This window comes from Zalophus californianus, chromosome 7 (genome assembly GCF_009762305.2).
Source record: "Zalophus californianus isolate mZalCal1 chromosome 7, mZalCal1.pri.v2, whole genome shotgun sequence".
Taxonomy (NCBI): domain Eukaryota; kingdom Metazoa; phylum Chordata; class Mammalia; order Carnivora; family Otariidae; genus Zalophus; species Zalophus californianus.
Genome location: NC_045601.1, coordinates 66,243,657 through 66,532,014, shown reverse-complemented (window position 1 = coordinate 66,532,014; position 288,358 = coordinate 66,243,657). Strand labels below are relative to the sequence as shown.

Sequence of the window (288,358 nt, the reverse complement as noted above, 5' to 3'; positions counted from 1 at the left end):
AGTGGTCATAGGATGAGGGCTGCAACTACAAGAGCTGGAACAGGGATGATTCCAAATGAGAAATTACAACTGAACTTTAAACCTTTTGTCAGAATGCGTAAGGGCCTGGTGGGGCAGGATATGCCTTCCCCACAGCTGGCAAGACTGGGGCTAACACCTTGCCTGGTAGCAAAGACAGCACACTAGTTCTGCACCTGGGTAACCTTACTCAATGTGAACAGCAGCGGCTTGAGGGGAAAGCGCTGGCCCTATTAAGCATCGCTGCCAGAAATCTAGACCAGCACAGAGGCCAGACCTGAAATCTTCTCCAAACATAGAAAAGTTTGGCTATAAATGGAGAGAAGGAGGAAAAATAGCAAAGGGTAAAGAAATGAATGAAGATTTTATTTATTTATTTGAGAGTGAGAGAGGCAGGAGAGAGGGAACACAAGCAGAGGGAATGGGAGAGGGAGAAGCAGGTTTCCCACTGAGCAGGGAGCCCGATGCAGGGCTCGATCCCAGGACCCCGGGACCATGACCTGAGCTGAAGGTAGACGTTTAACAACTGAGCCACCCAGGCGCCCCAGAGTTTCTCATTTTTAGATGCCATGTCCAGAAGAGGAGTTAAATAAATATTTATTAAATTGAACAGAATGTACTCGGGACCAGACAGATGACTTGCAGCATTTCCATTCCTACTCAAACAGAAGACTCACAGTGCAAAACACAAAACCTCCTCTCTACATTTTCAATCATTCTCCTTCATAAGGAATAAATAATCTCAGATTAAAGTGAAGTTTATTTATATTCATATAGAAGTGATATGCAATCCTCCCTTCCCCCCCCAAAAAAAGACTAGTTCTGTATGATTGCAGTAGCATCTAATCAGTTACAATTTGTGTGGTTTCTTGTTTCTTTTTTCCAGAATGCTATCTACATTTACATGATCAGCATGATACATATAAAAATACATGTTAATGTGAACTCAATCTGAATGATACCAAGTGTTATGAGTTTTATGGAGCTGATTCACCAGGTGGGAGTGCTTGATTTTTTTTCCCCTTGCAAAATTTTTAAAAACATTTTGGAATTTAGGAGCTAGTGAGAAGCTTAATTAAAGTGAAGCAGAAAAAAAAAAAAAGTCTTTGAAGGAGTGATCTTAAGATACCTAAATTTCAGTAAGTCATTCTACCAAATAATTATGTGCTGAAGGAATTTTCAAGCTTTCTAATGTTTGTTTCATATCTTTATTCTTTTTTCCCCCTCTGTCTGATTCCCGGATTTAAATTCCTTTTGAAGCCTGGAAGGAAATTGTTGGATTTACTTTCTCTCCCACTTTGAGTTTTTTGAACTAACATTTCTAATCAAGATTCTATCTCATGGAATAATTTGTGAGGTCGACATTAGAAACTGTCCCCAGTACTGATTTTCCCTTTCTCCTTTCCCCTCTCCCTTTGGCAATAGGATCTCCTGGACACGCATCTGTGAGGATTAAAAGTACTTTTCTCGGTCTCCTTTGCAATGAGATGTGGCCATGTGACTAAGTTCAGAACAAGGGGTTGTGGGTGGAAGCGAGAGATGCAATGAAATATCTGGACCTGATTTTTTTTTTTTTTTTTGGTCTTATGTGGCTGCTATCTTACTTTGGCCATGCAAAAGGAAGAACAGCCTTAGGAAAAGTTGGATCAATAAAACAGAAGAAATCTGCATTCTTGAGGGACCATGGTACCCTACTGAGCTGGACCAATCATCTTTAGATTTATGTATAACAGGAATAAACTTTAACCATATTTAGGACACTTCATTTTTAAATCTGTTTGTTAAAGTAGTTTAGCCTTTGATCTATCTGATACAATTTATCAGAATCCATAGCATTAGTAATATAAATAGATGGCTTTTACTTTGCTGTGTTAGCTGACCCTTCTGGCTTGGGTTCCAGGCCCAAGATACTGTTCTCATCACATAAATCCCAGTCACCTACTCCAGGATAGGCTTTACTAACTGAAATCCAAGGCAATTCTTGATTTCTTCTACTTTTAAGTTCTTTCTTATTATTATTTGTTTCTTATTTCAACGATATGCTAAATTAATTAATTGAAATCTCATGGGCAGTGTATTTCTCCATACTTAGAACTTCAGAATAAGGACTCTTAAACCTTCCCTGATTAAGAGATTTTAACTTTGTTTTCATATGAATGCCAAAAATGTTTAAAAAAACACATTGTGGTTGTCATAGTAACTGTTCACAGCACCCATCCATAGAGCAGGTTGCATTAGATGCATTGGGTTTAGTATTCTGGTCTTTTAGTAGCCTTTCATAGGGAGTAGTTGTGTGGATTTCACCCTGTAAGAGCTCCTTTTTCAGAAGAACCTTGAGACTCATTGCCGATTGGTTTTCTCCTTAGTTTGATTACTTGTTCCAGTTTACAACCGATCAATAATATTTGTTGAATGCATGAATAAATAAGTAAATAAGCTTACATGGTTACCTTTAAAGGATAAAGTTTTGCTAAGTGGTTAGGAAAAAGTTTTCCACCATGACATGAGATGACAGGCAACTTCCAACTTTCCATTTGCCACCTAACAGCAAAATATTCCTTATGTCCTAAGATTTTCTTCTGTGAGCATAGTTTTGTGAAGTTTAAATTAAATCTTAACAAGAAAATCTCAGTTAACATAACAGAAAGGCACTGCATGAGGAAGCGGAGGAAAGCCATTAACATCGTTGTCAAAATAGATGTTTTTGGCCCTAGTAGAAAAGGTGAATATATCACCTGTATTAATCTCATACTTTCCGGAATTGAATGTTGGTATAATGTTTTAAAATTCATATATTTTTCATAAGTTATTTACTATCCAATTTAGTGATATTGTGAAGAAGGACACTGATATTTTGCTGAGCCTCTTGAAAGTATCTTCTGCTGTTTTTTTTCTTTAATTTATATGAAGAAATTATTCTGATTGAAGTGTTTAATGACATCCCAATTTTTAGCATCTTATTCTTTTGAGGTAGGTTTAGTGACATTAATATTCTTCACACTCTTTAGCGGTTGAAAGGTCACATAATGCCCCTTGAACTCTAAATGCTTCCATGTATATTTCATAAAGACAAGGATATTCTCTTAACTACAAAACTGCACAAACTTAAACTTTCAAAATCAGAAAGGTAGCATTAGTGTAGTACTACTACCTAACTTAAGAATTTATTCAAATTTTTCCAATTATCACAATAATGTTTTTTATTTTTATTTATTTTAAAGATTTTATTTACTTGAGAGAGAGCATGTGCTTGAGTGCATGAGTTGGGGGGAAGGAGCAGAGGGAGAGGGAGAAGCAGGCTCCCAGCTGAGCAGGGAGCCGGATGTGGGGCTTGATCTCAGGACCTGGGACCATGACCTGAGCCAAAGGCAGATGCTTAACTTACTGAGCCACCCAGGCGCCCCAATAATGTATTTTTATGAAAGAAAAACAATTCTGGTCCAGGATCCAGTCCAATATCACACATTAGATTTAATTGTTCAATCTTTAAGCTCCTTTGAAACAGAGCAGTTCACAGATTTTCTTTGATTTCCATAACTTGGACAAATATGACTAATGCAGAGCAATTATTTTGTAAATGTTCCTCAGTTTGAGCAAGTCTGATTTTCTGCATAATTACGTAGAGCTATGCTTATTTGGACAGTGATACCGAAGAGATGTGTCTTTCTTTGTGCACCCAAGAAAGGCAGCACTCCTATAGATTTGACCTATTGCTGAAGAGGAAGCTGTTAATTTTGATTACTTGCTAAGGTGGTACCTGCTACATTTTCCCACTATAAAGCTGCTATTCTTCCCTTTGCAAATAATTATTTTTTATTGTTTGTTACTTATTTTATTATTATTTAGTATTACTGTTATTATTTATAAGGCAGAGCTTTTCTTTCTCACCGTATTTTCATTTATATCAGTATGGAGTTACAGACTTTTATTTTCTTGAATGAGTTATATCCATTATTATCACTATCTGGGAATTCAAATGGTTCCAGCTTTGCCAGCAGAATCCCCTTCAAGCAGACCCTTGGGACTTTTTGATATGCTGTCAACATTTTTTGAGTAGATCTTTATATTCCAGGATATTCCAGGCCCATTTTGTCCTTTACCTGTGCCAGCCTGGAGTCAGCCATCTCTCCAAGTGGTCTTGGTTTCTTGTAGTGGAGAATGGTTCAGAAGCCACCATGTGAGTGGTAGGTATGCCTGATGTTCCTGGAGAGACGTTGACTACAGGATCTTTCAGCAGAGAGCTAACAGTTCTATGCTTCTCTCTCTCTCCAACACATGTGTATCTAGTATTTCTACTTCACCTTTGTATCTCTCTGTGCCTCGAATACATGCTGATACTTCCAATGCCAACCCAACGTCACAGAGTTTATTCTAGCTTTCCCTCTTTCCATATACATTTCTCTCATCTCTTGACAGTGAAATCTGGCTCCCATTTTCCTCAATATATTTACTTGTTTGCTCAAATCTAGAATACACTGAAAGTAGTGTCAAAACTGCCAGCCTTTCTCACTGCAAAATCAAACCTACTAACTAGAGTTCAATATTTGCTTGTAATTCTTTGTCTTTACCCTAAGGATATAAATCAAAATGCTTTTTCAATATTACTTAGCTTAGTTTGGCTCTTGCTTTACCTCTTCACTGTGGTTATATTTTCATTTCAAACTGAGTTAGATTTATTCCTTTCTGTTAGTATTTAATATTAGAATTTTCTCCACCTTGGTTGATATATTATTGTTGGTGGTGGCAGTAGTTATTACATAAAACATTAAAATGGGTCCAAAATCCATTACACTTACTATAACGTGTACTCAGGAAAGTTTCCTCCATCCCTCACATCCCCCCTTTCTTATTCTCAGTTCCTTTCTGCTCAGTTTTCACTCCGCATCGCTTATACCGCATTTCAAGCCACTGATAGAATTTTATATGTTCCCTCCATTCTTACACAAAATTTGTTACTATGGTACTTTTTTTCATTTTGCTCTTTTCTATTTACTATATCCTAAGAACTATGCCATATATGTTCCTACATATTCCCCTTATTTTGTTTTATGGTTACATAGCGTTCCTTTCTATTATAGCTTATTCAATCACTCTTCTGTATTTCAGTATTTAGGTTTTTGCCCAAAGTTTGCAATTCTATATAATACTACCATAAATAACTGCCTGTCTAAACTTTTGAATTGTTGAATATGGAACATCAAGACAAATTCTGAAAAATTAAATTGCTGAATTAAGAAGGAAAATGTACATGCCATGTGTTACATATTGCCAGATTCTTCTCCATAAAGCGTGTACCAATTTTCTTTCCACCAGCAGTGCGCATGCCTATTTCCCCATAGCTCAGCCAACAGACAGGGTTGTCAAATTCTTAACATTTTTACCAGTGTGGTAGGGGAGAAATTATATCACAGGGTAGTTGTATTTTCATAAACTTAAAGACTGTTTTTATATTTTTTGTAACATGTTCTTTTTTTTGCCTATTTTTGTATTAAATTTTTATTTTATTTTGTTTTCCTCAAGCTTTAAGAATTCTTTGTGTACTATGGACATTAGCTCAATATTTGTGTATGCAGATATTTTATCTCTGTCATTTGTCTTTCAGTTTTCCTTTGTTTAGATTGTTTTTCTTTTCTTTTCTTTTGTTTATACAGTGCAAAGGTAAGGTTTTTGGTAGTTGAATGTATTTTTATTGCATTTGAATTTTCAGTTCTTGTTAGAAAAGCTTTCCTTGTACTCAGGTCATATAGGAATTCACCCTTTTTTTTAATATTTGTCTGATGATTTAATTTTTATGCTTAAATATCTGGATTATTTGCAGTTTATTTTTTGGCATATTCTGTGGTTTGGGTCTAATTTAATATTTTTTTCTGAAAGCCACTCAATTGTCCCAGTACCATTTATTAAACAGGTCATCCTTTCCCTCAGTGACCTTTTCTTTCTTTCTTTCTTTCTTTCTTTCTTTCTTTCTTTCTTTCTTTCTTTCTTTCTTTCTTTCTTCTTTTTTTTTTTTTTTGTAGGCTCCATGCCCTGTGCAGAGTGCAATGTGGTGCTTGAACTCAACGACCCTGAGATCAAGACCTGAGCTGAGATCAAGAGACGGATGCTTAACTTAACCAACTGAACCACCCAGGCAGCCCTCCCTCAGTGATTTTAGATGTCACCTTAATCATGGCAATATTTCAATCACCTCAAAATGTCTCTATGTACTTGGATTTATTTCTGCATATTTTTTTTTAATAATTCACTAAACTGCATCTCCACTTGCATCATCACAACACTGTTTCAGTTGTGGAGTCTTCACAATATGATTTAACATCTACTAGAAGCAGTGTGCCCTCACGGCTTTTCTTTTCATTCTTTCCCCAGCTGCCCTTGACTGTTTATTTTCCATATGAGCTGTAGTCTCAACTATGGCTACCTAAGAAGCTAGTTGTTTCATTTTGTTTTGTTTTGTTTTAAATTAGAAATGTCTTAAATTCATAAATTAACTTAAGATGATGTGACATCTTTATGCTGTTGGGTCATTTTGTTTGAAACAAGGGCTATCTTTCAAGTTAATTGTGTATCCTTTAGGAGAATACTAGCTTTTTTTCTCATTAGCTGGTCTGCAAATTTTCCTGTTCCTTTCATTTTATCTTCTTCATCAGAAGCATTGTCTTATCAAGATTCACTGAATCCCAAAGAATATTTAAGTCCCTTCCATATGGTCAGACCTCTGGTTTATTATGGCTTTTTAGTATTTTCACACTTAGGGTTGCCTTTCTTCTAGAGGGCATTTTACTCACTGTAGTCTTCTCTCTCCCACACAGCTTTCCCACACCACCTTAGTGATCCAGAAAGGTTAGCAACAGGAGCTCAAGAGCTAGCTTTGCTGGAAATCACTTTTTTTTTTTTACCTAAATAATTTGAAGTCTTTTGTTTTTGTGCCTTTTGATGATGCTGAAGGCATTTCTGTCATTTTCTTTGTTCTCCTTTGTAGTTTATTTGTAAAAGATTTGGGTTTTGACTAATGATATAACTTATCTACTTGCAACAAAAAATCACTTTTTATTGTCAAGTTAGACACGACTAACATACAGTCCTTGCAAAAGGATGTTTGTTACAAAATCCTCCCATAATTAAATAATTCGATCCAGCTCAACCTTGTTCTTCCAGACAAATTTAGAATCTTCTTTTCATCAGTCAATGATTTGTAACATATTGTGCTTTCTCTCTTTCAGTGGAGAGGGAGATTCTGGTAACGAATATTTGTTGTCTAATTTAGGTCTAGATGAGTTAACCCCAAGTTCCCAGTGTAAATATTTATTTCTACCCTCCAAATCTGTGGTTTTAATTTGTGTTCTGTAGAGTCTTAGTGGTTCTGTGAAGAGGGAAGAGTGGACATGTGAGCAGGCTACACTATCATTTCATCAAAGCAGGTCAACTTTTCATGTCTTTCTTTTGGCCTTGGTATAAATGATCATAAGAGAATATGGTTCAAAGCTTAAAAAGTACAAATAAAAAGAGAAAAAGAAAAAATGCATACCTCTAAAGGAATTTGTCTTTTTTTTTTTTTGCCCTTCTAAAGATGCATTGCTTTATGTTTATATATATTTTCTTAGTAAACCAACTCTAATCCCACTTGAAAGTGGCTCAGTAGAAATAGGATATATGGATAAAAGTTATATTTAATTAGCATGTCACTGTTCTGACTATTCCTTATAACTGAATGCTATTGTTTTAGTTATAGATTGCTGAAAAAGATACAACTCTAAAACTTAGTATTTTAAAATAGCAACGTTGTTAACTCCTACAATTCTGTGAGTTGACTGGGTTCACCTTGGCAGTTTTCTGCTGTTCTACTTGGAATAATGGTGTGGCATTCAGATGTCAGCTGAGGATGAAGTCATCTGGACATTTGCCTGGGATGCTAAATGGCTGGGCCTCTCTCCATCTCAACATAGTCTCAAGGACTCTCACCATGTGGTCTTTTCACAGTCTCTTAATCAAAATAGCCAGACTCCTTACATAGTGGCTTAGGACTCCCAAAAGTGTAAAAGTAAAAGCTGTCAGGCTTTATTAGGGCATGGCCCAGAACTGAGATGGTGTTACTTTCTCCTTATTCTACCAGTTAAAGCAAGCCACAGGCCCACCAGAGGTTCAAGGGGTGGAGACAATAAAAGGGCATAAATACCAGGAGGTATGGTTTATTGTGGTCTGTCTTTGCTGTGCTCAAGAAGTATTGCTGTACTCAGAAGTACTGAACCAGGAGCAAATGATTTCTTTTCAGTTCTGCTCTTTTCACAAAACAAACCAATCTTCCAATGATGTCCCACTTCTTTACACGTGTTCTGGGTTGTTATGTGCTTCTACTCTTTGACTTCTTACTTTTCTAGTTTATAGTTGTTTAGATTGCCAGAACTAACCGCCAAGCCATGAATATTTACTAGGCAAGGTTTTTGTTTTTTTGTTTGTTTTGTTTTGTTTTCTTCTGCAAAATGTCTTTTAATATGGAGGATGCATTCCCCAAATATGGTATGTATGGTATATTTCTTTGGTATGAACAGTAATGATATAAGAGTCAAAAGCCTTAATGGCTGAAATCAGGTTGTTATTACATCACTTGCCTTGTACATAGTAAGTGATAAAACATACTTGTTGTACTGAAATAAATTCTGTAGTGAAATCCTGTGTCCCATGTTCCTACTAAGCCCAGTGAGAAACTGGGCCTAGACAAGATACTGCTTTCTCAATAATTTCATGCCTCCTACACATAGGCACAAAAGCCATATTTGTGTTATGAGCATTCCAGTCCTAGGCAACTTGGTGTGGAATCCCTGGAACGAGATCCTCCCTGAGCTTACAAATCTATCACTGAGAGCTTTGCTCCTGAATTTGCTTCCCTTCTTGTCCTTGGTCACTATCAGAATGAATATAGTAGTGAATATCCTAGAACTTCCATCCAACACATTCTATGCCTGAGAAAACTTTGTTAAATTTCATTTCCTGATGATTAGTTAATTAATGTACCAAAAAACTTCAAAAGAATAATCAGGTTAGATTTCAGTTGACAGTTTTTCCTAAGCCTTATGCTTGTAATCAACTATGATATTTAAAAGATACTTCCTGAACGGTTAATTTTACATGTCATTTTCAATCTCAAAATGCCACCCATAGGTTAAGAAGATTGGTGTGTGTTCCAGCTCGATTTCATCTGATGGCTAAATTTTCAGTATGCATCCAAGTTGAGTCCTGATCTGTGTTCTGTGGCTCCTTTGAACTCTATCGACTGGGTGCCTACCAGGAACTGAACTAGTAAATTCTCTGCTGAACTTATCTCAGTAGGATTTTTCTCTATTGAACATTTCACAGCAGCATAGCATCCAGTGTGTGGGTGTATTTCAGCAATTAGGAACTTAAGGTGTTTAATAATATGAGAAATAATTTTGAAGTCATGCTATCTTGGACTACAAGGTATCTGTGAGTTTTCTCCCTAAGAACTTTTCTATGAGTAGAAACAAGAGAAAGCAGACAACTATCTTTCAACTAAAAGAAAAGAACATAGTTACTGGGTTTATTCCTTTCCCACACTTCAGTGCAAGGTCATAGTTAATCTGCCACAGGCCTGTGTAAACCATCCCAATTCTTTTTCGAAAAGGCAAATGTAAACAGGGCAGAAACAAGAGTTCACAATTTATATTGGTTAGTGGATATGTATGACATGTTTCGCCACTTACAATATATTCATTTATAACCTTGAGGATCCATTTACTTAGCTGTGTAAACTAATCAGTGGGAAGTATTTTAGATACTTTAGCTAGGTACCAACTCCTATTATGCAGAACCTCGTAGTTGTAACATTTACCAGTGTCTAAAAATTTGTTCCTTAGGAGGAAAACACCAAAACAAGTCTGAAGAGCCTACTTAGATTATGTAATCTATATATACACATGCATGTCAACATATATATGTAGCTTCTCTATAATTTTTTTCCCCCCAGTTTGTTTGTGCTCAGGCTTTGACCGGGTACTTCCAGAGCCGGTACAGCCTCTCGTTCTGCTGCTGCTTCTTGGTCTTTAGCTCTTCCTCATGCTTGTTCTGCCCATGGTGCATGGCACGTGTCTTTCAGGGGCTTGTACTTCTTATCCTGGTAGAATTTCCTGCGTTTCTCTTTCTGCGTCTGGCTGATGACGGGGGCAACACGGGTGACGGATTTGCCAACATCTGGGATCTTGGAGAGCTTTGGGGACACGCAGTGGGGACAGCTCCACCTTCAGATTTTTCAGCTGGTGAAGCAGCTCCTCCTTCTTGCACGAAGGTCTCGAGCCTTCATCTTGACCCCCCTCTGCGCAATCCGCTGCTGCCGCCCTATAATTTTTAACTTTATTCATCTAGGGCCTTATTTTTGTAACTTTGCTGAGCGGTTTTGGCTCTTCCTTGCTAAGTTAATTTGATCTTCAAAGCTTCCCTGAGAGATTTGTCCTGTGCTTTGACTCTGACTAGGCTCCCTGACCACCTCAACTGATCATAAAAGAGGTCATTCTCTTTTTGTGTCAGCAAGATCCTGCATCTCTCCAACATTTCCCTAGTTAACTTTTCCTCTGTTAGCTCAACTCTATTTCTTTGTTTTAATAATTAAAAGAAGAAAGAAAGAAAACACATAAAGATGGAATGAAAATTATTTCTAATCAATATTAATTGTATTCTTAGAATGCTTCAGATTCACTCATCAAACTAATTTATTCTGTGTTAAGTTACATTACTGCAGACTAGTAATAGTGAAAAAATATTTGCATGATTAACTAAATTAAAAGAGAAAATAAGTGTCATATTCTTATAACCATATAGACCATTCTTTCTTTTTTTTAAGATTTTATTTATTTATTAGAGAGAAAGAGAAAGAGAGAGAGAGCGTGAGTAGGGGGAGGGGAGGAGGAAGAGGGAGAAGCAGGCTCCCAGCTGAGCCAGGAGCCCAATAGAACGTTCCTTCCAAGGCCCCTGAGATCATGAGCTGAGCCAAAGGCAGACACTTAACCCACTGAGCTGCCCAGATGCCCCAATATAGACAATTCTTATATAGTACTGTCTATATGCTAAGCACAGACCTATAGGCTTTATTTTTATTAAGTCATTTAATTCTCAAAATACCTTTCAGAATTTGAGTGTCCGAATTTTGGTGTCATTGTTGTTCTTTTCTGTGGTAATTGTTCTTGTTTTGCTTAATGTTGTCATTCGAGGTAAAACAAACAAAACAGATCATTTATAATGTTAGGGCAAGTAGCAAATACAGCGTGAAATGTCAAAAACTGGAAAACTTGGAAAACTAGGGCTTAACTCCTGGAATGGAGAAAACTGTTGGAAGACTGAGTCAAAATGCTGGTAGAGGTACGAGCTTTTAAGGGGAAATGAAAGATTTCTTCATCTGAAACTGGAAGAGAACAGAGAACAAAATAGATTTTGATGAACTGATAGCTATGAGAGTAAGAAAATTATTTTAGTTCAAATCACATGTCCTTAATTTTCTTGGAAGAACTGGAGGTAAATTTATGTTCCAAGCGGGGCTAGAGTATGACTTCTTACACAGTGGAACTTTAACTATATTCAGTATGAGCAGCCAGAGGAAGAAAGCCGCAACCCGCAGCACAGATACTCCATCACGGGAGAGCACAACTCCCAGCAATGTGTACCTTCCAATTAAAGGATTAGAAGGACCTCCTGAACTCAAAGGTACTCCTCCCCACAACCTGTCAACTAAGTTTTATTTTTGTAGTGCAGGGAATTGGGGATGCTTGAAGACAGAAACTAAAAATGATTTTTAGTCAATGAAATAAGTATTGAAAAGCTCTAGGTAAGTGATTCAGGCCTCATTATCTTTATGGGGGGGTACTTCATATTAGAATCCTAGCTAATTTTAAGAAATTAGATAAATCACATTTCTCTCAGAATTTTTACTTTTTGAACTATTCTGTTATTTAGTATTAGGATGCTAGATCTAAGATGGTTTATTATGTTTTTTTTTTTTCCCCTGTAAAATGTATCCCAGAATGAGATTCAGTTGAAAACTGAGATAGAAATCTGAAATGGTTCTTTCCGACTTACTAACGAATAATAATCAGAATCTATGATTCATTCAATGAAATTTCCCACCAAACAAAATTCTGACTTTTGTGTAAGTCTTTCTTCTATTTTGTAACTAATACAGTATCTACATGACCTCTGGTGCTTAAAAATCCTTGTGTGGTTCTCTATAATTTCCTTGGACCCTTAAGAAATGGGTACATGACACAGCTATTCCCGGGAAAGCTGACCCAGCCAGTGTGGAGGCAGGCTTGATAACTTATTTCTCCAAGGACTAGATTCTAAATATAAATTTCTAGGACCTTTATGATTTTCATCATAGCAGCCAATTTATATGCTTGTATTAATTTGCGAGGGTTTTGATCTGTACATCATCAATATGTAACCGAATTCGATTTGGTTAGATTTTTATTTATTTTTTATTTTTTATTTTTTTAAAGATTTTATTTATTTGACAGAGAGAGACACAGCGAGAGAGGGAACACAAGCAGGGGGAGTGGGAGAGGGAGAAGCAGGCTTCCCGCCGAGCAGGGAGCCCGATGTGGGGCTCGATCCCAGGACCCTGAGATCATGACCTGAGCCGAAGGCAGACGCTTAACGACTGAGCCACCCAGGCGCCCCTAGATTTTTATTTAATATGCTAGATAATTTGAAGCAAACACCAAATTTGACTGGCATTTTCACTAAATTGACAGTTGCTTTACTTACATGACTGGTTATTTTGGCATTGGATATAAGCAAAATCTCTCTAGTGAGTCCAACATAATTTATGATAGCATTGTGCTTCATGTGTCAAGCCAAATCTTATTTAACTAGCTTTTTCACATCTGGTGACAACAGTAGGCATTACTAACTTGTTAAAATTCAGCAGTGTGCCACACATAAAACCTCCTCATCCTTTAATTTTAAAATAACCATAGCTTGGAGGCCTGGGTGGCTCAGTTGGTTAAGCGTCTGCCTTCGGCTCAGGTCATGATCTCAGGGTCCTGGGATTGAGCCCCTCATTGGGCTCCCTGCTCAGCAGGGAGTCGCTTTTCCCTCTGCCTGCCACTCCCCCTGCTTGTGCTCTCAGTCTCTCTCTCTCTCTCTCTCCCTCTCTCTCTGACAAGTAAATAAATAAAATCTATAAAATAACCATAGCTATCAAATACAAACAAATAAGCACACACATATGTATACCAGCATCACAAAGGCTTTTGTAATGACTTTTCTAAGTAACCAAACTGCAAGGAGGCCCAAAGAGCTTTTTTTTTCTTTTTTTCTGGGATAATTTAAAGAATGAACACAAAAGATGACATTATTTACAAAAATGGAGACAAGTTGGTTTTATGCTCTTTCAGGGTACATTCTGGAGTAAAAAAATGACTGGGTCGAACTTGGTCACTGATGGTATATATTCTAAAATTTAATTATTTTTATCATTGGCTAGTGATAGAAATTTTTTTTTACAGTTTAGCATCAGTATACATATACACATATACATAATATACATACACATATGCATACATACACACACATATATAGTCTCTGTTCCCATCTGCTGCAGGTTTCATCACAATGTTCTTACAAATAAAGAATTCTATAAGCATCTATTACTTTAGTCTTAGAAGTTCAATCTCTTCAAAACATATGCTGAGAAAGAAAGACAAGTTAACAATGGGCATCTTGTATTCATTGTTTAGGATCACTTTAAAGCGAATCATTTCCTTGTCAACCCTTCTTCCTAGCACCTAAGTCATATCTGCAAATAGCTTCCATGATAACCGTTTGCTTACATGTCCACTTGAAGACAAATGCGGAACATTTTCCAGTTGCTTATAGGGAGACCTGAAAGCAGAAAACAGAAGTTTTTCTGTTATCAGACTGTCTAACTCCTATCTTCCCCCTAATAAAAGACCTTTTAAGTAAGCCTATTTTTGTCTGTAATCAATACTCAAGAGTCGCCCTTGAGTCATATACATGCACTTCCTTCCCTTGTTAGAATTCTCTCTCTAAAGCCAAGAGTCCTCTGTTGACTTTTAGCTCAACAGCTTCTGAAAAATGCAACTTCCATTCTGCTGTTTTGGATTGATAGTAATCTCTCTGCACATGGATTCTAATATACAGTGACATGGTCGCCAAAGTTTCAAATGCCAGCGGAAATGCAATCCACTGCTAGAAGGAAGCACTTACGAACTGGCAAAGAATAAATGACTGCCATTGGGAATAAGTGCTTGTCATATCAAAGCTTTGGCAAATGTATATGCTTAGAGGACTTAGTTTAATGAATTTCATCCACACCTACCAGATGTGATATCTAGAAATTTGCCAAGTGTTTGCACAAATATATATTGCCTGGAAACTTTTAGGAATAAAAGAGATTTCATTCTGAAATTGATTAAAATTTTATTTTGGTAAATAGGACTGCTTTAGAAAAATTGAAAAGCATATTTATCTATGCTCACTGTTGTTCATTTTTGCCAAATCATTGATATTTGAACAAGGAACACAATTAATTTGTAATATATTTTATACTGGAAGTTTCCAGTATGTTTACAGCACAACAGTATACATATAAAATAAAGAAAAAGACATATGAATGAGAATGATCCATACCCAGCCATTTGCTAACAATGTTTTATTTTTTTTTAATCTTAGAAGATTTAGATTCACTTTTTGATTGTCTTTTGAACTTTTCTTTTTAAGACAGGTTAGAAGCTGCTTAAATTAATATGTTCTTCCTCAACTCAAATGCTAAATTGGTTTCTGGGATGCAGTCTAACAATATATCCAATAATTAGAAGAGGAAAGGGAAAGTAGACAGTCTTTTTAGGTGTTAACACCAGAGAAATTTCATCACCCAACAAAGAACAAAATCTGTCTAGAAAAGACTTTAGTTGAATTACCTGTTGCCAACAGTTCAAAGAAATCAAAGCAGGATTAGTATTAATGACAAAACAAACATGATGCATTGTCTTAAGCATAAATGAGATACAGAATATCTGTACTCACTGAAGATTAAAGGATAATTTTCAATGAAAGTGCAGCATACTTTCCAAAAAGGCATGAGAAACCTAAAAGGAGGAATTCAGATTTCTTTTTTTTTTCCCTCATATGATTCTTTAATAAAGACAGATTGAAATTCTTTCTCAAAGGTGTCATATTTAGGTGTTGAAATGTGTAATCTTATTATTACAACTTTGCAACAGTAAAGTATCCTTTTTAGTGTATGTTCTGACTTGTTAGTATTTGAATAGAGACGCTGTAGGAAGAAATACTTAAACTATCAGAGTTATAGGGAAACAATGAAGACCTATAGACACTACGGTAGCTTGAATTCTACCTGCTCTCCAAAGTAGGGAGCTGGAGACAATGGTATTTCTCAGAAGAGCCTCATTCTAAGAAAGCCAAAAGAAAAGTATTCTTAAGATGGTGTCTTAGGCCTACACTAAAAAAAAGAATGTTCAGATAAGGCATAGGTGGCTTGATCATGAGATCTTATCTTTTGGAAACTCTTTTCCATCTTATAATATTACCACATTCTAACCTGTCATGAAAATGGGCTTTCCCAAACATGTCACATTCTCTCAACCCAAGGCACCATCTAGCAAGTTGTTTGTCACTATTTGGAATACACTGCTCCTCCTCCACTTGTCTTTGTCTTTGTTCTTTATCTTCACACTATTTTTTTTTATCATTATTATCTCATCACAGAGACTTTCTTGACCTCAAGATACTATTGCCAGACTAGGTTAGATGCTCTTCTATCTTACATCCTACTTACTAAACAATATTCGCATCGTATGTGTGCTTATCACATCTTCTATTAGATTGTGAATTCCTCAAGGGCACTTAGAACTGTAACCATTATAACTCTCAGGTTCTTTTGGTACTGTCGGCATGGTAAAATTTGCTGAAGATAAAACTTTTCCTGAAAGTCTTCAATCCTGGCCCACAAGTGCATTCATGTCCACAAAATCACCCCAGTTTGCTAATGAGTCTTGTAGAATCTCTGAGAGGTGGAGACTGGCCATATTCTACTGTTCAATGCATCAGGTTCTTTCAGGACCCCTGGCGACATGAAAAGGCCAGAAACTACAGTCACCATCCAATAAGGTGATCATGGACAACAACTAAATGTGTGACTTTCATTTCACATTGTCTTTGCCCTATGATTCCTTCCTAGGTTTACCCAATGTCTTGTTGCCCTATGACTCTTTCCAGTGTTTTGATGTATGTGTTAATAGAGGTGTAGGTAAGGACTGAAGGTCAATAAGTCATTGTTCCCCGCCACCGTGAGAAAACCAATGTTAATGTTATCCCAGTTTTACTTCCAAAATTTCCCTTTCAGTATTCTTTTGTATCTAAGAACCTAAATGGAGAGGAAAATTTTGCAAAACAAATGCAAAATTATTTCCCAAACTACAATACTACATTATTAAATAAATGGCTGCTCTGAAATGTTTAGGACAGTCTTTTCCCTAGTTCTTCATTATATAACTTTATTGCTATATCATAGAACCTCAGAGGTATTATTTGCATCCCAAAATTATTGAACTGAAAAAAAAGTTATTTTAAAATATTTTATGTACAAATTTGCCATTTGAACTATTCTCAAGTTCAGAAATGAAAACTGTAGCTATGGCAAACATTTTCTATGGTTTAAGGAGATTATTAGACATTCATGAGGTTAAAAAGAAAAGAAAATTATCAGTTTCTACACTACTCTGTGTTTGAAAAATGTATCACAAACTACTTAAAGTCTTGGACATAAAATAAGTTTATTACTTCCACTTAATAGAACATTTACTGCCTCAGAAAGAACTAGAACTTGAATTAACAAGCACTTGTTTTTCATGTATTTATTCAATCATGCATATTGTAGTATACCTACAATGTGGTACTCACTTTATCTGGCTAGTGATATAATGGTGACCAAGAGAGCCTTCTTCTTACCATTAAGTATTTTAAATGGTTAAATATGTGGCCACACATCTGTGAAAAAATCATTCCTCTTAGTTTTTACCTGCTATCAATTACTATTACTGCTACAAAGTTAATATTTGTGTAGAAGTTGCCCAGAGAGCAGTGTGGGTAATGGAGAGGGAGTGAGCTAATGGGGAGGAGCATGAGGCAGAACAGGAGAGCTTGGACAAGACCAGATCGTACAGGACCTTGTTGAACATGGCAAGCAGTTTTACTTATATGCAAAATACAATGGGAAACTACTAAAGGGTTTTAAAGCAGAAGAAAGATACAATCTTATCTGCATCTTGAATACTGAGCGGCTACTAACAGCACGAGCAGAAGTGGAAGGAACAGTTAGGAGCAGGAAGCCTGTGGCTTGGATGAGTGAAATGTCAGGAAAGATGGATGGGGTGGATGGATTTAAGATCTTTATTCTGGGTTTAAGCAATAGGACCTTTGATTAATTAGATGTGGGGGCTTAGGTAAGAAAAAGAATCAAGGTTTCTAGCTTAACAACTGAATGAATGCTGATACCATTTTCCGATAAAGGGAAGATTGAAGCAAAACAAATTAGGGAGAGGAAATCATTTATTAGATTATTTATTGGATGTGTTACATTTGAAATGTCTATGAGAAATCCGCATGAAGATGTCAGACAGGACTTGACATGTCTGGCTTGCATTGGAGATATACATGGAGACCATCAGCTGTTAAATACCATATAAGGCCATGAGACTGGGGTAACATTATGTAGAGATAGAGAAGAAAAGAAGTCCTAAAACAAAATACCAAAGTTCTTCAAACTATATGCCAAATCCAGCCACTTCTCCCTACCTAATCTTTGCTCCTGCAATCATTTCCGACCTGGATTCTTTCAAACTACCATCATCTCCCACTTATTTTGACTCTTCCCTCTGAAAATCTAGCTTTTAACATAGAAGTGAGATGATCCTGGGGAAAATTAAGTTGTGTTTTAAACGCTCCTCAGATTAAAAAGGGATCTTGTGGTGACGGGTGAGACCCTAGCTGATCTGGCCCCCATTTAGATCTTGGATTTAATCTCCCCCCTGCTCCTGCCAGCGATACTGCTTGAATCACCGTTGCTTGAATCCACCAAATGTGCTCCTGCCTCCTATCTTGGCTCTTAATGTTGCTCCTGTCTGGAATGCTCTTTTCCTATAGATGTATATGCTTCAATTCCTTACCTCTTTCAAGTTTTCACTCAAATATTACCTCAGTGATTTCTGCAACCACTCAGGATCATCTTTATGGGCATGTGATGTGTATAGTTGCAGAGGATCCCAATATTAAAAGGGCCCATTACTTGGTTTAATGCTCTGCTACTGCTCTCTTGAAATTCTTAACATTTAAACAAAGTGTCCTGCATTTTTATTTTGCCCTGGGCCACAGAAATTATCTAGCTAGTCCTGTAACCACCAGCTCTAATCCTCTCACCTTTTTTACCTTGATTTCTTTTTCTCCACTTCTCACCCATTACATTTTATTGTTTGGTTATCTCCCTTCATCAAAATTGCACGAAAGTGGGATGTTGAAAAAAATCGTTCATTGTTGGGTGTCCAGTGCCTATATGACTAACACACTGTAGATGCTCAATAAGGATTTTTTAATAAAAGAATAAATAAATGATTGAATGAACTCCAACATTAAGAGTTAAGGTAGAGGAGGAAGGAGACTATGATGGAGTAGTAAGTGAAGTGGGAAAAAAATCAAGAGTATTTCCCAAAAGGAATTAGAGAATAATGTTCCAAAAGGAAGAGTAGTCAGATGGGAAAATTAGGAAGAAGCCCAGTAAGATGAGGCCAGTGATTTGTTGTTGATCTTGAGAAGAGCAATCCAGTTACTGTGGTGGGGGAGGGAGGGAGGCAAGGACATATGGGGGTGAATTGGAGAAAGTAAATGGGACATAAAGAAGAATCGCTTTTTAATACATTAGAAAAATCTCTAAGCTATTGGTCTATTTATCATGTATATTCCGTGTATTTATCTGTCTAAGTAATTGTATTCATATAAAACTGATCCCCATGAAATATATTTTTTACCCTAAATCTGTAAAATTCAAACTGCTACAGTACTTTTTCTAGACCATACTCAATCTCCATTATTCTTGAATACTTCTGAGGGAGGAGATGAAAAAATATAAACATTGTCTCTGTGCTCAGGAGCTTTCAACATAATTAAGGAAATAAGACAATCATCAAGTAAAGAAAAAAGGAACCTGAATTTAAATAACATTTCAAGGAAATATGAAAGGAATATCACAATGTTATTCATAATGTATGATTTGTACCCAGCAATAATTACAGTTAAGGTTTCTGTGGAGAGAAAGAGTATTCAGATTGTGGTGGTTAAGCAAAGCTTTAGAATAAAGGTAGACTTTCAAAGTGATCTGAAAGAATGGATAACACAGATGCAGATAGCAAATGTTTTAAAAAATACTCCACATCTTTAAGGAAGAAATCAGGATTAGGGAAAATTAGGAGATCAGAAAGTATAAGATTGATTGAGGGATTGACTTATTTCACTTAGCATAATACCCTCTAGTTCCATCAGAGAAAGACATGTATCATATGATCTCACTGATATGAGGCATTCTTAATCTCAGGAAACAAACTGAGGGTTGCTGGAGTGGTGAGGGGTGGGAGGGATGGGGTGGCGGGGTGATAGACATTGGGGAGGGTATGTGCTATGGTGAGCGCTGTGAATTGTGTAAGACTGTTGAATCACAGACCTGTACCTCTGAAACAAATAATACATTATATGTTAAAAAAACAAAAAAGAAGAAGATAGCAGGAAGGGAAAAATGAAGGGGGGGGATCAGAGGGGGAGATGAACCATGAGAGACTATGGACTCTGAGAAACAAACTGAGGGTTCAAGAGGGGAGGGGGGTGTGGGGATGGGTTAGCCTGGCGATGGGTATTAAAGAGGGCATGTACTGAATGGAGCACTGGGTGTTACACGCAATGAATCATGGAACACTACATCAAAAACTAACGATGTAATGTATGGTGATTAACATAAGACAATAATAAAAAGAAATGCAAAAAAAAAGGATTGATTGAGGGAGGCATATTTTGAACTAAGTTGGTTAGGAATAAAGAGGTTAGGAAGATGAGAAATTGGATAAAGTAGATTGGGGATAAAGTGACTGTAGGGCAACATGGTGTAATAAAAATAGTATTTGTTTTGGAGTCACAGAGAACTAGATTTTTATCCTGGTGCTGCTGCCTATTACTAACTTCCAACTGTGTAGAAACTCAGTATCTTTAACCTGAAATATGACATAATGCTATTTAACTTAAAGGTTTGATGTAAGGGTTAAATCCACTAAGTAACCAGTTCAATGCACCTGATAGGTAATCAGTTCCCAGTATATGTTGGTGAGCTCCCACACATACCCAGCATCAAGTTACAGATACTTCAAATGTTTAAGATTTGCGGTTTATTGTCTAGATGGAGGGAAATCATTAAAGACTTCTAAAAATGCAGGCTATATGTTTGAAAGCAGGTATTTTGTTAAGATTAATCTGCTTTTATCGTGCAGGAAAATTCGAAGTGAGACTGGTTAGAAACCTTATGGAAATGTTGACATAGATTAGTAGAAATTACTCTGGACTAGTATTCTAGTTCTATTCCACATATCAGTGGTATTATAATCTGTATATATGCCTAAAATATTAGCCCCGACAAGCATTTTCTTCCTTAGTATTTAATAATGACTAGAAAGGCAGATCTCATGTGCACAACTTGGTAGATTTTACCAAGAGTACAGACCTGTACACACACTACCCAGATCCAAATTTAAAATATTCTCTGCCACCCAGGTATCTTTTTGGTGCCTCCCTTGATCTATTCCCCCAGCATTAACCTTCCCTGCTCTAAAAGGTAACCACTATTCAGTGACCATTCATTATAATTGTTTTGCTTAGTATTGAATATTATATAAATAAAATCACACAGCATTTGATCTTTTACGCATGGTTCTTTCACTTTCTATCTGTAAGATTCACCCATACTGATGGATGTAAGAGTAGTTCATTCTTTCTCCTTGCTATATACTATTCCATTGTATGAATATATCCCAGTCCATTTCACAATTGATCAATAAGTATTTCCAATTTTTGGCCACTATGAATAAAATGACTCTATAAACATTCTGGCACGTATTATTTGGTACACAAATGTATGCACTTCTTCCAGGTACATACCTTGAAATCAGATTACCTGAATCAGAGCACGTATTAAATCAATTAAAATGTTTTATTTTTATTTATTTATCTTTAAAGATTTTATTTATTTATTTGACAGAGAGAGAGAGAGAGAAGCAGATGCAGAGGGAGAAACAGGCTCCTGGCTGACAGAGAGCCCGATGCGGGGCTCAGTCCCAGGACCCTGGGATCATGACCCGAGCTGAAGGCAGACGCTTAACTAACTGAGCCACCTAGGTGCCCAATTAAGATGTTTTATAGATGAAGTTTCTAGAAGATAACAAAGGAACATATTTTTATAAACTTAAGGGAAGCAAATATTTTTAAAATGTTTTAAATAAACCACTAACTACAAGGTAAAGTTTGAAAAGCTGACCTTCACCAGAATTACAAATTTCAGTTTATCTAAAGTCACCTTTAAGATTTGAAAAGGCATGGGAGAACACATTTTGAATTCATTTACCCAACAAAAGACTCATATCCAGAATATCTAAAGAACTCATTAACACATCAATAAGAAAAAAAATCCAACTTAACAACAACCAAAAAAAAGACAAAAAAATCAAACAGGCACCTCACAAAAGGAGCGATTCAAATTGCTGAGAAACATATGAAAAAAACACTTCACTTTATTAGTCATCAGGAAAATGCAATTAAATTTATAATGAAATAGAATTACAAACACACCAATATCTGGAATAAAAAAGGTTGACAATATCATGTATTGGGAAGGATATAGAGCAAGTATGACTCACAGGCACTGCTGATGGATGTAAGTTGATACAGCCATTTTCATTCATATTTTTTTTTTAAATGTAGGTCAAGCAAAACGTATCTGCGGGCTGAATCTAGCTAGGACTGCCGACTTGCAACCTCTGACAACTCCTTCATGTAACAGATACGGACCCTGAGGCACCAAGAAGTTAATTGAAGTTTAATTCAAGGTCAAATAGCTAGAGGCCGTGTCTCCTGACTACTCAATTGGTGTTTTTTCTGCCACACAGTGTGGCTTTCTCTAAATGACTGAACAGGAAATGAAGAGTAAAGTATATGCTTTGAAATTTAACATATTTCACATTGTGCAAGTAAAATCCATTTCATGCAATCTTAAATGAATAAAAGGAATTTAAATCAAATTTATTTCAATGCTACTAAGGAAGTTTAAGGCTTAAAATAATAATAACAGTAAGCCTAGAACCACCTATTAGAGATTAAAATTTAGACGGTTCAAATACAAAAGGCTTTCATAAAAGGATATCTGGGTATTAGTCACCATTGTTTTCATACACTTGAAAGAACTTAATAACCCATCTAATTATTTTTTTTCTGGAGTACAAATGAACTGTTCCAAAAAGATCAATTAAATAATAGGACTGAGAAGCATCTTTTTATCAGAGGAGTTTCTTATGAATTTATTGCATTAAAGTTAATTCCCTTGCTATTATTGAGGAAATAGTATGGTTGTGTTGGAGTTTTAAAATTTCTACTGATGTAGGAGCAGAATTTCTTGGCAGATTAAACAATAGAATCTTTGGAAACACCAAAGTAGTCTTAAAAATCATCTCTTCTAAATTGGTACATCTTTAATCAGAAAGAAGTTTTGTCTCACTGTGAGAAAGCTTTTAATTGCACAGCTAGTGAAATAAATTATTTTCTCTCACATAAGAATTTTATGTACAAAAACTTGAATAATATGGTCATATTTTTAAATGCATAGATATAAAACTTTGTATAGTTAAGAAGTACTACTTCTTCAGATTTTTTCTAGCTAAATGTCTTTCCCATCCATTGTATTGAAAGTCCATCTGCTTTTAATTAAAAGTAATTATCTGAGGCTAGTAAATCACAGAGACCATATAAAAGTCTTTAAAGTGTCCAGTGAGCTTGTCTAAATTTCTCAGGGAATGCTTAAATATTTTAATGAGACTGAAAATTTTCAGCTCACTGATGAAATTCTACCAATCACATAAACAATAAATATAAATTACGTGCAATTTAGATCCATCATTTAAAACAAAAACAAAAACAAAAGACCATATACTACTCTTACTGTGGGACAATAAGAGAGCATATACTTTTCCACAAATATTAGTTCACGTATAAAATGATCTCCTGTGCTTTCCCCAACATGACAAAACTAAATGTGTTAGCTGTATAAAGGGCAAGGAGCCAAAACATCAGAGAGAAAAAAAGAGGGAAATGAATTTTTGCAGCACACTGTGTAAAACTTTGTAGAAACTTTTAGTCGCTGCTATTAATCCTTCACTTTGATGAGAAATGTATTCAATCATTATTCCTTTTTAAGAAAATGCTCTCCGCTTTTAAAACAGTAATTGAAAGACTTTTTTTAGACTTTAAATATCTGCTTTAAAGTGCTTAGAACAACTAGCTACATTCATTTGAATCCCTTTATTGCCAAAAAGTCGGAGAGGGGAGAAAAAGTAGCCAGATAGAGTTAGATTTAAATAATTTATTTCCTCCGAATATTTAACACACAAACACGCATAGAGAAGTACAAATACAGACCAGACCTTTAGTTTCTTGCCAGCATTTTCAACATGCTAATGTTTCTATAATATCATTTACATGGTTGCAGTTGTCTATAATTGATCTCCATACTAAGAGGAGCATTGCGATTTCACTGTGACCTACAGCTCTGATCCTTTTCTTTTCTCCTTTTCTAGTCCTTCTTTTGCCCTGGAGAATCACATGCACATACAAACAGAAACAGATAAAGTCACACAGTTAAGATAGGACTCAGCATGTTAGCCATTCATTTCATTTGAACGCCTATATCATTTTACAGTTTGTGTGTTTGTTTTTTCCTAACTGGACACATACATGTCCTTTCATCAGTGGTTTCTGGTGAGCTCATCTGGACTTTGAAACTGGTTTTCAGACAAAGCTTGATGAGCAAAACTAAGTAGACTGGTACTATATTGTCATTTTCTTTGCTTCTTTTGTTTTTAAACCATAAGAATATTGTACATTATGATTCATATCTATAACAATAGAAATATGAAGTTTCAACTGGGAGAGATCATTTGGAAGAGCTGTAACAAGGAATGGAGAGGAGACAAATTAAATTGACTAACACATAAAACCTTCCCTAATTGGAGTTTACCCTTAGAGTTGGAGTTAACGTCAAGCCAATGTATCATGCATTTTACTTGAAAATGTTTAATTGAATTTATAGACTATAAGAGTCAAAGGATTCTGAAACATATAGTTGAGATCTTGAATTTGTAACCTGAGATCTTCTTTTTTTTAAAAAAGATTTTATTTATTTACTTGACAGAGAGAGACATAGCGAGAGAGGGAACATAAGCAGGGGGAGTGGGTGAGGGAGAAGCAGGCTTCCTGCCAAGCAGGGAGCCCAATGCGGGGCTGGATCCCAGGACCCTGGGTTCGTGATCTGAGCCGAAGGCAGACTGAGCCACCCAGGCACCCTATAACCTGAGATCTTCCTAGCCTATTTCAAAGGGAAAAAAAAATCAAGGGGATGCTGATATATGCTCTCACTCAACCCCTTTGGAAGTCCTGAAATAAGCTTGATTAGATTCTCAGAAGAAACCTGGAACGCTGCTGGCCCCTGAAGACCTACTAAATTTCTAGAAGTATGGGAGATGTTTTATAACTAAACTTATTCCATCAAATCACTCCCTGCTCTGGGCTCTCTATTATCTAATATATTGATAAGCCTGTCTTTTCTAGATGGCAGAGAGCAATCTTGTGTTTTACTTACCGTTTCGTACTCTATAGAGCTGCTGGTATTTGGGGAGAGAGGGACACACAGGGCCACATAGGTATTTTGGGTAATATAATTCAGCAATAAACTTTTCATTTCAGTTGTAGCCTATTTTTCATACTTCTGCTGAAAATTTTTCTGTTAAACAAATGAGTTAAATCCTTGATATTGCCATTGGACAGCACATATAATAATGTTAGATGATTGCTACATAAAAAAAAAAAAAAAACACTTCAGTTACTCTCACCTTATACTAAGAGCAGTAGTATATCTGTTCCTGCCAGGCTTTTTTCACTGCTTTCTTCAAGCTGTAGATGTGGGAGGAAACACAATGTGGTAAACATAGCTAGGGCTATGTTAGACCCTGTTCTGCCATGATCCAACTCTGGCCCGTAAACCTGTCTAGTGACATCTCAAAAGGTGTTTGCTCATAAAGAACAGGTAATATTTCACAGAGGTGGATATAGAAATCACAAGAGTATGTAGTTACCAATGAGGAGTAAGGCATAAAACTGCACGAAAGTGTTAGATATTAAAATTGCATCTAGGTGGTTTTGGGCAAATCATTCAACCCTCTGTATCTCCATTTTTTTTAAAAGATTTTATTTATTTATTTGAGAGAGAAAGAATGAGAGAGAGAGAGCACATGAGGAGGGGAGGGTCATAGGGCGAAGCCAACTCCCTGCTGAGCAGGGAGCCAGATGTGGGACTCCATCCAGGGACTCCAGGATCATGACCTGAGCCGAAGGCAGTCGCTTAACCAACTGAGCCACCCAGGCGCCCCTCTGTATCCCCATTTCTGATCCATAAAATATGAACCTGTTGATCTCTAAGGTACTTTTTAATGACAGCTCTAAATTTGTACTTATTTATGTTTAATAATTTGACAACTACATTGAAGGGTCGAGAATAGAGCATATGGTTGGTCATCACCAGGGTTGTTGTGACTCAGTCCCTGAATAAAAGTGGAAGTTTAGGCAGATTGGAAAAATGAGAGCAATTTCTGAGAGCCAGCTCAGACACTAGTCTGGGCTGACACTAGTCAAGGATTAAGAGACATCTCACCAGGGCACCTGGGTGGCTCAGTCGGCTAAGCGACTGCCTTCAGCTCAGGTCATGATCCTGGAGTCTCGGGATTGAGTCCCACATGGGGCTCCCTGCTCAGCGGGGACTTTGCTTCTCCCTCTGACCCTCCCCCCTCTCGTGCTCTCTCTCACTCATTCTCTCTCTCTCTCAAATAAAGAAATAAAGAAATAAAGAAAAATCTTTAAAAAAAAAAGAGACATCTCACCTTTGGATCTAGCCATCCACTCTTATTAACGCTCACTTCTTCCCATTCTTTCAATATACAATGTGTTTACCCTGATCCTTTTGGCAAAATATTTTTGTCTTTGATTACTTAGAATAATGCTTTCTGCACCAGCTGGAAAATTATGGTTCCTTACATCAAATCCAAATTGTTTTTCAAGATCACATCTTCTACCTTTCCAAGCCAACTTGGCCTCTCATATTTTCCTTCTTTAGTCATTTTCCCACATCTTCAGAGTTTTTTTTTCCATAAACATTCAAAATTCATATTCATTTATTCCATGAACTCTTTCTCATGTTTCCCCAAAACAACAAGACAACATATGTTATTATAGAAGAGTCAGTGATTCTACATTTAACATTTTATTAGTCAAAAAGTCAACGTGTCATCCACCAATAGATGAAATTTGGTAACAGAGGATACAGAAAAGTCAGAGAGAAAATGCTGTTAACCTTCATTCTTTCCACAGAAAGTCAGGCCTGATCAGATAACGGAGGTATAAATCACCTGGTGTTGGAAAAAGGACAAAGTAGAACAAGAAAAGGAGAGTGGAAAAGGACTTTTAAAAAGTCAGTTCAATTAAAATAAGTATGTTGGACCATGATGTCTTACAGTACATATTATTGCTGATCCGCTAAATAATAGTATGGGAAATCTGGGGAGGATATAAGCACCTTCGGACTTAAAAAAAAAAAAAAAAGAGAGAGTTTAGAGTACTGACATTCCCCAAAGAAAATTAGAATTCCAGATGTTGAGTTCCATTGTGCAAATTATTGGTCCCCCTGCCAATAATTAAGTTTGTTTGATGAGAAATTCATATTCTTCCTGTGAAATCATTTTTTTCACACCGTATCTTCCTGCTTCATGTGGCATCAAACAGGTAGGGGGCATCAGTAGCCTATCTGCACAAGCCTCCCGGAAGGAGTGGGCACTGCAGGTAACCTGCAGGGCTCACACATGATGATGCTAGACAGGGAGGTAACTTCCTTCACAACTGGTCTCATATCCAGAGAGAAGGAGCACCCGTATCAGAATATCATACATTGGGGCACCTGGGTGGCTCAGTCATTAAGCGTCTGCCTTCGGCTCAGGTCATGATCCCAGGCTTCTGGGATGGAGCCCCGCATCGGGTTCCCTGTTCAGTGGGGAGCCTGCTTCTCCCTCTCCCACCGCCCCCCCCGCTTATGTTGCCTCTCTTGCTGTGTCTCTCTCTGTCAAATAAATAAATAAAATCTTAAAAAAAAAATATCATACATTGCATTGTTCCAGGACATTGACTCTAAAGTTCCTCCTGGAGGAAGAATAACTAGCTAGTCATGCTATGTGCTTTAGAATAGAATAGTTAACATAGAACAGTCGTACTGATACTGCCCATTTGGCCCCACACGTTTTTTGCCTAACTGAGACGCAGTGAACGAGCTCAGCTCTGAGTTCAAGAGGCTGCTTGGGTAGCCGATAGTCCAGGTCAGCCTCCTTCTCAATAGAGCCAGCCAGATGATCTCTAGGCACTTCCGCAGCACCTCAATTGCCAGCAGCTACCAGAGGCATAGGGAAGAATTTGAACCTTTCCGCTTCCATCATGCCTTATCCTACACGGAGTGTTGCAGGGGTTTGAATTTGAAATTGTCTAGCATGATGTCTAGTAAGTGAGTCATAGCTTTTTCTTATTCACTAGGTACCATAAATATACAAAACTAGGCATCCATTTTTAATGAAAGATAATGTTTTGAAAGATAATAATGGGTCAAGAAAATGCGTACATTTTAAATACCTTTTTAAAAATCAAACTGTACATTTTTCTCCATTTGAAATATCTCCACCATTCTCCAAGTGTTAGCATGTCAGTCAGGTAGGATGAAAGAATGTAGAGGTGATGACAGAATGAAATAAGTTTGTAGGCAGTCGAACAAAGCCACTTAAAACAGAATTTATCAGGGTGTGGGGGGAATTCTTAACAACTTCACTCCTGCATTCGTGTTTACTTTGTAAACACGTATGTACATATGTATGTACATATGCAATATGTAATGGAAGCATCCATATTCATTACCCACCTCCTTCATCAGAATGATATCATTAACATTAAAGGTAAATGTGCATTTATAAGCTTTAAATCATTTAGATGTATTTCTCTAAACTTAAAGCAGAGAGGACTTGCACATGGGACATCATATTAAGAACCAAGGATTTTGCTGTGTAGTCCCAAAGGATTTTTCAGGATGCCACCTCAATATCTTAGTTTTTTGCTAAGGAAAAATTATAGACCTACACTTACAATTTACAATTAACAATATCAAAGTGTTCTCCTTTTTGTTAAGACTCATTCTGTTCCAAAGTTCCTCTATGGTAGTACTAACTGCATCCTATGCAACTTTCTCGTTCCCACAGTATGAACAAGGTCCAAGTTCTTTAAAAAGTAGTACATGATCTATACTTTTTTAAAGTTTCTTTTTTTAAATTATTACTTAAATTCTTTTTTTAAATTATTAAATTCAATTAGCCGACATATAGTACATCATTAGTTTTGGATGTAGTGTTCAATAATTCATCAGTTGCATATAACACCCAGTGCTCATTACATCATGTGCCCTCCTTAATGCCTGTCACCCAGTTACCCCATCCCCCGACCCACCTCCCCTCCAGCAACCCTCAGTTTGTTTCCCAGAGTTAAGAGTCTCTCACAGTTTGTCTCCCTCTCTGATGACTTCCCACTCAGTTTTACTCCCTTCCTCTATGATCTTCCACACTGTTTCCTAGATTCCACATATAAGTGAAACCATATGATCATTGTTTGTCTCTGACTGACTTATTTCACTTAGCGTAATACCCTCCAGTTTCATCCACATCTTTCAACTAAAGGGCTAAATATAGTTTTTTTTTAAGGTGTGGGGCATGTAGATTTGATACATTTGTGTATTGCAATATGATTACCATCGAAATATAGTGCTTTTATCTCAAAAACCATGATATGTTTTAAGAATAGGCAAACAGGGGCGCCTGGGTGGCTCAGTCGTTAAGCGTCTGCCATCGGCTCAGGTCATGATCTCAGGATCCTGGGATCGAGCCCTACATCGGGCTCCCTGCTCAGCGGGGAGCCTGCTTCTCCCTCTCCCACTCCCCCTGCTTGTGTTCCCTCTCTTGCTGTGTCTCTCTCTGTCAAATAAATAAATAAAATCTTAAAAAAAAAAAAGAATAGGCAAACAAAATTAATCCCATAAAAGTGAAAAAACCAAGTAGGTGAAGAATATATTAATACGTTTAAAATATTCTAATTTAAGTTAGTGGGTAATATTATCATTAGGTATGTACAAAATGTAAGGATTTAAATCATGATATTATGGTAAGAAAGATTTACAATCAATGATTTCAACTGATAATTTTAAAACACATAAAAACTAGATAGGAGTTTAATTTAAATTAAAATTAAATTTAATTAAATATAAACATGAAAGATTATATATATTTTTGAGATTTGAAATCATTCAGATTCTGCATCTTTTAACTGGTGTTTGTGATTTATTTTAAAGTTAGAGTTTTCAGCCTAAGAGCCTGTGTCCTCTAAAATCTGAAAAGTGTGCATGGGCATAGATGCCTCACTAGATAATGGAAATCAATTGCCATGGTCTGCTCTAAGGAGCATAATGATTACTGACTGGCCTCATCCCCATGCTAGCCAATAGCATGAGTTAAACATAAGATAACCAGACATGCTTCTTTTGCACTCTTGTTTCTTTTCTCCTAATTAAATCTCCTTTGAAAAGAGGGCAGAAATTTCATTCCCACTGAAATGACTCTCTTATTGTAAAATTGATAAATTTAGAGAGAAAAAAATTCAAGGGAAGAACAATAAATGTAATATTGAAAAATTAAGATTTTTACAGAGGTAAGGAGTAATATAAGGAGAAATTCTCCTAAAAGTTTATTTGTAACATTTACTGGGTACTAACACATTATTTCAATTAAACTTAAAGTCTCCTTACTATTTTTAGAGAAATATGGTTTCAGTAAAACCCAACAGTCTATCCTAACAACGGGAGACTGGAATCTCCAAACCTTATGACCTAACATTCTTATACGTATTTAACTGAAGTTCTTTACAATTGTCGAAGGAGTCCTGCTAGATTAAAAAATTTCTGAGTATTACAAAACCATACGTTTACAGAGCCACATGTTTATATGTGTTTATACAGAAAGCTGAAGTACTGGACTACATAGCTACAAAAATAGAAGATTGTACCCATTTTGACTATGTCTGTATAAATGAGACTCTTTCAGTGTAAGCTTAGTGAGACCCCATGTCTTAACAAAATTAACAACACAAATTCATACCTTGATTTTGTAACATTCAAGTATATACCAAATTTTACATGAGTCTCTCTACTGTCAAACTAGGCATTTCAATTTTTCAGTTAAGAGGCTGAATGGAAACAAACTACAAATAAACCACCATTCAACACAATTGATGTGCTCCAATGGATCTCTGGGAGTCATTCTGCCTAAAATATTTACATTAGTCAGCTGTTTGTGGAGTCTTGATTGCAATTTTCCTTTTTTAATTTTTTAATTTTATAATTGTATGGTTTACTGAGTGGAATTTCAAGTGAAACAAATGGAAAATATCCTTTTCGTTTTCTTTTTGCAGTGTTTATTGGGTATGCACTGTCTTCTCTGCCAGCTGAATAGGTGAGACCATTGCTGTTCTTGCCTTTGGGAGCTTTTCTACTTGTAGACAGTTCAGGTCTCAGACTTCCTTTTTTTTTATTTTTAAGATTTTATTTATTTATTTTTTAGAGAGAGAGAAAGTGAGAGGCAGGGAGGGGCAGAGGGAGAAAGAGAATCTCAAGCAGACTCCATGCTCAGCATGGAGCCCCACATGGGGCTCCATCTCATGACCCTGAGATCAGGACCAGGGCTCAGACTTCTTTAAGCAGTACCTTCATGACCAGGAGCCCCTGAACATGGAGGAAAGATAAGAAACAGAACTTGCTGATCAAAATGGGAGTTGAAAGCATTGAGGATTTCTTTTTTCTTTAAAGAAGTTATAAAAGAGGGGCGCCTGGGTGGCTCAGTCGTTAAGCGTCTGCCTTCAGCTCAGGTCATGATTCCAGGGTCCTGGGATCGAGCCCTGCATCGGGCTCTCTGCTCAGCGGGAAGCCTGCCTCCCCTTCCTCCACTCCCCCGCTTGTGTTCCCTCTCTCGCTGTGTCTCCTCTGTCAAATAAATAAATAAAATCTTAAAAAAAAAGAAGTTATAAAAGATAAGGAGCTAGGCTTGCCTGAAAAGTCTTAAAATTATAAATTAAAAAAAAATTAATGGACCTGGATGCTGAAGAAATGCTCTTCCATAGATATTTAGTGCATTAAATATCACCTAGAATATTGGAAATCTGTTGATCTGAATATATAAATACCAAAGTTTAAGTCTGAAAGAATTAAGTTCTATTTATACACCAGTGAATTTCATGGGAATGCTTTATAATGTGCAATTATAGAGGGCAAAAGCATCTTTCACTGGATGAAATGTAGTGATTACACATCAAAGAGACAAAACAAAGTCTATTAATTACTAATAAGGAGACAATGTAATATATAAAACTGAGCTAGTTAGCTAGTTTACTAATATCCTCCCAATCTATAACCTTATCCTTCATCAGCCAAACTCAGTAAACTTGTCTCTATGTTTCTTCAAAAGAAACTCTACACTTAATATGTGAAAACCTTTAGTTATTACCCCCTTCCTTTTTGGGGCTGGGGTCGGGGAGGTAGTTGCAGGGAGAGAATGGGTGTGTTCACATAATGTTAGCTAGCTCTAAACACCAACTGGCACCTTTACACAGACAGAATATTATTATTCATATATATTGTTGATTATTTGTCATTCTTACATTTCTTACATATAAGTGTAAATAAAGCTTTCCACAGTTACTGCTCGTTGTCTATTAGGAAACTTTGGAGACTTTCACATCTTATTTTCTTAGCAGATTTTCAGAGTCTCAAGTAGAAAGCAATAGTTATCAAATTATTAACTTTACCATTAGATGGCCAAGCTCTATTAATTTATATCAAATTATAGTTACCTATCTATTCATTCACACACATAACATGTGTTGGCTCCTTTTTTTTTAATGTTGTATTGTTATGTTAATCACCATACACTACATCATTAGTTTTTGATGTAGTGTTCCATGATTCATTGTTTGTGCATAACACCCAGTGCTCCATGCAGAATGTGCCCTCTTTAATACCCATCACGAGGCTAACCCATCCCCCTACTCCCCTCTGCTCTAGAACCCTCAGTTTGTTTTTCAGAGTCCATCGTCTCTGATGGTTCGTCTCTCCCTCCGATTTCCCCCCCTTCCTTATTCCCTTCCTGCTATCTTCTTTTTTTTTCTTAAATTATATTGCATTATTTGTTTCAGAGGTATAGATCTGTGATTCAACAGTCTTGCACAATTCACAGCGCTCACCATAGCACATACCCTCCCAAATGTCTATCACCCATTGGCTCCTTCTTTTCATGCACAGTCCCTTTCCTATTAAGTAGCCAAAAAGCTGAAATAGAACATTTGGTCTTTGGGGATAAACAACTTACCTCTCAACTTGGACTTCCTGCCACTGAGATTCCCCAGGGTGATGGTCCCACACAAATTAATCTCCCCGACCTCTTCCCTTAGAATTAGATTCCACTAATCATGAATCTCAGTGGGGACTATTTTAGCAGAAAGATTAAAAACACATAAATGAAAGAAATCGTTAAAGGTGGAATTAGCTTTGTGTCTAAAGCATCAAATCATTTTTTTAAACGTCAAATTTCTTCCAGTTTTTGCCATTCATTTGTCTCACCACAAATTTACTGTGCTATAAACAGGTTGTTGAAAAACCAAAAATCAAAGCTGCAAATAAGTTACATTCTATAGGTTATTTGCTCATAATTAAAACATATGACCAGCTCTTAGCTCTGTTAAGACTCAAGAAGATAATGAGTGTCATTATTAGAAGTGTTTCCAAGTTCGAATATTTAATATTGCCCATAACCACACTGTTGATTTTATTTCTATTATAAAGGCACACCCAACATGTTTTCAATAAGCTAGCTTTTGGGGTTTTCTGGGCACGTAGCATTGTACTTACCACACTACCTCTGCAGCCAACCTCATATTTGAAATATTAATCTCTCATAAGAGTGTCTTTATTCCTGCTGTTGTGGTCTTCATTTTTTATTTATCCTTTTTAATAACCTCATGAATAGTTCCACTTGGCCTTTGCTTAATATCTCTCTAACCTGGTTTTGGACTTCCTTCTCTTATGCACTAATGGGATAACCATCTTTCCCCACGTTTCTCCCCTCACCCCCATTCCCTGTGTTTAAACAATCAAAACCATGGGAAAACTTGAAAGTTGGAAGGTAAAATTTTGAGAGACCTTAGAAGAATCATGCATTGGAAGACATGCAAATCATACATTCACAAACATGCAAGGGTCCAGGCAGTACACATATATTTGAACTACTTATCAGATGAGAATTCTGCTTTACGAACTCAAAAATTAATAGAAAAGAAAAAATTGATTATGCAGATTTCCCTTCCTCGTACTTGTAGGCATGCATCTCTCTTGCCCTGACATTTCTGAAATCTTAAACACAGGATGCCGTGCCACGTTCTCATTGCCTTATCTGATCTCGATTGAAATTACATGTGGATCCTATCCAAGATTAATAACTGTACATCTGTTCATTTACTAGTGCAGCAAGTTTGTGATCAATGGACCTACACATGTATCTGAAATGATTAGTAAGTCTGAATGAGGCTAACCATGTAATTACAGAAAATGTCTTTTTTATAAGTCATCTATGTCTCTGTGTTTCGATGATGTTGACTGCTATAATATTAAGATTGTTTGAAAATAAATGCAATGGGAAAATCAAAACTGTCTATTCACATGATCTCCTTTAACCTTTAATAAAACTATCAAGATGGGAATTGCAGGCTTGTTAACAAAACTGTCTTGTAATAGAACATTCTACTAAGGGACTATATTTTTAGGAAAGAGTCCAAATCTCTCAGCCTCCGGATATTACCTCCAGATTTTCTGAAAAATAAGTTAGAACTTAGAAAATATCATAAGAGACTTATAAATGAGAATATCAATAGGATCATCTGGAGAAATTTGGGCACAAGTGATCAAAAAACAAAACCAAAAAAGCAGTCTATCATCTCTCCCCATCTTAGTTTAAATTCCCAACAAAAAAAATATGGGGAGTTTCATACGTGGAATCTAAAAAACAAAGGAAATGAATAAACAAACACATCAAAAGCAGAATCAGACCTATAAACACAGAGAACAAACTGACAATTGCCAGAAGGAAGGGGAAAGGGATGGGCAAAATGGGTGAAAGGGAGAGGGAGATAGACTTCCGGTTATGAAATGAGTAAGTCTTCAGAATAAAGGGCACAGCAGAGGGAATACAATCAAAGGTATTGTATTAGTGTATGATGACAGATGGTAGCTACTTTTGTGGTGAGCAGAGCATAACATACAGAGAAGTTGAGTCACTATGTTGTATACCTCAAACTTAGTGTAATGTTGTGTGTCAACTGTACCCGAATAAAAACATTTAAAAAACACAGGGAGGTTTTTTTTGTTGTTGTTGTTAGTTTTTGTTTTATTTATTTTAGTTAGTACTTACTCTAATACGAACTTCAGTGAACTCATCTATAGAAAGTTCCCCTCTTGAACGTAGTCTCACTGAGTAAACATGTTAATTTGTCAATTTTACTTTGAACCAAAGATTTATTTATTTATTTTCTTTAGCTAAAAAGTCTATTTTTACATTTTGCTTGCAAACAGGCAATATAAAATAATTTTTAATTAATTTATAAATGTATTAATTTATAAATGTATATTTTTTAGAGTATAGGTGTTTTTTTGGTCAAAATAAACATAGTTCAATGCCATGTTCCTTCTATATGACTGGGTGTTTTTATATACTCTAATGATTTTTATTGCTATCTTTAAGCTAATGTTAACCATAGGTTATCTCTAGTTTTGACTATATCTCTGGACTAATGCCTCCTGGATGTCCTTATTCTACCCTGGATGCATCATCTTCCCACACCTAAACTAGCTCCTGTCCCATTAGACCTATAATCCACAAATTGGGCATTTGTAATTCACTTATGACTTCTTGCTCTTTTTCTTTTCCTTTTTTTAAAAATAACTGATCAGTCCTGATATTATGTGGTATTACCTCTTGTTCATGTTTTGCAATTTATTAAAATTTGTGTTTATGATTGTTATTAATGTTATTCTGTGCAGTTCTCCTTATATAAGTCATTCTATGACTCTATGCACTTGTTGGAGACACTTGCCCTTTCTGAAATGCTCTTCCAATTTTCTTCAGCTAATTGTAAAGGAACGCAGGGTTGAAATCAAAGCTAATTCAAACTCAGTGACTGATTTACCGTACGTCACTTGAGATTTTGTTCATTCTATTTCAGCCTGGTAGCCCCATCCGTTAAGTGAGTAGCTTTAAGAAGGAAATGGATATACACTTCATGGAGATTTTTTAAGGATCAAATTAGATAGCACATATGGTATTTAGAAAAATAATCAACATACAGTAAGAAATTAGAAAGTTTATTTTACTAATATTATTGGTCTCACTTAGGTATTATCTCTACCATGGATCCTTCCACAAATCATTGGTATCCATTACACTCCTCCTTTTATCGTATGGGCTCCCATATGAACTTATGCCCATTTCTTGTATCTCGTATAATATGTTGAAATTTCCCCCTGACATGCCACTGTACTATATGTACAGAGCTTTGGAGCAGGGATTCGTCCTTAATCATCTATGTGTGCATTTAGCATAACCTAGTACAAACTGAACATTCCATAAATTTCTATTGAACATAATTGCATAACCACAAAGTAATCAAGAGATTTTGAGCAATCTTATTAATACATCAAAAAAATGAATAAATGAATGAATGAATAAGTGAACATTTCTTAAATATCTTTGTGACAGCTACTGTGCTGGATATATATCAAAGGAAATACAGTAATCTTGTGACATAATGATTATCATCTCCAATTTACAAGTGAGACCATTGAGATTTGAAGAGTTTATATGCCCAGATCATATTGCCAGTAAGAGTTATAAATCAAATTGCAATTTTCAGCTCCAAATTGAAATATCATTTTATGAAAAATATAGAGTTATATATTAAAATCAAATTATTGGTAAAATTGGTTATTTCTGCTTTAATTTGGATCAGGATTTTTTAACCTTAAGTCTGAGGATAGCCTTCAAAACGTCCATAAATCTATGACTCCATGTACGATTATGTGTATGTGCAATTTGCCAGGAATAGCATCCGTGGCTTTTATCATAGTCTCAAAATAATTTACGACCTGAAAAAGGTTATGAAGCAATGTTCTAGATGATAGTTTTTCATTACTCAAAATATTTGATTAAACAGTACACTTTTATTTTTTACTATTATTTATTTGCCATCAGCTTGTAGGTAAAACTAGTGTCCGATGCTAAGAGCATATGAGTAACACAATTTAATTTACATTTCATAAATACAATAAAATTAATTAATTTGACACCAATTTTTGAAAGTGATATTCAGTCATAATGTTACTTGACCTACTAAGCAATCATAACTTTCAAAGTAAATGCCTATTTCATTTAAATAAGCTAACTAATTTTCAAGAATCACTATTCACATAAAAAGATGTGTTAATTACATCTCATACTATTCATTAAGACATGCCACAAAGAAATTTATTTGACAATGCTTTGTTAGTTAGTGGTTACTATATATTTTGGTAAACATTATCATTTTCTGTTTCAAAAAATATTTTAAGGAAGAAGGCTGACCTAGCTGGCCTCAAAAGTCCCTTCTAATATGGTAATAATTTAACTTCTTGATTCATGTGAATAATTCAGACTTTTTATTTAAAAAAAAACTACAACTCAAATAAATCACAAATGTGCTCCTAACAAAATCTAAGAAAAATAATACCATATGCTTTTTCAATGAAATGAGCCCATCCTGGGTTGAGACTCCATATGTTCATTTATTTGTCCATCATCTAGCCTTTACTGGTTCCTTCACACATCTCTTCCCTTTCTCACATTTGAGACATCAGCAATATTCACTGATATCTCTCTTTTCAAATATTCCCCCGCCTTAGAAGATTCACTGTCATAGGCAGTGTGTGTTAGGGTCCTACACACTTCCAACCACCTTTTAACTTGTTGTCATGTTATAGGTGCTGAACAGCTTAAAAACCAAACTTCCCAGACTCCATTGCAGATCAGGGGCTGGGAACTCATCCAATTCTCCCAAGACGACAGACCCACACAGAGGACCTGGAAGCAGATGGAAGCCTGGGGAGCATCTGTAGCTCAAAAGCACATTGAATCTTCTGGTGAGTCGGTGATGGAGTCATTTGGTTCTTCTGGGGTTGCTGTGGTGGAGTGTTCTGGTCTCCACTTGCAGAATCGTAGATATTGAGTGGCAGGTAGGGAAGGCAGTGGTGGCACCCTCCAATAGTTCTGCTTAATGTGCCCATCTTCTCTTGCACCTGAATGTAAATTACCACATCACTTCCTTATTGAGAAAATTGCACTGTGAAAATGATTGTCAACTAAACTAAGTAGTGTGCCTAGCAACACAGTTCATTTGCAATCTGGTGCAAGCACTTTTTCTCATCCCAGACTAGGAACGGTTTGCGGATCAGCAGCTGGTGCCTAGCCTACAACTTAAGTGGCAATAGCTAGGTTGTTAGACATTTTTTCTTGTGTAGCTTTGAGCTATAACAATGTCTTAACCCCAATTCCTTGAGTCTTCTAAAGTTTCTATGAACGACATAGCCCTTTTTTTCTTATATTATCTACACTGAAGTTTGTTTTGTCCAACTAATATGGTTCTCACATGGGAATTTGTCCCTGAAAATATTATCCACTGATCAGGTAGACCTCTGACTTTAAGTCAGATTTATTGGTATTGCAGGCTTTGGCCTGCATGTTGCTTGCACTTTTTAGGTCTCAATTTTTCTTTCTTTCTTTTTTTTTTTTTTTCCCATAGGATCCTTTTTTTAAATTGTATTTATTTTTATTTAAATTCAATTAACATATAATGTATTCTTTGTTCCAGAGGTAGAGGTCAATGATTCATCAGTCTTATATAACACCCAGTGCTCATTACATCACATGCCCTCCTTAATGTCCATCATCCAGTTACCTCATCCCTCCCCTCCCCGCCCAGCAACCCTCAGTTTGTTTCCTATGATTAAGAGTCTCTTATGGTTTGTCTCCCTCTCTGATTTCCTCTTGTTTTATTTTTTCCTCTCTTCCCCTGTGATTCTCTGTTTTGCTTCTTAAATTCTACATATCAGCGAGATCATATGAGCATGAACAGGGGGAGGAGCAGAGGGTGAAGACTCCCTGCTAAGCAGGGATTTGGATGTGGGGCTCGATCCTGGGACTCCGGGACCATGACCTGAGCTGAAGGCAGATGCTTAACTAAGACTGAGCCACCCAGGCGCCCAGGTCTCAACTTTCTTTTGAACTAATCCTACATTTCTTCCTATGGTTATCTCAACTTAATATTTCTTTTGTTCCTGCAAATAACCCTTTGAAGAATATTAAGTTCTCAAATTTCCTTCCTGATTTCTTTTTACCTTCTGTCTATCCTATCTTGCCTGACTTTATATACATTTTTTACAACTTGGGAGTGGCAATTGTTTAATAATTCTATTAAACCTAAAATAACCAAAGTTATGTAGCACTTGTTAAATATTACATTCATATGACACTATTCACATCTAAAGAATACATGATATGTGTCTAAAAGAATAACAAATTATATACCTTCAAAGTGAGCTAGGGGAACATAAAAGCCTAGAAAAGGTCAGAAACTCTTAAATTAGCTAACCAAAGACAAATTGGGATTTCCCTGAAGTCATTTCCCAAGCAAATTCACTAAACAGCTTTCTCTTTCCTACTGTGAGTGGTAAAAGCCTGTGACTTCCTAGGGCTTTATCCAACGTACAAAATTTCAGATTCTGACTTTTTCAATAACATTACATGTAAAATATATCTGAAGTTTTTATTATTGGAAACACTCTCCCATGGTTACAGGTCACTCTTTCTCTAATGGAACTCCACTGAGATTCATGAGGACTTACTAGACAAGTCCACCTTCTAGTTATTTTATTAAGGACTTGGGAGCAAATTGGATAATAAAAGTCATTGACCTACAGAAACAAAGCCCAGAACATTTTTGCTGTAAAAAGAGAATTTATAACATCACAAAACTGTTAACTAGGGAAAAAACCAAAAAGGACAATTATGAGTGAAAAAGAGTCTAAATGTCATGTAAGATGCTGAACTCGTCATGGCCTTTCTACACAAATTAGGCCATAAAGGATTCCCCTGCTCCCACAGGAGTGATTACCAGAGTTTATAAAATTTAAAATATATTTTAATTTTAAACAAAATGCAGTAGTGTTGAAAAAACAAATAACTTAGATTTGAATAAAATAAAAAGTGACCATTCCTCACCACTTCTCTTCCACTCACCCAAAGGCATATCTCCTTTTAGCCACTTCCTATTGTGGAAAAATAGGATACCAAATATCCTGTGTACTCCCCTATGTTTCTCAGCCTCCTTGCAGGTAGGCAAGTCCCATTCAGTAATTATGTCTATAACATTTGAATAGAAAGGATATAAGTCCCTTCCAAACAAAGACAGTGTGCAAGGCCATGCCCAGTTCTCCAATTGCCCTTCTTCTCCTGCTGGATCAATCGACCACACTCTGGTTCAGGCAGCAGAGTAGAGGATTGAAGGGTCGAGATCACTGAGTCACTGGAGGGGACAGCTACCCTGTAAAGTTGGCCACACCTGCAATGAACTCATCAATTCTTATTGCTTTAAATCACAGAGACTTAAAGATTGTGTATTACCACAGAAAAACCTTTCCTCTCCTGACTAATATACCTATGCATATAAACATACATAAAGAGAGATAAACAGGAGTATGTAGAAATACTTTCACTTTCATTTATTCAAAATTGAGATGATAGTGATAAGGAGAAATCTGTGTCTTAAGATGGCCCACCGAGCCAGCAAGGGAGTCCCAGCTCCTGCCCCAGGGCTCTTCCGGGTCTTCTCTCTGCTCTGCTTCCTGCGTGGGCAAATCCGGTTCCTCTCCCGGCCCCACTTCATGCACGTGCGAAGAGTGCCCAGTATGTGGAAGTAGAAGTGTATAAATTGCTCCCTTTTATTTGTGCTCGGGGCTCAGACCTTTGGAGATCACTCTCCTCTGAGCCCACCGGCATTAAATAAACCTCCTATCCTCCAAGATCTCCAAGTGCTGCTTTGTTCTTCCGTGGGGCAATCCTGTCCAGTTTCCGTAATATTTTTGGTTCCCTACTGGGAAAGCCAACTGTGCTGGCCCATTGTTGCCACCTGTTTGGGGGCAATGGCGGGGCGGTGATGGAATGAGAGATCATAACGCAGAAGGCGCGCCCTGCCTAATTTTTGGCAGTCTCCCGCCCTGGTCTCCTCCAGTTGGCCCCGCTCCGCTGTTCCCGCTGGACTTGAGGAGACTTGGCAGGTGAGGACCTGGTCCTGACGTTGGATTATGGTAAGGCCTGGGGCCCCAGGACTCAGATAGGCCCACCTGTTGGGATAGAAAGGGAGCCTGATCACCTCCCACAGACCTCTTAGAGGTCTCACAGGTAGGGATTCCCAGGGAAGGAATGTAATAACTTCTGGAGTGAATGTGTGAGTGAAAGTGCAGTCTGACATGGCTTGCTCAAGCAGACTGATTCTGTGACTCCACTGGCTGGCACCCTTAAGGTCCCTAGAAGCCTACGGAGTCTGAGTGGCCCCATCTGCGATTCCGTGGTGAACAGCATACAGTCTATGGTGGCATCTGAATAGTTCCCGATTGTAAGTCACAATTCTGAGATCACTACGGCTAAGCCTCACCTAAGCTCCTTTGGAACACGGCCAGACAGGCATCTGATGGTCTCCTCACCTCAGGAGGCACCCCCCCACTTGTCTGGTTCTGCACCACCCCACACGGGAACCTCACCATGGGGTCGGGGCAGAGTAAACCTACAGTTCTAGAGACCATGATCAAAAATTTCAAGGAGGGGTTTTTGGGAGACTACTGAGTCAGGATGAACCCCAGCAAGTTGAGAACCCTATATAAATTGGAATGGCCCACCTTTGATGTCAGGTGACCTTCAGAAGGGACATTGGATGTCCCAACGATTTGTCGAGTATGGCAAGTCGTAACAGGAGAACCAGGACACTCTGACCAGTTCCCGTACATTGACTCCTGGCTAGGAATTGCCCAGACCCTTCCCCCCTGGGTGCGATTTGCTTGCAATAAGCAGGGACAGGTCAGGGTCTTAATCACCTCAACAAAGCAACCTAAAGAAAATCAGCAAAAGCCCCAGTCTCCACAAATCCTAGCCGGAGATCCCGAGGATGAACTGATCCTGCCCCCACTGTACGCACTCCCAAGACCATCTACATTAGGCCCTTCAGCTCCAGACCCTCTGCCGCCATCAGTTTCACCTCGGTGACTATGTGAAGCCTAAGGGATATACACTCCATTTGACCCCGAGGCCGAATCACCATTACTGGCAAATGGACTTTCCATCTTATTCCCCTCAATCCCGCACCAGCACCCCCACTGACTTCTTCCACCTGGGATGGGCACACAGTGAAGTTGACCTCCACTTTGATGGATGCCAACTTCTTGGTACCTCCTGGGAACCTCATAGACAGTGTTCCTACCATGGCCCTCACTCAGGTTACTGGCTGGCAGATATCCATCCTTGGGGACCCTATGCCTCAACAGCCAAACACCTGTCCCCAGTTCTGCTCACAAGCCTGGGGATGCGAGTCATGGGTGGTGACTTGGCCGGGAATGGAACAATGGTCTAATGGGTGGTGGAACCTCAAACAGCGCAGTGACATACGGATTTCCTTGTCACACAACGCCACCCCATCCTGTTGCCCTAATAATCACTGTATACCACTCACTCTCTCAGTCCACGAACCCAACACCACATCATGGGCCACAGAAATCACTCTCCTGTTGGGCCAATATCACTCTATAGGGGCCGACCCCATGGCCAAGTTTATGATTAAGTCTGTGTTCACCCCAAGCCTTGCAGTCAACCCTCAGAGTCAGACAGAAAATAACTCGCCCTGGTGTATCCCTGGGTCCCCCATCCACACACAGCAAGCGTCTATAGTGCAACTGTTAGATATGATTAACATCTCCCACCAAACGCTTAACCACTCAAATCCACCCCTAGCGCCTGACTGCTGGATCTGTATGAAGCCCGGTCCCGTCCAATGCCTAGGTGTCATCCTCAACCAGTCCACCTTGTCACCTCCCACCTCGACACTGGGGACCTCAGATTATCCCTTTCTGGCTCCGGTACTGCTGTATGGAAACTCTTCTCCCGTCATGGGTCACAGTTGGGTCTGTGCGCCTAACAACACTTTTCTGGTTTGTGATCAAGGTGTATATATCTGCATCACCCCACACAATCAATCATGCACATTTGTCAATCTCTTACCCGATCTTTCAGTCCTCCCCAGAAGTGATGAGCCACTTATATGGAGACCTCCTAGCCACCTCCGATGCTCCCCTGTGGCCATCCCTCTTATTGTGAGCCTGCTGGCTGTGTCAGGTGTTGCCTTTGGTGCCACCGGCGTTGGGATGTCTCAAGTTAAGTACCAGGGGCTAACTCAACAAATCACAGCAGATTTTTCTGCCCTCACTCAATCAGCCCTGGCCCTGCAGTGCCAACTCAATTCACTGGCCTCAGTGGTCCTCCAAAAGAGGCATGGGCTCAATTTGCTCACAGCTGCACAAGGAGGACTCTGCCGCTTCTTACAGGAGGAATGTTGTTTCTATGCTAATGAGTCAGGGGTGGTCCAAGAAACTCTGACCCAATTACAGGAACGAGTGGGAAGCACTCCAGTGGACAACTTGGTGGGATTCCCTCTCACAATGGTTCCCTTGGTTCACCCCCCTCATCGGCCCCCTCCTAATGCTCCTCATAGCAGCATTTGGTCCTTGTATTCTTAATGCCCTTACTAGGTTTATCACTGCTCAAATTGCTAAGATCAGACTCCAGGTGCTCCTTACTATCACCCCTTAGAGAATGAAAATGATGCCTTCTAAACTAGGTGTTTAAAGAGGCATCAAAGGGGGGAATGATAAGGAAAAATCTGTGTCCTAAGATGGCCAACCAAGCCAACGAGAGAGTCCCAGTCCTTGTCCCGGGGCTCTTCCAGGTTCTTCTCTCTGCTCTCCTTCCCATGAGCGCCAATCCGGGTTCTTCTCCCTGCCCTGCTTCGCGCACACACCCAGAGTGCCCAGTATGTGGAAGTAGAAGTGTATAAATTGCCCCGTTGGTTTGTGCTCCGGGCTCAGACCTTTGGAGATCATTTGCCTCTGAGCCCACTGACGTTAAATAAACCTCCTATCCTCCAAGATCTCCGAGTGCCTCTTGGTTCTTCCGTCAGGTGATCCTGTCCAGGTTCTGTAACAATAGTATAAACACTAATTTACAACTTGCTTTCATATACACAGTATCTTTATTTAAAAGATTTTATGTATTTGAGAGACGAGGGTGGAGGAGCAGACTCCCCACTGAGCAGGGAGCCCAACTCAGGGCTCCATCCCAGGACCTCAGGATCATGACTCGAGCTGAAGGCGGATGCTTAACTGACTGAGCCACCCAAGCACCCCACAAACGCAGTATCTTTTGGTTATCCCAAGGAAAATTTAATATCTTTGATATTAACCAAGCATGTAATAAGGAGTTGACACTCAGAATAAATATTTACTTCAGCAATGGATGAATATAACTATCCTATGAAGTCTACCCAATCAAATGATAATCTGTGATAATATTGATAATCAAAGCCTATTTTATAGTTTCTATAATAAATTATCTTAAAATAAGTATGGTAACTCACAATACACTTTAAGTTTATTTGAAAGATTTGTTTTCCCCATTTTAGGTCACCATTAAAATGTTATTCTTCCAAGCATACTTGCTTTGAGCAGAAAAAGTAGAAGGTTCCAAAAAATATATTTTTTTGCTTATGCCAGGTGCTATTCAGGATGAGTTTTGCTCCAAATCATCTAATAGATACAGGTATCCAAAAGTGGCAGAAGGTAAAATGAGAAGCTATTGAGACTTAGAGGCCCAAACCCACACACAAAAACCCCCGCCTGTCCCTAAATTTAAAAATCTAATCACGTGTATTGAGATTGTTCTCACCGGTTCCTATTTTAGTGAATACAATCACAAAAAGAACACCATTTCCCTTCCCAAATCTTGGGCTCTTAATATAGTGAGAATCTAGAGATTGTGTTCAATTAAATGTGAATGGATTTTATTTAATTCTGTAAGAATGCTTGATAGGTTTATCTACAAGTCACTGTTAGCTTTACAGTTAATTGGGTAGGCCAGTGACTTGTTTTTCTTTCCACACAAGTGATTCTTTTAAAGCAAAAGTCAGAAGCAAAATTCACAAAGTCACCCGATCAACCAGTTTGGTTAAATGGTAGCCTTTATACCTGCCATTCAAATGATTTCAACAAACACTGTAATTGCTAGTTGACCTTGAAAAAGAGGTAGCTTGAGGATTATCTGGTGTATTGTTCAATAAACTCTGTATTGTCAAACCACCCAGACTTTAAAAGCAACAAGATGTTATAGAGTTGTTTTCATATCCTGTTTTTAGGATGATCAAACATGTCACAGAACAGGCTCAAAGATTCTTCTTTCTTTGGTACATTATATCCTGAGGATGATTACTTTATTCCAGATGACTCTATTTTATACCTCTTGTCTGTTCCATAAGTTCGGAACGGGTTACAGTTCTGCCAACACAAAACATTCACTTTCTACATTCATACAAAAGAAATTATGGCCAACTCTGTCAACTTTCTACACTTTCTACAAACTCCCTCAATAGGAAAATCTTATCCAAAGAAATAAAGGGAAAAAGCCATGTAAAAACAAGCTTTTTAGTGTTTGGGAAGGAAGAGTGAGGACCTAAAGCATGAACCAACTAGGTTTACTAAAACAAAGTGACTTTTTCACTGAGCTCACCTGAGGAAATTCACAGGTTCCAGCAGGAACCATCAATTAACTTAACTGACAGCAGCTTCAGTGTGTTTCCCATTGAAGACTTAGACGCTTTTGTTAAAAGAAAAAGTGCACTTTCCCCATGGCTTTATAATCACTTAAGACTACAAAGTTCTACCAAGTAAATTTACAAAGAGAACTATGAACAATAGCATGGCATTGTACTTTATTTATTTTAATACCCCCAACTTAGAATTTGTTTGCCCTTTTTTTATAATGCGATTAGTTGCCACAGTTACTGTATAAGAAAAGGTTAGGGCCAATTTCAAGCAGAAGTCACTAAGCCTCCACTATTTGAATTATCACTCTGGTTCCAGCAACATTGCCCTCACCTGAGAACTTGTTTGATATGCAGAATCTCAGGCCTGACCCAGACCTACTAACTGAAAATCTGCATTATAACAAGCTCACCAGGTTATTTACAAGTCACATTAAAGACCGAGAAATACTAGACAATACAACCTCATGCTGGTACTTCCATAATGGACCTACTTTTGTGTTTATTGGGTCGGTGGCTTAGGTTCTCACTGAAGACTACTTCTAAGTGCATTCATTAACTCAATCAAGATATGGGTACTTACTCTATACCAGACACTCTTCTAGGCTCTTCTCTATGGCTCCCTTGCTTTAGGGAAGCCATAGAGCTTAAATCCTAGTGTCCTTGAGCAAATGAAGCACATTATTTCTACAGAAAATTTTGACGCTTCATCTTGTTAATTCTTTGGTGAAGCAGAATAATTTAAACAAATAGTGGGGCTCTGCATCCAATAATTACATATTGATGGTCTACATTTTACATTAAACTTTTGTTCTTTACCTCTTCAGAATGGGTGAAATGGTGGTATTACCTAAATGGCCTTTGATAAATTAGTATTTTACTTACTTAGTATTACTTAGAATAATCTTTTTCTCTGGATATCTATTTCCAGGGTAACCCCTGGAGAAGAAGCATAAAAACATTTAATCAGTCACAGAACACTTAATAAGAAAATAATTGCAAAATTATATTTCATAGAGCAAATTATTAGTTCTAGGGCAAGACAAGTAGTTAAATAAATTGTGAGTTAACTTATTTGTCACCTTTAAACATTGGTGTTACATTTCTAAAAGTGAGTCCCATTATACAGTTAGACCCATAAGAAAAACTAGAACAAATCAGTGATGTAATTTATTAACCTGGACTACATGGTACACAGATTTTCTGTGCTGTTGTTAATATTTCAGTTAGTACTTAAGTGTTCAGTAATGAGCTAATTCATTCATAGTTCTCAGTGTCTAACTTCAAAAAGAATAAAAACAGCATATGCTGGAGAAAAAGATAAGTTGTTCTCCATCATTTTATATATTTTTCCATGTATACACACATATCCATACATATGCATGGATATACATATATTTATATACATACACACATGTGCACACAGACACAGTATCCTGAATGAGTACATTGATGATTATGTTGGTAAAAAATAGAAGACTAAAAATGTTTAAAATTATTCATCCCATATGTAGAATTGTGATATATATAAATAAGAGCTTCTGAAGGACCCTTTCTTTTCCCACATCTGCTAAGTATGCCCATGGATGTTTCTTAATTTTTTTTAAAGATTTATTTTATTTATTCGAGAGAGAGAGAGCGTGCATGTGCAGAAGAGGGCAGAAGGAGAGAGAATCTCAAGGAGCTGAGCCCAGAGCCCCACATGGGGCTCAATCTCAAGACACTGAGATCATGACCTAAGCTGAAATCAAGAGTCGGATGCTCAACTGACTGAGTCATCCAGGTATCCCCATGGATGTTTCTTTTATTCCTGCTATTTGATCCTCAGGAACCCTACTTTACTTCAAAACCTCTACCACATTTAGGATTCCAACAAACATGCATTGAGCATCTACTACAAATCCAAGAGGAACTCTCTAAAAACAGATGGATAAAGACTTTGTCAATTAGCTAAGTGCTCACCTAGACTCAGTTATCAAATACATTTGCAAAATTTGGGGACAGAGGTATGAAGAAGATCATGATTGAATCTGGTTGTAGTATATTTGTAACGCACAAATACAGGTTTGGGGGGTGAGAATAAAAAGGTTTCCACAACTCTCAGAAAGGATGGATTGTTCTGTAGCCATGGTAACAAGGAGCCACTAGCATCTATGGATGATGTCAACCCACTTGCATTTCTGAATATTTGTCAATGCTTGTACTCTACCCTTCCCCAAAACCCATATGGAATCAGTCCTCTGCTCTGCCCAGAGAGACCATGCTGACCAATACAGCACTCCAATAAATTCAGCTTTGTGTTTTTTATTTTAGGTATTGTGCAATGGTGTCATCACCTTTTGACAAGGGATAGCATACCTGGTCAGAAGAGAAAGGTCCCCTTGAGTGCCCAGTTTCTTTATAGCAGAGCACCCTGTCATGCTCTCTGACTGAATGATGAGTTCTCCTCAAAGTGTGTTATGGGCAGCGTCAAGCATCTCCAGGGAGCTTGTTAGAAATGCACATTCTTCAGCCATTCCCAGACTTGTTGGACTAGGAATCTCTTTAACAAGCTCTGCTAAAGTTAAAGAAGCACTAATATGAGGTACAGAGCCTAAATGTTATTGAGCCAAAATTCAAATTCCTGGAATACCACTTCCTAAATATTTGACCTTGAGTAATTTACTTAACTGTTCTGTGCTTCAACTTCCTAAATAATTAGGGGATAATACAGTACTTAACTTCTAAGGTTATTGTGAAGAGTAAAGGACATATGATTTTAAAGTGTTTAACCTGGCATGTTGTAAGTACTGCATAATTGCTAGCTATTTTGTTATATTTATTATTATTAGTTATTAAATCCATTCATGTGTAACTTCATAAATTCACTGATAACTATATTCAAGTATATGCAAATTATTTACAAGGAAAATAGATAGCATTTTATATAGCTACTTACTCTGATTGATAATCAGCTGCAGTTTAATTTAGAGAATCATTTAAACAAATGATAATAACAAGCCAAAAAGTAAACTATCTTGACCTAAGATTACCATCCATCTTACACGATATAGACCAGTCTTTCTCAAATGAGCCATGGTAAAGAATCAGCTTTTATTTATTTATTTATTTTCTCCAGTCTCTTAGACCATCTAACTCAGCAGCTTGAACCATAAGTGCCTCACACAGAAGTTAAACAAAATAGAAACTCATCTATTCTTTGGTCAATGAGACAAGTCCTCTGATTTTGTGTGTGTGTCATGAGCAATGGCAAATTGTTATGAAAGTTTCTAAACTCTCACTCTCAATTTTTGTAACTCTTACACCAGCAATGACGGATCTGTAATTCATAGACTGCAATTTGAGTAGCACTGAAATAAACCATAAAGACAGCTGACCTCACACAGCAAATGTTTTCTTCCTTTTCCATATTGTTAACTAACACACATACAGGTAGAGACACTTAGCTTTCATTCAAAATTATGTAAAAATGAATAAATCTTTAAAATTAATAACATTATAGTACTTGTCACATAACGAGTATATTTATTTATTTATTTATTTATTTATATTTTTTATTTTTTTAGAGAGGGAGGGGGGAGGGGTAATGGGAGAGGGAGAGAGAGATTTTCAGCAGGCTCCATGCCCAGCACCAAGTCTGATGTGGGGCTCAATATCACGACCCCAGCCGAAATCAAGAGTCGGGCACCCAACCAAACGAGCCACCCAAGCACTCCTAATGAATACTTTTATACCAAAGTTAACTATTAAAATGAATTCTTTCTCAATCTCTGAACATAAGTATATCAGTGCAGTATGGAGTCCTAAGTTGAAGAAATTAAGACAGACAACTTCGGGACACTTGCAATCCAAAGCAACAAGTAAACTGCACAGTTGTGAATATTTGGGAACTGTGAACAATGAGGTTTTTATTAAACTAAAGGCAGGTTCTACTACCTTCACGTTTTCACCCTCCATGGCTTTGACAACTCAATTTTGAAGTATTCATTTCCTGCATGTGTGTGTATATGTACTTCAAAATCTTTTCCAGCTTTTTTGATATATCATTGCCATATAATATTGTGTAAGCTGAAGGTATGCAAGGTAATGATTTGAGACATATATGTTGTGAACTGATTACCACAATAAGGTTAGTTAACCCTTCTATTAACTCATAATTATCATTTTGTGTGTGTGGTGAGAAGATTTAAGATCTACTCTCAGTAACTTCTAAGGATGTGATACAGTATTGTTAACTATAGTCCCCATTCATCTTATCACTGGAAGCTTATGTTCTTTGATTACCATCTTCCCATTTCCCCCATCCTCCAGTTCCTGGCCACCACCATTCTACTCTCTGTTTCTATGAGTTCGGCCTTTGTACACTCCGCATACAAGTGAGGTCATACAATATTTCTCTTTCTCTGTCTGACTTATTTCACTTAGCATAATGCCCTCAAATTCTATGCATGTTGTCACAAATGGCAGGATTTCCTTCTTTTTGGAGTGTTCATGCTTTAAGATTTTTTCTTTAATTTGTCATTTAAATGTGTCTTGAAAATTTTAGTATGTATATGGTAAAGTCAGTTTCAAATGAAAAAGCGTTCAGCTTACCTATAATGTAAAATTATAATTATCAAGTATAGTTTAGTTATAAGCTATAATAAAGAGCATGTTGCATTTTATTGGTATGTATTAATTACATTATGTTATAAATTCATATATTGTTATAATGAATAATTTTATAAAATGATAGTTTGCATTTATAATTTAAAATGACAGACCAAATTCTATATAGCCACTCAGGCTAGTAATTCTGGCAACAGTGTGCCTACTTATTTGGTAAAGGATGACAAGAGGAGCATGATTAGTGGCCTTGGTACTTTCCACAAATATACATATTCAGAGTTCTTTGAACAGTCACTGGAGTTCTTTGCTAACCCACTATAGGTGTAGTTCCTTACTGTAAGCCCATCGCTGACTATTCACCACTTTCCAAACATTGTAAACCAATGACAACATCTATAAAACTTAGACCTCTGTATTCATTCATTTAAAAAAAAGATGGGTAGCTTCTCCCGCCCCCCCGGCCCCCGCCGCCCCATCCTTTATATACTCTTTTGTTTTAAAGTTTCTATTCCTGGGCATAATAATCTGAGTATGAATAAGAAAGCCCAACTGAAAGATTGTTTCTTTGATTAAAAAAAAATCATCTAAAGACAGATAGTAACACGGTGCTGTCATTATACCACAATATCACTCTATAATACTGTGTTCTTAAGAGTTCACTAGACTTACTCACCAGCATAGGTACTTGAATTGAATTTATTATATCATTAAATTATGATTTTCTGTACCTTATAACTTTTAATGGCCACATTTATCCCTAAAATAGTGTATATGAAGATGAACTTTTTTCCCCTAATTGAATGAACTTTGTCTCTATTTCTGCTGATTTTGATAAGTTTAATCTTGTTAATTCATGAACACAGTTGCCTCGAGTTTAACACTCTGTCTCTAGTCTTTTAAGATGTGTTTGCTTTCAGATTCTTCTCCCTTTCTTTTTTTCCCTTGTTCATTGAGATGATCTAATTTACCAGGACTTTGTTTTGGCCTGGCATCAGGAGACAACAGTCTTATCTGAGAGCCACAATATGGCCTTGCCCTTTGATTGCTGGATAAATCAATCAAAATAGATGAGATAATACTGCCAGTCCAAAATCTCACGCTTAAAACGAGAGAACTTTCTTTTTTCTCATGTTACGTGATCAAAGTGGGTCAACAGATGGCTTTGCCCAAGTGTCTTACCACTAACTTTGTCTCTTAATGCCCTAGGTTGATGGAGGCTCCATCATCTTATGATGGTGACATTTAAACACGTTCCCACAACTGCCGTGGTAGGGAAGAGAGAGAGATTCACACACACTAGCAATAAATGCTTCCTCCACAGTGACACATCTTATCAATTGTCACCATTCCCTGGCCAAAGAGAGCCAATTGCCGTGCTTAACTTCCAAAATACAATCTTTCCCAGTGGTCTGAAGGGGTATAGATCCAAATATCAGTGAATGATGGGCATGTCTGGCACAAGAGTCCTGCTGGACTTTTAGGACTCATTTCCTGTCTTTGTCACAGCCTTTGCTGAAGCAGAAGCATGTCCCTACACACTGTGTGCTGCCCTTCACTACGCTCATACACAGCACTCTTGGGAACTCTCCACATTGTTCCAGGACCCATCTCCCCAAGTCTCTGCTACTCTGTCACTCAATCACCTCATTATATTTGTCCGTGAGACTGGCAGTAACCAGGCTAGATGCATGGGAGCCAAACAGTAGCTCTTTACATTGCCTGCATTTCACTGGGGGTATATGAAATTTCAATGGACCTCAACCCCTAGAAAGAGCAGAATATGGTCCTTCCAGCACCTGTGCTCTATCTTACAACTCGTATTTCCTCCCCTATGACGCTACTGCTAGTTGTTCCAAAATGTATTCTTTCCTTCCTCCCTCAGTCCTTTACTTTTTTTTTTCACTTCCTTTCCCTAACCCTCATAGGACAAGACCCTTAGAATACATTTACTTCTCTCCCTCTTCTCTGATTCTTTCCCCTGCCCCCCAGCAAGACCATGAGAATGACTTCAACCTCTCTTCTCTCACTCACACCCACTCCCAACCCTTAGGTTTTGCCAGAATAATTCAGTGATTATTGTAATTGTTTTTGCATTAAATCCCTTAAGTTTTAAAAGTCCTCATGTCTTCATTTATTGAATTCACGTATTTTTTTTTTTTTTTTAGATTTTTATTTATTTGACAGAGAGAGACACAGCGAGAGAGCGAACACAAGCAGGGGGAGTGGGAGAGGGAGAAGCAGGCCTCCTGCGGAGCAGGGAGCCTGATGCGGGGCTCGATTCCAGGACCCTGGGATCATGACCTGAGCTGAAGGCAGACGCTTAACGACTGAGCCACTCAGGCACCTGAATTCACGTATTTTAAGTTCATTGCTCACCACTACCTCCTCTTCCTACATGCTGGGTTCTCTCTTTTGTCTAATGATTATCTTTGCTTATGGTCTTTTCTCAAGTATTTTCCTTGGATAGTGTACCTGCATGGAAAACTGTCTGAGTTTTTACATTTGCAGGAAAATTAAGTATAGGGTTCTTTGCAATGTTGGTTTGTTGTTGTTGTTTTTTCCCCTGAAAGTACTAAATAATCTCCTGTTGTCTATTAGCTTCTGATATCAAATAATAAGGCCTATGTCTTGTTATTATTATTTTTCCTTTTTTTTTTAACTTGTTCTCTTAAGTTGGAAACATACCTTGTTTTTCTTTATCCTTGGAGTTCACACACTTTGCCAAGTATTTACCAGGTTGTGTATCTCTTCTTATTAAATCATCCTGGAACTTAGTCTGCCTTTTCAATTTCTAGACTCAAATATTCTCTCAGTTCAGGAAAATTTATTTCTAGAAGGTGTATAGTAATTACCTCACTCCCATCCATTCCTCTTTCCTCCTTCCAAATCATTGTTTTTTTGTTGTTTAAGCTATTCTCACAATTTCTTTTTTCTTTGTGATTTCCCTTCATCATTTTTTCCCTGTAGTTTGAGATATTTCTTCCAATTAGATCATCCATTCTTAATAGTAACTATTCTCCCCTTTCATTTTATGTTTAAATTTTTAGTCCCCAAATCAGGAATTTGGGGTGTGCATGTTTGTGTTGCATTTGTGTTTCAATGCTTCCTTCCTTCCCTTCTTCTTTCTTCCTTCTTTCTTTTCCTTATTTTTTTTTTAAGATTTTACTTATTTATTCATGAGAGACAGAAAGAGAGAGGCAGAGGCAGAGGGAGAAGCAGGCTTCCCGCCGAGCAGGGAGCCCGATGCAGGGCTTGATCCCAGGACCCCGGGATCATGACCTGAGCCGAAGGTAGATGCTTAACCGACTAAGCCACCCAGGCACACCTCCTTTTTTTTTTTTTTAATTCAGTTGTCAGTCTGCTCATATATCACTTGATGTATATTCAGTATCTCACCCTGACCCTCATCTCTCTGGCTGTCATGACCCCTTAAACAGGCAGTTAATCTCTCAAGGAGCTAACCGAAGCTCAGTTCTGGGGGCTGAAATGTATGCAGGGCAGGGATTCTTTACAGGATAAAAGGTCCAAGAGTTATCTTCTTTCTTTCTTTTTTATCTTCTCATGTCTTCAAGGCAGGCTATCTGCCTCTTCCAGACACAGCCACAGTGGCCTCTCTGTTTTTTGCTTTCCTTGCATTTCCACAGGTGTAGGATCAGGAAAGAATCAGCCAAAACTAGTTCTGGCCTTTAGGGAAGTCATTTGACCAGGGTCACTTCAAAGAAGTGGTCATAAACGTCCTTTGGTAATAGAGTGCACACATTCCCAAACAAGGAGATCTTTCTAAGACCTGTTACTCACCTTGCCCACTCCTCTGGGCTTTGATGGCATTCTTTAGTCAACTGAGTAGCCCACATGAGAGGGACCTCAGCCAGGAATCCAGTCACCCCTGGTCATTTACAAGTCTTGGTAGCTACCAGACTCAGAATGACAAACTGCTTGCGATTAAGAGCAGGAGGAAAGGTGGAGGGGGTTTGTGGGGTGGCCTCTAGGTTGCTTTGTTGTTGTTATTGTTTGATCTGGGGAGATATGAGCTAGTAAATACTACTATGTAAAATAAGCCAAAAATGTGTTAAATATATAATAAACTACAGTATTAGGGTTCCTGTGATCATGGCACATATAAGGCAGAACAAGACAGAATAGTTGCTTGCTCGAGAGGCATCACTTCTTCTCCTTCTTGGGGCCAAAGGCCCTAATTTTCTCAACGATCATTCTCTTATATGCTCAGCCTAGCAACCCTCCCTCCTCCCAGGATGAAGCACAACAAATAGAGCCTAGTCAAGGTGGTGTTGATCCCTTTGCCAATGTCTGGTTGAGGCTTGCCCATGTGAATCTAGTCCTAGGGGAGAAAATTTGTTTGGTGGCTTCTGGAAGTTTTCCTTATTGATCCAAATAGATTCAGGATGAGAAATGTCCCTCTTATTCATTAGATATCTTTGTGTCTCCAGCAACTACTTCATGAATTTATCAATTTTGGTTTTACTCTTCTTTTGTGAATTATCTGTTGATTATTTGAACATTTGTATGGATTTGAAGCTAAAAACAATCTCTCTAACACATGTTGTAAAAAAAAAATATACGGACTTTAGGGTCAGATGTAAATGGATATTCTGCAATGTATTTAATCACATTAAGTCTGCTTTATCATTAGTGATTTACCTACTTCATTGGTTTGTGTTAAAATTACATTTGATAGTTTATATAAAATCCCTATATATTAAATATTACTCCCCCACAGGGGAGACAGGACCAACTCTTCTAATATTTTTTTCAGATATTGAAACAGATGACACCATACATGGACTAAGAAGGTATGAAAAATGTGCATTACTCATACAATGAAGGGTAAAGGTGGCTCCCAAGCAAGTTTGAAAACGACCTGAGACAGCAAGGAGGAGCAATCGACTTGGGGATTGTACTTTGAGGGCAGGTCTGGAGTGAGGGTTCCCAGGCACTAGCAGTTAGGGTAGTTCGGTAGTTTGAATTTCTTTCCCACTGGCACACAATATGGAGCTCCAGGGTCTTCTTACTGATTTTCCCAAAAGTGAGGCAAGGAAAGGAAATATCAAAAATGGAGTCATAATCCATTATAAGATGCTCACTTAATGCTCCTGAATTGTCATTTTCAGTGACGCATCATGAAACAATGATTACGGGGTTCGTTTTAGAAAGATAGAGTAAATGTGCTCTTGATATGAAAAATAACAATATAAACCCATTATTTTACATATCTTTTTTTTTTTTTTTTAGGAAACAGAAAGCATATGAACTCATTTTACACATCTCTAAATACTGATGTAAGACTCCTAACAGATCTCATTTTAGAATAAGATCTAATGTATGGGCCATCAAATAGACAGTAAACAGATAAATAAATGAATGAGTGACAGAGTAAATGCTTTCTTGGTCCTATGTAGCTTCTATGTTTAATTTATACCAGTCTGAAAATTGTGTTAGGCGGATGCTAAAAGAAAACACTCCTTTTCATGATGTTCTCTTATTTGAGATCTACTTAGGCTTCCCCCATATTGATAGTTAACCATAATCTTTTGCAAACTTAAAACCAAGGCCAAAAACCCAAAACAAAAAACCCAGCATGTTAAGAGTACTGGTGTTCCCTTCTGCTGTGTGCTAGTTTATTTGGTTACGTTGCAGCCAGGACTTGCAGGTCTATAGCTGACAACACTGCACAACAGGAACCATGTCCTTGCAGCCCGAGTTTTCAAAGAGATAAGGAAAGGCAGCTCTGCTTTGCACATTCCCCTCCATTTGCTTTAGATCAGAAAGAGGCGCATGGCAACATTATTCATTAATGGTACAGAGATGAGTGATTATTAGCTTTCCCCTTTCTATTACTTTTGAGACCAGGCAACTTAGACAGTCAATGTTTAAAATATTGGAGACGTGGTGAGCTATCCGCCCCTCAGTTCAGAGAGGGGATGAATCCTCATTATAACATCCCATCTCTTCCAAAGTTGACTAGGCATGCTGTGCAAAGAGTTTACTGTATGCTTCCTTCCCCCAGCGATCGCACAACCTTGTCAGGGCAATTTTTTTTTATACGTTCTCTGTGCTCTCTAGCTCAAAAAATTTCTTTTCAGTTCATTGCCATGAGCTTTTAGAATACAAAAGCGTGTGAATCCAGCTCATTCTACTCACTATGCTCTTGATCTTAGCCAGGCCTTCGCTGCCAACCAACCCCCACCCCCCACCACCCCAGACCAATGCTTTCCCTTGGCTACCTCAAAAACAGGTCTAAACACCTGCTCACCACTCAGGAACAATACACAGGCTCACTGTAGAACTATTTACACAATACAACGTAGTCTGTTTTCTATTTCTTTAGGGATGAACAAACATTAGTTTACTTTCTAAGCCAATGTGCAGTCACTCAATCAGTTACAAATATTCCATATTTAGCTTGGCAGCCTGTGGTACTTCAGGTTATAATGAAATATAGGACTTGACCATCGGGCTGGAGATTTGTCCTCATCAGTGACAAGAAAAGGCAAAGCTTGGGTTTCTTTTTCTTTTTTTAAATTTTTTATTATGTTAATCACCATACATTACATCATTAGTTTTTGATGTAGTGTTCCATGATTCATTGTTTGTGCATAACACCCAGTGCTCCACGCAGAACGTACCCTCTTTAATACCCATCACCAGGCTAACCCATCCCCCCACCCCCCTCCCCTCTAGAACCCTCAGTTTGTTTTTCAGAGTCCATCGTCTCTCATGGTTCATCTCCCCCTCTGACTTACTCCCCTTCATTCTTCCCCTCCTGCTATCTTCTTCTTTTTCTTTTTTCTTAACATATGTTGCCTTATTTGTTTCAGAAATACAGATCTGTGATTCAACAGTCTTGCACAATTCACAGCGCTCACCATAGCACATACCCTCCCCAAAGTCTATCACCCAGCCACCCCATCCCTCCCACCCCCCACCACTCCAGCAAACCTCAGTTTGTTTCCTGAGATTAAGAATTCCTCATATCAGTGGGGTCATATGATACATGTCTGTCTCTGATTGACTTATTTCACTCAGCATAACACCCTCCAGTTCCATCCACGTCATTGCAAATGGTAAGATCTCATTCCTTTTGATGGCTGCATAATATTCCATTGTGTATATATACCACCTCTTCTTTATCCATTCATCTGTCGATGGACATCTTGGCTCTTTCCACAGTTTGGTCATTATGGACATTGCTGCTATAAACATTGGGGTGCACGTACCCCTTCGGATCCCTACATTTGTATCTTTGGGGTAAATACCCAGTAGTGCAATTGCTGGATCGTATGGTAGCTCTATTTTCAACTGTTTGAGGAACCTGCATACTGTTTTCCAGAGTGGTTGCACCAGCTTGCATTCCCACCAACAGTGTAGGAGGGTTCCCTTTTCTCCACATCCCCGCCAACATCAGTCGTTTCCTGACTTGTTATTTTTAGCCATTGTGATGGGTGTGAGGTGGTATCTCATTGAGGTTTTGATTTGGATCTCCCTGAAGCTAAGTGATGCTGAGCACTTTTTCATGTGTCTGTTGGCCATTTGGATGTCTTCTTTGGAAAAATGTCTGTTCATATCTTCTGCCCATTTCTTGATTGGATTATTTGTTCTTTGGGTGTTGAGTTTGATAAGTTCTTTATAGATATTCGATACTAACCCTTTATCTGATATGTCATTTGCAAATATTTTCTCTCATTCTGTCGGTTGTCCTTTAGTTTTGTGGACTGTTTCTTTTGCTGTGCAAAAGCTTTTTATCTTGATGAAATCCCAATAGTTCATTTTTACCCTTGCTTCCCTTGCCTTTGGCGATGTTTCTAGGAAGAAGTTGCTATGGATGAGGTCGAAGAGGTTGCTACCTGTGTTCTCCTTTAGGATTTTGATGGACTCCTGTCTCACGTTTAGGTCTTTCAACCATTTGGAGTCTATTTTTGTGTGTGGTGTAAGGAAATGGTCCAGTTTCATTCTTCTGCATGTGGCTGTCCAATTTTCCCAACACCATTTGTTGAAGAGACTGTCTTTATTCCATTGGATATTTTTTCCTGCTTTGTCAAAGATTAGTTGACCATAGAGTTGAGGGTCCTTTTCTGGGCTCTCGATTCTGTTCCATTGATCTATGTATCTGTTTTTGTGCCAGGACCATACTGTCTTGATGATGACAGCTTTGTAATAGACTGGAAGTCCGGAATTGTGATGTCACCAGCTTTGCTTTTCTTTTTCAATATTCCTCTGGCTATTCTGGGTCTCTTCTGGTTCCATACAAATTTTAGGATTATTTGTTCCATTTCTTTGAAAAAAGTGGATGGTATTTTGATGGGGATTGCATTGAATGTGTAGATTGCTCTAGGTAGCACTGACATCTTCACAATGTTGGTTCTTCCAATCCATGAGCATGGAACATTTTTCCATTTCTTTGCATCTTCTTCAATTTCCTTCATGAGTATCTAATAGTTTTCTGAGTACAGATCCTTTGCCTCTTTGGTTAAATTTATTCCTAGGTATCTTATGGTTTTGGGTGCAATTGTAAATGGGATCGACTCCTTGATTTGTCTCTCTTCTGTCTTGTTGTTGGTGTATAGGAATGCCACTGATTTCTGTGCATTGATTTTATATCCTGCTACTTTACTGAATTCCTGTATGAGTTCTAGCAGTTTTGGGGTGGAGTCTTTTGAGTTTTCCACATACTGTATCATATCATCTGCAAAGAGTGAGAGTTTGACTTCCTCTTTGCCGATTTGGATGCCTTTGATTTCTTTTTGTTGTCTGATTGCTGTGGCTAGGACTTCTAATACTATGTTGAATAGCAGTGGTGATAGTGGACATCCCTGCCGTGTTCCTGACCTTAGGGAAAAAGCTCTCAGCTTTTCCCCATTGAGAATGATATTCACTGTAAGTTTTTCATAGATGGCTTTTATGATATTGAGGTAGGTACCCTCTATCTCTATACTCTGAAGAGTTTTTATCAAGAAACGATGCTGTACTTTGTCAAATGCTTTTTCTGCATCTATTGAGAGGATCATATGATTCTTGTTCTTTCTTTTGTTAAAGTATTGTATCACGTTGATTGATTTGCAGACGTTGAACCAGCCTTGCAGGCCAGGGATAAATCCCACTTGGTCATGGTGAATAATCCTTTTAATGTACTGTTGGATCTTATTGGCTAGTATTTTGGTGAGAATTTTTGCATCCATGTTCATCAAGGCTATTGGTCTATAATTCTCCTCTTTGATGGGGTCTTTGTCTGGTTTTGGGATCAAGGTAAAGGTGGCCTCATAAAATGAGTTTGGAAGTTTTCCTTCCATTTCTATTTTTTGGAACAGTTTCAGGAGAATAGGTGTTAATTCTTCTTAAAATGTCTGACAGAATTCCCCTGGGAAGCCATCTGGCCCTGGGCTTTTGTTTGTTGGGAGATTTTTGATGACTGCTTCAATTTCCTTAGTGGTTATAGGTCTATTCAGGTTTTCTATTTCTTCCTGGTTCAATTTTGGTAGTTGATACATCTCTAGGAATGCACCCATTTCTTCCAGGTTATCTAATTGGCTGGCATAGAGTTGCTCATAATATGTTCTTATAATTGTTTGTATTTCTTTGGTGTGGGTTGTGATCTCTCCTCTTTCATTCATGATTTTGTTGATTTGGGTCATTTCTCTTTTCTTTTTGATAAGTCTGGCCAGGGGTTTATCAATCTTGTTAATGGTTTCAAAGAATCAGCTCCTAGTTTCGTTGATCTGTTCTACTGTTCTTTTGGTTTCTGTTTCATTGATTTCTGCTCTGATCTTTATTATTTATCTTCTCCTGCTGGGTTTAGGCTTTATTTGCTGTTCTTTCTCCAGCTCCTTTAGGTGTAGGGTTAGGTTGTGTGTTTGAGACCTTTCTTGTTTCTTGAGAAAGGCTTGTATTGCTATATACCTTCCTCTCAGGACTGCCTTTGCTGTATCCCAAAGATTTTGAACAGTTGTGTTTTCATTTTCATTGGTTTCCATGAATTTTTTTAATTCTTCTTTAATTTCCTGGTGACCCATTCATTCTTTAGTAGGATGCTCTTTAGCCTCCATGTATTTGAGTTCTTTCCAACTTTCCTCTTGTGATTGAGTTCTAGTTTCAAAGCATTGTGGTCTGAAAATATGCAGGGAATAATCCCAATCTTTTGGTACCGGTTGAAACCTGATTTGTGACCTAGGATGTGATCAATTCTGGAGAATGTTCCATGGGCACTAGAGAAGAATGTTATTCCATTGGTTTGGGATGGAATGTTCTGAATATGTCTGTGAAGTCCATTTGGTCCAGTGTGTCATTTAAAGTCTTTATTTCCTTGTTGATCTTTTGCTTAAATGATCTGTCCATTTCAGTCAGGTGGGTATTACAGTCCCCCACTATTATTGTATTGTTGTCAATGTGTTTCTTTGCTTTTGTTATTAATTGGCTTATATAATTGGCTGCTCCCATGTTAGGGGCATAGATATTTACAACTGTTAGATCTTCTTGTTGGATAGACACTTTAAGTAGGATATAGTGTCTTTCTTCATCTCTTATTACAGTCTTTGTTTTAAAATCTAATTTGTCTGATATAAGGATTGCCACCCCAGCTTTCTTTTGGTGTCCATTAGCATGGTAAATCGTTTTCCACCCCCTCACTTTCAATCTGGGGGTGTCTTTGGGTCTAAAATGAGTCTCTTACAGAGAGCATATTGATGGGTCTTGTTTTTTAATCCAACCTGATAGCCTGTGTCTTTTGATTGGGGCATTTAGCCCATTTCCATTCAGGGTAACTATTGAAAGGTATGAATTTAGTGCCATTGTATTGCCTGTAAGGTGACGGTTACTGTATATTGTCTGTGTTCCTTTCTGATCTATGCTGCTTTTAGGCTCTCTCTTTGCTTAGAGGACCCCTTTCATTATTTCTTGGAGGGCTGGTTTCGTGTTTGCAAATTCCTTTAGTTTTTGTTTGTCCTGGAAGCATTTTATCTCTCCTTCAATTTTCAATGACAGCCTAGTTGGATATAGTATTCTTGGCTGCATATTTTTCTCGTTTAGTGCTCTGAATATATCATGCCAGTCCTTTCCGGCCTGCCAGGTCTCTGTGGATAGGTCTGTTGCCAATCTAATATTTCCACCATTATAGGTTACATATCTCTTCTCCCGAGCTGCTTTCAGGATTTTCTCTTTGTCTCTGAGACTTGTAAATTTTACTATTAGATGTCGGGGTGTTGACCTATTTTTATTGATTTTGAGAGGGGTTTTCTGTGCCTCCTGGATTTTGATGCCTCTTTCCTTCCTCACATTAGGGAAGTTCTCTGCTATTATTTGCTCCCATATACCTTCTGCTCCTCTCTCTCTTTCTTCTTCTTCTGGGATCCCAATTATTCTAATGTTGTTTCATCTTATCGTATCGCTTATCTCTCGAATTCTGCCCTCGTGATCCTGTAGTTGTTTCTCTCTCTTTTTCTCAGCCTCTTTATTTTCCATCATTTGGTCTTCTATATCGCTGATTCTCTCTTCTGCCTCATTTATCCTAGCAGTTAGTGCCCCCATTTTTTATTGCACCTCATTAATAGCCTTTTTGATTTCAACTTGGTTAGATTTTAGTTCTTTTATTTCTCTAGAAAGGGTTTCTCTAATAACTTCCATGCTTTTTTCAAGCCCAGCTAGTATCTTTAAAGTCATGATTCTGAACTATTGGTCTGACATCGTACTAATGTCCGTATTGAGTAGGTCCCTGGCTGACGGTACTATCTCTTGTTCTTCTCACTGAGGTGATTTTTTTCATCTTGTCATTTTGTCCAGTGGAGAATAGATGAATGAGAGAACAAAATGCTAACAGGTTAACAACGTCCCCAGCAAATATACTCTATACAAATCAGAAAAGACCTGAAACCAGGGGAAAAAAAGGGAAAGAAAGAGAAAAGAAAGAAAAAAAAAAACAAAAAGAAAAAGATAAAAACAAAAACAGAACAAGACAAAAAAAAACAGAATATGATTAAATATGATAAGGCTAGTGCATAGATCAGTGCCACACACTAGATTTTGGGTGCATTTTGGTCTGTTAGAAAAAAGTGCCTCCTAAAATTTTAAAGGAAGAAAGACTTATATATGTACAAAATAAGGGTTGATACAATGAAGGGATGGAAGATGACTGTAAAGATGAAAATTATAAAAGATTTTATAAAAGGAATTGATAAGATAAGAAGTTGTTTGAAAAAAGAAAGAAGAAGATTTTAAAAAAAAAGAAAAAAAGGGAGAGAATGTGATCAGGCAGGAGACTAGAACAAAGCCATACACTAGTGATTTAGGGTATATTTTGATCTGTTAGAAGAAACTGTATCTCAAAATTTTAAAGAGAGAATGACTTACATATATATATGCCAGAAATAAGGGTAACTACTATGAAGTGATAAAATATGACTCTAAAAATGAAAAATAAAAAATGTTTTTTTAAAAAAGGGATTGATAAGATGGTTGAAAAAGGGGAAAAGAAAAATTTAAAAAATACAGTTAAAAAAATTAACTTTGAAAAACTATTGAATCATGATAAAAAAAAAAAAAAGCCATGAATTCTATGTGCAGTATTCCCCTAGCCCTGGAGTTCTCCCATTCTCCTTGATCTGTAAACTTGATCTTGGCTTGCTGGCTGTTCGTCCTGAACTTCTGGGGGAGGGGCCTGTTGCTGTGGTTCCCATATGTCTGTGCTGGAGGCGGAATTGCCCCACCCTTGTCCGTCCAGGCTAAGCAAGCTGCTCGGGTTTGCTCTCAGGAGCTTTTGTTCCCTGCAAGCTCTCGGTACAGCTTTGGAGGACCAGGGTCAAAATGGTGGCCTCCCAATCTCCACTCGGAGGAGCTGAGAACTTGGGGCCCCGCTCCTCAGTGCGCCCACAGAGAAAAGCAGTCACTCCCGTCTCCCTGGTCTCCGGCCGCACTCCGTGCTCACCTGGCCTGTGATCGAGTGTTTCTATCTCTGGCACCTGACCCCGTGTGGAGTCTCCAAACCTAGCCGATCCCTGCGGTGCGCTCCCGCGCTGCTCCTCCCGGGGGAGGAAGGGGAGTCTCCCCGGATCTGCTGCTTGTTGGGTCCCTGCTGGAGGAGCAGTGGCCCGACTGGGCCGCGGATCAGTTTATGGCAACCCCGAGCTGAGAGCCCGCGCCTCGGCTCCGTCTCTGCAGCCAGCTTCCCCGCTCCGATACCTGGGAGCTCTGCTGCACTCAGGCACCCCCGGTCTTTCTGTGACCCCAAGGGTCCTGAGACCACACTGTCCCGCGAGGGTTCCACCTCCCGCTTAGCCACTGCAGCGACGTCCCTCCACGGAGCCGACTTCTAAAAGTTCCGATTTTGTGCTCTGCGGCTCTATCACTTGCCAGAAGCGGCAGACGGAGGCCCCTCCCCCGCCATCTATCCTCCCGAATATCACCTCGGATTCACTTCTCCGCACATCCTACCTTCCAGTAAGTGGTCGCTTCTCTGTTCAGAGAGTTGTTGCTACTCTCTTCTTCGGTCTCCTGAAGAACTCCTTGAGTTCGTAGGTGTTCAGAATGGTTTGATCCCTATTCAGCTGAATTCCTGAGACCAGAGGAAATCCAGGTCTCCTACTCCCTCCTCCATCTTGCTCCGCCCCCTCAAAGCTTGGGTTTCTGACAGCAAATAGTTTCAAAGAGGAGAAGATGCTCAAACTGTGTGACTTCTCCTCTCCCTCACAATTCACTTGCAGCAAGAAAGACAATTTGATTTGGGGGAAAGGCTTAGAAGTAGGAGTAGGAAAAGGAGATCCAGTTCCCTTTTGGCCACTAATTGATTACTTGTGTGAGTATGTTTAAGTTCCTTATAGACCCTGGACCTCAATTTCTTTAGCTGTAGAATCAAGGTATCAGATTTCTAAAGGCCTTTTCAGCTCCAACCTTCGATCAAGGTGGCTGCATCTTTCTGACCCCATTTCTCCCCAGTTGCCCCTTGAGCTTCAGTGTCCTTTTTCTGTCCTTTCTTTCATTCAAGGTTGCTCTTTAACTTGATATCTCCTGCAAATAAACATGGGAGAGATTGGAAAAGGGAACCAGAATCTCCAGAGAAACAGCCCTGTCTGCATACCAGTGCACCAAACACTAATGCGAGATACAAAGAAATGTCTTTGCCTTTGAGATTTCCCTGCTGAAAAACAAGAGAAAAAAAAATAAACACAAGCACTTTCACCTTTGCTCTAGAGGACTCTAATATTTTTCACAGATTTAGAGAGGCTGGCAAGATTTATAAAAGGTTTGGACTTCTCTCCTCTAAAAAAAGAATCTAATGAAATCCTAAAGCCAATATTTTTTTCTCAGCGCACTTTCATAAAACAGAGTCAACACCTCACATGAATACACGTGCATAAACCAGGGAACAAACTGCAAGTTTACATAGATATCCAGTGATTTCCCTGTTTCCTTAGTTGTTTGCTTAACTCAAACCACAACATGTGGTCACTTGGTTTTGTTTGGCTTTATGATTATTGCAACTCTGTAGAACTGGATATAAACACTTATGACAAAAATCCTCACTCTCTGTAGCCAATGCTGAGATTGTTGTTCTCATTCCTCTTGGTCTAAATATAGTTTTAAGGATCCCTACTCTAATAGTTACGTGTTTTTGCATAACACAAAACAGAACTATATCGAATTGCCAAAAATACCTATGGAGAAATACTAAGAATGTGTCCAAGCGATTTTTTTGTATGATCTCAGGTATCCTTGGCAGCTGGCTTAAATTGTTCAGGCTACAGAAGGAACTGTGTATCCTAAACAATTCTACAGTGGCTTTCCAACTACCAGGCTGTGTAGTCTCTTGACCTCTCAGAAAAATTGGGGTTTGTGCTATTTATTGCCATCTCCTTCAAAGTCTGCTTGCAAACACGTGTCATTCTCGAGCCCAAGCCCTCAGAGAGTCTTATGGATACCACCTTTGAGCAGCTGCCCACTGATCATCAGCTATAATCTTTCCATCTCAATCCATCTCCAAATGTATACTGATAGCCAATGTCTATGGGCCACACATCTCAGTGCTAAAAAGACATCAAAGATTAAGAAGAGGCATTTCTACTCTCAAGGAAATCAGAATCTGTTTGGGAAGATAAAATTTACATATATGGGACAACTGAAGACTGGTACAAGATAATTTAAAGCCACGTCCTAAATTATGTAACTCAGAAAATGAATATGTTAAGAATTTGGAAGAGCAACAGATCAATAAAAAAGACTTTAATAGACTTCTCACTGATCCTAAGGGACCGAAGCTTGTAGAGAAAAATAGGAATGCCAGTAGTTGTGTGTGTGATCTGATGGTATCCTTCCTGACTAACCCATTTAGGTCTTGGGAAATAGAAATTCAAATCCTGTGGTTTCCTTTACAGACCAATCTCTTCTCTTTTTCATTTTTTTCTAAAGATTTATTTATTTATTTATTATTATTTTTTAATCCTTTAAAATCTTAGATTTTTTTTTATAATCACCATATATTACATCATTAGTTTCTGATATAGTGTTCCATAATTCATTGTTTGCGTATAACACCCAGTGCTCTATACAGTACATGCCCTCTTTAATACCCATCACCAGGCTAACCCACCCTGCAGCCCCCTCCCCTCTAGAAACCTGTTTGTTTCTCAGAGTCCATAGTTTCTCATGGTTCGTCTCCCCCTCCGATTTTCCCCCTTTCATTCTTCCCCTCCTGCTATCTTCTTTTTTTTTTCTTAACATATATCGCATTATTTGTTTCAGAGGTACAGATCTGCGATTCAACAGTCTTGCACAATTCACAGCGCTCACCATAGCACATATGCTCCCCAATGTCTATCACCCAGCCACCCCATCCCTCCCACCCCCCACCTCTCCAGCAACCCTCAGTTTGTTTCCTGAGATTAAGAATTCCTCATATCAGTGAGGTCATATGATACATGTCTTTCTCTGATTGACTTATTTCGCTCAGCATAACACCCTCCAGTTCCATCCACGTCATTGCAGATGGCAAGATCTCATTCCTTTTGATGGCTGCATAATATTCCATTGTGTATATATACCACCTCTTCTCTTTTTCTCTCTTCTCCCTCTCCTCCTCTCCCTTTCTCTCTCCACCTCTCTCTCTTTCACATTCTCTCAGCTGACAGAGATTTGCCTAAGCACATTTCCCTGAAATTTGCTAGGTTGAGTCATAAGGATAGCACATTTTTTCAGAAAAATAATTTTAAAACCTTAAATGCTTAATGTTTCTCATATTAAGGTCAGAAGTTTTCTTTCATTTACTTAAGGCTTTATTATCACAGAGACAAATTTCATAGTAAAATCATTTGAGGTGTCACTACTGTGAGGACCATGTGTAAAATGTTAAACAAGCAGTGAGATATCTGAGAATAGGAAGGAAGGGGAAAGGTATCAAAGAAAAAACAAAGGTTTTAGATTAGAAGAAAATGTGTACCCTCAAAAAAGAGCTCTCCAATAGCAGACTAAGAAAGTTTATGCCAAAAGAGGCTAGACTTCTCTTAGAGAAAAGAGAAGAAGCAGAGGAGAGAAAAGATGGTGACTGAGAGTAGAGGTAGTACAGGAGAACTATCATTTCAAAACAAATAGACTAATAAAATTTAAGACCATCTCCTAAGTTGCACAAAATGCGACTTTTTCGCTCCTTCATACTTAATTAATTTTATCATATTTATTTTCCATTCTTGTAAAAAAAATAATCATCACCAGCAAGCAGGAAAATTATTCTGTTTTCATTTGTTTACTTTGTATTTTGTTTGCCTTTTTTTGGTTTCTATATTCAGTGAAGGACATTCTATCCACCAGGACTCCGTGATACATGAGGTTACTAACTGCGTCATTTGTAATTTTGGAGAAAAGTTGAATAGACTGAGATGAATAAACACACACACACACACACACATACACACACACACACATTCCTTAATGCTACTTAATTTCTTATCTTGGGGCATTAAAGCCAAATAAGGCAGCAGACGTGGTTATTTCTAAATTCAAACTGCTACCGACTTCCTGTTCACAGCACAATTTATTTGTGGCATAAAATAAATAATGTTTTCACTCTCCTTTTTGAAAACCTCACTCCACAGATAGAGAAGCAAACAATTTGGTGGCTTTGTGATGAGTTTTATTAACATAGACCTGGATATAAGTAAAACAAGTGTAAAGGTTCATAGTAGAGTCTGCTGGAACCTGAGGAATTTGAAATCAATATCCAAAAATATGGTTAAATGGGAGAGAAATAAACAAAATAAAACAAAAATGGCAATTTCAAAAATAAGGTGCCCACCGATAAATTCAGAACAAACAATGAAGTATATTACTTGGCTAATGACTTCAGATTTATCTTCAAGGTATATGCTAATAGGTTAGATCTCACCTAAAATTCAATTCTAAGTAGTTTCTGGAATGGCATGGGTTTTACTAATCCAGATTTTTAAAAAATTGTGATCCCTTAGAAGAAAAAGTTAAGAAAGTTTTCTAAATTCACCTTTAGAATACCTTGCAGAAAGAAGTCCTTTAAGAGAAGCAGCTTTTATATATGGGGGAATATGATCATTTCATTTTCAACTTAAAATACAGACACCTACCTTACATTTCCATAAAAGAATCAAGGAGCCGTTTGAGAAGCCACCTACATAAATGCTATACACTGAAATATACCCAGAGGAAAAAGAATTGCAGAAGTTATAAAGTCAGATATTTTTCTTTTCCATCATTTCTGCCATCAGCAATAGCTTAGGGAGAAAGCCTTTAACTAGGATTAAAAATATCAAATGTTCTATTAGGTGACATTAAGTGTAATGGAATCTCAAGGTTGAATTAATTTTGTAGCTTCCCTTATCACTCCAAAGATTACTATCTCAATAACTGGCATCAACAGTCAACACAAGAAGACTTGAATAATTGGTGATCAATCATGACAAGTGGGTGACCTCATCCTTCCCCAACCTTAATACCTTAGAGATCTTGTTTAGAAATAGTAAATAGAAAAACATAGCTACAGTTAGGTATGAGTTTAATTCGCCTGTTTGGAAAGTAGTCTAACCTTGCATTTCCAATTTTCATTATACTATGCTAATAAGCACATGAGAATTTTATGGGCTTGGTAGTTACTCATTTAGGAATGTTTCATATCACTGAAAGTAATACATTTAATGACTAGTCAAACAACCTCATAAAATTCTCAGAGATAAGATTTCATAAAACTTGGACAGCAGTAAGGGATGAAAAAAATTTCATCATAATGAAATTCCAAGATAAGCATCATATTTCCCCTATGTGAAATAGTTCACAGAGAAGACACTTTACATCAAAGAATCTAAATTAGGATGAGTGCATCTTGGAGTCGAAGCCCACCATTGAGAGGGGTTTCAACAAATTCTCTTCTCAAGACCAGCCCTCTGTGAAAATAAAAATATTTACACATCTATTTAGTCAGTGACAAACAGAGAGGAAACCATCTGGCCATTTGAATCAGTGCAAATTGCCCAACCACTCTTGTGAAAAGAGGAAGCTAGTCAAATTAAATGCTTATTTTGTTTTGGAGCTAAACAATTGTCCTAAACTGTAATCATAAAATCCACATTGGCAGTATCAAATAAACAAAAGCACATCAGTGAAGAAAACTTGTTTTTGTGTCGTAATTGGCAGGAGGATTAGCATTTCAGTGGATCCGATTTCCTAAACCTCCTCGTTCCTGATAACAGCTTCAGCCGAGAGGAAACGGGGCAAAAAGCATAAATTATCTAAAGCTGGAATAAGCAGAGGGCATTTGGGGGTTCTGAGTGCAACGTCAATAGATGCAAAACAGTAGGAGAACCAGCCCATCCAAAACCTCTGAAGGATTGGCTGTGTGAGCTCTTGACTGCTCTGCTGTTGTTAGCTGTGATTTATCATCAGACGGTAATGGAGACTCGGCCTCATCTGTGACAATTCAGTGGCTTACTGGCAGTACCTTGATCTGGAGGTCATCATTAAGCTTGTCTAATCAGCCTGAGAACAAGCACCTATGCTGTACTGGAGCCCTAACTATTGCTTTCGGTGCCAGGGGTATAGCATAATAAGAACAGCATCGGAAATGGCATTAGTAATTTTGTTCAAGGGCTGTGGTGAGTTATTACTTATCTATAAAGCAGAATCCCCAAATTGGGAAGGAAGAACAATGCGTTCCAAATTTAGAAACTTCTATATCATTTAGGGTTTAAGAATACTAGGAAGCTTCAGTCTCACGGGCTTGGACTTAAAACTAATTTGAATATAAAACCCAAATATGGTAGCATTAGCTTCAGCTAATAAAAGCAAATGCTTATTAAAAGAAAAATGAACATTTATTGCATCCTACAATTGAAACGTGTTAACAAACTCCCGTATCTCTTCGAAAGTAATGGGAATTAGAGGCATTGATTCAAATAGACATAGTAAAACTTCATTCATCTGAAATTACTGGACGGAAGTTTCATTTGATTTTGAGAAATATCTGAACTATTAAATATTTTAAATGAACTATATTTTATTACTTTAAAGTACTTAACCTAATTTGAGCTAGCTGTTACATATTTCTAAAAGGAGATCATGTCAAGTCTAAATTTAATAGGAGGCACTGAATTTAGCCATGCCATCTGGTCGCAAAGAATGAATGAGTTAAAACATGCAGTAAGAGTTTATTTTTAACTGTGTTAAAAATATCACTTGTGGTGATTTTACAAACAATGCTCTTTTCTTAAAAACGTGCACAGGTAGATTTTATCTAGCTCAGGTATAATTAATCACAAAGTCTGAATTAAAGTATTATAAATCAATGATGTCTTTCAGCATTTGATTGTAGGTTTATATCAATGCTGAGTTTTATAAAAATTAAATAAAAACTCCTTTATAAAGTATTTTCACATAAAGCTGAATTGATTTAATGAATACCTGGTCCTATCCCTCTTTATATGTAATATGGGATTCTGTTTTGTCTTGTAATATGGGGTTTTTATAAAGTCCTCCCCTTCCAATGTTTAAGAACTTCCCACAGACTAATATACCACGGGCAAAGCCAGATGCACTGGGGTCAAGTCACTGTTCTGCCACACACTGTGTGACCCTGGGAAATGACTTAATCAAAGTTTCATTTTGTCCCATACAGAAGGAAGCTGATAGTTATGCCTGATAGAGATGTGAGACTCCAGTAAAGCCATTTGTGTGAAGCATTTTGCACGATGCCCACCACACCCTAACCACACCGATCACTACCTCTCCAGTCAGTGCCCCTTCTCATCTTTGCCCAGCCAGGAACTTGAGGGAAATTTCCTTAAAAATGTGGATGCCAGAGAATTTAAGAAATCTAGTTCTCAAGAGTGATCAAATAGATGAGGAAGTCAAGACTATAGTCTAAGTAACAAATCAACTCAATTTCACTGTCTATTCTACTGATTAATAGATTCTCTCTTTAAAAAAAGATTTTATTTATTTATCTGAGAGAGAGAGAGAGTGCGCCTGAGAGAGAACATGAGTGGGGTAAGGGGCAGAAGGAGAAGCGGACTCCCCACTGAGCACAGAGCCCAATGTGGGGCTCGATGTGGGGCTCGATCCTGGGACTCTGGGATCATGACCGGAGCCAAAGGCAGGCACTTAACAGACTGAGCCACCCAGGTACCCCTAATAACCTCTTTCAAAAGCTTGAGTACTTTTCATTTGATAGTAACAGATACCTTATTGTCTTTTCTGCCCATAATTATATTTACAGTCTCCTGGAGTAAATTGTCAGAAGGAAATATATATGTATAGTTTATTATACATATGGTAATATACATACATAAATGTGGATTAAGTGTGGCTTATTTTTTTTTTTTTACTAAATATAAGGAATTTTTCATCTCCTGAGTAAGAAAACTCATTATTTATATAATAATGGATATATCATACAAAGGGGTTGTTTGAATGGTGATATGTGATTATTTGCCTTGAAAACTCTGTTCTCGCTAGACCCCAAGTAAAAGTTTCAGTATATAGGATCAGAGAATTTAGTCGGCTTTGTTCTTAGTAAGCAACTGCAGCATAGAAATTGGGGCTTTTTTAGCTCCATATTGCTAAACCTCAGGTCCTGTATAAGGATGTGCTCCAATATTCCCGAGCTTCTGAACAATGGAGTGATCACCATAAACCTGATCTCTGAAGCAGGAGCCCATTAACATCCACAAAGGTGAAGGAAAATACCCATTCTCTTCCAAGGTGGGAAATATTTTGTTAAATGTACCATGAGAGTTTCTGAGATTCCTGTGCTCCCTAATTAGAGGGAAAAAAAAAAGAAAGAAGAAAGAAAGAAAGGAAGAAAGAAAAAAAAAGGACAAAAACCAAAAAGAAACAAACAAAAAAGCCACATAGGAACAAGAGTTGAGAATGCACAACCACCTTCTGGGTTATGCCTCTGTCCTAGGAAAAAGAAGTTTGAGTCAGGAATTCTTGGAGGCAAAAAGAAAAAAAAAAGGTGGAAAGAAAGATTTGGGTTAGACTGTTATTAGTATCACATTTTTACAGGTCATTTTAAGGTCATCTACTCCATCTACCAATCTATTCCAACAGTCAGCTTTCCATCTTGTAAAGCAAATCCTCATTTCTTTGGAAACTATTACTACAAGTTATTCTAATGTTCTGCTACTTCCGTTCATTAGTACTTGTTCTTCTCATTAGATTCACATTAGGCAATCTCATCTTGGACGTGACATCCCTTAGAATATCTGAAATTATACAGCACATCCCACATGATATTTCTCTCTATAAGGCTACATCATAGGCATCGTTTTGAAAGTCCATATCAAGTAAATCAGAAGACTGGGGCAGTAGTCAGGCTTGAGAACTTTCTAACCACCACCCCCTCCCCCGCCACCGCCAAACACCACCACCACTACTATCGCTGAGGCAATTCTGATGCGATTTGGGAATCAGTGCCCCATAGCCCTTGCTATTAACATATTTATAATGTCAGAATTTATATTTTTTTCGTGGCTCTGATGGGGGGAAATGGTATTCCGCTGGTCTTTCTAAAATGATATCTCTAATTACTGGCAATGTTGACCACAGTTTCCTTGCTTGTTGGCTTTCTAATGCTGTCCTCTGTGATTACCTCTTGATCGTTCTTGTTTGACTATATTTCTAGTGGGTTGCTTTCTCTTACTGATTTATTAGACATTTTATATTTTGTTGATATTGAGTCTTCTTATTATCTGTTTTACAAATGTTTCCTGGCTGTCATTGAACTTTAGAGTGTTACTTCATTTTTATTTTTTGAAAGATTTTATTTTTAAGTAATCTCTACACTCAATATGGGACTCAAACTCACAATCCTGCGATCAGGAGTCTCATGCTCCACTGACTGAGGCAGCCAGGCACTCCTAGAGTTTTACTTTAAGTGGGGCATCTTGTGTGGTGTTATAAAATAAATGCAGATTTTTCATTGCTGGTACTCTCGTGGCTTGTTTTAAAAAGCCTTAGCTTCCCAAGAAAATTCACTTCTTCCTGATGTTACATCGGCCAGTTCACAAACAAAATGTAAATCTCCGTTTATTCAGGCCTTATATTGTGTCTTTTAATAGAATTTTGTTAGATTAATTCTCACATGTTTATTGTATGCTTTCTATTATCTTTTTGGTTCTTGCTGGTGTGGGGGGATGCTGATGACTTTGGCTATTTTTTTAATCCAACAATCTCGCTGAAGTCTTTTATTGGTTTTAATAGCTTTTCTGTCCCTCCCCCCCTTTGGTTTCTAGGTAAATTACCAAATAATCCGGAAATAATGACTACATTATATTTTCTATTCCATACAGCTTTTCATACTCTCTTTTCCAGGACCTTCCATAATATATTGTACAATAGGGGAAATACCAAGAATCCGTGTTTCCTTCCAAACCTTGAAAATAGTATTCCTAACATTTCTTGTCCATTTGCTTTGGGTTTTTGGAAAACAGCCTTTATCAGGTTAATGAATTTCTTGTCTGTTCATGCTTTCTATAAGTCTTTACCATAAGTAAGTGCTGAAATTTCTCAAATGATTTTCTGCATGTATGAAAAAGTATGTGATTTTTTCCCCCATTAATGTGGTGGCAAATATTGGGAGATACTTAGCTATTTAACTGAGTATCTTGCATTTCCAGGATGAAATCTACTCAATTATAATGTATCATTCTGATGATATCCTGCTCTTTTTGATCAGCTAATGTTAATTTAGAATTTTTACGTCTATATTCATTTGAAATTTGTCTATAATTTTGTTTTCTTAGATAATTTAGTATCACACTTAGATAATTAAATTAATTGGACATTTTGCCTAACTTAATATACGGATTTAATTTGTGGAGACATATTGAGAAAGAGAAATACAATCTGTTCATTGACATTCTGATAGTATTTATTCGTAATATTCTCTAGGTCTAGCTATTTGAAGAGAATGCCTGTTTATTGCATTCCTATTTCTTTATTGGTTATCAGCCTGTTCACATTTGTTATCTTTTCTTGCACCAATTTGGGCATTTTTCTTGTTTCCCCCAAATTTCTCCATATTTTCAAGTTTATTGACATGTAAATGTACACAACATTCTTTGTTTTGTATACCCATTTCCCTTAAGGTTATTTCTCTCTTTTATTCAATACTTGGTCTATTTAGTCTGTTTTATGAGGTGCTTAGCATATTAACTCAGGTCCATGGGGCATTCCATGGAATTTTTAATGTCTTTTTCATGATATTGACCTTCTTTGTGAGGCTGATGATTCTCGGTTATGGGCTAATGTTCTGCAACAGCATTATCCTATCCTGGCCTTTGGCGAACACGTGAATGGCATACCCATTTTCTAGAACACTGGAGTTCCTTTGCTCTGACAGATAGTTTTTAGGAACCCTGCAGAAAGTGCTTTTATCTGGTTCCTCAAATGCCTCTAGAGTACCAGGCAGGGACTTGACTTGCTACGGAAGATGTCATTCTGCCCTGCCTGGCATGGCCCGAGGTGCCACTTATCAGAGAGCCTTAGCTTGGAGCCATTGACTTGTAGACATGAGCTATTACATCTCCTCTCCCTCCTTTAATGGTTTCCATAGTTAGAAGAAGTTGAGGATGGAAGTCCTTGTATGTGGTCAGGAAAAACTTGAGAACAGAATGGGACTTGACTGAGACCCTGTCAAAACTGTTAGAGATCAATAGAACCAGATTATCTGGTATAAGCATATGGCCTTTGGACCACAGTTTTTAACCTCCATAAGAATGTAGGCACCTTATTAATTTTTGTCCTTAATCAGTGTCCTGGTAAGTTTTCTGAAATTTTTTCTAGACAATTATTTTTTTTTTGATATACTCAAAATTATCTTAAATTGTAAAGCTATTGATCCACAATCACTAAATTGTCACTTATTTTATGAGCCCATTCATTAAGCATCTACTGCCCAGGTAATATTTCCATATATGGGAAAACACGTATTTGTTTTGCTGCAGCATCCCTAAAATGCTTACTAACTTCCAAATATCTCTTTTTTATGGCACGAGGTTCACTTTCAGAATACAGCCTCTATTTCCAAATTGTATATATCTTTCCAAAGATTCGTCATTCCCATTATATTATTAGCCTATCCCAAGTCCTTAGCTCAGATGAAAGCCTCAGAGTCTGGGTCCAGACAATAGGGATGTTTATATTTCATAGAACTCTGGCAACATTGTCATGTAACATTCCAGATTTTCGATATAGCTTTTCAGAGGAATTTTGGGTCTGAACTATGGGCATTACATTGATTTGCATGCCACTCCTTTTTGGGTGTACTTCAGGAACAAGGAAAGATTCTTGCAAAATTCTAAAAAGTCTCTATTCAGTCATATACTTACCACATTTTATATGTCCAAGTATTTTAAGGCATTTTGTGCACTTTCATATTCATGCCTGTCCTCGTTAGAATCATTGTATTTCCAAAATCCATAATTAGTTCTGACGGTCCACTGTTATCTTTGCCCTGTGAGTCTTGGGACAATCACAGCCTGTGTTCAGGGCTAATAATTGGACTTTAGCAAAACTACACAGTCAAGGAGGATTGCTAGCAAACTCCAAGCAGTCCCAATATGTAACACGTTGTTTCTCAGTCCACAGTCATAGATGTGCACCAGAGTATCTGCCTCCTCTGGTAGAAGATTTTTTCCTGTTTTTTTCCTTCAGCTCTGCTCCCAACCCCTCAAACAGTGCTTAGAACAGAGGAAATACTCAATAAGTATTTGTTGAGTGAATAAAGCATCACTTTATTTTCTGTAACTCCACCTAAATTCTGATTTCAAATGAGATGGCTGAAAATTTAGACTCAATCGTGGATAGCACTTTTTGTTCACTGGGGCACAAATCCAGGCAGATTCAAGGCAGATCTATGCTGAGCCAAAGAATGTTATTTGTTTGTCTGTTTGTTTTGCTCAACCAAGATAAGAAAACAATTTAGACATGCACGTGTTCACAATGAAGCTCAATTACAGACGCACACTTGTCAAGCTCTAAAACTAGAAAATTTCTCCTTCCTCTCTGCTTTTGTGTCCCTGGAAAGAGTGTTGCAAACAGACTGAGAACATTGGTGGAGACTGCATGAATGGGATGTTGAAAACCGAGAAGTTTCGTAGGAACAAAGTGGCCGTCTCCTTGTAGATTGGCATGGATGGCCACACAATGACTGTACCATTCTGGGCTGGCCAACCACACAAATGGTTACATAGGATTTTTTTTTTAATTTGTCTATTTCTTTATAATGGACAGGGCAAAGAAAGCTGTGTGGTAGTAACTGTTTCTTGAAGCCGAAGGATACAGTCCCGCCCCAGAGAAAGTCAAAGAAGGTGATTTATGACAGCTATTTTTCTTCATGGTAAAATTTATTTATTTATTTTTTTTTAAAGATTTTATTTATTTATTTGAGAGAGAGAATGAGATAGAGAGACAGCATGAGAGGGAGAGGGTCAGAGGGAGAAGCAGACTCCCTGCCGAGCAGGGAGCCCGATGCGGGACCCGATCCCGGGACTCCAGGATCATGACCTGAGCCGAAGGCAGTAGCTTAATCAACTGAGCCACCCAGGCGCCCTCTTCATGGCAAAATTTAGAAAGGAATAAGAACAAAGTGCTCTGACACCTCTGAGAGAATAAAACATGCGCAATTTACAAAATAAGTGCTTTAAATGACCTATGACCAAACTGACAGCCTCTTTAAAAGCAGATATAGCTTGCCAAGATAGACAGAAAAGCTATGACCTGTTCAGAAGGATACAGGTCTCTAGCAGGAGGGGATGACATTTTTTATCTCAGCAACATCAAAGGCATTGCCCTACGAGAAGACCAATTAGTTCTCTGGAACATATCTAAATTCAAGTGGGATGATTTATTGGCATTGAAACTTTTATTTTATACCCAGCAGTCACTGAAATTTTGTGGATCAAAAATGGAAAAAAGCAAAGGTCAGAAAACGTGGTTGCGGTACTGCTGGGAACACTGAGCTTGAAGATGGTCTCTCCAAAGATTGCCTTGAGAAAAATCTTCAGAAATGTTTTTATTGTTGTTGATTCAGTGAATATAGGTAACAGGCAATTCCCTTTGTGGTATTCTGATCTGGTAACTAAATGAACAAAAGAAGTGCCATTTGAAGAGGAAGGAGTAGAAAGAAAAGCAGGAGGAAGTGGAGCGAGAGGAAGAGAAGGAGGGAAAGAACGGAAAAAGAGGAGCAGCCGGGGGGGGGGAGGGCGAGCACCAAGATCACAATCCATGTTAGTCTGTGTCCCTTTCATGATTCTCCAAAGTGCAAAAGGAGCTCTTACTCCATTTGGGGGTCAATCTGGACAAAATAATTAAAATGAAAATATAAAATAGAACCTAGTCAATGAATCTCCCTCTTGTATTGTTGGGTTAGATCTTTTCATGTAATGACTGCAAAAAGAAAGTATGGTAATTATATTTGCTTTTATTGTTTAAAGAAGACTAATTGCAAATGGTAAAATTGCTTCTTTCTTTGTATAGGCAAATTGGACTTTTTTTTAATAAAGATTTTATTTATTTATTTGAGAGAGAGAGAGAATGAGAGAGAGAGAGCACAAGAGGGAAGAGGGTCAGAAGGAGAAGCAGAGTCCCCGCCAAGCAGGGAGCCCGATGCGGGACTCAATCCCGGGACTCCGGGATCATGACCTGAGCCAAAGGCAGTCGCTTGACCAACTGAGCCACCCAGGCGCCCGGCAAATTAGACTCTTTTAAAGAAAAATTTAATCATGAGAATATTATTTCACTTTTCTATTTAAACAAATAAATCACATTTTGGGTTTGAGACCTTAATTTTTCTCCTAGTACCAGTGTGCTTTTTGAGAGATAGCTTAAAGGAGAAGAATTCTCTTGGCCAATAATTCTGAGCATTTGTCAATATTTTAAGTTAAAAAAATATGCATGCATGCATTTTTGTTTAAAAGACTTGATCGATATAGAAGTAACACCAACAAAATATAAATGTCCCATTCACTTTTCCTGTACTGTTTCCCTTTTCCTTCATCAGAGGTAACCACTATCAGAGATTAAGTATCATCTTGTAGGGTCTATTCTTATGAATTCTCTCTTACACACACACACACACACACACACACACACACACACACACACACACACACATCCTTTGTCATTTGGCTGGTTATACTATTGGAAATATACTGTGTAGTTCTAAGACTTCATTTTTTCTTAGTTTTCTTGAGGTCTTTCCATGTCATTATTTATAGGCCCACCTCCTTATCATTTTTTTGTTGCATATAATTCCATTGTATAGATGTACTATAACTTAATGACCACTCCCTTAAAGGCACAATTTTATTTTTCCAATTTCAAATAATGCTACAAAGAGCATGCTTGTACATTTCTCTTTATGAGGCTGTCATTCAGCTGTTAACACTCACAGTAAAGACAAACCGAGGACATAGATTATGTTGAGAACATGGTTAAGTATGCTTTCCATTTTCCTTTTATGAGAAAATGTAGGCATTTAAAAGGGTAAATTTTTATATATTTTTAACTCTTATTAAAAAGCATAAATATTAATTATTAAATGTTACTAAGTTCTTTCTTTTAAGTTTATACCAAACATTTAAATGTAAACTCTTGTTTGAATCATAGTACGCATATATTTTCTTTTAGTGATGGTGATATTTAAGCACATCTCCAGGAATAGGATGAAAAGTAAACTTTATGCTTGGAGGAGCAAGGGGTCAGAGTGATATTTACCGAGTTCCTGGTATGTGGCAAACGGGTGAAGTCATAATCTTCATAGAAATTTTATGAGGTAGATGTTTTTATTTTACTTTTTACCTGTGCCTTTGGTTCACAATTAATTTTTTTTTCTTTTTGTCAAGAACCTCTGTTTTATTAGAGGAAAGCATATTTCTATCAGCTGAAATTTTAAGTTTCCTTCTAACTTGGTTTCAATCCACTGAATCTAGATTCTCAGAGTATTTATTCAGCCAGTCCAAACCCTTCAAACCAACCCTCACAGTGATGTGGCGCTGCTATGAAATGTCTTGCTGAAATCAAGATGTGCTGTGCACACAGAGCTCCCTGATTTCCCTGTCTGATTAAACAAGCACAAAGCAAAGCGAGCTGTTCGCAATACTTAGCGTAAAGGGGCAGGTGGGAGTTTTTTTCCTTGGGTTAAGGATTCAAATCCGTTCTGTAATTTTATCCAAGGATGTCAATGGCACAGGGTTTCTGAATTCTCCTTCTGCCGTTTCCTTTGAACACGAAGAAGGGATTCGGCATCCCCTGTCACCTGGCACTTTCCTGTTCCCCACGACATTTCACAGAGTGGCAATAACACCTCGGCAATCACAGTTACAAATCAAAGCACTTCGAGGGCAGGATCTTTATCTTCTTTCTTCCATGTTGCATGAGCTTAAACTGAGAACAGTCCTGGCACTTGGCAGGCCTCAATAAATATTTACTGAACCAATGAAGGAATTGTTAGCTCGAACGGGGTTTTCATTTTTTCGGCCTAAAGACGTGAATTTAAAATATCCAATTGCCATCTTACTATCATGCATAATATTCTCTTTTTCCTCTTCTGAACCTAGATTCACACTTAACACTGTCTGTTGTTACCATTTCCCCTTTGGTGACCCTCTTTTGCAGAAAAGACTTGACACAGTTATGGAGATGAGGTGAAATCATGTGAGAGCGCTTCCAGGATGACAGCCCTGTTTTGCCTTCCCAGGTGCTCCTTTCGGGAAAGGCTCTCAGCTCCACAGCCACATGAGATTGCTTATTCGAAGTAGGCTTTTATGCCTTCTGAGGTCAGTGTCAGAGACCAGGTCAGGGCTGTTCATTTCACAGACTGTCAGGAAAGTGCAAAGTTAAACTGCCCTGCCCGACTCTTGTCTTACCTTTAAACTAGAGGGCGAGGGGTGGCCTCGAGAACAGGGGCACCTCCCCCAGGTAAGCTGATCCCAGGGGTGAGTACGCAGAGGTCATTCAGGATCCCTGACTTCCTTTCATGTGACACAGGGGTACTCTCTGTCCCTCCAGGTTTTCAGTCCCCTAAAAATGCCTTCAGAACCACCCAGAAGGATTGGAAGTCATCCAATCTAGGAGGATTCATAAATTTTTTAAAGCTGGAAAAGATCTTAACAATCAGCTAGGAACAGGCACATATGTGATTTGTCTAATTATAAGAGTGATTAATTCAGCCAATTGCTTTCCTAAGCTTAAGGTATGATGTGACAAATACAAAAGAAAAATTAGACGATATATGTTCATAACCCCTCTCTCACGCACACAGACCCAAACACAGACCACTTTGTCAGAAGGTTTCCGTTTTTTACCTCTTTTGAAGTCAAGCCTTTTTAATCTAAGAGATGGGTAGAAAAGGATTTGAAAGAAGACTGGAAAGTCTGTATTGATTTACATTAGAAAGGCAGACGCAAGAAAGGCTATAGGAGGGCAGAGAAAGAAAAGCTCCTACTCAGGCTTGGTCTGGCAAGTGTTTCTGGGCAGAGTTAGTGCTGAGTCGTTGGGGGTCTGGCTCAGCTGAAGAAGGGGGATTCTAGGAGGATGGCATGAATGGAATTTTTTGTCTGGTACCTCCCATGTCTCTCTGAAGAATGCTCAAAATAGTTTTAAATTCTCTTTTAAACACTGGATAACATTTAAGTTTATATTTGTTTACTTTCTTAATCTAAAACAGATAAATGACACTTTGCCTAAATTGGATAAAGGTGAGTGTTGTATTCTAACATATAGAGGAAGAAGTTAAGGTTTCCACTTCCGACCAAAATGGAACAACAGAGAACAAATTTGTGTTTCTTTTGAAGCCGACCAAATAAACGAAAAAATATATATGAAGCAATGGACTTCCAGAGTCTGGACAGTGATCTCTGAGGGACAGGAAGCCTATCAGCTTTCCTCTTTAGAAATTTTCCAGGTTGCAGTTTGGAGAGGGGGGCCCAGACAAGGCATGGTATGGCAGACTCTCTGAGTTGCAGAGGCAAAGCTGAGAGTCTGGGGACATCAAGGTGCTAGACTTTATAGAACAGAGTACTAAATAAGTAAGTGTTGCTCAGTGAGAGAACTCTGAGGATCTCAAGAGAGTCCTTCTTGATTATGCAGCATAGTGTTGATTAGCAGATCAGAGGAAGGAACTTACCTAATTCCAGGGGAAAAAAACACTTGAGAAGATTAGAGAGAACATTACCCAGTACTCATACATACAGGAAGAGTGTCTGCCTCATTGATCAGAATGGAAATCCTCATAATTCATGGGGCACTGGGTACAGTGCTCAGAAGTGTTATGCTTCAGTAGTAGGGAAAATTTAGACCTAGATCAAATGCAGACCCAGTCCCTCCTATCAAAACTTAAAACCAATATCTGAAAGGATTGGACTATTTCCAAGTAACTTATTGTGTCCCAGAACAAAGCTCAAAAATATTTATAAAACTACAAAAATATTGATTAGAAAAGATATCAACAAAATAGTGGAATAGGAGTTTTCTACATCTTCTTTCAAAAAAACATTGATTTTGATAATCACTCACAGACAAGATATCTTGTCCAGGAGTCCAGAAAAGTTCCAACACACTGTGGGAGGGGGAGAAAAAGGAGATAAGGTGCAGTGAAGACAATAAGGGATCAGTTTCCCTTTATCCACCTCTCCCCTCCCCCAAGGCCGCACGCCTCAGTGCCAAGAGAGACTGTCTCAGCCAGTGGTTTCTCCTACAGAGAAAGTAACAGTGCCTGAGTGAGTGCTTGACTTCTCCAGCCTTCCTCAGCTTTGAGACATCCTGCCAAAGAGGCCCATTTTTTCTCATCCCATCCAGAATACTAAGGTGTGCTGCTGAACTAGGATGGGAAGGGGTTGGGAAGACAGCTGCCAGGGCTCTGAGGAAGCATCAAGGGGACACAGTTTCTACTGCCTGCTCTGTAGACTCCATCAGGAAGTCCACCCAAGAGCCACCTGGGACACCTCACCTGGTATCAACCTTTATATTGACTGTTAGCAATATAAATTGTATGTATAAGGAACCACAAAGGAAAACCTATAGTAAATACAGAAAAAAATAAAGAGAAAGGAATATAAGTATACTGCGAAAGAAAGTCATGAAATCAAAAAGGAAGAGAGGAAGAGAAGAAAGGAACTGAGAAGGACTACAATAACAGCCAGAAAATAATCAAGAAAATGGCAATACACACATACCTACCAAGAATTACTTTAAATGTAAACAGACTACCTTCTCTAATCAAAAGACACAGAGTGGTTGAATGGAAAAAAAAAAAAAAAAAGACTCATCTATATGCTGCTTACAAAAGACTCACTTTAATTTTAAGGACACACAGACTGAAAGTGAAGGTGATGGAAAAGGATGTTTCCTGCAAATGGAAACCAAAAGGTAGTTGAAGTGGGTATACTTATATCAGACAAAATAGACTTTAAAACAAAGACTATAATAATAGACAAAGACAGGTGTTACATAGTAATAAAGGAATCAATCCAATGAGAAGATATGATATTTGTAAATATTTATGAACCAAACATAGGAGCACCTTAACAAATAAAACAAATATTAACAAACCCAAAGGGAGAAATACACAGCAATATAAAATAGTAGCAGACTTTAATACCCCACTTACATCAATGGATAAATCATCCAGATAGAAAATCAATAAGGAAATATTGGCCTTAAATGACACATTAGACCAAATGGATTTAACAGATATTTATAGAACATTTCATTCAAAAGCAACCAGATGCATATTCTTCTCAAGTGCACATGGAACATTCGCCAAGACAGATCGTATGTTAGGCTACAAAGCAAGTCAATAAATTTAAGAGGATTGAAATCATATCAAGCATCTTTTCCAACCACAGTGGAAAACAGCATATACTATTTAGACATTGGGGCAAGTACAAATGAATCTTAATCAATGGACAAAAGACAAAAGCTTAAACACATTTTCTTTAATTCTTTGGTTGTTATAAAATGTTATCAAAATATTATCATTTGAACAGAGGGAAGTGTTAGCTTATTTGTGTCCATTTCATAGTAACATCTTCTTTAAACCCAAAACTGTGTTTTGTTTCTATGGCAAGTTTATATCATTGTTTTAAAAAAATTATTCTTAAAATCACAAGTTGAGAAAAATTAAAAACCATGATGAGAAGTTACAATAATATATGTAGATATATGCAGAACACTGTGCATTTCACAGATTACTTGGCAATCTTCTGATTGTTAAAATTTCTTCAGAAATAAATGCAGATGGCTAAATTTTATCAAAGAATTTGTGCATTTCTCTTTTCATACAGAAGTTTGTAAATATTGTTTTAAATCTCCCAATAATACTATATACACCAAAGGCCTAGGGAAGACCTGAACTCATCTCCTTTCACCTGATGATCTTTGTGCTGTCCTAATGTTTCATCATATTTGGGAGGAATTACAGATAATCAAGTAATTGATGGAGTACAGAGCCTCCTTTTAACATCTAAACTTTATTCTTAAAATTCTAAGTACAATAAAATGTTTGACATTAAGCGCCAATTTTCATGTTCACTGGAGTAAAACAGCATCAATTTTTCCGCATGGCATTGAGTGGGGCAGACAGATGGGAGAATGTGGCCCTGAGGTCTGTGGAGTGAAAGTTTTGGCAGAAAGATGAAAGAAAGAGTGGCAGACTGTACATTCGGTTCAGAGATGCTCACAACTCTATTGACCAACCCACATGCCCTTCTGCAATGACTACTTGACATTTCCCCTTAAAAAGTAGAATTTATTTCTCCACTTCATAGAACTTGGTGGACCCTGTGTCTTCTTGTGCAAATAGAAATAACCGCAGAAATAGTACTATGCCAGTTCCAGGCTCCGATCTTATCTGACCTGAGAGTTTCTGCTTCCTTCCTCTTGGAAGCCATATGCTACATAGTTAAGTGGCTCTACCAGAGAGTACCATGCTATAAAAAGTCCGAGTCAGGTGGTGAGACCCTGAAAGATGAGAAACCATGTGGAGAAGGACAAAGAAGCCAATGAGCATTGAGATACCAGACCTGTGAGTGAAGAAGCCATCTTGAAAGTGCATCTTCAATCCGAGCTGCCCCAGGTGATATCACACGAATCAGAGACAAGCCTCCCAACCAAGTTCTTCCCAAGTTCCTGACACACAAAACTATGCAAAGTAACATGGTTGATATAAGCCACTAAACTTTGTAGCAGTGCTTTTTTTCCCCAGCAATAAATTACTGAAACAGAAACTATATCTTGAGATTACATCCTGCTGTAACAAAAACCTGAAACAAAAAGCATTTGCTTTAGAGCTAGAAGGCAGATGGAACCTAAAAGAGTCTTGGGAAGACCATTAGTGAAGAATGAGGATATTGTGATCGGAGCTAAAGAGACACTTCCTGTTATGGAGGAAAGTTTGTTAACACTGTTACCCATGACAACATGGAAAATAGAATGTACCTACCTGGCGTGTTTTGCTAAGGAGACTTCCAGGCAGAATGATGAAAGTGACAACTTTTTTTAGTGGCATGGTAAAGAGATTGAGAAACAAGTTCAAAATGGAATTATAGAGCATCTGAGACAGTTTTTCCATCTAAGGAAAAGTTTCTCAAAGTGAAAAACAGTCTCAGGGTAAAGAAAAAGTCAAGGATACAATGCTAAGATCCTTTGTTGAGAACTCAAAAAGATTTAAGGGTATGATCAAAGACCTTCTAAGAATAAAAGAATGAGACTTCTAAGAATCTTGAAGATATGCCATTTAGATACTTAGCTAGATAAAAGAAAGGATGTTTATGGATCCTAAAGGTGTTGTCCCACAGCCATCTTGACTCTCAGAGTAGAAGAATCTCTATCTAAGAGATCAACATACCTGGCTTTTGCCTAATAGACTGATTTATAAGAAACTCATGAAGTTTGTAAGAAAATTTTACTTGCTAGCTTGGATTGAAAAAGACAGCGATAGTTCAAAATGAAAAAAAGTCCTCTGGGCCCCCAATCTTCTGGGGCTGGAGGCAGGCTGGGCAGGATCTGCAACTTCATACATAGACCAAAGCTCAAAGCCCAGAGCACAGAGCCTAAATCCACACTCCTTTGGGAGTGATTCTCAAACAGAATCAGGGCCTGTTTCAAGGAAAAGGCAACATGTATCTGGCTAGATTTCAGAAATGCTTTTTATCAGTGACTGTTACATACATCCCATTTTACTCTCTTTGCTGTGGGTATTGGGCCAATTCTTACATTGCCCCATTCTTCAATCAGCATTGTATGCTTGATGTGTGGGAGACAGATAACTTGTCTCCTCAGTTCACAGGTCTCAGATTGAGAGTAATTACACTTGAGAAACCCCTGCCATAGCTGGACCTTGTTTAGGTAGTGAGCTCCTGGACTTTGAGCTAATGTCATACTGAAATGAGAACATGAAGGCCTTGAGATGGGACTGAGTGTATTTTGCATAAGGCAGAATAGTCCATTGTAATGGCCAGAGGCAGACTCACAAACCGTCTTGTTCTCTAAATACATGCAACTTCTCATATTAAGAAGTGGACTCTAATGTCTTCTCTTTGAATATGACAGACTAATCCCAGTGGCTTAACTGACCCATGGAATATAGTGGAAATGACAGTCTGGGACTCCTGAGGCTAAATCATAAGGAGCCTTTCAGTTCTAACTTGAGTTTCTTGGAATATGCCCCATAAGACAGCACGTGGATCAGAGACAAACCTCCCTACCAAGTTCTTCCCAAGTTCCCAACGTACAAAGCTGTGAGCCAAGTAAAATGGTTGTTATAATATATTGTATCAAATATGGAATATATAATAACACAATATATACTGTATTAATATAATACAATTATAATACATATATAATATATATTTCATTATATATGATGTAATACATTATGTATCATATATCTATATGATATCTAATGGTTGTTATAATCCCTCTCAAACCTAGGAGCCATGCTGTTGAAAGCTTAGCCACCACATCCAAAGTCTACATGTGTGTGTTCCAGTCAACAACCCAAGGCGCCCTCAGCCAACAGCCAGTCTGAATAGCCAGTCATGAGAGCGAGCCATCTTGGATGTTCAGGCCACTTTGAATTTCACACGACTCCAGCTTCATGCACCATCTGCCTCCAACATGAGAGACACTGAGAGATGAGAATAAATTGTTGTTTTAAACTGTGAGGTGTGGGATAGTTTGTTACACAACAGTAGATAACCTATACAAAAGGCTTATATTTAGCCAGAAGAAAGGAATTGTTACTTTAGTGATGTTACTTCAGCTGAAACATGTCCATATGTCAAATTGTAACAGACCCTACAGATTACCCTGTATTCCTCCACTTCCTTTGCTAAACATCATTGATTAAGAAGCCAAATCCCTTGCAGTGTGGAGGATAACACTCTCCAGTAGCCAAAAAAGAAAAAAGAAAAGAAAAATTGTAAAATTTGCACATGACTTATGATCTGGGCTGTACAAATGTTTGTATACTCAGTATTTCTAAAAATAACAATAATATAATTTAAGGTCACCTTCCTTGATTTTATTTGAAAGTGAGATATGTACGGAAAACATATGGGGAAAACATTTTTAGTATAATTTGTTGGAAGGGCAAATATGTTAATGCACACATTTTAAAAGAAACATTCTCCATTATCTCTTTTTGAAATATGATAGATAAAAGGTTTTAGAATCTGTCCCACTGGATGTTACCAACATATGAGAACTCTCCCAAGATGATTACACTTCTTTAGGAGTGAACCAAACCAGCCTGAGGTAAAGCATTCATTTTTGGTCTTTGGGATTCTTAGTAATCTTCTTGCTCCTCACACCCCTGCCATATCAGCAGTGCTAACATACGCCTCTCCTCGCTTTATCTTTCCCAGTATTAGTCTTGTAGGCCTGACTACCATGCTCTTCCTGCAAGCCACTGAATGGTGAGGAACTTGATTTTTTGTATTCCTCCCAGAAGCTGGCCTGGCGACATGCTCAAAATAGCTGCTCAGATACCTGCTGAACGAGAGCACATCTTCAAAGTACAGAGAATGGAAAACCACACTGCATTTCATTTCTACCCTGGGCAAGGGTTCTGTAGCTGTGCTCACCATAGACTCTGTTCCCAGAGAAGCATTTCACATCAGCACGCATCATTATTTTCAAAGAAAATCCCCCGTGTTCATGACATAGTCCCAGCTAAGGAACACAAGTGAAGGTTAGGGAAGGAGATGTGACAGGAGGGTGGTTGTTTGAGAGAAAGATTGGTTTAATCACTGAGCTTTAAAGTCATGATGTGTCATGGAAAGGCTTGGGAGGCCCCGGAGAGTGAAGACCATGGAAACAGACATTGGATTGTTAGGAAACAGGCAGCATTGAGAAGTTAGAGAAAGCAGGAAGGCAGAGCCTGAAGAGTCAGCCAGAGCTAGAGGAGACATACATAGTGACAGAGAACCAGTCATAGGTGGACAAGGAGGAGACAGCAACGGAAGCGAGCAGGAGGGCCATGAAAGCCAAGTGAGTGGTCACCTCGGCAGGTCTGAAAGTACTCTTTTGGGTGGGTAACACCAATCAAATAGCCAATGCAAAGAGAAAGCTTTTCTTTCAACCCATCTATTTATAAAAAATAAGTACTCATTAACTGCTTATGATGAACTCAGTGCCAGGGTGCTGGGGATCTAGACATATGGACACAGACCCATTTGTTCCTTTCAGAGAACTTACATTCTAGAACCAAAGTACTTAATCCAATGCATATCACCAGCCCCACGGGGCTTACACAGATCCTGGAGGGTGAGCAGAGAGAGTTCTTCTGAGGCTGGGACATATTTCTCCCCCATCTCCCCCCAGTCCCCCTGCCCCGTTCAGGGGGCCATCCCACCTGCTTTTGTCCTGTCTGGAGATGATCACCAAGCAGCGTCCAAAGGGATGGCCTTGGAATCCTCACTCACTGTGGCAGGAACAAATTGAGAAGCCACTGGAGTCCAACCAAGGAAGACTGCTCCACCAGAGCTCTCACTGCACAGCATTGGGAAGTCACACACATCTCAGCACAAGAGGGTCTTCAACACCTGGCGGGGAGCGACCACTGCCCTGGGTTCTGCCAACTAATGAATGCTGAGCCAGTTATAGATGGCTGCTCTTATTAGGGTGTCAAAGCAGAACCCGCCCCAGGAATTTTTGAACATGGAGCAGGAACATGAACATGGCAATGGCTGAGTAATTTTGTCAAGAACAAAGAAAGCAAAGCTTGTTGCCCTCTGCAAAAGGTCAACTATGCCCCCACCTGATTCAGAGGCTCATTCTGTGGACCTGGCATGCTTCCTAAATCTCTTTTAAGCTCTCCGCTCTGGTTGCAACCCACCCAGACACTACCATTGCTCTCGGCATGTTACCATGCAGGCAGAGGCTGCTTCTAAATGATTCCCTTGTTTAAAAAAAAAAAAAAAAGACAATGAAAGAAAAGAAAGAAAAGCCTATGAGCAACCAGCATTGACTGGCATTTCTCATAAGCTCAGTTTATAATGACAGCCTTGCCTCCTTCATGTGCATTGTTTGGTAGCTTCCTCTCATTGTCACCTGAATACTAATGAGGAACCTGTTCTCAATATCACAGCAAAAGAGAGTTTTTGAAATAAAAATAGGGCATAGGAAGGATAGCTGTCCATAAGAAGCAAGATCTAAAGTAATAAGGGAGATACAAATCACTAAATAAAGAAAAATAAATGCATGTATCCTCATATTATACATGGGCCAGAAGTGATACTCTCCTTTCTAATTTTTTAAATAGTATTTTAGTGAGTCATGTAAGTTCTCATTCTGAGAAATAATTAGTGGTTAGAATTTGAAATTTGGAATCAGACCTAGATTTGAATCTCCGCTCTGCCACATTCCAGCTGTGTGATTTTGAGTGAGATATTTAATCACTTATTCTGACTCAATTTTACCATCTACAAAATAGAGGAAATCTTACTACTCCACAGGCCAAAAAAAAATAGATAAGAAGCCTCTTGACATATGTTAAGCCCTCAAAAAATTGTTGTTAAGTAGCCATGTGAAAAGCCACCTGGGCTCGTGTTGAAGCGGACTGGGCTATGGGGACTGCCCCTGATACCAGCAGTCAGCAGGGGCGGTAAGCAAAGTCCCTCACAGAATCTTGCCTCCAGAAGGCCTGCAGACCTGTTCATGCCCTTATGCACAATGTCCTCATTGCTCATAGATGTCATCATGTTATAGAATGTCCCCACTCTCCAAATGGGCACCAAGAGGAAGTAAAATTTCTAGTTGTCTGTGTGTTCCTCTTCATAAATAAGGCAAAGATAAAGAAATTCATCTTCACTAATATTAATAGATGCCTGAGCTGGCCCTGTCATTCCACGAGTGTGGGACAACCACACGGGATGGAGATTCTTTGAGAAAGGGGTAAGGTGTGATGGGACCCTGACTGTTCCATTAGCTTTTAGCAATTTGCAGTGCTTGCGGTTTACCTGTGGCTAATGGCATACTCTTTAAATTTAGCGAAATCAACACTCACAAAATAGATGGGGGGGCTTAAGAAGATTTTCACCAAGTAAGTCTGGCTGTTGATAAGACAAATAATGCCAGCACAAGAGAACAGACAGAATGACAAGGAAATCTCTAATGTTTGTTCCCTGGACAAGCATCCACATTGTGGCCACTTCCTTTGTGAGAAGGGCAGGCATGGGGTGCCTCTCTCTGATCTTCCATGGAGAAAGAGGGTGTTGGGTGGGGGGTTGCAAAGAACAGTTAGCTGACAGGCTCTGGGCATTCATGCTGTATCCTCTGTTTCTGTTCTACCCTGTCACCCTACCCAGCAATGGCTGAGCCTTGGGGGAGGGGAGCACCTGGCCATTTCTGCCCCATGTGGGACTCATCCCGTGCCATCTTCCCTCTAGAGCGCCTTGTTGGCACATGGTGGAGACACTGTCAGATCTCCAACTCCGTCAGAGGCTTTCCGTGTCCACTCCTGCTCCTCCTCACTTCTGTCCCCCAGCTCTGCCCTCCCTCTCATGCATGTCAGCCCTGCTACCTTGCAGTCTGAAGGCTTTCTTTCCTGTCTGGCTTCATTTTTATTCTACCCAACAAAACGCTTGGCCTAGCATCTCTGCCTCACTTCCTAGAGAACCTAAAAGACACAGGGAATCAGAAAATGTTTAATAACTGAAACTTGGGACCTGGAAATTGGGTTCCCACAGAAAGTGAATTAATATGATATTATTTGCCTTTTCTTTTGCTTATTCAGTTGTCTACTTTGTTTCCTTGTACCTTTAATAATCAACATTTCACTCACAATTTTCAGTATATCTCGCATTGCTTATATCAGATTTGTTTTCACATCATCGTTCACATAGAATCTTGGCAGTTTTGTTATTAAAACACATTTGTCCACTGCATTTTTACAATTCTCCCCTAACTTACCACCAAACTAATTTTTCAAAAGGTAAGGAATTTTACAATGAATTAATAAGAGATGTATTGAATTTTTAATCTGTACCAGGCACTGCTGAAGAACCAAAGGTAGCTGACAGCCAAGACTCTGCACTTGTGGCATTTATATTGTCCTGAGGGAGAGAGACAGGCACCGAGCAAACCAACCTCCTGTCTGGAGACTGCTCAAACTTACCTAAGGCTTTGTCCCTCATTTTATTCTGGTCTCTGCTCTAATGTACCTGATAGAGGCCTTCTATGGACTTTTCAACTCAAATAGCATTTTCTCTTTGTCTTGCTGACTATTTCTTCCTTGCCCTGCTTGCTTTAGAGTCTATAGTTGTTTATCGCTTCAGCTATTTTCCCCAGTAGAAGGCAATCCTCTTGAAGCCAGGCAAGCTCCATGAAGCCAGGGACTTTGTCCAGATCCCCAATTATCAGAGCTCTTCTCCAACCACATGAAGAGGTAAAAAACAATGACAATGTGACTAGGAGTTGTTCCCCTTAAAATTAAATAAACAAGGAAATTATTTGAAATGTCAAACTGTATTCATTAGTGATATGACGGACCTCTTCTTAAATGCACATTGCTCCTGAAAAATTAGATAATGGTATGAAGCTATGATGAAAAGAAAACATTTAATATGTTCCCTCTTCAGGTCATTCTTTAGACTGTCCATGTTTGTGTATGTTTTAGACATTCCAATTTCTAAATAAATAAATGGATAAATATTGTGGGTATGCATTACAAATATTTTTTTAAATAGGATATACACTCAAATACAGTTGATAAACACTGCTGTAGGCATGAGTTTAAAATTGTTTAATATGATACAAAATGTTATAGCTAAATTGTGCCCCACACCCTCAAATTGTTATGCTGAATTCTTAACCCCAGTACTTAAGAATGTGACTGTATTTGGAGAAGACATGCAGTCTTAAAGAGGTAATTAAGTTAAAATAAAGTCACTAGTGTGGGCCAAATCCAGTATGACTGGTGTCCTTCTAAAAAGAGAAAATTCAGACACAGAGGCACAGAAAAGACTATCTGAAGACACAAGAAAAAGACAGCTATCCATCCAAGGAGAGAGACAGAAGAAACCAACCCTGTTAAGACCTTGATGGCAGACTTTTAGCCTCCAGGACTGTGAGGAAATCAATTTCTGTTGTTTAAGCCCCCCAGTCTATGGTATTTGCCTTAGTAGCCATAGAAAACTAATACAAGAGATGATAAATATTTCTTTTTAAAATTTTTAAAGTAAGCTCCATGCCCAATGTAGGGCTCGAACTCACGACCCTGAGATCAAGAGTTGCATGCTCTACCAACTGAACCTGCCAGGTGTCCCGAGATGATACAGATTTCTGTAAAATTCTACATAAATTTGTCCTTACTCTTTCCCAGTTAGTATTCAAGGATTCCTTTCGTTATGCCCGTAAGTGTGCTTATTATATTTAAAATCTGATATTTTAAAATTATTATACCATATGAATGATACATCCATTTAAATTACCTATGCCTGCATCTAGAAATCCCCAGAAATAAATAATAGTTATCATATAGTCTGAGATCACTATATATTTATGTGTGTGTATGTATATCTGTGTTGAAATTCTTGTAATTTATGTAATTATAAATTTGTCTATTCTTACCAATTATTCTAAGTGGAAAAAGTCAATGCTCAAATGGAATGGTTTAGGGGAAAAATAAATATTCTTCCCCAAATTGCAGGAAATTTGTGTGTGTTATTGAAATCCATCTGTTTGTACTGAAGTTGAAACCAAGTAGATTGCTAGGAACACATTGCTCAAAAGAGCCAAACTTTTTTGGTCTGTCTGGTGATACACTGAGCTCAGGACTATGAATATGCATTATCAAAAACACTCAACAGTGTCTCAGCTTCTGCCATGACCCAATATCAGGCATCTAGTAGATGCTGTTGAAATACCACCACTGCCCAATGAAACTGCTATCCAGAAGCAAAGAAAAAGATTGGTTTTTGTTCTACTTTTTGTGACAAACCAGTCACAAAAATCTGTAAAACAATACAATTCCAGAAATGAAGGATTCTAGCCAAAATTTAATAAGAAATACACACACACACACACACACACACACGTAGTTAGAAATGCTCCAACTAAATTATTTACAAATTCCTGGGTAAAAAGCAATTTACTACAGACATTCAGATGAGCCAGACTGCACTAATACTAAAGAAAAATAAACCGGCTAAGGAATGTTCTTTTTTACCCACTAATATCCTTAGGAACGAGTCCAAGGTACAGGTTGACATTTTGGCTCACAGATTAGAAGGTTATTTAATGGTGTGAATCAAAGAGTAGATTCTCATTCAAAAGGATAACATTATTAATAATTGTATTGCATGCCATACATCTCAATCATCACAGTGGACAAAAAGGCACAGATGTTTTATTAGACGTTAAGAAGGAATTTATTAAATTAATTGCCATGTAAGTTTTACATTTAGTAAAATGTCTAATAGCAAGTAAATGTTTCCAAAAGATTAAGATATAAACTCCAAGGGGGAAGCCTAACGTCAGTACTCCCAATCTTCAGTTTCTCTTCTCTCATTCTCCCTAGAAAGGACTCCAGTAAACATTTCACCCCACCATTCTGCAAACACTGCTGTCTAAAGGTCACCCTGGGTCGGTATTCAGTGTGCATTTTATTTGATTCATCTGTGACATTTGACAGAGTTGATCGCTCCTTCCTGCATGAGGCCCTCTTTCCCCTGTCTCAGATAACACTCTTTTCTGGGTTTCTTCCTTTCTCCTTCATCTCTTTCTGTGGTTTCTCTTCCCCTCTCTGGCCTTGGGAGTGCCCTGGGTTTGTCCCTGGCCCACTTCTCTATCCGCACTCATTCCTGATGATCTCATCCATTTTCACAGTTTTCCTTGCCATCTACATGCACTTCAGCGTCTACTCTAAATAAACCACAGACCCTCTTGTCAAACTACTGCTCACCACCTCCACTTCTTTATCCAATAGCCCCTGCTCCAAATCAACATCTCCAAAAACAAACTAATTTCTACCTAGCTTCAAACAGACTCTTCTTCCAGGACCCTCATCGGCCTTTATCTTTTTCAGTTGTTTAGTTCTTCGAGTAACCCTTCACTGCTCTGCTTCTTTAGCCCACAACTTACCTCTGATCAGTGTCAATTTACCTCCACCCTCAAAATAGATCCACAGTCTAATTTTTCTTACCAACTCCACCACTGCCACCAGCTCCAAGCTACCATCATCTCTTTCCTGGATATTGCTTCATTAGGTGGTCGGGCTGTGTCATAGGATAGAATATGACATGGATGCAACCAAGGTCAAAAGTAAGACAAGTATCACACAGGGAAGAGACCTGAGTATGACTTGAGGTCACCAAGACAAACAACATGCACACCAGGCCCAAGTGGTACAGCAAGAGGAGAGAGAGAGGACACATGATCTAGCCCCTTGCAATGTGTTGGTCCCCTATGGCCAGAGGATGCATTCTCCAGCTGAGGTGGGCATGCACTCCAATTTATAGTAGAAGGACCTTGACCCTGAACCAATGAGGTCTAAGATACAGAAAGCTGGGAGCATGTCTGAGGGCCATTGACATGGGCATAGCCAAGGAAAGTCTCTATGTGTCCGATTTGTGGGAACAGGGATGTCCTGACTCTGCTCTGAGCTCTTTGCATGCAGTGTGATTGTGAGCTTGCTGGTTCATCCTGTACAAAGCACAAGGTTCTTCTTGGGAACAGAAGGAAGGCATCAGCTGTGCTAGAATCCTTCCCTCACAATACTCTTGGTGGGCTCTTCCCCGATCCTGTTCTCCACAAAGTAGCTGGAATAATCCTAAAACAGTACATCAGAGCATAACACTTCTCTGTTTAAACCATCCAGTGTCTCACTGTTTCACTCAGAATGAAAGCTGGAACTGTTACAGTGGTCCAGAAGTTTCTACATAATCTCTGCCCCTTATTACATTTCAGATTTCCTATTAGTCTTCTCTTGCTTATTTTTTACTGTTCCTCAAGTTTATCCAGATTTTTTCCACCCCAGAGCTTTGCACTTGCTCTTCCTGGAATTCCTCCACCCAGAATGTTCTGGCTTCATTTGCATTAAGAGTACTTAAATCATGCCCTCTTCCTGAGGTCCACACAGACCTGGGGCTTCAACAAAGCCTACGGTCCTTTGCCCCTTTTTGACTATATTTCTCTTCATAGCATTATCAACATCTAATAAACAATGTATTTTACTTAATCATTTTGTTTGTTCATTACCTTTTTAGAGACTAGAATGTGAAGTATTTAAGTTTCTGTGGACTTTCATTCACTGCTATAACCCAGCCTAGAACAGTGCTTTCTTGCATACAGTAGGCTTTCAGAAAGTAGGTGTTGAATAAATGCAAATAGTGACTATAACCATTATTGTACTTAATTCCACCTGATGGAAACATGGGTTATACCAAAACCTTTTATAATGATGGTTTGAAGGGAAGAATTAATTGTTAGACTTATTGATCACTACATATGTTCCAAAAACATTCTAAGTTATTTACATAAATTAACTCATTTCATTCTTACAAAAGCCCATGGAGACAGGTGCCATTATCATCCCATTTCATTTTACAGAGGAGGAGACAGATAAACTGAGTGTGCGAAGTTTCGGAATTACTAAGTGACATACATAGACTATCCAAATAATCTAGTTTAGGTTTTATGCTCTTAAACACCATAACTTATTAACTCTCCTCAGTTAATGATGTTAACAATTGAGAACTCATTTTCTAGTAACAGAAATCCAAGCCAAATTAGTTTACAGCTCTAAAGGAACTTATTGTCAAGTTTTACCGGGATAGAACTGGTGTCAGTGACTCAAGGGACTCAAATTTTATCTTTAGGACTTTCCTACTCCCTATATAATCTCTGCTTTTCTGAACACATTTCCTTTCCTTTCTTTTTTTGTTTTGTTTGTTTATTTTGTTTAGTTTTCTTTTTTTCAGATAGATTTTCTTCACAAGATAGCAGGTGAGGGGAGATTGGCAGCAGTGCATGGGTCCTAAAATCCTCATTTAGCAAATCCGGAGATAGGAGAACATCTCCATCTTTCACCATTGGTGTGCAACATTCTGATCATCTGTCTTTGGTGAGATAGCCATCCTTGGTCTCTTCACAGTAGCCAGGTGGTGCTTTGCCATGATTGATCAAGCCTGGACCACATACCCATCCTGTGGCTAGTTAGGGTCTTTGCACTGGCAGACCACCAGAATTGTATGAAGCAGGGTTGTGGACAGTGAGAAAACAAAAACCATTTGTCCACTATCACCTATTTTGTCAAATGGTCAGAGTGTAATACCTCTATTTATTTGACCTTTAACAAAATCAGTACAAGTAATAATGATCGATATAACAATTTCATAGTTAGACCTTTGAGATGTCGGGTCCATGTGTTCTTATTAGAATGTTAAACTCACTATTTAATGAAATTAAATAAATATATAAAAGTGGGCCAGGTTTAGACCAGCGAAATAAGTGCATCAAGAGTCAAAGATCATTAATCGAAACTGTATACCAAAAGTTCAAATAAGAAAACTGAATTAAAAAGTTTCATTACATAGCACCCTCCTCTTGGATATAGAGTGCCAGGAGGATGAAGCAATGAATGATGGGAAAGGAACTGACAAATACTCACCATAGCAGCATATTGTCAAGTGCTCCTCAAGACAAAACCTGATGTGTGCTGATGTTGGACACTCGTACCTCCTTGCTCCAAGCCTGCCTATTGTCTGTGTCCCCATGCTGTCACCCTGTGCCATCTCTCTGTGAAAAGCTGCTCAGGGGAAGGTTCTAATAATAAGCCATAATACATTTGTGCTTGTTAACTCAATCTTTTACGTTCCCCAAAGTGCTTGGAATCGTAAACTTATTTAAAGTTGTGGACTGATTGTCTCTACTCTCTTAAATTAAATGTAAGAAAGTCACAAAATTATGGGAGGCAGAATTTTTTGATATGGATTTTTTTTCTCAGCACAGTAAAAATTATTTAAAACACCATATGTATGTACATATATATGTACATATGTGTCTAGACTTACCTTTTGATATATATGATTGACTAACATGTATGGTAATTCTCTAGTCCAGTCTAGACATTAAGGGGAATCTGAATAAGTTTTAAATTATAAGATTCACTCTATTTAGAATTAACATTTTTATGGCATCCTCTATAATCAAACCTTACAGTGTTTTTTTAATAACAAAAAATCTGCTTACTGGGTGCCTGGGTGGCTCAGTTGGTTGAGCGTCTGCCTTCGGCTCAGGTCATGATCCTGGAGTCCCGGGATCGAGTCCCGCATCGGGCTCCCTGCTTGGCAGGGAGTCTGCTTCTCCCTCTGACCCTCTTCCGTCTCGTGCTCTCTACCTCTCATTCTCTCTCTCTCAAACAATAAAATCTTAAAAAAAATCTGCTTACTGTGCTTTGTGCAGATATTTACAAACCTTAATTTTAATTTTTATTTCTCTCAACAACTTTGTGAGGCAGTTATTATTATCCCTTGTTCTAAATGAGACAACTTTGACTCGGGGTGCTAAATAATCTCCCAAAGTCATAGCTAGTTAATGGTAGAGTTGATATTTTAACTGTTCAACTCCAGAAACATCATTTAAATGCTTGTAAGAGAAGAACAAAATATAACGGGATCTTCACAAGAGGAAGAAGGATGTCCAGGTAAGAAGTAGGATTTGTAGGACTAGAGTGTGCAGGATGCATGTGACAAACACTGAGGAAATGTTAGCATTCTAGTCTGAGGGCTTTTTGAAGGAAACATGGCTGCCTAAAGCTTGAGCTATGCATCAAAGTGATATCTAGCCTGATTGTAGAGGATTTTCATCACAAGCAAGTTTATATACCTAATTTGATAATCATGGCAACCTATTGAACATTTTCTCCGTACCAGGCAATTAGTGTTTTTACTCATGTGATAACACTCTAATGGGAGTATATTCTGACACTCAGCAACATGAGTAGAACTGTCATTAGTCTTGGTTCTTGCTATTTGTGCCATGGTACACAGCTCGGAACCTATTGGTAATTGAGGAATATTCAAAGACCCATATGTCTCCTCTTTCAGACTTTATCCCAGTGTCTGAAATGACCAGCAATCACACAATTCTTACTTTTATTTTTTCATTATTTTATATTGATTTATATTTATAACATTATTTACAATAAGGAATTATACTAAATTGCCCAGAGCAGAAAATTTATGGCAAAGTCCAGATGAAAAACCTTGGATACCAAACTATAAGAATGAAGGTCCCAGGTGGTACTCCGGAGCCACTCTAGAGTTCAGAATTGTCAAATCCAGTACAAGAACATGAAGACTGGCTGGCCAAACAAGGCTTTTTTCCTCTCTGACTTCTGGGGAGGGTGACCCACCTCACCACTCAGCCCTAATGAGCTGGCCAGCCCAGGATTCAAGACCAGACCAGTGCAAGTCTGCAACTACCTTAGGATGTTAGGAGATAAAAAAGACCCTTGCCCTGATAAGAAAGTGTCTTAAATTACACCTGTGTTTTCCAGGTAGAGAAGACATGGTCTAAATCCAGATACCAATAAGTTGTGTGGATTGAGTACAAAAGGGGTAAAAGGCAATGCAATCTTTTCCTATCAACCAATATATATGGAAAAACTAATTTGGGTCTGCTGGGAGGAAACTGACCAAAACATCCCAAGCCCCATAGCTGTTATGAAAGAATAGCCCTGTTGAGATATGAGTCTGCCCTAGGATTCCTCCTCGGGCTCTTTGTAGACAATTCTTTGCCAAGAATGGCAGGAACAGCTGGGTGGCAGGAGAGCGCCTGAGATACCCGGCAACTACATAAACTTGTCCCAGCCTCATGACTGCTAAAGAGCTCTTGTTGAACTTGTCTCTTTGAAAAAGGGTGGAGGGGAAATCACTATGGAACTGATATTTATACCCAGAACTCATATCAAAGCTGACACATCAGATACACATTCAAACTACTATACTGGGCTGTGATAATAATTATTCTGACTATTGATATTGTTGTGTTCACACTACTACTCAGAAAAATTGCACCTTGAGATTGCTGTGTTGATTCAGATTTGAATCTATTCATGTCTAGAGCACATAGAGATACCAAAATAATTTCAAAATCTTTCCTCAGTGGAAGATATGGTGTCAGGCACATCTCTCTAAAGCAAGATTGAACTAAAGCATAATTTAGTGACCCAGGAGAAAAAAGCTTGAGTTAAACTTGGCTTTTTTTTTTTTTTTTTTTTAACTAGCAAGTTTCTGAGGAAGTTAATTCCTCTGTCTTCATATCTGTTAATGTGAATAATAAGAATAACAGACCAAGGACAATTGGTTAGGTATAGTGTAAGTTTCGTTCTCCTAAAAAGATGCCAGAAAATACTAATGTCTGCCTGTACGTATACTATCCAGTATAAGGATATAGTTATTCTATTCTTTGTGTAACAAAAACATGAAAAGGCCGGTATTAACAATATTGTTGGGGGGAAAATTGGAGAGATATTTTGAAATCTTCACATAGAAAGATCAGAATGATAGACCCACATAGGGACCTTAGATGGCCTAATTCAGTCACTCTCGAAGTGTGTTCCCTAACCCAGCAGCATCAGCATCATTCGGACACTTGTTAGACATGTAAAATCGCCCACCTGAGCTCAAAGCCAAAGAATCAGAAACTCTGGGTAAAGTGCACCGAAGGGGGAAAGGAGGCTCAGACAGGTTACCAGAGTCATTATTTTGGGCAAAGTGAGATTAGAAACCAAGTTTCTTTTGCTGGTGCTATTTGTTCTTTTCATACCTAAGCACTTGCTTAGATTTTGAACTTGAGTTATGAATTAAGTAATCATTTGCTTTAAAGAATAGCCATGAGAACTGGGAAGTAAAGAAGTCTGCAGGGTAGAAGCGAAGAAGCAGAACCACCGTGGCAGGATCATGTTTTTCTTGAGGATTTCAGTCTTGAATTATTAGCAGAGACCCAGCATTCTGCTACAACTTTAGGGCACTAGTAACATTAATTTTAGGTGTTTGTCATTAAAGATTCTAAAATTGCTATAGTCTTTCCTGCTGTTTCAGTTTTAAGTTGCTTAGATATTTTCTCATATTTTATGCCACTTACGCTCTTTTTTTTTCTCCAAATAGCATAAATCATCATGCCTCCCAAGCACCTGAAAGACTAGGTCTAGGTTTTTTCCAGCATCTACTGGGAGGATGGAGTCATTTTTGTTGATTATTCAGTTTTCAAAATGTTTTCATATCGCCTATTGAAGTTTATTAGAGTATTTCTTTCAATATTTTAAAACCATACTTCTAATTTGGGAACGGCAAGATATCAAATTCTGTTATGTTTCTAATTGGAAATTATTTGAAAGACTAAACCCGTCACTAAACAAGCCTGAAATAAAGATGATTTTTAGTAAAAACATTTCTTGATTTACATTTTTTGATCATTTAATGGAGAGCATAAGATACTTACATTCCATGGTTCTTAAAAACTTTCATGACAAAATTCCAGGGTTATACCCCTGTATTTCTCTCCTGCTCAGCAAGAGCCCATTTAGAAACAGTAAAGCAGACAAAAAACAAATAATTTAAGTTATTGTGGTATGCAGCAGAAGAGCATGATGTTTCGGAGTCAATATAGCTATCAAGGCTATCGGATCCTGGATATGTTACTTAACTGCTCTAGAACTTGGCTTTCCCATTTGTGGACTGAAAATGGTGATAGTACCTGTCTCATAGAATTATGATAAATAGGGGCGCCTGGGTGGCTCAGTCGTTAAGCGTCTGCCTTCGGCTCAGGTCATGATCCCGGGGTCCTGGGATCGAGCCCCTCATCGGGCTCCCTGCTCAGTGGGAGGCCTGCTTCTCCCTCTCCCACTCTCCCTGCTTGTGTTCCCTCTCTCGCTGTGTCTCTCTCTGTCAAATAAATAAAACCTTTAAAAAAAACAAAAAAAAAAACAAAAAAAAAAAAAAAAAAAAAAAGAATTATGATAAATAAAAAGAGGCCACCATATTGAGTCTAGCAATGTACTCCCCTACAGATGGCTATGATGTAATGATCTCAGCCACAAATACCCATCAACGTTTAATTATTAGATTTATATGCCTCTTTATTCTCTCATCAAGAGACTACATAACCCTAAGTGTTCCCAATATGTATGAAAGTGTGTGTGTGTATTTTCAGCAGCCTCGACTACCCCAGCATCATCTCTGAATTAAGAACAATTTTTATTCTTGCAATTCTGTTTATGTTTATCACTACTTCTGATATGGTTTTTCAATCTGCATCCAAAATGTAGTGAATTCATTTTTAAATGGTAACTCTTCTTTTTAGAATTTATAGACAATTAGCTTATTAGACATTCCATCTAAAATGTATGCCAATTTCTATCTGCAATTATGGAATGGCAGTAATTTACAAGAGGAACTGTTGAATTCTAGGCATTGTCTTAGCACATCAGAACACATATCACCTTGTGAATGTAGCTACAAGAAAAACTTAACATTGCTCAGGTTTTTGTTTTTGTTTTGTTTTTGTTTTTGTTTTAATTGGAAGTCCTTGAAAGAAACCAGTTATGGGTTAAGTTGTTTGAGTTTGATGTTCCAAAGAGCCTGGCCCCTGATGCGCCTGTGATTGTCAGATAATAAGAGGGTGAAGGAGGGATGTGAGGTTTACACCCTAAATGAGCAATAAATATTCTTCTATTTAATGTATAAGTTTATATTTTTTAAGAGCCTCACTAATATATATCCAGATGGTGATAATTCACAGAGTCTTTAGTATTTAAAATGTGTATGTGTTTATTCTGAAAAACAAAAAAAAAGAAAAACCTTTTGGATTTTGTTAATTATCAATCCATTTATGTAAAAACAAAGACTGCATGTAAATGATAGCAAGTATTTGGTCAAAAATAAAATCCATATATACTCATGTTTCTAAATATCTGAACAGCATATCACATTGGCCAATAAATAGTGACTGGCTTTTAAGCTTTCCTTCAGGATGTTTAGATGTTACACATTTACTTAAGTTCTTGTGTTAATTGTATTATGCTACAGTGAGCATGGATTCTGGAGATAACTTACCTAGGTTTGAATCCTGGCTCCTGTGGTTTATTCTGTGTGTAACTAAGGAAAATCATTTAATCTCTCTAATCTTATTTCCATTTCTAGGAAGTGGGGATAATAGAAATTCTTTCCTTACTGAACTTCAGAAGACATAAATGAAATAATTCGTGTACCATATTCCTGGCAAAATGTTAACTACTATTACTATTAATAGAACTTTAACCATTATTATTTTTATTACTGATTATTTAAATATATTTGGAATATATGTTTAGTTAATACTAGTTACGAAAAGAAAGAAAACAGATAAGCTCCAGAGCTCCTGATACAGTCAATAAATTAAATTTGCCAGAGGGAAGGAGGGTGGGGGATGGGTAAAATGGGTGAAGGAGAAAAGGAGATATAGGGTTCCAGCTAAGGAGTGAATAAGACAGGAATAAAAGCCACAGCAGAGGGATACTAGTCAATGATATAATAACAGTGTTGTATGGTGACACATGGTAGCCACACTTGTGAGCACAGCATTATGTAGAGAGATGTTGAATCACTATGTTATACACTTGAAACTAATGTAACATTGTATGTCAACTATATTCAAATAAATAAATAAAAATAAAAGTTTTAGAGACTGTGAACAAAGTTGTACTATTAATTATAAATATCTAAAGAACACTTCTAATATTTAAAATATCAGAAATCACAAACCAATTTCAGTACTATGAAATCTATGGAAATACCTTTTGTCTTGTTTTTAGTCCATCTAAAATGGTTCTAAAAGCATATTTACCTCGTGTCTAATAAAAATCAGACAAACTTTGTAAGCATTTCTGTATTTTGTAAAGATGTTACAAAGCCCTATTATTACATGTCTGAAACTTGCCATTTACTTGAAAATCCCGATGATGAGCTAGAGCTGAAAATATTTTCCATGAAGAGGCAAAATCATGATGACTACCATAGAGTTAAATTGGCGTACTCATACAGAATCACTTAGAATTCTGAGATAATAACATTAGGAAATTAAAAAAAAAAAAAGTCTTAGCCTTTGGTATTCTACATGGTATAGAATGACCCACAGGGAAATATAGTGCTCTTTCGTGAATCTTTTACAAACCTGAAGGATGTATTTAAATTGTCCCCAAATAATTTTATGGCAATGATAAACATATTTCTGTTGATCCAGAGGGATGATCTCAACTTCCCATTTCTTGGCTAAGGAGGATTAACATAATGAAGATGAATATCCTTCCCGTCCTTTCTCCCATTGTAGACATGTCTAAAGCTTTATGAAAAATCACGAGACAGAGGCAACTGTTTCATTTTCCCTGAGGTTATGAGGGGTGGGAATGGAAAGGAAACTTGCAAACAATCATCATTTAAAAGATTTCTTTTAAGCGAGGAAGGAGCTGAGAGAGTGCTATTCTAGTCCATCCCAAAGCCTGTAAATCCACATTCCACATCAGCGGTTCCCAAACTTGGCTGCACAATAAAATCTCCTGGATTTAAAAAAAATTAAAATCCCCATGTGTAGATTGCACCTCCAACAAATTATATCAAAATACTGCTTGTGGGAGCAAGACATCAATATTTTTAAAAGACCCCCAGGGGATTCTTCTGTGTGTCCAAGTTTGGGAATCACTGGATTAAATGTGAGGTTGGAGACCTCAGCCCTGGGCTCTGCTCTGTCTTCTTACATGTAACATCAGCTTGCAAACTAAAGTTTTTCACACTCAAGCACAGACACTTAGGCTAAATTATTTGGAGTTGTCTCCTGACTATGAATTTTGGCTTTTGGTTGAAGTAATACCCAAATAAAGTGGGAAATTAAAAAAATTAAGAAATTTCTATCTGGCAAGATTTCAAACTGTGTGAGCAACATAATCAGGGCTGCTACAGAGGACATGAATGGGGTGCTAGCTGTTATGAGACTGGGAAGAGAATCAGAATGCTTGGGTTTAGATAATCATAGGAAACATTTAATTTATCGCTCATTAAGCAATGGGAACTCTAATTCCAACTATAAACAAGAAGGCTATTCTCCTACACTTTTTTGAAGTAAAATTGTTTTTTTAAATTCCAGGGTCCCTCAAGGTTTTTGACAAATGATTCCCCATCTGGTGATGGTGTGAGACGTGCTAGTTATCGGAAGAGTTTTGACCAATTGTGCTTCTATTTATCTCTAAAGACAGTTAAGAAATTGGCAAATGCTTCTTGGTAGTGTTATGAAAATTACATGAGGTAAACAGGGAAACCGCACTTCTGTCAAGATGATCTTAGGTGACTTAATACCATGTAATTTATTTGCTTATGTAATTATTTTTGGTTATTTAAAAAATAAGGCCAACGGCCAACTCTGCTTTCTTTTTCTTCCTTAAGATCCCTACAAATAAATTTGTATGGCCTTTCCCTCAGAGATAGTTAAGACAATTGAAAGTTTTAAACAATAAATTAGTTCAAGCAAGCCTCAACTACCACCCTCCAGATGAAAGAAAGAAATTAGAAAACATTCAACACCAAAAGCTTGATAAATAGGTGGAAATACTTCCAAAAACGCAGGAATTCACCACTGGAATTCTACAACATAGAAATCTTGACAATACTTTGATTCGTATTTTTGAAGAAAAGCAGAGAAGTCCAACTATTGGAAGCTTTTTCTTTTTTTAAGCTTTTCCCAATATTTCAAATGTAGATTTTGTCCAGTACAACATTAGCCTGGCCAGAACTGTAAATTTGATCACTGCCTGCCATCCAACTAGAAGTTTACATGCTCCCATTTTAAAACCTCCATAGAAGGATGAGGTGTAGATACTTTCTTTACTTGCATTTTATTGCTTAGCTGAAGCTCTTTCCATAGTTATTCAAATAGATTACGTTTTATATGCTGAACTGTGCATGAAGGCAAGATATTATTTTTCCTACCGGTGACACAATATAGAATGCATATCAAGATAAAGTAGAGGAAGATTGTGTTTTTCTATAATTTTCATGATTCTGCCTATAGCTATTTAGAAAATAGGAAAGAAAGGGGTTTTGTAAACCTATGCAGTTTTAGAAAGGCAGGCTGTTGCTAGAATTCCTTGAAAATTAACTTTCAATAGGTCGTTTTCAATAGTAGTAAAAGGAAAGGGAATTTGGGCAAAAGGGGACATTAAGTTATAAAAATAATAATTAGGCATTTCTTGTTCTTGCCTTACATTTCATCACTATTAATATCAAGTTCTGATAGAGAATTAAACAATTATCCACACTACCAGAGGTATTGGATTGCATTATACATACCAGGTTATCCTATGTACTCACAAACACCCTGTTCAGTGAACTTATTTCTTCTGTGTGGGTGTGTGCTTGTGTGTATTGCATCAATATGCCTGTGCTTCCACAAATAATTGGCTTTTAATCTCTTTCAACTTGACTTCCCCCCCTCTTTTTCTACTTAGATTCTGTACATCTGTGAGGTTAGTTGAATTTTAGAAAATGCCAATTCAGAGTAATTCAAATATTTTTGCTATATTGTTAAAAATTTGGTATCCTGATTATATATTTTTTAATTTTTTTAAAAATTTTATTTATTTATTTGCAACAGAGAGAGAGAGAGAAACAGAGAGAGCACAAGCAGGGGGAGTGGCAGGTAGAGGGAGAAGAAGACTCCTGGCTGATCAAGGAGCCCAATGCAGGACTTGATTCCAGGACCCTCCGATCATGACCTGAGCCGAAGGCAGACGCTTAACTGACTGAGCCACCCAGGCATCCCAATCCTGATTATATTTTGATCATGGGGGTTACTGGTGCAGACTGGATGTTTCTTTTTCTTTTCTCTCTCTTTTTTAAAAATTTTTAAAATTTATTTGAGAGAGAGAGAGTACACAAGCAGGATAAGCAGCAGGCAGAGGGAGAGGGAGAAGCAAGCTCCCCACTGAGCAGGGAGCCCGATGCGGGGCTCCATCCCAGGACCCTGGGATCAAGACCTGAGCCAAAGGCAGACGCTTAACCCACAGAGCCACCCAGGTGCGCCCTTTTTTGCTTCCCTCCAGAAACGCTGTAGCTGATCATAACAAAAACTAGGGGTGCTAATCTAAGGGACTGAGGCTGTGTCACACCTTGATTGCTCCTTACTATGGAGAGAATTTTGGGTGGAGATAAACTGGAGAAATTTGCTCCCTCAGCTTCCTTGGCAGAAAGAGCCCAGCCAGGGTATTCTTGTATACACTGGAGCCCGGTAACTGCTACACCTGCTGAGCTGCAGCATTTCCAGCTCTGGGGACAGAACCTGGTATGCCAGGGAAAAGGTGCACTCTGCCTCAGTGTGTCCTGTTGAGTGCTTGGTGCAGTTAAGGAGAGGAATGTAAGCACTGTGTTACAGGCAGTGTGCTGTGTTCTCTCTCCCTGCCCCCTCCCCTCGCCCCCGCTTCCTTCTCCCCCCCTCTTTTTCCTCAAAGCTGCACTTTCAAGCAGATATGTTAGCCCTACTTGGCTGGTGATGACACAGGTTCAAATAGTTTGAGGCGTTTCCTCAAAATCACAATGAGTGAGTGGCCAAGTCTGTACCATAAGCAAAGTGTGTCTTGCTCCAATATCTGTGCAATTGTCTCATTTGCAACTGATTAGGAAGAGGTTTAAGAAATCCACAGTTCACATTTTTACCCTAAAGCAGTGCCGAAGCAGGTTTTCTCCCAAAAGTTTATGCTTGACTCCAGAAATCTGCATATTCAGGTATAGATCCTTCTTTTGAAAGTTCTCTATAGCTACTTTCTACATTCTCTACATCTTTTATCATTAACTCTTCCATAATCATAGGGCTCTGAGGTCTAACAAAATGTTTAACATTTAAGTTGCTTTCAGAGAACCTTTCTGGATATTTAAAATGTGGCAAACCATCCTCTGATTTGTTCCTGCCCCTTAACTTACAGATACTGAAGGATCTTTAGTCACAAAGCTTAATGATTAAAATAGTAACCACCAGGCATGCTTCTAAGATCTTCACATATATTAATTTATTTAATTTTAGGAGCAGATTTATGAAACAGGTATTATTTATCATTGTCATTTTAACAGAAAAGAAAATGAGCCAAATCGTGATTATGTAGCCAGCTGAAGGTCACATCACCATTAGTGGATAGAACCTTGATTTGAAAGAAGAAACAAAAGAGTTTTTTTTTTTTTAAAGAATTTATTTATTAATTTGACAGAGAGAGAGACAGCAAGAGAGGGAACACAAGCAGGGAAGTGGGAGATGGAGAAACAGGCTTCCCGCAAAGCAAGGAGCCCGATGTGGGGCTCAATGCCAGGACCCTGGGATCATGACCTGAGCCGAAGGCAGACGCTTAACTACTGAGCCACACAGGTGCCCCAGAAATAAAAGAGTTTTTTACCTTCTTCAGTCACAAACAGTACTAACCTTTTCCTCCAACCAAGTGCAAGTATGTGCGGGTGCCTACCTTGCTCAGACTTGTTATAATTTGAGAACAGAAGAGACTTAATTGTCATGTCTTGGAATCCCAGGAAGGTAGTGATTTCACACATCTTTCAGAAATGCAAACAGGGACTACTGTCACCTTTTGACATCAGATGCTGAAAAGTCAAATTGAGAAAAAGATGCTGCACACTTGATGACCAAAGGTGTGAGTTTTGAGAAACAGAATTGCAGGCGAGTTTTAGGAAACTGCAAAATGCAAATCAAGACATAATATGCCATATATTATAAAAATTATATGGATCTGCACATGATAATAATTATAATTTTATTGTCAAAGATGGAGAAACTACCAAGTAAATCAGAGTTTACCTCAGTAACTCTTTGAAATGTATTTTTTAGTCTCAATAGCATTTATGGATTCACTTATCTAGTCACAATAGTCTTGAAATGGTTAGCTTTAAAGGATTGCTATTTATACACATGCACACACATTACTACCTGTCTGAAGTATATTAAAATAAAAAGGCAGCAATGCAGTCTATTTTATTTTAAATGGAATGAGCCTTTTGAAAATCCAAAGAGTAACCAGAAACCAAACCAAACAAAAAATGGTCCCCCAAATACCAATCATCGTCTTACTTGATTTTGAGATCATCTGAAACACAGTGAGAAGGGCCAGAAAAGGCCTTCCGTGGTGGAAAGTTCAATGTGAATATTTATATCCAAGTTATAAATCTCTAAAATTATACAGAGCCTAGAGGCAGTGTTGACCCAACCTTAGTCATGTTGTTTCAACTCTAGATCTCCGGCTCTAGTCCTGTGGCTGACATTTCAGGATGAGCAAACTCTAGATAGTAACATTACCTAACACTCTCCACATTACCTAACACTCTCCACACAGTGCTAAACCAACAAGCATAATTAGACATGCGTACCAACAAGATTAAAATAGACAAATCAAAATTCACTGTACCCCAGAGCACTGCTGAACAAACAAACATCCTTTATTCATGCAGAAGTTACAGTTATTAAATTTAGGCAGCTTACATGTGTTCTGAGTAACACCCAGGTCCCATAACCCAGGGGCCAGCACACAGAATTCATGACAATGGAGAAACTCCAGGTAGGTTGTAAGAACAGATAAATGGTATGTAGTGTGGAGAGTAGGGGATGTGATTCAGAGTTTATGGGATTAGGAAACCTTGTAGGTTACATGCTGCAAGATTGTACGAAGCTTTAGAAGCTAAAAAACAAGAAAACACCTTGAATTTGAGCCTTCACTTGACTGGAAACCACGAAGTGAAGGCAAAGTGGAGGAATTCTTAGATGACATAATGTCCAAGTCAGGACACTTGAAAAGCCACGATGACATTAGGAAATACCAACCCAGATCAGAAGAAAATATACCAAAATCATGACTAAAAAAGAAACCATCAATGTCTTTTCCCACGCACATATATTTAGAACTTGCCAGGCTAACTGGAAATTGTAAAGAAGCAATTGGCAAGACGATAGCATCTCAAATTCAACTAAAAAAAAAATAAAATCACCATAACTTGAATTTAAAACTTGCTCTATATTATTTAAAGCTCATTTGTCTGCTTAATTTTATATGTTCTTCATAAAATTGCTGTTAAGAAAAAAGGAAGGCAGATATATCCATTCTGACGAATGAGAAAACTGAGTTTCATAGACTTGAATTGTTCTGTGAAGGTCTAGGGATCAGCAAATGGTGAAACCAGGGCTAATATTTCTACAAATCAGAGATTCTCAATTTTCCCTCCAACTTGGTTCCTATTTGTTCTCTCCAAGTGTGAAGATTCTTCGTTGATATTACATTTATATAGAGTTACACATGATAGTAGTTAAAACTTAGGAGTCAAAATTGAGATACTATCAAGCAAGTAAAAGATTGCATTTCGGTTGAACTTGAACTGTATATTGTTAGCCCCAATGGCAACTACATGATTGTTCATTTAGTCAAAATTATTGATTATTACCTACCATGTGCAAACACTATTTATTCAGCCTCTAGGCAATGCTAGGGAAATATATGGGAAGGAGACGCCCTTGCAGTAACTCCAGGGCCACAGCTCATGCACAGAGAAAATTTGTACTACTATAATAGTAAATTAAGTCTCTATTTATAAAAGAAAGAAAGAAAATGAGAAACATGATAATATATTTACTCCTGAAAGATGGCAAAAGCATGTAATTAAATGCATGTCTCTAGTAGCAGATTTTGGTTCTTATCAGTGCATTAAATGCATCAAGACAGCAGATGCAAAAACGCTTCAGCCCTCTTCCCAAACATACTGCTTGGGCAAGTAGCAGGGTTGGCTGCTGCATTGGGAGCAGATAACAGAGATAGAGTAAGAAGTACAGAAGCACAGGTTTAACCTATTTAACTCGACTTACATACATACATAAGTGATAAAGCATGAAGGTATGCATTTTAAGAATATTAAAGTCAAGAAAACAAGCTAAATACTGAGTGTGATATTGCTTTGTGCTAAGGCCACACAGACCTCTTGCTAAGAAAAAGAAGTAGCTGGAAGGCTAGGAAAATACGTGAAGTGGTTGATTCTTCGGTAAAAGATGGGTAGAAGAAATATATAGAAGTTATGGCAGTTGCCATATTTTAACTGGTCAGAATGGTGCTTTGAAACAGTGAAGTTATAATTGTATATTTGTTTCCCAAACAAAAAAGTTTGTGAGCAATTAATTAGATATAAATATGATGCTTTATCAAATCCAAAATTAAGAAGTGACCCTCAACCGCTGATTTCATTCGGATTATGTGTTGGTCCAAAGTGTGTAGATCATTGTGATACTGTGGTCTGGAGGCTCCTGATGGGGTTATAGATAGCTTTAAGGTCAGTAAAGATGAGAGATATGTAAGGAATGGCACAGGGCAGCATCTGGGAAACTTCTGTGACACTGGAAAGAGATACACTTTAGTAGGATGAGAGTGATTAAGGGGCTCAGTTTGGGAGATTGTTCTTTATGCATTAGGTTGGGACCAACTGCTAGAGTATCAGAGCCCCTGGCTTGAGGGTCACATAACTCTCAATCACTCAACACACACCTCTTAACAATCTGCAAGGTGCTGGGTACTGTGCCAAGCTTTGAAATAGAAATGTGAGCTGGTCAATTGTTCTACTTCCTGTCTGTGAGGCAACATAATTGACACATAAAGGAACAATGTAAAATACTGTATAATATAACTGGGTAAAGAAAAATTAGAGAAGGTTCTCCTTTTTTTAAAAAAGATCTCATTTATTTTTTAGAGAGAGAGAGAGCGAGCATGAGCGGGGTGGGGAAGGAGAAGCAGAGGAAGAAGCAGGCTCCCTGCTCAACAGGGAGCCAGACGCAGGACTCTGGGATCATGACCTGAGCCGAAGGCAGATGCTTAACCAATTGAGCCACACAGGTGCCCTGGAGAAGGTTTTCCAAATTCCAGACAAGATGGTAGGATAAAGCCGTGCAAGAATCTACCCACCCCTTCTTCAATAAAGTGTTTTTCTTTTTTTTTAATGATTTTTAAAAATTTGTTTAAGAGAGAGAGAGAAAGCGAGAGAGAGAGCACAGAGGGAGAGGGAGAAGCGGACTCCCCGCTGAAAGGAGAGCACAATGCAGGGCTTGATCTCAGGACCCTGAGATCATGACCTGAGCCGAAGGCAGACTCTTAACCAACTGAGCCACCCAGGAGGCCTGGAGAAGGTTTTCCAACTTCCAGACAAGATGGCAGGATAAAGCCGTGCAGGAATCTACCCACCCCTTTTTCAATAAATAGCAGTCAAAGACAAAATTTTAAATGTTTGTTTAGATGAAAGAACATGTAAATTAGCATATAAACATATAATCTTCTACTAAAGCTCAGAAGGCAATGTTTATTAGCCAAATGATCTGTTTTGTCTTATAGTTCCAGAGGTATATTTAAGTCATTGAAGGAGATGCATAAAAAGTGGAAAAAATGACATTTTGATATCAATTATAAATTGGGGGGTTATGTGTTTTTCCTCAAACTTAATTTTTTTCCAGTATTTGTTTTAAAGGTAATTACGTATTCCTGCTTTGAGGTATAGGAATAGAAACTATTTTGGCCTTTAAAACTGTGTTGGGCTCAGTAGGTACTAGGAGGAATAAGACATTCACTTGCCCTCCTCAGAAACCTCATAATGACAAGGGCGTGTGAAAGAATTTGTATGCCAAAGACACAAATTGTTCAGTCCAGCAGGAGGTGACAATGTGGAGACCACACAGGCACGATCCCAGTTGATGATGATATGTTACATAATTGAATGCAATTCTCCAATTAGTGAGGGGCCATTAAAGTCTTTTAAACTGGGGGAAAACATAATCAGACATGTGTTAGAGAAATGACTCTGAAAGTTGTAATTAAAAAGGATTAGAGGAAGAGAAACAGAGTAGAGGTTGTGACATTAGTCTAGGTGAGGGGTGATGAAAACCTAATTTAGGGCAGTGGCTGGGAGGTTGGTGGTAGATTCCAGAATTATCAAAGAGGTAAAATCAGTTGGATGTAGTGAAGGATTGTTTATGACCAGATGAGTGAAGTTTGACTCTTTGGGTACTGACTTAAGAGATATGGTTAATGGTGGTTAAAAAGCTAGCAAGCAAACAAAGAAACAAACCTGAGAAAAGGATAAGGATGAAATTTGGGACAAAAACATATAATTTATATTTTAAAATACATTTGTGTGTTAGGTCAGAATTCACAGAAGTGTGTTCATGAGTGTTTGTTAAACAGATAATCAGAAATATAGACAAAATATTTGCCAAAGAAATGATAAGAGCTAACACGTATTGAGTACTTATTGTGTAAGTACTTTCCAAGTATCAATTAACGAATTCGACAACTCTTAAAGTGGGTACTATTTATGTCTATTTTACAGGTAAGATAAGAAGAAGGAAACAGAGAAATTAAATCATTTGCCCCATGTTGCACCTGTCGTGACAAGAATGAGTCCCAGGGGGTGGTCTGTCTCCCAACCCTCTGCTGTCACCTACCACTGCTGCCTCTTCATGATGTAAATGGTAAGAAGACTTACAGGCTGGCTCACAAAAGTCAACTTTATAATATATTTACTCAGCTGTAGAATTACTGACCCTGTCTTGAGTTTGAGAGCTGGGGTGAAGGGTGTTTTCATTATAGAAGGAGAAAAACACTCTTTTCTCTTGTCGAAGCCTGATGTTGAATTAGTCACAATCACATCTCATTCATTTTTGCAGATTACTGTTCCTTAAGAAGACATTTTTGCCATGCCTTTGTCTCATCAAACAAGATATTGGTAAATCGCCCTTCATTGTTTCTCTCATCAAGTCCAATTTTTTCTGCTTGATTTCAAGTTCCTCTTTAATCTTGTTCTGCATTTTGCCGCCAGGCATACCTCCTCCTTTCCAACAGCTGGAAGATCCTGCATTTCGTGCGTCCTGGTCTTGCTTACTAACCAGCTCCTTCCGCCTCCCTTATCTCACACTGGTCCATGTCTCCATCTCTGTGCTCCTCTGCGGGGTCCCTTGGGCGGTCCCTGCTGCCCCAGCCTATCACAGGGGCAGCCATCCATGCTCTGAAATTAGTTTTCTCCCTCAACACCCAGTTTAATACCACCTTCACTGCACCCCATTCATCCTTCAGAGCTCCTGATCCTCACTACCTTTTAAGAAGAAACCCATTTGAATTAATTTGCACTTCAAGGATTCTAAAATATTTATAGAGTGTCTACTGAGTGCCCGAAACTGCTAAGTCCCCCAGGATGTAAAACAAAGATTTCCATTTGGCTTCTGCCCTCCAAGAGTACTTGGTCCAGTGGGAGAGAGAGACACATGTGCAAAGAATCTGAGAGAGCACAGGGGGAGAACCACAGCACAGCAGCGTAAGCAAAGCACAGGGACGAGGATTCTGGCTCCTGGGGGTCAGAAAGGGAAGACTTGCAGGAAGGGACTTTTCAGATGTGTCTTGAAGAGAGGAATTTCCCCCATTTAGAAAAGTAAGAGGGAATGTGAAAATGAAGAGCGAAGGTATGGAGGCATAGAGTATATTCTGTGGCTCTGATCCAGAAATAAAGAATAATTAATTCATATGTCAGGCACCACTGCCGGGCTGTGGTCCCTCAAACTTCATTCCCACCACAGCCTTTTTTCTGGTCAGAAATGCCGCTAGCTCTGCATTGTCGCTCTCATTAAACTCAGCTTCTCCTGTCTGCCTCTCTCCATTTCCTGTAATTTATCCCTGCCTTTAATACACACTTCAAAATCTGAAGGATAGTATTATTTGGTGTTTGCTGGCTTTGTTTTGTTAGGAGATCAGAGGACATTTAGGTGCTCCGTGTTCGGCTGGCCCCACACCAGACCTGACCTAACAGGTGGCATTTTTTTTGGGAGGAGTGCTGTCATTGAATGAGCAGTAACAGCCCATGCGTTAACTCCGGTGCGTTTGTCAGGTAGAGCTCAGCAGGTCTGTTTGTGGCATCAGGTCCCTATTGTATTTTGTTGTGGTGGTGGTTGTTTTGTCTGTTAAGTTGGGTTCTGGTGAATACACATGGAGCTCAGTGTGCAACTAACAAAGATCTAGTGAAAACATAGAATTACAATAATGCACAGCCAGCAGATCCCCTGCCCAGTAGAGCCTTGAAAACACTTCTGCAAACGTCAGAGCTGAAGAAACGTGTGGATCTCTTTCCTCTGGAAAGAGCACATTTTAGCCTCGTATTCTGTCCGGTTTTTAATGTTAGCAGCGTGTGCCTCTCTAGCAAATTGACAGAAGGCTATCAGGTTAAATTTACGACTTTCTCTTTTCATTTGCCGCAGAGTCTATCCTAGCAATGTAGGAAGTGTCTGCAAATTCACTTCACTTTTAAAAAGCATTCTCTCTCTCTCCTCTCTTTTTTAAGACTTTATTTATTTACTTTACAGAGAGAGAGAGAGAAAGAGCACAAACAGGGGGAGTGGCAAGCAGAGGGAGAGAAAGCAGGCTCCCGAGCAGGACCCTGGGATCATGACCTGAGCCAAAGTCAGGCGCTTAACTGAGCCACCCAGGCGCCCCTTAAAAACCATTCTTGAGTTGTTTGCCTCATTGCTATGCATTGCAAAATATTTTTAAGAGCATGTGACTTATCTGAACACTCGTTCTACACTTATAGTCTAGTTTTCTCTCTTTGTTTTACTAGAGTTTGTTGCCCAGTCATTGTCTTTAATTAGCTTTGGTTACATAGTGGAATGGTGAGATTTGAATGGTATAGGTTTGTTCTCTACTATGCTAGACCCAACATTACTTAAAAAACAAATGTGTGCATGAGCGTCTTTAATTAAGATCTATGAATAACCACCCATTTTAAAATATATTGTGCATTCTTCATTTAGATATAAAATCCACAAATATACTTAATTAAAGGCTGTGAATTTCAAAAGGGACACAAGAATTATTTTCAGCAGTAGAAACCTGGGATACTTGAAATGATGATACATATATTGCAGGTTATATCTGATTGAGCTTTATTTGCTATTTATGGAGGCTTCGAATAGACAACACCTCACTTGCTACTATCTCCAAATCATCAAATGCTGGAAATTTGGAAATCCTTAATACTGTTACACACGTAAAGAATTCCCAGTGCTGTTACATACCTACAGAACACTAGAGCTACTTATTGCTACCTACCAAACTTTGTGCAATAGGTCCAATTAAATTAGATCAAATAATTAAATTTATTTCAACCTCAAGGTCCATCAGAAGAGGTCTTTTATTGTTTAATTATAGATTTAATTACATTCAATCACTGAACTTGAAAAAAATATCCCCTTACAGCACTTAACTCTGATGAGGCTCACAGAAGCATTCCTTTTGAAATATTATATTCTCCTGCCTGTATTCTTCAGGCTGAGATGTACTAGCCAGAGCAGGAAAAGCAGCGAGGTAAGGGGTATTGAGGGGACACTGACAATAAGCCAAGAGGTTGGTGTTCCCCTCAGGGCAGCTTGGACCTTTGCCAGTCACCGTGCACTGTCTTTTCTCATTTGTTAGTATCAGGAGTTAGTTAATGATCTTTTGCATTCAGGAATTTGATCACCCTTTTGCTTTACATGTCTTCCTTTCAGCAGCTTTCCTCAAAACTGAGACTGAGTTTTCACTGCAGCTAATAATGCAAAACAAGTCGTAAAAGGAGGAGTTAAAAGTGTTTCAACAACAACAACAAATTGTTACTGACGATCACCATGAGTTTCACATCTATTTCTTACCTAGTGATGGAACTTGTGTGTCTTTAATAGCTTTACAATTTTGCAGGGAAACGCGGGCTGGTAGGATAGCATATTTTTGTACTGCTTATGAATCCAGTCCTTTAAGAGATCATGTGACTGCCCATCGGTGTTTTGAGCTATATAATTGTCACCGTGTGAACATCTCAAGAGCATTGCCTGTAGAATAGCCAGGGACAGCCCAGACTTCAAGATTAAACTTTGTGTTTTGGCTCAGCCTAGACTGAGCCTTGGCATCACAAGGGATAAGCAGTGATAGCACCTCATATGGTCTTAATCTATTCTCATTTTTGAAAACATGTTTAGATGTTTGTTAAGAGTTTGTAGAGCTTAAAAAGGTGATGCTGCAGAATAGGGAGTGCTTTGTTCTCCGTGCTGTAGGGACAAGTTAGAATGATCACTGAGTCAGGGTCAATGGCAAACAATCCAATCAGACCACCAGTTTATCACCTTTTCCGTTTGCTCCGGATCCTCTGTTTGCATCCTGCAGCATCTTAAATGCCAAAACTCCCCAAGTTGCCATTTTATATCAAATGTCTAAAGTATTTGTCAGGGTCTGATGACAAAATATTTCCTTTCACACGCAAATATTCTTGTTAGTACCATGTAGTTGCAGTTTCAAAAAAAAAAAGAACAATAAAGGTTTTAACTAAAATATTTGATAGTAGGGCTCTTTGAAGATACAGTCTTAACTTGTTATTCTGTAATAATTAGAGTGGAATTAAGTCACTGTGCAAAAGGATGAAGGGAATCAGTGGCTATTAATTTTCTTTGTATTCTGATTGGTCCACTGAAATATTTCAATGAAACCTTTACTCTAGACATCTCCTTTCATGATATTGTGTAAGAAAATAAGTGAGTAAGGGACATAAAGGAACCCGCCAATGATTGGAGACAGGATTTTCTTTACATTGTCTAATAGACTCGTTTATTATTTAAGCTGGTAAAAAGAGACTTATGATTCGTGTTGAAGAAAGAGTTATTTGTGCTTGATACATTGAAGACACTGTTCAAAAGCAGTTTGTCCTTATAAAAGGATGACCCCTGTAGTAATTCTTAGGCAAGGAGGGACAAATTCAACCAACAAAAAGCACATCTCGCCCAAGTTCCCCATGATTTCTCCACATAGAGCAAAAAAAATACACATCGGTAATTTATTTGAACATGCACATCAGCGAGTAGCACTGTCTGGCCACTCAGGAAACAAAAGGGAGAATATCAGCATTACCTAAATTAAAAAAGAAAAAAAAGAGGTGAATTACACCATTTTAATTGTCTTAAAAAACACAGATAAGAGGAGCAATTAAAATATAGTCCTAAATAGTACTAGCTAATGTAGATTACATAAGTATACAATATGATTCAACTAATAGTGCTCTGACAAGCATAAACCACCAGTTCGAGTAAACAAGGCCCAGATCGATTGCTGAGAAAATGTTAGATTCAGATGTAATAAAACTTACTTTTATTTCAGTACTGAATGCAAAACACAAGTCAAGTGTGAAGACAGCATTTTAAAAAAGGTGGCTCTGTTAAAGCAAGGAGGCCATTTCCTTTTGCATTTTTATAATTTTTGACTTCTGTTTTTGACGTTCGCTTTTTCTACCTTTCCTCCCCTGAGCACTAATTTATCAAAAAATGATTTCAAGGTGCAAGTTGTACATTCTTATCGTTGTACCATTTCATCTCTTTCTGGAAGAGAGTATTACAATCAGCATTACAATGTTAATTCTTTTTCTCTGAATATTTGTTTCACATACATGTATTTCAAAATCATAACGTTGGTTGGGAAAAGAAACCTACGAACGAGAGAGTGATGTATTCATACACTTCCTATTGTGCTGTGTGTCTTTCCCATCCCTACTCCCCTTTCCCTGTAAAGAGCTGTAAAAAATTTAAGGCAGATGAGGTATATTGCTGAAGAAAAAAGTTATTTTTGAAAAAAAACTCAAAAAAACTTTTATTCTGCCCTTCTACTCAAGAAAGACTACTCAACTATAAATCTAGTGCTAGAAAAAAGCAGGAAAGACACCATTTGCATGTACCATACTATGTCTTCTATTTCTAGAATGGCTTTTTGTTAATTTAATTTTAATAGAAAAAATAAGCACCTTAAGCTATGAACAGGAAAAGAACTTCATTATTAGTGAGTTTAGAATCCAAACGGAATTAGGAACACTCACTCAAACTCTTTCACTCATTCTCTCAAAGGCCAATGCTACTGATTAGAATTGTAAAGTGCTGTACTTAGTATAAACACTTGTATACACTGCAGACACTGAAAAATAACCCTCAAGCACATTGTGTTATAGTTCCAAAAATATATTTACAGTCTATTACAAAGATTACAAATGGAAGTGTCTAGGTGACTGTATTATGCTAATTAAAATTATCTTACAGATTATGTTTCCTTAGGGACAAAAAACATTTTAGTGAAATTAAAGTGATTTTTCTAGTCAATCGAAAAATAAATTAAAATATCAAATAACACTGTACAGTGATTTAAAAGAAAAAAAAAAAGGGTGGGGAGGGGTTTGGGAAGCAATCCATTTGAGTTTTTCTATAGCCATCTTTGGTCCTAAATGTGGGAAAACACATTATGTAGCACTGAAAATACCTGTTCTTTTGTGATGCTCTGCAAGTAAAATAGAAAAATATAGTGCATTTTCAATGTATTCAGAGCCCACTACAGAGAAATGTGTGTACAAAACAAGACAGTATAAATAAAATTTACAAGTTTTACAAAGGAACATTTACAGGTTTTTGTTTGTTATTTGTTTGTTTGTGGATGCCCACATTATCAAACAAGACCAATTATGACCGATCCCTGGGATCTTTCTCTATTAAAATCATTATAAACAGCCCAATTCTCTTTGGAAGTACAACAGTTCAATTCTGGGGTAGTTCATGATTTTCGTAACTTTGAAAGCATTACTCACAATATGTATACATTCCTGAAATATCTATAAAGACACATTTAATTATTGCTTATGAAATTCTAACACAGTAATCAAATAATATGGTTTAATAAATAAAGCTTAAAAAAAAACAGATCCTTTAATAAGTCTTCTACATCAGCTTCACAAAATAAGACTTTTTAAAAACTGCAGTGGTGATATTCTGTGCAGCCGATTTGTTTTTGAAAGGTGAAAATGTGAACTGCCCCTTTTCTCCTGCTTCAGAGTTCTAATGTAAAACTTCTTTCTTTTTGCTTTTGGACTGCATTAAACAGAATAGGATATAAAATATATGTCAACTACTTCTCCTAAATTTCCTAATGTCTCAATATTGGAAAAAATCTTGATGTGCTCGGATTAAATTTTAGATAACACTGGATAGTTCTTGCTCTTAGAGACTTCCCTTCACCAACACTCTTTAGATGAAGTGCCTCAATTTTTTTATAGTCATAAACCTACAATTTGCGTTTTTTTAATTAAATTCTGTCTAGTAAAATCACTCTATAAACAATCTGTTAAAAGTGCCTTATAGTATTTATGGATCATTATTGCTTTTTTCATTGAAAAGATAGTGTGTTGTCTGATCTTTACAAAAAAATTTCTTTTTAAAAAATACCAGAGCTCTTGGCAACTTGCATTTTCTTGACTACTTGCCAATTAGCAAACGATATCAAAACAGCACTGATTAAACAAAATAAAATGGCACAAAAAGGATACCAATGTTCTGACAGAGATATATCTTCAATCATGCTATGTGTTTTTTTTTAATTTATTTTTTTTTAATTCTTTCGAAGGTACCCAGTGTAGTAATGTGTCATAGATTAACACTAAAAAGGTCCAAAGCTATAAACAACTTTCTAAAACAAAGTCCTTATGAAGAATAAACACAAATGATTTTAAAAAGGAATCGTCTGAAATCACATATTTAAGGAAAATATTTCATTGATTTTAACAATAAGATCATGATTTTATTTGACAAATATATTCTTTTTTAAATTCTTTATGTACATTTTAAAAAGTCTATAAGATAAAAAGGTTAGAGAGCTCAAGGTGTTTGGATGTTTTCAGGTAGTACTTTGTTTATTGTCACTGCTGTTTTCCTGGCCACCAGTGGTGGATCCTAAATTCCCTTTTTATATATTCTGGTGGCACTTAGGAGTTCAAGTCTATAGGTGCTTCTTAAATCTTCTCTTCACTGTAGGAAGGACCCAGGACATCAACTGTCTTCTAGCAGCATTCTTATGCATATACCGAAGGCCAGTACTGTTCTCTCGCAGTCCATAATCTCCTCATGAGGGAGAAATGCTTATCACACTTGGATGCCAGTTCCATGTAAATGTAGCATTTGTGCTCTCATAGTCTGAATGCTGCTCATGATTTTCTTCTGATGGCCAACCAGTGTGATCCCTAAACTCATCACATCTCTGAAAAAGACAAATGTATTTTGGTAGTTACTTTACAAAGGATTTATTTGGCACTCAACTGTCATCAGCTCTTTAATTAAAATCATCTGTTTATCTTAGGCAAATGGACCTTATCTTAGCGGTCTTGGGTATTATGATCATATTCCTGCAGTGGGTCAGACTAGCAAACTTCATCAGCGTGCTCCTTCCCAAGAACCTAACTGCTCAGGCTCTCAATTTGCCATAAGTTATTTTTAAAACTGATCTGAAATTTTGTATACGAAATTAGATTCAATTAACTGTAACTGAGAGTTTAGCTTATGTTTTGGAAGGTGTGTGATTGACTCATTTTTTTTTTTTAACCTGAAGAATGACCTCATAAAACAACTTTGGAAATTGCTGTGAACTGGAAGTGAAAGAAACTAAATTTTCCTTCCTGGCTCCTCACTGACTATGTGGTCTTAGGAAATCTACTTAGTATCTCCGAACATCAGCTTCTTTGGCTGCAACATACCTCTCAAAGTCTTAAAATTATTCTTTTTTTTTTTTTTTTTTTTTTTTTTTTTTTTTTTTTTTTAAAGATTTTATTTATTTATTGGACAGAGAGAGACAGCGAGAGCAGGAACACAAGCAGGGGGAGTGGGAGAGGGAGAAGCAGGCTTCCCGCTGAGCAGGGAGCCTGATGTGGGACTCGATCCCAGGACCCTGGGATCATGACCTGAGCCGAAGGCAGACGCTTAACGACTGAGCCACCCAGGCGCCCAGTCTTAAAATTATTCTTAAGGTAAGATCAGGAAATGTTATTTGAAAGGTATTCTTGAACCTAAGTGAAGTTTAAAATTTTTAATGGTTACAATAGGATACAGTACAAATATAAGCATCTTGGGTTCTAGTAAATCAAGAATCTTCGACCATCACCAAAAGATTTATACTGAGCTTCATTATTATGTGGTAATCCTGAGCATATTATTGGTTGCATACTCAACTCCGGTTTCAGTTTGATCATTTGACTACATTTTAGAAAAAAAAATCACTTTCTAAAATGTGCAATACTATGTTTAATAGCTTAAATGTGACATCAACTAACTGTGTCTGTGTATGCACTTTAACTTTTCCTAATAGCCAGGAAGATTGAGCTTAGGTATTTGCAAGAGGCCTAAAATACAGCAACAGTACCATAGCGTAGTATTTCATAATCGTGGTCTAATAAGACTTTGAGGATCCTCGTTTTTCAGGGAAGTAGATTGCTTTGGAGAGATGAGATATACTTATGCTAGCTCTCCCATGTGGTGACAGGAAGGAAACCAAACAAGATGGCATGCACACGCTTAACTTCACAGAGATGCCACCTCCTGATGTGCCAGGAGAGTGCTGGCCTTCTCAGCTGAAAAAATGTGAAACCCTTCGCACAACAGTACCTAAGCTGGATCTGCTAATAGAACCTTGAAAACTGTTTCCCATTTTCAAACACATTGACCCAGAGGAACTTCATAGCCCGTGAGAGGTATGTTGCAGCCAAAGAAGCTGATGTTCGGAGATACTAAGTGGATTTCCTAAGACCACATAGTCAGTGAGGGATCCGGGAAGGAAAATTTAGTTCTTTTCACTTCCAGTTCATGGCAATTTCCAAAGTTGTTTTATGAGGTCATTCTTCAGGTTAAAAAAAAAAAAAATGAGTCAATCATACACCTTCCAAAACATAAGCTAAACTCTTAGTTATAGTTAATTGAATTAAGCTGCCTTGGACCTCTTCAGAAAGGTGGATGTCATAGTGGATGTCATAACGCATTTGGCATTGGGTATGAAGCTTTGAATTTTTCATGTCATACAAACATGGGGAAAGAAATCCTCCTTTGCAATGGAGAGAATTTCTTTAATGAATAGGCACCTAAATGATACAGGGTTAAAGAAAGAAGAAGGTTCATGGTGTGGTGTTTAGTACACTGGCTATGAGCTACCACTTACTAGTTGAAGTCAGTTTTGGGAAAATACATTCTTTGAGCCTGTGCTTGTTGTGTATAAAACTGCTGACTTAAAACGATTGCTGTGAGAGTTTAAAAATTTACTGTAAGTTCAAAGGTCTATTTAGCACAAACACCTGGCACATAGTAGGCACTTACTAAAGAGATGCTTTTCTCTCTAATTCTGTGGTTTACTTCTCTTTAATATATGGCAGATATAAAGCTTGGATTGTACATAACATAGGCTTAAATAGGATTTCGAGAGTTTCAACTTACTCAATAGTCATCCTGGCCACTGATTCAAGGGAGTTGTAGCCAGCTGCTGTGAAGTTATCTTTATACCTTTCCATCTTAATAGCTTGTAGCCATTCTCCAACTGAACAGAAGGTAGTGAAGTCAGGAGTGTTTTGATCCAAAAGAGGACTTATTGGCCTAGATACAAATGAAACAGAAAAGCAATTTTTTTTCATGAACTATGAAAGAAAGGATGTCTTGGCCATACAAAAATAAAGGGTATAAAGAATAAAATGACATATTCTAATGGGTGTTACAGTAACAGATAAACAGACAAATCAATACAAATCTAAGGTAGCCAGGTAACTACAAACTCCAAAATTTACACTGTATTTAGATTTGACGACCACCAGATGTGTCTTCCCACACATTTTTAAAAAGTACAGCCAACAGTATTTGTGATCAGTCCACATTTATTTGTTCATTTGCTTCACCAAAAGCAGCTGGGATAAAGGAAGCACATTTAACTGTGGACTAACTTGTTCCGACTATGTGGTGCTGTCGAGAATGCTGTGCCCTTCGCCGTACTGACTGCATCCTGGCTAGCGCCTAGTGAGCTCCTCCGCCAGGGCGCAAGGAGCACCAGGTGTACCCGGCCGCTGGAGCGGAAGGATTTCTAGTAAGCCTCACAACAGGGCAAAGCCACGTGCAGAGAATGGATGGAGTGTTTTGGACTCCTTTTAATGGATAATCCTCTTTCATCACATACTGAGCTACCGTCATAACTTAACTTCACAGAGTCATTTTACTAAATGACTCAAAGCAAAGAAAATACGGCATGCAAAAATAATAAAGTGATAAAGTAATATAGTGATAAAGACGCACATAACAATAGTACTGACTTGAAAATGTGAAATGCCACCTAATCACTAAATTCCAGTTTGGAAAGTCTTCTAAAAATGACAGCCAGTCATAGCTGCCATAACTTTTAAGAAAACCAAAAGACAATAATAACATGTCTCGTTTAAACACTAATTTACTTAAGGTAAGCCACCTGAAAACAAAACTTCTGTGAACACAATAAATTTCACACTGGTTTATAGTTTAACACAAATGTCAACTTGCCATTGGGTTAGGACCGAGGAGATAAATGGCTCAAGTGAGTATTTGAATGTCCCCCAGATTCCATTCCCTTAGTATTTCTTACCTACTACAAGTTCCCAGGGGCGTTTTCAGACTATTTGGGTTTCGAATCATTTTGTCTAGAATTCCAACTATCTGTTCAAACTTTGGCCTTTCCGCACGTTCCTTTTGCCAACAATCCAGCATCAACTGATGAAGACCAGCCGGGCAGTCCATGGGTGCTGGTAAACGATAACCTTCTTCTATTGCTTTTATAACCTAATAGCCAGAGGGACATTAAAAATATTACTGATTGAGGTTCAATTATAATAATATGCATTGTCTAGTAGGCAAAGTGATTTATCTAGGTAAGAGAGAAGCGCCCTTTGAAGCTTTGCAAAAGACTTGCTTATTGTTTTCCCGAACACCCATGAACATTCAATGTGTTATTAAGGGGTGCATGAAGAGCACAATATCATGACAATTCCTAGTTGATTCAGTAATTAGGAGCAGCGATTAAGGTCACCTGGGGTGCAATAGATGGAAAAACTTTCAAGTCATCCCAGAGGTTTTGAAAAAGGAATATGTTATGAAACCATTTTACTTGCATATGGCTGTACATCTACATATTTGTCTAGGGATGTATAAATTCTACTGGTTGTTAAGAGGAAGGTCTGAGTTACCCAGAACTGCCCCCACCCAAGTTTCACTTTTTGCGGGGCTCAAATGACACTTTCCAACAAGATCTCAAAATATGTGAATGTGCTATGATAGGAAATATTACCAAGCACACTATTATTTTAAATAATATGGAGCCTAACTACTTAGGAAATGTATAGGATTATAATATATAGTGGTGTGCTGGAACGAGTAGTATACAGGAAAGTGACTGTACTACTTTCCAACTCCAAGTTTAGTGACCTCACACTGGCCGACTGAAATCAGCCTTGATGCCAGCTACTATATTCATCCCAATAGGCAACTTTTTACATTTCGATGTGCTATTCTTGAATGTCAACAGGCATCTTAGGGATATGTTTCCCTACAAATATTAAGTTAATCAACATTTCTTAAAGCCAACTTTTTGCCTACATTTGGCTTTATTTTCTTCAAAAATTCAAGGTTACCTCTGTTTTTTTCAGTCTTTTTTTTTTTTTTTACATTTCTACTGCCATTTTATGTCAGTCAGTATCAAAGAGGATTTGTTAATCCCCCTGATGTTAATGTTTTACAAGTCCTTATTTGTGTTGCTTACCATCTTAATTATATTTCCTGTGCTTCTCCGATTTGTAGCAATTTCTGGTTTTTAAGATCTATTTTTGCTTTCCATATAAATAAAAAGAAACAAGTCTGAGTAAGTAGCTTTCAGACTACAGAAGGGGCCACGGAAAAGGTTACACCCGGAAATTGGGGAAGGTTAGAAATTAGGGCTTTCCCACTCAGAGTGCTGGTTCAAGTTTTAGCAGCACATCACTTTCTATTTATATCTAATAGCAGCCTGAGACACTGCATCAATAACTTTGCATGTTCATGAAAAATAAGTCTCCAAAGACATGGGTACATGGCAATCAAAAAAGTCTGAAAGCTACTTACTCAGACTTGTTTCTTTTTATTTATATGGAAAGCAAAAATAGATCTTAAAAACCAGAAATTGCTACAAATCGGAGAAGCACAGGAAAATAATTAAGATGGCAAGCAACACAAACAAGGACTTGTAAAACATTAACATCAGGGGGATTAACAAAGCCTTTTTGATACTGACTGACATAAAATGGCAGTAGAAATGTAAAAAAAAAGACTGGAAAAAAACAGAGGTGACCTTGAATTTTTGAAGAAAATAAAGCCAAATGTAGGCAAAAAGTGGGCTTTAAGAAATGTTGATTAACTTAATATTTGTAGGGAAACATATCCCTAAGATGCCTGTTGACATTCAAGAATAGCACATCGAAATGTAAAAAGTTGCCTATTGGGATGAATATAGTAGCTGGCATCAACAATTTTTACAGAAAATTCTTCATATAAGAAAAATCTACATATGCAAATTGATAAAATTTAAAAGGTAAATAGATTAACTTAATTATAGTAAATTTTGAAAAGTACTGTAAGATAAAATCCTCAGCTGAAAATTTACCCCTGATTACTACATTGTACATCCTACACATCAGTTTACTTGTACTTTGGAAAGCTAGGTTAAGTTATTTAAACAGTGGCTTAAGTTGTGAATAAATAAATCGACAACTTCTAAAAATTTATATATTCAAAATGACCAATAATAAACAATCGGGAGGCATTTTTTTTAACTGGGAAAAGAGTGGCATTCTTTATATTTGAGGTTGCTTGTATTTGAACATAAGCAGTATCTTTCTGATTTGACAGGACTCTCCACTCCCATCCTCATAACATCAGTGCAGTCCTTATTTTAAACCACCTTCTAACTAATGTCCCTGCTTGTAGTTTGTCTTCAGATGTCCAGAAAGGAACAGTGCACATAGAGTGATCTTTCCATTTTTCTTGCCCTGTAAATAATCTTGAAAAATGCAAATCTAGGGGTGCCTGGATGGCTCAATCAGTGGAGCATGAGACTCTTGATCTCGGGGTTATAAATTCGAGACCCACGTTGGGTGTAGCGATTACTTAAAAATTAAAATAAAAATATAAAATGTCAATCTAAATCTTATCATGATCCTCCTGACATTAATACTCTTCAGCAGCTCTCCAAGCCTTCATAAAAACATTTAGAATTCTTCATCACTGAACACAATATATTCTTAAGTCTTTGTGCCAATGAACATAGTACCATTAAAAGATCTTACAGGAATGAGTTAATGAACCCTCTGCGGTTTGTCCTATTGCATTATAGGAATTTCATGATTCTTATGATTACAGCAGGGAAACATTTACCTCAGCACAAAATTAAACTTCTGGCTTTCAAAGATACAGTGGGTTTACAATTTTTTTAAGGAAGAGCAGCTAAGGACAGCATTTAAAATAAGAGACTCTCTGGATTGGGAATGGAATTTGGGACCCTAAATTTCCCATTAGGAATCATGCACCTACCTCTAGGAGCACTAGAGAGAATTGCGGGGAACCTTCAGCTTCTATAGAGCACAGGTCAGCATAATCCAAGGCATACATACCCTCTGAGGGTAAACCTGCCGATGGGGGATGATTCAGGCACAAACTGAATCTAGATAGTTTTTATTTGGTTAGCTGCATTTTATTTCCAATTGGGAATGTAAAAAGTACTTTCTGCAAATAGTTATACATTCTTGGAAACAACAAGGCACACAGGTAAAACGATTGAACCTACACTTCTTAGAGCATTATGTAATTATTCACAAAATTCATTTAAGACAACTTCTTCGAAACTACCAGAAACCCCTTGGACAGGGATCTGCCCATCCAGATCTAGCCTTAATATTCTAATAAAAGTGAAAGAAAACAGAAAAACGTTAAGCAATTTCTAATTCTAGATAGGTCCCAGATTAATAGGAAGTGATTTTGGTAAATGACATTTATAGAGGAGGCACTTCTTTGGTATATACTGTAAAGAAATACTTAGAAATAAAAACAAGAGTTGCTTGCTGCAGTGTTTGAGTATTATTATAGTATGATCATTGTAATTAAAAGAAAAAGAAATACAGAAAGACCCCATGATAATGGGCCTGTAATAACTCAAAATGGGATCTAACATGATTGACTTCTGCTCTTTGCTTATGCTCATTTCCATTCTATTAACCTCACAATAATATATAACCCACATTTTATGCAATTAAATATTTTGGACCACATATATGGGATTATGGCAAAGTTTTACCCCCCCCAAAAAAATCACAATTTTGTTTCTATCATAATATAAAAAATACAAAGTCATAAACCAGTGGTGGCTTTTAAAAGGGGGAAAAAAAAACCAGGGCTCACAATTTAACTGAGGTTAAATTTAGTTAAAGTGTATTATATTTTTGAAGCTCTTAAAATGTCCTTTAGTGAACCATTTTAATAACTTAACTTTATGGAAATTTGTTTTTATCATCCTTATGACTACCTGCCAGTTAAACTAACAATTTATTGGTCTAGCTTAAAGTGAGAAGAAATGACTTTGTTGAGCACTATAAATAGAAAAAATATAATCTATATAAAGAATTTCAAAATTTCAAAATTTGAGGGTAAAAGTTTTATTTGACCTAATTAAGACACATTTAATTAAAAATAGCTACTGTGAATGCTGAGTATTTTCAATTTCTGTAATATTTATTATGTTTGACTGAATTTACATACATAAAGATTTTTCTTTGAAAGGCCATTACAGAAAGAGCCAAACATCTGCAGATTTTTAAGAAAAAAAAAAAAAAAAAGAAGAAAGAAAATTAGAAATTTATTGGGAAGCTCACCCTCAATTTTAATAGCAAATAACTAAATTCTAACTGCTCCCCATTGCAGTGAAAATTCAAGAAAGTTATACGTACATGAAAATACATCAAGAATCCGTTCAAGTGTTAATCAAGCGATAACCTGTTTGGATGTGGGTATCATCAGACACATGCATACTATCTTTTCCCAAGTTTTTCTGGCTCACTGCCCTGCCTAGGATGCAAATGAAGCCTTCTGGAAACTATCTACCTCACTGACTTCTATAATACACTTGGTCTGTTCAGAGTGATCACAGAAACCTCCCTTTATTCAGCATCAGCCTGGAATTTTGTGGACTTGCTTATCAAGATAACCATCAATTTACACGTTTCTCACGGTGTCTTAAGAAAGTCTTAAAATCCAAGGCACTTGAAATGTGAAGGCTTTCTAAAATCCCTGACAAATTCCTAGCAAATAAATCTGATCAACATAAAGTTAATTAATTCACTTAATAAATCAATCTAAACTAATTAAAAAATAATAATATCTGGTTAGATCTGTTGAAAGCAAACTTCCCAGAAAACACAATCTATTCGCACACGCACAAGATTTCCATATGCATCGGAGGTTGTCAGAAACTCTTAAGTCTCTCCATGAATTCCTACCAGAGACTTCAAGTAAAGAAGCTTTTATCTAGAGAATTTCTTGCCAGAATGAAATTCATTATTTTGAATTACTCATTTTTTTCACCATTTGCATTTTGAAACTTAAACATGTAATTGCTCAAATAGCACTTTAACGACGTAAGTATAAAATAATAAGTATTATCCTATAAGAAGAATATTAATATAAATTTCACCATAAAAACAACTGTGTAGGTAATCTCTTTCCATTATAGAAAATTGTGTCTGAATTTATAATACAAACCTTCAAAATTACAAAAAAGAAGAAAGATAGTGCTAAACATTCTAGGTCAGAAGTAAACGTCCTTGTAGACATAATTTCATTTGATCAGTAAAAATATTTATTAATTCTTGATATGCTAATTATATATTTTTGACATTTCACTTTCAGGAAAAACAATATTTAAGGAATTCTAAAAATTAAAATTGAAGACGTTTTTTCTTCTTAACCATTTCTATTACTTGTTTTTTGGAAGTTCAGTGAACATTGAATTTAAGTCATCTTATATTCCTGTCATTCCCTTTATGTTTGAATCTAGTACAGAAGGAAGGTGTCAAAAGAAATGAAACTCTAGTGAGTGTCTAGGGAATGTAAATATTTCTCTTTCTCTGCCCCAAGGATTTGTTTGCCCACATTTTGACGGTCCATGGAATCCTTGACACTGAGTCCTGTCAAATATTAACAACTTTGCCTCTGCCAAACGGATGCATCATTTAGACTTTTATCTTTGAAAAACAAAAACCGAAAACAAAAAAACAAAAGAGTTTCATGTCCCCTCTCAGTTCAAAGCACCAAAACATTTAGATGACTTAAAAGCTCCACCTCTTCAGGTTCTGAGCTTTTCAACTAATTCAGAAACTTGTTCAACCTTACCAAACAAACCATCTGACTTTAGTTGTCAAAAAATAACTATTTACAAGTTTTAGGAATTTGATACGGTAAAATCTAAAAATAAACCTCAAATACTGATTTTATATAACAATGTTTGTGACCTCTTTTTTAAAAATAACTCAATTTTTAACTTTAGTCAGCTTCTATTGCTGTCCATAGTTTATAATACTTCAAGAATTCACTATGCCAGTTTCCTGGTCACATTCTTTTAAATGGCAATACTGACTTTCCTCAAGCACCACTTACTTCTTTACTCGTCAAGAACATGCATTTGTACCATTTCCAAACTCCTTCATAAAGCCTTTCATCAATTTGCCCCAACTTAATCTGCATATCAAATCACTACCAATGTGAACATCTCTGTTTTAGGATAGGGAGTCTATTTGGTTTGTCTCTACACACTTTGCTAAGCTTTTGCTTCTGGACTGTTCAACGTGTCCCCTTGGAAAATTTTCTTATTAGTTATGAACCAAAATCTTCTCAGATTTCCAGTTCAAATCCAGGGTACCTTCCTAGGTTTTACACTTGCTCTACTTTTATCTAAATTTCACTCACATTTTCAGTAAGTTGAACTGTATGAATCTGCCAGTATTTGAAAGTTTCTGACCTACACGAATGCCAATTTCATAAAATTCAACCTAACAGAGGCAAATATTCACTTGCACTTATGCTATATTATTTCATAAATGGTCTCTTGGGGTGTGAGATGTATGCTCCCAAGAACTACCCTCAACTTCTTTTCTCAAAGGTTAATAGCATGTCTTATGCCTTAGTGTGTATCAAGATGCATATTTAATTAAGTGCTAATTTTTTAGGAGTTTCCAAACGTACTCCCATTGTGATTACATTCTAAAATATCACTATGAAACCCTTACCAATACTGATCATAACATCTAGTTTGTCTCATGAAATTAAAATTCAATCAAATCAACCAACAATAGATAATTTAAACCCAGGACATTAAAAGAAAAAGAAAGATAAGCTTCGAAGACAAAATAAAGCACAGCCTTCCTTCCCCTCCTCTCTGCAAATGATTCTTTAACTCATGTGACTTTCCCACTACAGCGGTGCAAGCACAGCATCATTGCATCATTATCTTTACTAGGAGGACATACCTTTTGAATGCTTCTATTACATCGAGAGGATTTAAGAGAAAAAGAAGAAAAAGCAGTTCTTCAAAATGAAATTAATTGAACCACTAATTTATGGTAATTTTTGTGGGAATAACTGTGAAAACTCAGCAATCATATTTTTCTAATTCTATAAAAGTTTCTTCTTATGAGCCATTACCTACATGTTCCAATAACAATGGGTATTAATATATGAAATCCCTTTTTGTTTAACTAGCGTAACACCTACATCTTGATTTGACATGTCCCAATAAGGTCTTTCTCCATAAGACATAACTTCCCACATGACTATTCCGTAGCTCCATACATCACTGGCTGATGTAAATTTCCGGTATTGGATGGCTTCAGGTGCTGTCCACCTTACTGGAATTTTTCCACCCTGTTATAAAAAGAAATTGGAATTTTAAATATGCATAATAACTTCTAAATCATTTATAGCAGAACTATAAAGCTACCGTTAAACACTTGTATATTTGGTTAGCAATTCAGCAGTATCCATCTATCCATCTTGAATCTAAGTGTATTTAAACCTACTAATCTGTTTTTAAAATGCCATTACAAGTTTTCATTTTTAAGGCAACTCAATTTAACGGGCCTTTAGGTGGTCTTAGGGCAAGAGTCTAGCCAAAAGACAATGACAAATTAGGCAACATAACTATGAAAATAGAATGAAATATGGGGAATTTAACTAAATCCTCATATATTTTCCTTTTTTTCCAATCTCACAAAAGTTGTAAGAATTAGCATAGTTAATATTCTTTTAAAATCTTTATTTAAAATGGGATTATATTTCTCTGCTACAATTATGAGAGCTTGCAACGAGATGTTATTGTATAAAACTGTATATAATGTATATGAACACCCTGATATAAGACAAGCATGTTGCCGTTTTTATCTTACTTCTTCTCTTAGTCTATACGTAGAGTGGAAAAGCAGCAATGATTCTTCTAAAAGGAAAAAAAACAGCAACAACAAAAATCTGAGATCAATTTCCCTCTTTTCTACTGTTTAGTTTCATATTAAGTCCTGCTTTCTTGGTAGGAAAACCTTAGGAAGACAAAGAGTTGCGGTAAGAGACTTTTTCTTACAGTTGTCGTATAGACAGCTTCTGGATCATCCTCTATAACCCGGGACAGGCCAAAATCTGACACTTTACAAACAAGATTGCTGTTGACAAGAATATTGCGAGCTGCAAGGTCCCTGTGAACGTATCCCATGTCAGCCAAATATCTCATTCCAGCAGCAATTCCTCTCAGCATTCCTACTAACTGAATGACGGTAAATTGCCCATCGTGTTTCTACAGGAAGACAAGAATAAAAGTCCTTTACTGTACTTTCAAAGGGGAAAAAATTGCCATGAAAACTCTCTGCACACTAGTCATTTACCATAGTATAATAGGAATTATTAACTAATTTTCTATATAATACAGACATTTGTGAAAAACAAAACAGATGCTGATTCAACTGACCTTCAAATAATACAAAACAGAGTTTTGGTAATCATTTAGTGATTTAGATTGATATGTTACTCGTATTGATTAAAAATAGTGTCAGGTTATGCAGATCCAAAAGTATACACTGATTTTTGAGTCAAAGTTAGGGAATGGAATATCTGAAAATATTATCCCTGACAGATCCAAAAGTATACACTGATTTTTGAGTCAGAGTTAGGGAATGGAATGTCTGAAAATATTATCCCTGACAACTATGTGTTTTTTTCCACCTGCTAAAAATTATATAAATAATCTACAAGTATATAAAGGGATGAAGACACATATATTAAGATTTTTTTTCTCCAAATGATAAAAAAGGGAAAGGAGAAAGTTTTTGATTGAAGATGAAGAAAAACTAAGAAGTAGAAAATGGTTATCCTGGCTGACTTTGTTCTCATTTTGTATTTTTCCTTGTTTTGCTGTTGGTGGGAACATTACTTGCAAAAAAGATTCTCTAAAACAGATGCACTAGCAAATGGGATCGAGAGCTCTTTGCAACCAGATTGGCCACCATCTATTTCTAAGCCATTTTTTTTTTATGATTTTATTTATTTATGTGACAGAGAAAGAGAGCACAAGTAGGCAGAGTGGCAGGCAGAGGGAGAGGGAGAAGCTGGCTCCCCGATGAGCAGAGAGCCCGATGTGGGGCTGGATCCCAGGACCCTGGGATCATGACCCGAGCCGAAGGCCGATGCTTAACCGACTGAGCCACCCAGAAACTCCTCCAAGCCATTTTTAATTCACAGATTTCTCCAACTGAATTGTAAATATGTTGCATGATGATATTGGTTGGAGTTGATAAACTTGCTAGATGATGCTTTATTCCAAAGAATTGATAGTTATGCATATCATAAAGATACAGAAATAAAAATTTCTCTAAATCTTCTGATTGTTTATAATTTAAGTTGAATGTATCATTCCAGATTACATATGATAAAACCGCATGTTCTCTTATTCGTTAGACTATTTTCTCCTGGCCATTTGGAAAAATGTTAACATGTGTTTATAGTCTTAGGTGAAAAGTCTCAGAGCAAAAATATGTATGTTTACATATTTAGAATTTATTACAAAAATAATCACATATTATTAATTTGCAAAATGTTAGTAATTCTATCTTTTACGTTCAGTGTTCACATAGAATATGACAGAAATGGTTCCACAGAGCAGAATTGGGATCGTCATGCTGATATTGAATGGTTATCTCACTTTGTAGTCTTCTCTGTATTACCTCTTTGTACTGAAAAAGTAAAATGTTACTCTACAACATGTATTCAGATTAAAGGGCTTCTGGTAGGTATCCTCTGTGCTTGAGAGACTGTATTAATGAGTACTATTGTTTAAATCACAATGTATCACTTACGTGCTCAAAAGGATTCTAGTTCAATCCAGAGTAGGACTCTGATCTTTAATCTAATCTGCCTTTTTAAAGGCAATTTTCTGATTTGTTAAAGTTTATAACGCTTACATTTTATACTGTAAAAAAATCAAATAATTATACTGGTAGTATGAATAGTATATTTAGAACGAGAGGATAATTTTGTTACTTACCCTGAGAAATGCATCAAGGGCTCCATTTTCCATGAATTCTATTACTATCATGACTGGTTTCCCTAAAATTAAAAAAAAAATACACACACACATATAGATATACATACAAGAAAAAAAGCATTGCTTCAGGAACCATAACCTAAACTTCAGGCTTATTCCCATTCTCATCCTTGATAAAATATGTGGCGCTCTTCTGAAAGGCTGAATGGGTGAGCTGTGAGTGTTTCTAATGTCCCCAGTGCAGCCGCTAAACTCAGTCTGCTTGGAAGTCTGTTTGGAAGACAGTTATGATTCACAAAATTAAATAACCAAGTCAGTGTGTTCTTCTGACTCCTCTCTGAACGAAACTCAGAAAAAATGACACTTGATATAAAGTGTAAAGACTAAAGTGTATCACTTTTATGGCTATTGAAGCTGAATGAAAATATCAGTCACTCCATCTGTCTATCAGATTTATTCTTTGATTCTCATCCTTCCTTCATTTATCCTGATTTCTTTCAGTGGTAGTAACATAAAAGAAGAAGTAGTCCATTATATACCAAGAAAAAACATTCGTTTAGAATATGCAATATATTCATGACTTGTTTTTTTGTTTAGGTACAAAATAACACTAATTTCTGACAGTCCACGTGACAAACGAAAGATATCAATATCTACCTCTTGTAACCACCCCTTCCAAATGGACAACATTTGGGTGGTCAAACTGCCCCATGATGCTTGCTTCACATAAAAAGTCTCTCCTTTGTTTTTCTGTGTAACCAACTTTGAGGGTTTTTATGGCTACTGCAACATCTCTTTTCCCTGGAAGTTTCAAACGACCACTGCAGACTTCTCCAAATTCTCCTGAAGTAATAGAACAGGCAAGTGCATTTTAATTTCAAAAATATTTCTTCTTGCAAAGTAAATGCATAATTCTAAAAATACTGTTAAGCTTTGCTAAACTATCTGTTATGCCAACTACTATTTTTTAACTGGATTAACACAAACTTTTTAAGAAACGAACATTTAGATTTGAAGTACAGTATATAATGTACACTGGTGATTAAAGCAGAAGGACACAGTTGCAAACTCTGAATATTGCTATTGTTTTTACTGTTTGAGAAGCAAATATTTTTTTAAAGATTTAAAAGTCTGGAATTCATATGCACCCGGACTGCTAAACTTAAGGGAGTTGGATCCAACATGTATAGTTACTATGAAAATATGTTTTATACGTAGGAAATAATATTCCTTTTAAATAAGTAACATATTAGTTTTTTGCATGGAATGAAATGGCTAACTGATACCTACAAATACATGAAAAAAAGATAAAAATGAAAGCCCAGCAAGAAGATGGTAAATCAAGTAAGAGGAAATGTATATTCCAGCAAAATTCTGGAACATTCTAATTAAAAAAAAAATACTAAGTCATTTCCTAAACAACAGGCCAGAACTATTATGAAGTAGTAGAATGATATCTTAAAAATCCAAGAGAAGACAAAAGATACACAGGTTTTCTGTGCCATTCGCTTCTTTTTCACTTTTTTTTTTCTTGAGCTCTCATAAACAAGTACAGCCTCATTGCTTCCAACAGTTCAGGTAAATGCAAAAGTTCTATACTTGAGGTATAATTATTTGCCTGTCATTATGATGTATGACTTTCGATCCTGGCTAAATGGAACAGCTGAACAAGGAAGCTACAACAGCCTTACCTGCACCAATCACACGCTCAATTTTAATACAGGAGGCATCTAGCTCCTTGGCGAATTGATGGACAGCTCTATTTGGGTCCTCATAGGTTTCAGGGTCAATGTAGGTTTTGGTGCCTGGAAATTTAACTGTAATGATGTAAGAAAGCATGACTGTGATGAAGCAAAGCACTTATTGTGCAGTCAGCCCAGGAATTTCATTATGCAGAGTGCTCCTTGGAACAGTGAACTTGCTTCCACATCACCTGAGTCACAGCAGTTTTAACAGACTACTTCAGTCTGTTGGCGTATGGGTATTATCTGCAAGCTTCTATAGGTAACATAGGATCCAGCTCATAGGTTACTAACTGAATTGCTTTTCCAGTAAATCAACAAAAGACATCACCAAAATTCTCTGACATGACTCTTATCAGACTGGAGGTTTAATTAAATTCACTGCTATCGTGGCATAGTTCAAGCCATATTGAGGTTTGTAATGGACTTCGAAACACATTTGTAAATCTACCAGTCAGTCAATCAATCAAATTAATACACTGGGAAAAGAAGACATTTCATTTACAGGTAGCCTACTACACTGACAGCAATATTAAAAACATTTAGACATCTTACTTATTCTTTTGATTTATTTTCTTAAAGACCAACCACCGTTGACATATACATAAAATTAGTACAAGATGTGAGGGACCACTGTCACAGAATCAGAGAGAAATTTACTAAAGACACAGTTTCATCTTCACCTTGAAGGGCAGTAGAGGCCAGATGTACAAAATGCAGAGTAAAGTTAGAAAATTTACAATATTCCTGGGATCTGCTAACCATGTATGACAGCAATTTGAAAGAGGAATGGTTTATATGAACTTTCAATTATAAGGCTCTGGAAGGAGGTAGCCAATATGCCTCAGAAAAGGTAGTCAAAATTCAAACAACACAGAATCATTTTAAAAGTTAAAATCTTCTTAAAATGCACCCAGAAGCATGCAGGTAACAGATAATGCTAAGTCAACTTTAAATCAAATTCATTACAATAATGTATTCCAAATCTAATCATTTGGTTAAAGACAAAGATAAGATAGATAGGCATATATTTGGTTATATTAATGCAATAAAAGAATTACACTATATCCTCAAAAAAACTTTATTGTTTTTAACAAAGCCACTGAACAATCTTTTCATTAAATCTTACTATTTTGAGAACAATATATTTCTTCATGTATTACACTGCAGCCTAACTGTGCTTATGTCATCACATTAAGTTAAAATTATATTTTAAAAAATAAACACATAACAAACAAAAAGAAGCAGAATGTCTAAAGAAAATGGGATTAAAAAATCTTGATTTATTCTGCTGTAGTTGATTGTTTATCCAAAATTGATTGTCTTAAACAATTATTGTTGCAGTTTATAAAACTGACAGATGCTCATTTGTTACTAAAGCTGAACATGAAAAAAAAAAACACAAGAAGAAAAGAGAGAGGGGATAGAAAGAGAAAAGAGAGAAGAAGGAGCAGAGGGAAGAGGGGGAAGAGAAAAAGAGAGAAGGGAAGAAAACAATAGGTTAACCTCCTAGATTGGCAGGCAGATGGAGAATGAGCCATCTTCTCCCTGTTTATTCTCTTTCTTTCTCTCATTGTTTTTTTGGTTTTGTTTTGTGATAAGGGAGCTAGATTGGAGGTAACCTTCTGCATCTCAAATGGGTCTCTGATGGTTCTTTATTCGAGCTGTCATAAAACATTTTGACAGGCCAGAGCAATTTTGGCATAAAAACATGAAATACTGCCCAGCTTGCATTCAAAGACATTGTTAGAAGAAATGGTAGGAGGAAACAAAATGTAAATTGGAATTGCTTCACTAAACTTCTCCATTGTGTTTATGTCTTTAAATGTAGCACTTGGGGCCATGGAGAGTTGAGGGCGCCTGATACAAATGACTGGACATTCTATTAAATGCAGTGCTCTAAAAGCTAGTTAAATGGTTGCCTTCATGTTTCTGTAAAAATTCAATCTGGTGTCTTAGCACCTAAGAAAATTGTCTGTGTACTAACAAAATAAAAGGACACCAACTTGTAAATAGCTGGTGACCATAGCTTTGTACTTTACGTATTGTAGATACAGCTATGAAAATCAAATAAAATGCCTGGTACTCATCAAATGACAAGAAAAGATATCTCTGTAAAAAAGGTGATTCGAAAATATCAAGCATTTACCAAGATAGATATTGTTAAGTGCACTTTAGTTTTTCATTATTCATTTAAAAATGGATGTTTTAAAATAAGGAAAACATTAACAATTTCTGAATAGTCTGGTTTGTTGCTTCTCTTAAGAGTACGAGCTTTTTTGTGTTTTAATATCTCATTTACATTTCTCATGAGTGTTAAGTATCTTAAAACCACCATTGATATTTTGTTCTGGAGATGAAAACTGTTTTTATATATCAAATTTATCTTGTCTATGTCAGCAAGTAAGACATGCAGCTCTATTTTTCTCTGACTACAAACTTGATGTCAAATGTAAAAAAAGCAAATGGCATCAAAATATTAAAACTGAGTGATGACAATTTAGCATAAGGCTATACAACATGTTTTAGATAAGCCATGTTCAATTTACCTTCTGCATTAACCTGAAAGCTAAAAGCAAATAAGCTAAAACGTATTTGATAATTTGGGGATGTCTCAGATATATTCAGTAAAGGAAAGAAAAGTGACATACTGATGAAGGTAAAATTAAATGATTCTGTCATCAAATTATTCACAAAATGGGTAGAATTGGGCATTTTAGGAACTAGAGGTTACTCGTCTAGATACATTTTAAACTAGATATAAAAGTTTAGGCATTCAAGTTTCGATTTGCTCCTTCCCGTTGGGAAAGTTTTACAAATACTCTCTCATGTTGTGAAAGAGAAAAAAATGTCACCTCCATTTTTTCTGTGTATCTCATCACTGATAATAATAGTAAAGATAATAACAGTGCTCACAATTTGTGTCTTTAAACCACACATTTTCTTGATTGATGTTTATACAGTTTTGTGACTTTCGGATGGGTACATGAGAATATCTTCTTAGATACTGACAAAGTAATTTGATAAATAACACAATGATTGATGTAATTCTTAGGTCAATTCTTAGAAATCTATCTATCCATGAGAAACTTTAGCAAAGATTATGCTACCAAGAAAAATAATAAATACAATTGTTTTTTAATATTTTTAAGGATTAACAATAAAAACAATGGGTTTGGATAAGAACATCATTAAACGTCTGAACTCAAATCATATGATCGTGAGGTTTTTACTTTGGCTATATGAAGTAATAACATTTATTTGCATAGCTCTCAGTTTTTTTCCTGGCCATCCACATTGCAACAGGGATAAGATTAATGCAGAGGGGCATCTATTTTCTATGGTTTCCAAAGATATCTTCTGAATATGATTTCTAAAATCAACTTTTAAGAATCAGGTAACCCAAATCCACAGAAAAACAGTGGAGGGTTGAATCCTATTATTATGAAATTGATATCAGGGAACTATCTATCCGACAGACAATGTATAGTAGCTGAAGAGAAAGAGGCTCCATAGCTTTGTCTTTCATGGTAGCATCACTCATTGGGTGGGAAAACAAGGCTCTGCCCTTCTACTTCTAAATGAATTCCTTAGCTAGAATACAGGCCATGCAACTTGTAATGGATTTTTGTTAGAATGGTATGAAACACTGGGGCAAAGTTTGCAAAAAGAAAAATCGTGACATAAAAACAGCTAAATATCCTGCAGTAGTATTAAAATTTCTTGTGAGAGATTACATTTCTCAATCTATTTTATGTTTTTAAAATTCACATCATATGATTTTCATTCTAAATATCTTGTTCAAATGCTTTAAAGCAACATTTTGACCTCATTAAGTACTTTCAAGCATGAGACATTAGGAATTTATTCATGCCAATGCTAACAACCAGGTGTCTGTATTAATTGGGGTACATAATAATAAAGAAAAGCCAAACACTTACAATGAAAGTAAAGCTCTTCATCCCCTTCTTGGTCAGCTTTGCTATAACCACAATGCCTAGAAAAAAATCAGACTTTTGATGATCTCAGTGATCTTACTTTATATATTTAAAATTCAATACAACATACCTTAATTCTTTGACAACATGCTAGTTAGAGCAATAAACAAAATGCAAAAAATTCCTGTCCATAGTTACGAACTCATTGATAGTAATGTAGTAACTCATATGATTAAAAAATGTATAGAATATAAAGTCTTTGTGTGAGATAATGTAGAAGGAACATGCTTCATGAACTTAGATTTATCAGTGAGTGAATATTTGCTTATGTTTTTTTTTCTCTGAAAAACAACAATGACAACAATGGATTCTAAATGGTCTCCACTGACCAGTAACTAAATGCGTACATCTTTCCCCAGCTATCTCCTATATTTATGATGAAAACCTAACTAAAAGTAACCAATAAAAATACACCCAATAGAAATTACAACACACATTGCTCTTAAACTAAAGGCAGTGAATGATTAAGCTCACACTGTATTCTGACCTTGGGAGAAGGGAAATTTATTGACCTTTAATATTTCATATCAGACAAAGGGTGTTTGCATTTATTTTCTAACATTCTAATACACTAAATAGTAAGTAATAGGCTGACATAATTCTGTAAAATCAACACATTCTGTGTTAAAGATTAGAACAAATTTGTGTTCTACCTTCTTCCAATGATGAAGCCAAAGACCATGAACACCAAAATGATGGTCCCTGCCACAGCCACCACGGCAATTATAATAACAGGATTCTGTTCACTGGAGACGGCTGTCGCTGGAAAGAGAGAAAATAGGCTCAGAAACACTCAACACCATGTAAGAACTTGAGAGGGTAAACAAAATCTTATGAATAAGAGATATCTATGCTTTTTAATTCACCTCTAATTTTAAATAAATGTATTATATTTTAATAATATAGACTTAAATAAATGCTTATTTTTTTTGCATTTTAAGGGCATGGTAAGGACAATACTTTCATCTATTTTATATTCCTCAGCTATAAAAGACACCTGTAAAATGCCTTATCGAATGGCTATCCCCTGCTTAGTTTATACGTGCCGCCGAAGCGAGCACTATCCCCTGCTTAGTTGTTGAAAATTTAGTTATGAATCAACAGAGCGAAATCTTTGATCTACAATCGTTATTAGACCTTCATTTTTTTTCCCCAGCAAGGTATTCGATCTCTGTTTCTCTTTTTCTGATATGTGAAAAAGGAAACAAAACATATACTCTGCATTTTTCAAAGCCTCTTAAGTGCTTTATCTGGCATATTATCAATATAAAGTAAAAATCATCATGGAATCATAGTAAATCATCCTGATTTTGTAACGCACCACAATTCAGGAAAAAGATGAGCAGAAGTATTTGTACTAATTTGACAAAATATGCTATACACACATTTGAGAGTTTAAGATTACCTAGGAGGTAGGCTATTTACAAAAGAGCAAACTTCCTGGAAGTAGTTTAAAAAATATTTTAGCATTATCTAATTGCAGATACTTCCTGTAGAAGGCTAAGTGATTCTTCTATGCTTATTAGGACAAGCCCAGTTGGACCTTTCTGAGAGTCTCTTTGGGAGCAGTATGTGTTTATATGTCCTTTAAAGCAGGCCCTGATTCCGATTCTTCATCAGGTCACATGGCCTTCTCACTTCCATTTTTCCAAATTAGTAAAGTTCTACTCATATGATAATTCATAATTGTCATATTTTCCCCAGAGTATTATATTTTCAATACCAGTACAGATTTCATAAAACAATCAAAGGAGTGTAAAAACAGTGGTGTATTCCAACAAATGATCCAGTTGCAAATATCATTTAATATACAATGTCAAACTAATATAGTTTGCTTATTGCTAAAACAATCAACAGGTGTAATCTTTAATATAAGGCAGGATGGAAAATACTACTCCTTGGTGGTGGCAAGGGACTGGGTCTCCAGGGCAGTACATTATACGTAGGCAGAGTATGTCTTTCCACAATAGGCAGCATAGAGTTTTTTTCCTATTGGGCCCTTCTTTATTTATCTATGTTTTCCTCTTTTCTTAATTTTGTATACCTATGCTAAGCTAACTATAGATAGAGCTTACATCCAAAAACAGTGAAGTAGTTCCAGTGTAATAGTTTCTGAACAAAGGTATATACACTCTCCCTAATTCAAGCACCTGCTGATTTGCTCCTTGAGGGAATTACACAATGGGGGGGGGGTGGGAAAAAGAAAACTTTTAGGCTTCAATTTCTGAATTGCAGCCTATTATTATTCGACAACAAAAAAAGATTTCAAGTATTAATTTTTGGTTTGGTTTGATTATTTTAAATTTTTATCTGTCTTTATATATATATATATGCATATATATATAAAATCTCTCTCTCTATGTATTTCTCTCCCTATATATTTCTAGCTATATATCTAGATATTGAGAGACAGAAAAAAGAACAGAGTAGCTCTGTTCATAAGGGAGGAAAAAATTATATACGTATGTGTAGAAATTGTTTCCATTCAATCGATGTGTCCCATGGGTCTAATTCTTTGCTTGTCTTAGGCTCAGTTCTGCCTTAGCATCAGAAACAGAACTCCAATGAGAAAACTGAACTCAGGTGAATGATGATTAGAATTTGTGAATATTTATATGTTTTTATATATAGTCAGGGTCACACTTTAATCTTTCCACAGTTAACCTTTATGGTTAATATTTTCATCTCTTTCATGGGTAATAAATTTTAAAAGTGCCATGTAAGTGCCATAATCATCACATCATGGTTTTAAAATTGTAAAAACAGTAGTATTGACTCTGAAGAGATGGGGATTTTAGGATATATGTGCAATGGAATAATCTGTTTAATTTCCCTTTTCAAACACTGTTCAAAGAACCTCTCTTTGGTGGCATGTTCACTTTTTCCCTCCTTCGAGGCACAGTGAATCACTGTTTCCTGACACTCTGATAGGATTGGGTCATGCACTCCAATGCTTAATTGTATGGCAGAATTTGTATACAAGTCTCTCTCCTTCACTGTACTTTAAACAGAGCATAATTGTGTCGTGTGTTGCTTCGCAACCCTAATTCTTAGCGCAGTCAGCAGTTCTCAAAGGGTGGTCTGGAAACCTGAGGGTCCCTCAAGAGCTTTCCAGGGGATCTGCAGGGAGGGTCAAAACTATTTTCTATGATATGATGTTATTTGCCTTTTCTCACTCTCATATGCTCACAGGTGCACAGTTGAGTTTTTCCAGAAGTTACATGACATGTGAAAACATCATTACTCTGATGGCTAATGAAATGTGTGTTTGTGTATTTTAAAGTTTTCTCAGTTTTAATTTCTAATGGTGAATATTGATAGATATAATCCAAATAATCAAAATCTCTTTGGAGATCCTCAGTATTTTTTTAATAGAACAAAAGCTTGAGAATGGCTGTGCTAAATAATAAAAGCTGACTTGAGACTTTCTGTGTGTACTCTGTGTACATTAACATAGGTAATATTAAGAATATCATTGAGTTAGATACTACTATGCTAGCAATTAGGGTACATGAGCTCATGCAAAGTCTCACAACTTGTTGTGGAAGAACTGAGATGTGAACCAAGAATATGTCTTGTAGCACTGACTGATAGTGGCAATCTGTTCCATGTTGATGACTGCGAGGTCTTCATTCCCTGCTTATTTACTGAGTGCCTTCTATGTGTCAAGCACTGATAGTAGGAACTGGCGAGACAACAGCAAGGAAGACATATGGATCGTTCCTTCATCAACTTTACAATCCAGTGGAAAAGAATAGTATGATGATAAAAATCGCTAATTCTTTCTAATGCAAAAATCTAGTTTTCACATTCACCTCATGTGATCATTCGGGTTTACTACTGCATCTTACTCTCTTTGAATCGTAGTTGCTTAATTCTTTAAATAATGAAAATTACATCTATGAATCTCAGGAATCAATAAAAAATAGTTTGGCCCAATATTCTCAATTTATGAAGTCAGCACAATGCACAAAATCATTTTGAAAGTTTTCAAACTTAGAGGTTTAACTGATAAAGAATGATTAGTTAAATGTGAGATAACTAATTAATGTGTAAAACAAGTTTAAACTATTCATTAGATTATGATAAAACATCATTTAAGGTGTTTTATTATATGAGAAATCACAAAGTTATATCATGAGATCAGTCTAAGTTGAAAACTACCAGGACACATCTGATTCAAGACCACTCAAATGTTCAAATGTTGAAATCTTAATGTAAAACACTTTAATTTTTTGTGGCCATTGATCTTAGATGTTCTCATTTTTAATCTTAAATACTCCATTAAAAAGATAAAGAATAATGGTGTTAAGTTTATCACACAAAATTATGTGAAATCTTTTCAATTGATGTCTCTGTGTCTATAATTCTATATAAATGATTTATATGTCAAATTTATTTCAATGTATGTTTTATTATTTGAGGTCCTGAGAGTTACTGCTTAATTTAAAAACAGCAAAATATTTTGAAAGAAGAATACGGTTAGCAAACTTAATGAGCATTTGTGGATCAAAGAATATTTGCTCATTTTAAAAGAGCTATAAAAATATTTTTCTGAAGTCAAAATAACCAATAAAAATTGTACTAATTTAGTTTACTTAAAAACTTTTTATTAAAAATTGAGGAAAGAAAAATCACATAATATTTTTTAGTTCATCTTTGTTTAGAATTATGTGGGAAGACTACACTGGCAAGAGGACAGGGTAACAGCTGGGTGAACCCTGTGCCTGGGCAGTAACATCAGGAGAAATCAAGAACTCCAAAATGCAGAAACACACCCTGATTCCTCAGCTAATGGAAGAACAACCAGCATAGCACTCAAGCTCTTCTGAGCTTGCACTCTGACAGTAAACTGGGACACGAATTCCCACATACATCTGCTTATTTGTGGTACATATAGAGACATGCATTGTTGTTATGTTCTGTAGAATTACAAAACAAAATGATAAAGGGGATTCAAGATACTGGTGATGTTCAATTTTTAGGCTGAATGGTTGATGCAGAGATAATCCTTTAATTATTATTCTTAATATTTCACATATACTTTGAATATATTCTCTAGGATGCTTGAAATATTTTATAAAAGATGAAAAGGGATGATAAAAATAAATACAACTTTTAAGATCTCTCTGAACTGCAATTTTTTAAATCATTGCTAAAAAATCAGGTAGCTTAAATTAACACAGATTTTTATAGATCATCTTTCCCTGGCCCATCCTGTGTATATATCCTGGCTTCATTTTGGGGTTTCTGTGAAGGAGCACCTTTGAGGGACACAACCAGAGTAATATTGTTTTGGGTTCTACAAAAACAGCTTGTGTCGATACACAATTGAACAAATCCTGTTTCTATTTCTGGCTTCATCTTTTCCAAAAAACACCCACCAAAAACCAAAAGACAAAAACCCAGTGTGTATTAAAGAGACTGATATAAATTACGAGATTCTAATACTGAGAAACAAAACAGCAAATTTTAAATTGTTATTCTGTATAACCTTTACAAAGTACATAATTATGCATATATATTCACCTTTAAATATAAAAATAATCTTGAACCAAATTATCTCCCTCAATATTGGAAAAAATATGACAGTTATAGAGAATAAGAATCCAAACCAGAGGTGGTAATTACCTTCAAACATTTTACCTGTAGCTTCCTCTAGTGTAGCAACATCAAGTCTGGGACTGTAATTTCCATAACCAGCAGCAGTAAAAGCCCGAATCTGGAAAACATACACTGTTCCTGGCTTCAGGTTATTAATGGAAGCTGAAGTGGACTTGGTTTTTACTGTCGAATAGGTCCGTTCCCTTTGATCCTAGAAACAATATATTCAGGGAATATTTAATTGTAATTGCAACCAGGCAATCTGACAGCCAATTCTTGCAATTTATTTCAAATTGCTGCATTGTTTTTATAAAGGCCTACATTGTACCCCGTGGAATATTGTAACATTGAGTTGTTTCTAAGATAATATAAAATGGAAATGTGAACACATGCCTTTGTTCTATAAATTTCAAAGAGAAATAATTTTGTTAAACCATTTATATGTTTTTTTTAAACCATTTATATGTTTTGAGCTTTTGCTTTGTTGGTAGGGGGCACAGTGGCAAGAACTATTTAACCATAAATATAATCAAATGTCCTATTGACCAAAACCCGGGTACACTTGTAAAATCTATGGTTTAGTAGAAGTCTTCCCTTCATAATGTAGTCTTTTAATACTTTTCCTGAATGTTATTCAGCAAGCAAAAGGCCATATGAGAAAAATGAGAAAGGTATTAAATCAAGAAATTTAGCTAATACCACTACCATACTGACATATCAACTGCTTTCATTAAAAACTACATTTCTCACAGGATAAAACCACTTTTACCAAACAATATTTAATAGAACATTTTAAATTAAAACTATCAATATAAAAGTTAAAGTACTGTATAATTTATGGTTTGGCAATATTTTAAACATCTCTTAGCTCAATTTTCCTCATTTTTCATGAAAACTGAGGCCTGCACAGTTTAAAAATGTGTTTATCATATTACATATGTATGAAATATATATCATAGATATATATTTAGATAGATATATATAGATAGATAAATACATATCATAGATATCATATAAATATATATGATATACTTATATATATCATATTATATAAGTATGAAATAATTATAAAAATTCAAGAATATGAAAACCTCCATCAAAACAATATCCAAATGAATAAAAATTTAAAGCTTAGTTGATATGACTCTAATGGGCTTTTTATTAAAAAACCTATAAAAACTACCCATCAAAATATACAATTTTAGACAGTTTCTTCTTTGTTCTATAATAAATAGCAGTGCTCAACTATGACAATAAAACTATTAATTAAAATCTGAAAATGTCAGTCTGGTTGTTTGATTTACCTTCACACTGGTATTTGCAAAAGTTTAAATAAATCTATACTTAAACTGTATTTAGTGAAGCTGATTTGTGATTGTCTTAATTATAATCATTTATAAAATTGTTAATATTATAAATATATACTTATCTCAAATAAAAGAACAAGGCATAACTGATATTAGATGGCATAATATCTAGAGATCACATGCTTACATATGTTACAATGCAATATATTATTCTGTTCTAATAATTGCCTAATTTGTAAGTTCAGCAAATGTAGACACATTCTGTTTTTGTCATGCAAAATAGAAAAGAAACTATTTGAACAAATTTAATCCAGACTATGGATGTGCAAAATATTTCCTTGCACTGTGAGAAACTTCACTCTCATTTACCCCCTAACATATTTTTAAAATGTATTTCATCGCTTTTGAAATCTGATGAAATTTCAGAAGGGACTGACTATAAACTCTTAGAGCTCACTGGAAAACAGACATAACAAAACCAAGAGTAAAAATAAGGATTCCCTCAGAAACACATTTGATGGGGCAAGAAATGTATTTCCTGGTACAAAAATAAGGTATTTAAAATGTAACTTTGGCCATGGAAGTCATGAATTCATAATGAAAATAATAAACAAAAATATTGTAAATTTAATCTGAACATTGAAACTAATCTTAAACTGTTTTTTCTTCAAAGGGAAGAAATGTATCTATTGCCAATGCACTGTATGCATTTAAATTAATCAATCAATTCAGCCTCCAAGATTTTCCAAAGCTTGGCTCCTATTTTGAAATTCTGTCTAAATGGTTAAAATGGCTAAGTATATATATTACAGCACTTTAGCTAACTTACTGAAGTCAATAAGTAACCCTTGTATTAATAATAACATTATTATTAATTACTAATATTAATATTAGTAATAGTAATGGTTTCTTTGTTTCAAACCTTGAACCAGGTCTTTCTGTGAAGTGGAGCCTATATAATAATTTGTAAACAGGGTCCCCACCCCCTCCAGATGGGTCAGAAATAAAGGCACTCATACATTCAATTATATCACTATTTACTCAAATTCAGCCATTATGAAGAAACTAAAGGGCAGCACTTGGGTTTTAGCCATCCTATTTTTCATGGAGAAAGGAATGTGACGAAGTGGTAGATATGATTAGTATGACATAGGTAGAATAAATTTCGGGAGGAATTTAAAGGAGCGGGATATCATCATCTGATTCTGAAATTTGGAGAAACTACATTATTTATTACGAAAAATATTTTTATTTGTTCAAATTACTAAATTATTTGAGGCCACCATCATTATCAATGAAACCACATAAATAAAAGACACCATTAAGGGCCCAAGCAGAGATCCTAAAAGAACCATTTTTCAAAAAATGCGTTGGGCTATGTGGCCCTATGGTACTAAAACATTCTACATCTAATTATTATATCAAAAATTGAACAAATATACTACTAATGGGATATTCTCCTTTGTGTAACCCAGAAACTTAATACACAGAAATCATAATTATAACGATGAGCCTGAGATGCAAGAGGATGGTTATTAAAAATGGCTAAAATTAACTCTGAATTTCAAAACAGCTCCAAATAGTTGGCATAATGACCAAGTTTAGTCTACAGTGCAGTAAGATGACATGAGATACATCGGCTGCGCATTTCAGCTGTTCTTAACACTTACTTTCTCGTAATACTTGATTTCATATTCGGTGATGACTCCATTGGGATGCTCTGGTTCCTGCCAGGAAAGCTCGACACTCCGCTGAAGCACCCTCTCCTTCATCACTCCGCTCACTTGCGAGGGAGCTGTTTGGACAAGACATGTCAATAAACAATGAGAAAATTCACTGGATGCCTCAAATCAAATGTCACAACCGATCAGTCCCATGCTGTGCCAGTTTCATTAAGGTAAAAGAAAGCACCTTTTCATAGCTCACAATTCAGAAGCTAATGAATATTCAAACAGGACCTTATTACTGTTCATAAACCTTAATAGAAATTTAAATTAAAGTGCAAACAGCAGAAGATAGCATTGTTCAAGTTAGTGAAAAATGGAAATGATGGGGCTGAAAATGACAATTAAGCAAATGAATGCTAATTAAGGCTACAAAATATGATTTCAGATTAATCTCCAGTGATAAACTAAGTCCAAATATTTACTTCACATGCAGTGGCAATACACTTCTTAAAAGAAAAAACAGTTTAATACTGTGGAAGAAAAAATTATATGAAATGGCTACTTTAGTCAATTAAAGGGATCACACTTTTTAAAAATGTTTTTATGTTTTAACTGTATGTGTGTGTATGTATGTGTATTCCCAAAGAATTCCAATTAATCTTGGGAAAAATTTTTTACACTTCATTAGGTCAAGATGCAAGAGAATGCTAAAGCTACCGTTACTTAAATGTGTGTGAACACACACACACACACACACACACACACACACACACACACACACACAGAAAGACTCTTGCACATGTAATTTGGGTCTACGTAACCTGGGTTTCAAGCTTTGATAGAAGCAATTCAAGCTACAACTTTGCTTTCTCTTTCTATATAGATAATAATATGCTTAGAGTCCTTTCATTCTCATTAGTGGCATATACTCTTTTTGGTAGCTAAGACTGCGGAATGTAGTAAACTAATTTGCTCTGTCTAATTTGCTCGGTGATGATTAACTAGTTGTCTTCTCTGTCTAAATGAGTAGCTGCACTGGCTTGGCTGAATTTCAGTGGGGTCATTATGTTTCATGTATCATGCTCTATCTCATTCTGTAAAATATTTTCAGCCTGTTAATTTAATTTTCAGATGTCCAAGATTGTTAATAATCCTGCTGACAGAAAAGCAATTATATGGGGCCAAAGCTGTTTAAGCAAGCTTCTGATGTTTATCCCTTTGACTTTATTTTGTTACTTCTACTTCTTAATATTTGCTTGTATCAACGTCTAGGAAAAACATTTTTCACTTCTTTCTGGCATGGCAATTTTGAGGGAAGGACATGGAAGATGCATGATTCCCATTTCCTCTCAGATTACGAACAGAAGCGTAACTAGGGCAGATTAAGTGGAACAACTTTCCCTTTAGGGGGATGCAGCTGAAGTACTCAGCAGACTGTGTTTACAGACTAAATGCGTTTCTGATATGTTTCCAATGAAACAAATTTCTAATAAGAAATCTTATTTTTGCCATGACTTTTAAAACCTGAATCTATGCAGCGAAGAAGAGTTTGTTTCTAAAGTGATTTGTCTCTCCATCCAGAACATGCTTAGCATATTTCAGTCGCCCGAGATGTTAGAGGCTGCGTCCTCAAGCCATAGCCTGGGGAAACAGAAACCCCAACGAATTTTGAGGTGAGCTTCTACTTAGCAAATAATTTCCAATAGTCTAATTTACTTAAAATCATTCAGAAAAATCTGTATTTAAACTCCAGTAAAAAAAATAGAATGCAGCACAGATAAGAATACTGCATTAGCTAATACACTGAATTACTCAGTAAAGCTGCTGGTCTCTGATTGGGGTTTATGATGTGTGCCATTTGGAAATATATTTGCTGGAAACAGGTAGAGAGCTAAGAGGTGCCAGCTAGGTCTCTTTCAAACAACACACCTAGCTTAATGTGATTTTCAGTGTAAAGCAAACTATACGACACTTTGCTTAGTCTTTATCCTAAAAAGTAAGGTGAAGAGACACTGAATTCTTCAGGGTATGGAGGAGACGTGGGGTATAGATGTACCTCATTTAGTTTCTGATATGTTGCAGCAAAATCTAAGTATAGAACGAGATTTGATTTCTGCAAGTTACACACTACAATTATAATCATTATTTCATCCTGGAAAAGAACTTTTACCAATAAAATTATGGTAATTTGAGGGTTGGGGGAAAAAGATGTCAAAAATACATTTGTAACATATGGTATTTTAAAACCCATATCACACCACTAATAGTGACTTTTCCCTCTTTTGTACAAGGAGCCACATCTATAAATGACTATACTCCTGATTTTCTGGATATTTCCTTTTTAAAAATGTGTCCCCTGCTGATACAATATAGAGTCACACATTTAAGAGGGTCAGAGCTAGAAGTACTAGCACATGGCCCTTGAGAATAGGCAAAATGCAAGATAGGAAATATCTTTGTCTTATGTCCTTCAAATGCAACATTTTAGTACAGGAGAATTGATAATATTTTCCCTTGAGTTTCAATATCTTAGGCATAAGGATATATACCTTATAAACAACATCTCTAAGCAAGTAGATTCTAACAGAGTCATTATTTTCAGATAAACTTCTATGTAAAAGTAAAATTGAAGTGGCATAAGGTTCTTCAATCTTAAGACATAATGATTTCTATGCTTAATATAGTTGATTTAATTAATCATATCGTAACAATTCACCAATACACTCACTGTTACACCAAATACCCAATTAACTACAATCTGAAGTTAATTTTGAAAAGAAGTGTCTACAAGTAAATTATATACATACTTAAGATCCAATTAGGTGTTGTGATATTTAAATTATAATTTTTGTAATTAGCAAAGTGAAACAAAATCTACTGTAATGGGAATTGATGTGAAGCTAAAAAATAGTAACCAACAATAATAAATTTCCTAAATTGGAAAATGTAGGAAAACAAATACCACATAGAGAGGAGCTTTTAAATATAAAATTTTAAAGGTTTTTTTTTTTAAGATTTTATATGACAGAGAGAGAGACACAGTGAGAGAGGGAACACAAGCAAGGGCAGTGGGAGAGGGAGAAGCAGGCTTCCCACTGAGCAGGGAGCCTGACTCGGGGCTTGATCCCAAGACCCTGGAATCATGACCTGAGCCGAAGGCAGATGCTTAACAACTGAGCCACACAGGTGCCCCTTTAATAGGGTTTCTAACAAACGATTAACAGATTCATTTCTCACCTAAGTTTCTAGCGATATTCAAATATAAAAATTAATTTCAATGGAAGAAACACATGGAAGATTCTCATGACTTATCGGGTACCTGTACAGAGTCTCTGCAATTGACAGTGAAAGACAATCTTAGAAAATTCAGAAAATGGTTTCTGTGGTTCAAGTGGAAAATCTCAACAGCATAAGAACAAAGTTGATGAAGTTGATGCAAAAGGAAATCAGAAATCTAATAACAGGCCAAAAGGTAAAATCTGTGGGCTGCAATTATTAGTAGAAGGCTTTGAATTTAAATATAATCAGTAAGAATGGTGGGTTTATGTACAGACTTGAACCAATCAACATTTTACAGATTTTGAGCTTCAAGCACTGGTATAAGATTTTTTGATCTTAATCAATTTCTTTTTTTTTTTAAGATTTTATTTATTTGACAGAGAGAGACGAAGCAAGAGAGGGAACACAAGCAGGGCGGGTGGGAGAGGAAGAAGCACGTTTCCCGCCGAGCAGGGAGCCCGATGTGGGGCTCGATCCCAGGACCCTGGGATCACGACCTGAGCCGAAGGCAGATGCTTAATGACTCAGCCACCCAGGCGCCCCTTAATCAATTTCTAATTAAAATCCAAGTATAGCAGATATATTTAAATTACAAGATGGAAAATATTCATAAGTCTCCATTTTTTTTCCCACTAAAATATTAAATTTACCTACAGGTATGGAAAAATTTCCCAGCATGAAGTGGAGGAAAAAGACAATTTAAAAACATTGCATGAATAGGTGAATGGCCCTCTAAAGATGTCCATACTCTAATTTCTGGAACATGTGAATATACAACATTACATGGCAAGAGGGACACTGCAGATGTAGTTAAGGTTATAGACTTTACAATAAAGATATTATCCTGGATCTTTGCCAGTGGGCCCAATCTAATCATGTCAGCCCTTAGGAGCAGAGAAATTTCTCCAGCCAGGGTCAGAGAAATGCTATAGAAGGAGGAGCCAGGGAGATCTGAAACATGAGAGGAAATCAACCTGCCATTGCTGGAGGGGCCACATGGGATACATGAGAAGATACACGGCTTTTAGGATCATAGATTTTAGGATCAAAGACTGGCCCTGGTTGACAGAGGAAGGGAAATGGAGGCCACAATTCTGCAAGTACAAAAGCCCTAAATTCTGACAACATGAATGGACTTGGACATGCTTCCCCAGAGCCTCGAGATGAGAGGCCAGCCCCACTGCACTCAGACTTCTGACCCATAGAACTCGAAGATAATAAATGGGTGTTGTTTTAAGGTTTTTGTGGTAGTTTTTTTTTATGGTAGCCAGAAAAAGCTAATACACATAGTAAAAAAAAAACAAAAAACAAAAATAGACTTACCGTAATTTTAATGAAGTCTATAAGATAATAGATAAAATAGGATAGTTTAATAACATGATCTGTCAGACTTTACGTTGAAATAGCATAGAGTCAAGGAATTTTGATCTTAATTAGGAGTCAGAATGCAATGTCTTATAGGAAAAAAATCTCCAATATACATTTGGAAGAAAGGTGTGTTTGTGTGTGTTTGTAAGAGAACTTCAATGAAGCTCATGAATTTGATATTGGATTTAAAAAGTAATTTATTTATACTAGTCATTATTTTTACTACAGTTAAGTGTTCTCAACTGAATTTCAATAAAGAATTGTGAGTGAAAAAATAGTATTTGTATTTCTAAACAATACAATGAGGTAAGATGAGTCAACAAGCATGAAATGACCTTTCACCATGCATTTCAAATTGTTAATACTATTGACAGTTGTTAGATTTCCATTAGGTAAATACAAAAAGTAAAAATGAAATTTTTAGAACACAGTTAAATGCAAATCTGACAATAATAGAATAATAGTCTTTACTTAATGCTTTATTTGCTATCCAGTACGGAATTCATTTTTTAAAAAAGATTTTATTTATTTATTTGAGAGGGAGAGAGAGAGAGAATGAGAGAGAGAGAACAAGCAGGCAGAGGGAGAGGGAGGAGCAGGTTTCCCGCTGAGCAGGGAGCCCGATGTGGGGCTCAATCCCAGGACCCTGGGATCATGACCTGAGCCGAAGGCAGACGCTTAACCAACTGAGCCACCCAGGCGTCCCCGGAATGCATTTTTAACAATCCGTGAAATAACAAATATGTGTAATCTTAGGAGCTTAGCATTTTATAATGCAACTTTTAGCTTTCTTACTCTTCCCCACAGATGTTTCATTTTTACACTACAGAACAAATGTATAAAAATATATAGAAATTTACTTCAAGAACAAACACTAGGCCATAAGTAGACATGATCCAGTTGAGTATCATGTAATGTATCAATTTCATTTTTAGGGTATGTTAGAATACATAAAAATTCTAACATGTGGGGCACCTGGGTGGCTCAGTCGGTTAAGCATCTGACTCTTGGTTTTGGCTCAGATCATGATCTCAGGGTCCTGAAATTTAGTGCCCCTGTGGGGCTTCACGCTCAGCGGGGTGTCCACTTGAGGATGTTCTCCCTCTGCCCCTCCCCCCACTCATGCATGTGCTCTATCTCTCTCAAATAAATAAATAAATCTTTTAAAAAAGTTCTAACACGTGATTTCACTAACTTTAACTTCCCGGGTATGAAAAAAACAGGGTCACTAATAATATTATGAGCAATAAATACAAAATTTTATATGAAAGAGAAAGTGCAGGGACAAAGGGCAATTGAGTCTGCAGCAATTATGAACAATTAATTTGCAACAGCTGTCTGTCAAATTATTTTTGGTTGGATAGAAGCATAATCTTTGCCTAAAACAGACAAGTCTCATTCTGTAAGTAGTTGAAAAAAATCAGTGGAAAAAGAATTGATCTTTTTCAAAATTAAATTATATACTTTGCATTGCTACCTATTTAACACACCCACTAGGATGATGATGTTTTACTCAAAATGTAAGATATACAATATAATAAGATATATCACAGAAGAGATTTCTAAATAAATTTAATTAGCAATAATCATGCCTCGGATAAACCTCATTGGCTACGATACTGCCACTGCTCAAAGCTTCTAAATAAATTTAAAAACAATTATTAAAAAGACAACTTCAGTAAGAGCTAAAAATAAGATCTGAAAGTTCTCTGAAAAAGTGAATATGAGGGGCGCCTGGGTGGCTCGGATGGTTAAGCGTCTGCCTTCGGCTCAGGTCATGATCCCAGGGTCCTCGGATCGAATCCTGCATCGGGCTCCCTGTTCAGCGGGGAGCCTGCTTCTCCCTCCACTTCTCTCTCTCTCTGTCTCTCATGAATAAATAAATAAAATCTTAAAAAAAAAAAGTGAATATGATGTTGAACCTAATAGCGCAGGAAAAGAAAGCATCCCGGATTGTAATCCAAGCCAAGTATATATGTAAGTCATGTCAATACATTTCCAGTAGAGTGGTAAAATACATAACCGGGACAACGAAAGTCACTTCTCCACTCTTTGAATAACTAAGAATGGCCTTTTTCTTTAAAGCAATAGTCACAACATCTTTGTAAAAATGATCTGACAAAACATTTGGCTGAGAATAAAATTTTCTTCTCTGTTATCATCTGATGATTAAGAACTAATTGTTTGCATGTTTAATTAATTACCATAGGAGTTAGCACTTCCTGGCAGAATCTCTACGTAAAATGCCATAAGGGCAAGGAGGTAAGGGTTGTGGAGAAAGCTACTGTGGCTATTGGTCCTAAACATATATTGGAACTCCTGCTAACTTCCAAAATGTTAATTGATGAGTGGTTAATTTGTAATTTTCATATAATTACAATGTAATTGTAATTCTCAATGTAAATAAAATGAAATATTATATAGCCCGGAGGTATAAAATAGGAAGCTTCTCAGAACTAGCTATACTATTCAAGCCAGTCATACCTACAAAGGAGTAAATGATCACCTAATATAACAAATTCAGAGAGGTTAAGGGACCCTTGATATTAAGTCATATATTTCATCTATCTTTTTAATCAATAGGTTATGCTACTTTTTACTACAGATCTTCCCTCAACTTACGATGGGGTTATGGCCAGATAAACCCATCTAAGTTGAAAATATTCTAAGTTGAAAATGCATTAAATACATCTAACCTACCAAACATCATAGCTTAGCCTAGGCTACCTTAAACATTCTCAGAACACTTAGATTAGCCTACACTTGAGCAAAATCATCTAACACAAAGTCTATTCTATAATAAGGTATTGAGTATCTCATCTAATTTATTTAATACTGTACCGAAAGTGAAAAACAGAATGGTTGTAAGCGTATCAGCTGTTCACCCTTGGATTGTGTGGCTGAATGGGAGCTGCAGCTCAGGGCTGCTGAGCAGTATCACAAGAGAGGATCATACAATATATCACTAGCCCAGGAACAGATCAAAATTCAGAATTCGAAGTACCATTTCTAGTAAATATGTATCACTGTTGCACCCTTGTAAAGTTAAAAAATCGTAAGTCAAAAAATTGTAAGTCGAACCCATTGCAAATTGGGGACCATGTTCTATTTAATATATATGTATTTGGCATTTATTAGATGCAGGGCACTGTGGCATTTCTATAAATCCTTACAGTTGGCAACATTCATATATATAATCTTCTTTATATAATAATGTATATGTATATGATCTTTTTCCTTCCGTACTACAGCCCTGTGAAGTAGGTATTGTTCTGTTTTATTGGTGAAGAAGCTGAGGGTTACAGAAATTAGGTGGCATCTGCTCAGGGGGCAGATTTTAGATTGAATCCCATGTTTTTAAGGTCTACTTCCCATCTGTTTTCAACTACAGCATGATAATTCCAGGCGAGAGCAGACACTAGAAGGAGGAAAGCTGAGCAGTCATTCATTCATTTAACATTTGTTAAGAATCCACAATGTGCCATAATGATGAAGAGACCCTAAGGGATCTGCTCAATACAATAGTCCTAGAACCTGCAGATACCAGAAGAGGTCAAACTGAGTAGATAATTTTTTAATTACTTTTTTTTCAAAAGGGCAAATTCATGTATATGCTACAAAATTCAAAAGGTATAAGACTCCCTCCTCGTCTGGTCCCATGTCACAAAGTTACCCTTCCCTAAAGCAACAGTTTCTTTGAAATCTTTCCAGAAATAGTCTACGTGCATACAAGCATATGCATTTTTTACAAGAATGGCATTATTCTCATAGCACAGTTCAAAACCCTGATGTTTTCCCTTATAATTCATTTAAAAAATTGCATTATTAGGGCGCCTGGGTGGCTCAGTTGGCTAAGCGACTGCCTTTGGCTCAGGTCATGATCCTGGAGTCCCTGGATCGAGTGCCGCATTGGGCTCCCTGCTAGGCAGGGAGTCTGCTTCTCCCTCTGACCCTCCCTCCTCTCATGTGCTCTCTCTCTCTCTTTCAAATAAATAAATAAAATCTTACAAAAAATAAAAAAATAAAAAATTGCATTATTAAACACATGCGGATCTGCATAGCTCTTTCATCAACTATGTTTATTATACTATGATGTACTTGACCAGGCTTTATCAATAAACATAGGCCTTTCCCATTTTCTCTTGTATATTATGACACAATGAAACTGCTGGTAAACCAGTATTTAATATGAATCTTCTAAGGAGAATAAAATATTTCAGAGCAATCTAGTGCTTGCCAGAAAAAAGGTGGGTGAAGTTATTTGGACTGACTAGGCAAAATGTGGCCATTGTTAAAACTCATTTAGAGTCATTGCTTCATAAAAGGAAATGAGTAATAAATAAATTTATTATCACTTAAATGTTTAAGATGGTACCACTCTAAGTGCAGACTGGCTACTCCAAGTGCAGCTGTAAGTCAGTGGGCTATGCAGAGTGAGGAATTTGTGTCAAATGTACATCTATGGCAGCAAGTACTTTTTTGTTATTTCTCAGCTGACATCTTCTACTTAGCAAAACTTTCCTGATGAAAGAAGCATTTCTTTTTCTTTGCAGGCTCCTTGGTGATTTTCTTTCTGGGGCAAGCCACTTACCATATATTAGCATTCTGAGTAGCAGTGTCTTTTAAAAGTATTCTAGCATTAGTCTTAAGTATCCTTCACTGTTACACTAAAATGCCCAGAAGGTAAGATCACTCTAACAACATTGTTACTGATTTCTGATGAGAGTTTCATTCATTTATAAATTCAACATAAAATTTTTCATGACTGCATATAGTGTAAACAAAGAACAGAATGGACCATAAAGATGATGAGGCCAAAGTTCTCACTTTCAAGGAGATTTAAATGTAGAAAACGAGTTAAAATGTGAATATGTACATTTTGAATGCACAAGTAAATAGATGAGATGTGAACCAAGGGCCAGTAAATTCTTGGGAGGCAGTTAAGAGCAAGCCACACAAAACTTTCTCTGTTTCAAAACAAAACAAAAAATCATTTCTAATTCACTATTTGGTATAACTACATATTAAACTAATTATCAGGAATGTTGCTGTCAGGTCTATAATCCGCAAGAGATAACTTTATATTAACTAAATAACAACAGAGCCTGATTCAAGACTCAGCCTATGATTTCTCTCTAGTGGCCTCCACCAATAAGTCACAACTTAATGAATCATTTTTCCTCTGCTTCAGCTAATACAGAATTATTACTTTTTCCCTAAAATACTATTTCCCTTGTTGACAGTACTACATGATGTAACATTTAGTTATTTTGTAGTTTTTGAAAATCCCCCCTGCTACTCTCATGTTCCTTGAAGGCAGGAAACTTAAAGAAGCAGTAGAGTGTAGGAGTGAAGGGCATAGCCCCCGTGAACTAGTCTACTGGATTTGTTCATGGGTTCCATTGTTTATTTGCAGATTGTGCAACCTTGAACCTCCCTGTGCCTTAGCTTTCTCAGCTTTCAAAGAGCTATAATTAGATTGCATACTTCATAAATATAATTGTTCTAGAAATTTCATATATAGATACATATTAAATACTTAAGACCATTCCTGGCACATGCTAAGAACTCAAAACAAAATATTATGTATTATTATCCTATACTTTTATGTCTGTATTGGATTTATGGATGCCTGGGACTCATTTCAGAATACTCTAAGGTCAGAGTCAGGCATCAGTATTTTTCAAAGGCTTCTCAGATGAAGCTAATGTACAGCTGAGTTTGAGAACAATTCCTTTGCAGCTTTGGGAGGAACATAAATTGTCATTTCAAGGTGGGGTTCCAGTGCTCTCCATAATAAATGCTGACAACAGTTACATTTTTAAATATTATATTGAGAATTTTTATTCAATCTCTAAAATTTAGAAATTTATACTATTTTATATGTACCAGCTAGACAGAAAGACATTAATGTTAAGTCATTTGGAAGGGATATATATCCTTAAAAAAAATGAAATAACTATCAAACCAGGAAGGAAACCAACAATACGCATCTTTTTAAAAATATTGTAATATATGTTGAATTGAGAGCAAAATACAGATGAAGCAAACCTCTTCTCTATTTTGGGTGGTAAGAAAGCAAATATTTTGAAGGATAGTTTTTAAAAGCCACCATCACATGTTCTATCAGGTAATCTGGCTCCATCTCTAATTTTCCAGGAATCTATAGATAGCTAAAGACTACGTTATTTATTTATTTATTTATTTATCAGACATTCAAATAATCACTTTATTTGCATACTTACTGTCATGCTTATATGTCATATTTACTTTACAATAGCTATGCAAAGTGCATATTATTTTTCCCATTTTGTAGTTGAGGAAGTTGAGGCTTGGACAGTTTAAACAAATTCCCTAGGATGCCACAGTAAGTAGCAGAATTAAGATTCAGAATCAGTCTATTCTCGTTTAGGAAAATAAGTTGCTCTCACATTACAGTGCAGAGCTTTTACTCATCTTTTTCCTTAGACACTGAAATTCTTTCCCTGTCTAAATTCTATTTACATCTGCCTCAAACATGTAAATATTTACTTCTCCAAATCCAAATTAACTTATTTTTCTGTCAACATCTTAATGACTACGTTATTTATAAGGCCAACAATGTGACTATGGCCCACAACCAGACCTTTTTTAATAATTAAAATGAACCCTTAAATAGAATAAGAGATATGTGTGGGTGTATAAATATATAATATAAATAACACACATTTGTTAATGACCAAAACCTCCCTTACATGTCATCAAAATAACATTTTCAGTTGTGTACATTTTCATTGGTCTTAGAACATGTTTTATTATAAATGAAGAAAAAATTGTGTTGTATTTCAATCACAACAATATTGTAATAACAGTTGACAATTTTTGAAATGTTAATTTAGTCCAAATGCTAATGTTGTGAATATCTTTAATTATAATATTCATAACTATCTACATTCTTTATAACACGAATATCCTATTAATTGATTTTAAATAGACTGTCTAAATTATTTTATTTGATATTTGTATTCGATTACTCTATATTGCCTTACAATATGTACATGATTATAATCCCTTATTTAGATAAGTTTAATTTATACACTATTACATATATCATGAAATCACATGAATATTCTTAAGTTATGTAATAATATATACTAATATTTTATACACGTTTACATAGGTGTAAATTTGTGGCTAAGCAAGCTCATTAATTCCTCCCCTAAATATCTACACAATGTTTAAAATACTGTTCAGTATATCATAACAATATTCTGGAAATACACAAATTATTTTTCTGGAGAAGTAAAGCATGTATTTAAATATGAAGGTTGTTTACTAAGAGGAACATTGTCAATAAGAAGAATATTAAAGAAAGAGGAGACATGAGTTTTGCCTTAAAGCAGTGTGTTTGTTACATATTTTCAGAAAACATCATATTTTCCATTAGAATAAAACTTGCATTACTGACTGCCACTGTGTGCTTGCTATATGACTCCACTGCATTCAGAGCTCATTAGTTCCTCCCCCAAATCCTTTTCCAGGATACCACTATTTTTCATTATTGTAAAATCAATAAAATCTATTGCTACCAAAAGTTTAAAAAAATTAATAAAAGAGAATAACAATTGAGTGTTCATTGCACATAATAGTTTCATAAAAATGTTTCACATGCAAGTGTTCGTATGTACGTATGAATGTACCAAAGTAAAGATATAAAGTATGCCTCTGTAAATTACTATTAATCAATATTTTAAACTTATTTTGAAAGCCACTTCATTATATGATATATAATTGAGGGTGAATCCACTTATAGAATGATATAAATATGTTTAAAGTCATACAATCCAAAACCTAAGACAGCGAATATAAGATTGACAGTTCCATATTATGCCATTCTTTTACTCTATCTCAAAGTTCTTGATAATGATTGAAGAGAATGACCAATTCCATTATACTCTGGCTGCTATCGATTTCATACTTTCATACTTTTTTCTTTTTATTCTCTCTCCTCTGTATCTTCTACTCTGGTATGAATTGTTTTTGACTCTATTTTTCTCTAGGCCTAAAATTCGTATGTACCCAAACCATCCTACTTTCTAGAATATTATCTAACAATTTTATTTTTTGCAGAAGTTGTTCCCCATTTGTGGTTTTGTTCATTTTATTTTATTTATTTTTATATTTTTTCCCCCAAATCATCACTCTGGTGGTGTTAAAATTAATTTTGATTTTAATTTTAATCCCATTCTATTATAAGTTGAATTATTCAAGAAGGAAAGAAATAAGGGAAGGGAAAGGAAGGAAGAAGCTCAGGGTAAGGAAGAGGAGAAGAAAAAGAATAAACCTGAAGTATCTCAAAACTCACTGAAACTACCTCATTTAAATTGTGTTAAGTGTAAAATGTTATCACCTCAATTTCTCTAGGTATTGTGAATATATTTTCTCTCCAATGTGCATAAACTTAACAAATTCATAGTGCTTGATAATAAGTTCTCAATACCAGTTGTGATTTATTAGTGGACTTCAGGAATTTATTATAACTGGAGCACTTCGTTTAATAGAATCTGCTAACTATGTTTCAACTACCATTGTAGCTTGTATTTTAAAGTCACTGTTTCACAGTGTATAAGACACTGCTTAGGGAGTTAGGCATAAATGAAAACTTCATTAAATTCCCTAAACCTGTATGATGCCAATGGTGCAATGTGGCATTAATTTACTAAGCAATATTTTAGTTTCAAGAGAAAATTAATGCAGTTTACCCAGTGGCCAATTTATACCCAAGGAGTCACTTCTATGCACTGGGAAAATCTAGCTTATAATGAATAGTTCTATGCAGGGAGAGTTACAGATTCATGAATGTTTGGTTCCAAAAGTTAATTTGAGGTTTAGTTGTTTGTAATTTGGACTTCATTTTTCATAGATACAATATTATACATAGCATTTTGGCTGCCAAGTTAGCACACAAACACATATTTGACCCTAAATATTGTACACTAGTTCAGAAAAGGAGTTAAACAATCCAGTTTGAATACTAGGAACTATTATTAAACAGAAAAACCAATACAATGAATACAATGTGTTTGTAATTACTACTGAACAAGGTGCTCCATATGAGAATTAAGATCTCGTCCTAAAATTCTGAGGTCTCTTAGCCAGAGATAGAGACTGATCAACTTCTGCTTGCCTTCTGCTTCTCTCCTCTTGCCACCTACGGAGTTTTTACTTTATTCCTATGTAGTATCCAGCCACCAAGAAATAACCATGTCAGTAACTAACTAGAACATAAATACAATTATGTAAACATCTTCACTTTTACCTTTTATCAGTTAGAGCAGGGGGTCAGTGGCCATGAGCCAAATCTGGCTAGTCAACTGTTTTTACAAATAAATAATTGGAACATAGATGCATCTGTTTATACATATTCTCTGGCTGTTCCTGTGCTAAAATATCAAAGATGAGGAATTGCAACAGAGAAAATATGGCCTGTAAAATGTAAAATACTTATTATCTATCCAGGACTTTTCAGAAAAAGTTTGTGTACCCCTGACTTGGAGTCTGTTTGGCTGCAAGTAGAAAAAAACAACAACAACCAAATACACAGTGCTTTAATGTTTTTGTTTTTGTTTTCCTGCTGCCAAAAAAAAAAAAAAATGTATTCTGCAGATGGGCAGTTTGCTGTATTTTGTTCAGTGGCTCCAGGATTTAAAGATGATACTTGTGTCCTTTGCCTCATGGCTGCAATAGGACGCTGTTGCTATTCCTACAGCTCTCACATCCACGGTGCTGGCACACAATAAAAAGGCAACGTGGAATGCTCATGATCTAAATAAGGAAAGCCAAACTTCCCCAGCAAGCTCTAGCAATCTTCTGTTTACGTCTCATTCATTCCATTCCCTAGACTGGAAAGGGATTTTTTTTTTTTTTAGAATTTAAGCTGGATGTCCTGCTGCCCTAAAAAATAACAACAATGAAAAGAAAGAAGTTGATATTAAAGAGGAAAGTGCAGTGTCTGCCACCCTCATCTTCCCCATAGCAGAGAGGGAGATTATTCTCTTGATTCCCACCCCTCTCCCCAAACTCCTCAATGAATGTCTCTTCTGAACATAGAACAGTAAGGACCAAAGGAAGTCATTCAGATTCCTAAACAAAGGCACTGGCTCATGTAAGGTTGTGTAACGAGTAAAGTTACATAAACGAGGACTTGGCGAGATATTTATGACACTACTAGGTCTTTATCTGTCACAGAGAAGAGTAAGGTGGGAAATTGTTTGGCTGCATCAGGGAGTGATTTTCAGGTAAGGTTTTTCCCTGTAGACAAGAGAGTTGTAGGAAACATGAGCAGGGCAACAGCAGGTCTGAAAAGGTTGTATCAGGTGATTTAAACATTTACTAGACAGCATGAATATTTAGGTTAGCTAACATAAATACAGAACTTTTTATAAGAATACCTTTCAATGACATTATTTCACTTAACCATTTTATACTTGAGAAATTCCTATGTGAAAAAGAGGGGCTCACAGTGACTCATAGTACTATCAAGGAACCACCATCCATATATAGGCTTTTAGTATATGCTAAGTAAATGAATAAATTTATTATGCTACAAATGACCCATTCTTTTTTATTTTATTTTTTATTTTTTTTATTTTAAAAGATTTTATTTATTTATTTCAGAGAGAGAGAGAATGAGAGATAGAAAGCACGAGAGGGAAGAGGGTCAGAGGGAGAAGCAGACTCCCTGCTGAGCAGAGAGCCCGATGTGGGACTCGATCCCGGGACTCCAGGATCATGACCTGAGCCGAAGGCAGTCGCTTAACCAACTGAGCCACCCAGGCGCCCGACCCATTCTTTTTTATATTACCAACCTCTTCCTGACATGAGATTGTTCCTGGCAGATTTTACATCAACTCAACTTTCTCCCATGGAAATAAAATTATTTCTCAAGCTTACATTCCCTTTCCTCAGCAGATGGAAGAGAGACTTCTCCCCATTACACACAAATATGTCAAAAAAAGTTGTCTAGGTTCTTTTTCTCCATTTCTTCAACTTCCATTCATGCACCAACCTTCTCCAGTCTCGTTTAGGTCCACCTCATCCTATCCAGTGAGCTGCCTGCCGATAAGGCCACCAATGCCCTCATCTATCCACACTATAGTACTGTTCTCAGTCCTCATTTTTATTGGATTCTTGGTAACAATAATATTAATCTTTCTCTCCTTTTCTCCTCGGCTTCCATGACATACTCTTCTAGCTTTTCTGTGTGGATAATTCTTTTATTTGTCCTTTGCAAGCCTCTTCTCCTCAAAAAAAGTCAAATTCCCTCAAGGTTGCATAAAATGAAGCTCATTTTCATTAGTCATTAAGGTAATGCAAATTAGGACCACATTAAGATATCACTTGATACCCATGAAAATGGCTACAATCAAAAGGCAGATGGTAACAAGTGTTGACAAGGATGTGGAAAAACGAACTCTTATACTTTGTTGGTGGAAATGTAAAATGGAGCAGCTACTTTGGAAAAGCAGTTTGGTAATTTTTAAAGAGTTAAATATCAAGTTACCATATGGCCCAGTAATTCCACTCTTACCTGTCTACCCAGGAGAAAACATAAGTCTACATGAATTCTTAAACCTGACTGTCCACAACAGCATTATTCATGTAGCAAAAAAAAAAATGGAAACAACCTAAAGGTCCATCAACTGATGAACAGATAGAATATATACAAGGGAATGGTATTAATCTGTAAAAATGAATGGTCCTGCCAAATGGGACAACATGGATGAACCTCAAAAAACATTATGCTAATGAAAAATTCCAGATGCATAAGACCCACATTGTATGATTCTATTACATGAAATATTTAGAAAGATGATCCTATATAGACACAAAATAGATTAGTATTTGGCTAGGTCTACAGGGTAGGAATGAAGAGTGACTATAAATGGGCATGGTGGCTCTTACTGGGGGTTACAGAAATGTTTTAATACTGGATTATGGTGATGGTTACACACCTCTGTAAATTTACTAAAAATCACTGAATTATACAGTTGAAGCATGTGAATTTTATTGTATGCAAATTGTATCTAATGAAAGCTGTTAAAAATTGGCTTTTCATGACTTCTAGAATAAGAACCAAAATTCTTAACATGACTTACTCTCCATCATTTCTGCAGCCTCACCATGTTTAATCTCCCCTCATTCTCTGTGTCTGGTACTCTATTTTATTCCTCAGCTGTGTCAGGCTCCTTTCTGCACTGAGTTAAAACATCATTCTGACAGTTCCTCTTAGAGTATCTTTCCCAACTTTTCTTCTCCTCTCTGATACAATCCAATCTATTATGTGTTCTCCTGGAATTAGGAAATCCCCTATTACAGCACTTTAGAGCTGGAAACTACATGTGTTTGTAGGATTATTTGATGAACATCTGTTTCCCCCATTAGACTGTAAGATCCATAAGGTTGGGAGGTCATGTTTGGGTTGGCTAGCCAATATGTCCCCACTATTTATCCCAGTCTTTAGGTACCCATTAAATTCTGGCTTAATGAATAAACGATAACTCTAAATTATCTAAAATTTTCCTCTAGGAAGCAAATGTGTGTTTTTATTGTTTGTTTGTTTGTTTGTTTTTAACTTCCAGTTTAGTTCTTCTTTCAAATTACTGTGCTAAAATATCTCATAGGACTTTGTGGTGTAGTATGTATACCTTAAGATCAGACTTCATTTTTTGACTACTGCTTGCAATGTGTATTGCAATTCTTTAAGGGAGAAATCACAAAATTTCAAATGATTTAAAAAAAGGAATAAATTGTCCACAATAGCCAAACTGTGGAAAGAGCCAAGATGTCCATCGACAGATGAATGGATCAAGAAGATGTGGTATATATACACAATGGACTATTATGCAGCCATCAAAAGGAATGAGATCTTGCCATTTGCAACGACGTGGATGGAACTGGAGGGTGTTATGCTTAGTGAAATAAGTCAATCAGAGAAAGACATGTATCATATGACCTCACTGATATGAGGAATTCTTAATCTCAGGAAACAAACTGAGTGTTACTGGAGTGGTTGGGGGTGGGAGGGATGGGGTGGCTGGGTGATAGACATTGGGGAGGGTATGTGCTACAGTGAGCGCTGTGAATTGTGCAAGACTGTTGAATCACAGATCTGTACTTCTGAAACAAATAATGCAACATATTTTAAGAAAAAAGAAAAAGAAGAAGATAGCAGGAGAAGAAGAATGAAGGGGAGTAAGTCAGAGGGGGAGACGAACCATGAGAGATGATGGACTCTGAAAAACAAACTGAGGGTTCTAGAGGGGAGGAGGGTAGGGGGATGGGTTAGCCTGGTGATGGGTATTAAAGAGGGCACATTCTGCATGGAGCACTGGGTGTTATGAACAAACAATGAATCATGGAACACTACATCAAAAACTAATGATGTAATATATGGTGATTAACATAACAATAAAAAATAAAAAAAAGGAATAAATTAATGATTCCAATCTATGTTAATTAGGATAACCTGAAAGTCAGCAATTAATTTTTGGTAATTTTCAGTATATCACTAAGACAAATTTTGATACCAACAAATTCAAACTATTAATTAAAATAGTTTTTAAACTAATAGCTTTTAAAAGTACCTAGCACAATTTTGCTTATGGTATTCTGGGGCTTTATTTTATTTTATTAAAAAAATTTCCCACATGCAACCAAGTTCTCTCATTTTATCTTGTTCTACCTGCTGCACAGGACTTTGGAGATCAAGTAGGACATATAAAATCATCGGTTATATATGATACACTTGTTAATAAAATAAAGCCCATCAAAATGAAACTAACATAACATCGTGTGTCAATTATATGCCAATTAAAAAATTAGTAATAAGGGGCACCTGGGTGGCTCAGTCAGTTAAGCAACTGACTCTTGATTTTGGCCCAGGTCATGATTTCAGGGACCTGAGGTCAAGTGGCAAGTGTTCAGGGGGAGCCTGCTTGAGATTCTCTCTTCCTTTCCCTCTGCCCTTCCCCCCACTCTCTCTTCTCTCTCAAATAAATAGATAGATAAATAAATAAATAAATAAATAAATAAATAATAAAATCTTAAAAAATAGTAATAAGGAAAAAACGCTAGTTTCAATTTCCTGAATTTTTATTTAAATGGTTATTATAATGAGGGATTTTAGTTTAAACCTATTCTTATTTTTTATCAAAAATGATATATGTATACATTTATTTATAAAACCTATCTTAATTTTTATTCTAAATAACTTTTCATGTAATAGAATACTTATAGTCCCTCATAGTTTCTAACCATAAAGTCATAAAAATGACTTTTAAATATAAGTTATATATATGAACATGTATAATATATATACATATACATAATGATATTTATTAAACATTTCTTCATATTTGTAGTTAGCAATTTATTACCAACAAAATACTATGGCTAATTTCATTCATGTGGTGACTACAGAAAGGTATTGTGAAATAAAAGATTTATACATTCTTTTAAAGATATTTCTCATTTGTGTAAGACATTCTCAGAAATCTTATTGACTGAGATCTTCTAAAAATAAACTCCATATTTAATAAAGGTATGGAATTGTTAACACTTCAATTCCCTGTTCAAACAAGAGTTAACATATGAGACATAGCATTAGATGTTCCTCAATTCTGTGGGTCAATTTGCCAGGTTTAATTTTAAGGGACCATTGTTAACCATGGTTCATTTTTGTTACAAAATTCTGATCTAAAATTTTCCTCTGGAATAGAAAGAATTTCTTCCTCCTCCTCTTCTTCTTTCTTCTTCTTCCTCTTCTACTTCTTCTTCCTCTTCTTCTTCGTCCTCCTCCTCTTCTTCTTCCTCTTCTTCTTCTTCCTCTTCTTCTTCTTCTTCTTCTTCGTCCTCCTCTTCTTCTTCCTCTTCCTCTTCTTCTTCATCCTCCTCCTCTTCTTCTTTTTCCTCTTCTTTTTCTTCTTCTTCCTCCTTCTCTTCTTCTTCTTCTTCTTCTTCCTCTTCTTCTTCCTCTTCTTCTTCCTCTTCTTCTTCTTCTTCTTCCTTTTCCTCTTCCTTCTCCTCTTCCTCCTCTTCTACTCTCTCTCTCCCCTCTTAGTTTTATTTTTATGTTAATTATTCATTTTTCTATCTCTTTCTTTTTTTTAAAAGATTTTTATTTATTTATTTATTCATGAAAGACAAAGAGAGAGAGAGAGAGAAGCAGAGGGAGAAGCAGGCTCCCAAGGAGCAGGGAGCCCGATGCGGGACTCGATCCCAGGACCCTGGGATCATGACCTGAGCTGAAGGCAGATGCTTAACCATCTGAGCCACCCAAGAGCCCTCTATCTCTTTTGTCTTAAATCAGTAGACTATTCACAAACTACTTTTGTTCTTGAGAAGTGAAGCAGTGAAGGGGTTTGAGCACTTTCCACTACACGTTCACATGACAGTCTTATCTCACTCAGTGCCACAGCAAGTTTCCTCAGGATCCCCACTGTCCAGGCATTTTAAGATTAGAGTCCTGGCAGAAAGTTACATGAATGATTCATTAAAGATAATTCTACTTCCTGGTTAATAGAAATTTGATTCATCATCATCATTAAATGATATGAAACAAAAAATACAACTGCAGGCAAGGACTACAACATTGAAATATATCACAACTCTCTGTGTTGTAAATAGTACCCTGCTGATGTTTACTTAATATTTGCAATTCACTGGACAACTGTTTAATTCCTTTTTAAAATGTGTACATTTTCTATTTTGTCCACTAATAAAATTTGTCCAGTGGTACACTTCTCTGGAAAACTCCATCAAATTTCTGAACACATTACTTTTTTTTGTTCTAAATTGCCTTGGATGGTAAACAGAAACAATTGTGTAACACATTTTGTCCTACCTATCAATGAAAAATGAAAAGCAGATTCTGTATGGTTTGTACCTACTAAGAATTTACTGTAAATAGAAGTTTCCTTCCATAGTATTTTAAAATAAGAACTTTTGATCTGCCTCTCTCTACAGAGAACAAACTTACTGGTTACCAGAGGGGAGGTGGGTAGGGGGTGGGTGCATGAAATAGGTGATGGGGATTAAGGAGGGCACTCTCTGTGATGAGCAGAGAGTGTGGTACGGAAGTGTTGAATACTGTACTTGTACGGTTGTTGTACACTGTACACCTGAAACTAATTTTACACTGTATGTTAACTAACTGGAATTTAAGCAAAAACTTAAAAAAATAAAAATAAAATAAAACCTTTTGAATTGAACAGAAGTCTAAGATTTTTATGGTTTGGGAGTTTTATTTTTGCTTTTTTGTTTTTTGTTTTTTAGTCAAACAAAAAAGAGAATTATCATTAAGCATCTAGCCACACAAGCCAAATAAAATATTTGCTAAAAGTTGTGAAAGAGATTGATATTCTACCATTCCATTATGTAACAGACAAATAATATTTTTCTGGTGCCAGATTACCAGGTTATGTGTTGAAGAAATGAGAACTATTACGTTAGTTAGCTTCTGCCCACTATCCTTTTGGAAAACTACATTATTCCTTTGATAAGGTGCAAAAGGACACCTGACTGTGAGACAGTTGGTGGTGAGGACACACACACATGCCCGCACATACACACACACACACACACCTGTGTGCGCACATGCATGCAAAAATATATAACTCCATTATGTCCCAAAGTTAGAAGAAAAACTATTTTCAGATCAGTCTAGGTTAAACTTGATTTCCCATGCTTGAAATTCACCACCACCACCACCACTATGATTGGTTTTTTTATATGTATATTTGGGTAATTATAGTAAACAGAAAGAAAATGCATTGCTAATAATGCCACCTCCAACTTCACAAGTTTTGATTTCACACAGAAAAGATTCCATCCCAACTCTGCCACTTACTAGTTATACCATTTTGCTCAAGTTGCTAAACTGCTCTGAGTCACACAGTTTTCATTTGCAAAATGGGAATAAAAAGTGTTGCAAGGATTTAGAAAGACAATGAATATAAGTCACTCGGTGCAGCACTTAGGAATTAGCAATCTTTCAGTAAATGTTAGTATTATTAGGAAAGAAATTAAAGGAGAAATAAACATGTCAAATGACATCTTATTCGTTCATTTACATTGTTTGCATTTGTTTTAATGTAAACTGGCATTTTAAAATTTAACAAATATTTTAAATGCAATATATTTGGAGCCCTGAACATTTTAAGTCCACAAGGATATACCATATTTAGGCATCTGCTAAAGTGCACAGCTGGACTGTCTTATTCAATTATTATGTCCTACATAATTTATTTTTATTTTGAACATGACTTGGTAAATGCTCTACAAAATTTGAAATCATCCATGCAAATATATTCTAATGTAAGGATGACATTTACTATATGAAGTATTATATGTTAAACTCTGGATATTAACTATAAACTGTAATATTTTCTGATTATAGGGAATTTTCTTTGCTAAAATATTGTTTTGTTAATTTAACTGATTTGGAAGTATGACCTTAACACTTCTTAATAACATTATTATAACCTTTTAAAACATATCTTGATATGTTATTTTGATACTTTGAAGTGCTTTTAATAAATCCCAATTAAGAGTCACAATGTTGGGTACCGTAAGCTGTGTGACTCTGGACACATTTCATTTCCATTATGACTCAGTTTTCTCACCTCTCAAATGGAGATAATATTGAGCTTTAAGATAATATCGAGTTGCTGAAAGCATAAAATGAGAAAAGATGGGAAGTGCTTCACATATCTAAGTATAGAGTAGATGGTAGCTACCATAATATTAGTACAGTATCCAAGGTCTGTCATGGTTGGCCTCTGTTTACTCCTCCAGTACCATTACCCATCATTTCCTTCTCATACCTATATGTCAGGATTGCAAAATGCCTCCAAGTTTCTTTAAAAGGAAAATCTCTCTCTCTTTTGAACAGTTCATGCTATTTCATTCCTCCATAGTTATGGCTGCCTGATTTCCTCTACATGGAAATCCTTATACCCTAGCCTGCCAGCAACCCCCTGCTCACGACTTCAAGACAACCAAAGGCTCAGCTTCTCAGTACTTGGTGTATTCTTCATCTAGGGTAATTACCTGTTCATATGCCTTCCTCCCTTACAGAATATGAGCTCCCCTGGGGTAGGGACATCCCTGACACTGTAGAGTACCAGACAAAAAGGACACACTTCATACATGTTTGTGGAAAAAACTGAAAGGTTTTTTTCACATTTGGACAAGTAATGTATCCACTTAAAGAAGCTCTAAATCAATTTGTCATGTGAATACAACAATATTCACATCTCTATTTTCAATGCTGCCTGCTATTGTTGGTATCACCTGAGCATTTTAAATATCTATGTCTAGACTGAACATACTCATTAGATAACAATAGCAGATATACTTGTTATTGAAAACTGCTGCTTTAAGAAAAGGCAGGGAAAAAAATGCAGGACTCTTGTTTGTACTGACAGGTTTTTCTTTGTTCTTCAGTCAAGTTGCCAAATGACAAAGCTGACCCTGATAAAGGGTTATGGAGTACCACTGTATTATGCTATAAATGCTTATTGCTTTAGATCAATATCCCAGAAATTCCCCACTGTGTTTATAAGCCCAGCATACTAAAGTAGGCATAAATAAATCATTTATTTTACACTAACAATAATCTACAGAGAAGTAAGTTAACTTCCTCAGACAAACTTTCATTCTGTAGTATAAAAATAACAGAATGCTTACAACTTCTGTAAATGCTAGGTAGGTAGGCAAACAGCCCATGGAACCCCAGGTACAGAAGCAGTAAATGGTGTAGAGGTATTTAAGTCAAATCTATGCTCTTGCCAGTGCTCCATTTCTAATCGTCTGCTCCCATTTTAGGACAAATATCAACTCTTTATAATTTGCTGATCTATGGGAGGACAGAGACTGATGAAGATGTTACCCTTTTGGTTAGAATTATTTGTAAGTCATACAGGTGAAAGGAATAATTCTGGCTCCTGCAAAACTGCAATGGAATGATAAATTGTTTTTTCCTAATAAGTCAGAGATTATTAAAAATATTGATAAAAAAAGACACACTTAAGAATTAAATTACAGAAAAACAATATGTAGAAAACACTATGCAAAGCCATACATGATGCATACACAATGACTTTTGTTATTCATAATTTAGTTTGTAAAATATTTGATGTTTTTAAATTTATTTGCACATGCGGTTATTTTTTTTATTTAAAACAATCAAAATTTTGGCGTAACTTAAGAAGGATTTTTCAGAATACTTTGCTATTTCAGTATCAAGAGATTATTAATACATTCTGAAATATTTTTCTTGTTTTAAAATATACATGTTTCACAATGTAAGATACACTTCAGAAAGAAATATAAAATTAAATAAGTCATTTAGGAGAATTAGATATGAAGGTTTATCTGTCATGTGTTTATGGTTAGTGCTTGCTCCAAGATCATCTTTATGAAATCCCTTGTTCCTTTCTTTGACATTTGAAAGAAAACATCGTCATTCTTATGTCTTTTTTAAACCAATCTGTCAACACTGGTATTAAACAACTTTGAACTGATGTTGAGTTGTGTAACAAGTGACAATATCAACTTCCAAAACAGGCAAAATGCTTGCTTCATGAATGCATTTGACAGGTCAGACACCAACCTGATACTTACAAATGTGCAATGGCAATAAGAAGGCCTCAAAAATAGCAAAGAAAAGCTTCTGTTTCTTTGGAAGACATGTTTTTGTTCCCTGGAAAATATTATATATTAATTATCACTCGATTGTCTAGTGTTTGTTGTGATTCTGCTCCGGCACTGTATTTTTCAATAGCAAAATGTTTGCCACCTGCTCATGGATAAAAACTCTGGCCCGTAGGTACCGCTGTTTGTAAATGACTCCCAAAGGCAACAAGACATCGTTTTCCCAGGTGGGCTACTCATTTACTTTCTGTTTTCTTTCTCCCACTATTCATCTGTGGTGACAAGTGTCAATTATGGACAGGAGATTTATGGGATGGGAAAGATAAAGCCCAATTTACAAATCATTTCCTGCACAAGCAGACAGGTGCAATGACAGAGCCGGCTTGCTGTAATTGAATTTCTTGCTGCTATCTACTCAGTCACAAGAAGATGTCAACCTCAAGGATGTTAGCTGTGGAAAAAGTCTTAATACACTATGATTTTGAATGTGGAGATGACAATACAGCCTAGGTTTTAACCCAGGACTCTGAATAGAATATACCAAACTAATTTTTTTTTCCATATAATAAGGATTTTCCTTACCCCTGCAATAGGCGTGCATCAGGGAAAATGTGTCAAGGTAGTCTAACTTTAAGTTCAGTGACAAGTATTGTTAAGAAAATAAACTCCATTCTGATGTATCAAAAACTTGGTTTATATATAACTACTGATATACTAAAATTGAAGAAGAATACGTGTTGGAGAAATGCACATTTTTTGATGGGTAACTAGTGTGATCCTTTTTAAGGTGAACGTATTCCAACATAAACAGGTTTTTAAAAGTTAAGATTAAGATGTTACAACTTCATTAAACATTAAACACTTTTCACATTTGTTAAATATTACTTTGTACCAAAGAACATATGAATATAATATATATCATCATAGGAAACTACAGTTACATTAATTGCAGTTTACCAGCTCTCCAAAACATCTATACCTCGCTTAATTATTATTTCTTCATGCTTAGTTTAAACCCAACTTTTTCAATGCATCTGTTCATAGGCAAAGGTTCACATGGGGCACCAACAATAAGTCAAAGTTTGAGAAGTCTACAGAAAGTATATACAACTAATACCTTTGTTTTGCTTATTCATATTTTACTGAATTCACTTGAAATATGTGACACTTGTAGTTTAAAAGAGATTGGCTTGTTTGATAGTCTTCTCAAAGTTCCAGATTTAACAGTTTTGAATTAATTTTTCTCTGAAAAAATCTTCCAAATCTTATGAAGTGTGATTACTTTTGAAATTGAGAGAGAGGGAAAAAGAAGAGAGAAAGAAGGAGGGAGGGAATTTTGGACAAAATTAGGTTAAGAAATTAAAAAAGAATCCCTACATATTCTAAACATAGAAAGAAAATTGTTATCCAGCAGCCACTCTCTTAATAGACATTTAAGTTAATCTTCATTTTTATTTGTAAAGAATTAATTACAGAAAATACAGTGAATCATTGTGACTATGTGTGTACTAGTTTAATTAGTAATATTCTTTTCAGTTTAACAGATATTGCCACATTGAGCAGTTTTATAAATTCTTACTTTGATCAGGAATTTATAAAATTTTCCATTTTTATGCATTCGAGACAACACTGGATATTCTGTTATATTTTTAATTAATGTTTTACTCTCTTATGTGTTAAGTGGTTTTTCATTGCTGTTGATTTTTGCATTTCCCTATTTATTGATTTACTACCCATTCCTGTTTCTTCAGTTTCATATAACAGGTTTTCTTTTTCTTAGTATTTTTTTAATATAAACTACCAGACCCTACTTTGTCAAATATATATAACATCTACTGCCCATCATGTAACTTATGTTTTCATTTTCACAGTAAATTTTATCAATCTTTTCTTTACGGACTGCGTTTCCTGGAAATTTCTTTTCTTATCAAAGGCCATAAAGACAACCTTCCAGATTTTCTTCAAAATTGTTTAAGTTATAATTTTTCTCTTCACAACTGTCTTCATTCTATGAAATTAGTAGTTATTTGTTATGTGCAGTACAATAAATAGTATTGTAGTACTATTTAATTATGTCACCTCTGTCATAGATTATATTTCCATATATGTTTAAGATATTTGTCTTTTTTGTAAGAGGGTACTTACCTGTCTTTTGCTAACAGCATATTTTCTTAATTACATAGCTTGATACTACATCTTCTTACCATTTTTTTCCCCAAAATTGTTTTAGATATTCCTAGCCATTTTCCCTTTTCATTCAGTTTAGGAATGGAGTTTTTTACACACATGCGCACACTGTATTAGAAATCTGATTTCAATCACATTGAATATATAAATTCATTTAAGACGGTTTGATGTATTTATGGTATGAAGAATTCCAAGCAGTAAGTGTTGTCTACCTTTCTATATTTTGAGGTTTTCATTATGTCATTTGAGAATGTTTCCTAGTTTTCTATATAAAATCATGCATATAACATTGCCCCTTAAAGATTTTTGTCTGTTTATTTTTACAACTGCCAATTGCATTTTTAAAACTATGTTTTCTCTTTGGACACCATTCATTTTCCAACACCATATGCTGCACACTGCAGAAGATGCCCTATATAAGCACCTAATTTAATCATCAAAACAATCCTTGGAGAAGACGTTTTCATAATTTTATTGATAGGAAACAGATTAAAAAATTTATATGACTTTCCCAAGGTCACTAAACCTATAACACTAAGAGCTGACAAGTACAATATAGAGTCTGCATGGAGTAGGCCTAACTTATTTTTCTTTTTGAGGAAAGTGAGCTTAATTATTTGCATGTTATTACATATGAATCTTAAGAAAAACATTTTTTTAACCAAAGTTCTTTTTGTTGAATGTGGCCATTAGACCCTTAACCACATTTTGTAAGAATGTTTGGCGCTCTGTCTCTACTCCAAAATCTCCTTTTCTTTATCTCCCATTTAGTCCTGTGTTAATAATTGGTTTAGGATCACTATTCCAGAGGTGGCTGCAATTCTGTGTAGCCATTCTGAACCAAAGAAGGATTTTGAGAAATGCAAGGTTCTTTATAAGTGCAAGTTGCCACTGGTTATTAAAATAAAAGCTTTCTCATATACAACCTTGTCAGCAATAGCACTTAGTGACCTACAGGGCAGCTATCTACTAAAAACAGGAACTCAGTAATTGAAGCTCCTATATACTGTCTGTGCGAGCCTGCACCAAAACATACTACAAAGGCTTGAACTAAATGCTTTTTAAGCCGCTAAAATTTCTACTTCAGCATATGTCTCTGCCCAAAATACCCCAGGTCACCACTATTTCCATTAGGATATTTCATATGTAATTCCCCATTGATTAGAGTTGGAGTTATCCTTAGTTGGGATGGGAACAAAATTAGCCTTCATCTAAACGAGCTCTACCTTTAGATATGTGGCATTTCAGAGATGGCCTTTCCAGGAGGTCTTTGGTAGATCAGTATGCTGTTAGACGGAGAGGCTGCTGCTGTGTCTTAGGTTTCCTTGCTTTCCAACCTATTGTGATCTCTATGTTGATTGACCTCAATCTAATATAACTCACAGGTGAAGAAAAGTTCCAATTTTAGAACTATATCATAGGGGATGTTGAACAGGGCTAAAAATTAACATTTATTGAGCACTTTTTTTAAGGCTCTATATTAGCATCTTCACATATATCATCTCATTCACTCCACAAAATAAGCCAGTAAGGTAGCTATTATTAGAGTCTTTGTACACATGAGCATTTTGAAGTTCAAAAAGGCAAAGCATGTCCACAGACACATGAAGAAATAAGTACTCAGGTTACAAAGCCTAAAATATTACATGATACTGAGCTTTTGGTTTGGGTATTAGTCACCAAATTACTGTATTTGAATGGACCTTAAAAACTTCCTTGATTATAACGTAAGGGTTAGTTCTCCCCCACACTTCATCACAATTTGCAATAGGCACAGAGAATGTTAGAACCAGAAGAGTTCTTGGTGCACTAGGATCTGATTTCCATGAGGAAAGGGACTTTGCCTTATTCACTGTCATATATTCAGCAAAGGAGAACAGTATTAGGAACACAGTGAGAACGGAGTGAATAAACTATCTTTCCGATTCAATATAAAATTCAATATCTTGAATTTTATAGCTAGGACACTGAGACTTCAAAAAACGAAGTGCCTTGTCAAAGGTAAATGTTTACTTAGTAGGAGACTGGATCAGAATTCAGTTTTACTTGTATTATGGTCAGTGGGTTTTCCAGTATTTCAAATTGCCCCTAACTGGACAGCCACAAGACAACTCTTTTCTGATCCAGGTATTAGAAGTACAAAGAACAGAAACAAAAAATATTCCCATTTATGGGTGTCTTTTTGTTAGAGAGTTTAAAGAGTTGGACCGCTGAGCATGGTGTGAAGGACTTTGAAGAAATTCTCAGTTGAGTAAATTGGCTGAGAAAGAGTACATGATTGATTATTCATAGTGAACTATTTTATGACCTTCAAAATACAACACATATTTGTAAATTTTATGAATTGAAAAGTTGGTTTTCTTACTATATAGACTTAGTCTTACAGCTCTTAAAGTCAACAGCTACTTTATTTTCCTTCAGATATAAAAACTCTTTAAGAATAATCAGCTAGGAATAAACCTAAGAAATCAACAATCAGCTACAGAGAGACATATGTAATTTATTTATTTATTTTTTTAAAAGATTTTATTTATTTATTTGAGAGAGAGAGAGAATGAGAGATAGAAAGCACAAGAGGGAAGAGGGTCAGAGGGAGAAGCAGACTCCCTGCTGAGCAGGGAGCCCGATGCGGGACTCGATCCCGGGACTCCAGGATCATGACCTGAGCCAAAGGCAGCTGCTTAACCAACTGAGCCACCCAGGCACCCAAGACATATGTAACTTAAAATGGTATACAATGTTTTCTGACATAGGAAGACAATGTTGGACAGATATCTACTTTATTCAAATTATTACATAGTTAACAAAAAAATGACAACTCTTTGAGAACTTCAAGAGGATTTTTTTAAAAAACTCAACAAAAAGATACTATAATTTAGCTGGGCAAGTAAATCCTTGAGAAGAATCAATAAAATTAAGAATGATAATTATAATTAAGTGGTATAAATTACAAAATATGAAAATCTAAAACTGTATTAAGTTAAAATCTCATATTAGGCCAAAAAATCAACAATGAAGAATTAAGATTAGAAAGTCCAGAAAGAGGTTCCAGTCTCTACATGGTGTTGGTAGACAATTTTAAAATACTGTGAGGATATATTTCATAGTAAATAATGTCAAAACAACTGAGAAGATTAGTGGAAATAGAAACACCTTCATGCTGTATATAAAATATATTCTTGATAAATACAATTTTAACATAAGACCTAAGCCATTGAATAAAAGAACATGTGAAAAAGTATTTTTATAACATTGTTATGGATAAGGTTTTTCAAAGCGTACTATGCTTACAAACTATTAAGCAAATGATAGACAAAAAAATTTAAACTTCTCTGTGTCATGGGGTAGCATATATAAAATTAAAACACAACAAACTGGAAACATCTGTACATATATAATTTGAGATGTATCTTATTTGTTTTATTCACTCAATTAATAAATATTTATTTAGTGCCTAACATGTCCTAAGCACTCTTTCAAGTTCTGAGTTGAATAATGTGTAAAATAGATTAAAAAATACGTATCTGATTCTAAGGAGCTTACATCCTAATAGGAGTAGGAAGGTGATATCTAGGAAGTAACATGAATTAGTAGAATAAATACTATGCTAATAGTGAGAAGTACTAATGAGGAAAAATAAGGCAGGGGAGAGAGATGGGAAATATTGTTGATGGGTGCAATTTTAGATCAAGCATACAGATCACCTTAAGTAGTACAACCTTACTATATATTCCTTTTTGAGATATAAACTGGAAATAAATGGAGACAAAAGCATGCACACGATCAGCATATTATCTACTTTGCATTTTTAAATTAAATTAAGTAGGCTTTTACTGGAGATTTTTAATTTTATAATTTCATCAGTAGATAGGTGATTTAGGATTCTGTAAAAATGGGAGGTGACGTTGTATTTTTGAAGTAGAAGAAGCAAGGCAAAGGACCATTCTTTTTATCCTATGAATGTCCACAGGAACCTCACCAATCTTTTCGCAGTCACCTTTTTCCATGGATCGTTCCTCCTGATTTTCTTTGATTGAATTGTCAAGCATTATCTGTGGAAACCTTTCTACTATTACCTAACTGCCACTTAATATGCTTCTCACATGCTGCAAGACATAAATGTCTGAGAAATGAATAGGAGAAAGATGATTTTGCATCTGTTGTTAAAGACAGCCGTCACTGCTCTCAAATGAAGAGAACATTGGAAATTTTTCTGGTTAAATCACAGGATCCGCTAAAAAAAGTATAAAGGACTAATAGGCATTCTAGGACAGAGGGACATTTAATGCCTAAGTTCTTAATTTTGGATACTTGCTCAAACTACGTGTCTTGAAAGGGAATAAAAAGGCACCTGGATGGTTTGGAATTTATTCTTGGTTCTAGATTGAAGACAGAAAAGCAGTGTCTATTGGACTGCTTGTGTTTACAAGGCAAACTAATGGATCTGTGTAGGAAAGATGTCTGGGGTTGCTAATGCTGGTAGCAATGCTTGCTTTATCTGTTCTGCTCCAGCCTCCCAAACCAAATCAATTGATTATTTACTGAATGCCACTATACCACCTATTTTATTCTCGATGCTCTAGGGAATGTAAGATGATTGATTATACCTTATGTCCTTGACTTAAAGGAGGATATAATCAGGTTAAGAAAGTAAGGTGTAAGTGCAGAAAATAAGACATATGCTTTAAAGAATGCCATGGATTTACAGGAGTCTTTACAACCCTGAGTCAGATTATGTCACTCTTCTGCTGACACTCTCTAATGGCTTCCCAAGTACCTCAGTTAAAAAGCCCAAGTCCTTAGAGTGGCTACCTGACTTCATCACCGCCTACTACCATCTTCCCTTGCATTTTAGTGATAGTCTTGCCATATTACCACAGCTCACCAGGCAGTTCAGCCCAGTGGCTTCATATATGGTGTTCCATCTGTCTGGAACATTCTTCCCTTAGACATGCACATGGTTACTCCCTTTCTTCCTCCCTGTTATTAATGTCACCCTCTTACTGTTAAAATTGTCAGTCAGCCCCTGCCTTACCTCTCCATTCCTACTCCCTATTCTTCTTTATTGCTTTCTAAAAACCACATAGTTTATTAATTTATTTTGTTGGTATCTCCCTCATCTCTCTAATATTTGAAATGAAAATCGCAGTCTTTAATTTATTGTATTACCTATGGGTATAGATACTAGGAACTGAGTATTTTTTTTTCTTTCTGTTGTCAATACTTCCATTAGTGCCATCTTTGCAAACTTGCAGAAAAGTTAAAAAAAAAATTTGCTGCCATATACTCTGAATGCTCACACAGATTGAGTATTAAATACCATATTTAATACAGTTACTCATTTACAGAAATCCAGTTAATACCCAGAACTTTTTTGCTTTAAAATAAATCAATCTGTATAATGAGTGCCACAATAAAATATCATAATAAGATCTATTTTAGTCTAGGAAGTGGAAATACTTGCTAATATTTTTACATTAAAGCAAAACTAGTGTGAAAATCTCTATTTATACTAGAATCATACTTATTTGAACCAAGTAAGTCCAAACATGTCTCTAACTTAAAAAGAACTTTTTAAAAAATATGATTTGATTGGAGAACTGGGGAAGCAGCCTACAATTTCTTCTCTCATAAAGCCTCCCAGGAATCCCAGATGGATGACTCTTTATTTGGCTGATGTGCCAGAGATTATATTGAGAACTTTCCACCTTATCTCATTTAATGGGATAAGGGAACCATAATGTTAGCTTCTGTGGGAATGAAAATATAAAGAATGCCCTCAGGGAGTTTGTCAAGTATCAGGTTCCTAAGAAGTACCAAAAAGTTGTAGGAATATATTTCTCAACTACTCAAATGGATTTAATTAAACAGTAATTTCTGTTGATAGAGCCAACCCCTTAAATGTGTCCATGACACAGTACTATGGACTTAAAGATTCTAAAATCTGAAGAATTAGAGGAAAATAAAGACCTAAAACTAGGTAGTATTTTACATAGCCTGTTATAATGAACTAAACACAGGCTTTTTTAAAATGTGAAATTAGTTCCAATGTTTAACTCACTGTAAATAGGTTGTTTTCCTTTCCCTAATTTCTAAGCTAAATTCCATGTACAACTCAAATTAATTTATGTATTTATGAAATATATTAATAATACAGACTCTTTATAGATAACCTAACTAAATTTTCTAAGGCACAAGACCACCAGTCCTCAGTTTATTTCCAACTAGGTTAAAATTTGAACTGAATTCTATAAGCTACATTGGAAGCAATAGCTTTTGGCTTGTCAGATGAGAGAAATCACCTCTTTTTTGAGAGAGAGAGAGAAATCTCTCCATGAAGATAAACCCAAGTAATTTAGTTGTTTTAGTAGAAATTATTTATTTTAACAGAAAATACTATAGTGGATAGGCACGCTTAGAATTATTCCTATCCCAATTTAATCTTAATAGGATACTACTGTATAAAAGAAGTATAATTATGAATAATATTATATTTGAAAACATAACTGCAAATAAAATGAAATCAGACAGTAAATTATCAAGCCTATCTAAATAAATTGCATCTGTTTACAAAGGAAATGCTTAATGTTGCCATCATTGTATCAACCAAGTATTAGGTTCCCTGTATTTTCTGTGTTAGAAAATCAATCAGTGTGACAATGTGGTATAAAAAAAAAAAATTCACCATGATGACAGATATAAAATTCTAGTTGAGAAGATACTGTGTATACCATATAGCAGAAATAAATCAAAGATAACAAACCTTTAAATCTATTCAGCTAATGAACTGAGTTGCTTTGACTCTGATAACACAGTTTGAATAACCTTTTTTGCTATAATCTTCAGCTTTCTTTGGATTAAGTTACACCCACAAGACCTCAGCAATATGAATTATGGAAAAGAAGATTATTTATCCTCACTGCCTTTTTCCTTCTAACATAGAAGACTTCCAGGGCGCTGAATCTATTCAAACAAAGCTATATATTCAATTCAGTATCTATTCAATAAAATATATATATATTATTTTTATTTTAAATTTTATACGGAGAGTATACAATTTTCAAGTCAAGTTTATTTATCGTCCCCTTAGGCTGATTAATACAAACTGAATTTCATGATCATGCCGTTGGCAGACAGTGAAAAAATAAAACAATTATGTTAAAATACGTATGCACTGATGATACATATTAATATAGACCAATCGTTACCCCTGACAATCGTGTGACCATATTCTGTCCTTTTCATTCTGGGGAAAGCACTCAGCCTGGATGAAGCCAGGAAGATTTCCTAAAAACAAAAGTACCTTGTATAGTTCCGTGAAACTAGCGGAAGTAGTAAACAATTCCTACTTAGTTCTCAAATTTCAATATTTCTTTACAATGAATATGGATGTGGACATTTTTGTTCAGATGTCATCACTATCAGAATAAAGGAAGAACAGTATCCTGAATTCTTCCATTCGCAGTGCTCCTGGTGAAGGGTGCAGGGTGGGAGAAACGTGGGTGAACAGAATAAGCCAACGGTAGCAGAGGAACAATATCAGTCACAGAAACCCGACACTGTCCAAACAGAAAGCATATTCTTTGTTATCTCATGAAATGCCGACTGTTTTTAATCTTTTGAGGTTTAATCACTATTGAGTGATATGCTATATGAGAACTCAAACTCTTCTCAGGCTCTAGCCATCACCTTTCCCTCTTGCTCAGGATACTAGAACCTTTTCTCTGGGGCTCACTGACCTGAGCACACAGGCCCTTCCAAACCTGCTCCAGCTGCTATGCAACAGATTAATACACAAAAGGAAAGAATATTCTATTATCTCTGTTGTGATAATTAGTAGAATCAATGCACTATTAATTCTGATAATAGTTAAAACTTCATAGTTGAATCTTTGTATGCAAATTTTGTGTGATAATTTTTATGAGCAATTCAAATATTTTTTAATAAACAAATTTCAGAGATCTCTCTCCCTCAAAAGGGTATATATAGTAATCTTAATTTTCAAAATTCTTCATGATATGATAGCTACTTTAAAAATGTTCTGTGTTAAATACTTTACCATAGGAAATGCTGATAGTAAGAAATCACTGTAGTTACCAAAGTTCTAAATTTTTTCAAGACACATTTTTCCAGCATTCACCAAAATAATATTTTAATTGAAAAGCTGATCTTGATTAAAAAAATAATGGCTCATAAAGCAATTATCACTTTAATTGAAAGAATGCAAAAAATCCCTGGTGCCCAAATGGCTAATCAAAGATATCCTTCTTATATACGCCATTCAAATGAAATCTATTTTTCAAATTTCATAAATTATAGTCATATATAATTTACATAATTAAACATAAGTATATGAAAAATGAATACATACCTACATAAATATTTTAATACTATTAAAATATTTTATCATAAGACATTTTATTCTTCAGTTCAATTTAAGTAAAGAACAAAATAAATGTTCATGTGGAGATTAGCAATTAAAAGCATTAACACAGCTTCTCATATTAGTTGATGTGAGTAGTCACACAATTAAATGAACAATGTAGATAAATGTTCTGTTAATCTCACTAATGTCAGAAAATAACATTTTCCAGTTTTTGCTTTATAAAAGGCAAACCAGAAAAGTGAGATCAGGGTTAAGAGGTGGATTTTAACCACTTCAGTCACTTTATATTTCCTTCACAGTCCTTAATTCCTTGACAGCTTTACAGCTTTATCAGGCATCTAACAAGTGCATTTAAAAAGACTAAAAGGGGGGTATGTTTTTGAACAGTCTTCAGTAAAGATGAATTATAATTCATTTACATTTTCATGGTGCTGAGTTTTGGAATAAATTACTTGGACTATGACATGAGTCAGGTTCATATAAATTTTGGTTATGGCCTCAGTGGAGAAAGTTCTAACCCCCAGCCCCCACATAAATGGTCAGTTTCATTGTGGGAAGACATTGAAAATTGAGTGAAAATTAGCAATGGAAAATCCCCCAAATAGAGGACATCAATTTTTTTGTACATTGTGTTTCACTTTATAGTCTCATAAAAGCTCAAAACAAAACAAAACTCACAGCAAGTTCTCTCTATGCTGTTAGATACAGTGTAAACTGAGATAACCCATTTAAAAGGAATTTAACAATAAGCACCAAGTCTTTGGGTAATTCTATTTCTGTAAATGTATCCCAAATTATAAATAAGGGTAGAGAATGCAAAACAACGTAAATACCCTACGTGTTAATATTATAAACCACTGAAAGTGATGTAAGTAACATTTTCAAGAAATACTTCATCCATGAGAAAGATGATACTATATGATATTGAGAAAAAAAGTAACATGTAGAATTAATATAATAATATAATATAATAATATAATAAATATATGTTATTAACAAAAATTTGGGAAGATTTTAACAGTTGTTGATTATCTTCTTCCTTGTTTGTACATTGTACATATCTGGGTTTCCTATTTTATAACAAGCACATTTATTTTATAGCTGAAAACAATAAATAAATGTTGTAAGAGACCCTCATACAGTAAAGCATTCTTACTTTATATTCTCACTCCTAACATCTCATTTCTCTCTTTTCAATCCTTCTACTTTTGGGTTATAGTTTATAGTTTTTTCTCCCATATTTGTCTGTTCCATCAAATGCCTTATCCCTCTCTTTATCCATTTATTCCATTGTCTGGTTTCTATAAGATCTTAGTTCTATTTAGCAACAGTGGTCTCAACATGCATGGTACAAGCTATTTGGAGTGTTTTGAAAAATAGTCATATTGAAACAATCTTAATTGTGTTCACATCTTTCCCCTTGTGGCTACACAAGCAAATTCCATAGGAAATATTGCTTTTTATTCAGGAAAATATCTAAAGTAATTTGTTTTTAAAAATACAACATGTCAAAATAAATTACATCAGAAAATAAATTTTGAGAAGCTTCATTTTGGTTAAACTGCTCATTTTTAAAGAAGTGTTATATGAAAAAATAATCCTACATAATTACCCATTACCACTACTCGCATCATCTGATATTATCTATTATTTAACTGGCATAGTAATCAACCCAATAACTATTATTGTGATTCCAATTTCAGAGATAAAGAACTTCACCCTTGCCTGAGCATTTAACAAAATACCATAAGAACATCCAACTGCAAAGGGGCACTTTCCCAGACCCGCTCCTGCCCCCACATAGCTCCTAACCTGCTTCACCAACATTAATGAGAACATCCATCTACTAAACATTGACGGAGACCTTAGTTTAACCAACAGAGTAGCAAGTACACCTTATGTACATGACCCACATTTGTGACTAACTACTAGAACCACAGCCTGAAAACCACGTTAATGGACATTATTCTGAGGAACACATATGCCAATCTTTGAGCTCTAAACACCTCCACTACCTGCCAACCTTTCCTTGTTCAACTTTTTACCTCTGGTGTTCCATGTTTTTGTCTTACCAGTTTCATGACCTGGGAAGGTGTTTAAGCTTTTCACAATGTGTTCTTTTGCTCATGATTAAAGTGCTAATAATTCACTCTCAGTTCTGATCCTCTCCTTAGAGAAATGATTTGTTTTATGAGAGCCCTATTGCAGGAGTAGGCCTCCTGGAATGGGTACCCTAAAATATACCTTTAATGGTTTATGAAAAAGTAAATTTCATTGGTCCTTTTATAGAACTTAAAGTTCATCAAGGTCAAAGAAGATATGGCTGAGCTAAGCCCCTACCTTTTTTGGAAATGGCTAGAGGGTACGATGAGAACACACAATTTAAAAGAAAGCATGTGATTTATTTATGCTATCATAGGAAGGTTCTGCACTGCCATAGTTATGATAATAATAGAGTGAAGCCAACAGATAATTAGATAAGCCTACTTTACTCTCTCAAACCACAACTGGTAACACAGGCAGGAATTGATTTCTAATTTTTTTTCCTATTTAACAATGAATATGTAGCAGATTATCTATGTTTAAGAATGAGAGCATGACATCCCCTTTCCAACTTCCTAAATAATTTAATGTTGAAAATTAAATCCTTAGAAGTTTTTCATTTGCTGAAATGAACATGTCAAGCAGCTTATAACATTGGGATTTACTCTTACGGAATCAACCTGAAAATATTTAAGGTTTCTTCCTCTGGAGCTACAGATATTTTTAGAGATCTTGAAAGCTTTTGTTTTGATATAGTTTGTATTTGATTATATACTACATTTATAGAACTTCTAGGTTGTTTATAATACAACTTCATTGCAAACATCTACACTTTTTAGGCAATATCTGTTCTTCTAAATTACTACCGATCAGGTCTCAAGTTGCTTATTTGATATATAATTAATCATTTACACATAAAATATCAACTGAATAAAGTAATTACTTTCTATACCAGTTGCTAAAAATGACTAAGTAAACCTAAGGCACAAATTTTTATTATGTCTGATTAGATTAAAGAAGAATGATATATTTTCAAGAACTTCCTGTTGATTATTGAGTTTCTATATTACATAAATTAAACGAGTTCATTTCAAGATTCTCTGGATATATATCCTATATGTATGGCTTCTAAATGTATAAGTGATGTAGCTATAAAAACAAATATTGAAAACACTTAGAAGTTGGACGGAAAATAACAATTAGCCTTGACAAGAGAAAACTGAACCACAGCCTTAAGATGGAATGTAGTAATTTCAAATTGCACATTTAGCAAAGCTACCTGCTGTGTTTACTAGGGTCATTCCTCCCTAGCTGCTCTTTGCCAAACAAATAATAACACACTGGACACTTTGGATTTCCTCTCTTCTCTCTGCTAGGATGAAAGGAAGCTTAATGGCAGATGCTCTTGAGGGCTTTACTCTCTACTGTGTATGTTGTATGTCTGCCTGGGTAGATACAAAGCAATGTTGCAGAAACCCCATAACCTTCTGGCTTTGGAATTTATTGGAGGAATTTTAAAGATTTACTATTTTAATTATGTTTCAAATAAGCCAATGTGAAAAATAAATTCACATGCTCCTGCATGATAGGTGGAAGTGTGTCCTAAGAATGCACAGTATGAACCACAATAGAGGTTAGCTTGGAAACAAAGTTCAGAACAGAAAGGTACTAAAATTTGGGAGACACATTTATGTAAGACCCAGTTTTGTGCTGCTTTTGGTCCTTTATATGTGAATTATGGGCCATAATTGATTTTCTGACACATTTTTCAGGGTATTCCATTTTAAGATTAGCAAAGTGATTAATCCAACTGTGAACTTTCTTGTAATAAGGCCTTGCCAAATGAAGATTTAGTCTTAAGCAGCATTTATACTTGATCACAGAGTTATACAAAATTACAAGTTTAAATATTAACTGCTTGGGCAGAACCAATTTTACCAGAATAAAAACAGCTCAGTTGTGTACTCCCCCACATAAATCCTACCCATCCCCAATCCCTTTGGCTGTTATAAAAGCAGAAATCATTGACCTTGTCTAGCACCTACAATATGTGAAACTGGCTCCTGCGGCCATCACAGCTGGTTTAAGAATCCCTTGGAGAGTCATTAGCTACAGAACGAGATGAAATAGCTTATCTAATGAGGTTACAATATGAGCTGGAACTCTTCATCTTCCTTCAAGTCAGCCATCCAATAATCATAGCTCTCATTCTTACCTCCGTATCTTCTTCAGTATCATTTTCTGTATCTGGAATGCTCTATCATTTCTTTTTGATCAAAATACTACACGGCATGAAGCTTGAAGAGCTAATCCAATTATGGCAGTATCCTCAGAAAAAAAATGTTGTACTTATAAGACATACTGTATTCCTATGTGTTAACATCTCTCGCTTGCTAATTCATGGATTTCTTAAATGAAATAATATAGATGAAAACACTAACACAGTGCTTGATATATAATATGGCTCTCAAAACTGTGAGTTTCTTTCTCTTGCCTTTATTTTGCCTACAAATTCTCGCACAGTTTTCAGTGCATGGCAGAATAAATTGGCCTGCATGTCTCCATAGCTTGCCACGATGCTGCCATCTGCTTGGTGAGAAAGTGAAAGAAATGCGTGGAAAGAAACTACTTGGAATCCGGCATTTTGAAGCCAATGAGTTCACTAATTTATGGTATCTCAGTGCAGGTTTGTGGACTAGTATGATTCCTTAATGTGGTTTTCACTAGAAAGGAGAAAAATAGATAAGGCTATAAATTAGTGCCTATTTAATAAAGGTGAATGTATTTAACTTGTAAGATGTCCTTACTCACGCAATTTTTTCTGCCCACACAGTTTTTAAACAACAACTGCTTTTATGAAATACTGGAGATAAAAGTGTACTGTCATTTGGGGGTATTTTGGGTTTTTTTTGCTTTGCTGTCTCTGTTATTACCCTCATGGCGTTATCATAATGGGATTAGTTGTAAAAGCTTCATGCAGTTTTCCTCATTTGTCAGGCTTTCTTTATTTTAAATTTTATTTTAAAATAGCCTAAAATTCTAGAATCAGAAAATTATTGCTGTGGCTGACAAAAAAAAAAAATGGAGGTCTTTCTGATAAGTATAACTATTTTTTCCTGGTGTTTCAACTTTTCAATCTTTGCTGTTATTTAAATTTAATTTAAATTCTGAATTATAAATAGTATGTATATAATAGTTCATTTTCCTAATGTCACAATTCAATTCAATTTTACAAATATTTATTAGGAGTTTACTATGTTCACACTATTCTTGCAAAGTGTTTAGGAAATAAGATCAAGGAAAAGAAAGATCTCTATTCTAATGAAGCCTACATTCTCCAGAAGGAAGACAGACAATAAACCTAACAACTAAGAAAACTGTATGGCATGGAAAGTGAAAAGTGATCTGGAAAAAAAGGACAGTAGAGCAGGCAGGGTCAGAGTGTCAAGATGTTGAGAAGTTACAAGCTGTCTTATTAAGTTGATTGTCAAGATAGATCTAACTGAAAACAGAGGGGTTGAAGGATGATTTGAAGGAGATGAGTTAGCCAAAGAGATACCCAGATGAAGATAATTCTAAGGTAGCAAGATTAGCCAGAACAAAGGTACAAAGGTAGGCACATTTCTGATGTGTTTTTGGGACCATCTAGGAGACTGATCTGGCTGGAATAAATGAGCGCAGGGGGCAATGGTAGGCGATGAGGCCAGAGGGGTTAAGGAAGTGGGGCAGAAGGCAGAGCACTTAAGGCCTGGTGGACTTTTATTCTTGCTCTGAGTGAGAAGAGGGACCATAGCAGCCTTCTGAGCAAAGGAATAAAGTGGTCTATACTTTAAAAAGGTTCTAGTTGCTGTGTTGAGAACAGATTGTAAGGGGACAAGTATAGGAAAACAGAAACCTACACTAAAGTTTTGCAGTCATCCAGGTAAAAAATGATGGTGGCCTGGAAGAGCCAGACAGCCATGGACATGGAAAAGTAGTCAGATCCTCTCTCTATATATTTTATAAATGTATAAATGTTGAGAGTAGAGTCAACAGAATTTCCTGAAAGACTGCATATATTAACAATCAAGTATTACAGTCATCTTTACTTAGTAACCAATAACTGATAGTTATAAACTCAATGGAAAATAATACCTATAAGTCAATGACATAGTTCATTATAGGTTTTTTATCATTTCTGTAGGAAGCCAAAAGATGAATTTTCTATGCTGAAGATCCCTCTTATTACTATATATATTTACTAGATATTTAGATGATGGACTATGTATTAAATCGGGTGCAATGCTGCCATGAGAAAGTATGGTAGATAATGAAAGCTATGACTCAGTGCTAAAATCTGTAGCAAGCATTGTGTGCTATTATTAGTGGGTTACTCATTTAAAGAAGACAAATCACTGATCCATTTCATTGATTAATTGACCTCTTTTAGAAACTAGAAATTTTAACCAATATTATATTTTCATGCCTGTTTTTTTTAAATTCAGAAGTGCTTTAATAAATATCATATTTTAATACTAAGAAGCTGCAGTATGTCGGAGTCTTCTACAGGTTTAACAAAAGCTTAGCAAAGCATTTTGATATATAAGTAAAATTCAAATAAAGATTCAGCATATTAGTTCTTTCATTCCAAAAGAGAATTCTTTAAAATTAACATTATTTTACAGTGATAGGCAGAGTGATTAGACACTGAATATGCTTGGCTATTTTAAAAGAATACAGTCATTAGCACAAAATGATTTGTAGTGCAATTTTATTTCAATTAGGAGGAAAACAATTCCCCTTCATATTTAGTAAATATATTTAAGAATGTAGCTAGAAAAAAAATGGGGCTAGAAAAACGATGTTCTGTAGATGTATAATGCTTACTTTTCTCTCACTTGATTTTAAAAAGATGCCATTAGACAGGTCAGATGTACAATTAAAACTGAGGAAAATAGATCTATTTTATAATAAAGAAATATATTGCATTTTGAAATTTCATAAGCATTAGTCAGAAAATATAATTTAGAAAATTATATTTAAAGCTTACACAGCTTTACTAGTATTTAATGCTTTAGAGACAAGATGGCCCAACACAATTAGCCAAATCCTGAGGCAGCATTAAAATGCTGAAATACGAGATTGTAGGAGCTTCTCAAGTCAGAAGTTTTCCAAAATAGTTTTGATTAGTTAAAATATAATTTCACTTATAAAATGTCGCATGGTTTACTCAAGATTCTGTATATTTTTATATATTTTGTTTTCATGTACAACTGCTAAATAAAAATAGCAGTGTTTTACTTACCATAAGTGCTATGAGGAAGGTTTAAAAAAAAAAAAAAAAAAGGTCTGCAGTACACAACTCCATGCCCTGAAGAAGATACATGAATTTGTACTTTTATGTATCTCTTTTAAATCAGTATATAGCAAAGGGCTATGTAAACATTTGGCATCAGTATTAAAATCACAAGAATCACCTGCATACATATAAACAATGCACAGAACTGGCTCCACCTCAGTTATGTACAGAATCAGGACTTCTTGGCTGTGGGTCCCAGTATGTGCATTTGTTAACATGTATATGACATGAATTTTGGAGACATACAATTTTGAGAATCAAAGAATGGGCAACGGTAGTACATTATTAATTGATGGTATATATATATATGTATATATATATATCACAGTGGCTGAGAATATGGTCTATAAAGATCAGTATAAAAGGGAGACTGCAGCAGATCTTTAAGGATGGATGGAATTTGAATGCACAGAAGTAGGAAGGCATTCCTGGTGAGGGGACTGGATTATTAGGGAATTGTCAGAAAACAGTTAGTAGGCAGTATGACTTAGGTGGTAAAAGTGATTTGGGTTAGACTGTTGATATCAAGCTGTTGTACCAACCAGATCTCCTAGTACCTCCTCTTTGGAATTAAGTGTTTTGGGGACTGACAGCTTATGGTTGAGTATCCCTTTGACAACAGTTCTAGGCTAAGAGCAACCTGGCCCAGGTTCACACCCTTGGGCAGGGTATATCCAATGACTACTTAATGGCAGAAGTAGGGGCAGCATAAAGGCCTGGCTCCTTACCCCAATCAGTACAACTGTCGAGTGCCCTTCAAGATCCAAAGCACTCCATGAGATTTCTAAGGTCATTGTGGATGCATCTTAGCTCAAGGATTTCCTCTGCCCAATCTTGCTCCCATTGTACCCATAGGTTTTAATCTCAAGAGCAGTCCCCAATAAATTTCCTGCATACATCTCTGTCTCAGTCTGTTTAACCTTGGAATTCAACCGACAATGCCTGGATATAGCTGAGCTTACAAATTAATGCTCTTCTAGTTCTTTCCTATAAATCTGTTTTTTTTTTTTGACACAATGAAGGCATTGTTTGCTTTAAAATTGAATTGTTAGACAAAAATTGCACAATCTGAAGATTTCACTGAAAAATCTAGATTTCTTGAATTGACATATGCGGCCCCACTGCATGCATCTTCAGCGAGAACTGGGAGGCCACTGTTTCCCTTGAGAAAAGTCATTCCCTCACCTTGTCCCTTTAGTCCACACAACTCCACATTGGCTTCAACATCAATAGGTCAATTGTTTAGGAATTTGTTTAAATGAATTGGTCAGTTACTCAAGTAAATATCTAAATTCCACCCTTTAAGATTTAATCTTGGCTTTTCTTTTTTTTTTAATCTTGGCTTTTAAAAGCTCTAGAAAATTAGGAAAAGCCGTAAGGCATAATGAATAAGAGCATGATTTGGGGTTTGATTTCTGCCTCTGTGCAGCCTTGGCTTACTCAAACCTTCTACACCTTTATTTCCTTATCTGTAAAATGAGGAAATTAACATCGCTTACATTAGTGTTGTGAGGGTTCACTGAAATGATGAATGCAAAGAATCTAATACAGAACTCAGCATAAAGTAAATTAAGCAATCAGTTTTTCACACCACACAGATACATACACTCACACATTTTATAATATAGTACATATATATACACACATATATAATTTATACTCTATGTAATTTATATATCTATAATACCTTATAATTTTATACTGTAGGAAAGTGAAATAAACAAGTAAATTTAAGACGGATATTTGAAGAAAGGAAATAAAGTACTTGTTAACATTCTTTTCAAAATTCAGGAAAAAATATTCCAATAAAAAATTATATGGCTATCAAAAGCAAGTATCTTTTATAGTCTTTGCATAAAAATTATTTTTTTGTCTTGTCTTATAAAACCATGAAGCTCCCTGGAGAAGGAAAAAGATTTTTCTTTCATAGAGGGATGCTTTTCTGATAGACTTTTGTAGATAGATACTCTTCCTTAAACAGTTTCTGAATTTGAACTCACTAGTTCATGCTAAGAATCATGCTTTTTCCAGCCCAAGTTTTTGGTAAGAGGATAAAGCAGTGTAGTTAGCTATGGTTCTATGACTGACTGAATCAGGGCGGCATATTAGTAACTATCGTATCCTGACTTTATACCTGTAAACCTTACATCCCAAATTCATGAGGTCATTAGATCAAATCAGTATAAAAATTATCTTTGGTTTCAGTGGTTCACATAAATCTCTAAGGTAAGACTTCTAAAAGGCACCTGCAGATACTTTTATTCACTATAATAAGCAGTTCCAAGTACTCAGAGGGACAATCTATCCCCTACTCTGTGTGTGCACGTATGTGTGTGTGCACATATGTGTGTGTGTGTGTGTGAGAACAGTTATATGAATAAATATATGAATTAATGCTCTTTGTGGCTCACATACAATAGCAGTCAATCAAATTGGTCATTTCAATGAAATTAATTTATGTTTGAAATCAGAATTTATTAATACAGTATCCAAAGGGGAAGCTAAACAGAAAATATGATGTAAAAATTTTTATTAACTGCAATTATAGCTTTTATTCATTGCTCTCGATTCAAATGAACAATTTCAAATGTGTAATACAGAACTTTTTGAGTACATGTATTTAAGTATTTTAACAGTTTATTTCTAAATATTCATCTCTCTAGTAGATAAATGAGTAGGTAGACTATATTAATCAGCCAAATATATATGCTTTAAAACTTAGGGCTAAATGTATTATTCTTCCTTCCTAAACTGCCCTTTTGTCCCCCTCAGTGTGGGCTCCAATAGGATAAAATGTCTTCATACATATTTAGGACTCCTGTCATTCTTGCCCAAATGCTCTCCTTCTTTCTCTCACAATCCCACTCATTATCCCCTGCCATTTCTTACAGTTTGGCTCCTGAAACCAAAATAATGATTTAAAGTATATAGGATATAAAGTTCTGGGAAATGTGTATGATTTTGTATGCTTACAGATATATACTACCCATTAGGTACTAAATTTCAATACACGAAGTAGCATGTGTTTCTTGGCCTGCTGTAATCAAGATTTGGGAAAGGCAGCTGTTTGACAATTTTATTTACATTTTCTCAGATTTTATTTTTGAAATTGAAAATTCCATCTGGATTAAAATATATCCCTACAAGGTTAGGAAATCAGAAATGAAAGAACGCCACCCCTAACTGATCCTACTGGCTTTCACACAGTGCTGCTCCTTAGCATCTTTCAGCTTGATATCATTTTTGGATATAGCTAAATGCCAGATACCCTGACAAACATACACTCTACCAGCTGGATCTCCATCTGCTCAACTAAACATTTTCACACCAAATCTGTATAAAAAGCTATGTTTTCAAAGACAGTTATCTACAACTGAAATATTAAAATCTTAACTCCAGGAGTCCTTCCACTTACATATTTCACATGCATTTAAGCATAAATACAAAACTACCTCCAAGCATTATTGGTGGTATGCTTGCTCTCTATTGTCAAAAGTTATCTTAAACCATCCATGAAGGGGCAGACAGACTTCTGAGCACAAGAAATATTTTTGAGATTTTTCACAGAAGTTTTGCTCTCATCTTTTGATGTGTTTGCTTAGAAAAAAATAAACTGCAAAATTAATATTTATGGACAGGATGATTTTTTAGAAATATGCATTGTTTGTCTTGAGATAACTTTCTTTGCCTACATATGAATTTATTAATTACCAATAAATATGTTTATAATTGAATCCTTATAATAGTTATCAAAGTCTTTTTAATTAGGCCTCCATTATACAAAGTGGCCAATAAAATCTCAAGTAATTTTTAAGCATTTCCACCTGAAAACCTAATAAATTAAATTAAGATGGTTTCTAAAGAATACTCCATAAGCCTCAGTGGCTATTAGATTTTCTAGCTTGGGGAAGAATCATCTATGAAAGATTATTAGATTTTCGGAAACCCAAGAGCAGATGAAAGGCATGAAGTACAAAAATATAGTGGTATTGCCATTGGGGCAAAAATGGGGTCATAGAACTCATACAACATATTACTGAATAGGAAAAGTTTGGAAACAGGAAACTACATAGTCTCAGAACTGTGTACTTTACCTTTAGAGAATATTGATAGTCATGCTTTAAAAAATATGTGTGCAAGTATGTTGGGGCAAGTAGGAGGAGTCCATTCTTTCAGATTTGAAAACCATAGTCAAGAAAGCAAAGAATTAATGATGACTTCAAGATATATACAGAGAAACACAAATCTGCATTTCTTAGTACCTTGGCAAAGAAACATGAAGCATTTAGAACTTTGCAATTTCTTACACATCAAGTCCTTGGCCAGGAAGCAGAGGGAAATGTCTGTGTGTTCGTAGGAAGAATAGAAGCAAGAGAGGTTCATTTTCTAAGAGGGAAAAGGGGTGTGCATAAGCCTTTTATCCATGGGTTTTCCATCCACTATTCGATTCTCTACTTGTTAATATCCAGAAAATAAGCATTATTTCAGGTAAATATACCTTTTCTAGGATGGAGGTTATATATTATAAAAAATGGGTGTGGGTGGGAGGAGGGTGATTTGAGAGGAAGGGAATACATATAGAGAGGTTTTGTTCAGGTAAGTATCTTATAAAAAAAGCACCTTTCAGCCTTCAACTCTGCACTTCCCCTAGAGAGACAAAGGAAAGATCCAAATCACAATGCATTAAAACACCTATGGTGGAGGCCAAAATTTCTTTTAAGAATCTACCAGCAGAAAAAAAACTATAAATGCAAAGAATAATACATATACAGAGGGAAATACTTGTAAAAATACAGCTCAATGCTAATGCTAAATTCAAAGCAAGAGACCAATGAATTTAGAAAGAATTAGTTCTAAATGATTTTTATTTCATAGAAATTTCAACATTACCTCACTTCTTCCATATTCTCTTAATAATCAAAACTCTTTAGGTAAAAAAACCTCTTCACTTTAACCTTCTAGAAGAGATAATATTCCCCTTTATCAAAACAAATGTCAAGCCTTTCAGTTGCATGATAATACCGCCAAACCAGAGATGGGTAACTGACTCAAAATAAACATCTGCTAAGATCTATTGTCTAAAATTCCCCATAATTGCAAGCTTTGTTTAAAATGGTAAAAGTTAGGATATAACATCCTACTGTACTACCCTGCTTCCACCCTCCACACCTACTCCTGATCTTGCCAAAATATATCCACCTAGGGCACCCAGGTGAAAAATAAAAGATAAAATAAGAAAGGGAACTTAGAAAGTATTCCAACAAAATGAACTGCTACTTTTCTTAATATTGAAAACAGGTGTAAACACTTAACCAACATTGATTGCAGTAAAAAAAATTGTTTTGAACACACTGGTATGCTTAATATTTTATATTTACTCAGACACACTTTGCAGAATCTGAATATATTTAATTGGCTGAAAAAAGGACTTTGAATCATAGAAATATCAATGAAGAAAACTTGCTTAATTCAAGCATTTGCCAAGAAAAAATGGTTATCATCAAACACGAGATTAAATAATTATCTGTTTTCTTTGCTGGCTCAAGATACTTGTAGGGCTGATGCGTATGCTTACTGAAAACAATGACATAACATCTTTGCCATCAGTGAGATCCATCAAAGATTCAAGAACAATAATTGTAGATTTATATACTGTCTGATGTCATCACCAAACATTAGCCATAGAGCAGGTAATTTTACCCATAGGCTAATGTTCATTCATGAAAATCTCATAAGAACACTCAAGAATAACACTATAGTGAAAGTGGAAGCAAAAAGAAAAGAGGGCACCTGCGTGGCTCAGTTGGTTAAGCGACTGCCTTCGGCTCAGGTCATGATCCTGGAGTCCTGGGATCGAGTCCCATATCGGGCTCCCTGCTCGGCAGGGAGTCTGCTTCTCCCTCTGACCCTCTTCCCTCTCGTGCTCTCTATCTCTCATTCTCTCTCTCAAATAAATAAATAAAATCATTAAAAAATAAATAAATAAAATCTTAAAAAGAAAAGAGATATATCTCCCCCATTAATCTAGATTCCATGAGACACTATGACATTTTCACCACTGAGTCCCCAGGCCTCAGCAAAATTATGAGTGTTAAATCTCTAATGAAAAGTATAACTAGAACTTACTTAGAAGAAGGCTGAGTAGCCTGTGATCTAAAATCCTCCATATGTGATGATTTCCAGTAATTCACTGAAAATTATAAGCAGAAACAAGCACAGAAAGCAATTTTTAAAACAGAAATTATTTGTCACTGGAATTTTTAAGGTAAAATTATATTCTCCCTTTCTTCTTCACCCATTTTAGCAGGTGAGTTTCCTGCTAATGTGGGACTATCCACAGACCTGGGATCTCATCATGGCATAGCACAGTTTGGGACTGAAATTCATACAGTGTACTCCATGAACACAGGAATCTTGTCTTCTTTGCATACGACTTGATCTATAGTGAATAGCAGAGTGTTTGACCCATCAACAGAATTTAATATCTATTAAATAAATGAGTGAAAGGGCAGAAAATTGTAAATGTAAGACAAACTGTAAATGTAAGAAAGAACTAAGACATAAAGTTTCATAGTTCTTTGAAGATCTAAGGTCATATCTTCCTCAGTTTTCTGCAAGTTAGCCAAACCCATTCTTTCAAGTGGGACTTACATTTCATAATTGGACACAACAGTCCCAGTTGGAGGTGAGAAGTATAGAGCAGAGCTGAATGTCAGCCACTCTTAGTCTATAGATAGTGCAATCTAAGACATATAAGATGTTCTGATGGCCGTTAGGCTCATACTGAGTTGATTTTATCCAAAGTTCAGTTTTTACTTCTCACCTTGCAGGGCTATTAACATTTGACACAGATCACTGCCTCCTGCTTAAAACATTTTTTTGCACTTCAGGGCACTAAACTCTGAATTTTCCTCCTATCTCACTGGCCATTCATTCTCTGCCACTTTTATAATTGTTGTTCAATGTCCAGTGCCTTGGCACTCAGATCTGAACTTTTAAAAAATTTTATTAATATGCACTCTCTATAATATCATATATAGTATCATTACTTTAAATTCCATATCTATGCTTATAACTCCAGATTTATATCACAGACTCAAATCTCACACATAAAACTCCAGATTTGTATATCCAACTAGAAGTCAACTACCGGCATCTTAAACTTACCATGAAAAAAACTGAGTTCCTAAACTTCAAACTTTTCCCTTTCATAATCTCCTGCATCTGAAATAGTAGCAATATCATCTTTTCAGTTGCTCTGGCTAAAATACGCAGAGTCTCCCTTGGTCTCTCTCACTCTCTCATAGCCCACATTCTAATCTTGCTGACTCCATGTTCAAAGTGTATCCAGATTGACCATCATTCCTTACCATTCCACTGCTAAGAGTCTAGGCCAAGCCAACATCAGTTGTCTTCTAGATGACTGCAATAGCTTCCCAAATTAATCTCCTGCCTCTACCCTTGAACCCCTTTTGTCTATTCTTAACACAGCATCGAAATGGTATTGTTAAAATGGAAGTAGATTGATGTCTCTCTTCTGTTCAAATCCCCAATGGCTTCCCATCTCCATTCACCTCTAAAGCCAGTGGTTACACAGTAGCCCCTCCTTATATGTCGGGAGTAATGTTCTAAGACTCCCAGTGGATGCCTGAAACCACAAACTGTACCAAATTATATATACTGTGTTTCTTTCTATACATAACACACTTAAAATGAAGTTTAATTTATAAATTAGGTATAGTGAGATGTTAACAAAAATAATAAAATAGAAAACATTATAATATACTATAATAAAAGTTATGTGAATGTGGTCTCTCTCACAAAATATCCTATTGTACTATACTCACCATTCTTCTTATGATGATGTGGGATGATACGGTGCCTGTGTGATGAAATGAAGTGAGGTGAATGAGGTAGGCACTGTGACACAGTGTTAGGCTACTATTGACCTTCCGGCGATATCGTTAATACAAAATACACTACGAAAGTGACTTTACTAATTCTGATTACACGATAGCTAAGAGATTCAGGAGAATCATCTACTTCCAGACAGTGGCTGACTGTGGGTAACTGAAGCCACGGATAAGAGAGGGAATACTTTCATGACCTGCAATGACCAACACAGCATCCTGGAACCCCATTAATGTTCTGACATCCACTTCTACTCTCCTCTCTCTCTCTGCCCCAGCTATGCCCACCTGCATGGTGAACATGCCAAGCATGCTTTTTGCTCAGGACCTTGCACAGACTATATTCTCTCTGACTGGAACATTCTTCCTTTTTTTGGTTTTGCTTTCCTACCTTACTCAGGCTTTCATTCAAAGTCATCTTCACTATGAAGTCTTTCCTGACAACATTTTGAAAACTGCAGCCCTTCTGCTACTCTGTTCATGCCTTCCCTACACTATATGGATATCATCTAATATTTAAAAATTTCCCACATTATATGTGGGAAATATATATTATATATATATATATATATATATATATATATATAATAAAAATATATTTCCCACAATATATTTTTTGTCTGTTGCACCCTGCACCTCACTCCTACTAGAAGCTTTTTTTTTAAAGGTTTTATTTATTTGACAGAGAGATAGAGAGAGCACAAGTAGGCAGAGTGGCAGGCAGAGGGGGAGGGAGAAGCAGGCTCTCCACTGAGCAGGGAGCCAGACGTGGGGCTTGATCCCAGGACCTCAGGATCATGACCTGAACTGAAGGCAGCCACTTCACCGACTGAGCCACCCAGGTGCCCCAGAAGCTTCTTTTTAAAAAATATTTTATTTATTTATTTGAGAGAAAGAGACAGAGAGAAAACACGAGCAAGGACAGGGAGAGAGGGACAAGCATACTCCTCTGGGGAGCCTGACATGGGGCTCGATCCCAGGACCCTGAGATCATGACCTGAACTGAAGGCAGATGCTCAGCCGACTGAGCCACCCAGGCACTCCCTACTAGAAGCTTCTTAAGGACAGATTTGTTTGTGTGTGTGTGTGTCTACTGTTTTTTTCTCAGGATCTAGAACAAAGTGTGAAAGTTATCATCTGCTGAATAAAGATTTTTGAAAGATAAAAAAATGAATGAAAGTTTTAAGGAAAAACATTTCACTAGTGAATTTTCAAGTATAAGCCAGCCAGGGAGAGTTTTGGTGGATAGAATCCATACCTTCCTAGAAGTGCACCATATGTCACACTCTATTGATTTTTTTTTTTCCCCACTCAAAATAGAGGTAAGCTGGTCTTCCCCAATTTTATTATCTTTGGATACCAAGATTTCTCCTAGGACACTGGTTCCTGAGTTACAGCAATTTTAAAGCATAATATGATTACTATTCACTCCGGGAAATTACACATTCTCATTAGAGAATTCCCACGGAAGCCCTACATAATCAATGTGACCCCTCAAAGAACACAACTTAAATAACAGGAGAAAGATTTGCCGGGGGGGATGATAGGGGAAAGAAGGGATAGCATCCTTAAGCAAACTACATACAACCATGGTCAAAATAATACTTTGACTAAATAATAAAATAAGTAAAATAAAACAAATAATAAAATAAGCAAAAGGTCTAAGTTCCTATTTTAAGAAAGAAAGAGAAGAAAGGGCACATTTTTATAGAATAAATTAATCAAAACTGTATTCTAAAAATCCATGGTCGTCTTTCATGATCAAAACCAACTTGCAATGTGACACCATTATTGTGAAAGTGCCATCATCTTAACACACACAATTAACTAACTCCTCATGGAATTGCCATTAATGAAGTAATGCGGTTTTTTATTACCATTCACTTTTAACTACTGTCTCCTTTAGATATTTTATATTTTAGCATAAGTTAGACTGAATGAATTATCTTTTTTCTTCAGATCTGTATTGTAATGATATAAGTAATACATGCCTGAGATAAATGACTTCAGAACATGTCCCTCAGGTTCTGAATGCGACAATGGCCACCAAACATTTCCCTATCCTTTAAGCAGAAAAAACTAAAATTTTTGACTGCTAACCATCAGCAGTTTTTATTTCAGACATAAAAGTTTGAAAGCTTTTATCAATTAACATCTAAGCCAGCCCATAAGCAATAGTAACACAAAAATGGAAATAAAATTGCCATTTTTAGGCATACAACACAATAACAGCATGTGGTCGAAGAGCTCTTCCAAGAATTTTCCTCCACACTTAATGAAGAGTAAGTGTTCATTACCACAAACTATGAATCCTGATATATTTGATTTTGCAAGCACTTTTCCAGCATAGGTGTCCTTTGTATATTTTTGAAAATAAGGGGATAGCCAATGGAAAGTATATAAGTACTTGATCAGCAGATCTTCTAATGTAAAGCCACTTGAGAAATGTTCAGAGTTCAAGATTGTAGTTAAATGTGTGTGTTCTCCATAAAGCAAAGTCCTAAGATCAGTTCCAGAGTAAGGACTCTGATAAATGCTTATCACCTTTTGAGATGCCTTCTTGGCTGATGCCCAAGCTAACAATGAAGAGAGAGAATAAAACATTTTTTGTCCTTGGAGAAAATGCTATTGATTACCTTGGACAGAGAGTCACTTCATTCTATGATTACCACTTTATGCACTGTTTGAAAAATAATTTAGTTACTATGTTTAATAATTGTATAATAAAGATTATTCCAATTTCCCATAGTCATGTCCTCCCCTCATCCCACTGACTGTGACTTTTCTTCATCCTTCCCAAAATGTAGTTTATCTTAACCAGAGTAAAATAATAGGTCTGGTTATACTTTAGGTGAGAGTTTACATTGCTAGTAATTTCCTTGTTCAGTGTCTTCTCTTCCAAGCCTGGTCTTTGTTCCTGGTTTCACTTCAGTTGTTTAGTATAGTGGAAAGAGGATGGGCCCTTGAGCAAGAGAGACACGGTTTTGCTTACTACTTCTCCCTAGTGGGAGCTGAAGAGTGGAAATGAATCAAGCAAAAAATTAAAATAAAAAAAGAATCTTCTTGTAAAATTAATAAATTAATAATATTCATAACATAAAATACAATAATGGAAATTGTAACTCCTCTTACCCTCACTCTGGCAAGTTACATTTCTGCTAACTCTGGCAATGACTCTAAAGAGAACACACTATAAACGATGAGTAGTTACTTACAGAATGTGGGCTTTGTATATTTGTCATCTTTAATCTGACATAAAGTTTTATAAAATCTGCAAATTCCATTTCTCTCTGCTAAGTGTCTTATATTTTTATTACATGCAGTTTCTACATAGGAACTCAATCATAACTTTAATTAAGTTTAATTTTTGTGCTACACTTTAATATATTTGCTCATGGCAAAAGTGAGCAAGTTTGTAGTAACATCAGTATTGTTTTGTGCACATCTTATTAATACACTTTAAATTCTGAAGGCAAAAGTAAGAGATGTTTTAGAAGAATGCCTTAAATACTCAAAACAATTAAGTAAAAAATATTTAGAATATTTTTGAAATTCAATTTTTCAAATAAAGTGATATGATCAACAACATGATCTGGCAAACATTTAAAGCAATTAAATTACACAAAGTGTTAATTTAAATGTGAAAAATGCTAGTTCAAATCATCAAAATAATAGAAATTAATTTTATATTTCTAGCAATAGCCCTCTAACCTGAATATCAATACCTATAATTTGAAATACTTTCCAATTACTAGAGAGCAAATTTAACCTGTAATGTTAGAAAAAATGTCCAAAGAAGCATGTTAGATGTTATCATGCCTGCTACTCTGGAAATCTATATCCTTGTGCATTTTTCCATGCATTATAACTAGGATATATTCTGAATCAAATCCACAAATATCAAGGTTAAAAGTGTGATGCAAATCCATTTAATTCTCTGATAACCATAAATATATTTGCATGTTTCACTTTTACCTTAATCCAAAAGTAGTATAGATTGTGATATGTTGACCATATTTAGAAATTTTTCAGTATGAGTATGCATCACATGTTTATTAGAATTGACATTTTCTCCAGAAATAGGACAACATAACCATAAAAATCAAGAGCAGAAAGGGACAATATAACTTAGGAAATAAGAGGATTGGCCACAGGGACTGATGTCATTGGTCATCTCACCCAGCCACTTTACAGGCTTATCACCTTGGGCCATTTGTTAACCTCTTCCTGCATTCTGGATAATAACATATTCTTCATAAAATTGTTGAGAATTTGATACCTAGAGAGTCACTAAGGTGTTAACAGGCAAGAATCCCTAAATATCTTTTATGTAACTCCAGTCTTGCTTTTTCTGTTTCCAAATAGTATGGGGCAGGGGGGACTCAAGAAATACTATAAGAATTCTCCCAACTTCTGTTTTTAGAATTAGAATGAAATGGGACTTTTCATCCAGTGTAAAGCATAATCATCTACATATGTGTTATATTATCTGTCTAGGGTTGTAATATAAGCTTTTTACCCTGACCAAACCTGGGACATGAATTCTATTTAAAATTTTACAACTTCATTGGTATTTACATTATAATTCCAAAGGATTAGTTAAAGTTCTGGGTGTCATTAGAGACAAAAGGAATTACTTTTTTATTTTTAAAGCAGTGGAATAATTATATTTTAAAAAAGCACCTGTGTTTTGTAAGACCACCAGAAAAGATTTAGAGCAGTAAGGAAAAAGAGGCAAGAGGGAAAAACCTATTGGACCCTAAGTTAACCTGTAATTTGGTAACACTGCAATAATCATCTACAGTTTTTGTTTTTAATTTTTAAATCCCATGCTATCTATACCAATTAAAATGGAGACCTGGAAACAAGGTATAGTTTCTGAATTCTCATAACAATAATTTCTTACTAGCATATGAACACCTGAAAATTGCATCATTTTCCTTTGCATTTGGTGAAAACCTAGAGAGAAATGACTCAGCAATATGATAATGAAAGAAGGATTATTAAGATTCAAATCATTCATGGGGAAACTCCCTTATTTATCTCTTGATATTCTATAGAAACAGTGGGCTAGAGATCTGAAGACCTATTCAGGATATGACAGATGGACAATGCATCTTTCTCTCTGTAACCTGGAAAAGAGGCACAGATATTAGTATCCTTGTTACCCAATACAAATTGGATAATGTTTAATTATAATTTATAAATTTTAAAAAGCACACGTAAAGTGGTATCCTAAAAGGGAAAAAAAGTAAATAGTTCATGTAGTGTGTTGAGTAACAAAGACTTTCGAGCCTTTCAATTACTATGTTTTTTTAATATAGAAGAGAAAAATAATATAAAAGCATTGCATAACTTTATCTATAACATGGTTCTTGATTTTTAAGATTGCCCAGAGGGATATTCTTTACACTCTCTTCAATGAGTTTAGCATCAGTAAACCAAGCTAGTGCATGGTATACATGAAAGTTTCAGATTCTATTCATATACCATACATTACAAACTGCTTTGATATAGTGTGCTCATCACTTTGGAAGTCTAGTGGGCAGTCACATGTACCACTGTATACAAAGCCTTTTAAACAGCTTATAAGAGCAGAAGCAGAGTTCTTCCCCAACACCAACTCCAATAGCAGCTACTGCTCAGGCAGCCAAGGTAACCTCTTGCTTCCAATGGCATCTTTCTTCCAATTTAACAATTTTAACATAAACTGGAAGAATGTTTAAAGTGATAGAAGTTGGATACCCTTCATAAAACACAGTAGAAGAGAAAGAAAACACAAAGAAGCTTGTATCCGCCAACCTGTTCCTTTGTTTGGCATCCTTTGGGGGTTGGGAATGGTCAGGAAAAAGGCATGAGTGAAATATAAACGAGTAATTAAAAGTGATTGATGGTGTTGTTTTAGGGTATTTGGCAAACGCACATTCACTATGGTGAGAATCTTTACAGAAAGTACCTTAAACAACGGAAGAGTGTATTGCTGCTTTGTTTTCAAATCCACAATTCAAAACCTCACTTTTCTCCCATGGGAGACTGACCCAGAACACTAGAGAAAGATCCTCAAGGATAAGGTTGCTCAATAATGTCAAAGATTACCAGTGATCAAAAGCAAGGTTCCAGTGACCGCACACCATTTCCAAAAGGTCAGAATCACAAGATCTTGTAGTAAGTGACTGTATTTACAGACTGGTTGAGTAAGACTTTAACAAAAGACTCTATTTTTATTCTTTGGAATACAAATTAGAAATGAGACCTACTTTTCTGTGGGAAGTTCTTTGACAAATTCTACCCTTAGAGAAAGCTACTCTTACAAATATAAAATCAGTTTGGTCATAATGCTGCTTTTTATTGAGGAGAATTCTTAAGTATGTGAAGGAAAGAAAATCTGTTTTATAAAGGGCCTCAAACAACTACTTTTTAAAAACTCTCATCCTGGTTTGTATAAGTGTATTCGGTAGAAATTGAAAGATTTATCTTTATAGAAAGCTAGCAGAAAAAGAAAATGCTCCAATATTTTTCCATATCAAACAGTACAGCATCTCAGACAAGTCTGTTGTTATTCTCGCTACTGATCTCAAACCTGCAGCTCTCAAGTTAGATGTACCTCAGAAAGAGAAGTAAATATCACAGGATGTAAAAATCTGCAGCATCCTGGAGGCAAAGAAATGAATTCTTAGGGAACAACCTATTCTTTGTTCACCACTTACATGACTCTTGTGACATTGGAATAGTGGTTTCGTGCTTTTTCCTGTACCTAGCTGCTCACCACCAAAACAAATGGGAGGGCAAGAAAGGCTGGAAGGAGAGAAAAATAGAGAGATGCAGGGGTGAGGGGGAGGAGTGAGGAAGTTAAAAGAAAGGAAGGAAGGGAGCAGGGAGGAGAGTAAAGAAGAAAGAAAGAAGAGACAAAGAGAGAGGACAAGTAAAAGAGCATAAAGGTCTAGGGCAGGAAGTCCAAGAGTATTGTCATGTTTCCAAAAATCCCCATCAACAGTCCCTGGGGGTAGAGATGTAAAAGGCAAACAAAACAACTTTCTGAGGTAGAGGTCAGTCTGGCTGCCATGTATTATTTCACCCAAAATTAGAATACATGTGCAAAATTATGTTCTTCTTCCTCCTTGCTTTTTTTAAATTCTATTTTACATCTTTTGGCTTCCTAATTCTTGTTTTTTCCCCCCCAATAGTTTGAAGTAATCTAAGCAGGGTGTGTGTGGAAGAATGCGTATTCAAGGACTCATTTTCTATCCAAGAGAAAGAACCAATGGAAAAGCAGAAACCAATCAGATATATTAAATGAGAGAACAATTTTCAGGTTCTTAGTAAGCTCTTACTGAGATACAAAAGGGTGATCCTATACCACATCTGAAACATGGAAATTCAACTCTTTCAAAATTAGTATTTCAATAAATCATATTTCTCCTGCTCCCAGTTTGCCAAAAGTGGGCTTATGTTTCAAATGTAGATGTTTCCAACATTTAAAATTTCTTCAAAGTTATATATCTGAGTAGTAATTTAAAAAGTCATTTAATTTTTTTCTTCTTATGTAATAAAGATGGATAGCAGAATATCTTTTAGAAATTTAATTAAAAATTGATCTTTAGAATTTTTTCGATTTGTTTGTATAAAATCATTCTCTTCCAACTTTATACTATCTTACCCTCAAATATAATATAAATTGGGTCCAATAGTGGAAGTGGCTCTGTATTTTGATAGAGCAGTAAAGAAAATTATACATAGTTATAAGATCTATATATCTAAAGAATTAAATTTTATGTTAAATTAAATAAACAATAAACTTTATATAATACAGGCACTAACACATATAGTACGATAAGGTGCCAAATATTTTGACACTACTTCATTTTCTTAGTTTAAAAAAAATACAGATAAAATATAACATTAATACTTAGCATAATTTTCTAAAAGTATAACAGCATGAAAACTGGCAATAGAAATAGTTATTAAATTTCTTGTGTCTTAAGAATTCAAAGTTCACTTTAAGAAATTGATTATATCTAACACACCTCTTACTAATTCCTGTAATTCTCTGAATTACGATGGTTTTGCCCAGAAATAAGTTTTTAGAAATGCCTTCACTTTTGTAGTCCTGTCTATTGAGAGGGCTACATATTGTGAGAATGAAGTCAACATTGCTTTGTATTATAATCAGCATTATTCTGCTAACTTTTCCAAGACTGCTTTCCCACAGCTAAATTTATAGCACAGCTGTTCAAAATGTGTTCTTGTATATCAATACCATCAACAGTCAACAACGAAGTGTTTTTATTTTATAAAACACTTTTTCATGTATTGCTTAATATAATACTAAGATTAACTAGTAAGATATAAAGAGTGTATTAATTGCCCAAGGTCAAAAAGCAACCTGTTCAACTTGGATTCAAATATTCTGATTTTAAATCCAGGGTTCTAAATAGCGATTCGAAAGAGCACATGCACCCCAATGTTTACAGAAGCAATGTCCACAATAGCCAAAACATGGCAAGAGCCCAGATGTCCATCGGCAGATGAATGGATAAAAAAGATGTGAGATATATATACACGATAGAGTATTACTCAATCATCAAAAGGAACAAAATCGTGCCATTTGCAACAACGTGGATGGAAGTAGAGTGTATTAGCCTAAGCGAAATAAGTCAGTCAGAGAAAGACATACCGTATGATTTCACTCATATGTGGAATTTAAGAAACAAAACAGATGAACGTAAGGGAAGGGAAGGAAAAATAAAGTAAGATAAAAAAAAACACAGAGAGAGAGAGGCAAACCATAAGAGACTCTTTACAGGGAAAAAACTGAGGGTTGCTGGAGGGGAGATGGTGGGTGGAGGGGGTAATTGGGTGATGGGCATTAAGAAGGGCACTTGAAATAATGAGCACTGGGTGTTATATGCTACTGATGAAACAGTAAATTCTACCCCTAAAGCTAATAATTCGCTATATGTTAACTAACTTGAATTTAAATTTAAAAAGTAAAATAAATAAATTAATTAAAAAAAAACAAATCCAGTTTTCTGAGCCCAACTTGTCTGATATATTTCTGAAGCCTATTCTTTCTACACATGCATTATTTTATAAAAACGGATTTTATTTTGATAGAGGTAAATAATCTGCTCAGCTCAGTCTACGTATTGACTATGTAAAGAGCTTAAGCAATACATATTTTTGGCAAGTCAATACACTGAAAAAGATCCATGTCTAAGAATATATAGGAGAAAAGCAAAATAACTCAAATGGAATGTTTCCGGTTAACAAACCATTTGACCCTATTGGCTTACTATATGATGCTACACAAATAGTCTTTTTTGTTTAAGCCTCAATTCCTTGATCTGCAAACCTTAAATTAATTATAGTTGTTAAAAAATAAATACATAAATTATATTTGTTATATTCACAATTCAAATGGCATTATAACAAACAAAAATTACTAAAAAATATAAGTTCTCATGATTCCAAAATGCCAAAAAGAAACTATAAATGTAAAGATAGATATTAAAAAGCCATAAACTGGCTATTTGTTTTGGCTTTGTTTGGCTATTAATATTTAAGAGGAAATATATCTAACTACTTAAGAGATATAATATACCTAATTATTAGAGGCAGTATATGTTAATAGCATAGTCACAAATGAAAGAATTCCTTAAAATATGAATTTATATTCATACAACATAAATATACATGCCTGAGAATGCATGCCTGTATGTATATACATACGTGTGGGCGTACACACTTTCCTGAGGAATTCATAATAGTGAACTATTCAGTAATGAATATTTCTGGCCAATTTAAATTCTGAGTTAAGCTATACTATAGCTTAAAAGCAGTTATTATGAACACATCTAATCAAATAGTATTAGATTAAATTATTGCATCTTCATTTGAGAAATATTATGGATCGTAAAATATTTCTGTATATTCTTGCAATTAAACCACTATGAATAAAATGAATAGAAGATTCATTTCTGTATGACAAGAGAAACCAATACTTGGATAAAGAAATATGCAATTTTTACAAACTAATGTCAAATTTTTCAGGAATCCATTTTTAATACATATTACATTAAAATGTGTTCAATCATTTGCATAAAAACAAAGAGTCAAATTAAAGTTACATTAAGAGATTTTTTAAAAAAGTAGAGTTGGGGCGCCTGGGTAGCTCAGTCGTTAAGCATCTGCCTTCAGCTCAGGTCATGATCCCAGGGTCCTGGGATCGAGCCCCACATCGGGCTCCCTGCTCAGTAGGAAGCCTGCTTTTCCCTCTCCCACTCCCCCTGCTTGTGTTCCTCCCTCACTATCTCTCTCTGTCAAATAAATAACTAATTTTTTTTTAAAGTAGAGTTAGATTTTATTTGTGTAGAGTTTGGTTTGATGGTGAAATACTTATAAATTCAATCATAACCTATAGTCTTGTAAAAATACAAGGCAGGAATTTGTGAGTGAGGTGAGGGTTAGGGGCACATATTTATAGAGTTAACAGTATACAGGTGATAGCAGAAGCTGGAGAAGTACTCATCCTTCGCCCCAGTAATATCAGTCCAAATTTTCCAAAATTATCTTACTGTTTTCTGTGTAAACATTATGACATATTCAGTCTACTAAAGATGGGACACCTTCTCTTCTGCTAATCAGGCAATCTATGGCTTAAAATATTGTCAGATATTTAGATCACTTTCAAACAGACAGCTAATCTATTTACATTATATTTCAACTTGATTTTCAAGGAGCTCCCAGAGTTTTTTAAAATGTCTTCAGAGAAGAAAAGTAAAACACCTTATACATAATAAACATCTCCAAATTAGAAAATTATAAAATACTTAATGCATTTTTGCACTGGGATCTTATATTAAGACTATAACAAAAAGGGAAATTATATACTTCAGAATTATTGTATCTTATATGTGTAAACTAAATTGGTAAGATCATTGAACTTTGGCATTAATCGGTATAAGTAATTAAGGAATGAGAATCATCAAAAGCAAAAGATAGGTAAAACATAAAAAAAGTCTATTAATGCAGAATAAGGAAATTGTAGAAAACAGAGTATATGACTGAATACAAAGCAGGATAATTATCATTTTAATTCTGATCTAACCATCTTTTAACCCAGTTATTCACCTAAACTCATACAAACAAATCCTGAAGTAAAGGAACATGCTTAGGTTTAGGTGGTAACTGTGGCAAATTTGTATCAGCAGATTGATACAGATGTAAGCTACAGTTAACAACTTAACACATACATCCCACAAACAAAATGACATGTAGATTGGCTACACCTAGAAATGAAATCTTTCATGATTACAATAATCTATAGGCTTCATCGAATATGGGAGTGTAGTTGTGATGTCAAATATAATTTAATCACAATATCTAAGAAAAAAAACTTCTGAAACACAGTTCCAGGATTTGGAAGGCCCCAGATCTTTTTCAGGGTCTGCCTGGTTAAAAAGACCCAAGACCCATTCAAGCACACATAATTCAGGAGGCCTGCCTGCCGCAATAAAGGCCGAAATTGGATACTTGGTGAGATTAATTACCTAGATAGGGCTTGATAATGCAAGTCAAATGGGAATGTAATTAAAGTGCACCTTCCATGAAAATTATTCATTGCTGATGGATCAGGTGACAGATAAATCAAAAGGCATTTTAAAAAAGACTACAGGTTAACTTGAAGCAGGTCTTTCCTCTTTATGAAACTCTGTAATTGCCGGTGTGGAATTCACTCTTGCTGTCCTATCCTCATCATGACACCATGAAGCAAAAAATGTAGATTGTAATGTAACCTATTAGAAACAGAAGCCAATAGAAAAACCATTAGGATCACAGTTACAAACAAAAGGTCAGCTAGACTGGAACCAGTTGGCTGGCAGCTTTTAGAAGAGACTATGTTCATACTATAATGGGGATTGCAACCATAAAAGAACAAAGATGAATTAATAAGTTGACTAGTCCCCAGGGCGCAATTCTTACAGATGAAAGGCATGCTGGGGTAATCAACCAGAGTTATAAATTAGATAAACTGAATGGCATAAGAAGTATTTTACATCATCATTATTAAATAAAGTCTTTCTGGATGTGCTGTTAATTCTTTACTGTCAATACATTTATTTACAGTCTAAGAACAATAAAAAACAGTGTTTTATAACAACAGCAGGGTAATTTCAGTTACCCAGAGGGACACTAAATCTAATTTCTACCTTGAGTTCTTTTAGATGTGTTTATTATACACCTAAGAGAAGACAGATGAAACAAAATGTCCAATTAAATGATAGTTACTGGAAAATATGGCTTTATATGTTACTCATTTTCTTGCTCTAACTAATGAATATATCTTGCTTTTATGGACCTGTATAAAGAAAACGTGTAACAGTTTTCTTGTCTGCAAGAATAAACGTAATGCTGAACAGATTACTATGTCATCTAGTAGATGGCATATGAAATTCACAAAAGAGGACAATCACTGTTAGAAAAAACATAATAGCATAAAACTTGAAAACTCTTTGTTCTATGGAAGTCTTTAATAACAATGTAGATACTGATTTATTACTACACACCTTCAAAAAATTCCCACTTTGTATTTTATTTAAACTTGAAAAAAGACAAAATTTGAGTTGAAATTACCCTCAAGAATCCATTCATTCCAATATCACATAAAAAATCCTTCAAATTAAAAGATAATCAAAATAATAAAAACTGATTTTGCACTATTACCTCTAGGCAATTAAGAGGCTCATCGCAAATACTCTAACCTAATTATAATAAAGTAATATTTCTAAAATTGGTTTCAATAAAAATAAACTTTACATAGCACCTCTCCCACATGGTCAAAACTCAGAAGAAAATTCATAAGCAAATACACAATAAGATTTTAGATATGTAATTTTGATACACAGAGTCTGCTTGTGTTCGAAGTGCTCTAGGTAAATGTATAAAAAGTACATCTGTCAAAGAAATATCTGTTTATAGTTCTCCATTCCTAAAGGTTACTGATTAAAATTGAAAACAGGCATGGCAAACACCCAAGATATTTTATCAGAAGACAGTGCTTTTTATGTTCCCTGTAGGTTCCAGTAAGTAACTTAATCCCAGCCAAACTATAAAGTAAACTGTTCATGATTTGTCAGATTAGCTGATCCTTGTCCAGAAAAATGGTCTGAAAAAAGAGTCACCAGGACACTATAATTAAGTTCCATTCATCCATTTCATCCCTGGATTGAAGAAAATAATGAAACATCAAAGTAGTCAGACAGCAATCTAAAGAAGGTCAGTTAGTATTTTTTCAAACATAACACTAGTATTTAATGCAGCAGGTGCACCAGAAGTAACTTACAAATCATATTAATATCTAAGGTTGGTTGAAGTAGCATTATGGCTTTCTCTTCTTTGTTTATGTCATTTTTAAAGATAAAGGAAATGGGGCACCTGGGTGGCTCAGTTGGTTAAGCAACTGCCTTTGGCTCGTGTCATGATCCTGGAGTCCGGGGATCAAGTCCCACATCGGGCTCCCTACTCAGCAGGGAGTCCGCTTCTCCCTCTGACCCTCTTCCTTCTCGTGCTCTCCATCTCTCATTCTCTCTCTCAAATAAATAAATAAAATCTTTAAAAAAAAGATAAAGGAAATGTTAAAAATAAAAGATAAAGTCTCAGTATTAACATACTGACTGAAGATAGCATGAATAATGTTTCCAAACTTTTAGGAGGGTCTCCAACTTTTCTATAGGTGAGTACATGATAGGGGGCATATTTTAAAATGTCTGGGAGAAAGAAAAGAAACTAGGAAGAGAAAGATATGTGAAAACAGAAGCATAACATAAAATGCAACTATAAATATAACCATATATATATTATATATTAACAGACATAGTCTTTATGAGATCGCTTGATTTTACAACAATATTTCAAATTAAGAATGATAATAAAGATATTAGAGGAGATGATGTATAAATCCATAGTTTATCTTTATGGAATTAACATCTTTCCTTTTATGACCTCTACTGAGATTACCAGGTTCTCAACAATGAAATTTATGTGAGGCTAAATCTGGGTTCGTAGTGATGTCAGAGATGTGCAAAAATAGGATGAGATGTCAAAACAAGGAGAAAACAAGGTTATGATAATGTATTAGAAAAGAACAAAGGCAGTATTTTTTTTCCAAACAAAATTCAGACTCATAATCTATCTTAGAGTTTTTAACAGTCTGATAAATGTTGTATGAAATCAGCATAAAAAGTAATCTATTACATTTCAATTCAGCCAACATTGTGCACTTACACCACATATGCCATGGCGTTATGCTTTGTTCTCAACCATGACAAATATGATTATGACATTTTCTACTCCAAGTTGTCTATCAGAATTTTTTCTCATGGCTTGAAATTGTCAAATCCAATAGACTTTCTTCCATCTTCATGCTATTGACCTCCTGTGGCATTTGATTCTATGATTAACTGACTTGGAAAATATCCCTTCCTTTGGTTACTATGACAGCCCACCTATCCAACTGGCCTGGATACTCCTTTTTGGTCTTCATCATATTGTTTTAATATTCTGTCAGCTCCTGTTGGTATTCTCAAAACTCCTCTCTCAAACTTTTGAATTATAGCTCTACCTCTTCCTCCCCCCAAAAGGCTATTCATTAACTTGTCATCTATAGATTCATGATTCCCAAATCTGTAACATTTAGGCTCCTCTACCATTTCAACGCCTATTCTCCTAGGAAAATATATGTGTTTATAAAACATATAAGGTTAAAAAGTACATAGAGTTAAAACTGTCTATATACATGCCTATACACATAAATACATCACATCACATGTGATGTCACAGGACCTAAAGTTGTTATGTTTAAGGGTATTAGTAACATTTGAATAAACTGCACAATAACGATATGGCTTAGCCAGTGTCTCTGCATTTTATTACCATATATGACTGTCATTATGAATGCTATGCTCAGACAATGCCCTGCATCTTTCTATATGCTTAAGTTAATGATCAAATATTATTAAAAATTGGGACACTAATTATCTGATGTCAACATGCTATGGATAATTAAGAACTGTGTGTGTTTAAGCTATGATAATTATTTTTCACAGATCTTTTCTAGTGCTTGTGTCTTAAACAAGCCAAGCAGCTACTGGACTGCAAGTACATCTCTGCCCTGTACTTGGTCAGACAACATACCTCATCTACTCTGCCTTCTCCCTGATTAATTTTGTTTGGTTAAAGCAATTATCTCTCCCTATGTGACAAACCTCTTTGTAAATGAAATGCAAGAAATTTGGGTAATTTTTCCTAGATTTTCCCTCTTAACTGATCCTTGTTTCTTGCTTACTATAGTATAAAGGAGCTGAAGTCATAAAGCAGCCGGGATCGACACAAGTACCAACAGGCTTCGGCAGTGGTAATCGACACATCTGAAAAGGAAGACCTTGATAGTGTTCTTTCCTTTACCCTATTACTTAGATCATTTGGTTAAAACTGTTAATGATCCTCTTGGATCAATGTCTTTTGCTTGTAGCTCTAATTTACTGCATTGGATGATTAGTACAGATGTTTTTGTGGATGGCTCTGCATCATTCCACCAAATTGCTTGTCTGAATCAAATTTGGTTCGATTCATCACCAATGAAGCAAGGAATAAAATAATCAACATTTACTTTCTCTTAACACTGGTACCAAAAATAGAACAACAACTAAACGCTTGTCAATTTAAGAACTATCTTTTACCTTTGTCAAAGCTAAGTCCCTCTGCTTATCCAAGGGCTTAAAATGGTATGTATGGTTGGGTGTGGCAGAATGGAGGAAATGGAATTGAGAGGAACCAAAATATGTACTTCAAATTTATGAGTTTTTTTTAATATTTTATTTATTTGAGAGAGAGAGAGAGTGAGAGAGAGAGCATGAGAGGAGAGAGGGTCAGAGGGAGAAGCAGACTCCCTGCTCAGCAGGGAGCCCGATGTGGGACTCGATCCCGGGACTCCAGGATCATGACCTGAGCCAAAGGCAGTTGCTTAACCAACTGAGCCACCCAGGCGCCCATCAAATTTATGAGTTTTTTTAATTGAGGTATAATTGACATACAACATTATATTAGTTTCATCATCAAATTTTTATCATCATCATAATCCTCCTCCTCCTCCTCATCACCAATTCACATTATGTGTATTCATCTACATATGAATAATGTATGAAATTACCATCCAATGGTTTTTCATTCTCTAAAATGCAGCTTATTGATTTCTTGCTCTTAAATGATTTTTTCTTTTTTTTTTAAAGATTTTATTTATTTATTTGAGAGAGAGAATGAGATAGAGAGAGAGCATGAGAGGGGAAAGGGTCAGAGGGAGAAGCAGACTTCCTGCTGAGCAGGGAGCCCGATGTGGGACTCGATCCCGGGACTCCAGGATCATGACCTGAGCCGAAGGCAGTCGCTTAACCAACTGTGCCACCCAGGCGCCCTTAAATGATTTTTTTCTGAAACTGTGTCTGTCTTCACAATGCTATTCCTTTAATAATACTTCGGGGAAATGATTGTGATAGTTTGCTCTGTATGAACTAAGCAAACAACCCACAAATGAAAACCTTTTTGTACCATGGAACAACAGCACCAAGTAAATCAGGTAACCAGTTTTGATCAACAAAGAATCAAGCAGAAATCACTTCCTGATTCAATTTATATTGACAATCTTTTACAAATGTGTTAATTTATATTCTTAGCATAGTTATCCTCCTACATACATGTATTTTGTTCTTTTATTATTTATAATTGTGTAAAACTTCCAGAAAAAAGAGACTGAATTCAACATATATCGACCTGGGTTTGTACTCTGAAAAATTCTTGCATATTTTATTTAAGTCTCTGGTGTTAACTTGCTTTTTGTATTATTTCCTGCTAAAATTGAAGAGTAGGTGGTCTTGTTAGTCACATTTCAATTAAAACAAATTTTCTATATCTCACTCGAACAAACTTCTTGACTTTAAAACTAAAGTAGCTATTTCTTTATAAATACTACTCTAGTGAATGCATTTTCAATTCACTACAATCTCCACTCAATAAACTTAACAGTAGCAAAATGAAGGACCTCCTATTAAGGGCAAAACATATAATGAGAATTACTTTACATAATTTCATCATTATCTACTATTCCAGGACAATGATCCTAATGGGCAGTCATATATTTTTTTGAAGAGCCTTTTTAGAGGAAGCTTAAATTTAACAAGTTACAAATTTAATTCTCCAAAATACAGTCACAAGAACTTTTTCACTAGAAAATCCTAAAACAGCATTCATTTCTTAATCATGTGGAAATTGCTAGTTTAACATTGTCAAGAATTTGACAAACTTGCTCAAGCTTGAAAATTCAGAGACAAACCACATAACTTACTTTATATAGAATGTTCTGCTACCATCAAAGTAGCACCTTCTATAATTTATGAGATAATAAATTGGCTCTGTTTAAAAAAAAAAAAACTGCCTTGGATGTCAAAAGCAAAATATTACTATTGGTCTTTCTGGCACTTACCAACGCATTGCACTAAATAAGTTTAGTACATTTTTGAGGGGGAGAAATCATAGAAATGCATGAAATTCCTTCAACTTCCACCACTTGCCCCACCCACAAAAGTGTCTATGCCTGTCCTATGCATATGGAAAATAAATTCTTTCAACATAATAGGATGTAACTAAATTATCTCAGGGATGGATATTTGTATTAGCCCATTCAGAATGCTTTAACACCACAGACTGGGTGCCTTGAAAAACCAGAAATTTATTATAATTCTGGAAGCTGGAAGTCCCAGATCAAGGTCCAGCAGGATTCACATTCTGATAAAACCACTCTTCCTGGCTTGCAGATGGCCACCTTCTCATTGTGTCCTCACAGGGTCTTTCCTCAGTAAATGTGCATGGGGAAAAAGCAAGCTCTCTAGTGTCTCTTCTTGTAAGGACACTAAGCCTATCAGGATCAGGGCCCCAACCTCATGATCTCATTTAAACTTAATTACCTCCCTATAGTCCCTGTCTTCAAATACAGTCACCCTGGGGGTCAGGGTTTCAACATATGAATTTAGAGGAGGACACAATTCAATCCATAGCAATGTTATAACTGAGTTATTACACAAATTAACTCTTTCTTCTCAGATCTTTAAATATAATTATCCACAAAATAGCAAAGCTGAGATCAAAGAACTTAAGAAAAGATTAAGATATATTAAATTGAAAATATGAAAAGCTACTTAAAACACCTTGTCCTAGGGTTCTTTCAAATGTTTACAGAGTCCTAGCATTCAAGAGCCTGCAGATCAACTTGTTAATAACCTCAACCTAACCTCAACATAAGCAAAATAGTTCATTACAAATATTTATAAAATCAGAAAAGGGTGGATGTGGCAACTCACATAGACTCTGGAACTAGAAAACATGGAGGTCACATGAAGGTGAAGATGTGGGGTTGAGAACACAGGTTGTTTAGGGATATTTCCTTACATATATTTTAATTGAGAAAATTCATAGAATAGCTATGTGATATAGTTTTAACAAGTCACAAAACTACAAAAAGGAAAAAATATTAAAATACATTATGAGGGCGCCTGGGTGGCTCAGTTGGTTAAGCGACTGCCTTCGGCTCAGGTCATGATCTTGGAGTCCCGGGATCGAGTCCCACATCGGGCTCCCTGCTCAGCAGGGGATCTGCTTCTCCCTCTGACCCTCTTCCCTCTTGTGCTATCGCTCATTCTCTCTCTCTCTCTAATAAATAAATAAAATCTTTTAAAAAATACAATAAAATACATTATGAAAAATATATATAGATATATTTTAAGCTGGGTGCGGAGCCCAACATTGGGTTTGAACTCACAACCCTGAGATCAAGACCTGAGCTGAGATCAAGAGCCGGATGCCCAACCAACTGAGCCACCCAGGTGCCCTGCCATTCAATGTTATATTAAAAGAAAAAAATAATTTTATTTTCAACAGATTTTCAAAATATGAAGAATTGTAAAAGTTTTCAAATATAAAGGTAATTTGTAGCTTAATATTCTGAAATAAAACTCCTTTAAACTTTTGTTCTAAATCTCTGCTTAAATACCAAGTTATAGTAAAAACTCATTTTAAGATTCTAAATATATCTATAGTTTCAAGACCACATCACAAAATTTTTATACTTGAAATTATATTTACTGCGTAATGTAAATAAAACTAACCCTTTATATTAATCTTGATAATCTTAGAAAGTCTCTTTTCATATTATGATATACAAAGAATTTATGTATTTAATTCAACAAATTTACTAAGCATGTACCCTGGGCCCATCTGGTTACAGAGGCTAGAGAATAAGACGAACGATGTCACTGTTTGCTTACCCTGTGAAGTCTAATGGGAAAGAAGACATTTCACAAATAATATGTCACAAATGTTTTAAGAAAAGCCATGAGATATTTACTGTAAGATGTAATTTTCTACCAAATTTTCATTGTAAGTTTGGGATGTGAAGATACTGTGTAGGCATCTGGGTCTTTACATGTAAAGTGGTCAGCATATACTAAGTACTCATTAAGTCTTAGTTGTCAGTATCAATGCCAACATCATTGCCAATTTTATTAAAATAGTATCCAAAAAGATCTTCCTTTACATATGTTTTAATTGCTGATAGCCACTAAAGAAAAACTGTAAATGTATCTACATGTTTATTTTTAAATTAATGGTGTCAAAAATACTTAAACTTTAAATAATTAAATTTCACTAACATAGTCTAAGACTCTTGTTAAACAAACTATATGTATAAATTTCTAAAATATCATGCCCTATGGCATAAACTAGCATGACTGAATCCTGTTCTGCCTTTCAGATACATCAGGTTTATAAAATAACTAGAAACATAACAGCAATGCGTATTTTGAATTGCTTACTGTTAAAGGAATCTTAGTTGTAGCGTACATGTGTGTTTATGCACATATGTTTTAATAAAACTAACACTATTTCTACAAAATGTTTTTTTTGCTGGTAGTGGAGGTGGATTTCTTTCTTTTTTTTTTTTTTTTTGCATTTATCTCATTTCGCTTTATGGAGATTGCTGTGTTTCTTATTACTCAATATAATCAGTAAATGCTCTCAAACAAGAAAATATATTTTCTTAACATCTTGTTCCCTTAAAATATAAATCGTTTATAAATTCCAAAGAAATATCAAAATGTATAAATTTAAATAGGAATAATTTATCTTACTTACAGGACACATAACTTGATGGCCTACCCTTTTAAATCATTGAAAAGAGATGATCTGAGTTAATTTATGAGAAAAATAGTCACAGTTGAATCACACTAATAAATGTGAGTGAAGATATTTCTGACTAATACAGGAAATGACTTTTGTTACTATCTCCTTTTTGTGTAACTTTATTTATGTATGATGTTATATCATGTAACACTATGGTTATATTTCATTTGGGACACTATAAACATTACAAATCTAAATAAAAATAACAGTGAAGCAAATGTTAATTTTGACAGAGAAATAAGATCAAGAGAAATTAGTCAAATTAAGATATGCAGAGGTACTTTTGAAGTTTCTTATAAACGGGCATTAAAATCATAGCCAGAAGGCACATGCTACAGTAACCAACATTCTCTCCAAGAGATTTTTATTTGTTATTAATATCCTCCAGAAATAACACTTCTTAGTAGGTCCCTTTTTCATTGAAGAGTAATTTATCACCAGACCATTGAATCAATCAGCAAATTCCCATGTAAAGGATTATACAGGGAAATTCTTAAAATACAGTAGTTCATGATAAGATTACATAACACTGAATAATTCTAGGTAAGCAGTGTACTTGACTGCAATAATCTGGGATGTTGTGAGGGGCTGCCTGCATTCTCGTCAGTGAAGGACTGAAGAATTTATTTGCTCAGCTGCCAAGATGGCTGCTAAAAAAGCAGACCTCAGCTCCCTGCCCCCCTTTAGAATTTCCTTGTCTGAAAATTGACACCTTGCTCCCTTCTAGGCTCCTTCCTGAACCCATGTCTGGACAGCGCAGAGGTATGAAAGCCTGACACTCTTTCTTCAGCTCTGGGCAATATGGAGGTCGCTTACAGGTGCAGAACTCCCCATGGAGTTGGCTGAGGATTCCAACGAGATTGCACCACAGGTCAGCTTCCCCTCTGCTCCATCTTGCTCCCTTCCTTTCTCTTCCTATGGCACTGATCCCAAGTACATGTCCTAATACCCATCTAAGTGTCTGCTTCCTGGAGAGCCCAACTTGGTAAATTATACCCTCTTTCAAGAAGTTATAGTTATCATCTTTAATTCCTACCCAATGTTTTCTACAGCATTCTAACAATTATCAATCCCATTAAAATTATAGTATCTGTACACGTATTACTCAGCTATAAATTACTCCACAATTCCAACCAATAACGCACTGCACAATGTATAGTTTGTATTGTACTATAACTGTCCATTTAACTATGGGCATAAGATGGGCTCTTAGAGGTCTTCTGTCCCAAACCTCTCCTTTACTTAGGAGGGCTAATGAGTTCAAAGAAGTTAAACTATTCAATTTTGACACACTTTTTTTTTTTAAAGATTTTGTTTATTTATTTGACAGAGAGAGAGAAAGAGCACAAGCAGGGGGAGTGGCAGGCAGAGGGAGAAGCAGGCTCCCAGCTGAACAGAGCCCAATGTGGGGCTCGATCCCAGGACTCTGGGATTATGACCTGAGCCGAAGTCAGATGCCCAACCGACTGAGCCACCCAGGCACACCTTGACACTCTTCTCATGTACATTTTACATTGAAAAAATACCAAGAACATAGTAAGAGTTCAGTCACTAGTGACTCTATTATTTCTACTATTATAATTGTTATAGTACTATAACATACTTTTCTAATAAATGTAACTGGTATTAAGCTAAAAGCGCAATTTTTATAATATAAGGAGTCAAGTAGCATGATACCATTTCAGGAGAAAATTCAAGTTCAAAGAGCTGAAATAACTTATCTAAAATTAAGTAATTATATCATTGAATATCAAATCCTGTGCTTTTCCATTCATGTCTCAATGTTTCCACTCTTGTAAAATCATTTAACTTTTCTTGTGTATGACTAGTTTCATCATTGGAATTAATTGCACAACATTCATTGTACAGCTTGCATACAGAAAGAACTGTTACACGGTAAAGGTACAGATGAACATAACATAATCACTGACCTGAAGAATATTTGCTGAATCCCTTAAGTCTCTTCGGGGGTAAGACCACATACTGTAATTTTATATGCTTTAAAAATTGTCTAATTGTTTAAGTGATCCCACAGTGAATTGAGGTACTATAAAAAGAGATAATAATTTTAGGGTGACCTGTTTTTAGGAACTTTCATACTTCTGCAGACCATTTTTGTGTTAATGCACTTAATCTGGAGTAGGAATGTAGTGGCACTTACAATGTTTTAATGGGGGAGGTCCTCTTGAGGGCCTACAATATGATTCACTCGTCCTCCTGGCAAAATCAAATCCATTCCAATGTTCTGCATTGACTGGTATCTTTTCTGTGAGAACCTCCTTTTTCCCACAGATAGAATGGATCTCTCCTTCTTGGAGTTTCTGTATTTTGTTCCTAATGGTCTACAACATGCATCACATTATATTCAAGTGCTCCCTCGTATTAGATGTGTAAGTAAATTTATCTCCTACGATATGGGCTCCTCATTAGGGTAGGCCCAAACTTTACCTTCCTATCCTCAGCATCCTCAACAGTGTTTGATTCACACTACTCAATATAGTTGGTTGAGTTAATATTATAATTGTTATAAAAAATAGCATTTAAATAGGTCTTAAGAACACGTATGTAATTATTAAGATCACTTTTGTTCAAGAGAACCTTCCAATGTAAGGAAGAGTTAGGATCATAATGTCATAAATAAAATGCATGTGCTTTCCCCCTCACTTATATATTTTTAAAATACCTCCGACATACATATGTTTGATATGTGTAACTTCACTCTTAAATAGGCGATATCATTCCTAACAAAATAAAACAACAATGAAAAGTATATATATATATATATATATATTATATATATATATATATAAAATAAGCCAGTTTCTGTAGGTCATATGTTCCGGATAAATAAATACAAAAATTATTGAAATATGAATATCACATATTATTCTCTATACACTTTTCACCTTAAAGTTAATTATTGGTTTAAAGTAGAATCTCAGTCTTAAGATAACTTGTGACTAGATAATAGTCACATTTTGCACAAGCAAAACAAAATTAATCTCCTCCCCCCTCCAATGTTATAAAAGATAATTGCCAATTCCAAGCCCCCATTAATTTCCCCCCACACTGTGAAAGATAAAGATTTTACAGTTTTTTGCCTTCACAAAGAGTTATACAAAGAGAGGATTAACTCAGCATTCATTTTGCTACTCACTACAATAATATTTTATGACACTAAAGAGTTTTAAAGTTTTTTCTAATATCTCTCATCCAACATTTTATCTCCACTTTAGTCATGTAGAACTTTAGTGATCCAGCAAAGAGCACGTAACTCCTAAGTGGCAGGGGAGGGGCTGGATCATGGGTCGTTCAACACAAAAACCTTACTCCTACCCTGAACAAAGCATAAAGGGTCTTCAATGTACTTACATTTGTACAAACACTGGTGGGGAAAGGGGTCTTGTGCTCCAGACTCCAAACTTAATAGAAAAGAAACTACAAAGTCTACACACTACCTTTCAAACACAGGCTGATAATTTTCCATCTTCACTCTATTCTTATCCAGACACATGCAGATTCTCCTAATAAATCTTTTTATAGTAGGCACTGGTGGATTGCTGATGAGGGGGATAACTGTCCAGAGATCCAGATTTAAACTCATCATTGAAATGATTGTAGCATAAACTAGGTGGGAGGTGATGCTGTTTAGTTAATAGAGAATGAGAATTTCAAGGATCATTGCAGGTTTCCATGGATAGTAATGAACATGGGCAAAATTTCAAATCATTCCTCCTTTAGAAAGAGCAAAAATACATGTGATGGGGAGCAACGGGGACTGGGTATACACATTCAATAGAACAGTCACTAATATATTCTAAATTTCCTCTGTTAAAAAATAAAGGAAAACTGCCCTGCATTGGGGCTCCCTGCTCAGCAGGGAGTCTTCTCCCTCTGCCTTTGCCTCTCCACACCGCCCCACACCTGCTTGTGCTCCCTTGAGCTTGCGCCTGCATTCTCTCTCTCAAACAAATAAATAAAACCCTTAAAAAAATAAAGGAAAAGTTCTACAAACTTCTACAATTACCACAGATCGCTGTCTTATTTAGATGCATTTCTTTTTGAAAGTAAAAGAAAAAAAAAAATCTAACTTTAAATTCACGGGGTTTTAGCATTTGAGATGCAATAGAGACTAGGCAGGTGTGAATTAATATTTTAATATAAAAATATAAACATTGCTTTTTAACTTTCTTATATTTATTCTTTTTAAAATTTTTAATAGCTTTATTGAGGTATAATTTACATACCATAAAATTTACTCATTTTCAGTGTACAATTCAATATTTTCTTTATTATATGTACAGAGCTCTGCAATCATTACAATCTAATTTTGTACATTTAAATCACCTTTCCCCTCCAAACAAACAAACAAACAAACCTAGTTTGCTCTTAACCAGAAGAGAATCAGCCACTCAAAGCCACTTTACCTAACTACTGTGGGATATTTGATTCAAGAATTCATGGGGAAAATCTATGACCTACTTAGCCCATGCAGTATTAACCTAAAAAATTAAACAACAGACATTTAAGGAGCAAAAAAACAGATCCCCAAAGCAGCCTTTTGGTGAACTCTATTTGTGGCATTAGTTCAGTATCTTTGGGTCATATTCAAAAGTAAATAAAAATGTCCCTTCTATGCTTGATATCAGCAGAGATAAAAGAACTACGCTAGCTCAGTAGACCTAAGAGTTTCTATTAATGGTTCCAAAGACAGCTATAGTATCACAATCATGATCCTAAAATGTTTTGAACCCACTCAACAGGAAAGTTATGGTGACAAATTTCAATATAAAGCAACACAAGCAAAAATATCTGGTAAAATGATTTTAAGAGAATAGTAAAGAGGATCAGGGTAAATACAATTAATCAAACCAAATCAGTTAAATTGGTTGTTTCTTTTGTCCAATTTTTGAAAATTTAAAATTTTCTAGGTTATTTTCCCTCCAGATTTCTGCCTTTACACAGGAGATCTGATTTGCAATAGCTTTTCAAATAAACATCAAAATGCAACCTTTAGAATAAGAAACCACTAATCTGTTCAAAATGGTAAGTGTGAGACCATATGAATAGTTTTCATTCTACAGATACAATTTAAATAGGTAATATTTTGTTAAAATTGGCATAGAAGTGAAGAATAGATTCATCTATGTCCAGAAATTTGGGATAATACTGGTTTCTGACAGCCAGCCAAAGATCAAGAAGACTTTGTTATAAGCTTCTTATTATGATGCTCACCCAACTCAGTACTCCAGTGCAGGTCCCATTTTATTAATGATGATGACATGGCACTTGGCTACATCTACTACATAACATCTTCTTTCAGCAGCAAGAGTTTGAGAAAGCCCTCAATTTCTGAACCTTCTTTCAGTAATAAGATTTTTCTGAAGATCTAGACAGTCTCCAATTTCTGAAACTTCCATTCCAATTGATATTTTCCAAAACATACCATAATAAAGAATGACTGAGTAGGGCACCTTAAATGCCAAGAAGAAAGTAAATGAAAACTGCTTTTAGGCTAAGTTACAAGTTCACAATCATCATGGTTATTATTTCCTAATTCATTTCTTTTGAAATCCTCAGGAGATCTGCCAAGTACGTGCTCTAATATTATGAACAGTAATACAATCACAAATCTACTACTGATGAACTTAAAATTCCCTCATGCAAATTTTAACACAGACTTGCCATATATTACAAATATCACATTCTATGTGGTAAAATATTGGCTAAAGTGATGTGAAACAGTGTACTCAACTCCTTCATCATTCCTAATGATCATGTAGATTTTGATCATAAGTGCATACCACACAAAAAAGTAAAACTGCAAGAATTAGCCTATGTCTCATTTTGTCCAATATTTTCACTCCCTTCCTTGAGATCGTTCAGCAGAGTTGCTTGTCTTAGAACAGTCTTAACTGCTTTGCAATTTATCCCTTTTTATTTCTCCTGCCAGATCTCTGGAGGACATGTTAATGAGTCTAGCAATGGTTTAATAGGCAACAGGAGAAATAACAAAGAAAAGTTAAAGGTGTGAATAATCAACAGGCTGGAATAATTGAGTTCTGTGTAGCCAAGTTAACTAAATATCGAAGCGAGACACCTCACTTATGTAGTTGCATTATTCACTTAGTGAAGACAAACACAAACACATACCTGCTTGACCAGTGGTGATACTGACAGCGGCAAAGAGCCTCTGGGATCGGCTTAAGTCAGAAACTCCATTTACAGCTTCTACTTCAAAAGTATAATTAGCGTGGGCTAGCAGGTCCATGACAGTGACATAGTTATCCTCTAATCCAGTCTGCTGTGGCATGTATCCAATGTTACTCCCACAGGGAACACATTCGCCCTGCTCCCAACTGCACCGCTTACACAATATTCTGTAGGTCACGTCATTTCTTCCCCCGTTGTCTGCAGGAGGACTCCATTCCAAACTCACTGTGGTTTGGTTGATGTTGAAAATGAGGTTCTGTGGTGCAGATGGGGGCCCTGTGGAAACCAAAAACAAACAAACAAATAAACAAAAATAGAAAAAAACAAACCCAAAAAATGAATAAAAGGATCTGCGGGGGCCACTAAGCTAGTGGCTCAGTTACCATAGAGAAAACTAGTTGAAATGCTTTCTTTTACATAAACATTTCATTACCTTTCCTAGAGAAGCTGCATAAAAGCCTCCTTGAATTCACTTGGCAAGAGGCTTTATTTATTTTCCATTTAATACGTCAAAATGAAAACAGGATAACAACTGTCTTTGTACTTTTGCCACAGTCTTTAGCTATTTTTCTTCCAAGCAATTAAAAAGAACAGTTAATGCACCTAAAAAAAACAGTTGTGCAGTTGTTTAAAAATAGTCTCCCTTTTAACCATATAACAGAGAATACATCCATTCATTCTTACTGTGCTCAAGAATGATTTACAGCAAGTCTGGGATTGGCTTTGGATTTGGGTCTCTCCGATATTCATTAATTGAAGCACCAAGATGTGAGATTTGCTTTGTTTAGTGATGGAATTTTAATTTGGAAACCAGACTTTTTAATCACACTTCATATTCAAGTAAGACTCAAATAACTCTTACATTTATTTATGATTCCTATTAGATACATGTGAAAAATCTTAAGATGCATCTTGATTTTGCAGATGTGAAAGTTTCACTAAAGATGACATAAGATGTATCTATTTTCTGTTATTATTTAGCCTTAACAGTCCATGAGAAAAATGTAAGCATTTAATAATAATTAAGAATGCAGGGCGCCTGGGTGGCTCAGATGGTTAAGCATCTGCCTTCGGCTCAGGTCATGATCCCAGGGTCCTGGGATCGAGTCCCGCATCGGACTCCCTGCTCCTTGGGAGCCTGCTTCTCCCTCTGCTTCTCTCTCTCTCTCTCTCTCTCCCTCTCTCTCCTCCTCTGTCTCTCATGAATAAATAAATAAAATCTTAAAAAAAATAATAATTAAGAATGCATTCACAAACCCAATGCCTATCTCAATGATATCACAATAATACAAACGAGTGGAAGAATTCTGAAAGTCCTTCCCTACTTTACTATTATGAACTTACTTGTGCAGGCAACATATGGTGGATCAGATGGAGCCCTGTAATACCCATCCTCACATTCACATCTTGAGGAGCCTTCTTTATCAGAAAAACTGTGAGTTGGACAACGAGAGCACTGAAGATCTTGAGAGGAAGATTTGTAGAACCCACGGCCACAGGCTGCGTATGCAAAAAAAAGTGAAAATAGAAACATGAGAGCAAATAGACGTTTTTAATTTTAGTAATATTTAGCAAAGAATAAAATATGAAATTTAATTTGTGAAAAACAAGCTCTCTACAGTAAAATTTTGTTTTAGTGTATATCAATAACCCAGTTTTATAATACTACATTTTAAAGTGAAATAATAAAAACCAAATGATACAGCAGCCCTGCACCTGTAGTTGGCATCAGTTCAAATCAAGAGCCCAAAACTGAAAGAAAGCAAAATTTAATTGGACAAAAACTTAGGATATTTAATTCAGGGTAAGTTCAATTTCAAAATAATTATCCTATCTGTTGATACATATTGACGTACTTCAAAGTTATGTTTTCTTAATATAATGTAGCTGTAAATTAACTCTTTATGTATTAATTTGGTTCATATTGAAAAATATGAAAATAATTTTAATTACCTGACTAGAAATAACAACGATACAAAAAATTTCATCTGAAAATGATAGAAATGTATACCCTCCCAAATTTTCAGAAAACTTCAAGATATAATTTCAACCAATTTTAAGTTATAAGGCAGGCTGCTTTCCACTAAGTCAACTTCCTTGTTACTAAAAATAATGAAATCCCATGAAAAGGCGAAACCTATTCCACCAGAAGTAAGGAGAAAGCCTTCAACTGTAAACAGATGAGGACTGTTTCTCCTCTGCTGGGAGAGGTTAACAGTAGTCACACTAAAACAGCAACAGCAACTGCTCTCAGCAATGAATAGACATGTACAAAGAATGTCTCTATCACCTTCTCGTGAAGTTGCTCTTACTCATTTGGATCCTATTTTCTATTAAATCAAGTAGCCTTGAACCATTTTCTAGCATTGAACAGTGGCAGGATCATAGCCAATGAGGTTTATCCAAGGCATGATTACTGCTAATTGAACCATTTTCTATCACTGATCATTTTATATATTTATCTTTAATTAAAATTCAGCAAATTAAATTTTCATTATTTCAACAATTTTTATTAATGGCATTATACAGTGAATATATTAAATATGTTTAATTTACCCTTCATATTTATCAAATGAATATATGTTTAAGTTTTAGTGACTTCAAATTTAATAGAAATTCATCATATCTATAAAGAAAGATTAGTGAATATTTAACATAAATTCAATTATAACTTTTAACTTCTTATATTCACATTTATTTAATGTCCTCAACCTGGGCATCACTCAGGAACCTAATCATATTTTCACTCTTAGGTGGGATAAACAATCCTATCCAATCAAGATGGTATACTGAGTCATTCTCTAATTCTGTTCACATGTTCAATATTTAATGCATAATTCTGATCCAATTGAGAGCTCAAAATCATCTTTTGAGCTTCAAGAAAATAAGGCTATTTCACACAAATGAGACAAGTGTTTTAGATAACTTAGAAATTTAAAGGCAAGTTATATTGCAATAGATAAATGATAGATGTGTAAACAGAACTACAACTATCTCCTTGTAAATATATGATCCACTACTGTCCTCAGAAGCCATTCTACCTTTAGTTGGCTTCGGCAATTATGTAAGATAAGAGAAAAGCATTCACAAACATCTTAAGAAAAGAAGCTTAATATAACTTCACATGTTCTCAGTAGCAATTGCTACAAATCTAAGGCACAGAGAGAACAATGAGATTGATTGCAAGATAGTATAACAAAAATATAACACTTTAAAATGTTTCTGAAGATATGATCTTGCCACATAAAAATGGTTAACTGGTAAGATAAAAGATCTGGCATGGGTTTCTCAGGATAGAAATTCCTCTCTTGAAGTATTCACTGTACCTTGCTTTATGTATTGTCTATAATTCAAAGGTCACATATGACATCCATAAGATAGAGAAGACCATGTTTTACTCACAACCTGCACTTTGATAACATTAAGGACCAGGGAATTTAAAATGGAAAAGACAGAGCCAGAGAGAAGAGATATGTGCTGACAGTCTTTAATGACTTGTATGTATTAGTTTTTACCAGGAGAGGAGGTTAGGGAGCAGGGAAATGGGAAGCACACTGGTAAAATAATTTACTATCTACTAGGGAAGGCTTCCAGAATTAGTAGGCAGCACACTACCTAGTGGAATCCGGCAGAATCCTCATTCTCTCATTGCAAATAAAAGCTTCTAATAAAGGCGTATTCCTGTTTTTCTTACAAATAAGAAGGGACATTTCTTGCTCAACTTGCATGGTTTCTAGAATATATATGGTACCTAATGCAGAGAAATTTAAAACCCTTATCACTCAACTTTCAAAGTTACATTAAATTCTGTTACCACTTTAACAGATGGGAGAGCAGATTTGAAGCAAAAGTAACCTGAGTTCTTCAAATAATTCTGTTTGTCTAGGTTAAAACTGGATTTAGAACACAGGACTACTGATACTCAACCATATGCTATTCCACCAGCCTTGACTGCTCAATGAGCCAAAGTCTGGCACTTATTCAATGGGTCTCCAGGGCTCTAGCAACCCTAAAAATTAATTTTCTATGGGTCCCTGTTGTCTTTTATTATATACTAATTTAAAGCTATTATTTTAATTTAGAAAACTATGAAATAATAGTCTAGCACACCTCACAGAAGAGATACTAAATAGGTATTCTCAATTGCACTGTGAATTTTGGCACCAAAGATGCCTGCAAAATTGTGGAGTACATGCATGGCTATCATTAAATAGATAATGATAGAGGCAGTACCGGAAAAATGTGGTCATCAAAGTCTTAACATTTTTTCTTTGAAGTAATATTCTGTTTCAGTTCAGTTAATATTGAAAATAATAAGTTGTGACAAGACAGTTTTCACTTAATCTCTAGGAAGACTATTAATTTAGAGTTATTAAAAATAAGTACAAAATCTTTGGAGCTACGGTGTTAAGAGCAAAGCCAAGAACATGCAAAGGCATAAGCTGTGTCTCTTAGGATAATAGTTAGCAACTACAACTAGCAAACTAGTAAAAAGTTTGGGAAGGAAGTAACAGATGCTCTTAAAATTACAATTTTAGATGAGATATCTATACAAAATAGCTTGAGTAAAATACTCAGTGCAAGAAACTGGGGTGAAGTGGCATCTCTAAGAGTCAGCCACATAGGGAAGAACTAGGTGAGCTCTCCAATGGTTCCCGAAAAGGCTATGTGGAAATCAAGGCAATTTCTCCTCTCTACAAATGCAGCTGGTTTTCTAAAAAGTACTAGTACAAAAGTTTTTAGAGGTAAATGCCTTCTGAAACCTTAAAGATACATTCCCTTTATACACAAGTATGAAGTATAACTTTCTAGGAATTGTGAAAATGCAGTTTTAAAAGTTTTTTTCTTTGTTTTATTTCTCAATTTGTTCAAAAGCATTTGAACTCAAAGCAAACTTTAATTAATATAGTACGAGCGCTATGGTAAAGTTAGTTACAAGAAACAGACAATTTTAATTTCCTTCCTTTTGATGTTTTTGCTTTTTTAATTGAACATTATTTTAAGGTAATGTTCACTAGGTTGACGAAGACTGGGAATATGTATAAAATATGTTTTCCATGTTTAATTATTTTTGTAAAAATAATCTTTCACCCATTATTTGAGTAACAGTATTTTTTCAGTGTTACCACAACGGCCTGTTATTGATTCTTTTGACTGTTTTTTTCAGTCCTTTAGGGTCCTAATGAATAAAATAACATAAGTTCATTACCCCAGAGCTGAGAACCATAATCTTGTCAGATTTCATACACCATTCAAGTTTTCACTTAGTCCATTATTTATTTTTTATTTTTTTTTATTTTTTTTAAAGATTTTATTTATTTGACAGAGAGAGCACAAGCAGGGGAGTGGAAGGCAGAGGGAGAGGGAGAAGCAGGCTCTCCGCTGAGCAAGGAGCCTGACGCAGGGCTCAATCTCAGGGTCCTGGGGTCATGACCTGAGCCAAAAGAAGACACTTTTTATTTTTTTTTAAGATTTTATTTATTTGACAGAGAGAGAGAGAGCGAGAGCAAGAACACAAGCAGGGGGAGTTGGAGAGGGAGAAGCAGGCTCCCCGCTGAGCAGGGAGCCTGATGCGGGGCTCGATCCCAGGACCCTGGGATCATGACCTGAGCCGAAGGCAGACGCTTAAGGACTGAGCCACCCAGGCGTCCCAAGTCCATTCTTTAAATGAAAAGTCATCAAAGAAAAAGGGAATCTAGGAAGCATGTGAAAGTTCTGTTTACCACACACTAAAAATACAGTGCAATACATCCACTAAATTATGTTACAGTATACTATATTACAAGGCCTGTTATATTATCTATTGTGATGAAATAAATATAATTTATGTTTAATTTCAGCTATTTTTCAATAAGAACAGTGTCCTTAAGTAACTACATTGGTCCAAATAATGTTTGAAATTTCAAGTCTTTTAAAAAAGAACACAAGGCAATAGGGCTTCCCATTTATAAATGAATTACTTAAAAGTAATAATACTGCAACAAATTTCTCAACAAAAATTTGAGTATTTTACTCAAGCTTCTCATTTAAATACATGAGAGTTGATACTAAAGCCTTGTATTCTGATTTCTCAGTTAAACTTTCCTCACAATCAGATTCCATACTTGTCTTCAGTGGATGTCAAGTGTTTAAGCAACAGGGTGCCAGGCCTTTGAGCATGTACTTGCATGATGCATGCCCTCTGTGGAACAATCAGGGTACTGGTAGAACAAATCTGTGTTCAACACAGATTAACAATTCTAAAGGTCATCCTAAAAGCCATAGACAAATTTCTGGGTAGGTAAAGCAATTAGGTGAAATGGAATATCTCTTCCTTCTGAATGAGAGTGCAGACACTCAGACTCCCCCTGGTTCTTTAGGTTTATGACCTATAAGGGTAAGCTTGGGGTAGGGGGATATCCTATCGATATATTTCTAAGGACCCTTTCCCACAAACAGGTTATCCCAGAAAATCCACATACTTCTAGAGTTCTTCTACAGGTAAGAAAGATTTTTCTGGTCCTTAATGGACTCACTTTTTGGAAATCTTAAGCTCCACTTCTAATCTCAGACAAACTTGACACCATCCTGGACTTTAAGGCACTGATAATCTATATCTTGGTCAGCTGTCCTCCATGACTGCACATTAGGGACACTTTGAAAAAACACTAATGACTTGGCCTTATCAAAATAATTGAATCATTATTAGGGCCTGGACATTTTTATATTTTAAAAGCTTTCCAGGTGTTTAGAACCAACTTCCTGTAAGTCCCAGGTCTTTTCTCCAACTATCAAAGTTTCTACAGAATGCATGACAAGATATAGCCACCATAAAATTGATGAGGGAGGTAAAATGAGATATTATTAAGAAATCCAATAAATTAGAATTTTAGGAAAAATAAAAATGAAAAAAACAAAAATTCATTAATAAGCCAATCAAAAATGGGCAGGGAATGTGAATAGATATTTCTATATGGGAGACATACAACAGCCAATGAACACACACAAAAATGATCAACATGATTAGCCATCAGAGAAATGCAAATCATTTTCACAATGAGATACTACTTATATCCAGTAGGATGACTATAAGAAAAAAAGGCAAAACAAGTGTTGTTAAGAATATGGGGGAGTTAGAAGCCTCATACCTTGCTGTTAGGAATGTAAAATTATGTAGCCATTGGCAATTTCTCAAAAAGTTAAACACAGTTACCAGATTAACCAACAACTCCACTCCTAGATATATACCCAAGAGAAATAAAAATGTATATCGACACAAAAACTTATACATAAATGTTTTCAGTGAAATTCATAATAGTCAAAAAAGCAGAAACAACCCAAATGTGCATCAACTAATAAATGAATAAACACAATGGAATATTATTCAGCAAACATGGATGAACCTTGAAAACATTAGGCTATGTGAAAGAATCCAGTCACAAAAACATATTTCCCTTATATGAAATGTGCAGAATAGACAAACCTATAGAGACAAAGGGTAGATTAGTGGTTGCTAGCAGCTGAGGCAGTGAGGAGAAATGGAGAGTGACTATTAATGGATGCACGATTTCTTTTTGGGGTGATGGAAATGCTCTAAATGTGATTTGTAGTGATGGTCATACAACTCATGACTATATTGAAAAAACACTGAATTGTTCACTTTAATGGATGAACTGTATGGCAAGTGAATTATATTTCAGTAAAGCTGGTATATATATAATGATATCCATTAATAATACAACTTCAAATTGAACATAGGAGTAAGCAAACATTAAGAAAAAATGCCAAATTACATCTGTCAATAATATGCTAGTTTGCCTTTCTAACACATATACTCTATATTCATCTATTTTTATAAAGCCATAGTTAGGGGGGCACCTGGGTGGCTCTGTCGGTTAAGTGCCTGACTCTTGATTTCAGCTAAGGTCATGATCTCAGACTCCTGAGATCAAGCCCCATGAGATCAAGCCCCCCAAGGGCTCCACGCTCAATGGGGAGTGTGCTTCTCTTTCTCTCTCTCCTCGTTCTGCCCCTCCCCTACCTGCAGGCTCTCGCTTTCTCTCTCTCTAAAATAAATAAGTAAATCTTAAAAAAATTAAAGCTGTAGTTAGGTGTAATAAATTAAGTATGAATTATAAAAAATATTGGAAATTTTTAAATCTGTAATCTAAACTATAATCGATGATCAATATATTTGTTTTACCCATTTGTTAATTTTAGAGATTCATAAATAATAATTTATCTTTTATCTGAGGAGTAGCAATTTTATTTGAATAATTTTGCAACAAAAGAAATAGATTCTTATCAAAATCACACTTATAATTAGGAGAGATTTTGAATTATACAAAGTTAGTTTTGTGTGAATATCTGAATAGACCTTAAACATTATCTTAGTTAATGCTCATCTCTTTTCCAGATAAGGGAAGACCCAGTCCCCCCTTTCTCCTACCATAAGCTAACCGAATACTAGATTCAGCTTCTTCAGGTCTTACTCTGTTTCCAGACCTGCGATTTTAAGCACAATTGAACTTTTTTGAAGGAATTATGTGTATGTGTCTGTGTGTAAAATATGAGGCTTTGCAGATGTTTCCGGCTGCAGTTATGCAGCTGCAAAGAGTTTATTAATTATGAACTATAAGTGGATTGTTCTGTAACTGAAACTTTCTGGGACTTAAAATTATTGTAGAATCTACACACATACATAGTTAGGGATTCTAATGACTATTGTTATTTTATTTATTGCAGATGGACACTGTACTTAATCCAGAGCCTAATTCAGAGCAAAGCTAGTCCGTTTCTATAGGATCTTTCAAATATTTGTGTCATATTAACGTCTATGCTGTATAATGCAAAGGGGAAAGCACAGCTTGTAGAAATAGTACTCCCACTGCTCAAAGTGCTGACCTCATCTGGGATGGACAGATCCAGAATCTGTTTTTTAATCCTATTGATAGTGCCTCAGTGGGAATAATTACAAAAGTCTGCCTGAAAGCCAGACCTCCTGTCACTGATACGCTATGATTTTTCACATTGAGAATGAAGAGTGGGCAGAGAGGATAAAAACAACATGATGTAACCAGTAAGTTGCAGCTTGTGAGGCACCATCCATAGTAATACCCTACAGCTAACTTGTAAGAGTTTAGAGAAGAAATGATGTGGAATATAAAGTTTGTGGTAACGGGTGCTCAAGTGCTGAAAATATTGGGGGATTTTTAAAACTAAGAAAGGAAAAATTAATTTCAGGGCATTGCAAATATATATGTGCTATTTATTTGTTATTTAATGGAGTACTTAATGTTTTATTAATACCGTATAGTGGAAAAGAAACACGTAAAATAAGAACGTTTTAAAAGTTTTATTTCAAAACTTTTTTAAAAGACTGTAAAAGAAAAGAAAACAACATATTATGTAAAGACAGTTTTTTTGTCCTTTATTAAATTATCAGTTTGGAATATGCTAGGAATTTTGCTGAGGTCTGGAATTGAAATACTCTTTATTTTACCAGAAAATTGCCATAATGATGTCATTATCAAAATGATAAAAAAGAAGAAACAAATATCAAATTAGAACATTCAGATCTCTTTTGACTTCTTATTCTACTTTATAAATATCAGGTATGTTAAACAGGTAATATGATAGAGCAAAAGAGAGCTGGATTTTAACTAAAATATCTGTGTTCAAATCTACTCTACCAATAATGGCACATAATTTGGACAAGGTCACGTCACATTCCTGGGCTTCAATGCCTTTGTTTCCTTGTAATTAATTATTAAATGCTAAGATACACTAGTTATATATTTATTTATATTTATATTTACAAAAACTTGTCTTCACAATAACACCGTAATCAGTTATCTAGCTGTCAAACTCCCATACAATTGTTTTCGTTGAAATGCTATCTTTAAAAACATGCATGTTTCAGCCACCATCACCAAACCCCCAAAACCCCACATACGAATTTACACCCGCTTAGTCTTTTAGTGGTGCCTCAGCAAGAGTGTGAGACCCTGGTTCTGAAGGGCTGGCCTGCCTCTGCATTCTGTCCCTGATGGGCAGTGGCACACACTGTGTCAAGATGCATCTGCCTAGCAGTTCACCTCCAGCTCTCATGGTGACATTGTTGTCAAACACCGTCTGTGTTCCCAGAGACGTGCACATTCATTTTGGTCATGCAGATAAGAATCCAGAAGTGGAGTTTTTAAATTACATAAATAACTTAAAAACCAACTCCCATAAAAGGAAAGATGCATAATGAAATCAGACCCATCTGGATCTCACTCAATATTGTCCTCATAGGTCCATTCTGAGAGATCAAGCTACAGGTAAAAAAACCGAATTACCTACACAAACTTAGGATTTAGTAACCTACTGGAAAAGGACTAAAACAGAGTAATTTTAACCCTAATTCGAGTCTATTTGCAAAACAGTGTAATTATTGGACGGAAAACACTTAAGTTAGGGGAAGCTAGCTAACCAAACTCAAACATTACTTATTCCTAGTGACTAAAAAAAGTGGCTTATTTATGACACAGTATTTTATTTTACTAAAAGATATTCTTGAGGGCACTGTCATTATGAACAAGAGGCTGCAAAGAGGAGTGCTCTTAAACAGCAACTGGTGTTGGGAAGGTTTCAGGCAGAGGTACAATTTACTATAGACTTCAGGCCACCATCAAGTTTATTTTCAAATATCTCTCTTATATTTATTGTAACACAGTTTAAGTTTTATAATTTCAGTTTTATTATTCGTTCTCATTATACTAAGCCACTCCTCACAGTTTTGAAAACATACCAAGAAAGGTCAGACAATGTTGACTCTATAGACAAAAATTTATGCAAAACAGACGAGTGATCTTTTGAAAGATCAATACTCTGGCTTGAACATAATCATTTGTAAAACAATGCTGTTTTGATTTCACCCTAGTTTCTACTTCTGATAAACAATGAGCCACTTCTCCACTATCAGATGTGTATGCAAACAAAAAACACAAATTAATTTTTAGACAAACACAAATTACTCATTCCTTCCCTGACTCAATAATTATTGTTTGCCTACTCTTTGCATTGTGTTAGGCAGTGGACCAAAGTTATGTCCGCCAAAAAGCAAATATGGTGATCTCTAAATACATATTACCTTTGATCTGACATCAAAGGGTATGGATAATCAGTTGCTTATGTGCTTAAGCTAATTAAATTTCTGATATTTCATAAGAAATTATATAAATTATAAATATTGTGCCTTAATTTGTATCTTTTGCCATGTGTTTACCTCCTATTTCAGTGGTGAATACAGACTCTAAAGTCACCTTTCCTGCCACAGCTGTAGCATTTCGTCAGTGTGAAGAGAGAAAACTACTCGGCACAGGTAGATATGTAGGAAATGTGGGCAGGGGCATTATTGATCAATTATATTTAAACTGGAGAGTTATTTGTGGCAGTTAATATTTCATAAAAGCAGATTACTTCAAGTTCAAAAAATATAGCGGGGCAAGAACTATGCATATAAATACAAATGTTTGAAATTTAATCATATTTAATAAAGCGAATACTTTTAGTTCAATTCAAAGAATGAAAATTAAACTATCTCATTAGTGATTCATCAATAATTGGTTTTTCTCCCAAAATACACTTAAATCTAACTATCTGTAGAAAAAATTTGCAAGATCCATAGCTAAAATCAAAAGAAATAATTCCATTTTAATTTCTTAAAACAAAGATCAGTCTTACCAGTTCAAGCAGTCTTTTAAAACATGAGCTTTTTTTACCATGTTTTCAGCAAAAATTTCATAAATGATTAAAACAAAATCACCAGTTAAAACAATCTTTCTAGCTATTTTGTGAAGACTAGTTCTTTTCCTTATTTAGTCAGTTATATAATATGGATCAATACTAAGTCTTGTGAAGCAAATAACCCTAAAGCAGTTTAAGGCAATTTGAACATGTGGGGAGATAAATAATCATTTCTGTTATGTCAGTGGAAAATTTTCTGAAGATCATAAAGAAATCAGTTTGCCCTGAAGCATGACATTTTAAAAAGATGCATCAGGACAATGAGGATATTCACTCAATCCTTAATTCTTAGAAATAAAAGAAAGTAACAGGCAGAATAAATCCTCACAACAAATGATGTTGTCAAGCTCAATCCTTTTTTCCAAAAAAGGAGCTCACTACATGTACACACACACACACACACACACACACACACACACACACAGGCAAACAGACTTATACATACATACACACATATGTATGTATGTATGTATAGAGTTCTGAGAAACAGAATGGTTAGAAATAAAACAGTAAGAACTCTGTAACTGCATTCCCATACTTTCTACTCCTTAATAACAGAAAACCAATTAATTGTTCATTTTTAATCTTCACACAAAGCAAATAATCTTACACAGCTCTATCTGTATCTGATCCACTTGCATTCATAGCATTTTGCAAAAAGTGAATGTAGGTATGACTAGGTTATTGTTTAATACGTTTTTAATAAAAACTATTTTTAGAAAAGATAGCTATGTTAGACACGTAAAAAGACATCTAGTTCAGTTCCTGTTTTTAATGAATAACTAGCTCATCTTTCATGAATCAGTTAAGAGCTTTACCTCCTCCTAAAGCTACTGAGAAGAACAGTACAAGCCAGTCCGTACAACCTACCACAATTGGCATTAACAGTGTCATACTGGCCAAACATAAGTGTCATAATGTCCATGTGTGTCTCTTCCAGCTTCCTGTGAGACCCTCAAGGGCAGAGATTATATGTATCTGCAGATCCCAGGGCCTAGCACGATATCTAGCACATAGCAGAAAGTTAACTTGCATTTACTGAATGAAAGAATCACTATTCAACCTGCAATATTATGTATCTAGTAATAACTACCCCACTTACCAAAGGCTAATCACCAACGCAACTTAGTAAACTTTTTATAGTAATCAGATCAACGGAAACAGCTGGCACATTCTTAAGTAGAATGTAGTAGAGTCCTGACTATATCAGTTAAGGAAAGGTATTATGTGGCCTCACTCTTAAGGAGTGCCCTGTCATGCTGTGCAAGAAGACAATTGCACAAGCCATGTTTAGATTAATGCTTTAGATAATTTCTAACATGAATTCTATGAGCACTCTTAACATGGTGATATGAATAAGTATATGAATGAGATGTGAAATATTTTATAAGCATATAATTAGAGTATTTTTCTTTGAACATGGGAAAGAAAAGTTCCAAGAGAGAGAAAACTACTAGTTGTGAATTATAAATCATAATAAAACTGTCAGTGTAAGGCTCTTTTCTAAGACAAAAATATCAAGTGATAGCTCCATATTCTTAAAAACATCATATTTTCCTTAAATATATGACCTATCCAAACTCAAAAACAAGAATATTCTAGTTGTAGATAGTCTATAATTGCAATATTCTAGAAAATACAAATACTTTCATTTCTGTTAGTAATCTGGAACTAGACAGGCCACTATTAAAATAAATTCTTGTAATTAACATTTCTATTGGAAAACAAAGAAATATCACTGATGCCTTATATTATGAAAAATGATTTCAATTTATTTTTTACTGGCTCTCTTTTAAATTTTAAAAAACAATTATTGTAATAAAAACTAATTTAAATACAATGGGCTGTTACATCTTTTATTATAAGCATAAACACACACATATCCACACATCCTTCTGTACCTCTGTGTTTTTGCATTCAATTTCAGATGTATCTAAGATAAAAATGAATTCATTTTGTATACGACCTATGCGGAGGGGCATGACAAAACTAAGGGTTAAAGTCTATTTATACGTACCTATAATATTTTACTTTTTTTCAAGTTAAAACTGAAACCTAAAAGACAGGAAAACTGGAGAACAAAGTACCTTACCATAAAGAATGAACTCAGAAAAAGTAATGTAAGTACTACAAAGTATATTTAAATCTGAAAAAAATGAAAACTTTATAAGGGAAATACTGTCTTTTCATGGTAAAGGATAATAATGTAAGTGCGTACATTTCCAAATGAAAAATATGTTGGAAGTTCTTACAAAGAAAAGGACAAACTAGCATATAATGATACATTCTATTTCTACACCAATGGTGCTATATGATATATAGTATTATGCACAGAGAGCTGGCAGTGCATTAAATATTCCTAATTAATCAGACTCAAGTCATCTCAAAACCTACCTAAAGGTTTTGAAAATATCAATTTATACCAGAATACAGATAATAATGAAGGAAAAAAGCAGTTCAAAGATTGCACGCAAAATTAATGGTAAAGAACATAGAGGAGAAAAGCAGAAAACGCATTGTGAAGACACAGTCACAGATGCAAACCAGCTGGAATGGGTCAGACAATACTTTTAGAGTAATTTTTTTCATCATTTAAGTTGAATTACTCTTTTGTAAATGTTCAACAGAAGAGTGATTAGAATACCAGTTGTGTATGTCCAAATAAACAGATTGTCTACAAGCCACGGTATAATCGACTTCTAGGGATAATCATGCAGTGTATAAGAATTTGTGAAATCCCTTTGTAAGTGGATGTATACCAATGAAAAAATGAAAAAAATGAGACATCTGATGCTTGATAATTTTCATATGCTTTTATTTTAATTTCACCATAATGAAAACAGTAAACAATACCTATGGCAAGACAGGACTAATGGTGATCCTTGTCAAAGGCCAATAATGGTAAGAGGAGAGAATCCTAACTTTGCAAGAATATGACTTTTGCCACTCTTTTCCATTTGCCATTTTTCAATATGATTATTCTGTAGTTTAAATTAGTAGTCCCTTAAGTAGGAGGCTAAAAAGTAAATCTTTTCAAGCTACAGATGTTAAAAGAGTATGTCTAGCAACAGTGTCAGTAAAGGTTTGAAGTTCTTGGATTTTCCCAAAATGAGATCCTTCTTTTATCAAAGAAATAGACAAGTGTTGTGTGCTATAAAATATTTTGCAAAATTAGAATTTGAAGGAAACAACTTTTTATCAAGATAAGGTGCACCACTCTTTCCCTGTTATCTTCATTATATCTTTCATCACATCTTTGCTTTATTAAATTTTCCATCTACGTTACATCTCCAAAAGGCATGCAGTTTGTCCAAACCTTAAATACTTAAATTCATGAAATGTGCTGAATACCTAACTGCAAAGTATAATGCTTACAACAACCTAACAACCTAAGTGCTATTTAATATGGTTAGTTAAATATTCCACTTTTCACATGGAAAATATGATAGTTGAGTAGGTTCATATATTGCTATTGCCTTAATGTCTATATCACAAACTCATTAATTTATTAAATTAACTCTTCTATTATTCTTTGAAAACAGTTACATTGCAAAGGGAATAGAGAATTCTCAAAACATACTACTGTCTTCTAAGTTATTGTATATGGACTTATATATTTCTTAAAAGAATTGTCACAATAGCTAAGAGTTTGTATATGTTCTATTCAAATATTTAATTGTGCTACATAATAATACAATGAAGATCTATGTATTCTGACATAATCAAAACTTACAATAATTTATATTAGGAATGACCAATAGATATCACATTTTCTCTATAGTTTATATTGCACTTAATTTTATTAACATAACCTAAAGTTCTAGTTTGTTGCTTTAACATCAAAAATCAAAAATAAGTTTAGCAGGAAACTCTATGAGCAAAAATTTTTATCTTCTCTTAAAATCCAAATGCTCCATATAACTAGTTCTTCAAGAATTTGGTCAAGTGATAAACAGATTTGTATCAAGTTTGAAACAGAAGCCCTGTTTTTTTAGAAATAGAGAGCCCTATAGTTAAATTGTTTCAATCAATACTTTGGTTGAGCAGGAAGCCCAAGCAAAATATTTTAAAATCATATTTCCTTTATTCAATATAATTTCTGGAAATACAATGGAACAGTTTTTCAATCTGACCATCAATATATATTCTTGATTCTCTGGAATTTGATATGTGACAGTTTTGTTGGCTGCTTACCACACAGGATTTTCACATTGTGTTATGGAGATAATTTAATTAGTGAGTTTGACTATAGTATCGAAATTAGAAGTATTTTTAGTATTCAGGGAAGATTCACCAACATCTCCAAAGTTATATCTCTAGAATGACAAAGATTTACGTTATCTTTGTTACTCTTTCTTTTCCTTGAATGCATTCTCTTCTGAAGGATCATGAGCTTAACATAAGCATGCCATTTACTAATGGATAACTATATCGCATGCTTTCTTGCAAAAGGAAAAAATAAATTGTACTTCAAATCCCATTTTACGTATTTGATTAATATATGAAAGAATAAATCCTTTCACAGTACACCTCAGTGTTTCATAAATACTCCTATTAACTTTCAGGGAGAAACAGCATAACAATAAATAAAGAAGAATTTATCAGATGTCAGAAGAAATAATAAGAAAACAGTAGAATATTGAATTTCCAACTAACAGAAAGCACTAAAATAACATAGAGTCTCACAAAAGGTATTTAACTAGAGTATTTTTTTTAGAGTCAGGCTCGAATTCAGAGCTATTTATATCAAGAAGTAAGCTATGTGGTGCTAAACCTTCTGAAGAAGATTCATTACAAATGCATTTGCTACAATTCCAAATCACATCTTCTTGTGAAGCCATATCTGACCTCTGGTTTAAACAACTAAGTCCCTCCTGTCTCTTGCCATTCCTATAATTAAACACTATAGCTAAGATTTACATTTCTATCTCTATCTATGTATCTTTCTAGCTAGCTAGCTCATGCAGGGTACATTACACTCTCACTACAATCTTGCAAGATAGTTATCATATTCTTCCAATCAAATGTAAAGGTTTTAATTATATTTCCTTTATATTGCACAAGAGTTTGTTCCTTTGAAGTCTTCCTTCTGAGTGTTATGCCTCAGTAAGCAAGTCTCTAATAGTGCCCAGGGTGTTAGTGTTTTATGTATATTTATGTAGATTATAATTTTACTTGTCAAAATAGAAGAAACCTGGACATGTAAATACATATTGATGGTTAAGAAAAAGTTAATAGATCAGTAGAGGACAGTCTATAAGAATGCAGGCTATGGAGCCAAACACCTTGAGTTCAAATCCTAAGTTCGAGTGCTAGACTTATCACTAAACCACTAGATAGGAAACTGCCTAGGAAAAGTAAGTTTTTTCCAAATAGGATTGTGATGTGGACTAAAAAAGTTACAACAGTGCCTAGCACATACTAAGCACCTAATATATGTTAATTAATACTATAATTCTTTATTATGTTAACACAGTAAAGAACACTATTTTTTATTAAGATAATTTTGCTTCCCCTAAAATTAAAAAAAAAAAAACCTTCTGGAATATTCTCCAACATTTTTACAAGCAATCTGTTTAACTGCATCATTATATAAATTATATAGCTAAATGTCTGGAAGTTTCAATTTAGGAATTCATTTAATAGTTTTGACAGCTAAAGAAATCATGTATAAAGAATTCTTTGAAATAATATCATTGAAAAAAATCTTCACTTGAAATGTAACCTATTTTCCCTTCTGTTGTTTTGGTCTGGATAAATCTACTTTGTTTAGTATATTATTTAGGTAGAGGTACAAATTTACCCTCTACTCCACCATGAAAGGAAATCTGCCAAACACACATTTCAATCTGTGTGAGTTGCCATGTAACACCAAAAACAACGTAAGACACACTGATAAAAACTCAGAGAATTGAAAGGGTCAAGAAAAGCTCCAGTTCACTGCAAGCAGCTATTACAGCTAAAACATTCACTGAAAAGAGAGGGAGAGAGAGAGAGGAAAAAAAAGAGAGAGGGAAGGAAAAGTAATGAAGAAAGAATAGAGTTCTATGATAATACAACTTATTTTCAAGTCAGTTCATGAGTTTTTTTGCTACCCTTAACAGTGATGTAAGCATCCATACACAATTTGATATCAATCTGATTTCCATCCATATCTGTAAAGTCTGATAATTTTTTTTCTAAAGACAACAAAAAAATGAAAGTGACCATTCTCTTTCTTCATGACAACTAAAGAAGAAAAATCACAGTATTTTAGGACTTCTGTCATTATTTCTCTTATCAGGTATGCCCACAAAACCTTCATTATAAGAGATTAATGATATGTGGATATAGGAGAAGTTAGGCAGCAGGAGGTGGGGCCTTCTCCTAATTAATAACAAGTCTGAAGACAAGAGGGAGAGAGAATGCAGTCAAGAAAGCATGCTATACTGTCACCAGCAGGGGCCAAGTGGCATTTTGCAGTTTCATTTTCACAAACTAATAAAACAGTGGTAGTTCACAGCCAAACAACTGACATGAAAACAACTGATTGTAATGTATGAGAACAAAAGCCCAATGATGTTTCTCCCACATTCAGGAATACATGCAGTTGATTTTCTGGAAAATCCATCCATTATAAGAAACAGTCACTGTCTTCCATTCAAGTGCATTTGAACAAAAATAAAGACTATATACATAAGTACACACCCTGTAACTGAAGCCCAGCCCTTGGGTGGGGGTTAATGTAAGGCTTCTTCAATTTAATCCTGGGTCGCAAGTCAAAGATCCAGGCAGACTAATGCAATTATCTTTATACCTTTGAGGCAGATCTTCAAAACACAAATTCACTGTCCTTTCTTATCTTACATTTCTATCATCCATTCTATTCCTTAGATGTCTTTGCTTTCTGAGACAAGTTGTCCAGAGTCCTCACCACTTTCACATTGCTCACAAAATCTGGAAGTAGTCACATCGATCCTTTACATTTTTGCTGATAATCACCAAACACAGATCCAGGAGCAATTTATGTGTGAATTATAAGGCTCCAATATATTATAAAGTTTTCCTATCCATGTGGCATAGGGATATAATTTTTAATTTTCCAGTGTAATACTTCTCAAGTGGGGTTGATTTTGCCCCCAGGAAACATTTTGCAATGCCTGCAGACATTTGTGATTATTTTCACGGGGGTGATATTACTGGCATCTGGTAGGTAAACATCAGAGGTGCTGCTAAACATCCTACAGGACTTGCCATGACAAAAATTATCTGGCACAAATGTCAATAGTGCTATTGCTGAGAAATCTTACTTTACTATAAACCGGTATCTGTCAGTTTTAATTGTGAGTCCTAGGTATGTCCTTGTTAATAAAGCCCTGTCCTAACTAGGGAAGAAAAACAAAGTACATTAGAGTTTTTTCTTTTTTTCTTTTTTAATTTTATTTATTTATCTGACAGAGAGAGAGACAGCATGAGAGGGAACACGAGCAGGGGGAGTGGGAGAGGGACAAGCAGGTTTCCCTCATAGCAGGGAGCCCGATGCCGGGCTTGATCCCAGGACCCTGGGATTATGACCTGAGCCGAAGGCAGGCACTTAATGACTGAGTCACCCAGGTGCCCTAGATTTTTTTCATATTCAACAGAATAGAACATAATTTTGTAACAGAAGTTATTTTTAGCTTTTATAAACTTGTTTTTTCTCCAAATTTCTCCAGCTAAAGCTCTAGATGATTTGCTTTGAAATTAACCTCACTTGAAATTTCTTCATAAAAAAAGGTCTGAGGGACACCTGGGTGGCTCAGTCAGTTGAGTGTCTGCCTTCGGCTCCGGTCATGATCCGAAGGTCCTGGGAACAAGTCCCGCATCAGGCTCCTCGCTCGGCAGGGAGACTGCTTCTCCCTCTGCCTGCAGCTTCCTCTGCTTATGTTTGCTCTCTCTCTCTCTCTGACAAATAAATAAATAAAATCTTTAATAAAAAGGTTTGAAAAAGTTTTTTAAAAATGCTATATAGATTTAAGATGACAGAAACATGCTTCTTCCACTCCCTTCTCTCCTATCAGTGTCACTATTTCAAATTTCCACCTCCATGTAAGATATGTCCCCAGAGTTATAAAATCCATCCTTACCTAGAATTAAAAAACAACAACAACAAAAAAAAACACAAAAAAACTGAACTTGTTATTCCTTCAGTAGCAGGAAACACGGAAGTTCTACTTCCCCCTACCTCTCTTATGAAGTTAATTCTCGTCCATTATTCTTTTGACACTCTCAGTACAGTAACCCTGTGACAAATGTTCATCTGACTGACTGTACTATCTTCCTGTACAGTTATTCATTTCTTTATCATCCAAGAAATATTATGAATGCTTCTTATGTACTCACTATGCAAAGAACTAGAGACACTGTGGGAAGAGAGACAGACACAGCCCTTGTCCTCCCAGAGTTCTGTCTAGTAGAAGGCCAAGAATGAAACAAGCAATTCTAAAAAGCATGATGTGTCATGAACAGGGGATCAGCTCAGGAACACAGATAAGTGGAGTGAAACCTGCAGAATAAGTAAGAAGTATGTGAAAGAGAGCAGAAAGAGATTCACAGGCAAAGAAAGAGCAGAAAGGAAAAAGATCATGGCAGTTGGAAGCCATGGCAGAACATCAACGTGCTGGAATGTAGGCTACGGATGGAAGAGAAGCAAGTGGGGGCAGGGGTAAGTGTTCACAGGTTTTTATTTCATTCTATGGGGAATAGAAAGCCATAGACAGACTTTCAGAAGACAATGTTAGGATAAGACACTGAGAAACATCACTGTAGCTGTAAGGAATTAGCAGGAGGCAGAAAAGGAGAACCGGGGAAAGGCGGGGCTGTGTGGTAACAGGTGGGAGATGGTGCTGGACTGGGACACGTCACATGGGTCCGTCTGCAGAGAGCCGGACGTTCAGTAGGTCTTTGGGAGCTAGAATCAAGAGATTTTTATTAGATATTCCTCAGGCTCTGCTCTTAACATTTTCCAATTACCCAGCTCATGCCAGCAGTTTTGGTTTTAAAATACTGGAAATTAAAATGCAGTTTGATTTACAAGAGCTGAGAGGGTCCTCACAGCATCATATGAGAGGCAAGGCAAGCCAATTTCCCTCGTTCAACAGATAAAGTGGAGGCTTAGAGACATTAAGTAACTGACACAAATTTATAATTTTACTAGGTGGTAAAAATGGGCTTAGAATCCAGTTCGGTTTCTAGTAGTGTGTTTCTTCTGGATCTACACCTCTGCCAAAGTTCTGGGCTGTTTGGTGTATACTATGCACTCTTGCACCTGATTACTGTCAAGTATAATTTTCTAATCACTTTATTAATGTGTATGTATATTCTGTAACCATTCCACAAAGAAATGGGGGAAAAAAAGCATAAACTCTGATTATATTGATTGTAATTCAATGAATAAAATCATAAATAGACACTTATATTAATATAAGTAATACAGGAAAAAGGGACCTATTAGCATTGTCCAGGCTAAAACTGTATTTCACATGGATTAGTTGGCAGTATGATCAGAACATAAATATTTAATGAATTATGAAAATCAAATTTGCCTTCATGCAAGTTCACTCTAAATGCACATTAATTCCAGAGAAGCAGAGAAGTTGAACTGCCTCTTCCTCCAAAACATAATTTTCTTTCCAACGAGTTGCATTTGACAAGTAAGCCTATAAGGTGCTTTACCTTTTCAGCTCTAAATTTGACTCCAAAAGAAACCTATAATTAATTTGCTATCATGAAATATGAATACCTGAGTCACAGTTTAATAACTTTAGGGTAAAATAATTACTTTTGTTAGTGGATACAACTACCAGTTACACATACATAAATTTTATTTTGGATACGGGAGGTAACAACTTTATATTTTAAAAAGCTAAAACATACTAGAATACAATTTAAAAAGTGATTATTTTGGAAATGTATAAAATGGGTGGTAAGAGAACACCAAATGCTTTATATGGAAGGTAACTATATAATTCATCATCCCAGCCAGGACCCTTTCAAGACTGAAAGGATAGCCATTAATAACAACAGAATGAGTGTCACCTTAATCACTAGAATGAGATAACAACAGGGGGAAATGGCTTTTCTAAGAGTTCCTGAAATTCCGATGATGAGGCCCTGAATAAAATGCACTTTAGTATACAACTATAGTAACTAAATAATCTGGACATACACCAAAATTCTGAAATTTGAAGATTTGAGAAATTTTAGCAGCCAGCTCCTCTACCAATGTTTTTTAGAAGCTAAATTCAATATACTTCACAATAACAACTTGTTTAAAACTGAGTTTAAAACTGTGAGGAGGTTTTGTGACTGTTTGCTTTTAACCTTTCTCCACACTAACTAAAGTACCCTGTTTAGTGCTAGAACTTGGGTTCCTTGCCACAGTTACAAACCAGATATCAATCTCCACTAGCATTTTAAAAATCTATTATCATTTCCATTTAACTCTATTAACTCTATAAGAACAATACCCCATTAACTTTGAAAAGTAAAGCATGAACACCAAATAAACCAAACCCTATTATTGCTTTCACAATCCTTGCCTGTCAGTTCTAAACTGTCACAGGACAAAAAGTAAATATTTTGGTAGTGGCAAAGATAAATGCTTTAACTCAGAACCATTACGTCTGAGCTGTGACAAGAACCACTTACAATACATAATACAAAAACAATATGCTGCCACAGAAGCATTCCTCCATGGATAGGAGACATTTTAATCCGTTTTTGTACAGAACGGGAGGCACCAAGGAGTTGAAACAGAAACAGAACTTTTTAAGATGCCTGGAGAAAGAAATATCCATTAGTAAGCAGCATTCTCACTGGGATTGCATTTCTTGAATATTCTCCATCAAGGAGATGAGAATATCAGTTTTTACACGTTAGTCCAGGAAAGTGATAGTCTGAAATTAGAGCTGCTAAAAACAGGCAGGTACTGTGAAATTCAAGGAAATGCTGCATCAAGAAGCTAGAAGAATGAAAAAAGGATAAAATTCTCTTTATCCTTACAAAATTGGCACATTATTCCAAGTGAGGTAACAGGCAGAACCTCACATCAGATTAAAAAGAATTTGAGGACAAATGCTTCATTCAGGAGGTCTTTCTTTATAGCAGATAACTTTCCACCCAGTAAAGAAAAGCCTTGTCTTTTATTAACTCCATTTGAAGGTTTGTGTTACTATATAAAACCCCTCTTTTTCATAGTCATGAATGTCTTGATTGGCAAGTACCTCTATATCATTCATACTTATAAAATTCAACATGGCAGGTGGTCCTTAATTTTTCACTGTTAACTATTAAAGGCTCTCCAGAAGGTGAATGCCTTGTTTCCATTTGCCTTTCATTTGCTTCACTTACCATTAAAAAAAAAAAAAAAAGTGCCTCCTGAACATGTTCAAAGAGCATCTTCTTTAAAAACAACAAAGTGTTCTTTAGAAAAAGTACAGAATAGATTTTTCTGAAAATTTTTACTGTTCTAGAATCAGGTATATTCACTTCAAAGGATCACATTTGCTAACAAATTCATCTACCTTCAGGGCTCCCTGTACATATATGTCCCTGACAACACAATTATAGACAAAGAAAATTCTAAGGTGATAAATTTTAAGTTAAAAGGAAAATAAGCAGTAAAAGCAAGTCATTATTTTAAGTTATTGGATTGGTAAATGATACATACTTTCATAAATTGAGAACTGAAGAGAAATGGTGGGGAACACAAGATCTAATGCAATATGCCTTTAAAAGATCATACTGTGTTTTACTACCTTCCCTGAAACAAAGTAAAGATTTCTGTTAAAAAAAAAAAAAACACCTTTCATTTCAACCTATGTTCTTTTTTTTTTTTTTTTTTTTTTTAAAGATTTTATTTATTTATTGAGAGAGAGAGAGAATGGTAGAGAGCATGAGAGAGAGGAAGGTCAGAGGGAGGAGCAGACCCCCCGCTGAGCAGGGAGCCCGATGCGGGACCCGATCCCGGGACTCCAGGATCATGACCTGAGCCGAAGGCAGTCGCTTAACCAACTGAGCCACCCAGGCGCCCCAACCTATGTTCTTAAAAACCAAAACCTTTCTGTTTGATTTATTCTGTAGGACAAATGAGATGCTTCTTTTGATATTGTGATTATTAATGCATGTAGTTAGTAATTCTAACAACTGGATAATTAATAAACATTAGCAGATTAATCACAAATTAAATCAAATTAATCACAAATTATTTCACAAAATAAAAAGCTTAAAATTGGTATCAAAGATTGTTGGAACCAATGAGCTAATACGTTAAGATAAAAAAATCATCACAGTCTGGACTTCTATGAGAGTCCTCTCTCTTCCCCCCCGCCCCCTTTTTCTCATACCCTGTGATCCTCTCATCCCAATTCTTTGGCTTCATCTTTTGGAGAGATGAATTGATAGCATCCCCATCTGTCAACAAGCCCAGCCATACTTAAGCCATCATCATCAATCAGAGTTTTTGTTTTTTTTTTTTTTCATTTCCCACTAACAAACTGAAATGCCTCACTTTGATCTCAGTCTTGAATCTTGTTCCTTTCCCACTGTAATCCTGCTTTCTATGCCTTTCTCCTTCAAGGACCCTAGATGATCATTTCCCCAACTGTGTTTGCAAACACTGCTCCAAATATTACTAAGAACTACATTAAAAAAAGGATTTAACTTAAAGTCAACTATCCACATTCTATCAATCAAATAAGTTTAGCAAACTCTGGACACAAAAGTCTTTTTTAATACAACCTCTCAGAGCTTTCTTCTTCTCATATTATGAACTCTCCAAATGGGAACAGATCTCATTTTATGCGTATCATCCAAATAATTAAACTCTTAACCACTCTGCTACAAGTTTACTTTGTTACTGCCCTCTTTTCTTCATGGCAACTGTTTATTCTCATCCGGGCCATTTTCTCAAGTTGCCATTCATTCTCGGTTCACGTGAATTTGGTTTCTGCCCTCACCACTGTCTAGGTGATGGAACGAACTCCCCCCCCCGAAAAACCTCCTACCAGGATTTAATCTAACTTGTCTCCCCAGCTTTCTCCACTACTTTCTACTACTATTTATTTTCACAGATACCCCTGACAAGCCACCATCTGCAGCCACATTCATTTTTTTTAAAGATTTTTTATTCATTTGAGACACAGAGATAGAGCATGAGCAGGGGGAGAGGCAGAGGGAGAGGGAGAAGCAGGCTCCCCGCTGAGCCAGGAGCCGCATGCGGGGCTGGATCCCAGGACCCTGAGATCATGACCTGAGCTGAAGGCAGACGCTTAATGACTGAACCACCCAGGAGCCCCCAGCCACATTCATTTTAAAGGGAGAAGCCCACCCTGTCAGGTTTTCTTATCTGCCCAAAGAGGAGACTAGCAAATGCAGGAATTTGAAACTACTCTCCCCTTCTTTATCCAATGCACCCAGTCAAAGTCTTTATCTTATTTAAAGAGCCCACCTTTAAGAGTTCAATTCGACTGGCCCATCCTTTGATAGGAGTCTCATTCCCCATTGCTTTAAATCTTCAAGGTAATTTACATCATCTCACACATCACCTAAAGAGTTAAACTAACATTTACCAAGCACATATTTTGTTCCCAAGATGTCACTCAGTAATACATACACATTATATAATTTAATGTTAATAATAATATCAGATATCACTCAGAATCCACAGATTCTATCATGATACTCAATTTAAAATGAAGAATCTGAGATTATATGAGATTAAGTAATTTGCCTAAGGTCACAATTAGTAGATAAAATAAAAATTTGACTCCAACTAAAATATGTATCTTAGGAAATAACTTACTTTTCATAAGAAATAGAAAAATCAAATATTCTGACACTTTTAGAACAAGGAAGATTAATTTTCACCTTGAAAATCAGAGAGGGTTACCTGAAGGAACTAACACTTGAGCTTTTGAAGGACACACAATATATAAATATTTTGTGAGGATATGGAAGAAAAGCCATGTCAAGAAAGTGAAACAAGCACAATAGAAATCACTGAAACCAAAAAGTAAGGACTACATTTAGAAACTACTGACAAGGAGCACCTGGGTGGCTCAGTGGTTAAGTGTCTGCCTTCGGCTCAGGTCATGATCCCGGGGTCCTGGGATCGAGCCCCGCATCAGGCTCCCTGCTCTGTGGGAAGCGTGCTTCTCCCTCTCCCACTCTCTCTGCCTGTGTTCCCTCTCTAGCTGTGTCTCTCTGTCAAATAAATAAATAAAATCTAAAAGAAAGAAAAGAAACTACTGACAAACCAACTCAGTCTGGCTAAAGTAAAATGGGCTTTAAAAGGATCGTAGTAATGGCACCTGGGTGGTGTAGTCGGTTAAGCCTCAGACTTTTGGTTTTGGCTTATGTCAGATCAGCTCAGGGTCCTGAGATTGAGCCTGGCAGGGGGCTCCACACTGGGCAGGGGGACTCCATGCTGGGCATGGAGTCTGCTTAAGATTCTCTCTCTCTCTCTCCCTCTGCCGCTCCCCTCCCCCACCACCATTCTCTCGCTATTTCTCTCTCTAAAAAATAAAAATAAATTTTAAAAAAAAGATTCTCCCTCTGCCAGTGCCCTTGCTCTCTCTTTCTCTCAAATAAATAAATAAATCTTTTTTTTTAAAAAAAAGGATAGTAAAAGATAAGCTCAAAATTCTAATGTCATGTGTCACCCTTTAGATGCTGTTTTTCTAAGTATTAGTTCTACTTCTGTAATAGGTCCCTACTACAACCTTTCTTTCCCATTCTCCATAATAGGGTCTTAGTTCATGGTCTTTGCCAAGAGTCACTCCAAAAGTTGTTATTGCTTTCAGCTTCTCCCACCTCCCACCTCTAATCCAGTCTCTGACTTCCCTTTCAGTTATTACCATAGCACAACTTTATTTGCCCTCCTTAAAAGTTCTTGATGATTTCCTCATAACTACAAAAGGTACTACAAATTCCTTCATACAACATAGAAAGCCACCTTTCCCCAGGATTTCATTCAATTTATCTTCTATTTTTCCAGCTTTACTACAGTAATCCTTTTCACACAAACCCCAACTATCTGATCACCAAATATGACCTACAATTTCACACATTCCCCATCTTTGCTCATAACGTTCACTGGGCCTGAAGTACCTTTGTATGATCTCACATCTATTGATTAAAACTCAGTGTGCATACCATTTCCTGCAAGCCTTTATTTTCTCTCCAGTTGAAATTTATTTCCTTACTTAATCAGAATTTGTATGCAATTAGCATTTCCTGGCTTATATTGTAACTAGTTAGTTAAACATTTATTCCTTGATGAAAATATTAAGTCTACTTAAGGTGCACAGAATAGATGCTCAATACAATTTTGTTTTATTTTTCTGGTTTGCTTTATTTTTCAACTAATGGATGGGGAGATAAATTTGGGAAGAAATTGTCAGCAGGGTTTTCCTGATGCAAGTCTTACACTGGGCAACAGCTATTACAATGGGAAAACACAAGCATGGACAGCCTATCCATCCACTTTATTAACCACAAGGTTCCTCGTGCTGAAGAAGCTTCTGAGATTGAGATCCTGAAGTAGTATCTATCTCCTGAACATGTGAGTAGAGAAGGCAGTGATCTACCAAAAATTCTATAGGACTACGCAGGGCTAGAGGCCATAAGTTTATATATCTTAAAAAAAACAACTTCTTAATAAATTATACTCTATCATATGATTCACAGATGTTGTATCTCCCTAAAATATTTTCTGTAATCTAATAAAAAAGTGAGTGTTAACTCCTTAAAATAAAGTTAAAAACTGTATTTTTGAGGGGCGCCTGGGTGGCTCAGTTGGTTGATCAGCCAACTCTTGATTTTGGCTCAGGTCATGATCTCAGGGTCCTGTGATCAAGTCCCACGTCAGGCTCCAAACCCAATGGGGAATCTGCTTCAGGATTTCTCTCCCTCTGACCCTACACAGCTCATGCTCTCTCTCAAATAAATGAATCTTTTTTTAAAAAAAAAATCTGTATTTTTGATAGGAGTAAGAAGCCCAGAGAATTTGGATATGCTATATCAGACAATAAAAAATTCCTTGCACTACAAATACAAATGTGTATGTAATACATAGAATATAGCAAGATTCAATATGTATTGAAGAAAATTGTTACAATATATTCCTTCCTTTTGGTAGTTTTTATTTTGGTTTCTTTTCTAGAGTTAATATGAAATTATATACCAATTTCTTCCTCACAAAAAAGATACATTTACCTTTGGGGAATTAATACATAAAACCTATTAGAACACATGCTACCCATTTGCAGCTTCTTCTATAAGTGATATTTATTGCCACAAAACAATGCAATTGACTGTAAGTGCATAATGGTTTATTAGTAACAGCAATAGCTCAAGGACTACCAACCTATAAGTTTTAAAAAGTGTGTATGTGTATGTATACATAGAATATAATTCATTTTGATGTATTTTATATATTACAGTGTGTTTAAATAGTCTAGTCTGTGTCATCCAGCAATTAGAAAGAAATCATAAAAATTAAAACACTTCATAATTTTTTAAACTCCATGAAGTTCCTGTTTTCCTGCTATGTTTATGGTGGTTCAGTCACTAAATTGGTCGAGATTGTATTTTAAATTAATACTAAAATATTCCTGAAAATAAGGAACCCTGTATTTGTTAACTAGAATGGTAGCCCATATTTTTAAACAAGAACCAAAAATAGTACTTCTACCCTACATGTTCATGAGAGTGAAGAACAAAGCAAGGATGGGTTAATTTTGTCATGTTCTACTTTGCTCCTTTTTATCTTTGTAAAACTAGAGATAGATTAGATAGATAGATGCATGTGTGTATATGTATACATATACACATGTAGAGTCATACATGATCAAAGCAGAAAATTTAAAGATTACAGAATAATCCAAAGAAAACTAAATATAACCTATATTCCACTGACCATGGATGATTCATATCAATAGTTTTATGTATGTTTTTGTACTGTTTTCCTAAAAATTAAATGACACTACTTGTGCACTGCTTTTTTCTTTGGCCTAATATTGTGAACATTTTCCCATGTAAACATACATAATTTAATGACATGATTTTAGAGTCTATATGACATTTCATCTTATGGATTTTCATTATAGTATTAATCTCCTACTCTTGGACACTTAGGGTGATACCTCCTTTTCAAGAGTCAAAGGTCTTTTGCTTGCCTTGGAAGAGAATCCCAATTATCATAATTATCATCATCAAATTTACTTGTTGGCAATTAACTGAACATTGGACCTTTATAATCTTTGTATCTTGCCTTATAGGAGTTAACCAAATAACTTCATTTATATGGTTAATCATGCCTCATCTATTTACTGGGTAGGGAGGGTGAGCTATGTAGTGTGCTAGTTTTATATAAAGAAATGCCACTGTCCTGTAGTAGTCTATAATCTAATGGAGCCCAATACAGTAAAGCTGATGCACATTGGAAATTTGCCTGACCTGCATGGCCGTGGCCAATTCCAATAGGAGTGGAAGATGATGAGATTAGAAGTCTTCCTCAAAAAAGATGGAAATTTATGGGTGCCTGGGTGGCTCAGTCAGTTAAGTGGCTGCCTTCAGCTCAGGTTGTGATCCCGGAGTCCCAGGATCGAGTCCCACATTGGGCTCCCTGCTCAGCAGGGAGCCTGCTTCTCCCTCTGCTCCTCACCTCTCTCATTCTCTCACACTCTCTCAAATAAATAAAAATCTAAAAAAAAAAAAAAGATGGAAATTTAGGCAGAAAATTATAATACATGAAAATCACAGGGGGGAATTAAGTAGTTAAGATACTTCAAATTATTCAGTATGTTTGAATAATGCGCAAAAGGATAAATAGAGGCAAGTTAGAAGGATTTTGAATAAGATGTTGAAATATATCTTGGAGGGTGTCTGGGTGGCTTAGTTGTTAAACGTGTGTCTCCAGCTCAGGTCATAATCTCAGGGTCCTGGGATCTAGCCTCACATAAGGCTCCCTGCTCAGTAGGGAGCCTGCCTTTCCCTTTCCCTCTTCCCACTCTCCCTCTCAAATAAATAAATAAAATTTAAAAAAAGATCTTGGAAGCTACATGAAGAAATGATACATTTTAAAGAAAGCCACAGTATGACAGAATTTGCATTTTAAAAATGACTCCAGAGGATGAGTAAAAAAAGTATTGAAAAGGAGTAAGAACAAACTCAAACAGATAAATTGGCAGGCTACCGACTTTCTCCTCTAAGGTAGGTATGACACAGACTTAAACCAAGATAGTGTCAGTAAGATGGAGAAAATCGTTTGGATATATTGGAGAGATTTTATAGAAGTAGAATCAATAAGATTTCTGGATCTTTTCCAGCCACATTTACCAAAATAGAAACACAGAGAGCAATTCTTAGAATAGTAACAATTGCAGCTAACATTTATTGATTACTTACAATGTGTTAGACAGTATGCTAAATGCTCTACGAGCACCATCCTATTTTTATGCATATTTATTATCCACCTTCCATGTGCAAATGTTTTCTGTATATTAGATCATCTGGTCCACACACAACCTCTGGAGTTAAATACTGTTAATATTTCCCACTTTGAATGTAAGAGACCAAGGCCTAGAGAGATTAAGTAGCTTGCCTGTGCACACAGCTAATTGATCATATGTAGATGTAGTCAGAAGAGATATTTTTAACCATTATTTAACTATTTTATTAAGGTAAAGCTGCCAATCTGAAAGATGTCTCAAAAAGTCTCCTGAAAATAAAATACTTATTCACTCATTACAAAAGATACATAACAATAAAGATGCATTAAACCTCTCTTCAGAGGCTTAAAAACAAAAAAGTGAAAAAATAGTACAACAAACGCTAGAAGATGTGGACTAGAATTTAAATCCTAAAAATTATAACCTGACTTCAAAGTAAATATAATTAATATTCAATTTCATTCTTCTTTAAGCAGAAATTATTCCTCTTTAAGTAAAAACTCAGTAGAGACGAGTTTTTTTTAAATACTATTTTATTAGAATCTGAGTCTATAGTACTATTCAAACCAAATTGGGAGTAGAAAAAGGAAACTTTTCTTACAGAATAAAACAAACTACTAAATGTAACAGGAAAAAGAAAATTTAAAAATCAACATTTTTCAATGACCAAAGTTAATAAATGATTTCATTTGACATCATCAATGTTTACTGGGTGAATGACTGTCAGGGAACTGGAAAATTACAGTGTCTCCAAGTATCATTGCATATTTACTAATTAACTACAAATAGAAAACAGTAAATTTACAATAGAAGAATCCAGCATACATAAGCTTAACCAAGTGGTCAAACTTAGCATTACAAATAAGGGGAGGAAGTGACATGATGTGATGCAATGGAAAGTAAATCACATCAATGATATTGTATCCTCACCAAAAATTTAACTTGAATCAAATAATGAGGAGATAGCCAGGCAAATATAGAATGTAGCATTATTCTAAGAGGTAACTGGTTTGGATTCTTAAGAAAAAACAAAAAAAAAGTCAGTAAAACAAAGCAAAAGTTAAGGGAAAGTTCTAGATTAAAAGAGAAGAAATATGGGAACCAAAGAAATATAGGATCCTTAATTGGATCATGGATTTAAAAAAAACAACTATAAAGAACTGTTTGAGGCAACTGGAAAATTGGCATTTGTATTATTTATCAGATAAACTTTTTAATGAATGTTAAATTTCTTGGGTTTGAAATATAGTATTGTGTTTATGTAGCAGAATGTCTTTGTTTTGGGGAAATATGCTAGAGTAATTTAGTAGGAGTTAAGTGTAATGATGTCTGCAACTTATTTTCAAATGATCCAGCCAGGAAAAAAAATCTCTCACTCACACACACACACACACACACACACACACACACACACACACACACACGGGTGGGGAGAGGTAAACACACAAATGTGGCAATATTTTAAAAACTGGAGAATCTGAAGACAACTAGGGTGTTTATTGTGCTATTCTTTCTACTTTTCTATTAGTTAAACATTTGAAAAGGGAAGAAATTAATAAGGTAAAAAATTTCTCAGATGGAATTAAACTCATCACTGGATTATTAACATTATTAATTTTAAGTGTTTTTGGCAATCTATAAACCCATGTAATTTTCTCTCTCTCCAACAAATTTATCAGAGTTATCTATAAACAAAAAGCACTCAAGAAATGTTTGTTGAACTAAATTGAGTTGGTTTTATATCCCAAACATCTTTCCCCAAAAGTCTATTTAGTACTGAATTCTTGTTAACTCCAATATTTTCATTTTGTTTGATCCTTTACTCGCCACGCAGCCCTGAAGAATCCTAATCCCCCTGTATATTATATGCCTGTCAGTTTCATAATTTTCTCTCAGTAAAATGCATTAAATTTTGCCAATAATTAAAACTGTCAACAAATATTTAAATCTAGCTTAATATGTAGCCTTGCTCTGAGTATACTCTAATGAGAGCAATCTCTCTGGATTTTATACCAGACACTAACCCTCCAGAGGTTCACACAGATTCCAAAACACACATCTCTGCCTTGAAGGCAAGAAAGGTCATTACAGGTCTAAAAGTATAAATGGAAACTTCAGTGTCACCTCACTGGAAAAACTACTAATATGATGCCACTGTGCAAGAAATAAACAGAAACAGAACTGGCAGTAGAGGAAAAGAAAACCAGAAAACACTTTATAATACACAAATGATGAAGCATAATTATATGGTTTTATCAAGAACAAAATCGAGCGACTTGACCTCCTCACGTCCATATTTATGCCCTGGTGGAACAGGACAGAGAAGGGCCTCAGGAAAGTAACAGGAACAGGAATAATTTCCTGTCACAAAGGAAAAGATGCAGATAAGTAAGGATATACTGCAGAGCCTGTGGACCTCAGAAAACTTGAGAATATGTCTATATAGGTATGAGCCATCTATACTATATTTATGAATATAAATAACAGAAAGGAAGGAGGAAGGATGAGAGGGAAGAATGGAGGGAGAGAAGCTGGTTATTTCGTTAACCAGCTAAAAGGTAAAGGGGGCAGAATAAAATAATTGACTTTTCTAACCTATTACTTCTTCATGTAACTTCCAGCTACTTAAAAATAGAATAAAAGTTAAACTCTTCATGGTTTAGGAAAAGAAAAATCTAAAACTGAAAACCTGAATTATAGTTGGATGTCATCTCATTATAATGTTTATACTTTGGAGTAATCTATCAGTGAGCATTCTGCATGATTTCCTTAAATATGAAATGGCACAAACTGAAATTAAAAAAAATTATGGTACAATCTAAAATTTGAAAAATTATATAGTAGTATCCTGCTTTACAGAAGAGAGCAATTTTTAGACTCAATTCCTTCCATCTCAAGATTCTTTTACAACTGTTAAAAAAAAAAAAAAAGGCCACAGCTATGCTGACAAAGCAGTGTGGAGTAAACTCCAATCTACACATAACTTTAGAGACATACAGGTATAGAAAGTGAAAATCACCCACTTTTCCTGACAGCAAACATAGGTCATGTTTCTCCAGAAATCCTTGACCCCTATAGCGCAGTAAGAATCAGAAGTAAAATCAACCATGCCCTCAAAGGGATGGTTACCTTTTCAGCTGTAGTGTATGCTTTTGCCTGGTTGCCTCAATAGGAAAAGATGGGAAATGTCAGACCAGGTATTAGAACTGCCAGTTTATTTTTTCTTCCAGATTGACACAAAGGAATTAACTTCCATGGCTCTCGGTTAGAGATGTCACTATTCACCTGATGATTCTCCTCCATTGATTAGACTGCAAATAACCAGTCTCATTTTTCTTTACATTTTTAAACAGGAAAAACAAAAAAGCATTTAAAACTAAATACTACTATCCATTTACCTCATTTTTCCATAAATTGTTCCTTGAAGATATGAAAGCAACATTTAGTGCACTATAACACAGTATGTAAAGTTACTACAAAGGAAAAGACTGACTGACTTTTGGGGGAGGGCACTTAAATGCATAGTAATTTCTTCCATATTAAAAAAAAATAAGCATGTGAAGCCTGTCCTTTACATAACGAAGTACCAGTTATTATTTAAAAACAAGCATAATGCCTATTTCGATATCATGTATTTCCCAGGCAAGATCTTAAAAATGAAGCATAAAATATAAAATTAAGAATTTTACTTGAGGGGAGCCTAGGTGGCTCAGTCAGTAAAGCATTTGCCTTTGGCTCAGGTCATGATGCCAGGACCCTGGGATTTAGCCCCTGCTCAGTGGGGAGTCCTTCTCCCTATCTCCACTACTTGTGCTTGCTCAGGCAAGCTCAGGCTCTCTCTCTCTAATGAATAAATAAAACTTAAAAAAAACAATTTTACTTGAACTATTTCAATTTTTTTAAATAAGCAGAAACAAATTTTTTGTTGGGAATGATTGTTTAATACACATGTGAACTTATTAAGTAAATTATAGCAATCTCTTAAAGAACATCATTAATTAGAACAAAATATCTCATTTCATTTAATAATATATGGTAATAATTACAAAAATAAACTCTGAAAAAGGATGCTTTGATCCTGCAGATTGATTGAATATAAAACTCTCTGAAACTCATTTACAACCTGCTCTAATAAATCACAATTCATATAGATGTGCCATGATTTATTTAGGCGTCACTAATAACCTTCTATTGGTATCTTTTCTCAAGCCATAGCCCTCAGCTGTTATGGCTTTCAGACCAGAATCTAGGAAGCCCAATTACTTCAGGCATTGTTTGGTGCCTAGAAATATGAAATATAAATCAATATTGTATGTGAATATAGTATCTAGTATAATGTTGAATGAGATATCTCCATGAGGGATTGTTATACACGTCCATGAGAAATGTTCAGTAACTTCCTAGCCTCAAAATTTCCAATCCAAAACAACGCCTCTAAGAATAAGCCAAGAAGTCCTGTGAGATGACTCTACAGGTTCAAATGATTCAACAAGGAATGATTTTGGAAAGTTACCAGAAAGAAACCTTTAGGACACCATTATACACTGATTCGCATATAAAACACCCTCTCCTGGGCTTGCAGAACTGAACTGGACTGAACTCTGTAAGCTCTGAGGGCAAAGGGGCTGATACTTAGCAGAGTAAAATGACACTGGCTTCTAAACTTCAGCGTTACTAATTCAAACTGACTTCTGCAGATCATAAAGTACAATTGGCCTTTTCAATTTAGATTCAAACACCTGGCTAACTCCATTAGCCAGGGATTCCACGAAGCAAAAACCTACTGCCATTTAACCAATTCTTCCTTATTTTCTTCTATTTTGGAAGCTCTTTGTTTTTGAAAAAATCAAGAAAATCTACAACAAATGGAAAAAAAAAAAAAAAACAACTTAAGCAAAATTGTATCTGTACTCCAGACAGCTTTCCACAGATCTTCATGAAAGAGAACAGACTTACAGATCACTAAGAGCAAACTTATATCTAGGATAGGAGGCTCCTGTCATTTCTGGAGTATGTTTGTGTGTATTTATGTCACTGGATTCATCTCAAAGATCCTTCGTACAAACTAATGTAATTCAACAGATGTGAAAATCAGTCCAGTTTAGTCCACCACCCTCACCACCACCACCATCACCACTACCACTAAGCACAAGAACATAACTGAGGAAGTTAGTCTTTGTCAGAGTATTCCTGCTTGGAAAATCATTGATTCACTGACTGATTTTAACACCTGTATGTGCAGATATGACATATAATTCATAAAGCAACAAAGCTACAACTTTGATACTTGCATTTTATATGTGCATCATTGTTAAACCTGCAGAAGATAACCAACTAATGAGAGAGAGCTATCTCTCTCTCATTAGTTGCTAATGAGATAGCATAAGATGCTATCAACACAATAACTTCTCTTTGGTGTTGGGACATCACTTTACATAGAAGGATGCTTAGATTCAGACAAATGTGGGGAAAAATAAGAATTGACAAAACACATGTTTAGTGTCTTGGCATGATTAGGTTCAGGAACACTGCCAGGAGAAAACTCTGTGTATGATCTCATCTGATCTTAGTTACTTGTCAAAAAATAAGTAAGAAGAAAATATCTTACTCATCAGATGCTGTCTTTTTAAGTTTCGTGGAACAAAAAACATGTTCGTTCCTTTAATAACTACAAATAAACAAAATGATGAGGTGAACAAAAATCAATACACAGATTCCAAAAATTTTACAACTGTTTATTTTCAGTTCAAACATGATTGATGTCAATTAGATGCAGATCTGTCCTGGTGAGTCTCATGAATCCACCATGTCAGATAATCACCTTCCATGGAACTCTGAGAATTCAATGCTGTGCTTTAAGTTATCATTTCCCTAAATTCTTAAATGCCACAAGTTTTTAAAAATTGTTGTTTTATATTTATCGCAGCTATTTTTTCTTTTTGTCAGTGGGAATATTTTACTTACAGAGTACAGAGGCTACTTAGTATTGTTGATGTAATGGACATTTATGATCACTGATATCATGTTAACCATTTTTGTGAGAATTTTTTAAAGTATTACAAAAAATCCTTCAGATTGAAAAATGCACACTATACAATTTAAAATGTAATCCTCAGTAAGCAAAATATGTGAAATCTTGATTTACAGATGAAGGAGGCTATTAGGTTGTAACATACATTGCTAACTAGAAAGAAAAAGTGCTTTTAGACAATGCTGTAAAAATGATAAATAAAATATACCCTTCCTGACTTTGTCTTTAATGAGACCATTCCACTTTTTATAATCACAAAGAAATATAGTGTTTCATGATGTTTTGAATGCAAACTAGGAACTCAGAATTTTCTTGAAATTTACATCTTTTATTAGTGAAAACTCAATCTTCTCTTCCTGTGATGAGGCACGGTTCTAAAGACTAACAGAAGCCAAATGAGAGCTGTTCTACAGCACAGGCAAGCCCTGCATGTAAAATGTCATGACATGTACAGGAAAATAATACAAAGCGACATGGTGTCTAACATGGTAAAATCTGTGGCTATTGTGAAAAATCAACTAAAAATATGGAGTGGATGAAGGATCTATATTTGCTTACTTGACCAACACACACATACACGCACACGCACACGCACACACACACACACACACATTCCGTCCATCATTCACTTTTTGAAGTGTCAGAAAACATTATTTCTCAAATGACACACAGGGCTTCATTTGCTATGCATAAGGTCAGTGAATATTAGCTTCATTTACACTTGGCTGAGAATCAGTTGGTGTCAACAGTAGAGGCTTAGTTCCTCTACTGAGCGGGGTTAGAATCTGACAGAAAGCTGCCACTGAAGAAGATGGATGATCTTCTCTGCTGACCCTGCTCCCCTAAAGTGTCATAGTTTGGGTCTCTTTCTATCTCCACAACAAAAGACCCTCTCTGAGCTTCCCAGTGGCCTTCAGCTTTATTGGTGCTAACAGGTCCAGACATTTTCATCGATTGGATTCTCTACCTTTTAAACACAAGAGCTTGCCCCTTTTGGCTAGCTAAACCTTGGCACAGATGTCTTTTTTTGTAATTGCATCTCTGCTGTCTATTGGAAAGGATGCAGTCAGACAGGCAAACATCATGTCAGCACAGAAAATGTTGAACTATTTATCTCAGTTACCCAATGTCATTTTAATGAAAGTGGTATGTCATCTGTCTGCAGAAATTAACCCTTAGATAATCTCATAGTTATCCTTCTAAATGGAAAGTCAAAATCTCATGTCTATTTGATGACTAATACACGTAAAATACATTATGCAGAAGTATTCAGTAGGTAGGAAAAAAAGTACTTCTCATTTTATCTAAGCAGTTACCAACAACCATATTTTAAAACAAATGTACCTGAAAGTATTCTATATAATTTTCATTCTATATAATTCTAGTCTATATAATTTTTCCATTTTGCTTTCTACTACTGTAGGCTGACACTGTGAAATATGGCCTTCCCTGACTAAAAAAAAAACATGAAAATATTTAATATATAACAAAGATGCTTATAATGATATAATAAATTACATGTTGTTTTGAGATCCTGGCTGTGAGCTATTTTAATATGTTGGAGATTTGTTATTGATATTTGAATAATCCAAAAGAAATTACCTACCCTCAAACTCAAATGTTCAAAAACACATATGCTCAAATGATGAAAAGTTCTTACAAACAAATTTACATGTAACACATTTTACGAGAAATGACTATTATGAGTATGTATAGATTTCTAACTCAGAAATCCTATAATATTATAATACGTAAGTGTCAACATTATTTATTCCATGCAAAATACAATTTAACATATTGGCATATCTGGAATTGCAGTGTTGGCTAATAAATATATATGTATGGAAAATATACTGATCTCAATACAAAAAGAGAAAACTAAAAATAAAAATAAATCACATAAAAATGAAGATAAGGATATACAAATTCTAACTCGGGTTAACCCTTTTGTTAAACTACAGACAAAATATAATGTGATATTCTTGTACTCTGAAATAAAACTATTAAGCCTCTATTAAAATATTCTGAAATTCTGTGTCTTATTTTTCAGTGTTAATGCTTTCATCCAAGTTGAGAAAATTAGCAAATTTTAGTTGAAAATAACTATTAATTAAAATCTCTATAGCCAAACATTTTGTTCTAGATATAGTATTAACAACTCTCATTAAAATAAGTATATTTATTAAGGCTAAGGAATCCATTTAAAAATATATAGTGCTGAGACCATTCAAGGGAAAAACTCAAGAACACAGTTAGTTCCTTTTTATTTTTAATATCATATAGACTGTACATCAATGACTTTTAACTTTTATTCTCTAAATTAAATAGTATTTCCTTCAACACAATGCCAATAATTTCAGGTATGTATGTACAAGGCAACTATCAACCTTTTTTTTTTAATTTCTCTTTCCTATATGAGTGAACAAAATCAAGATTCTGCCTCAAGGCATCAGCAACCTGATTTTTCTAAAAGAATAAAATCAGTTACTACTTTAATTTGATAATTATGGCACTAAAGATCTAAAACTAATCAAGATCAAATGAGTTCTTAGGACTATACAATGTTTTTTAAAAATAAAAATACCAATAAGATTGCTCATGTCCAATCTGTTCAACTGACCTAAGCATCCTGCCTATGCAGATTCTCAGGAGCATGTCCGTCAATCACTGTCAGCATTCTGTCAGACCCCACTCTGACTGCAAGTGACAGTCAGTTATCTATTGACATTAATGAATAATAAATAAGCATGCCCTTTAGGTTTATATGAATCCAATGTATATTATTTTCAGTATAGATTAGCCTATATGCAAAAGCAGATTTGTTTTGGGGGGGGCTGTTTGTTTTTCATCTCATACATTAGGAAATGATAAAAAAAAATACAAAAGCAAAAACAAAAGCAAATGCCTGCAATAAAAGATGTACTTCATGTGAACTCTGGTATACATTAGTATTTTGTTTTTCAACAAGTCAAACCTTGTCTCAGCTTGTATCAGATAAGCTTAAATGAGCTGTATTCATTAGGCCCCTGAATATTTATGCTATCTTTTACAGACCTAGCACGTAGTTTGTTGTCTCTGCAATAGAGCATACAATGACAGAAAATCCTTAAAAAACTAAAGATCAGAAGTTGTGGCAGTACCCTAACCTTGAATCTCTTCTGTATTCACCCTTACTCTGCCTTCCTGATGGATAAAAACTATTTACATTATTACTACACTCTCCTTTGTTGTTAAGTATCCATCTGCCCTTTAATACCATAACAAAACTGTTACAGCATTTTGAAAAGTAAGAATTAAGAACTTTAACTAATTAAGCATTCATATATACGTCTTGACTACGTTCGTTAATGATAATGACTGACAGTGGTAATTCTAGAATTATATGATCATAGTCCAAACGTTACAAAAGGGACTATAACCTCCAGCACTGATCAAAATATGTTTCTTTTCTTACCTCAATAAAAACAAGTTAGAATTCAAATTATAAAAGTTTTGCCCCATATTATGAGGTGCGATTTTTATTTTTAAATTTAAATTACCTTTCCATTATGAAAATCTCTTCTCAATTTACTATTAAAAGTTAAATTTTACAAATTTTTGTAAATAATGAACATTTAGAACATTATCAATGATGTGAAGAGGTAAAAACTAGATTTCCTATTAGACCTAATTAAGACTTCTACCAAAAACCTAACAGGATGGAGAGTAGTTCCAAACACAAAGATATGCCATTATTAGGTCAAAATTTTACAAAAAATAATGAGTAATAGTTATTAATAAGGTTCAATCTTTTTTAATTGATATGCATAGCACCAAATTATAATACACGAAATCACTGTCATGTAAGGAAGGCAAAAACACATAGTGTTGCCAACTATATGCTGAGATTTCAGTAAGTGAAAACACAAAGTGGGTAAGGAAGATATACTCTATTTTAATCCACTTAGTAGATGGGAAGGTATGTTCTGAAAAGTTCCAAACCAGGGAGTAGCGTAGAATTTTCTGAAAAGTAAATGAAAAGCTATTGCCAAAGTCTCCGACACTATAGGAAAAGATGCGGGGGAAGAAAAAAAGGAAGAAACTAGAGGGAGCAGGGATGGGAGAGAACACCCACTTTACTACATTGGAGGGTGAAGGATATTAGAAAGAAGGAAGGCTACACACACAGTGATGGCCTGGTGAATAATCTTGAAAATCGATGGGAGAGCTGTTTGAAATTTGAAGTGAATAGCAATGTTGTTATACTGGAAAAGTTAAAAAGTAGCAAAATGATCAAACCATTATGTTCAGCCTTGAAAAACACAGTATTCTTGTACATAATATTTGCACAGAATAGACATCAGAAACAGCAAGAAGCATGGCTGAAATGGCAAACTTAAAAGTTCCTATCAGGTTTCCTTTGCAAACTAAGATACTGTCTCAACATATTAAACTTGGAGCCACATCGTTTTCCCAGCTCCAGCTCACAACCTGAATGTCTAAGCTTAGAATGTGTTAATTCTTTTTTTTTTTTTTTAGAATGTGTTAATTCTAAAGGTCAGTTTGAGAAATAGATTTTGCAGAAGCCTGACTGTCCCTCTGCCCTTGCAAGGTCTGAGGTGCTAAGGTCTGAAGGGTTTCTCAGAGGAGATCCAGCCAGAAATAACAAGGTTAAACAGCAGAGTTGCTGCTCCCTTCCAAATTCTAGGTTTCTGATAACATAAGAGGTGTCCACTATCCTCATTTTAAAGCACATTTATTTACAATTGTCACAATACCTAAAACATGCTAATTGCTAAAATTTACCTTCCTAGGAGCTGGTAATTAAAAAAAAAAAAAAAGAAACTAAGAAAAAGAAGGGGGAAAAAAAGGACTTTGCTTTCTTATATGGCAGAGAAACCTAAAAAATCTACCTGAAAATAAAGTAGTAAAAGTTAGTTTATAATGTTTTTCTCTGTGAAGGAAAATTTAATGACTTTGCTGAGGTAGCTTTTTTTTCTTTTTTAAATATGCAATAATCCAAGAATATCCTATAACAATTTTCAAGCTCCTTGTAAAAGTCAATTGAGATTTCCACAGAGAAAGAAGTCTTAACTATTCAGCACTTACAAATTAAAATATTAGTGCAGAGCAATTTAGAAATCTAAAAATGGGTCAAGGAAAAAATAAACTTAATTTTTTGTTCCATTATGTTGACATATGCTTTTTTACCACTGGGGCAGGTAGAGGTGGGTAGTGAATGTGTGTGTGCATATATATGTATGTACATATGCGTGTGAGTATGTGTGTGTGTGTGTGTGTGTGTGTATATATACATATAGTGTACGTAACGTCAAAGTGGAAAAAAAACTGGAAAGAGTAAATTCTGATTTTACTTTGGGATCTGTCATGAATGAACTGTGAGAACTATAAATGAGGTCTTTGGTTGTCCCACTTATTAAAAAAAAGAAAGAGACAAAAAAAAAACGCTCTAATTTATTTTTGATAATCTTTAAGGTACACTCGAACTCCAAGAATTTATGATTCTAATTGTCTTGGAAGGGAATTATACCCTCAAGGAGTGCAAGAATGTCCACAGAACAGTTTTATTATAATGAATTTATATATTTGAGTAGGTAAGGTGCCTGTCCTATCTCACATCTCTTTTAAAGGATAAAACTACTTTACAGGAAAAGGTCAACTGAAATAGGAACACTGTGTAGTACAAGTTATTTTGCCTGCTAAAAATAGTAGATATGAAGAAATGTTTTTAAAATCAATCAAGTTTAAGCCATCTACTAGTTTAAATTAAGGTCATTAATTAAAGTCATTAGGTAAGTTAATACCATTAGATGTTATTGTCTATATAGGAACTAGTTTAGCTAATAATAGTAAACTCTTAAATAAACATAGAACATATAAATCACTGAAAAATACAGAGTAGTGTAGTGAAGTCACTAATATTCAGTTTATTTTTCTTAGAATAAGCTTTTATTATATCTAGTGATTCTTTAGATATATTCTACCCCTCCACACCTACCACTCCCATCCTTAATCCCTCTATTTTACTCTTTTTTAGAAAGAATGTTCTTCTTAAAAAGTAAAGTAGGTAATACTAACATAAAAGTTAACCAACTTTAATAAATGATAAATGCAAGATACATGGGTAATAATTATATCTGACTGATAGTCTATTTTATTAATAAAAGCATCATGGTACTCCTAGGTTTTCTATAAAAGGTTCTAATTTAGCGTTAATGGCTTCAGTGTAGGTCGGAGGCTAACATCACCATATATGAGAAGCTAAACTAGGTATTAGTTGGGTAACACATGAAACAAAATATAAAACACAGTATGTGTCCTTTCAAAGCCTCCTGGTTTTCTCTTAGAGGTAAGAGATAATATCATCATTAACAGTAAGCAATTTTTTCATTTCAAATGAAAAAATGTAAAACCCATAGCACAAAAATTATAACCTTGAAACAAATTTCAAATTCCTATACTCCAGAATGTATTTTCCCTGGTTTTCTGTATCATTCATTGAACCCAAGCTAAACAAAATAAACTGAAAAATAAACTTTCCATACTTCTTCATAACACCACAGAATTTGAGAGAAATATTACACATTTACTTCAACTAAGATATATATTTTTCTGTGTTCCTGTGAAATGCTGTTATATGGGAAAAATGCTATGATATATATACACAGATTTTATAATCTTTAACAAAGTTGGTATCATAGGTAGAAAGCAAAAAATAATGTCTATAACTCATTAATTTGACCTAAATTCAAAGATGCCTGCTTTTGGTACCAGATTTTTTAAAACCTCAAATTATATATGCATGTAACCTTCTACTTTTCACATAATAACATGACATGAATATCCTAATAAAGATGTGCGTCCATAAACTTAATTAGTAAGATATTTTGCAGAGGATGGGATAACTTAAATTCTCTTAAATGTGAGGAAAATTAGAATAAATAGACTTTCTGAAATTTTCCTCCTGAATCATGCATCAGATTTTTATACACATAGAGGAAAACATCAAATCTATAGCTGGGTCAAATTTTTCCCATGAAAATATTGTTATTTGTATAAAATGACTATATTATGCACAATATCATCATAAATAAAATCTTTTGTGGATTATAATGTTCCATCTTAGAGGAAATGCCTAGAAGTTCGATACAGAAATCAAACCAAATGCAAAATTTGCAGGTTTCATTGATTTGTATTATGACACTAATGACAATTTAAACTGCCACTGGAAATATAAAAGTTTGACCACATACTTGCCGAAGTTAGGATAATTAGAAATGTTCTGAAGTCATATAAATCGGAGCAAGGTAGGTCTTATACATTAATTTCATATTTCCTTGCTTATTTTTTCCTCACTTCAGATCTTCCCTCCTCCTCTTTAGGTAGTGAATAGTTATGTTCAGTGCACTGTGGGCACATAACAAAGATGACTGAAGATGAGTAAAAAGCAGTATAATTTTAAGTGAAGTATACGGTGTCCTAGTAGGAAATTTTAATATGATTCTAATTTAACTACGACCATGACATTTATCCATATTTCTAAATAGTTATGAGCAAATATCTCTGTAAAGGACAGAAGAAACTGGTAACAGTAGTTATACCATAAAAAAGCCCTGTGGGACAGGAGCATAGGGATGGCATGGACTCCAGATCTACGCACATTACCTATGCAAAGAGGCCTTAAACAAGTATTATGAGCTCATGAAAGTGAATAATTGAAGAGTATAAAAAATTGTAATATAGCTATAACTCAAACAGAAATATATTTGGACATGATACTGAATTTAAATAATTTCTGATTTATAGAATAGAATAGAATATTAGCTTAGGGACTGATTTCTCAGGTTTGTTTCTATTATTTCATTTTGTATTACAATTCAAGATAATATTTACAACATACAATTTGGAAGCAAAATAATCTTATAAAAATCACTTTCCCATATAAGATCAACATAAATATACTTCAAGACTTTTTTTTTTTTTAAGTTTATTTTCTTTTAGTAATCTCTACACCCAACATGGGGCTCAAACTCACAACTTCGAGATCAAGAGTCGCATGCTCTTCCGACTGAGCTAGCCAGGCACCCCAAGACCTTCTTATTTTAGAAAATGTTACCAGGCTCTTGGAACTCTCTCTTTCTCAAGACATAGATATTAGTAACAAAGGTGAAATGGCTTTCATTTCATTAGAGGAAGGAGATGTAGATATTGAAAGAAAGACACACACACAAAGGCAAAGACAGAGAACGGGAATATGACAATGAATAAATAGTTATATTATTTTCAAACAAATAAATTCCATATCTGGAGCAGATTCCTGTCCAGGTTTTCTAATGATTAGCCTATCATCTTACTATATGCTATGAGGAGAAAAACACATAATAAAGGCTTCTCATACTCATCAGGTTTAAGGCTAATCATAGAGGCTAGCCATATACAAGAAGAAATTAAATCATGATATGAATATGAAATTACAAAAATACTTGCCTTGGCAGTGGGCAGTGTATGATTTAAGTCTTTAAGAAAGCTGGAAAACATTTATTGGAAGATTAAGATGATACAAGAACTGTGCTAGGTGGGTACCATGGTCGGTAGCAGAAAACTGTACGTTGTGGTTGTTAAGGAGCTTAGAAGCTGTAAAAGGAATTACAAATAAAGATTAAAGTCAGATTGCAGGGTGCCTGGGTGGCTCAGTTGGTTAAGCATCTGCCTTCGGCTCAGGTCATGATCCCAGGGTCCTGGGATAGAGTCCTGCATCAGGCTCCCTGCTCAGTGGGGAGTCTGATTCTCCCTCTCCCTCTGCCTGCCACTCCCCCTGCTTGTGCTCTCTCTCTGACAAATAAACAAAAAATAAAAATAAAAATAATCAGATTGTGTATGATGATTCCCACAGGGAAAGGGCAAAGTAGAAGTATCCACAAGAAAAGATGCTCTAACAGAGAATAAGAGGCACTTAACTTGAAATTGTAAGGGAAGGCACAATTTTAACCAGCTGACACAGGCTAGCCGGCGCTGCAGGTTGAAAAAAGCGAGGCATGGTTAAGCACCAAGAGAATGTTACTACCAGTAGCTGCTATCAGAATTTGGAAGAGAGAGCTCACTGAAGAACTCGGGAATGTGCAGGATGAGAGACTATGGACTCTGAGCAACAAAAGGAGGGTTTTAGAGGAGAGGGGGGTGGGGGATGGGTTAGCGCAATGATGGGTATTAAGGAGGGCATGTATTGCATGGAGCACTGGGTGTTCTACTCAAACAATGAATCATGGAACACCACATCAAAAACTAAAGATGGAATGTATGGTGACTAAAATAACATAATAAAATAAAATTAATAAAAAATTTTTTTAAAAGATACAATAGGTAATTGTGAGAGGCCATGATGTTTGTTCATTTTTCTGTTTATTTGGGGCCAAATGTTAAGTAACAGGGCATCGTAAAAATATCTATGGGTATACTTACTGTAGAATGTCCGATCAGTACCAGCCTGGGGAACAGAGGCTTTGAGTATGATAAATAATGTGACAGAATGTTAGAAAAGAAGATTAGGGTCAAGTTGGAGGGACTTAAATGCCAGCCTAGAAAACAGAGAATTTTTTATTGGTAATGAGGAGCCTGAAACATTCTGATTAACGAAGTAATACTATCTATGTTGTGTTTGACAAAACTGCATTCTGACTGCCATGTGAAGAAAAGAATTGGGATACGAAAGATAATGGCAAAGCAGATGAAATATCTAAGGTGTGGGGAAAGACAGAGATAGAAGTATTTTGAAATTATTATAAATTTAAAAAATGTTCAGATTTGTAGCACCTTTCAAGATCCTGAAAGAACATTTGTTTTATAAAAGACTTTGTGATAGATAAAATGCCCATCTGTAAAGATGTGGGCATTGTATTGGTTAGGGGCAAAGATCCCTGGCCAGATCACCTTGACTAAACAGCAGTCTACCACTCTGTGCGGTAGTAGGTACATAACCCACCTCTCGCTGTGCTTTGGTTTCCTTACGTAATAATGTGTGTGTGTGTGTTTATGTGTATTTGCATCTATATATCATATGTACATGTAAATGTATATATACATTTCTTGTGTATATGCATGCATCTCATATATATAATTTAGTATATAGGTAAATAATGTAATTATTGAATTACATTGTAATTCATTGTAATTACACTGAATGTAATACCTCAGAAGTAATTTTTGTCCTTTAAACAGAATGGTAATAGTGCCTACCTACTAGATAAAATAAGTTAGTAACACCCCTCTTTGAGACTAAATGAATTAATACATGTAAAACACTTAAAACAAGCTCTTGCCATCTATGAATAACTAGAAAGCAAACAAATCTATGACCTGTTTTTGTTGAAGGCCTTGAATCTCCCCCTTTTAAATTATCTCAACTATGTCTTCAACTTACTACTGCTCTATCACCTGAGCCCTGTATTTTACACAGATACTAACTTAATTTAAAAACCCCATATGTTCAAGAAACAATTCAAGATGTTATATGAAATATCAGGTTACACAGAACTTATAATTGTTAAAAAAGAAGTCAATGCTCAAGGTAATTTAAAAACTCAGAGAACAAAAGATCACCCATGATCCCACCAGACTGACACATCGATTGTGTTATTTATGTTTGCATCTCTTCTTTTCCCGATGTATATCTTGCATATTCTAAATATCGGTGTGTGCAAAATTTTAATTATTTATTTTTCACTCAAAATTATTAATAGGGAGTAATTTAAAATTCCTATATCACATGGCTGATATTTTAAGGACTAATTTCAATCAAAGTTGTGCACTTTATTTTAGACATTTAGGTTATTTCTAGTATTTCAAATTGTATACATTGCTGGAGAAAGAAAGAAAAGGTTATGTAAAAAATTATCTTCTTTCATTGAAATATCTTCTGCCATAAGTTACTAGGGATGAACTTACTGGCTTAAAGGATATTTAACTATTTGTGGCCTGTGAGATCTATCCTCATTCACTCATTGCCATGAGATTTCTTTACTTAACAAACTCCTTGTTGCATTATTAATAACAAGATAATAGCAAGCATTCACTGACTATTTGCTATGTCCCAGATATTATTCTTAGGGTTTTTACATGTATGATTTCATTCGATTCTAACAAGAACCTATGCAGGAGGTACTATTTTAATTAGCCCCATTTTATACTTAAGGAAATTAAGGCTTAGAAAGATTGTCCTAGTTTACACACCTGGTATGTTGTAGAGCCAGAATTTGAAAACTCTTGTGACTCTACATCTGAGGTATTAAGCCTGTGTATCTTACTTTTCTGCTTATATTTGATTATAAACAAGATAGATTATGAAGACTCATTTGTTTTCATAAAAAGTAATGGTACAAATTACATGCTTTCTGAGAAGAAAAACACATGGTTTTCAAAAATCTAATCAACACAGGTTTTAATATTATCAATGCTTTCAAATTGAATAAATGTTTTTATTTAATTATATATATGTCCATTAATTATATGTTAATAAAATAATGACAAGCCTGTAAACATGTTAATATAAAATATTAAGAAGCAACTATTAGGGAAATTCCTTATAACAAAAATTAGAAATCTAAAATTATTGGAGTTCCCCTTTACATTAAAAACATCAAAAAAGAAATTCCTAAATTTTTATTTTAATTCAGAAAATCAAAATTAAGCAATATAAATAATACAAGTAAATCCCATCTCTACGATCTGATATATATGCATGTAAACTGCATAACATCCTTGAATTTTTTACAATTAGGGGAGACCATATATCTATCTTACCACCCAAATCGGATCACTTTGGAAAGCAAAGAGAGATGTTAACAGAACAATTATCCCAGACAAATGAGGCATACAGTCACCTTACTTAGAATAAAGTTTCACCATTTCTTCAGTAACTAAAATCCATTGGTTGAAGTCCAGGACAAATTTTAGGATGCAGTGTAGTGCAGTGAGGAAAAAGGATTTGATTTGGTAAACAGGATACTGGATTCCTACCCAATTTTCTTATGTATAAATATCCCTGAGCTTCAGTTTCTTCATATGTTAAAAGAGAAAAAATATTTTCTTCTCTTAGTGATATGGTAAGGACTAATCGATAAAATGAACACGATGTTTAGTATAAACTGCAAATTGCCCATACAAAGCCGTTATAATACTAAGCTCCACACCTTGACAAATACTGTTCTGCTTTTTAAATGAAATTTAATTATATAGAAGTTCCAAAAATTTAAAAATATATTTCAGAATACAATTTCATTAGTCTTCTGAATATATTTATATATGTAAAATATAATATAATCTGCTAGTTTGCATAGAAGCTGTGTCAACTCATGGTTAATTTTTTTAAAATGACTTTCTGACAATAAAAGCTTGCTAACCAACTGGAATTACATATTTTTAAATGACTGAAGAGATCTTTGTTAAAGCATTATAATAGGGAATTAGAAGTTGATATATTAGTAAGCTTGAAAAATATTTCGTTCTCAAAATTGAGGGTTTTTTTCAAAATCACGAAGAAATAAAAAAAGCTCTTACATCAATTAATCAAAACTGTGGTAAGTTTTCACAGTTGTTCATATTTCAAATTATACCCTAACAAATATCACCGTGGACTTCCACTCTACAACGTGCCTTGTTAAACTTGCCTTTAAGTGGCTAACCACCCTCATTTGGCTAGGGACTCACTAACATCCTCTCCCAAACACTTCAGTTTTCCTCAATATGGGACTGGAATTTGTTTTCAAACTCTTAACAGGATCACTGAAAGGAAACAGGAGAAATACTATAAAGGCAGGCCTGGATTGATTCCAGAGGCAAGTACTCTCACAGCAATGCACTGGAATTATGCCAAGAAGGGAAGTGTTTTTGCAAATGAACATAGTGCCAAAGTTAAGTATAAGGTCTTTAATTCCTTTGTCAACATCACCAAGGTCAAAAATTAAGAAAGTTATGTGATAAACAATTTACTTGACTTAAAACAGTGCACACATACTCCTTCAATTGAACATAAGGAGGCATCTTGACTAATCACAGTTTTCTTTAATGAACTCTTTCTAATACCTAATTCCACCTACTTCAATGCAGGATTCATGTAGAAGACAGTGAAGTCATTTTACTTTATTTTTAACTACCTGAGTGTGGTTTGCAGGTGACAATAATTTTGGTACTCAAATGTGGTTCCAATTCTTGAAACTGGAATAAATAAATGTCGATAATTTTAATAGTACCACATTTAATGAGATTATTTTGCTGATTTGGAAGAAATCGGGAGTGTTTTCTTCATGGTAAATGTCCTTACTGCAGTTAAAGACTGTTTTTCTTACTAATTTCTATACTTGTAAGTATAAAAAGCAAACAGTTCCTGTTTGCTTTTAACAAATAAATGCAGAAATCATTTCGTTTAAATTACACAAAATGATACAAAAAATACAATAATTTTCCTTAAAAATCTTTAAGCCTTGAAAGAGAAGGAACCTTAATGTTATTTCCTAGACTTTCCTTAGCCAGGTTTAATTGGGCATTTTTGTAAATACTCCTGCTTTATTTATAATGCTTCCCATTTTTAATTGTGCAAAAGTTTAAATTCCATTTTTACATCAACCAAAATCTGCATTCTCCTCAAATCAGCTGCTTTTACAGCTCAAGTGTAATAGTATGTTCATAAATTTTCTTATTATAGTTATTATCAAGTAATAGTTGTTAACTTCCAGTCAATAAGAACACTGCTTTTCACTGAATTGATTAGTTCACTAAGAGTATGTCTACACATCCCCAGTGGTATAGCATTCCACCTACTAGTACTGATAAATTTTCACCAGTTTTTGATTTCCACATATATGGAACTTGCAGGATGATCTCTTCAGTAAGAAATCCTACCAGTGTAAGTGATGGGGAATAAGGATATGGGTAAGACAGATTTGACTCCTTCAGGGGGGTGTCAAAGGAAGCTGCTAAACTGGTCTATAGAACCCAAACCTATAGCTTCTATTTTGCCCAGAGTTCACTTTACAACATTAGCTATAGCACAGATTACAATTGAATGCTGGGTCCTCAGTATTTTATATACTAGCGGCCATCCACATGAAGTATTCAACTCTTCAGTCAGGATAGAAAAATATATTTGCTCAGTTACTCCATCTAAATAGTTCGTCCAATAGAAGTATAGTATGAGCTATGATGTAATTTTTAAATTTCCAGTAGCCACATTAAAAAAGAATAAAAAGAAACAATTAAAATTAATTTTAACATTCTATTTTATTTAACCCAATATATCTAAAGTATGATCCTTTCAATATGTAAGCAGCATAAAAAATATTAATATGTTACATTCCTTTTTTTTTGTACTAAGCCGTTGAAATCCAGTGTGCAAATTATACTTACAGCACATCTCATTTTAGAATAGCCAATTTTTAGACCTTAAGAGCCATGTGTGGCTCCTGGTTACTGTGTTGGACAACAAGATCTAAATATTTTTTAAACTATTATTTCTTTAAATATTCTACTAGAATGAGAATTTTATTGGGGAAGTAATATGATTTATACACCAAATTACTAAGAGCAAGACATTTGAATTTGCAATGAAAGAGAATAATATTTGCTAGGATTCTCCTTGCTTTGTGCAGAAACCAGGTCAATATTGTTGCTAAAAGCCCAGGCTCGGGAATCAGTGTGTCCTGAATCTGATTCTAAGCTAAGGCAGATATCACTTCCTAAAGTAATTACGAGCAAGCAGTTTACCCTTGATAGTACCAATTTTTTTTTCTGTAAAATAGACATGATAATGAAATCTACCTCATTAAATGAACTAGTACATATAAAGCATATGGAAGAGTATCTGCATATAGTAAGTTACTACCGTTAGCACTAGTCCCTTCTAAATTAACCAGGATTTGCAGTCATTAAAATTATGTTGCCAGCTTTGAAGTACAAAGAGTATATAAAAGTTATTTTTCAGAATGGATTATGTCTTATAACTTATAAATTAAAAGATATATAAATAATATAACCTTACCATAGAATTTTTTGGGATATGCAAAAATAAAAATATCAATTTTGAAGGTCCATGTGACATAGCTTTAAATAGAAAAATACTGGCCAATTACAATGACTACAAAATACTATATAAGAGAAAATCCAGTTTTAGAAAACAAAGGAAAAGGTTCACTAATTCGTATGCTATTATTGTTTCAAAACACAGAGAACGTCCAACTGATGTATTAAAATAACTAAAGCTTTGCTTTGGCCCACTTCCACAAAAATTGTGGTCCACTATAACATGACTTATCAGAAAAGCATTTGTTTTATTATTTAGTCGAGAAAAGAAATATGGCTTTGGCAGAAGTAGCTTTAAAGATCTATCAAGTGAAATTTGATGATTCTTATATCAAAGTTTTATTATTTGTTAAAAATAATCCTAAAAGTTTAGAAATATATTTGTATGTACCCTGTCAGTAGAGCTCATTAGCAGCTCTGCTTTTTTCTGCTACTTACAAGTCCAGACAATACACATTTCACAACAGGAGGAATCCCCTATCATTGAATCCTGATTAATGTCACACCTCATTCTGCTCACTCTCCTCTCTTAAATCTCATAGACCAATGTGCAACCGTTGACTTCTAGGTCAAACATAGGGCAAATTAAATCTTAGTAACAAATGTCATTATTGCCAATATTTACTGCATACCATTAGTGCAGATATCACTGTGGGGAATCATTGATAGCTAAACAGTGACTTCACTCAAGATCGGCTGAATCGGAAATGCTGGTGTAGCACAGACACACTTGTTCAAATAACTATTATTACTCAAAATCTCTGATACTGAAATAGAAAAAAATGCAAAGTGGAATTTTAATAGCACATATTACTTACGTTCACAAGTGTCCCCTTTTTGCTGGTAGCCTGCTTTGCAGATACATTTTCCAATGGGCACTAACCATTCTCCTTCTGCACTGCAGTGCATCCTGGGGGAGTTTTCCGCCTCTTCCTCTGCACTGCTGACACATGTCCCTCGAACCTCGACTAAAGAGGAAAATTCTGAACCAGTCACTGTATCTGGAAAGATAGCTAAATTCTCAATAATGGACCAGCACTTCTTGTAGTATACTTTGACAGAAACCAAAGCTATGCAAGCCCCTACATCCTGAAAGGCAAGATAGAATCCCTTTTTGGACAAAGGTCCAATCTCTCTCACCTCAGTGTTAAGCTTCATCTTTCTTTCACCAAGGTCACCTTGGGTAAAACTTTCATCTGCAGCAATGGTGTCTATTTTTACATAGAGGTTTTCTCTTATATTCCTGCCAGTGTCGTAGTCTGTTTCATAATAGTACAAATTAAAGGTTTCCTTGCAAGTTCCCAGTACTCCAGGAAGACTGTTACAATCCCTCAGGGTAAATTTCAATTCTACAAAAATCCTTTGTGCATTGCCTTTCGAAATCCAGTTAGTCCGCAGCCAGTTGTTTTGGTTGGGCTCCATGACCTGGCACACCTGGTAGGTTCGGATCGGGGTGTAGTTCTCATCCAACCCACTGATCTCTTCCCACTGTAAAATGTTTTAAAAAGGCTATCAGTCATTCAGAAAAAAAAAAAAAAAAAAAAAAAAAAAAAAAAAAAAACATTTTTATTTTGAAAGCACATGAGGCATCTTTAGCATAGCACACATGATGATCTGTGAAAGAGTTAGGTAGATTCCTACCCTGGCAAACACTGTACCCTAAGAAGACAGGACTCTTAGCTCAGCTTCATCCTGGTAGCACAACATCATTCAGGTTGCCTGCATCGTTTGTACATACAATAAATACTTCATTTTGTTTAATATCTGTTTGCTAGTGTATTAGTGTTTCTTTTTACATGTTTGCTTATGTCTATAGTCTCCACTGAGATTATAATTTTTATAGACTAAGTGCATAACACAATAATTTAAATTACCATTTAATGCATATGCATATGGCTACATGGCAGAATTTTTGATAACTCAGTTGACATTTTAAATGCTGATGTTAAACTTAGAGCACCTAAAAAACACAGGGAAGAAAATGCCAAGAGTGCTCTGAAATGTAAAAGCAGTCCACAACATGTTGATATTCACAATGCGAAATCTTCTACAATCTTTCCAAAATAAGATATGAGGGAGTAACATTTTACAGAGCTATTTATTTATTGCGGTGTTATAATACTGTGCATAAGCCACATAACTATATATAAGTAGTTATAAAAGCATGATTTATCTTCATAAATAAATTGCTTTCAATAGACAATCAAATGTACATGGCAAATCAGCATGCTGGATCATATTTCAGTAATAAGCTTTTTGACAGGAAAAATATCACAAATTTAAAAAAGTCCATTCATATACTGATGCAATATATACTACAGCAAACATATATTTTCATGAAAAGGGAAAATAATAAGTTTAGCAGAATTGGCAAAACTCTAAAGACTATAAAGCCATGTATAATGATATCTATACCGCTCATTAGCAAATTCATTTCACCTAAAATATTCCTAGAAGTCTAATGTAACAGTTGATTATGTCCTTTATTACCATTATCACAAAATTTCCCACTTTATATGCAGGCTACCTTAATAGTGAAATCATCATCTACTTGTGTTCATTTCCCCAATATAAAATGCCAAATATGAAAATGTTAGTATTCAAATCCAAAATCACACAGCATGCAATATTTAAACCATCTTTTCAAGAAAAACAGAAAGGAAAATAAACTAATAAGTATGTGGTAATGAGTTTTATTTGTAAAACTTGATTAGAGAATTGATTTATTAAAATACTTTAAAATATTAATATCGACTTTTAAAACTGTTTTTTAGAAAACTGACAAATCAGCAAAATACTATAATTTATAAATTTCTTGTATGACATTATATATTTGCTGCAATTTTATTATACATATCAAACCTCCTCAAATGCAGCAAAGAACCCACTATCATGTGCAGGTTTTATTCAACACAACTTGAGTTTGTGACTAGTTAATGGTGTGCATATTTCCCTTTGTTTCAGTTAGCTGCTTATAATCTGTCTGAATGGCACTTAGCCAAATATACCCAAATTTATCCATTTGGATGCGGAGATTTTAGTCCCTTAATTAGATTGAAATTATTTAAAAAAGTAAAACTAATAATGATATCTACTAAGAAATCAAAAGCTCTAAAGATAAACGTGCTCTTAACAATTCCCCAGCCTAAAGAAACCAAGGCTAATTATTATAAAGGCATATCTCAAGGTTTCCTTTTTCTAACTTTAAGAACAATCATATTACTTTGTTTTATGTATGAAAAATCAATTTCACTACTTTTGAAACCCAATTAATTTTAATTTTTATTTAAAAATTTATTCCTGAGGGGAAAATTTCAAGACAACGATTGTATAGATCACAAATAGTAACACTACACAAATACATTTAACACAACTCTTGTTTTACTATTTCACTTTTCTAAGAGATTGCAATCACTTCTATAAATGACACCATTAGGAAAGAAGTCTTAAATCAAATACTGTGCTTTTATAGTATACTTATGAAAATATTTTCTAAAAATGTATATTAATAACACTTTATTTCCTGCAAGATATTTAATAGCATGCAAGCCAATCCATTTTGTATATTAAAAAAATATTGCCAATTATCATTTCCTAATATTATCTGTTGATTCCTACAGATATGTAGGGTTAACTGTTAAGATATTTGGACTGATAAAATGCCCATTTGAGTCAAAGATAACATAGACAGTCATAATTTATCATTTCGTGGATTACATTGATGAAATACTACAATCACTACAATCCTGTATCAGTTTACTTCTCCTTAGAGATAAAAACTATCCTCCATCTCTATTTGTTTTAATTGATGGATGGTAGAAAATGGGCTACATCTGTCATTGGTAAGAAAGATGTTTCTTTTTTATTGTAAATGTCTTCCTAAAATGTGTATTTTCACTCATGGAAACTATTCCACTTACGGGAAAAGTATGACATTCCTACCTTAAACTCAGTGCCCTTTTTATAGTTAGTCTGTAAAATAGCTGTCATTTTTTCATAATTTAATCTGACCTATACAGATAACTACAATATCATCTTAAGCAATCTTTCAAATATTAATTCAATAAAAAAATCTGAAATATTTTAAGATTTGCATTGTTCACATTTTGCATTATTAAACTGACTTCCAGTTCATGACATATTGATTTTATGCTGTTCTTATACTCAAAAATCCCTTTCAGATTTTCATTCTTCTCTTTGCAAAATTTGTTACACTTTTTATATCCTCACTTATGCTTCTTACTGTAAGGAAGATCAACTTAAATAACAATGAGATATATACTCTCCTTTCCCACAGCCCCTTTCTTCCTAAGGGATGAAGTATGTGCCCTCTCTTACAATTAAAATAAGACCTAAAGACAAGTTGAACTAAAGTTAAGTAAATAATATACCTATCCTGACATGGGAAATGTAATGGTCAGAATTACTTATGTTTCACGGATTTTTATTGGGTCGCTCTTACTCCTATTTATTGTAGCAGATTTTTACTATAATATATACATGCTCTGACATCATTTCTGACTAATAGCAGATAGCACATGATAAAAATTTGGAGAATCCAAATAATATTTTACAGCAAATTCCATGCTAAAATATGGAGCATATTACACTGTCAGCTACCTTTTAAAGTGTACTTTGAATGATGCTAGAACTGTTTTTAAAAGAAGAAACACATCACATACTGTTTTAAAAAACTACATACAACCTACCTAGTGATTATACTAAGAAGTATAAAGCAACTAAAGAGGTTTAAGTGAGTTTGTGAAGGAAATGTTCCCTGTAATTAGTTAGCATTTATAGCCTGGAACCTGAGGTATGATTCCTCTCACAATAAGAACTCAAATGATTATGGTTATAAAGATTTTTTTTTAATCCATTTCCCCAAGTACTAAGTATACCTTCTCTTACTCAAAAGCTCAATGTCTCATTGTAACACAACAAAATTTTGAATGAGACATTTGGAATTAAAACAGTTTAAATATGAAGAATGTGAGTAATTCCACAGGGAGGAGGAGGCTGTGTTTCTTACTTTAAAAACTAAAAAGTGATATTTTATGAGGAGAAGCACTTACCCCATTGGGTGGAGAGGAAATCCATTCCAACTCCGTCTGTTGTGCTTTAGAATCCAGCAGTAGTACTGAAAAACAAAGTTTTATTTTCAAATGTTACATGAAAAATGTAAACACATTTGTAAAAGTTATTAATGTGAATCTAATTTCTATATAATTATCACTTTATGATCTAAGATATATTAACAGTTATTTATGTAATTGAATGATGAAATGAATACCCACCTGATACAAGTATATTCCCCTTTCTTAAGGAGAAAAAATATTAAAATACCATAGTATAATTGGTTATTTTTTAATTAAAATATTAAAATAAGTTTAAAAACTTAAAAATATGACAGTAAAAATTGCATGTGATATATTGATTCCATAGTAATTATATTATTTTAAAAATTTTATAAGCCATTGAGCACTCCAAATTTTGTCAAATATAACATGAACATAATAAAATGTAATTCCATATTCATCTTCAGCTAGTCATTAATTTGTAATATTGTGCCAAAAGTATTTCCTAGTGCCTTTTGAGAATTGGAGTTTATTTTTTAAAAACTTTTCCACAGGGCGTCTTCACTTAAGCCAAAATGAATACAATAGAAAACTATATCAAGCAATATCATCATGAGAAAAATAAATTGCCCATTATTTCCAAGACATATTTCTGGGTTAGTCAAACATCTGTTTTCAATATTTCTATGTTTTTTAAATTTCCAAATATTTCAAAGCATTAGCTAATTTTCAAAATGATATATTTAAACTGACTTGACTTTGTTCCTCACTTGACTTTTAAAAACAGTTGTATTCCACTTTTATATTATCAAAAAGCATAAACAATTCATTTATGTGTATATAAATGTAACAAATGCTCTTGACAGTATTAATATAAGATAATGTATTCAAATATTACACATTGATACATATCATACCTCCAATTCAATATATTGCTTTTTAAGACAATTACTCTCCTAAAGCATTCACTCTGCTTGAACTGATTCAGTTACGAGTTTTTATTCTTTAAAAATATTTCTGACTCTACAGCATTTTTAACAAATGTATCAACTTGTCCAGAAATAATACTGAATATATTTCCAAGCTTGTAAATATGCATAACATCAACCTCAGAAAAATGTTAAAATTTGGACTTAAATAAAATATATGCTTATATGAATTTTTAAATAATCACTAGAGAAAAAAGTATATTTAAAAGGTAATGAAAATTTGTTACGTTAAGAAAACAAAGGAACACATTGATTATGTGTTCAACTCCTTCGCTCTAGTCAAGGTTATTCCCTGCAACTGAAAACACACAGATAAAGAAACACTTTTTTGCAAAAATGTTTTACACTTAAGACTCTTGAGAAGACCATGAAAGCACAAACCTCGGTCACAAATACTTAACTCTCTTTCGGGGGGGGGGGTGTGTGGAATGCACACTTTCAAAATACCAAGTTGTATTTCGCACTGGAAACATCAATAAATCGTTGGACTAGTGAATTTATATAATGTTTAAAGTTTATTTTGTTTTTGTCCTCAACAATAGAGAATTAGCACAACGAAACAACATGGGTTCCAGGTTCCTTTTGAGATGATTTATTATTACTATTATTTTTGTCTTCTGCACTGACAGGAGACAAGTGGATTTTAAACCCAGGTGACCTTCGAGTCATTTTGGAGAGTGAAACAAGAAATGTGATGATTGTTTACTGCCGTCCCGTTACCCCTCAGCACTGCCTGGGGTGGGAACCAAGGGACCGCGGAGGGGTGGTGATGGCAAACAAGTTAAGAGAGAAACAAACTAACAAATAAAAACAAAACAGAAACCAGCCCCTTAGCGTTTAATCAGAAGCAGCTCTAAAGTGACCAGCGTGTCTCCTCGTCGTCCGCTCTCCGGATAAACCCGCAAGTGCGCGCTTTTGCCTTCCCGCTCAGAGCGCGGAGCGCCATCCTCCCTTCGCGCCCACGGAGGCGTACCCCGGGGCCGACCAGGACCTGGGGCGCACGGGCCCGGGCTCCGGGACTCCGTTCCCTGCCGCGCGGGGGTAAAGGCAAGGGCAAGATGCAGGGCGCGCCCGGGCTAAGCCAGCCAAGGGCCGCGCGGCTAGCGGCGGCGGCGGGGGCCGGGGCGGGGCCCTCAGTGGGGCGGGGCAGGGGCTGCCAGACGGGCGCGCCCGCCGCGCAGAGCATCCATTACGCCTCCGCCAGACCTGGACCCTCCAGGGAGCCAGTGGCGCCCTTGCTCCAGAAGGAGCCGGGAGGAGGAGAGAGGCTTTCGGGAAGCGTCTCCTTTGAGGGAGAGGCGGCGGCGGCATTTACGAAGAGGAAAAACAGCAGCTGCACTTCGCCTCCAAGCGTCAGATTCTGACTTATACATGCCCTCCCAGTAGCGGGAACGGACCTCCCGAGAGAACACGTATGAAGAAAGTGGAGGAAGGAGGTCCCTCATCTTCCTCCATCCACCCTCGGCCAACCTGGGCGGCCTGGCACCTGCTCGAGGCGGTTCCCAGCGCTCGCCCCTGGGTGCCGCGGCGCCCCTCGGGGCTTGCTCGCTCCCAGAACCGCAGCTCTTGGTCGACGCTGCGCGCTGGGAGCGTCGCCACTAAGAAGCGGGGCGCATTCGCCCTCCCGCCCACCTTTTAAACATCTCACTTCGGCATTTAAAGAATTCAGCCTCCTAGAATCTGAATCCTCTTCACGTATCTTGCACCCAGAAGAGAAAAGCAAGCGAGCGAGACATTCTGGCTGCAGGAACCTCTCCCCCTAGTGATGCAGTTATTTATAGCTCAAACTCCTGCCGGGTCTGCGTGAGCTTGCGCGCCCGGCTTCGCCGCAGCGGTGCAAACTTTTCCTCAGGTCCCGCTATTCTGGAGCAATCAGTACAAGGTTCCAGAATTGAGTGTTCCTAATCGCTAGTGTCAGGCGAGTAGAAACGTGCATTCTGGTGTACATGGATATATGTTACTGGCAGACGTCGGTTGGGGTCTAACGCGTAACCGACAGCTCGGAGTCATGGTTTTCTCTGAAAATTTCTCTGAATGGGTTCAGCGTCAACACTGGTTGCAGATATGGAAACTGGGGTCAGAAGGTCAGGCTGGCTCAAGAAGTAGGACCTGGCGTTGGGTTGGGGGTGTGGTTTGAGTGAAAGACGAGGGGTGCACGAAGAGAATGGAAAAAAGCAGCACTAAATCACTAAGTTTTCAGGGCTACGTGAAGCGAGAACCAGTATCGAACACAACCCCTCCCCCCCGCCCCACATCACCATCATGACCTAAATCTGATAACAGATTCCTCCATTCTCCACACTTAAGGAACAATTAATTATTAGTATCTTGCTTTTAAATAACGGGAAATCAACGTTAGATTGACAGTTTGGAAGACGGGGGGATGGGGTGGGGGTGGAGATTGTTACATTGCTCAAAAAGCAAGACATTTCCATTGAGAAGATTTATTTTTCCCCAGCTCCAACTACAGGCACCGAAAGGTATTTTACCTTGTCAGTGGTTCAAAGGAGAAGAAATAATAATAATAATAACCATATACAGGCGTATCTGGCCGCCCAAATGAAACCTCCTCTCCTCACCCAGAACTAGCCTTCAGGATCCAGATCCTTCGCAAGGTCTGATCACTCGGACTCAACTGCCGGGCAGATGTTTGGGGACTTGTAGTCACCCAAGCGGCATCTCATCAGTCCCACAGCCCCAGCCCGCCCCCTGCCTCCCCGGCCCGCCGAGCCGGATGGACTCGGGCTGTCCGCGCGGCCGCCGGGACCCACGCGCGGCGCGCGCTGAACGCAGACGTTCCCGCCGCGGAGCGTGCACCGCTCCCTCGCTTCACCTCCGCGGCGTTATTGTTCCGCGCCGGCGGCTGAGCGCCAACTGCAGGCCCGCACCTCCTCCACCGACGCAGTGAGCGCTTCATTAGTAACCCGAGCGTTCGGAGCTCACACAAGTCACGGGCCCTGTGGGAAGGCTCGGGACACCAGCCGCTCGCCGACGGGCTGGCCAAGACACTAGAAGCTGCGCTCCCCCGTCTCCCGACTAACTCCGGCCGCAGCTTACCCCACCAGAGGCGAACACCGAGAGGAGGAAGAGAAGGGTAGAGGAAGAGATCTGGCCCGCCTACGATCCTAGAGAACGAGCTCGCTGGTCATCGCCTCCCCCCCCCCAACACACACCACCCCACTCCGCCCCGCCGCTCTCCGTTGCTGCTCACGCCCTCCGGACTGCCCGCGCCAGAAATCCCGCTCCCGTCGGGCGGACGGCCCCGGGCACGGGGCTGAAGGCGGTTCGGAGTAGCCCAGCTTGCCGCCCGCCTGCCGGGAGCAGCGGGACCAGTGAGGGGGCGGGGAGCCGGCGGGGGAGGGTCGCCCCGCGCCGGAGGCGCGGCCGGCAGCCCCGCGGACTAGCCGGCTCGTGCAGGTAGACCGCTAAATAAATAAGTCAGAACAAACTTTGCGTTCCCATCACCTTACCTTCCTTTGCAGCCTGCGCCTCCCCGGTATGTGCAAACTGGAGCAGCCAGATGTAGCATAAAATAATCCATGAAGGGTGCCGAGTTTGAAAAACCATGGTGCATGAGCAGGTTTTATTTTAGGTTTCAGTTGAGTCGTAGCTTTTTAAATGATGTTTGCTCCGAAGTGGGTTCTTTTTTATTACGCTTTTCGCATCGATTCCCCTGCTCGACCTCCGGCCGGCTGCTCCACGTTTAGCTTTTTTATTTTTTTCCCCCTCCTGTTCGTTCGCACCGTGTTTGCTGCCTGCAAGTCTCCGACTGCAGACCGGCCGCTTGCTCCACACTCCAATAATATCAATTAGGGGGGAGGAGGCGGGGCTCCGAGCAGAGAGCCTCCGCCACTCGGGCTGACTGGCAGCCGCAGCCGGCCTGCCGGGCGGCGATTCCCAGGGCCGAGGGGCGGGTCCCGGTGAAAAGGCCGCCCAGGCCTCGGGGGCGGGCTTCGGGGCGCGGGCCAATCGGCTGCGAGCGGAGTCAGGTTGCGGGTCCAGGATTCCCTCCAGGGTCTGAGCTCCCAGCTTTCGCTGGATGCTGGGGAAGGGAGGACGCGGAAGGCCGCCGAAGTGCGTGCTGCTGTGGGCACTCGGCTTTTAGCAACCGCACGTTTCGTGGAGCAGAATCAATTCGAGACTAACGCTCCCAACATAGAGTATTATATATATATAGCGGTACTCCTCATGGTCTTTTAGAAACCAGAGGCAATGCAAGCCATCTCTCAGCTACCAAGCACGGAGCCAGGGAAGTGAAATAAGCTGTCTTTAAGTAAAGTGCCTTTTACTTTTTTGTTACTCAAAACCTCCGCGGGTCGGGTAACTTTGTTCTTTTCATTTCTTGAAAGATTTCTACTTTTCTTTTTTTTCTGTTACTCAACAGCAGTCAGCTCTAGGCACCACCCAGCACAGTCCCTGGAAGAATAAAAGTATCCAAATATATTATGTTCAAACAGTGTTTCCAAGAGTTTGCAACAAGCTCTGGCTAAAGAAACAGAGGAAAAGGGAGTGGAAAAAGGAAGTCTTTTGTTTTAGGTGCCCTCCTTACCCCCGCCCTATCATCTCAAAATAGTTGGTTGGGTGAAGTAGGACGCGAAGAGAGAACGTTTAGAAGGTTCCGTATCACTTTTCTTATATGTTTTAATATTTTTTGAGGTTTTCCTTGGATTGCCCCAATTTGAACGTTTCCCATTTCACTGCATAAATTACACTTAATTTTAAAAAATGTTACCACGCATTAAATTAATAAAGCAAGACCTCTTTCACAAATTGATACATTCCAATACTTAATTATGTAATTATTATTATTCAATCTTTAAAGGGAAACTGAGAATAAAAAGTGTAACCAACATCTCCAGTTGAATTCATCCAACTAAAATAGCAAGGACGCCTGCGTAGAGCAATCCGTTTACCATTAGGCAGTTTCGGACACTTTGCAATTCAAGAGGTGGGTGTAATAAGAGGAAGAACTTTAAAACCTTAATTGCCAAATCACCAATTTCAAAGGTCACCGCAGAGTAACTTGATCACATGTTTAAGATGAGCTCTGTGTTCTTCTTGTCCTATAACTCTCTCTTAAAAAAAAAATCTGTCATTCATGATTTGCCTTTATTTATAATAGACACAAAGTTTGATCTCGCCTAAAACTCCAAACTTTTCCTATCCTTTCTATATAGAAATATAAAGTAAATTGAGTTGTTTCTGGTATTTATAGCAAAGACTTCTCACAGATGACAGATCCCCAGATTTTTACGTTTTATTTTATGGTAAATTGTCTCTTGTAGTTTTGCTTAATGCAATTACAAAGAAGAAAGAAATGAAATTTCCTTCTCTAACCTCTCTTTGCTTCTGTAGTTTATTTCTTAAATGTTATTTGTTCCTAGCCATTATGCCTATTAAATATTTTAGAAATTATATCTAAAAGCATCTTAAGTGCCCTTTAAAGGATGCATAGAAAATGTAAACTGCTTAATAGATTAACCTTGAAAAGAGACAAAAAAATGTAGAGTGCACGTGTTACAGAGAAAATCAAGTGGTATTTACACAAACAGATGCTTTAGAGTAAAAATTGTAAGGTAAAACATAATTAAAAATATAAATCTCCACACATATGCTATAAAACTATTAATCTCAGAACCACAAACTCACAAATATTAAATGACTTCTAAATAGTTAATAGTCTACAGGATTTCAGCACTTTCTCCAGGGTCTCATCCCCACTACTTAACAATGACACCAAGGTAGCCTTTAAAGTTTAAAATATTCCTTTCATCTATTGAATGACTAATACTCAGTGATGTGACTACAAATAACTTTCCATTAAACCAGGAAACCAAAGAAGTAACATCCTTCACTCTGATGAGTGTAGGTGGTATAGGGAATCCCCTTATTGTGTCCCTTCTGTCTGTCAGACATAGGGGCATGTGCAGCCTTGCTTTTATATTTAGAGACAAGAGGCTTCACATTAAATGCACATGTGCCAGGCTGCTGACAGTTTTCCCTGCAGAATTGCATAATGATACTCATTTTTAGGTTTACCAACCTTCTTTCTTTTGTATCTAGGTATATTGGTAAAGAAGTCATAACATTTAAATCAAAGTGAATGACTTAGTCAACAAAAGAACGTTTATCGTGCAGTATTATACAGCATGTATTTTAGTATATATAGTTAATAGAAGGCATTTGGCTAACAGCAAAGCACATAAACCTATTTTCATGAAGCCCTTGAAATAAAAAATAATCAGTTCACAGAACTTTTCATATTTTAAAATAACATTCAACAGTGAATTTCATTCTATCACTTTAAAAATAGTTTATTTTAGCTTCATATCTATGATTTTTGCTATTATCTGTATAGCATATTCTAGAAAAGTAAATGTGGTGTGTGTATATATAAAGTGAGTTTAAAAAAAATTATTTTCCTGAGCTATACAAAATCGTGTATACATCAACACATGTGAGTGAAAGAAGAAATTCTGAAAACTATTTTTTAATTTTTATGGATTCATTATACAATGCAGTTGATAGAGTAGCCTACATATATTTAGCTAATTTTAAATAAATGGAAAAAATAGAGATAAACCTTAACATTTCCATTTTTATCTCCTCTTTTGAACATTTATAATACATATATAGTAGAAAGATGAAAAATACCTATTTTCAGATGCAAAGAAGATACACCTAATTTTTCTGCACCATGTTATTTTTATCTCATTACTAATAATCACACATAACTATACATATGTGAAAACAAATGTACAAATTCAAGACACACATTCCAAATACGGTTACAGCTGTTATCTCCTTTTAACATGCTTCAATACTAATATTCACCTCACTGTTTATCTCTGGAAGATATTCTATGACTTTAAGGAAGAAATAGTAACTTAGGAGTAAATTATAATGACTTCAGGGAATAAGTTCCATGAATTTTCAAATAAAAAGCCGTTTTCGTGTGTGTGTGTGCGTGTGTGTGCACGTGCGTACAGTAAACAGGCCTTTAGAGGATAAAGTAAATCTGAGACTTCAGTATGTTACAAATCCAAGGCTGCCAAACTAAATAGTTAACAGCAACAATGAAATCAAAGGGCTGTTTCTGAACCTACTACTTTTGCACTTACTGTCTAAATGCATTCACAGCTGGTAAATGTGAAAATGCAAGTTCATCACAGAAAAAGGGGTAATTTAAACTGAATTAGAAAAGGTACTGTGCAGAAGAAACTGATTATAAACAGAAAAGAAACATTATGTCTCAGTTAATAGATATTACATAAAATTGGGTT

General features: G+C 35.8%; 1 protein-coding gene and 3 pseudogenes across 6 annotated transcripts; 1 reads left to right on the top strand and 3 right to left on the bottom strand.

Annotated features, from left to right (window-relative positions):
• Positions 1 to 10,008: 10,008 nt before the first annotated feature.
• On the bottom strand, positions 10,009 to 10,330 carry LOC113927444 (annotated as a pseudogene).
• Positions 10,331 to 117,935: 107,605 nt separating this feature from the next.
• EPHA7 (EPH receptor A7) lies at positions 117,936 to 284,898 on the bottom strand. 6 transcript variants are annotated; one of them, XM_027603119.2, is made up of 17 exons: positions 284,546 to 284,898; positions 280,084 to 280,148; positions 275,830 to 276,499; positions 225,014 to 225,169; positions 223,610 to 223,945; positions 146,971 to 147,095; positions 144,036 to 144,204; positions 139,043 to 139,151; positions 138,333 to 138,388; positions 134,341 to 134,466; positions 133,307 to 133,492; positions 132,650 to 132,711; positions 130,697 to 130,906; positions 129,838 to 129,987; positions 122,639 to 122,832; positions 121,474 to 121,629; positions 117,936 to 119,257 (listed from the first exon to the last, which is right to left on the bottom strand). In XM_027603119.2, the coding sequence occupies exons 1-17, from the start codon at positions 284,640 to 284,642 to the stop codon at positions 119,143 to 119,145; spliced, it is 2,982 nt and encodes a 993-aa protein (XP_027458920.1). In that variant the 5' UTR covers positions 284,643 to 284,898; the 3' UTR covers positions 117,936 to 119,142. The 6 variants fall into 6 exon arrangements, with proteins under 6 accessions (XP_027458920.1, XP_035584528.1, XP_027458918.1 ...); XM_035728635.1 differs by having other exon boundaries at positions 134,341 to 134,454; XM_027603117.2 differs by having other exon boundaries at positions 144,021 to 144,204; positions 284,546 to 284,897.
• On the bottom strand, positions 153,122 to 153,251 carry LOC113928208 (annotated as a pseudogene).
• On the top strand, positions 226,032 to 226,164 carry LOC113928084 (annotated as a pseudogene).
• Positions 284,899 to 288,358: the final 3,460 nt, after the last annotated feature.

Excerpts from the sequence above, each read along its gene's own strand:
- EPHA7 (XM_027603117.2), bottom strand. The coding sequence starts at position 284,642 with ATGGTTTTTCAAACTCGGCACCCTTCATGGATTATTTTATGCTACATC. Across the intron at positions 138,389-139,042 it reads GGCTTCATCATTGGAAGAAG|GCATTGTGGTTATAGCAAAG; the intron begins GTAGAACACAAA and ends ATTTTTTTCTAG. Across the intron at positions 133,493-134,340 it reads TGAGCGTGTGATTGGTGCAG|GAGAATTTGGAGAAGTCTGC; the intron begins GTAAGGCTGTTG and ends CTATTACTTCAG.